Source organism: Macrotis lagotis, chromosome 2 (genome assembly GCF_037893015.1).
Source record: "Macrotis lagotis isolate mMagLag1 chromosome 2, bilby.v1.9.chrom.fasta, whole genome shotgun sequence".
Lineage (NCBI taxonomy): Eukaryota > Metazoa > Chordata > Mammalia > Peramelemorphia > Peramelidae > Macrotis > Macrotis lagotis.
This window is the reverse complement of record NC_133659.1, coordinates 332,052,801-332,261,498: the sequence shown is the minus strand read 5'-3', so window position 1 is coordinate 332,261,498 and position 208,698 is coordinate 332,052,801. Positions and strand designations below refer to the sequence as shown.

Genomic DNA, 208,698 nt, shown 5'->3' with positions numbered 1-208,698 from the left:
TGAAACAAAGAGTCCTTGACTCTGAAAAGCCCACTCCCTCCTGGCTTTGTAAAAGAACTTGTGATAAGAGTCTGGATAGTAAAGAAGGTTAAATTGAGGATTGAATCAGGTTTTTATAACATTTAAATTTCATGTATCTTATTTTTGTCACATTTAGTTCTAATAGTCAAGAGATGCCTATACATTTTTAAAAACTTTCTAGCAACTTAACACATTTGACTTAATGAACTATTCTAGGAAGATACAATAAAATGAAATCCCTGGCCTCTATTATTCCTCTGGTTTATTAGCTTTATTTACATTGATGGTGATTTCTATCTATTTCAAATCTCAAGTTCATCAGACTTGAAAGAAATTTTTGGATTTTTTGGTAAATCTCTCATTGCAGAATGAATCAGTATAATAATTATTATCAAGAAGGACCTGTGATGTCATCCCATATTGACAATTCTTTCATAATTTATAATCTTGATAACTTGGGATGATGTAAGGTCAACTCATTTGCCCAGTCACACATGAATGTGTCAGCAAAGGACTCAAACCCAGATATTCCTAATTCTGATGCCAGCCCTCGCTCTGCTATGCCCATGTTCCATCTCCAGTGTAGAATATACGCTGATAGAGTGGTAGTTGCCTTTGGCGGTTCCTTCTATTCACTTTTTTTTTTAGTCCCTCAGGTATAGTGTTAATCACATTGGACTAAATTCATATCTGTGAGTCTGATTTTAAAATAACCAATGTAACACAATAAATTCTAGGCTAATTAAACCAAGACCACTGAAAACTGTTCAACTCTCCTCCCCTTGCCTCTCCTACAAAAGACATTTTCATATGAATTAAGAAGCAGTACTTTACATAAGGGTGGATTCTGCAGAATTTTTTAATATGCCCTTGCAAAGAGACCTCTGTAGACACTGATCATTTAGAGGATAGGGGACTGTACTAGCTTGGTACCATTAAGAGCCCCCCCTTTAAAAAGTCTATAGATCTTTATTGACAAGAATGGGGCCCTTTTTAAATCATTCACCTTCCCTCTTGTAACTCCTCCACCCATTATAAACACCTACGTCCTGTCCCTGGAAGTAAAGTTGCAGGTAGCCAGAAGATTCTGACCAAGTAGGCAAAAATTAGGCCCTTTGGGACACTGCCCCCAACATATTACTTCAAGTTATAAATAGCTTTTGCATAGCCCATATACTTTGGTTAATTAACATAATTAACAAATGCCCTCCTTTGAGTTTCTATTTAGCCACCTCTATAAAAAAAAGATAAAGAAAACCTGTCTTGATGAGCTGAAGAGGGACTGGATCTTGATTCAATCTGAGGTCTTTTGGTAAAAAGAAAAAAAAATCAAAAATACTTCATTAGATGGTTTTTCTCCTTGGTAATTAGACCTATGCCTACTCCAAGATAGACCTGGTTTTTTTTAATGATTTTTTTCTCACCTGGCTTTCTTGCTGTTATGAAAGCATGTTACCACCAAAGATTCCAGGAAACTGATAGATCAGAAATGTGTAGTTTCATTTTCAGCCTTTAGGCAATGGTAAAAGAGGTCTAGATTCTGAGGTGCCAATGGCTGGGCAAAGAAAGAGGCCTAGCTGCGAAAAAAAGGATTGTTTTGAAAATGAAGTGTGGTAGAAATATTAGGATTTGAGGTTTCCCACAATTCGTTCAGCTAAGAAATTGGTCAAATAGATTTAAAAAAACAGACCACTGGAGGCTTTGGCGACATAGCTTCCCACCAACTGCTTTCAATTTGACTGGGCTGCCCTTCGCTAGGCATTTTTTTTTCTTCTTTTAGCTATAGTACTTTTGTGTGTCTTCATCTTATCAAAAGAATATTGAGAACAGACTCTTGAGCTGATAAAATAGAAAAAAATAGGCTGGTTTGACTCTAACTTTTCCACCAAGTTGTACCCTCATTTTAATAGCAGCATTCTGAAATGTGATGAAAGAGTTTCGATATGTGGAACAGAGGCTTTTCTTCCTTCCAAAAACTAAGTGATTTAGGAGGCCAAGCATATTATTGCTATACCAGAAAATATTCCCTATCAGCAGGCAGACTTAGGAAAAGAGCAAATTGGCTCCGAAGAAACTGCATTTTCAAGATGATTTTGTTTAGTTATTTTCAATTCTGTTTTCTCACTGACAGTGCCAAAAGTTTTCAACGATATGGTAATTATTGTAAAATGATGGCTGCAGGCAGTCAGCTTTTCGAATGTGGGGGGGGGGGAGCCACATAAAACATCGCAATAAGGATTCTGTAACAGTTGGGTATACCCCAGGTCAGCTCTGGTTCCCTGAATCCCTGATTGCATCACTACTAGAGAATTCAGAACCTGAGGACAGGCAAGGTTCTTCTTGTCTGCCCAAGGCAGGGAAGAACCTTATTCCATTGCTACAAAGTATAGCCTCTGAGATTATTTAAATTTCTGCTTATTAAAAGATCTTAGCACATCCAAGAGTGTGAAAACGTCTCCAGCAGAAGAGGACTGTAACAGTTTTTCAGCTTGGTGGGCTAAACAAATAACGTTTTGATATTCTAATAGTCTCTAAAGACTTCAGTGATCGGTCAAATTAATAGGCATATTACTCCAAACAGGTTCTGAGTTAGGATATAATGAGTTTCCTGATTCATAGATTACTCAAGGACATTGATTATTAGCAATTTTATATAGCTAGATAGATATACATTTATATTCATACATATATAAATATAGATATGTTTATATGTCTATACTGATAACCAATATCTCTGTAAAGGGAGAATATGTTTGTATACACAAATACAAATGTTTCTTTACAAGACTTAAACTTCCAATGATCACGTACCTATTGAGTGACCTTGGTGGAGACAGAATGGAGCATTAGAGGAGGAGGAAAGGTCTTAGTAAAAACTAGCCTTTGTTCCCCATGTATTAAACACCATTTATTAAACACCTACCATGTATCTGAGGAGTGCTAAGTTCCAGGTCTCCAGAGACCTCCCAGTGATTTTTTCTCAATCCTCATCCTTTCTCACCTTCCTGCAGCGTATGATAGAATCTGCTCAGTATGGATGTTCTGAGAGTCTTATCTTCAAGCCTTCTCTCTTCTATGCTCTTTCCCTAAAAGGGTGATATGTATGCCTTCAAATTCTATATGAATATGTATTATTGTAGTAAGTGATATGAATAGAGGGATTTGAGATGTGTAAAGCATTTCACATCCATTAGCATATGTCAACACAGTTACTTCCTCCTATCATTGTATAGCATAGCTGCAATTCTTCCATCCTGGCCACTACCATCGTGGAGTACATTCCAGTTTAGTAACACCTCCCCTAAAATATGGCACCCAGAACTGAATTAGTATTTCCTCTAGATGTGATCTGGACAGCCTAGATTTCAATGGAACTCTCCCCCCCACCCCACCTCTCCATCTCACAGCTCTGATTCAGAACACTACTTTTGTCAATAAACCTTGAGATCACATTCACTTTCTTAACTAATGGCCTCCCTTGGACTAATTCATCTTAAGTTGAGGTTTAATTCAGTCTTTTTTATATCATCTATCACATGTTGGGGCAGATGGTGGCCTGAAGCCAGGAACACTCATCTTCAGGAGTGAGCCCAGATCTGGTCTCAGACACTTGCTGTGTGACCCTGGGCAGGTTACTTCACCTTGTTTGCCTCACTTTCCTCACCAGCAAAATGAAAAAAAAAAAAAAAGGAAATGACAAATGACTCCAGGATCTTTGCCAAAAAAGTCTTGAATGGGGGTCACAAAGAGTCAAATTGAACTGAAATGGCTGAAAAACAACAAAACTATCCTCTATTGTTTGATGGGAAATCTGTTGACTAGAGCAAAAGCTCCTTGAGGTCAGGGGGAGACACACACACACACACACACACACACACACACACACACACACACACACGGTCTGGTAAATGTTTGCTGAATGAATAGGATAGACAGACATGGTGATTCCCATTTGAGAGATGATGAACCAGAGGGCTACCTGCTTGAGATAGACCTGGGACTAGAACACAGGGTTTATCATGTCCAGTCTTCTCACACTCTTTACCTATCAAGATTCTTTTCTTTCCCAAGAACTCAGAACTTCCTCAACAAAGTCTTTCTGATCCCCAAACAGAAAGTGATCTTTATTTCTTCAAATTTCTTTAGCATCTTGTCTGCACCTCCCCTTTCCTTTCTTCACTTTTATGCTTATCTTCCTCCTAAATCATATATGAGCTTCTTGAGGAAGGAACTAGGTCATTTTTTAAATCATCACATCCCTGAGGCAATGTTATATAATGATTAGAGAGCCAGCTTAGGGGTCAGGAAGATGTTGTTAGAAGTCCCGTCTGTGAAACGCATTGCCCATGTGATCCTGAGATAACCCCTTCCTTTAAGGAGGGTGCTCAGCTCAGAACATCTCATTTTTCACCTGGTTGCACTCTTTGGGGATATCCCTGGCCGGTGGACAATTCAACTTGACAAGCCATTATTAAGCAACTACTGTATGCTGGAGATACAATGACAAAAACCAAATTGTCCCCTCCCCTCAATGAGGTTAAATTCTACCAGGGGAAAACAGCCCTGCCCATGTAATCAAATACACAACAAAAGCAGAGTAGTTTCTGGTGAGAGAGAACTGAGATCTCACATGAGGGGTCCTTTGTTGACAGTAGAAGTCTGCACATAGCATGAGATAGGAAAGTCAGTGATGAGACTGAGGCAGACAGGTATGAAGAAGCAGGGAGTGTTGGTCAAGAGGGGGGGTATGTAGCCTGTGGGGGGGCCTCAGAGAGGTCAGGGGGCAGTTGATTGTTACATCCTACAGAGTAGTAAAGGTAGTGTGAATTTGCCTACAATCCCTGCCCGAGAGGTTGCAACAGGTCAGATGTCCAGGCTTGACCAGCCCCGTGGCCAAGTTGGCTTTAGACGTCATAGCATCGTGTCATAACTCAGCTGCTGGCTTAACTCTGCCCCATGACTCTCTTCATTGAGGGGCATCCTCAAGATGAACAGAGGATGATCAGGGGGACCTTTACTCCTTAACTGGTGAGAGGGTCATCAGGGCAGATGTGCTCCCAGAGGACAGCTCCCCAGAATGCATCCACCAGAGCAGACAGCCAATTTGTCTAGAACTTTTCATCACGTCTCTATTAGTTGTCAGAAGCAGGACTGGATCCTGATCCCAGAAGCCCAACATAGCCTAAATGCAGAAATAGCTTTGATGTAGAGGCCAACTGAACCCCAGGGATGTCTACTCCAGAAGCAAGGGACATAGTTTAGAAATGAAGAATGAGCATGATATTCAAACCAAACAGAATGGCTGATGAAAAGACAGAATTAGACATGGGAGGGAAGCCATATAGACCCTGTGACCATAACTGAATCTTGGAATTTTCCCACAGAAATGTTTGTCACCCAGACCCACGTAATTTCCATTATTGTTGGAGTCCAGTCCTTGCCCAACTAGACTGCCATTGCAGTTTCCACCACCAAAGGCCTGTCCTCACATCTTGTTCCAGTCTTGTCAAGTGGAGATTTCTAGGCAAAAGTGTCATGACAACTTTTCAATGAGAATATCAAACTGGAAGTCAGGAGACTTGGGTCCTAACATGCCTTTGTCTACCATTAACTCTTGTAGTTTGGGTGACTTTGGGTGAGTCACTTCCCATGTCTCAGATTCCTAAATTGTAAAATAAGGGCTTGTATTAAGTAGTCCCCAAGCTTCTTTTCACCTCTAGGAATCTGTGAAACAGATGGCTGGGACTTGTGTCCAGACAAGTCGCAGTTGTGAGAGGCTCCCCTTCCCCTTTTGCGCCCTTTCCCAGGTCAGAGTTGCAGACTAATCTGAAGAGCTAGTTCTGGTACTTGAGTGGGGAGTCAGGGGGAGCTGCACTTTATTCTTATTGGTTTCCTCCTCCTTTGAGTCCAAAACCCTACAATCTGGAAGGTGAAGGAACCTCAGGGAGTTCCCCTTGCCTTGGTTTGTTCACAGAGGAAGGGACTTGCCCAAAGACATTGAGTCCAATTAGAAATCAAGGGGCCTGGCCTTCTTCCCAGACACCATAGCTACAACACTTGCTTACATTTCTCCTCTTTTTTTTCCTCTCAAAACTGAGGGTGAGGAGAAAGACCATCAGTCAGTGCTGGTGTATTAATGAGCACTTACAGGTTAGACCAAGAATAAAAAGTGCCAAAAGAGAGCCTGCCTTCAAAGAGCACGCATTCTAATAGAATGATGCCTCTGTCTAAGGTTGATCCTGTAATGAAAAGGCCATTCCAGTTCCCATTAGGGTATTTCCGTCTCAGGTTCTGCCCTATTGCTCTCAGACTAGTGTACTTGGCATGGACCAGCTACTGAGCAGGTCATTTTTATTTAGGCAGCATCCAGCTACTTCTGAAATCCTCTTGCCTCTAGAATGTACCCTCTCTCTTTTTCCAACAAAAATAGGAATTGTGGATATCCATCTAAGAGAGAGAGACAGAGAGAGACAGAGACAGAGAGAGCATATAGCAAACAGAGGGAAACTAAAGACGGAATTCAGCTTTGAATGCAATTATAGCAAATTGCATTCTGTTCCAAATTACAAGGCTAATATCCTGACTTCTGCCAAAAAAGGAAAAAAAGGAAAAGAAAATCACATGAAATCCTCAGTATGGGAAAGTTCACTGTTCTCTCAGTCTCAAACTGCTAACTGCCACAAAACCCATCAGCATCTTTTTTCTACCAAAATTCTCCAGATGGCACTATGTTCAAATTAACAGATTCATCAAGCATTTATTAGTACCTGATTTGTATGGAACTCTGGGCCCATCTTCAAGGGAACTACCAGAGGGACATGGCCAATAAGCAGATGGGTGCGACCCTGGGTGGAGATGAGGAGGGAGGGCACTCCAGTTTTCTTGGGGAAGGGAGATAGGCAGAGATAGAAGAGGGGGGAAAGAAAGACACAGACACAGAGAGAGGATGAGAGATAGACAGAGAAAGACACTGAGAGTGATGGTCTAGATTCCTGGAGAAGACAGGAGGACATAACTAGAGGGGCAGACCTTGGCAGGAAGGGGTAGTTCTTTCTTTTGAAACCCAGTGGGTAGAGTGCTGAACCTGGAGTCAGAAAGATCTGAGTTCAAATCCCACCTCAGACACTTAATACTAACAACACTCACAATACTCACAACAAGCACTAAGGTGCTTTAAGTTTGGCGAGAACTCTACAAATATTATCTCATTTGACCCTCATGACACCCAGGGGTGGGAGATTAGGTGTTATTATTGGTGATGAGGCTGAGGCAGATAGAGGTTAAGTGACTTGGATAGGGTCATATTGCTAGTAACTGAATCAGGATTTGAATTCAGGTCTTCCTCATTCTATCTTCTAGCTGCCTCAAACAGACAGATAGTTATCCATAGCTATCTGATCCTGGGCAAGTCACTTCACCTATGCTTGCCTCAGTTTTCCCATCTATTAAAAAAACCCAACTCTCCCCCAGGATCAATGTGAGGACCAAATGAGATAGCTGTGAAGTGTTTTGCACACACTAGAGTGTCAAATAAACCCTTGTCAGATTGTTATTGTTTTTGCTCAGAGATAATAAGTTGGCCTTTGATCCTGAAGACCATGACATGGAAGAATCATGCCATAACATGCATGTGACTGGTGTTAAAGAGAGGGAGTTGTGCAAATACACCATTCTCACTCAGCTGAAGGGGCAGAGGGTTTTCAAGGCATGGAAGGGGGAGAAGTGGCAGCTCCTAGTTTCTCATTAAGTCAGAGGCAAGGCTATCTGCTGAAGGAGGTAGAGAAGACAGCGGGGCACTTGAGGAAAGAAGACAATTTGGTTTGGGACAGTCACTAAGTGAAGGAGGTAATAACAATTACTCAAGGAAACTGTGATCTCAGAAGAACCCACATGGCCAGCTTGGGGGGAGTCTCAGTTGGTTGACCCTCCCTTGCCCCCCCCCACTGCTCTTATTCTTATTCTTCCATGGAGAATGCCACCAAATTACCGAAATCGCAATCACAGCCTATCTCTGAGGCCCACATGGTAGCAGCTCTTGGATCATTCATGTGCTGGCTTCAACTCTAACCAGTCCACCTGCAGCTCTGGGGGGAAGGGAGACATAGGCAAAAATAGAGAGAAGGGGAAGGAAGGAAAGACAGAGAATGAGGGTGGAGATAGAGAGACAGAGAGAGAAACAGGGTCACACACAGAAAAAGAGACAGAGAGTCACACACAGAGACAGAGATAGACAGAGAACATGAGATAGAGAACATGCAAAGGATGGAGACAGAGAAAGAGAGCTAGTAATAGACTGTAGCCTACTTAAGACCATAAGCATCAACTCTCACAACTCATTCTATGGAACTGACCCCAGAGCCTCAGTTCTGCTTTGCCTCATCATCTCCAGACCATCCATGCTCACCCTCCACCTCTCATCCTGGGATGAGTAATCATATTATCCCTGAGAAGAGAGTATCATCCAGCTACCCTAGGGATTCACTCTCTATTTCTGTGATTTTCCAGACCAAAATACCCTTTCCTGACTGCCAGTTGCCTGTATTCCTATCAGAAGGTAAAGCTTAGAGGGCAGAGATTAGCTTTGTTGGTATTTGTGAGCACCCAGGTGAATCCCCCCATTCCATTGCCCACCTCCCAACTGGAAGGAAATTGTAGATTCTTTCATTTTAGCTATAACTCAGCAGGCACCCTCTCCGCTACATTCCAGCAAGTGGTCCTCCATTGGGGATTGCTGGGATCACTTCATTACTCACACAACTCTGCTCCCCGCAATAGAATAGGCTGCCATGTTGGGATGGGGACTCCCACTGACCAACAAGGATGCCATTCCATCTTAGGACAGTGCTAGCATATAGAAAGTTTTTCCTTGTCCATAGTTTTTTCTTAGCATTTCTTGAAGAGCCTCAAGGTTTTTACCTGTTCTTTCACTGGATCCTCACCAAAACCAAGGAAGTAGATGCTTTCTTCTCCCCATTTTACAATGGGGAAACTAAGTCTGAGAGAGGCGAAGGACTTGCCTTGGGTCTCACGGGTAGTATTGTGTCTAAGTCCAGATTTAAACCCAAGTCTTCCTGTCTCGCGGTCCATTGATCCAGCCACTGTGCCATGGAAGTTGAGCCCTTCCTCCTCAGAACTTCCACCCACTGTTCCTAGTTCCACCATCTGGGGGCAGATGATTCTTCCTCCATGTGACAGTGCTGAAGATATCTGCGGGCAAATACTTCAAGGTAGATCATGAGGACAGAGGAAGCCAAAAGAGAGAGGCCGGACTTCGCTGTTCCTGTCAAAGAATAGAAAACTCTTTGAGATCACAAAAAAGTTGAATGAGTGATACAGAAAATGAAGACGTAAAGTGGGCCATCAGTTTAACAAGCCTGGGATTGGAAGCTATGATAGAAATGCCAATAATAGACCCACTATGGGCAATTTCCATCACCCGCTTGAAAGCCCTGCTAGAAGGGGTCTAATGGAGCCTAATTGAGAAGCGAGGTTGATCAAGAAGACAAGTGAGACTGTGATGGAAGATTGGCCAGACGTGAATGTCACACCTCAGTGGAAGCCGCCTCAAGTGGACCTAATCAGAGCCCTTCTTGAGATGATGAATGTATTCATAGTCAGGTACCAGCAGCACAACCCCTGTACTTCCTGCCCTTCCCCATTCAGGGATGAGACAAGAACACATCAACCTGGTGCTGTCACAAAACAGGAATCAAAAACCTGTCCTCTACTTGCAAGGGAACAGACCCTTACAGCCAATACATATGTTATGGTTTCAGCCCAGTGCATCAGGATGTGTAGATGTGCCCTAAAAGTATAAACCACTAGCAGTGAGTATCTCTCCAATTTGATAGGAGACCAAGTGCCATCTGGTCCTTCTCTCCTCAAAATGTAAAAATGAAAAGAGCCCTGAGGAAGTCCATCTGGTCATCTTGGATCAACCTATTGTCCAGTTTCACTCAAGGCTAATCTCCATTTGCCAGTCAGATGAATTACAGCCTGCCCTCTCCTTGTCTGCCTGCACTGACTCTAGGTTATGGTCATGCTTCTGCCCATCTATAAACATTGCTGGGTTTTTCCAGTAGTTGGTATAGGGAGGACACAAGGACAACACAAGAAATTGATATGAATGGGACCCTGGGATAGTTTGGGGGGGGCATAAAACAGTGAGGAGAGGAAAATGTTCCCTTCCCCCTCCTTCCATCATATCAATAGTTGCCTGAGTGATCATAGCAACAGGCAGCAATGGTTTCCCTTCATAGAAACATGGAACCTCAGAGTTGGGAGGGCATCACCCTTCAACAAAACTCTCCTGGATAACAAACTGGGCAAGTAGGCATCTAACCTTGGCTTAGCGGGGGAAACCCATTCCTTCACTTACCCATTCATCCAGCAAACATTCCTAAAGTGCCACAGAACCCCAAGCTAGTAGCCCCTGGAGCCCAAGTTTAGATAAAACCCAATCCTGTCCTCAAGGAGCTTACAGCCTAGTAGGGGGATTAGTCAGACACACAGTCAAGTGAATTAAAAAAGAGTGATGCTTGAGGCATGAGGGGATTGGTTATTATTAATATGAAAACCAAGGCAAACAAGAGGATTGCAGTAGATTTTGTTCATGAAGAAAGAAGAAAGGTTGCATTGGAGTTGGACTTTTAAAAGAGAGGTAGAAATTCGACAGCCAAGAAGAGCTATGTTTTCAATTTCTGCAAAACTACCATCTTTCCGAGTCAGTTTCTTCATCTTCAAAATGGGAGAATTCAGACATGTGGTGCCTCCCTCTTCTGTGATTATTGGAAATTTCACCAAGATGTCAATGAGTAGAAATTCAAGTAACCAAATTCAGGAAGCATTAATTAAACATCTTTGGGAGAGATCTGTTGTGTGTCCTGGGGGAAATTATGAGTGAAACCATGGCTGTTCCTCATAATTATCTCCACTGAGGCAAGGCACTAAGTGTTGGAGAGAAAGTCAATGTTCTCTCCAAGCCACTTTGTGGGGATCATGGGTTACAGATGCAGATCAAAGGATCATAGGATTTTGGATAGAAAACTGACTTCTAAGCTGAGAAGACCTGGGTTCCAACCTCTGAATCACACTGGATGTGTGACTTCTCCAGGTGACTGAAGCTTAATATTAAAAAAAAACTAAAGAGAGGATGCTGAGGGATCTCCCTGGATCAATAAAGTATGGGTCTGGTTCCTGTCTCTCTAGAGCAGAGGGTTGGTTCTGGAGTCAGAGCATCGAGGTTGGAATTTTCTGTGTCACCATAGGCAAGCCAGGCTTCAGTTTCTCATCTAAAGGAAGGGGTTGAACTAGCTCACTTTTAAAAGCACCTTCCAGTTCAAAATGTGTGATTCTAAGGGATCCCAGAGGTATCTAACCTGACTCCTCATTGCCTTACTGTACAAGTCACCTCATTTAAATGAGCATTTTCTGCAGCTTCGCTATGGAATCATTACTCTTAAAACAATCTCTTACAGTTGAACTTCTAATTTTGCCTTATTTAAGGCATTAGCATAATTCATTGCTTTCAATGCTGGGAAATTAGCGTTTCCTCAGTGGCTCATTAATTTCTCCTTTTTCACCTAAAGAGGCCAGAGTTCACAGAAACACGATTCTGTAAAAGCTAGAAATGCTCCTGATTCTTCAGATGAGAGGAAAGAGAGGGAGGGGAAGAGAGCTTAGCAGGTTGATTTTGTCTAGACGCTTAAATAACAATTTTTAGGAGGATGAATTTCAATGACTAATCTATTGAAATTGGCTCTAAGATTATTCCACTGCAGGGGCCCTAGATCAGAAAAGAAGGTGCATTATGCAGTCTCTTCCTGAGAAGTCATTGCCCTCTGTAAGAAAGAAAAGTAAATGTCACCGCTTGTGGGATGAATCAATCAATCTGCTCAACCTGTGAATACTCAGAGCTGGGGCCTTAGAAGTCACCCAGTCCCAGCCCCCCCCCCCATGTGACCAATAAGAAGCAAAAAACAGCATAATGCAGTAGGTGCTAGAGGTCAGAGCCTGGAGCAGGGAAGACCCAGGATACTCCCTAGCTGTGTGTGACCTTGGACAAGTCACTAATCCTCTCTGGGCTCCATTTTAGCTCCTTGAGGATGGGAACTGTTTTTTGCCTCTTTTTGTATCTTTTGCCCCAACAGGACACAGTAGATGCTTAATAAATAAATCCTTAGTGCAAGGATGCACAGCAAAGTAGAGGAAAATCTAGAATCTAGAAAGTCTCCCGAGGCCCAAGCATGATACCGTCTCCTGGAATCGGAGCTTTATAGGGATCTTAAATGTCACCCAGGCCAACCACTACAGGAAACTGAGGCTAAACAGTTAAGTGACTTGACCAGGATCGGGGGGAAATTTGAAGGCAGGTCCTCTGGCTCAAGAGCCAGGGCTCTTCCCATTGGTTCCCTACCCAGTCTTCCGTCTCCTCAGTTCACTTCCCTCTGTACCCCATCTTCACTTATCAGCCTCTCACAGTCCAGGGGAAATGTTGCTCTTCTCTCATGAGCCACGGCCAGTCTGAGGCTGACACGGACCTGCAATATACTCCATGAGTGATTCCATTAATGGCCAAGAAACAATGAATGCCACCCCCAGCCTGAGCATTCCCAGGGTCCTTCCAAAGTAATTGGACAGCAGCCTCCTCTGACAATAGCCTGGGCTTGCTACTCCTGCCTGATATCGATCCATGTGTCCCCATCCATTAACTGCCCCCATTGTGTGGGTGCCATTCACTTGAGGAGAAGGGAGAGGGGAATGCACATTCCTGGGGGCTCATGGGCAAGACAGTTCAGAAAGGGCAGTCACCTCCCACCTGCATCTTCCTCTCCAATTACCAGCTCTCCAGCAGACCCTTATTGCTAGATAGATAGATAGAGCCCCTCAGGAAATGAAATTCCACACCAGGTACAGAACCAGCAAAGGAAAACCATAAATTCCTTTGAATGTATAAGAAAAAAATGTGAGAGGCAGGGTAGAGCAGGAGTTAGAAAGACGATCTCCCCCCCCACCCCAAGCCAGCAAGATATTAACTCTTTCCATGGTCCAGGCTCCTTCCTGAAGCTGTAAGTTGCTCAGTAGATGCTGTCTTGAATTGGTAGAGAATTTCTTCACTCAAGATGAAATCACAGAACAAAAAAATAATAAAAGATAAGTACTGCAAATATACCTGGCCAAAAAATAAATAAAAAAGAGTATTTAAGAACACTTGTGCTTGTTATCCAGAAAGGAACATTCAGCACCCAGGACAGGGCCTGCAGGCATTACAGTAGCTCCTTGACTATCCTAGCTAAGATTAAGGCACCAGCTGGTTGAAGCAAATGAGACTAAGGTGCTAATACTCTGGAGAATGACTGTCTATTTTTAGGGATATTTGGTGAGAACTTACTAGATGTCTTATGTGTCCCAGTCCCTGGGCTGGGACACCTTGCCTGCTTCCCAGGAGGTGCTGCAGGAGCACAGGAAATTTCTCATCTATCAACTCTCCTCTTTCTAGTCACAGCTGTCAGAATTTATAACTCACCTACTATGTGCAGAGTGCTAGGGACATAAAGAAAAGCAGAAACAGTTTCTAGCTTTAAGGAGCTTCCATTATAATGGGAAAGGCAATATATGAACAACCATGTACAAACAAGAGACAGACACAGTCAACTGGAGGTGACTTCAGAGAGAAGACCCTGCCTTGGAGGGGGAGCAGTCATCAGTCATCAGTGGTCATTGGTAGCCATTAGTCGGATACCAGCTCATGGCAAATCCCAAAGCTTGGGGTGCCTGGATTGCATTTCATGGTGGCTTATCCACCACCATATGAGGTCAAGGGATAAACTAAGTGCAAGGTTTGGGGAGAAGCAGGAGTTGGGATGGGGTCCTGTGAAGTTGAAGAGGCTTTTGGAACCTTCTATGGCTCCCCATTGCCTCTGGATCCTAGCATTCAAGGCTCCCCTCATTCTGGCTTCATTTACCATCTCTTTTCTCTCACAATTCCCCTTTATCCTAGAAAAATTGGGTTCCTCTCTGCTCCCTGAACCACTCCTGTCCTAATCCCTCCTCCTATTCTAGATAGGACAGCCAAGGGGAAAGGAGAATGTGTTGTGTATGTGTTATGCTGTAGGGTCTATGTTTTTGTGAGCACTGTGCCATGTCTTTGGATACACAAATGTAATTCACGAAGTTGTGTTCATTTATCCATTCATAGTTCACATATTCAAAGCATAAAGCCAGGTAACAGGAAACTGGAGATTTGGGGGGGAGATGTGATACAAAGATAATTAATGCCTAATCCCTGCCCTATCAACTGGGCGTGTGTGTAAATATCTATAATAGTATGATAATCAATACTTATGTTGTGTGTATGTGTGTGTGTGTGTGTGTGTGTGTTGTGTAGGAAAAGTGAGTTGGGGGAAGATGGAAAAGAGAAGCTTGGAGAGGGGGGAAGGGACTCAGAGCACTGGAATAAAAGAAAACCAGGCCACAGCCCTGATCATCTCAAGGGATGATCACTTCAGGCTCCAAACTTGTCAGAGCACTCCTGCATTTTGTCCTAAGCTGTGGAATCCAGCTGTGGTCTGATTGAGGTTTAGAGACAGGGAAATACCATCCACAAAAGATCCCTGTCCTCCCCAAGTGTGTTGCAGGACCCCTCCTCAAAGGCCTTCCTGGAGGGGAGTCGAGAGTGTCATCCCATGGAAACCATGGAAAAAAAATTCTGCCTTTTCCAAATCAACTGAAGCATCTCAAGCCTGGGATCTTGGGTTCTCGAGTTCAGAACTGACAACAACAGTCATGGTCTTGTGGGTTGTGGCTCATTAATGATGAACCTGGGCCAAGAAAGGGAAAATCAAAGATCAGAGGCAGGAGGAGACAGAATGAGAAGAACAGATGAAATAGTTGGTTTGATTAGAATCTAGCCTTGAAAAAGGCGGTAGTATGGCATAAGGTGGAGCAATAGGTAAGTGCTGGATTCTGGTGGACTTTGAATGGCTTTGATTAGAGGTCAGACTTAACTCCCCCGGCAAGGGGGAGTCACTAAAAAGGATGGAGAATGGACTGGGCAGGGGACAGACTGAAGACAGGAGCTATTGCAAGAACCTGGATGAAGCTGTGAGTAGGGATTCGATTTGAAAGACATTGAGCTAGAATCGACAGAACATGGTGACCCATTGGATATGGGGACTGGATATGAGGGAGAGGAGAGAGAGTTCAGGAAGACCTGAAGTGTTGGGAAGACAGTGGGGCCATCAATATAAATTCCTATGGAAAGGAGAAGGACAGGTAGGCGATGAGATAGGAGGGAATGGCAGTCCACTTGGCTGTGCTGGTGGGTCATCCAAGGAGGCTAAGATAGCCAACAGGCAGTTGGAAATGTGCTCCCAGGACTTGAAAAAAGATTAGAAATTTGGGGGTTATCTACATGGAGATGATAATGAAAATAATACACTCTCAAAGCATTGGCAACTGTGGCTTTTCATGGAGAAGTTTCATGTTAGAAATTTTCAGTGTTTACTTAGCTCTATCACCAGAAGCCAAGCAGAGCAGATCAGAAAATGTCAGAAAGGCTGTCTAGTCCAATGTGACAAACATTGCCATCCATTCTTTGCTTGAAGGCTTTCAGGGAGGGAGAACTTACCACTTCTGAAAGCATCCTGTCCATTTGGGGATGGCTCTCTTTGTTGGGAAGACCTTCCTTAAGTGGATTTAAAAATCTGTTGCCTTGTTCCTTGTCCCCATTGATGATACAACCAGCCCCTGGGATTCAGCAGAACAAGACTAATCCCTAATCTCCACTGGACATCCTTCAAATACTTGAAAACAGAGAATCTACCAAACCTAAGCCAGATCCAGGATTTCATTGACTCTTCATAAGGAAACTCCTCAGTCAGCACTTCCTGGAGGGCAATAAGGATTGAAATCACTTGCCCAGAGTCATCCATCTGGGATGTGTCAGAGGTAGAAGTCAAACTCAGGACTCTGAGGATGACTCGCCATACACTATGGTCTCTCTTTCATCAACCAAACATTGCAACTTCCTCCAGTCATCCCTCATATGGCATGGCTAAGTCACTCATTCAGTCCACATGTATTTATTCAAAGCTTGGGGTTTGGGGCAGCTAGGTGGCACAGTGGACAGAGCACTGGCCCTGGAGTCAGGAGGACCTGAGTTCAAATGTGGCCTCAGACACTTAATAATGACCTAGCTGTGTGGCCTTGGGCAAGCCACTTAACCCCACTGCCTTGCAAAAACCTAAAAAAAAATATTAGGGTTTGCAGGCATTGCACAAGGGCAAGCAAAGGGAAACATGCTTCCTGCCCTCAAGAAGCTTGCATTCTAATGGGGGAAGGCAATACACAATAGGGAGCTGGAAAAGGAAGGGGGTGGTGATGAGTGACTTGTTCAGGGTCCTTTAGCTCTCCACGGTAGAGGTGAGCTAGGGACTCCCAGGACAGGGTCCTATCCATGACCATACAAGACCCTGAAGACATCATCATCTCTTTCTGGTGACCTTTATGACCTTTATTCAGGAAGTAGCAGTCATCTTTCTGATTATTAAGAATATTTTTTCATTTCAAACTCCACCCTAATCAAGAGATGATGGTATGAGGCAAGAGCTTGGCTTTCTCTGGAAAACAGAAAATAAACCAGCCCCTTGAAAAGCCCCTGTGGCAGCCATATGTGGCTCTGGAGGTGTCCCATGGGGGCCACATCACAGGCTTTTGTCATTAATTTTTAAATGTGTCGTTATCATACGTTAAGACATCTGGCTGAAATTCCAATGGATCTGAGTGTGACCTTTCAAAATGGTCCAGAATCAGCAAAATAAGCCACGCTCCCAGGTGACAAAGCTAATTCAAAGCCTCCACAAAGCCCGCACACAGTCTTCCTGCCACGCTAGAGATGAAAAAGAATTCTCTCTCTGTTGGGTCTGTGAGTTAAACAATTAACCCTCCACCCTCTTCTCCTGCCAGGTTTTTTAGGAAAGGCCAGGTCTGAATTGAGATTTGATGGTTTCCTCAAGGGTACAGACTGGCTTTGGCCTTTCTTTGCATCCCCCCCTCATCCCCACATCCTCTGTCTTCCTTGTCCTCCTGTCTGTCCTGTCACAGTCTCTCCCTTTCTGTCTCAGTCTCTCTGTCCCTTTCTCTATCCCTCTCAGTCTGTCTCTTTCTTCCTCTCTCTGTTTATCTCTCTGCCTCTGTCTCTCTTCTCTCTGTAGCTATCTTATCAGGAGATCTATCTCCTTCCTCTACCCAACCCCCTGTTAGTGTGATATAATAAAAAGTGAACTAAATGTGGATTTGAATCCAGAGGCCATCATTACTTACTGAATGGTTGACTTCAGGGATATCCTCATCTATAAAATGGAGAAGAATCTCCTAGGATTGTAGATTGACGTCCTTATTTATCCTTTAATCTTAGAGAAGAGGAAACTGAGTCTGTCAGAGATGAAGGGGTTTTCCTAAGTCCATGCTTCTAGTAGGAAGAGTCACATCGCTACCCTGAAGGTCGCCCAGAATGCCCAGGGCTTGAATAGATGCAGTCGGGCCATCTTTGCATAGACGAGGAAACTGGAGGGATGACATAACTAGGCCTCTGTTAGGTGGGGAGCTGGTCCAAACCCATCCTTGGTATGGACACTCACTTCCTCACACCTCCTCCTATGCCACATCACTTTTATTTTCTTACTACATCTGAGACAAAGGATTTTTCTATAGGATTTTATTAGCCCAGAAGGAGGAAAGAGTTAAGATTTTAAAAATTAACTTAGAAAACAGGTTCTCTGGGTTAGGGGGGTTGGAAACTCTCCAGCTCCGACAGTATAGGCAAATACATGGAGACTTCTGATTAGCAGCTGTCCTTCTGCCCTGCCTGGAGTCCCTGAGTATCCAGTTGGGGTCCATGACTTCAGTGGAGGAAACTGAGTGAAGTCTTGTAAAATGAAGGACTGAAACTAAATGATTTCTCAGGTCCCCTCTAGATTTAAATCCTATAGCCTAGAAGATTCTCTTAGGTTCCTCATCTTGCAAACTAGAATTTTTGCTAAGAGAGACCTGCAGGGTTATGTCTGTCTACTCTCCCTGGCTTTGTTTACACCAGACACAGGCGAGTCATGTGGACATCCTGCTGTGTCCTCCCTTGGGACAGTCCAGTTGAGCCCCCAGACCAGCTGCTTTGCTTATCAATGACCTCTGGCTCACCTCCCCAGGAGATGACCTTCAAGGTCCCTTCTGCCACTGGAAGCCAATGATTCCATGATCCCCAACATTGACTCAGTCATGTCAAGGGAAGGAAGACATGTTAGGATGCACGAGGTAGGTAAGGGTGGTGAGTGTGTGGCAGGAGAACAGAGAAGATATTTGGAAAAAGGAACTCTGGGCAGAAAAGAGAAAGAGGAGGTCCAGGCCTTGCCCCTGGATGGGTAAGAGATGAGCTCAGAGAGGAGGAACTAATGAGATGCCCACCTGCCTTCCTCTCCATCACCTAGTCCCACCCAGTGGAAGAGGAGATGTCTATGGAGCAGAGTAAGGGGGTCCCCCAGGATCCCAGCCCTGCTCAGACCAAACCATCCATCAGTGTCCTAAGGATGTTCTCACTGAACATGTTTCAGGGCCACTGAAGATCGACTCTCAACATCCGGGAAAGGTGACAAGGAAAATTCTCCACTGGGACTTGAGTAATTTAGGAATAGACTAGGGAGGAAAGAGGCAAAGCTGGAAAGGGGCTCCCTGCCCCCTCCCTCCCCCATCCATCCTACCCCAGGCTAGAGATGATGCCCGAATTAGAATACTCGCATTTTTTGAGATTGACAGGAGGGACTTTGGGATGATCCTTTACTTTGCTCAGCTGTTACCACATGAAGGACTCCAAAGTCTCATGCTGTTGTATCTCCCCAGCCTGTACCCCTGTGAATGGACTGGGAATCTGCCAAAACACGCACTTCCCAGGTCTCCTGACCTGTAGTAAGTAACTTCATAAAATTTCAGAATCATCTATTTAGAGCTAAAAGAGACCTCCCTTAGGGGCTGGCAAGTCAAGGACCTCAATTTATAGAGGAGGAAATGGAACTCCCTTGGGTCACCAAGATGGGATGTGAACTCAGGTCTTCCCAAGCCCATTTCTACCACTCAATCTACTAATCCATGCCATCTCTACCTTCCCTTGGGCCTCCAAAATCAAGTAGAACATTTAAACTCAGAACATTTAAACTTTCTCAGTTCTCGGAGTTGGGTCATGTAAGGATTAGTATCCTTGAGGAAACTGAGTCTCTGTAATGAAAGTCATACAACTTGGTGGAACTTGAACTCAAGCCTTTGGAGTCTCTCTGCTGCTGTTTCTCCTGCATTTCCCCTGGCAGGATATGTTTGTGAGGAGTGTTTATGTTTTGATGGTCATGCATGTCTGTTGGGCTGAGGTCTAGGATGGTCGGAATCATTTTAAGAGTTAATCATGGAGGGCGTCCAAGACAGGTTGGGCCGCAGTGAAGATGCAGAGGAGATGTCTCAGATGGGACCCAAGCCTAGCAGATGGAGAAGTGTCCCAGAGAGGTGGATCTGAGGCCTGGCCCTCCTTTGGCAAATCCTTTGCACCCTCGTAGCCTCAGTAGCCCCATCTGTTGAAAGACAGTAGAACCAAGAAGAACTGGATTCTACTTCAGACTCCCATCAGTCCAGGGACCCTGGAAGACTTGGGGCTCTGAGAAACTCTCCAAGATTAAAACCTGCAGAAAAGGGGCTAATCAAAAAAGGGGGGGCTAATTGGGGCAGCTAGGTGGCACTGTGGATAGAGCACTGGCCCTGGAGTCAGGAGGACCTGAGTTCAACTTAATAATTGTCTAGCTATGGGACCTTGGGCAAGTCACTTAACCCCACTGTCATAAATAAAAAATTAGAAAAAAAAGAAAAGGGGATAATCAATACTAGTAAAGGGAATTTCTTCACTGGAGAAGGTTGTACAGGCTGACTTGGGACATCCCAGGCCCCTTCCAGTGAAGCGTTAAAAATCACAGACATGGAGATAAAGTCACCTCAGATTGTCAAAGCAGGCAGTTAACTTTAGGGGTGGATGGAGCACAGCCCACAAGAGCTATTTCATTAGTATAGAGACAATAAAAAACTGGTCCTCACAGAAATCTTGGGAAGTATTGTTATTCCTGATTTACAGATTAGTAAACTGAGGCAGGGGAAGCCAGATGAAGCAGTGTAGAGAGCTCCAGTCTTAGAGTTTGGAGGACTCAAGTTCAAATCCAGCTCAGACTCTACTAGTTGTATGACTCTGGACAAGTCACTTCACCCCACTTGCCTCAGTTTCCTCATTTGCCAAATGAGCCGGAGAAGGAAATGGCAAACCACTTCAGGATCTTTGTCAAGAAAATGCCAAGTGAGTCAGAGTCAGACAATAACAATAGAGATGAGAAAACCAAGAAAAAAGTCCTCAGACAAGATCACACAGGTAGTAAATGCCAGAATCAGGATTTGAACCCGGACCCTCTGATGTTCCTTCTGGCCCATAGGGTGCCAGTCAGAAAACACCTTGGAGATTATCGAGTTCAAACCTTTACAGAAAGAGAAACCTGGGGAGGGTGCAATGGGACACAAGACTGGAAGAAGCTTTGAAGCCTCTCCCTTGGGTAGACAAGTAAGGGCTACTCCCATGGATGGGTCCAGGGTCCCCTGATTCTGAGGGGGAAGCCAAGAATACTTAGGCCTAAAGCTGAAGGGTTAGATAACCCAACCCTCTCATGTTCTACATGAGGAAACTGAGGTCCCATGAAAGTATAAGTCAAATCTGAAACTAGGTCCTCTGTCTCCAGAGCAAGGGATTTTTCCATTTGGAGTCTGAATTCATCTCTAGATTCTGGAGAATTCTGGGAGTTAACCAAACTCAAGTAGAGATCCTTTATCTTCTGAGTCCTCTTCAACGTTGCCTCCGAGACATTGTGATTCAGCCCCAGAGCCCTGGCTCCCAGCCTCCTCCTGTGCCCATCCATCCTGTGCCCATCCACTGGGGGTGGGAGGAGGAGAAAGGGAAGGACTTGGTGATCCTGGAAGTCCTAGAGAAGAACGAGCTATTACCGTTACCATCATGAGATCACACACATAAACCACTCTTGGCTTTGCAGATTCATAAATGTCACCGATTATTATTGTCATCGTTAATAAGACCCTAGAGAGCAGAACGAGGAGCAGGGAATGGGAGGGCGGCTCAAAGAGGAAGGTTTGGGCTCTGGCTAAAAATGGTCGGGCTGTGGCAGGGGTTGGGGGTGGCGGGGAAGGAGGGGATCAGGGGCTGTCCTGCCCCAGGAGCCTCTAGACAAAATCTGGAGCCTCCTTGGGAGGCAGGGAAGGGGAGGAAAGACTGACAGTCTGGTGATAGATGAAGTTCTCCCCAACCCCTCCCATCCTGTCCTGGCCAGCTCCCACCACCAGCAGAGGTCCCCAGGGCCTCCAGAGGCTCTTTCTACTTGGGTTCCAACTTGTGGCCCCTCTTGCCCCGAGGATCTATTTCCCTATAGTTCCAGCCCCTTAAGGGTGAGCAGATCTTCCCAAGATCCTAATGAGGTAAAGCTGAAGGAGTCTTCTCATTTTGACAGATGAAGAAACTGAGGTTCAGAGAGGTGCCCAGGGTCACCCAGTTCTTCCTGATTTCAAGTCTAGCACATTTGTCATGAAACCATGTTGCTCCTCTTATCGATTATGGAATCATCATTTGGATCGCCAAGTCCAAGCCCTCCCCTCATGTTGTAGGTGAACGTTCTAACCAACTTACGCAGATTGGAGTAAAGGTGGACCATATATGATTCATCCCACTCCTGGGGCTGAGTGACTTAGCCAGGGTCACACCTTAGCCATTGACAACCCCAGGATCTGAACCCCAGGTATCTCTGGTTCCTTCCATTACCCACGTCCACTCTAGTTTTGAGGACAACTCCTTGGAGACTGTAGCTTCATTAGTTTGATGGAAGAACCTGGAGGGCAGCTACCAGGTAAGCTTGGAGACCCTCATCATTGCTTATTCAGCTAAATCACCTTGGCTCTGCTTGCTTATGTCATGAGGCTGGAAGGACCAACTGAAGTGACCCATTAAGGTCTATCATTGGGGCCACTCAGAGGCTCAACAGACAGAGCACCGGCCCTGGAGTCAGGATGACCCAAGTTCAAATCCGGCCTCAGACACTTTATAATGACCCAACTGTGTGACCTTGGGCAAGCCACTTAACTTCATTGCCTTGCAAAAACCAAAACCAAAATGGTCTATCATTACTTCAAGGAAGCTCCAAATATCAGCTGATAAATGATGGGAAAGGAGTGGTCAGACATACTTGGCTTCCTGGGAGAGGAAGAAGGGAAGTCCTATTCAGCAGAGGAGCCCCAGCCCTTCTCATTGTAGCTTGTCCACAAGATGAATAGACCATTTTCAGAAGCCCATTTTCTTATCCAACCCTCACCCGCCAGGAAGCCAGGGCTGGTTTTTCACTTGATCTACGGCTCAGAAACACCTTCGGAGATTTTAGAGAGAGTTAAATGCTCGCACTGCCACCTTGAAGCATCAATAATCATTTTCACTTAAAAAATTCTTTTCATGATGAAAGATGGCTCTCTGGGAGAAGGGAAGGAGGAAGATGGGGGGGGGGGGGAGGAATCTAAACGATGTAAAAAATAGACAATAAAATGCACTGAATAGCGTGCACCAGAGCCAGAGACCGCCTCATGGATGGAGGATGGGCCTTGTGGTCAGGGAACCCTCATTTCAAATCCTATCTTTGACGCGTAGCTCTGTGAACATGAGCAAATCGGAGAAGCCCACCGCCCTCCCACCTGAAGTATCTCAGTAATTGGTCTAACTTGATACTCAGCATGGTGGTTGACCCAATGGTTGATGCTTGTCCTTCATTCTTGGAGAAGACCATGACAAAGGGGGGGCATGCCATGACAAGAACTGGATTCCAGGGGGGCCTGTACTCTGTCTGATGCTTTCTAAGGAGTCGACTCCTTGGCTTTCTTCTGTGTAGCATTTCCCTTCTCAATTCAACCTCCACTCAGTAGTCAAAGGGATTTTCCTATAGCATGGGCCTGACGGTACTCAATAAACTCCATTGGCTCCCTATTACCTTGAGGGTTAAAGGCAAACGTCCCTTTGGCCTTTCACAACTGGATAGAATTCAGTCTGGGGCGAGGGGCAGGGAACATCTCCTTCTGTTCTTGTACTCCAGCAAGAGGCCTGAGCCTGAGATACTAGTGGATGCAAAAACCCAACAGGATCCCAGAGGGCCAATGAATGAGGATGCCCGCCAGAGCCACATGATGAGGCATGTCTTTTAGATGTGACCAGTCTTCTATTTTTGCTCTACTTGGCTTATGAAGAAGGGGGTTTGTTGTTCTCTGTTTACCCCCAATGAAGCAAGGTGGAAAGAAAATAAAGACATGACAATTGCAAAAAAACAAGTTGGATATTTTTAAATGTTTGATTGATTGATTAGATGACAGTACCCCCCCCCCAAATATGCTGGATGTCATTCTAATTATGAGGGAGATCAAAAACCTAAAAATCTAAACCAAAAAAAGGTGGCCCCGGTCCATGGAGTTTACATTCTATTGGGGTGTAGTTACAGTCACATGGGGTTACATATGGTGTGTGATATCTTCAGCTTCTCTATTTTATCAGCACAGTGGATAGAGCACTGGTTTTGGAGTCAGGAGGTTGAGAGTTCAAATTCAGCCTCACACACTTGATACTTTCTAGCCATGAGACATTGGGCAAGTCACTTAACCCTGATTTCCTCACATCCAGGGCAATCTCCAGTCTTCCTGATCCATCTCTGGCCACTGGACCCAGATGGCTCTGGAGGAGAAGGTAAGGCTGGTGACTGAGCCCAATCTCACTCAAATCCAATTCTGTCTTCTGTCATGGTGTCACCTCCCTTCTTTGAGATCTAAGGGCAAACATTACATCATATTGTGTGGAATGTGTCCCACCCAATGTGGAAGTCAGGGCCCAAGAATGGAGCCCTGCATTGGCCACTTCCTGTCTCATCTCAGAAACCCTTCCCAGCAGAGGTCCATCTGTCATAGGGAGCTGTTGTGAAGTTTCCTGACCAAGAGAAGGGCCTGGAGGCTGGACTGGAGACCAGAGTCAGAGAGGTTCATTTGGAGACTGTCCTCAGGCTGAGGACTTGAACATTATCAGGCTAAGTGCCTCAGGTTCCTCCTCTGTAAAATGAGGCTGGACTAGATGATATCTGAGGCCCCTCCAGTCCTGAATTGATGACCTGGTCATCCCCAGTATGGAGGGGTTGAACTGGATGGGTTCTTCCTGTCCATGAATCCTCCACCTCTAAGTCTTCCCTGGAGAATTGCCCTCTTGCTGTCAGTCAGGCCTCAGAATCTTCACTCTCTGCCCTTCTGGGGGGCTGACAAACCCTATGAAGCAGCAGGGGCCCAGTTCTCTCAAAGCCCCTGGCCCTCTAGGGAGACAGTCCAAGGGAGGGTCCCTGGGCCCCAGGAAGAACCCCTTTGGCCTCCCAGGGCGACCCTGCTCTAGGCGGTGGCCCATCTCTTGCTGTGTCCAGCCTCAACTCAGTCTGCTGAGGTCTCCTGCTTCCCACTGACATCTGGCCATTTCAGCACCAGTAGACTTTCTGGCACATTATTTCTCATGGCCCTGGCACTGCCCCCTGGCCCTCAGAACAATCTGTTTTTCTCTGCCTATGACATATTTGGGCAGGGAGACAGCCATGTTGTCACTTAATCTTGGTTCATGAATCATCCCCCAGACTCCTTCAACCTTCTCTGGATCCCCGCCCCCCCACACCTTGAACCTTAGAGCCGGATCTGGAAGCCCAGCTGTCTTGCTGACAGGCAGGGCCACTGAGACCTGGGGAACAGGAAGGACTTCCTAAGCCTCCCCAGCTTACAGGGAAGCAGAGCTTTCTTCTAGCTCCAGAGGTTTTACCTCCTCAAGCAAGCTGCCTCTCCAGGCAGAGCGTGATGCAGTGTGGGAGGAAAACCACTCAAGTCCCGGGAGCTGAGGTCAAATTCTGATTCAGTCACTTTCTACCTGTGAGTCTCAGAGGAGACACCTGATGCTAGTAAGTGGTTAATACATATTTGCAGATTAAATAATTTAGCAGGTGGTTATTAGGGACCAGCTTAGAGCCAGGAAGACTGAGGTTCCAGACAGCCTGACTGTGTGACCTTGGACAAATGACTTGACCTTTCTGGACCTTCCATTTCCTCCTCCATAAAGCAAGAGATCTGGACTAGATGATCTCTCAACCTCCTTCCCCACTTGCTGGAGATCTGGGCTCCTGTGACTTGCTGAACAGAGCTGCAACTAGGGTTGCGGGGCTGGAGCTTTGTCCCAGGAAAGAGGGAAACATCAGATACCACCTTGAGTCCTTCAACAGCATAGAAGTACCTGAGCTTAGCATCTAGTTAGAAAGACAAATCAGTACATCAAAAATCTCTTTTTCTCCCTGGCTGTCCCTTCGCAGCTGAGCCCCTTCAGTTCATAGAGTGACTTTGGGGTCTCAGTGGTTGATCCAAGGAAACCTGAGAACATCCAGTCCTTTAGCATCAGAGCAAAGATGAGTGTCCAGGGCTCCTGGCTCTAGACTGATGCTCCACCCAATGAACTGCCTCCAATTCCTTCCCATCCCTGAGAAGTTTCTTTTATGGTCAAAGCCTCTCCTTATACACATTCTGTAATGACACCATCCATCTCTTCTCCTTATTCTCCCTTCTGCTCTTTCCCAGTCCTCATGGTCTTGTCACCGAGACAAGGTGGGTAAAACAAATAACTTTTTTACTTCTGAGAATTCAGTTTCTTCATTTGGAAAATGAGGATTGTATTATCTGTTATTTTCCCCCTAGCTCTGCCATCTCCTGTTCTAAGGCTCCTCCCAGCCCTGACATTCCCTGTTCTAGGATTCTTCCCATTCACATTGACTATTCTCCCTCCCAGTTCCAAAACTGAATGATCCAGTCAAGGGTAACCCTCTTATTGTCCTGCAGATTAGATGAACAGATGCCCTCCAGCCCCCAGGAGGCTTCTCTAAATAATCTTCTCTCTCTCTCCCTCTCCCTAACCCCTTGGCCTGGAAGCCTTTCTCACTGGCAGTCAGGGTCACTCCCTCCCTTTTCTTGGGGTGAGATGGTAACACTTTTCCACCTGAAGTCATTAAGCTTCTAATTGTTCTGGGAATTTCTCTCTCTACACTAATTACCCTTTGATCAGAGAGGACACGCAGTCCTTTGGCAGGTGGTGACATTCCCAGAATGAAAGCTGCCAGCCCAGATCATTTCTGACACAAGCAAAGTCATTTTTCTGTCTGTCTCCACATCTGTGGTCACACCATCATTCTAGTCCTCATTTTTCATCATTGCAATCATCTCTGAATGGATCTTTTCATCTATGGGAACACATGGAAGGGAGTATTGAAGGATGATTATTGAAACGATGGGTTGAAGGAGGAACAGATCCATTTGTACAGAAAACATTCATAGCAGCAAAGGAATGGGAAACCAAAACAGAGCCCCTCAACTGCAGAATGGCAGAATCAGCTGAGGCAGATGAATGGGTATTATGGAGCTAGAATAGGGGTTAGGAAACCAATTTTCTGTCAAGGGCCATTTGGATATTTATAACATCATTCATCTGCTATAGCTGGTCAAACATTTAATTCACCCCTAAAAAACTCCTAGATTTATTGAACTTCGAGTCCCACCTGCAGTTGCTGTAGCAGCACCAGACCATGGGCCATGCTATACAATCCATGGGCTGACATTTCCTGCCCCTGAACTAGAAAAAAGATTGAACATGAAGAATTCAGAGAAATCTAGTGAGACCCGCATGAACTCATTCAGGGACAAAGACTCTTTCGGAAAAGAGAAAAAGAATGCTGAACAATGGACCTTGCAGGATAGAGTTCGAGGATAGAGTTCACCTCTCACCTTGTAGCATAAAAGTGATGGACCAGACTTCAGAAGGATGCATGCATCCATCCCAGAATCTGACTGAGAGGTCATTGAATTTTGCTGCCTGCACTGTTTGCTACCAAAGAAAGTAACTTACCACATCACTCTCCTACTCAATGATTTCTATAGGCTCCCATGGCCCCTAAGATCAAACAAAACCTGCTTTTTTGGATTTTGCAAGTTCTTCATACTTTGGTTCTAACTTGCCTCCCCAGGATTTACTACAGATCCCCTTCATATACTCTACAATCCAGTAAACCTGACCTTCTTGCATAATTTTCCCTTCCACTTCCATACATTGCCTACTCTGAACTCCTGTAGTCATGAAAACTTCCTCCTGACCTCTGCTTCTTAAAATTCCATTTACCTTCAAGGTTCAACTCAAGACCCCCACCCCATAAAAGGCCTTTTTAAGTCTTCAGGCTGCCAGTGAACCTGTGGCATCTCCCTTTAGAGTATGGGTTCCTTGAAAATCTTTTGAGTTGGAAGTGACCTCAAAGGTCATTGAGCCCATTTGGAAGCCAAACATAACTACCCTGTACAACTTATCTGACAACTGGTCATTTGGAATTGGTTCAAGATGCTTGGGGCTTTGTTTCTCTGGCATCTAGTGCATAGTAGCATTGACCAAATCCCTATTGACTGATGGAACATGGAAGTCTGGGGTGGGGGTTAAGCCCAGGTTCAACCTGCCTCTCTAGACATATAGTAGATGCTTCAAAGTGTTTGATAAATTAAACAAACTTTGTGTGATCCTGTGGTTCAGAACATGACATTTTCTTCCTCTAATGTCCCAGATGTTTCCTCACCCATAGGGATACAGACCAGGTAGGTTGTGGAGGGTGCCTGACCAGACACTTGCAGTCCCAGTAAGAGGACAGCTATATCTGCCAAATTTGTGGAGTTTGGGGGTAACTATTACTGAAAGTCATCTTCTTTCTTGAATTTGGTTCATTCAATATTTCACCTGAATCGCAGGAGGGAGCACTAAGTTCTTTAGAACCTAGAAGATGGCAGAGAGAAACCAGGAATTTCCCTGAGCTCTTCCCAGCTTCCCTCAGAAACAATGTCAGTCAAGCCTCTAAGCAGATTCTGGAGTGACTGAATCCACAAAAAGACAAGAATGAACCAGTTTTCCATATTAAGATATCTTGAAAGGTACTACACTTGGGTGTAGGGGGAGTGTGGTCCAGTGTAGGCAGGTGGGGTGGGGGAGGCAGTGGAAAATGCACAGCTACAGTATAAAACAGCAATCAAGGCCTCTGGTCTGGCATTGGCAGGCCAGTTGGAATAGCAAGCCAAATGTGAAGCCTCAATTCAGAAGGTAAACTATGAGTCCTATAACCCTTATGTAACCAATGAGTCTAGACTGAGCAACCCCAGCACAGTAGGGAAGCTGCTAACACCTAAGGTCCCAGCAAGGAAAACCAGTGAGCAAGCTCCTAGCCCCTAGCACAAGAAGTTTGAGACAGTATCCCCTTGGACCCAAGAGCAGAATGTAATTTTTAAAATGATGAACAAAGCTAAAAATGAATAAGAAATAGGAAAAAAACCTTGAACATAGAAAACTACTATAGGGACAAGAAATATCACAACACCATCTTAGAAGTGGACAGTGGAAAAAAAGACTCATATGTGAAACTCCAGAGGGGAATTTGGATTGGTCTCAAGTCCAAAAAATCCTTTTGGAGGAGCTCAAAAAGGATTATTAAGATCAAATAGAAAAATTGGAGGAAAAAATTAGAGATATGCAAGAAAGGGTCAACAGTTTGAAAAAGAAATACAACAATTGACTGAAGAAAACAACTCCTTCAAAAACCTAATTGTTCAAATGGAAAAAGGAAACAACTCTCTAAAAAATAGAACTGGGCAAAAGGTGAAAAAGAAAATAATTCCTTTAAAAATACAATTGATCAAATGGAAAAGGAGATGCAAAAGTTAACTGAAGAAAATAATTTCTTAAAAATCAGAATTGGGAAGTGGAAGCTAATGACTTTTGAGACATCAAGAAACGGATAAGCAAAAGAAAAAAAGTGAAAAAATGTAAAGTATCTCTTTGAAAAACACCTAGAAAATAGAACCAAGAGATATAATTTAAGAATTATTAGACTACATGAAAGCCATGATCAAAAGAAAAACCTAAACAACATCTTTCAAGAAATTATCAAGGAAAACTGTTCAGAAATCCTAGAGCCAGAGGATAAAATCATCACTGAAAGACTCTACCCACACCTTCCTGAAAGGGATCCCAAAATGAAAACCCCAAGAAATATTATAGTCAAATCCCAGGATTAACAGATTAAGGAGAAAATACTGCAGGCAGCCAGAAAAAAAACAATTCAAATACTAAATTGCCACCATCAGAATTACAGAGGATTTGGCAGCTTCATCATGAAAGGATTGGAAGGCCTGGAATATGATATTCCAGAAGGCAAAGGAGCTTATATTACAACCAAGAATCAACTGCCCTGAAAAATTGAGAATGTTCTTTCAGGGGAACAGATGGACATTCAGTGAAATATGGGACTTTCAAACTTTTTTGATGAAAAGACCAGAACAAAAATTCAGGCTTCAAATACAAGACTCAAGACTCAAGAGATGCATAAAAAGGCAAATAGAAAAGTAAAAACTTATGAAATAAGATTAAACTGTTTATAACCTTACATGAGAAGATGATACTTGTAATTCTTGAAAACTCTATGTGTGTACATAAATTGATTTTAATGTGATGATACAAAAAAAGAAATAAGGCATGAAAATTAGGATTATATTGGAAAAGGAGACAGAATAGGGCACATTTCATCACATCTATTTCAGTAGAAGGAAAGAAGGGAGAGGATGAGAATTGTTTGAATCTTACTCTCATCAAATTTGACTAAAAGAGGGAATAGCACATATACTCAGTTGTGTTTAGAAATTTATCTTGCCCTGAGGGGAAAGGGGAAAGAAAAGGAAAGGAGGGACTGATAGAAGAAAAGGCAGATTAAGGAGAAGCAAAATCAAAGGAGAGAGAAAAATACAAATGGGGGAAAAATAGGATGGAGGGTGATACAGGTAGTAATAATTGTGAATGTGAATGGGGTAAATTCTCCAATGAAAATGAAGTGGATCGGAGAATGGATTAAAAACTACAATCCTACAAGAAACACATCTGCAGTGGACAGATATACACAGAGTAAAGATAAAAGACTGGAGTGGAATAGAATTATTTATAATAACTTCATTCAAGACAATGACAATAATGAGACAATATACCACTACTTGAGGGATGTAGCCAAATATAAGGAAAATTTTATATTTTTAAATGCTTATATGAATAAAATAGAGAAAAAGGAGACCAATGAATTGGGCATGCAACTATAAAAGCTAAAAAAAAAGAACAAATTAAAACCCCCCAAATAAATACCAAGTTGAAAATTCTGAAACCCTTAGGAAAGATTAACAAAATTTAAAGAAAGAAAACATCAAACTAATAAATCAAACTGAGCTCTTTAATAACCAATAAAATAGATACATCTTTAGTCAATTTGATTTAAAAAAAAGAAAGCCAAATTACCAATGCCAAAAATGAAAAAGGTCAAATTCACCACCAATGAGGAAGAATGAGTAATAATTTGGAGCTATTTTGTCAAATCGTATGCCAATAAATCTGACAATCTAAGTGAAATGATTGAATATTCACAAAACTATAAATTTCCCAGATTAACAGAAGAGGAAGTTAAATATTTAAATAATTCCATTTCAGAAAAAGAAATTGAACAAACCATCAATGAATTCCCCAAAAAGAAATCTTCAGGGCCTGATGAATTTACAAGTGAAGCCTACCAAACTTTTAAAGGACAATTAATTCCAATTCTATATAAACTACTTGAAAATAGGTGAGAAAAGAGTTTTACCATTTTTTTATGACATCAATATAGTGTCATACGTAAATCAGGAAGAGACAAAGAAGAGAAAGAAAATTATAGACTGGGCAACTAGGTGGCACAGTAGATAGAGAATTGGTCCTAGAGTCAGGAGGACCTGAGTTCAAATCTGACCTCAGATGCTTGCTAATTGCCTAGCTGTGTGACCTTGGGCAAGTCACTAAATTCCATTGCCTTAAATAAATAAGAAAAAATTTTAAAGAAAATTATAGGGGTGGCTAGGTGGCATAGTGGATAAAGCCCCGGCCTTGGAGTCAGGAGTACCTGGGTTCAAATCTGGTCTCAGACACTTAATAATTACCTAGCTGTGTGGCCTTGGGCAAGCCACTTAACCCCATTTGCCTTGCAAAAACCTAAAAAAAATTATAGATCAATTTCCCTAATAAATATTGATGCAGAAATTTTAAATAAAATTTTAATGACAAGATTACAGAAATTTAATACTAGGATAATTCAATTTTTACCATTAGCATTTCTGATAAAGGACTCATTTCTAAAATACAGAGAATTGAGTCAAATTTATAAAAATACAACTCATTTCCCAGCTGATAAATGGTCAGTTTTTAGATGAAGGAAAAAATGCTCTAAATCATTATTGATTAGAGAAATGCAAATTAAAACCACTCTGAGGTACTATCTCTCATCTATCAGACTGGCTAATATGACAAAAAAAAAAGGAAAATGATTGATACTGGAGGGAATGTAGGAAAACGGGGATGCAAAAGCATTGTTGGTATAACTGTGAATTGATTCAATCATTCTACAGAGCAATTTGGAAGCATGCCCAATGGGCCATAAAACTGTGCATACCCTTTGACCCAGCTACATTGGTAGATTTGTATCCCAAAGAGACTATAAAAAGGGGGAAAGATCCACAGGAATAAAAATATTTATAGCAGCTCTTTTTTGTAGTAGGAAAGAATTGGGAATTGAGAAGCTGTCCGTCAATTGGGAAATGGCTAAACAAATTGTGCATTATGAATGTGACTATGATTGTTATGTAAGAAATCAAGAGTAGGGTAAATTTCAGAAAAACCTGGAAAGACTTATATGAACCGATGTGGAGTGAAGTAAGCAGAACCAGAAGGTTGTACCCATTAACAGCAAAAATTTGTGATGATCATCTATGACAGACTTAGTTCTTCTCAGCAGTATGATGATCAAAGGCAATTCTAAGAGACTTGTGATCGAAAATGCATCCATCCATATTCAGAGAAAGAATCATGAAATCTGAACGCAGACTATTTCACTTTTAAAAAATTTTATGTTTTTTTCTCACAGTTTTCCCCTTTTATTCTGATTCTATTTTTTTACAACACAAGTAATGGAAATATGTTTAACATAATTGTACATATATAACATATCATTGCTGGCTGTCTAGGGGAAGGGGGAAGGAAGGGAGGAGAGTAGAAAAATGTGAAACTCAAAATCTTACAAAAAAATGAATGCTGAAAACTATCCTTACTTGTAATTGGAAAAATAAAATTAAAATTAAAAAGCAAAGATGCTATATAGACTGTAATCTGGGAGCTGGGCTGAAGCCTGGTAGCATCCATCTCCACAAGTTTCAAAATCTGTCTAGCTGGGAAATCATTCCCAAGTGTTTGTGATTCTGTTTCTGGCAGAGGAGAGCCCTCCTGCCCCAACTCCAGATGCCTCTTTCAAGCAAGGTCTCAAGGGAATCAAATTTCAGGAACACTTATTGAGTGCCTCCTGCATGAATGGCCACTTTCCTTCCCCAAACCGAGCTTCTACCAGATGAAGGATAGAGAGTAGTTAAAAATCAGTGATCAGAAGTTAATCAGCTAATTTGTATTTTACAGGCAGTGATAACGGGCAAAGGAAGCATCTGGGACTAATAATAATAACTTACGGTTATAGAGAGCTTTTCCTTTCCATAACACCACATATAGAGGAGAGAAGACTATCTCTAAATAAAGAGACCCTTTGCTCAAATACAACCCCTGCAAAAGGACTGGATGCCAAAGGCCCTTCCAGCTTTCAATCTCTCATCTCTAGCCACCCCCTCTACATACCAGTGCTGCCATTCCCTGTTCCACAGACCCTCCTCAAATAGTAACAACTCTGAAATTTTACCTCACACTGAGCCGAGTGAAAAAGATGACCAAAGATGGGAATAACTAGTGGTAGAACAGTTTTGGAAAAAAGAGGTAGACTGATGTATTATTGGTGAGGCTATAAAACCATATTCGAAAGCAATTTGTAATTATCCAAATTAAGTGACTCAAATATCCAAACCCTTTGACAGAGAGATATTGCTAAACTCCAAGGAGATTGATAACAAAAAGAAGCCTCCCCCTTCCGAAATTTTGTTTTTGGATTTATTTTTAACATATTTATAGTAGCATGTTTATGGTATCAAGGAACTGGAGGTAAAGTAGATGCCCATGGATTGAGAAATGATATATGAATGTAATGTATTCTTACTGTGCTGTAAGAAATGATGTGTGTGTGTGTGTGTGTGTGTGTGTGTGTGTGTGTGTGTGTGAATACTGAAAAGCCTGGGAAGATTTACGTGAACTGATGCACAGTGAAGTCAGAATACATATGCACAATGATGCCAACAATGGCCATGGAAAAGACAAAAATAATCAAAACTTCAGCTTTGAGAAATCATGAGAAATAAAAGTTGACCCCAATGATAATCTTTTTTTTTTTTTGCAAGGCAATGGGATTAAGTGACTTGTCCAAGGCCACACAGCCAGGTAATCGTTAAGTGTCTGAGGTCAGATTTGAACTCAGGTCTTCCTGACTCCAGGGCCGGTGCTCTATCCACTGTACCACCTAGTCGCCCCCCGCCCAATGATAATCTGATAGGATAGCTCCACTGTTTTGCAAAGATGTGTGTGGCATGGAAAATTAATCTATATATTTATACATATATATATATATATATATTTGTGCATGTGAATATGCACACATTTATAGTTATATAAATATAATAATACAGGATACATTCTAGAGGGTATACTTAATATGTTTGATGTCAGTATTTGTTTAGAAATATAATACATGTATGTATGGTGATCATTTATTTTTCTCTTCCTCTTTTTTCTTTTAAAAATTCTTTGTTCTAGGGGTGGCTAGGTGGCACAATGGATAGAGCACCAGCCTTGGAGTCAGGAGTACCTGAGTTCAAATCTGACCTCAGACACTTAACGATTACCTGGCTGTGTGGCCTTGGACAAGCCACTTAACCCCAGTGCCTAACAAAAACCTAAAAAAAATAATTCTTTGTTCTAAGGAATAGCTTTTGTAGGGGAGGATGGGATGTGGAGGAAAATTCAGGTGATATAAACCAAATATATTAATAAAAGTTTAATATAAAAAATAAAGAGCCTCCATGATCTGTCCCATACTATGTTTTCAGGTCATTCCCAGCTTTGATGTTTCCCTTTTTAATGGCTCTCCCAGCTCAGATGGTCTGGACAATTCTTTGGTCAGGAATACATCCCAATGTCCTTCTGAGCTTATGGATCCAAACTAACTTTTTTGCATTGTTATTCAACTTTCCTAATTGTTTTTATTCATAATGATTTATTTCTTCAGTGTTTTAGTCTTAGTTTGTCGATCTCTCATTGATTCTGCTTCTGGATTTTCACGATCTTTCATTGATGCCTTTTAAATTCTCTTCACCCAATTACAGTCTTTAAGATGATTGCTTTTTAACATATAGATGTATTTATGTAAACATACACAGCTGTAATACGATGGCTGCCGAATCTCCAAAAATGAAGCAAGTGCGCCAACAAATGAGTCATGTTTTTCACAAGTCAGTTTCCTCATTTTGGCCACATAATTAGAATGTGCTAATTTTACCAAACATTTCAGATGTGTCTGCCATGCGTATGGAGTATGGTGGGCAATGGGAGGTTTAGCCAGGACAGCCGGAGTCCCCCTCACCCCTGGGGCAGCTCTGGCTCTACCAGGCTGGGGCCAGGCTGATGGGCTCAGGAACTAAAGAACAGCGCCAGCTGCTGCCCTGGGCAAGGAGGCCCACGGCCCGGGCATCTCAAGTCTTTCCCAGGAGACCAGAGGTGGATGCTATTTCTAGGCCACAGTGAGCCAAGTATGGTGATTCATCCTGCTTGTATTGGCACTGGAACAGCCAGGAGAAGCCGTTTTATGAAAATAAAGGCACTTTGCTAGAGAGAGTTTGCAAAATCTAAACAAGTTTCTGTCCTCTGGATTCTGAGAACAGGGATGTCAGAGTGGGGAGGTGTCTAAGGGCAGGGCAGGGGATGTCCAAACTGGAGTGAGGAGCCTTAGAAATCATCTAGAATATCAGATCACTTCTCTTACTTTACCAGGGAGGCCATTGAAGGTCAGAGAAATTGTCTCCCAAGACCATGTGGGTGACCAATAGAAAAGGCCGGATTGAACTCAGGTCTCTTTGCCCCAATGCTGCGCCGCCCCCCCCCCCAGCATGTTGGCCCATGGTGAGCACTCCCAGGGAATAGACATGTCCTGAAGTTTTCCCATGTAACCTGTGGGTCTATTTGGATGCCAGGGAAGGGCCCGTCCTGGGGCTCAGGGCTGGCATCTCAAAGCATCTTTCAGGTTCCACAAAGAAAGGCTGCAGCCCTCAGCCTCTGGCCATGGCCCCCACAGAACAGGAGTCTTCCAGATAGAGACAAGGAACATTTACAAAGGGTTGAGGTCTCCTCTGCCCTGCCAGCCTGGCCAGTCTCTGAACTGTCACCAGCATACTGGAAGGACCGGCTAGCTCTGCGACCTTGGCCAATTCCCCTTCCATCTGGCAGCCTTAGTTCCCCAACTGTAAAATGAGGATAATCATCCCTAGATTTCCTCCTTCACAGAGTTGTTTATAGGAGGATCTCAATTTTAGAGTTGGACCAGACTCAGAGGCCACTTAGTCCAAATGAGGACACTGAGACCAAGAAAATGAAATGATTTGCCCCAAATCACTTCAATCATCTCAGAGGTGAAATTTGAACCCAGGGCCTCAACATTCTTTCCCTGGCACCACACTGTCTCCAATCCCACAAAATATTTTCATAGAAAAGTGTCCTTGAATTAGACACTAGACAGAGATTCAAAAGAAATGCATTGGGGTGGCTAGGTGGTGCAGTGGATAAAGCACTGGCCTTGGAGTCAGGAGTACCTGGGTTCAAATCTGGTCTCAGACACTTAATAATGACCTAGCTGTGTGGCCTTGGGCAAGACACTTAACCCCGTTTGCCTTGCAAAAAAAACCTAAAAAAAAAAGGAAATGCATTCTCCAAGCTTCTGCTCTGTCAAAGCATCTTAGATTTTAAAGTAAGGAGAAAGCTTAAGGATCACCTGGTGGAACACCATCGTTTTACAAAAAAAGGAAATTGACCCAGAGTATGTGATTCATCTGAATTTCTCCAAGTAGAGGGGGGCAGACCTGAGTTTTGACCCACTCTGGGGTCCCACTCTTCCCCTTTCTGAGACTCAGAATTCTCATCTATAAAATGGGTTTCTGCCCTACTTTGTAGGGTTATTGGGGGTTTTAAAGGAGATCAATGTGCAGGAGACTGTCAAAGGATGGGAGGGATTAGTCAGTCTGCAGGGCTATGGAGAATGGATCCAATTACTTTGCTCTCCCAGTGTGGGAAGGAGAGGTTCTGATCCATGTAGCTAAGGGAGGAATTGGGTCAGTACAATGGATGGTCCATTTGAGGGCTGAGGATCTAGCTGAGGAGAGAGAAGTAAATGGAGAATTGAATGGGGGGCAGGAAGAGACAACCTGGAACCTCAGCTCTGGAACCCGGGTACCATGACCTTGTTTAAGTTCTGCTGGACCTTTTTCCTTCTGTACCCAATGAGGATGTTCTGTCCCATCCACTGATCCATGGCCTGATGCCCCATCTCCTCATTTCTGGGTTGCCACAGTTATCCTTGTGTGCAGTCAGGGGGCTGCTGCCTTCTCTTTGGGACCTGAAAGATGTTTTGATGCAGCTGGCAGCTCCCTCCTTCCCCCTAGACCCAAGGAAGGACCCTACCCTTGTGGTCAGAAAAGACACAAGGGGATGGACTTGATGAACTCTCAGAGTTCTTTCTACTCTGGGGTGATGAGGATGAGGGGCAGCTCACCAGGCTGAAGTCTAAAGGCTCATTGGGACATTGGGGAAATGGGAGGGAGAAATTGAGAAGATGGGGAGTCTATAAGGAAAGTCAAAAGCATCATCAAGTCACCAGGGAGACAGAAACAAGAAAAGGAGAGATGCTGCTGGGTCCAGGAGAGTGGCTGGACACCGAGCGGACAGAGGAGAGGGTGGTGGAGAGAGGGAGAAGCGGACAGAGGAGAGGGTGGTGGAGAGAGGGAGAAGCCAATGAAACAGGGATGGGGGAGAGTAGTAGGTGTCAGTGGAGATGAGAGACAGAAGAAAAGACCAGGAGAAAAGGAAGGAGCAGGAGAGAAGTAGAAACCAGATTAAGGGTCAGGATACAGAAGAGGGAGGGGGAGAGAGAGAGAGAGGGGAGAGGGGAGAGGGGAGAGGGGAGAGGGGAGAGGGAGAGGGAGAGGGAGAGGGAGAGGGAGAGGGAGAGGGAGAGAGAGAGAGAGAGAGAGAGAGAGAGAGAGAGAGAGAGAGAGAGAGAGAGAGAGAGATGAGAGATGAGAGATGAGAGAAGAGGAGGGTGAGAGATGGGAAGAGAAGGAAAGGGAAATGCATAGAAAGGGAGAAGCGTTGGGAAGAGACACTGAGCAAGGCAAGGAAAAAACGTGATGGGGCAGGGGAAGGAATAAGGAGATTGAAGAGGAGGAAGGAGGAGAGAGGAAGAGGAAGGGGAGGAATGAATACGTGAACTCTTTCAGCAAACCTATGAGGGGAGAACAGAGATCTGAGCATGGGTGCAGCTGAGATGGGTGCAGCTCAGGTGCTGTCCAGGAAGGTTTCAGGACAGTGGCATTTGATGGATGGTCAGGGCAGTGGGACTGGGGCACTGAAAGCACTACCTAACCACCCTGAGGCTCATGTGCACCCCGGAGGCCCCCCCCCCCAACCACTCCAGCACCCAGGGAAGCCCCCTTCTGGGAATTCTCTAGCGCTTGCTAGCTGTTGGCACCCCACAAACTCTTATTCCCTACCAGTCAGCACTGTCACCACCATCAATAGCTACAAACATGGCCTGAGTGCCCACCAGATGCCAGATCCAGATCTGAAAGACCTTCAAGCAGAAGGTAGACCACTGGACTTGGCGCCAGGAAGACCTGGGTTCAAATCTCGCTTCATGGACTTACGACCTGAGTGGACCTGGGCAAACCATGTGACTCCTCTGGGGCTTAGTTTCCCCCTCTGCAAAATCAGACTGTTGAACAAGTTGGTCTCTGGAGTTAGGACAGCTCCATAAGTCCAGGCGGCTGGACTCCAAATCCATTGTTTCTTCACCTCAGGATCTCCGAGTTCGCTGATGGATGTGTCCGCAAGGGGAAGGGGTGGTGAAGGTATGATAAGGACTATATTTTCCAGACTCAGAGGTGCTCTCTGAATGGGACTGTGGTTCTTGCTGACCCCAAGGGTGAAAGGCTTGCTCCTCTCAGTCTTCCCAAATCTAGAGAAGAGGTACCCATCCCGGGTTGATGTACCAGAAAGTCATACCAGGTAGCCTCTCTCCTGGCTGGAAGGAAGCAGGTCTATTCCTTCCTGAGGGGGTTGGGCAGCAGAGCAAGTACCGGAGCCCCCAGGAGGCTGGAATGTCCTGATAGGAGGCCCTTCTGCTGCCTTCCTCCACTAGGCCTCCTCTCCATCCTCTCACCTTTCCCTCTACCCCCCCATCCCGTAGCCCTCCTGTTGCCATGGCAACAGCAATCTTGGGTCAGACTGCTGGCTCCAGGGATGCTTCCTCACCAATGATGCCGCCCAGCAGACTCTCATTTTCATCAGGACCATAATGGTGGCTGTACCTAATCACACACAGATTAATACCAAATTCATGACTGTTAGCAGGCTTAAAATTCATGAATTCGGTTTTACACAAAAGTGCTGATGGGGGAAGTTTCTCTATTCTTTAAAAAACAAACAAACAAACCAGTCCATGACAGAACATTTCAGGCAGATTCTTTCCACCCCAGTGCACCCCTGCCATCACTCTAGGAAGCTTCTCATTATTACACTACTTAATAGGTGAAGAAGAGAAAAATGAAGGGCCACTGTGACCCAGCTCACCTCCCAGGGTAAGGAGCCAGGGGTGGCAGAGGAATCCGGCTGGGTGGCGAAAAGGGCACTGGAAACATGGCCATTCTGCCTCGTCACAGCATCTGAGATTCTGAGCTGGGAAGGATCTCGGAAGCCATGAATCCAAACCACCTCCTCATTTTACAAAGGGGGGAACTGAGTCCTAAGAAGGGAGAGGGACTTGACCAAAGTCATACAGGGAGTAAAGAAGAGAGGCAGGATTCAAACCAGATCCTCAACTCTTTGCACTTTATTATGGTGAATCTCATGTAGCTACCTGAAAGCTGGCTGGGTACGGAGGAATGGACCGGAACCAACACACTCCCCACGTCACTGTTAGAGGCTTGCTTCCTCAGAACGTCTCTCTATGGGTTCCTAATGCAGCCTAGCAGTCGTGGCTATCTCAGAGATGACTACAACTGTAGAAAATCTCTTTCTAATGAGTTTGTCATCCTCTACCCCAGTCTGAGTCAGGAAAAATCTCTGCTTTCCCTTTACTTTCCTTCTCTCAATATATGAAACCACTTACTTAAGGCAAAGCAAAATAAAAACAGACACTATAACAACAATTTCAGAATGACAGAAATAAGGACGGCAGGATGCAATGTGACTTGGAGCCAGGCAAGCCGAATCTTCCTTCTCCTTAAACTGGTTGGAGGAGAAGTCATCTAATAAGCATTTATCAACCACCTGCAGTGTCCTGGGCATTGTAGTGATTAAAGATACAAAAAGGCAAAGGACAGTTCCTGTCTTCAAGGAGCTTACAATCTGCACTTGGATTCCCCCAACTGTAAAATGAGATGAGTTCTAATTCAACAAACACTCATTATAAAGCTCCTACTACGTACCAACCACGGAACTGGTGCTAGGGAGATTAAGACAAAAGAAAATCCCATCTGCCTCCAGGATGGACAGGGTGAACTGGGAGTGGACTAGGCATGGTGGCAGGTGAGTCAATCCAAGATTATCCGAAGATAGAGAAAACACTGACAAGAAATGGGGAGGGGGGGAGAGGATAAGGAAAAATTTCTTTCTGTAGGAGGTGGCCCAGAATGGAGTTTTGGTTTGTTTGGGTTTTTTTGGCAAGGCATTGATTGGGGTTAAGTGACTTGTCCAAGGTCACACAGCTAGTAAGAATCAAGTGTCTCAGGGCAGCTTTGAACTCGGATCCTTTCAAGGCTGTGTTCTATCTACTGTGTCACCTAGCTGCACCCCCCCCACACACACACACAGTGGAGTTTTGAAGGAAGGTGAGAAGATAAGGATACCCAGAAGCCAAAATAAGAAGGGGCAGCATTCCAGACATGGAAAATAGCCTTGAGGGCTTCTCCCAGATCCCACATATTCTATTTTAAGGACACCTTCAACTATGACATATGTTCTCAGGTTCATCTCAGCCAGGAATGCACTGATAAATGTTTAACAGCCAGGTCTCTTAAGAGGAAAGATGTTTGTCTGAAACACTTTTAACTATCTTTATTAACATTTTCTTCATAACTTTCTGAGATATAGAGAATCAACAAAACAATAAAGCAACCCCGATTTGTAGCATTTGCTGATTTCTGAGGTGTAAATGTTGACATTAAAGTTTAACAACTGGTTGTTGTGAGCCCCTATGAGTAGGTTCCAACACATCACTGTTCTCCACTCAGACTCATGTTCCAAGTTCCCTCCCAGTTCTACCAGTCCCTGTTCTGAGCCCCCTCCCAACTCTAAGCTCCTCTGTTCTAAGCCCCTTCCCAGCTCTGACATCCCCTATTCTAAACTTCCCTCTATTCTCACATTCTGTGTTGTTAGATCCCTGACTCTATGGGTCAAGTCATTTAAACTTTTCCTGGCCTCATTTGTAAAGCTGAAGGAGTTGGATTGGACTTCTCTCTGGATCTGAGTTTCCTTGACTGTAAAATGAGGGGATGGGACTGAGTGACCCCCTAAGATCCCCTCCAGAGAAGATCTCCTGCCTCCATCCAGTGTTCCCAAATCACCCTTTGGGACTTCCAGGACAACTCTTCCCAAGTGACCACAACAGAGGGTGGTTGCTTGTAAGTCAATGTCCCCTTCCCAGAAGATGCTGGAACCTGGACAGGAAGGTGGAGAATGTTTTTCTCATGACCTCAGTCCTTAAGCACAAGAGCATCATAAATTCTCATCCCCTTTTCCAGGCATCAGCCCAGAGGGTTGATTAGACCAAAAGGTCTGAGCCTGGACCTGAAGGTCATCATGGTTGATCTATCATAGAGAAAGGATTAACCTGGCAGGGACCCTGGCAGTTATCTCATTGCACGCAAGTCAAGCCCAAGGAGAATGAGTGTCTTCCTCAAGGTCATGGAGCTAAGAGGAGACTGCTGATTTCTGCTGCCCATCCAGGACTTTCTCTACCACCCCTTCACCTCACCCCTTTACCCTTTTTTTGTCCTAAAGATTAGAGTCCTACTCCAAGTCCCTCCGATTCCCTTAGAATCTTGTCCTAGCCATCAGGTGAAATCATTCACTCACCGTTGAATAGAACAAGATATTCTTCCAATCCATGGCTCCATTGCGCTAAAGATTAGTTAAGAGCTTATCATATCCTAGGCATGGTGTTAACTGCTGTGGATACAAAGGGGCAGAAGCCAGCCCCTGCCCTCAGGGAGCTTATAATCTAATGTGGAGGACAACGGGCCTACAAATATACACAAAGCAAGTTAGAGACAAGATAAATAGGAAGCAATTATCCCAGGGAAGGGACTAGAATTAAGAGGAGATGGAGCAGGCTTCCAGTAAAAGATGGGATTTTAGTAGGAGCCTAAAGGAAGCCAGAAAACAGAGGATGGAGAGGGTTCCAGACATGGGCATCGGTCAGAAAGAATTCCCAATCCTGTTCAGACCTGCTCACACAAAGGAACCAGAGCAGGGAGTTCTCAGGGGAGAATCCCCTGCCCATTGAACCTTGACAAGTACAGTGAGGAGAGGAAGGTAGTTATGGGAACTGGATCTCAAGGCCAAGGGGAAGACAAGGAAGTGATCAGCTGCAACTGTGGGGTACAGTCCCACCATGGGGAGGGATCCTCCAAACCTGTAGGCATGTGAAGCAATGACCTTTACTGATTGGTTTTTGAGAAGGAATCTTGTAGGTACAATTCAGGGTCACCTTATGTGGAAGAATGATGATTGCAGCCGATTGATTAGTCCTCCAATCATCAAACCAAGCTTTCAGTTTGCAAATCAAGGGTGTCTCAACCTAGCTGCTCAAGACCCCAAAATATTCTTGATTTGACCAATGGTTGCTGGCTCAGGTTCCCTATCTAAATGACTCCCATTTGGTCTGAAAGAACAAACACAGGGGTCCATAGGTGTCCATCTTTCAACTGTTGGTCCCCTTCCAAGCTGGTGACCTCCTGGCCCTTCCTCTCCCCATATTTAATTGATCCCCCATCCTGAACTTAACCGACACTAAATAAAATGAGCATTTCCACATCCAAAGTAGAGTAGATCATGAGAACTGTACACAAAACTGTGAATCTCTATTATGTACAACTTGCTTTTCCTTTGAAGTTTATAATAAATTCACTGTTACTTTCGAAACTATCTGGATGCAGTGCAGATATTCTGAACAGACATCGCAGATGGGCAACGCGTTGGGCCCAGAATGGAGAAGTAGGCGAGAGTTGAGCAAGATGAATTGCACAGAAAAAAAAATTGGCTAGAAGTTTCCACAGTGCTAGGCTGGCATTAAAAACCACCTTTTTTCACCCAACTCTCTTTTGGGAACTACTCTATGGCTACAAATGAAAAACTCCAATGGCTGAAAAGTCTAGGTAAATGGAGGGACATATGATGGGCTCAGATGACTTATGGGAGATGAATGGTGTAAGGGGCATCACCAGAATGTAGGACCAGGAGGTGGGAGAGGGAAGAGGCGTTAATAATAGGAGGGGGCAGGGAAGGTCTCTTGGGGGAGGTGGTCTTGAAGGGAGTCAAGGTTTAAGCCAATCACACAACACACATCTGTGGAGACCAAGCTATCAGCTTCATGGTCAATGCTGTGAGGACCAGCAGATGGGATCCCCCTTTTGCTGGTGATCATCAATCTGTCTACTGAAGCTTTCCAGCATGGTGCCAGGCAAACCATTGGACCTCTGAGTGTGGGAGACAACTCAGTCAAGCGGACAGTTCCCAGATGAGATTCCAGACCCAAAGCAACTACTGGGGCTTCCATCTGCCCCTCAGGTCCAGGCCCAAGAGTAGCCATAGTTCAACATTCCCATAGCATTCTATTGACTTGTGTCATCTCCTTTGATCCTTACAGTGACCTGTGAGGTGAGTGCCATTTTGATCACTATTGTACACAGGAGGAACCCGAGACCTACAGGGGTTGAGTGGTCTGGGTCACCCCGCTAGTCGGTATGATGAGCAGGATGTAAGCTCAGGTTTTCCTAACACCAAGTCCAAGTCACCACCCACTGTACCACATTGCCCTGGACTTGGAGATAGAAAGGCTGATACTCATTAGCCCAGTGACCTTGGGTAAATCACTTTAACCTCACTGTGCCTCAGTTTTCTCATCTGTAAAATGAGGATAATAATAACAGCCCCTCCCCCCTCACTGGATTGTGATGAGGAAAAAATGAGACCATGTCTAGAAGTCATTTTGCAAACCTACAGGGAAAAAAAACTATTACTCTTAGACAGACAAGGTCAAACCCCAGGGTGGAATCACTCATCCAGCAATGGAACTCACAGAAACCGAGACCTAGGTCCAGGACAGGCCTGAGCCTAAAGCCAAGACCTGGGTGTCCCCGTATCTCACTTACCTAGCTGGGTGACCTTGGACGCATCACTTGCTCTGTCCATTCTTCTCTTAAGGCCAGAGAAGGGGAGCCTGGCCTTGCCAAGCTCTCGGGGCCCCTCCTAATCCTAACAGATCATGGGCCTCCACAGGAACTAGCCCTTGGGTGGGACCTCTGATCTCAACCCCCTCCCCTCCTCAAGAAGCTCAAAAACAATTTGGCTCCAATTACTCACAGGCTGGGACTGGTCTGAGTGAAGACCCTCAAGGACAAACACCTGAGCAAAGGGAGGGGCTGCCCTGGCCTGCTCTTTCCTAGGTGAGGATGAAGGACTAGCCCCAAGACAGCTTCCTGGGGCACAGAGATGGGCTGGAATCCCTGGGGGTCTACGGGAGCCACCATCCCTCCTCCCAGCACCACTTTCCCAGCTGGGATGGAATCCATGACCTCCCTGTGGAGGCGGGTGTGGCTGGAGGGCAGAAACTAGGGTGAGAGCAAGGTGTGTGTATGGGGGGCTCTTCTTCACCCCAGCCTAACCCTGGGAGGGATTATAGTTAGTAGGAGAGACACTCGGCTGGGGCTCCCCTAAGGATGTCACCTTGGGCAACTCTCTTCCTGCTGAGCCTTGGTTCCCTTATCTATAGAATGATGGGGTTGGCAGCATGGCTTCGAACTCTTGACAAGCTGTGCCTGCTCTAAGCCCCCTCCCAGCCCTGTCATCCCCTGTTCTTTTTTTGTACTTTTTTAAAAAAAATTTATTTTTATTAAAGATATTATTTGAGTTTTACAATTTTCCCCCAATCTTGCTTCCCTCCCCCACCCTCACCCCACAGATAGCACTCTGTCAGTCTTTACTTTGTTTCCATGTTGTACCTTGATCCAAATTGGGTGTGATGAGAGAGAAATCATATCCTTAAAGAGAACAGAATTCTCAGAGGTAACAAGATCAGACAATAAGATATCTGGTTTTTTTTTTCTAAATTAAAGGGAATAGTCCTTGCACTTTGTTCAAACTCCACAGCTCCTTATCTGGATACAGATGGCACTCTCCTTTGCAGACAGCCCCAAATTGTTCCCGATTGTTGCTGATGGAATGAGCGAGTCCTTCAAGGCTGAACATCACTCCCATGTTGCTGTTAGGGTGCACAGTGCCCTTCTGGTTCTGCTCATCTCACTCAGCATCAGTTCATGCAAATCCCTCCAGGTTTCCCTGAAATCCCTTCCCTCCTGGTTTCTAATAGAACAATAGTGTTCCATGACATACATATACCACAGTTTGCTAAGCCATTCCCCAATGGAAGGGCATTTACTGGATTTCCAATTCTTTGCCACCACAAACAGGGCTGCTATAAATATTTTTGTACAAGTAATGTTTTTACCCTTTTTCCTCATCTCTTCAGGGTATGGACCCAGTAGTGGTATTGCTAGGTCAAAGGGTATGCACATTTTTGTTGCCCTTTGGGCATAGTTCCAAATAGCTCTCTAGAAGGGTTGGATGAGTTCACAGCTCCACCAACAGTGTAATAGTGTCCCAGATTTCCCACATCCCTTCCAACAATGATCATTATCCTTCCTGGTCATACTGGCCAATCTGAGAGGTGTGAGGTGGTACCTCAGAGAAGCTTTAATTTGCATTTCTCTAATAATTAATGATTTAGAGCATTTTTTCATATGGCTATGGATTGCTTTGATCTCCTCATCTGTAAATTGCCTTTGCATATCCTTTGACCATTTGTCAATTGGGGAATGGCTTTTTGTTTTAAAAATATGACTCAGTTCTCTGTATATTTTAGAAATGAGTCCTTTGTCAGAATCATTAGTTGTAAAGATTGTTTCCCAATTTACTACTTTTCTTTTGATTTTAATTACAGTGGTTTTATCTGTGCAAAAGTTTTTTAATTTAATGTAATTGAAATCATCTAATTGGTTTTTGGTGATGTTCTCCATCTCTTCCTTAGTCATAAACTGCTCCCCTTTCCATAGATCTGACAGGTAGACTAGTCCTTGATCTTCTCATTTGCTTTATAGTATTGTTTTTTCGTCTCAGTCCTGTAACCATTTGGATCTTATCTTGGTAAAGGGTGGGAGGTGTTGGTCTAATCTAAGTTTCTTCCATACTAACTTCCAATTATCCCAGCAGTTTTTGTCAAAGAGGGAGTTTTTATCCCAATGGCTGGACTCTTTGTGTTTATCAAACAGCAGATTACTTTAATCATCTCCTGCCTTTACACCTAGTCTATTCCACTGGTCCACCACTCTTTTCTTAGCCAATACCAAACAGTTTTGATGGCTGATACTTTATAATATAATTTTAGATCGGGTAGTGCTAAGCCACCTTCGTTTGCACTTTTTTTCATTAAGCTCCTGGCAATTCTTGACTTTTTATTTCTCCATATGAATTTACTTACAATTTTTTCTAACTCATTAAAGTAATTTTTTGGAATTTTGATTGGTAGGGCACTAAACAGATAGTTTAGTTTTGGTAGAATTGTCATTTTTATTATATTAGCTCTACCTGTCCATGAGCAGTTGATATTTGCCCAGTTATTTAAATCTGATTTAATTTGTGTGAGAAGTGTTTTATAATTGTTTTCAAAAAGATTCTGAGTCTGTCTTGGCAAATAGACTCCCAAATATTTTACACTGTCTGAGGTTATTTTGAGTGGGATTTCTCTTTCTAGCTCTTCCTGCTGTATCTTTCTAGACATATATGGAAAAGTTGAGGATTTATGAGGGTTTATTTTATAACCTGCAACTTTGCTAAAATTGCTAATTTGTTTCCAGTAGTTTTTTAGATGATTTCTTGGGATTCTCTAGGTAGACCATCATGTCATCTGCAAAGAGTGAGAGTTTTGTCTCTTCCTTCCCAGTTCTAATTCCTTTGATTTCTTTTTCTTCTCTGATCGCTGAAGCTAACATTTCTAATACAATATTGAATAGCAGCGGTGATAATGGGCACCCTTGTTTCACCCCTGATCTTTTGGGGAATGCCTCTAGCCTCTCCCCATTGAGTATAATGCTTGTTGATGGTTTCAGATAGATACTGCTAGTTATTTTAAGGAACAGTCCATTTATTCCTACACTCTCTAGTGTTTTTAATAGGAATGGGTGCTGGATTTTGTCAAAAGCTTTTTCAGCATCTATTGATATGATCATATGGTTTCTACTAGGTTTGTTGTTGATATAATTGAGTATACTGCATTCCTGGAATAAATCCTCCTTGATTATAATGTATTATCCTAGTACAACCCCTGTTCTAATGCCCCTCCTAGACCTGACATCCCCTGTTCTAAGCTCCCTCTCAGTTCTGCCATTTTCTGTTCTAAGACCCTGTCCAGCTCTGACATTTTACATCAGAGTAAGAAGACTTCTCCCTTCTTCCTCTGCCTTCCTGGAGCCTTAGCACCTGCACCACCTGCCAGGTTTTTCATGAGGCCAGCAGCTTTGGGGAGAGGTTGGACCTTCTCCTCCTCTGCCCTCCCTCCTCCCAGAACCAAATATAGACTCCCACCCACAGGAGCTCCCCTTCAGCCTGGTCCAGTGGTAGGAGAACCCTGAATGTTGAGTCCAAACAAGTGTTCCAATCCTAGCTTCAGTTTTTACTCCTGGTGTGACTTGGACAAATCACCCAAAGTTTCTGAGACTCAGTTTCCTTTTCTGTAAAACAGGGGGTAGCCGTGGACTTTCCAGCTCCAAGTCTGTCCTGCTCTAACATCCTGGAAAGGCAAAGGCCAGACAAGGAGAGTTCTGACCTTCCTCCCGTCCCAGACACCCCATTTTCCCTCTGTTCTAGGGACTCCCTCAGTGCTGGGAGTTTTAAAGGAGGACTGGAAAGTGGGAGAAGCACCTAAGTAAAGAACATAGGCAGGCAGTTATCCCATCGTCTCCCTGCCCCGACTGGAGAACGCACCACAGACACACTCAGAGTTTCGAAATAGCTGTTTTTCTTTTTTTAATTCAATACAATACTGTTGACTGTTGGTTTTCCTACACCTTGATGGTAAGAGAACAGCAGATACTAGCCATCGGCAACTAGGATTAAAATGGTCACATCATAGAAACTGTACATCCAACTGGAAGCTCATTAATAAAAGAGGAAAGGGACGGACGGAGAATTGTCCCTCCTCATCCTCCCTGGTGGCTTACCCCTCCCCCACCCCTTGGGTATTTGAACCTTGAAATTCCTATTATTGCGTGGTAACAAGGAGTGACCTGGGTGAGGCAAAAAACTGCTGCTCTGACATCCCCCAAATCCCCCTCCCCAGCCCGAGGGTGAGGGTGCAGTAGAGGGGAGGATGGGTGGGCTGGAGGGAGGGGGAGGGGCAACTTTATTTATTGGAATTTTGTCCCGCCACTAGACTCCTCTGCTGAAGTCCGGTCATTGTCTCCTCAAGGGCCAAAGCAAGATGGAAAGGCACTGAGGACGGGGCCCAGAGCCAGACCACGGATCTGTCTCACAGCTGGCCCTGGGACATTGATAAGCTGCAGTAGGCGTCTGGGGGAAGCCCCACTAGGAGGGGACTGGCCTTTCACTCAGAGAGTCTATCCTGTACCCCTGGGAGGTGGTCTTCTGTCTGGGACTCCCTCTCTATATACCCTTACAGGGACTACTTGGGGAGCATGCATGCCTCCCACAGATGTGAGCTAGCAGCAAAGCTCTGTTTGCCCTCCCCTTGTTACAGCTCTGACCCTCACCTATCTGCAGATCAACAAGCTGTGTACTGGTCACAAGCATTTACTAAGTGCCTACTGTATCCTAGACATATGCATTTATTAAGTGCCTACTGTGTACTAGACACTTTGTTGGGTACTGGGGATATGAAGACCAAAAAAAAAAAGACTTTGTAATGGACTTTGGCTTCTAGCGGCTCACGTTTTGGGTTATAGCAAGTTGAGGAAGAGAGAGGGGGTGAGGGCTGGGATCTGCTGGAAGTATGTCCATTTTTGCTTCCATCTTTATCAGAGAAAGGCCGCCCAGGAGAGCTGCTAGAGGAGGCGATTTGGGGCAGCAGATGAGAAGGACAACATGATTCAGTGGGCAGAGCATTGGACACTGGAGTCCAAGGACATAGGTTTGTGCCCCTGCTCTGCTGCTCAGACTTTGGGTGTCCTTGGTCAAGTTACTTCCCCTCCCCAGGCCCCCAAAGCCTTGCTTGCCAGAAGAGGAGGGTCCTTCTAGGCCCTGAAGCAGAGAATGGGGACGGTGTGAATGGATTGTGCTTTTCTGAAGTGACTGAGGCAAAGGGGAAAGGAATATTGGGGAGACATCCTAGATGGAGGAGTGGGGTGCCCCTTCCCAAGAGGCATAGATGGAGTTACTATGCTGTTCTCCAGCCACCCTGGGGTCCAGTCTGGGGAACCGGGACCTTTGAGTACCTGTGGACGTCATGCCCCGTACTGCCCATATTGGCTTGGGTCAGTCCTTCTTCCAGGCATGTCTCTGTTGGGCACTGGCCTGGATGACTTCAAACAAGCTAGGCATCCTAGTAGGGGCAAGCTTCTGTCTTAGGAAGGGTCCCCTCCCATCCCCCTGGCCAATGCACACACAAGTTAAGGTTGGCTACTGCCTGGGTCTGTTTCCTCAACCACCAATTCGGTGAACTGGCTGCGGCCAGTCTCTCCCAGCTCTCCATTTAGAATTCTCCCCAGGTCTCATTTTTGTAGAAATGAGACTGGATTGACCTCAATGGCTTCTGAGATCAGACACATATTGTGATCTTTTCTGTCTAGGGAACAGAAACATGGCAGCCCCAGGGGATGGGAGAATGATACCCAGGTCCTTGCATAAGGAACCCCCCCACCAGCCACAGGCCTCTTCTTCCCCTTCAGGCTCCCTAAGAAGCTAAGCCATTTCCCTCCCCTCTCCTTCATCCCCAATCAGGACCAAAAGATTTCTCTGAAGGAAATACTTTTTTTTGGCCTTTTTCTCCGGGCCATTGAGTGGCGGCCCCTTGACCAAGCCGGCTATACCAGAAAGCCTTCCCTGATTTCTCCTGATCTTTCACCTGGTGTGTTTTCCACCTCATTGCCTCATGAGCCACCTGCGGGGTCATTTCTCTGCTCATCTCAACTCCAAGCTCCATGAGGGCAAGGGCTGTTTCTTGGCTGAATTTCTTACTCTCCTCCTACTATCCAGCCCATACAGTAAGATTCCAAAGCACATGAGAAAGAACCCTTCCATCATTTTTTCCTCAATCTGACCTTGGAGGGACAGGTGTGTTTGGGACACCCATTGGACAGAGACAAAACCAGAAGGAAAGAATAATGAGGGAGATACTGAGATCTCCCCTTCTGGACTTCAGGATGTTTTTCCTGATGTGGAAACTACATCTTCCTCTTGGCAGCTCCCCCACCACCAAGCCGGGGCTGCTGGGCCTATTCCAACAGAACAAAGCCCTCCAGATTCTGAAAGGTGGATGAACACCAGGTTGGTCTTGAGTCTCAGCATCAAACATTTTACCCCTCTCCCCTCCTGTGACACTGACTCAAAGTGCTCCCTTCCATCCTGGCTGCCTCCACTGGACTCAGTCCAAGATGTTCCCAGAAGGGAACACGCCATTCCAGGCTTGGTGTCCCCCCTTCTTCTCAGACCAATGTTCTCTAGAATCCCATTCATTTTTTTTCTTGTTTCCTATCAGCCTAGATGACTCTGAGTAATCCCCCTCAAGGCCACCCTAGGCTGCAGAGATGCCAACTAGACTGGCTGGAGGGAGTTCCTCCTTCTTTCTCACTAGCTGTGAATCATGCTGAACGTGTGGTCCCCTAAAACCCTCAGCTCTTTTTCAGACAAACTGCTCGATAGCCACACCTCCCTTCTCTTTATCTTTTGGAAGCTGATTTTTTAAAGCCTGAGAATGGTATTTGACATTTGTCTGTACTTAATTTTAAATGTAGTTCACGAATTCCTGTTAGGGTAGGGGTTGGGATCGATGCCCTTTTTTGATGATCCTTTGCCATTATTTCTTTGCTAATTGTGGTTCTTGTGACTTTGGACCTCCAAAAAAGAGGTAGAAACACAAGCAGTCAGTGGTAAAAAAGGGGAGAGAGATGGCACAGACACACTGGCATATTGAGTCCTAGAGAAAACCCCACCTGAGGGAGCCACCTGTACCATCCCTTCCAATCCCTAGCCTGGTCCTGAACCCAGATAAGACAAACATCCCCTTCCACCCTGACTCGCCCTGAGCTGAGAAAAAAAACAACGGCAACATTGATAACACAAAACACACCATTCCTCATTTCATTTCCACCAACTCGATGAGTGTGGCAGATTCTGTATCCAATAGGGTATGCAGAATTCCACACTTGTAGCCCTCCACCCCGACCTCTACTCCTTCATTGAAAACTTTCCTTCCTCACCCTGGTGGCCATCCACAATCTGACTTGCCAGCTTGGACCAAGCTATAGCCACACCTGTCCCTTGCCAGTCTTCCTGGATTCCCCTTCCCTGCCAGGTTGACCCTGAAAATCAGAAGACCAAAGTTTTAAACCAGCCTCTGAAATGTGTGATTGCGGGCAAATCTTTGGGCCTTAGTTTCCCTAGTTGTAAAATGGAAATTATTACCTTTACCCCACTGACCTCACAAGGTTGCAGTGGACATAAAGTACTTTTCAGCCCTTAAGATACTACAGTTGGGGCAGCTAGGTGGTGCAGTGGATAGAGAGCCGGCCCTGGAGTCAGGAGGACCTGAGTTCAAATCCGACCTCAGACACTTAATCATTACCTAGCTGTGTGGCCTTGGGCAAGCCACTTAACCCCATTGTCTTGTAAAAAACTTAAAAAAAAGATACTATAGTGATGAGAACTAGAATTATCTGTCTACACACATCTTCCAACCCATTCAGGGGCAGGGACAAGCTCTCTGAGCTTCCTACTGTCTGGCATTCTGTCAGCTGGCTACAGGAGGAAAGATCACTGTGGCCTAGGAATTGGACCAGGAGGTGTAAAAATAAAAGGCATTAATTAGACTACAAAAATAAAAACATTGTAAAGAAAGGGCTCTATAGATGCATAGGAGATTTTGTGCTTATAATTTCATTAGGAGTCAAATATCCCAATGGCTCCATTGGAAAGTGGAGTCATTGTCTAGCTCTGGTATCCCATTACCTTAAATCCTATTCTGAGGACTGGATCTTCTGCCTGGGAGTAAATACAGGGTCTTAGGACTTGAGCCAACCAACCCCACATTTAGCTCTCCAGCCAGAAAGATCACCTCTTCAATTCCTGATAGGCCTTGGTGGGAGGCTCTAAGTGGGGTTCTGCTCTGAACCTCTCATTTTCCTCCCATATGTTGAAAACCCTTCCCTCCTACCCCAACCTAGTTGGGCCTCCAGCAGGGGAAGGGGATATGAAGACCACCCCAAGTCTGATTATTGCTTACATGGGACATGACCCAATGCTTTGGAGAAGGGTGGGGAAGTTTCAGCCAGGTGTGACCACAGCTGTTGGGCCTGTGAGTGGAAGCATGCATTTGAAAGTGAATGTCCACCTCCATAGGCATGTCCCCCTCCATGAAATTAAAGGGGTGGACAGGATGACCTCAAAAGTCCCTCCCACTTCTAAATATGGGATCCTGGTCCTATACAGGGACATGCAGTTCTCTGGCTAGGACTTACAAGATCCCATGAACCCAAACCATCAGGACGGGGTGGCAGGGATGGATTTCTTGGTAGAAGGAGCCCCCCCCCCCCACACACACACACTGTCCTCTGAAGCCTAGCTGCCTTCTCAAGATGATGAGCTTTGGCTGATCCTCCTAGAAAGCCTTGGCCAGTGATGGACTGAGGGCTTGTTACCTAGCTAAGCAGTATCTGCATGTCTATGGGGGAAGGTAAGAGCTTGTTGGGGGGGGGGGTAGGGTGACAGGCAGGCAGGGAGCAGGAGGAGGGGCTCCTAAAACAGCCCCCTCTCAACCCTGCCCAAGCCCCAGTCTGTCAGCAATGGACTTAGGACAAGAGAATGGGGGTGCCCTGCCCTCAATCCTGGGATTTGCTTAGATCCATTTGGTTCCTTGAGGCCAAGACTGATGAGAGAGGCAGCTGGACTCAGGAGGAATACACAGAGAAGCCCACCCACAAATGGTGTCCATTTGTCCTGGGCTAGCCTCCCCTCAAGGCCAAGGAAGGTCTCTCTCCTTCTAGCCACTCCCCTCATAAAGGATAAGGAATTGGACTGAGGAATCAGGAGGACCTGGATTCAAATTCTGTTTCTTATACTTACTGACCCCAGGCAAGTCCTATTTACTGTCTGGGTCTCAGTTTCCTCAGCTATAAAATATTGGACTCTAACCTTCTAGCTGTCACTGGCAGAGACTGCCTGGGATATGACTATATTCCCCCTTTACTCATTACTCTTTGTCCTTTTTTTCTATCTCTCTGAGGTCAAACTCTATTGCTTAAAACACTTAGAATCATTGGGGAGACAGACAGACAGACAGACAGATGGACGGACGGATAGAAGGAGGGATCACACTCTCCCATAAGTTCTCTATTTTAGATAAAGGTCTTGCCTCCTCACTAAGGTCTAGAGAGTGCAGGAGGTTCCAGGGTTCACAGTGTGAGACCCAGGGGCAGGCGTATTAAGAGACAGGATGGGGTGGGCACTGGCGTTGCCCAGACCCTTAGCTCCAGGAACAAGGGAGAGGTAGGGGAGGGAAGACTACAAATTCAATCTGGAGTCATCGGTCATCCTGTGTTGAGGCCTGGTGGCCCAAGAGCAGGCCTGACTGAGGGCATGGTCAGCAGAGGAAGATGCCACCCATCCCTCCTTATATCCTTCCTGTACCCGAGTGCCAGACTCATTGTCAAAAAGATTTCAGAGACCCAGGTTTGAATCTAAGAAGCATCATTCAATGACTGAGTGACCTTGGATAGGTCACCCATCCTTTCTGAGTCTTTGGTCTCTCCTCTGCCAAATGAGGAGCTTGGATCAGGGAGGTAGGCTCTGAGATGCCACAGTCCTGACCCCACTTGGTTTGGGGGTTCCCCCTTTCTCTGAGGCCATGGGAGGCAAGTCAGGCTCACCCCCTGAGACATGCCCACCTCCTCTCTCCAATAACCGGAAAAACATACCTCTTCCCTGTTTTATGTTTTTTGCTACCAAAAAAATATAGGCACCTATCTGCTAATTAAAGGTTCTTGTGCCTTTGGGGCTCCTAAAATACAATCAAGAATGAAAGGACATAAACCTGACCCTTCCAAGGGGTGCTAGCAGTCTCTGAGAGCTGCCCCAGCTCACCCCTGTACTGAACGAACATCCTGAGAGCTTCAGGCCAGGCCCGGCCCTGCTTCTCCCCTGCTCTCGACTGCTTCTTAGCAAACACTTCCCCACCTCCCCGACCTCCCCCTGCTCTATTCTTAGCACTTTCTGGAAGTCATAAGCTTTCAGTAAAAAAAATAAATAAATATATATGTCTTTGTGTGTGTATCTATATGTATATATGTATATATAATATATAAATATATGGAAAGGGCCTCATCTGGCCTCGCATCTGGCCAGAGGCCCCCACCTGAGCTGAGCCTCCCCTGGCTCTGCCCACAATACTGCCAGGTCAAGCTTGCGCCTTCAGTCTCCCATGTGCCTGAGGTAAGTGTGTTGGACACCCAGCCGGGACCCTGACAGACGCCCGCTCACTTGCTCACACTGGCTCACTTCGGTGGGAGTTTGGAAGTGAGAGCCACAGTGAATGGCCTTCCCCCGCTGGGCACCCCCACCACAACTGCTCCTCGGCCTGTACCCTCCGGGGCCAGAGAACCTCATCTGTTCCTCTTCATAACCCCTTCCCCAAGCTCCAGTTGGGGAGGCTGCTTGCATTGACGACCATCTGGCCCCTGGGCCTCCTCTCGGGCTGAGTGGCGGTCCTTGCAGAAGTCTGTCCCCCATGAGGGTGTGGACAGGAAGCCCCTGGGGTCAACTGAGTAGGACTGCAGGCCCTCCATCCCCATGGGAGGCAATGGGCCCTTTGTGGAGGACAAGGGGGCCACGGTAGACAGGCTACTTGTGCTGTTACACCTCTTAGCCATTCGAAGGCCTGGGGGTGGGAGAGCAGGGGAGAAGAGGGATGTGAGCGAGAGGCTGCTAAGGGTCTCTGACTGCTCGCTACTGTTGGTGCCTCCGCCTCGGAGGCTGCTGCCCACCCCCTCCTCGTCGGAGGGGTCCATGGAGTCATGGTGGGTGCAGCCGGGGCTGGTGCTGCCCCCGCTGCTGTGACTGCGCTGGTGGCCCCGGAGGGTTCGCAGGCTGAAGAGGCCCCGGCCTCGCAGGTTCCTGCGGCGAGAGGCCGGAGAGAGGGCAGCTGCCATGACAGTTCTGTGGGCAGCCCTGGCATTGGTGCCTGGCAGTCCGGGGCAAAGGGCTGCAGGGAGGTCCAGGGTGCACTGGGGGGAGTCGCTGAGGTTCAGGCTGTCATCTAACGTGGTCTGGAGGCTGCCCACTGAGCCACTGCTCCGGCTATCCTCCAGGGAGGTTTCGCTCTCTGTGGTCTGAGAAAGAAAGAGAGAGTGAGAGAAATGAGATAGGGGAGGTAGAGTCAGGGGGACAGAAGAGGAAACAAGAAGCCAAAGCTAGAATTTGAACCCAAGGCTTCTACCCAGAGCTCATAATCCTCTTTCCACCTTCCATGGGCACCTGTTGAGCCACTTTGGAAGAGGGCCAAGTCTTTGCCCCTAAGCTGTCCTAGGGGTTCTGTCCCTAAATTACTGTGTGACCCCCAGACAAAGAGACTCCCCTCTCTGGTTCTCAGCTTCTTCATCTGTCCAAAAGAGATGGCTAGAATTCTGAGGTGCAAAACAAAACAAAATAAAATCCAGGTTTTCTTCTAGCTCTTAATTCCAAAGTATTTATTTAAGGGCACTTGGTGCCAGCCCTGGGCTGACCCTCACCTCCCTCTCCCTTGGGTACTTTAATAGATCTGGTGATTTCCCCTGATAGATTGGAAGTTCTTAGAGGGCAGGGACTGTTTCATTTTAATCTTTGTATCCTCAGCATTAACACAGAACCTGATATACAGTAGGTGTTCACTGAATTCTCGTTGGCCTAGCCATTGAGATCATGGCATTCCATCCTTGACAATAGGTGAGCATCCCTGGGAGAACAATGGTGGGAACAGCTCTGTTCATATTGTTTCCCAGAGGCAATCCCTATTCTCCTCCTCCTGGTCAGTTCTGGGCTCTGCTTAAAGACCATCTCAGAGTTGGGCCCCAGGATGTCCAAAGTACAGATGCCATGGTCTGAGCTCTTGGCACCCTTTCCACTTTGTCCAAGTTGGTTTTTCCTCTCTGAATTCCTCTAAGTATTCTGTGACTTGATGGCTTCCACTGGTTTTGGCTACTCTGAGATGGACAGAACTCTGGCCTGGCCATAATAAGGAAGCTTGCTGCCAGGGTCATTCAGGTGTCAGAGGTTCAAATCTCACCTTTGAAACCTATAAGCTAGAGAACATTAGACAAAGGATTGAAGACCTGAGCCTCAGTTTCATCATCACAAAGTAGTTGTGTCACTTCTCAGAATCCCAGGAAGCTCTAAGATTGCTGTGTTGCAAAGAAGATGCCCTTCCACGTTGGCTAAAGTCAATCCTGAGGTGAGGGTTCTCTGGAATAATTAAATCACAGGTTTGATAGTCTCCCTTTCCATCCAAAAGAGGTGGTTTTTTTTCAGGGATAGGGTAGACTAGATTGCTAGTAGGGGTCCTTCCACCATGGGGGTTTTATGATTCTATTTTAGATCTTTCTTATCTTCTGTCCCAATCTCTATGAAAGAGTCTTCCTTCTAATTGTGAATGCTGGTGATTGGCCCTTCACAGATTTCTTCTGGTCCAGTTATTTTTCTTGATTCCATTTTCTTGGGGGCCCTGGGGCCACCTTCACATAGCACACTGGACACCGAGGTGGTAGAATCCAGATATGGGTGTCCTGTGATCGTTGGGAATGAGAATAAACCAGTATGGAAGTCCCAAATTCTCTTCCGCTCCACATCTAGCTCTTGTGCACTTCTGGCTTCATCTGGTCATTCTTAGGATAATCGATGTGGCTTGGCCAGATTTCACACCAAGCCCTCCAAAGGCTCATTTTCCCCGCTCCTGCTTTTCACTGTTTTATGAAAAGCCCACAGCCGCCCTCATTTTCTTCCATAATCTTCTGCAAATGAGCTAGTACTCCAATCCAAAGACTGTCATATGTCTCTACCTGGCAGGGTGTTTGATGGCCCGAGTATTTTTCTGAGATCTTTTTATCATACCACTCTAGAGTGGGGGGAGATGTTTCCAAAAAATGGAGACTTTTTTTTATCAGTTTCCCATTTTTCAGTCAATAGCTCATTTAAATGGGTCCTGCTGAATCACTGTGATCACATTCAGCACCATTTCATCTTTACTTTTCTCCTAATGTGGGGTTCATTTTGACCTTTGTTCGAACTAGTGGATCATCCAATGACACATTCAGAAATGAATCAGCACCCCTTGCCCACCTCCCGAACCAGGCCTCTCCTGTCTGGGGAGACAGACTCAGTCTCTTCATTAAGTTGTTCATTGTCTACCATGTTCAGCCTCTTCTTCTTGAATGGAATATTTATGACATATTCGTATCAAACCTTTGAGTTGTCTACACAATCTCTCTTATTTCTTGATCTGGAATCTGATTTTCCAAAGTAGATTTTACTGTCATCCTCCAGGCTCATGCCAGCCATGGAGTGACCAAACCGCAAGGTAAATCCTGGGTTACCTCATGTTCTTCGGAGGAACTTTTGCTTCCCCCATAGATGTTGGGGTCATCTGTCACTGAACAAATGTTTAAGGGTCTAGTATAGACCAGGCTGAAGCTGCACAGACGAGACAAAACAGCCCCTGCCCTCTGTTAAGGGAAACAATGCAAGCACGTATATAGACATATGTAAAAATACATGAGCTTCTGTATAGATAAGTGTATGCATGTGGGTATGTGTGAACATGTCTAACTATGTGCATAAATGCATGCATGGATGAATAGATAAATACACATGTGTGAGTATTTAAATACATTTTTAAATATTGTGCATCTATAATTATGTGTGTGCATATGTATAAAGCTGTATAAATGTATTTCTAAATATGTGTGTATGGATAAATGTATGTCTTTCTTTGAATATGGATGCATGGATGCATATATGTAGACAAATACCTATGTAGAAATGTGTATAGATACACATATATGTGTGTGTATATATATATATGTGTGTATATATATATATATATATATATATATATATATATATATATGTCTTTATAGCAATAAATACTGGCTGGTACTGGTATTGGAGGAATGAGTGGCTGGCTTCTAGGAGTCCAGGCAAGGTTTTGATGGAAACCAGGAATTCTTAAAGGTAAAGGGAAGGATACAGGGTGGGTGTGGGGAAGGGGCAGTCGGTACAAAGGCTGGAGAGGAGAGGATGCTGTGTGGGAATAGCAAGAAGACCAGGATGGGTGGGCTCTAGAGACCAAGAATGAGGGATCGTCAGCGTGGAAAAGGGGACTTCTTGATCTCAAGCTGGAAGGGCAGCAGAGATCACTTACAGAGGGAGAAACCGAGGCCCAGAGAGAGAAAGTATCTTGTTCAAGGTCACACCAGGAATAAGTGGCAAAGCTGAGTCCAGGCACCCTCTTTCTGCTCTCCCCCACAGCCGCCTCCTCCCCCTATTGCCTAGAAGAGCATAGACCTAGGGCCAGAAGACAACTTGGAGGCCGTTCAATCTCTTCCTGCTTCGTTTCACAAATGAGGAAACTGAGACTCCTGAGAAGTGACTTGATCAGGGCTAGATTTGCAGGTGGGACCATCCCGCTTCTCTAGGCCTGTCCTGGTCTTCTGAGTCCCAGAGCTGCTCTCTCCTCCAGCCCATTCCACCTTGGAGCCACACTCCTTGAGAGAGACCTCCCAGCCCAAGGCCTCTCAGGCAGCCTTTCTTTGGACCCTGGCAGAATCTGCAAGCTGGTCTAGAACTTGGCAGAGAGACCCCTTTCCTTGAGATCCTGACTCTGGGGGATCACGTCTAAGCTACTGTTGGCCCCCATCTCCCACCCTTTAAGAAAGCTTAGCCTTGGGAATCTGGGTTGGCCCCGGGCCTTACCTGTCGGAGGAGGGCACAGTTGGTACTGGGAGACCGTAAGGAAGCCCAGGAGCCCTGCAGAGAAATCTTGGGGAGGGTCCCCTTGCAAGCGGCCTTTTCCTCGGCCTTCTGGCCAGTAGCCACAGCCGGATGAAAGAACTCTGCCGGTACAGGCAAGAGAGGCCTGGCACCATCGGAGGCAACTGTCCGAGAGGCGAAAGAAAACAGACACCAAGGTTGAGACCCTCCCAGGGGCCAGGGCTGCTCTCACTGCTGGGGGTGGGGGGTTGGGGGTAGCCTCACCCTGAACAGAGGCAGTATTCTTGGGGAGGGGGAGGTTCTCTGGGCTATGCCAAGGGTCCCTCCAGATGGTTTAGACTCCTCTCTGCTTTCAGAACTGTGAGAGTGTAGCCATCGGGAAGGGAGGATTTGGACAGGTCACATAGATGGAAAAGGTCACCAGTCACTCCACCAATGATCCTCAATATTCTCATAATCCTGGTGCTCAGAACTGTACAGGAGCACCATGGCTGAGGTCTGAGAATTGGTCTCCTTTACAGCATCCTCCCGGATGAGCTAACATCTCACCTGTGAGATACAAGGGGTGGGAAAGCAGGTTTGACCTGGATCCAAAGAAAGGGCTGGAAGGGGTGTGCTTCTGTCACTGAGAATATGTAAAAGGGAGGTGGCTCTTCTTTGGGGATGTTGTCCGTGAACTGAGTGGGGCTGGTCTCCAAGAGCTAAGAGTCCAGACCTCCAGAATACTGGCAGTGCCCTCTTTACCTTGACTGCTCTCCTGTTTCAGCCAAGACTGGACAGGATTGAAGGGGTCCTTCTCCATCTCACACAGGTAGCTCTCTGGGGCTGTTGAGACGGCCGTATTGGACAAAGGGAAGAAACATTCTCCCAAGTCCCCGATCTTGATGGGGTCAGGAGTCTCTGATTCTGCCTGCTAGAGAAAGGGAGGACAGATTAGAAGGATGAAGAGATTTTGCCTTCCGGGAGAGAGCACTGGATGAAGAATTAGAAGACGCAATACTGGTGTTAGCTTTGTTCTTAGTTGTGTGGCCCTTGATAATTCTCTTAACGCTTCTGATTCCCAGTTTCTCCATCTATCAAATGGGTCAATAATCCCTGATCTGGCCTGTTCCTGGCTTACTGTCAGATTCAAATGAGATCGTGCTATGTCCCAGGCTTTGTGATGGGTACTCGAGATACAAGGGCAAAAATAAAATGGACCCTGACCTCAAGGAGTCAACTTTCTACTTGGGAAACCACATACAAGAAAGCATGATTTTTTCATATGGATTGGAAACCCAGGGGGCAAAGTCATGGAAGAAGGGAGGGAGCTCTGCCCCAGGTATGGAGAGCTTTTGCCTTGATGTGAGAGGGTCTGAAGGACCATTTCTTAATCTGTGATCTAGGATAGGGTGCATGTTATTTCCTTTGTAGTTGGAAGCTGCTAGAGGGCAGGCTCGACTCTATCTTTGCAGACAGAGCCTGGTGTCCTGAAACCTGGGAGATCTGTCATGAATGTTTATTAAATTCAATTGCATCGAGGGTCTATTAGGAACTCTCTGTGATGGCTGCGCTATAAAATATTTATCAAAGAAGCTCAGTTTCCTCATCTGCAAGAAGGAGATGATCACATTTGTATTGAGTGTATCAGGACTATTTACCAGATCCCAGGTTTGAGAGTGAAAAGGGACTTCAGAGGTCATCTAACCTCTTGTTTTACAGATGAGGCCTAAGGAGGTGAAGGGGATTGAATCCCAAATTCAGAGACTTTCCATTCACGCCACCAGACATTAAATTATGTTGTTTCATGTCAGTGACAAATACATTTTGATATATTCTAATTATTTAACAGCTGGGAATATGGTTCTCAGAAAATGGGATTGGCAGCTGCAAGACCTTACTATCTGTATACCTTAGTCAAGTCATTTTATTCCCTGAGCCTCATGGCCCCCTTAGGTCCACGAAGAAGACACTATACCCTGGATTCATATTCCAAGGCCATCACATATTACTTGTGTAGTAAATATAATAACATGAACTCTACAATAATAGGAAAAACATAATTCCATATTAACTAGCATTTAAGACTGACAAAGCACTCAGCTCATGCAATATGAAGGATCTCATTTAGTCCTTACAACAGTCCTGCAAGGTAGGGGATCTGATCATCTCCATTTTCAAAATAAGTCAATTGAGCCTAAGAAAAGCTAAGTGATTTACCCAAGGACATGTAGCTAGAAAGTATCTGGGATGAAATTTGAATTCAGGTCCTCCTCACCTCAAGTGCAAGGCTCTTACCCTATGTCTCCCCCCCTTTGTATCACCCCTCTGCCATCTGGATGTCTAGAACTTTAGTATTCTTTGTTAGTTCAAGTGTCTCACTCTCCAGGTTCCCCCACTCTCTTACTCCCAAGGCGGAGCATTCTTCCATTAAGTGAGGGGAATCTTCTGTATTTTGTTTGGGGCACAAGGGAAGCACCCAGGATCCTGGGGAGGGTGAGGAGATGGGAGTTTTTAGTTTAACAAGAGAGAGGCTGAGGTGGGGAGTCAGCAGGGGCGGACAAGAGGAAGTGGATAAGGAGAGAGGGAGACAGAGAGACAGAGAGACAGACACAGAGAGACAGAATGATGGGGGAGAACAGCTGGCTTCTCTCCAGGAGTCACACAAAGATCTCAGTGGGGAGAAGATACCAAGAGCTCTTGGCTCTTCGGATGGGTCTGCCAGGCTATCACACTGGGCGGCTCCCTGAATATAGAGAGTTCATCTCTCCCCATGAGACTGGAGACTCCCTGAGGGCAGGGACTTGAGTCTTCTTCACCAGACTCTTAGAGAATCTGTCTCTTTCTTAGAACCATGGGTCACATAAGAGCTGGAAGAGACCCTCTGGTGCGATCCCCTACATTAACTAAAACCTTGAAGAGGGAAGTCACTTGGGTAGAACTAGGCCCAGGAGACCTTCAGAGGCCAAGAAGACCAAAACTGTACAGTCCTGGGATGTTAGGGGTCTCCCTTTATATGGCTATTTCCTGTGGGCTAATCTGGGCTCTAGACCTGGAAGCTTTCTGAGAGTTGAGAAGGAGGATCCATTTCAGGGTGCCTCTGTCCTCCTCCTCCTCCTCCTCAGCCTCTTGTGCTGTGGACAGGCCTGGTAAGGGGCTTATTTACCAGATGGCTGAATCTGTGACGACAGAGTAATTGAGCTACAGCCCAGGCTGAATCTCTAAAAAGCCCATCATTCTGAGACTGCCTCTGCCTCACATGGAGAAGCGGGTGGGGCTCCCCATATTAGCATCAGAAGGTCATTAACATAGTCCAGGGGAGAGAGAATGAGAGAATGAACCGGGCAAGGAGGAGGGGGGAATTAGATGGAGAAGAGGATGGACATTTTGAAAACTGGACCAGGCAGATGTAGGGGCCAGGAAGAGGGAGGAACTACAGATGGCTCTGACTCACTAGACCTAGTGACTGGAAGGACAGAGTTGGGGAGATCAGAAACGAGGAAAGTGGAGCTGACTTTCAAGGAGTTATGCCTTGAGGTACCAGCTGGGCTTCCAGCTGAACAGGGTTTGACATCATTATCCAGGAATCATAGGATCAGAGAAACATGGCTGTAAGTGTCGATTGGGACCTTTGATTTCATCTAGTCTAACTCCTCATTTTACAGATGAGGAAACTGAGGGCTAGAGAAAGGAAGTGACCTGCCCAGGCTCACACAGGTAAGAAGTGCCTGACCCAGAACTTGAACCCAGCTCCTCTGGACTCCAAACCCAAAGGCTTTCCCATTCTCCTCTGATGCCTTCCCTCCCTCCCTCCCTTGGACCATGGAGAACAACCGGGGTGCATGGGGGTGGAGCTTGAAACAGGCTTCAATTTCATCCAGCTTTTTCCAATGAAACACAAGTGTGATATATGCATGGAGCTCTGGGCTTGGATTCTTGAACACCTGGGTTCAAATCTTGCCTTTGATCTTTACTACTAGAAACAAACCATTTTACTTCTCCGGTCTCAGTTTCTTCATTTAGAACAGTGCCTCCCTCCCTCACCAGGTTGGATTGAGGCCCTAATGAAATACCTTTGCCAAGGTATTTTGCCAACCTGAAAAGGCTGCTCTGAGGACGGCTCCCCAGTAGTCACTTTCTGGGGTAATCTGGGGGAAATTATTCTCCTTCTGATTCCCCCCCCAAACTTCAGTGTAAACCTCAAGTGACCAGCGCTCTGCTACGCTCGGGAGTACCTATTTCCCCTTTCCATCTGGTCCCTTATTGATATCTATCAGGAACAGAACTCTTCCATACCTATGACCTAACTTTGTCCCAGGGACTCCCGGCAGCCTCTCACGGTCTGGGGGAAGGGGAGGGGGTAAGAGTGCTCCTGATCAGCCCTCCCTCCCACCTATCCTTCTCTCACCTTGACCTCCTTGGAGGCCATGGGGCAAGCTGTGGGATCCTCCAGGCTCACGTCATCCCCCAGCAGGACTGAAGAAGACTTGTCTGAGTTCAGAGAGAAAGCCTCCACTTCAGCCAGCTGAACCTGGAAAAAGACACAGACCACCTGCTGAACCCTCAATGGGCTGGGGGGTAGGGTACAAGGACAGGGGCTGCAAAAGGAGACAAGGAAAGGAACAGAAATATGTATAGCCATTCTAGTAGCAAAGAGCTAGGAAAAAACTGGTGCCCAATAATGGCTGAATTGGCATGCAAATGTAAGGGAATATTTCCATATCATGAGTAAAATGGAAAAAAAGGTTAGATTCAGAGAAACCTGGGGAAGACTTTTATGAACTGATATAAACAGAAGTAAGCAGAACCACGAGAAATATTTATACAATAGTCAGCCACAAAAATAAAAAAGGAAACCACTTAGAAAGTCTAATGGATCAATTAGACTAATCAGAAGGCTAAGGGTGTGGTCTAATTAATAAACTAGAGGTAGGAATGGGATATACATTTTCAGAATGACATCCTTGGACATATGGGAGAAAGGATGGGAAGTAGTCATGGAGCCAGCGCTGAGTTTGAGGGATGACTGAATGGTGATCAAAAGAAAGTCAGGGAGGCAGTGTATTATAGCGGAAAGAGCATTGGCTCTATAGTCAGAGGACCTGGGTTCAAATCTAGCTTCTCATACTTACTACCTGGGTGACCTTAGGTAAGATATTTAAACTCAATGAACCTCAGTTTCCTCATTTGTAAAATTGGGGAGTTAAAATATATGGCCTCTAAGGTCCCTTCCAAATCTGGATCCATGATGCTGTAACCACCCTCTGAGTCACAGCTGCGGTTGGAGGTGGAGAGGGCCATCTCTGAGCTTGGAGGGAGGATCAGGACAGATAGGAAGAGGTCATAGCACACACCCCCCCCCCATCCTACCCTGCCACAGGCTATCACTGGGTATTTAAAGGGGAAAAAGACCACATCTGAGGAGTCATAAAATTCTGGGATTTAAAACTACAAAAGAACTCTCCAGGTTGAATTCCCAAATTTTACATGTAAAGAAAAAGCCTGGAGAGGGAAATTATTTTTTCCAAACTCAGAGATGGCTTTAGAAATGTGTTTTCACCCAGTTCTCTCTCTGAAGTTGATCTACTTCCTCTAAATCTAAAGAGCATTTGAGAGTGGGAAGGCTAACCTCAAGTTGGAAATCATATCAATAGGAGGTGAAAACAGGGACCCAGTGATCTGATTAAATAGATTAAGAGAAAGGTTTTTGCCTGAGTGGGGATAGTGGATGGAACACTACTGTTGGAAAATCAAACGGCTCTCCTTCATGGAGCAGGAAGGAATTTCTTCCCAAGTTAAATGATTCAGAGGATGTCTTCCTTTCTTTTGGAAAGGGAACTTCAAAATCAGCAGACAGAGCTACAGGCTGGGACTAGAAGAGGTCGCCTCAAGGATGCATCGGTGGAAGGAACTTGAGACCATAGAATATTAGAAATCAGAAGGACCTTAGAATCATGGAACGTCAGAGCTGGGAGAGGGTCTCAGAACAGTGAGAATAACAAGGCTGGAAAGGGTCTCAGAAGGGTGTATGTCTGGGCTGGGAGAGGCTTTAGAATGGAGCCTGACAACTGGGAGTGGCCTTAAGACAAGAAATGTCAGAGCTAGGAGGGGCCTTCGGACAGGGCAGAAAGTTAAGAGCTGCAAGGGACTTGTTTACACCCCCCCCCCATTTTACAGATGGGAAATCTGAGGCCCAGAAATGGATTATGGTTTGGCCATTGTCACACTAGATGTTAATGGTAGAACCAAGATTCAGATTTGGTTCTCCTTAGCTCCTAATCTAGTGTTCCCTTCTTTATTCCCTTCTGGGGACAAGAAAAGCCCCCCCCTCATTAGGAAGGCCCCAAAATAAGATCACTTCAAGCAGAGATCAAAAATAACAACAGCCTTGGCATGAACACAGCATCCTTGGCAGACCTGTAACTAGGGCAGGGCAACTAGAGCAGTGAACCAGGAAGCCAATATTTAGGGGTGCTTTAAAGTCTTTGCAGTCTTTCCAGGGCCAGAAACAATCAAGTTTAGTACCTAATTAGGAAGAATTAGTTTTAAAAGGAAACTACCATTTAATGAAGTTCCCCCTTTTGATTCTAGCTGACTACATCCTAGGTGCCCAGCCCCAGCTTCTCTAGCAGCTCCCACATCTCTAGCTCGCCCTGCCTCCCTTCTCATTCCCCATCTCAAGTCTTTTAAAGAGTTGACTTGAAGTCACATTCCATGCGACTTACAAGAGCAGCTCATTTGCTTCTGACCACCTTCTGCCATCCCCAATCCCAGTCTATTGCCTCATTCTCTTCTTACAAGATTCCCATGAGGTAGCCAGGGCAGGGTCAGATGGGGACTGTGCTCCCTGTTTAACACATAAAACAGGACCCAGACGGTCACATAATTTGTCCAAGATCACACAGCATGTCACAAATGAAGGTGGCACTGAACTCAAGTCTCCAGAAGTCCTAACCAAGTACCAATGGTAGAAGGAGCTGCTCTGCCAACTAAGGAACACATAGAGGGGTTGCAGCTCACTAGGCTGACCCCCACATCATACACAAGGCTGCCCTTTCTACCCTCTTATCCCATGGTCCCTCCCCAACCAAAACTGTCAAGGAAGACTCTGGCCACCCTGAAGGGTGCCATGTCATCACACAGATTCCAAGCTGCTGCCTAAGCTTGTGCCAGCCTAGGGGTGGGGGCGGGGTGGGGGAGTGACCCCCTCCTCCCAGGACCCCCTACCCAGATGTTACCTCTTGCTGGTCATGATCACACCTCTCGCACACGGCCGGGGAGGAATAATGGTGGAAGACGGAGCCTGACAGGTTATCGATGATCATTAATTCTCCTTCGAAGGAGTCCTTAATAATTAAAGAGACACTGTCCAGCCACAAGTTTTCCTAGGGGGGCACAAGAAGGAAGGGGGTGGGGAGGGAAGGGGAGAAATTACTGGAAGGAGTTGAAGTTGAACAGTGATGCTTGATGGGAATTTATGGGAAGAAGTGAAAGGAAGTGGAAGTGAGGGACATGTCTTCTAGGGCAACATTGGGAGTGTGTAAGATTGGAAGAGGCTTGGAGATTCCCTGATCTAATCACATCATTTTACAGAGGAGGAAACTGAGGCCCAGGCAGAGGAGGGGAATTATTCTAGGTCACATAGATAGTAAGTAGGGGAGTCAGGATTTGAACCCACATCCTCCATGGGTGCTCTATCCACTGCATTAGGCTCTGTGTCCAAGTTTTACCCATTCTTCCAAAAGAAGAGGCCAGTGCATCTGGTCTTAGAAGAGAGGGTCTCCAGGCCCACATCAATCTACACCAAGCCAGATGTTTCCTTGAAAGGTCAGGGATGCCCCAAAGACCCTATCCACCTCATTCCAGTCAGTCAGTCAGCCCTTCAACTGCCACCGTGACCCTGTCCTAGCCCCCAAGGGCTAACTCATTCTGTGAACCCCAATTCAGCTTGGAGAGCCCATTCCACAGCCAGCTTGGCACTTCTCCTTTGCCATTCCGGTCTGGGTCTCCAAGATGGCCTGTGACCCAGTCAAGTCCCTACTGGGCCAGTGAATCCACACTCCCATACCACCTGTTCCCCGAGCAGCTGGCCCCTGCATCCCGGGGGTCCCCTACCTGTGCTGGGGAGTAACAGCGCATACATCTACGAGAATCAGGCTCGATGGGTGGCCCACCTCCGCTGCCTCCACTGGCCACACAGCCTGCACCTTTGGGGGCACCTGGGGAGCCTGAGCCCCGAGGACAGAGGCCATGGGCCATCTCCAGCTCGATCTCGGCATCCATCTCAGCATCTTCCTGGGCCTCCTTGTTGCTGTCGTCCAGATGCTTCATCAGCACAGCTACCACCACATTGATGAGGACGAACTGGGCTGTGAGTACAAAGCTGACGAAGTACAGGGGTGAGATGAACTGGAGGTTGCTGAGGCAGCTCCGCTCGTCGTGGGTGCAGTCCCGTAGCGTGTCCTGGGTGGGGGCAGAAGAGCAAAATCCTTGGAGCCCAGCAACTGCCCAGGTGAGTCTACTGCAGATCCCATACCCCTGCTTGCAGTGGGGAGACCCAACCAATAGGGTGAGAGGTTCCATTTCGCCTTCTCTCCAAATTAATTTCAAGGCAACAAGACTCTGGAAAAGGGGATAGAGGGGTTTCTAGCCTCCTTTCTACTACTTTTCAGTCTTCCTTTTCCTTTCTTCTTTAGGAAATTTTCTGATTAGCCCTACCTAGTTTGAGTCTATCCACCTCCTCATGTATTGGAAACACACCAAGTTATGGAATTTGAGACTGAAAAAGGACCTTGGAAGATCAATGCTATTATTTTACAAATGAAGAAACTGAGGCCCTCAGAGGAATGGAGGTATGTTAAGGTCACACAGTCACAAGTCAGTGGCACAGCATTTACCCCTTCATAAACAGGCCAGTTTGCATTCTATCTCCTTGGGACTTCTTTTCAAAGTAGATCTATTCCCATGACTCTTATTTATGGCCATCCTGTTCCCCTGTTGACCTCACATGATACTTTGGTTTGGGGCCTCCAACAGGTTTATTATTGAAAATATATTATAGTCATTTCCCATGGTGTCTCAACTACTTTCCAGGGTAAACTATTTGAGGGCACAGGCTGTGTCTTATTTGTCTTTCTGTGACCTTCAGCCCCCAGACCAGGGTTTTGTAGCAGGTACTCAATAAATATTTGTGGTATGAATAAATGAGTAAATGAATGAGTGAATGACTGAGTGAGTAAAATGAATGAATGAATGAAATCTGGGACCAAAGCTCAGGCCTTTTGCCTTTGACTCAGGACTCTCTCCACTAGAATACACCATCTTCTCCAAGACATCCCTCAGTGTGGTGTAGATGAGCAGATAACTGGAGAGGACAGTGGAGGAAAGGCCTGCTGATGTGTTCAAGCCAGCTGGGAACCCTCTCCTTCCTCATCTCAATCTCTTTAAAGCTTGGCTCCTCTCAAGGCTCAGCTCAGGGACCATCTACATGAGACCCTTTGAGATATGCCTGTGTGAGTGACACTCCCTGAAATTACTTTGTATTTATTTTGTCTGGATTTATAAGAGATTGGTCATTTCCCCATTAGACTGGAAGTTTCTTAAGGGCAAGGAAGGTTTCATTTTTGTCTCTGGGTCTAGCACAGCACTTAGCGTATAGGAGATGTTTAATAAGTTCTTGTTGAGTTGAATTGCTGAAAACATGACCCAACCTGACTGGAAATTCCTTCCATCACTTTGTTCTTCAGTCTTTCCTCACCCTCAACACTGGTGAATTCTTTTTTTTTTTTTTTTAGTTTTTGCAAGGCACTGGGGTTAAATGACTTGCCCAAGGCCACCCAGCTAGGTCATTATCAAGTGTCTGAGGTCAGATTTGAACTCAGGTCCTCCTGACTCCAGGACCAGTGCTCTATCCACTGCACCACCTAGCTGGGGAATTCTAAGAGGAATATTGTTCCCTCCTATATTCCTTCATCCATCCTTATTTTTCCTCCATCTGTCCTTTATTCCCTATTGTCTTATTCTCTTCATCCTCCTTCCTCTTCATCCTCTTCATCATCTTTTACTTCTCTTCATCTTTCTTCTCCTCTTTTCTCTCCTTTCCCTGTCTATCTCTACATTTGGGATGTCTAATCTTGCTATTCAAGGAGATTTTTGTGCTGCTTTCCCTATATTCACTTCTCCATTAATTAAACAAAAAATTTGTTTATTTTCCTTCCTTCCTTCCTTCGTACCTCCTTTCATTCATCTTTCCCTCCCTCTTTCCTTCTTCCCTTCTACCCATTGCTTCCTTTCTCCGTCTGTCCTTTCCTCTTCCTCCTTATTTGTCCATACTTTGTCTCCTCCGACTGTCCTATTCTCCTTTTCTCTGCTTATTCTTTCCTTCTTTCATCTATCCTTTCCTCTTCCTTCTGTCCTCCCACCTTGTTCTCCATCCTGGTCCCCAATTACCTTCATGATTCCATTCCAATTGTCCCCAGTAGAGACCTGGAAGAGCGTGAGGAAGGCCATGCCAAAGTTCTCAAAAGTGGCATGGCGACTCATACCCTCACAGGGATGCTCATCACTGCATACTAGGAAAGGAAGAAAAAATGATATCAGAAATGGGCTTAGTATTCTGGACCCCCACCTCCATTGAGTCTATGGGTGGCTTCCTTGCATTGGCTGGTTAGCATTCTAGGTAGCAAGGGAGCATTGTCATTGATAGTCCTGGGTGGGCACTGAAGCTTCCTTTCCTCCCACCTCAACCTAGTAAACCTGCTCTGGAGTGTGGAGATGCCAAGGGGAGGGGAGGGGCAGGGAGAGCCTCCTTCCTAGGTCAGGCTAAGCTGTAATTTTTGCCTACTGGGACTGTGGGTGAGAGTGTGAGAGTGGGCAGCACAGTTCCATCTGCTGAGCCAGCCTTCTGCTCTGTGAACTGTGTCCAGTACATTTCATGGCAGAATAAGCTCAAGGAAGAAGCCTGGTGTGGTAGAAAGTTTGGGACAAGAGGTAGAAGACTTTGGCTTGAAACTACTTCTGCCTTTACTGGTTGTATGCCCTTGGTTAAGTCCTTGAGCCACTTCCTCAGCCTTTTGGGCTGAAGGACTGGGCTGGATAATCTCCAAGGGCCCTTCTCATGCAAAATGGATGAAGCTACAATATTTTCATGGTGAATTGGAAATATACCTCCTTGATAATGTGAAAAATGGCATCTTTGTAGAAATTCAAATCATAAGTGAAATCACAGGACTTTGAGCTAGAAAGGAGCTTAGAGATTATATAGTTCAGCTTTTTCACTTTACAGGCAAAGAAACTGGAGCCCAGATAAAGGAAGGGATTAGTTCAGTGTCGCACAGATAAGAGGGAGTGAAGCTCAGAGTCATCATCGTGACTTCTGAAGCCACTTTAAGCGATCTCATGATCTCTCTCTTTCTATCTCTCCTTCCTCCTCTCTCTATCTTTATCTCTGTCTGTCTCTCTCTCTCCCCCTTTTTTCTCTCTCTTCCTCATCTTCTGTCTGTCTCTATTTCTCTCTTCTCTCCTTTTCTCCCCACCCCCATCTCTCTCCCTCTCCCAAACATTTAAGGACACATCTAGAGCTGGATCATTAGTCCTATTTTCTCATTTCACAGATGAGGAAATGGGGGCCTAAAGAAGAGAATGGCCTTGTTCAAAGTCATGCAGGTAGCTAGTGGCAAAATCACTTGCAGCTTTCAGTTGATTTAGGGCTTTCTGTCCTTGAGTTAAGGTCACCTTTGAGGAAAAGACCATCGACTGGGTTCCATGATACTACAGAGATTATCTGAAGATGCCATCAACCTCAGATTTCTTAGTCAAAGGGAACAGTGATTTTTCTCAACAATCCCAAACCATGAAAAAACCTAAGATTGTAAGACCTGGAACCAGAAAGGCCCTTAGAGATCCCCCTTATTTTACAGATAACAGACAGAGGTCCCAGGAAGCAAAATAATGGCTCCCCTGGGGCTCACCAGGATCAGAGCCAGAGTTCATGTTGCAATGTATCACTCTCCGCTTTGAGAAGGCAACTTGGTAGGACTTCAAAGTTTACTCAGAAAGAAGGATCCCATTCTTTCCTAGTCTGAGACTTGACACATACAAGTGGCTAACCTTGAAATGTAAGGGGAAAATTGCCCCCTGTCTATTTCTGTCCATCATCTCCTTACTTACCCAGCTTCCCAAATAGTTCCACACCCAGAGCAGCATAAATGAAGAAGAGAAGCATGAAGAGAAGGCCCAGGTTTCCCACCTGAAAGAAAAATGAATTTTTCAGGAAAGGCAATGGGCTCACTTGGCAAATGGTGGGGCCAGAGAAGCTTTTAGATAGATAGAACTAATGCTCATGGGGATCAAAGATCATTTGACTTTTGTCTCTGTCTCCCCACTTCCAAAAACAGATAAAGGAAGTGTCTTACTGGAAAGACCTCTTCCTCTTACCACCATAATCACTTTCTTGATTGATTGACTTTAGGCTGGTCTTGGAATTTCATTGGACCACTGAGGAAGTTTCCTCTATAGTGTGGATGAGCACCCTCTCCCCAGTTGATAAAAGAATGACCCAAGGCCCTGAGAGATTATTCTACCCAGGATCACCTGCATCCAAGTAGGCCATGAACCATGCCCTTCCCATCTCCAAGGTCAGTTGTCTATCCACTGTGCCATGCATGCTCAGCCCTTTCTGATCCCTCTCCTATAGTTCCTCTATTTATCCTAAAATCTAAGACTTTATATTGTCCCTTTGCAAATATCCTCTCTTTTTTTCCTTTCCTCCTTTCTCATGGCTTCCAACCATTACTTCTGTATGAATGATTCCCCAGCTGATGTCATGAGAACCACAGGGTCTTAGATCTAGTACTGGAAGGGACCTTTGAGATTATCTTGTTCAAGTCCCTCATTTTACAGATGAGGAAAGTAAAGCCTAGACCGATTAACAATGACTTGTCCAAGGTCACACAGGGAGCAAATGTCAGAAGTAGGATCCAGTCATCCCTGGACTGACAGAGCACTTTTCCACATCACTCCCCTTCTTGGGTTCTGCACGCCAGTCGTTTGCTGGGCAACACTCCATCTCTCACCTCCATGCCCCATTTTTATGGCATCCACCAGATACTTCTACTCATACTGAAGTATGGGGTGACCTCTGGCTCCATGAGCTTGGAGAGCCATATGTAAACTCTGACTGATTCCACCGAGCGGGGAGCCGTACAATATGGCCTAGCATTGGACGTTGTATCTACCGCAAAGACCAGGTCCAGTTCATACGGGTACTTAATAAATACTTGTGGATTGATGTGGGAGAGGAGTTGGGAGACAGATGTACTATCTGTGAAGAGAGTGCCCCCAGGCGGGAAATCTCCCCTCCCCCTTCTTATCTTTCTTTCTCCTAGCTCTAGGCCTTTGAATTGACTACACACGCAGACATACCATAACTGGAATGCACAGCATACAATGGGAGCTTAATGAATGAATACTGAATTAAACTGTTTAACACTGAGTTCAATGGGACAGTCATCTTTCTTGTGCTGGATGCTAGGCTAATAGTGGGCAGCCCCAGATCACATCCGCTTTCTGAAAGGTTTTACCATACTATTGGTTCCTACAGAGCTTGTGGCTAACCTGAATTCCCAGGACTTTTCCTGATGAACTTCTCTCAGACTAACTCTCCCCCTTCCTATCCTTATGTTTTTATTTTTTAAGGTTAGGCTTGAGACTTTACATTTATTCCTATTAAGTTTCCCATTGGTGGCTTCAGTCCAGGCTGTCAAGGACAAAAGGAGGTCGAATATAGCAACATGAGAGGGGAAGGGAAAGCACAAGGAGAACAAAAGAAAAGTTAGAAGAATACTGGACCAAGGGATCTGGAGTCCTGGGTTCTAGTCTACCTCTGATGCCTGGGGTCCTAGACAAATTACAGAAATCTGGGCTTTGGATTCCCTCTAGTCCTATCCACACTTTAGGATGGCATCTAGATGAGACGACACCAGTGTGGAGAGGGAACTGGAGACCATGCCAAATAGAGAGGATTTGTAGAAATACAAGTGAATATTTCTTCCAGAGAAAAGATGACTCCAGGGAAAAGGACCTTCAAATATCAAGTGCTGTTATGGGGACAAAGGGATTACCCTTTCTCTGCTTGACCCCAGAGGGTAGAAGCAAGAACAATGGATAGAAGTTATGATAGAGAGACAGATTCCAGTTTGATGAATGGCAAAACCTTCTAAACAATTAGAGCTTCTCCACTATGAAAGGATAGTGAGTCCCCCATCACTGCAGGTGTTTTAAGAATTGCTTAGATGATCACTTGTATATTTTAGAGGGGGATTTAAGTTTCAGATAAGGGCTCCCCAAAAGGTTATCCTGACAGAAATGGGGATTATCGCCCACATTCTCATCAATTCTGCCTTAAATTGTTGGTGATTTACAAGCAGGGAAGTCATCGCCTCCCCCATCAGAAAAAATCATCATCATAGCTGCTCTCTCCCACTTCAAGTAACTAACATTTATTAAGGGCCTACTATTTGCCAGAAGATGGGGGGATTAAAGAAGAGGCAAAGGACAGATCCTGCCATGATGGAACTCTGATGAAGTCTGATGGGTCTAATGGGGGAGATATGCAGACAAATCTAGGCAAAGGAAGCTATCTGAAGGAATGACAGGAAATCATTTATTGAAGGACTTGGGAAAGGCTTCCTATAGAAGATGAGATTTTATTTGGAATGTGAAGAAAGACAGTGAAGCTGTTTGGCAAAGATGAGGAGGGAGAACATTCTAGGCAAAAAGAACAGATAAAGAAAATGCCTAGAGTCAAGAGCTGGAAGGTCTTGCTCACAGAACAGTTAGGAGGCTGGGGATTTTGGACTCTGAGGTACCTTCCAGTTCTAATTTTGTGATCCAAGGGACAGGTAAAGGAGAACTGTGATCTGCCCTTTTGGAAGAACAACCCACATCAGTGAGAGCATGGACCCATCAAATTATCTTTTCCACAACTGGCTAAGCTGTCAGATATACCCCTGTGCCTGGTATCTCAAGACTAGCTGATGTGGTGGCAAAGAATTGGAAATCAAGTCAATGTCCTTCAATTGGGGAATGGCTTAGCAAACTGGTCTATGTATGTCATGGAACACTATTGTTCTATTAGAAACCAGGAGGGACGGGATTTCAGGGAAGCCTGGAGGGATTTGCATGAACTGATACTGAGCGAGATGAGCAGAACCAGAAAAACACTGTACACCCTAACAGCAACATGGGGGTGATGATCAACCTTGATGGACTTGTTCATTCCAACGGCACAACAATCAGGGACAATTTGGGGGTATCTGTGATGGAGAATACCATCTGTATCCAGAGAAAGTACCATGGAGTTTGAATAAAGACCAAGGACTAGTACCTGTAATTAATTAATTTATTTTTTAGGTTTTCTTGCAAGGCAATGGGGTTAAGTGACTTGCCCAAGGCCACATAGCTAGGTAATTATTAAGTGTCTGAGGCTGGATTTGAACTCAGGTACTTCTGACTCCAGGGCTGGTGTTCTATCCACTGCACCACCTAGCCACCCCCTAATACCTTTAATTTAGGGAAAAAAAATCAGATATCTTATTGTCTGATCTTGTTATCTCTTATACTTTATGTTTCTTCCTTAAGGATGTGATTTCTCTCTCACCACACTCAATTTGGATCAGTGTAGACCATGGAAACAAAGTAAAGACTGGCAAATTGCCTTCTGTGGGGGGAGGGAAGTAAGACTGGGGGAAAAATTGTAAAACTCAAAATAAATAAAATCTTTAAAAAAAAGAAGTGTAAAACAAGACTAGCTGAGCTCAATGTTGGGAGGATTCTCATCAGATTGGTCAGAAGGTGATGAGTTTTTTAGAGACAGCAACTCATTAAAACTCTCCAACAAAGTAGAGAAGGATTGAAATCTCCAATAGTGGAGTAAATATCTATATCATTGAAATCATGAAATCCTCAAAAATTGAATTATTATTCTTAGCGTCTGCCTTTCCCCTGTTCTGATAAAACTGTCACTCGTCATCACTCAGACATAATAGTGACCCATAGAAAATCTAAGAATTACATTTTAAATAAATGTCACCACACCAAATATGTGTGATCTTGAATCCATATTTGGAATGAAAAAATCCGATAATTCATAGACTTTGTAGAGGAAATCAAAACCATGTGGGATAGAGATGAGTTTTAGATCATTCTCATCATCCTATCTGCTACACAAGAGCCATCTGTACCCGAATACTTTTACTCAATTACAAAAAGCAGTCCTTTTTATCCACCTCAGCAGTAACCCAAAGAACTTAAGCTTAAACAAAATAGAATAGTAACTTGTCTGAGGAATATTTCTATCTGAGCCCTTTGAAGATAAGATACTACTACCGCTATCACTACTATTACCACTACTACAACTATCACTACCACTACTACTACTACTATTACTACCCTACTATCACTACTACTGCTATCACTACCACTCTTCCTCCTCTTCCTCCTCCTCCTCCTCCTCCTCCTCCTCCTACTACTACTACTACTACTATTACCACCACTACTATAACTGCTACTACCAATATTATTACTACTAAGTAGCTGCTGCTTACTATTACTACTAAGTTAATAATATAAATAAAAAAGACATTTTTTAAAGCTTTTAAGGTTTCCAAAGTGTTTCATCAGCATTTAACTCATATCATTTGCACAACCACCATGGAAAGTAGATAGATATTATCCTTATTTTAAAGATGAGGAAACTGAGTCTCACAGAGGAAAGGAATTGGTCAGTGATTCACCCCAGGTCCTGCCAGAAATGTAGATCCCAAATGAGACTCCAGAGAAGAGGATGATGTATAAAGGTACTACATAATTCTCTCCTCCTAGGTTGTTAGCACCATCAGGGAGGCAGAGCAGCTGAGCTGTGAGAACAGGAAGCCAGATCTAAGATACCAACTTCTCTTGAGTCTGAAGTAGTAAATAAAAGGCAGCCAAAGATCAGGCTTCTGGACTGGTGTTCTTTATGTTGATTCTTATTCTGTGGCTGTCAAAATGAGTTCAAACAGCTAAGTGTAGGTGGTAGGATTCAAACTCAGGTCTTTCCTGACTTCATTAAACCCATATACCCTTTACTAAGAGATTTTTTTAAATTATCATTTCTCTGAAGCAGAAACTAAGTCACAGCCTGGAAGTTGCTTACCCTGGGGGCACCTGGCCAGGCAGAGCTCAGACTCCAACTCTCTTTCCTGGCCCTGAGTCAATGCTGGTGGGTAGGAAGTGGGGAGAGGCCGAGGACTGCCTTACCTGGGGGAGGGCCTGAACCACGGTGTCCAGCAGGGCTCGCATGCCAGTGGCCATCTTCAGCAGCTTCAGCACTGAGGGGAGAGCCGGACAGCTGGTCAGGGTTTGAGAAGGCCAGGAGGGACATATAACTGTCTACATGTATGAGTTTGTGTGTGTGGAGCCAAAGGGAAAGAGGAAACTGATTTGAAAGCCTGAGTACATTTATAACCATAGGAATCCAGAGAAAGGGAGTGAGCTTGGATGTCAATTGGCAGATGTATGTGAGCATGTGGGGGTGCTTATTCTTCCTGCAGGAGGTTCTCTCCTCTACTGTTCTCTCAGCCCCCTCCCTCTCCATTTTTTCCTCTCCATACCTTCCTCTAGTTTTATTCACCCTCAGGGCTCCATAGCCTTCCTTCTTCCCTATTCATCACAGAACCAAAGATTTAGAGCTAGTTGTTAGAGGTCAACCAGTCCAAACCCTTCATTTTCCAAATGAGGAACCTGATGCCAGAGAGGATCATAGACTTGGAGCTAGATGGGACTTTCAGGATCCACCCTCCCCCATTTTAGAGATAAGAAAACTAAGACCCATGAAATGAGTTGCTCTTCATTAATACCTAGTCCTAATCCTGCTTTTTTAAAATAGTCTCCTTTCCCTCCCACCTTCCAATTCCCTTAGCCACAGTAAGATGGAGCCTTGGCCAAGCTCAAAAACAATAATCACCTTCCTCTCTTAATTGCCTACAAAAGCCACAAAAGGGAGGTTCTAACCCACCTACTCCCCAAGAGAAGGGATGATATTTGGACTTCCCACACTTCCCACTGTCACCAGGTGGGCCCTCAGTCCCTTACATGCTCCCTATCTCCCTTTTTGTGCTCAGGGCTATGGTCATAGTTCAGGGTCTCCATAAGGGTTTCTGAGGACATTGGAAGGGGTAGGAAGGGGTCTCCATGTGAAACATCCTCTAGCCCCCCCCCCCTTCTCATATCAGGACTTCACAACCAGCCTACCCTAGCACCTCCTCACCTCGGGCAATACGCAGCACTCTCATGATGCGGATAATGGTGGGATTGATGGGCAGGGCAGCGTTGATCTCAATCTCCTCCAGGGTGATGCCCATGACTGAGAGGAGGACAATGGCCAGGTCCAGTTGGTTCCACCTGAATACCCAGGACAGAAGGTGGGAACACAGAAACAAAGTGTTGCTGAGGCAGGGGTAGTCATCACTGACCTCTAGGGATTTTTTTGCCTCAGGACAGGATGAATTGGGAAGGGAAGAAGAAAAGGGACACCCAATCTCTTGGTGTCTCCAGGATCAAAAGAGTCCGCAGAGAGTATTCAACTCCAATTATCTCTAAGCAATCATTCAGAATGCCTGAACCACAGAACACAGAGTTAGGGGTAGATACAACCTGAAAGGTCAAGTCATTTCATAGGATTATGGATTTAAAACTATCTACTTCATTGGACTATAGATCTAGGGACCATTCAGGGCTCCCTAAGAGGAAACTGAGGTCAAAGGAAATTAAGTAGCTAACTTGCCCAGGATCATACAGACAGTGGTTGTGTCAGAGCCAGAATCTGAACCCAGGTCCTGGGACACTTTGCTCGTCACAAAACAACACCTTAGAAATCATTGAGTCCAAATGCCTTCATTTTCATCCAATGAGGCAAAGAGGCTTGGCCATGATCACAGTTAATATGCCCTGAGTTATAACTCGGACCCCAGTCTCCTGATTCCTACACTCAGAAGTCTGTGTATCCCCTCCACGCGGCTGCTTTGCTTATGATGGTCTCATCAAAGGGGAGTCTCTATGTCCTAGGATAGCCCACTCCACTTTGGGATGGCTGTCACTATCAGTTGGCCATTATCCTTTACATCAAGTTGAAACTTGTCCCCCTGAGCCTCCCACTCTCCTCACTCAGCTATTCCTTGTTCTGTCCTCTGGGCTAAGAGACCAGATCTCATCCTTCTTTCTCGTAAAAAAACAATGATCTGACACTACGCTATAGCCCTTCTACCCTATCTTTCTCTTCATTTCTGGAGAGGGCTGAGGAGGAGGTGTTGGTGGAGAATCCAGCTGGCAAACTGAAATTTCAAGAAATGGGTGGGGTAAGGTTGTACAATCTCTAACAAAGGTTATCCAGTTTCCACCAAAAAAACCCAGTGAAGAGTAACTCCTCAAACTTATTTTTGGACAGCTCCGATTTTTAGGAAGTTTTTCTTTATGCTGATCTCAAACTGCCTTTCTACACAATTTTTACTTCACTCGTTCTCTCTTGTTCTGCCCTCTGGAGAGGGTCCATACCAACAAGGCTGGAGCTTTATCCACCTAGCAGCATAACAAACACTGGAGACAAATCCTGAGGCTAGGAAACAGCCAAGATACTGAGAATGGTGCCTGGACAGTACCCAGGGCTGATTGTCAAAAGACCCAGCTTGGCTAGCAACTCATTGGGTGATGCTGGAGAGAAGACCAGATATAGTGAAATGAGAATGCTGAGGGGAGAAAAAGAGCACTCAATAAGAAAAAGCTTCTTGGGAGAGGTGTCAAAATCCATAACAAGTCCATATGGTATTTTGAAATACAAAGCACTTTACATTCATTATCTCACTTGAGTCTCACAGCACCCCATGAAGTAGGTATTATAAGCCCCATTGTGCAGATGAGAAAACTCATGCTTAAGGGGAAATGACTTGCCCAGGGTCACACAAGGGTTGGAGGGGTGGTTTGAAACTGGATCTTGCTGGCTTTGGGACTAGCACTCCTTACAACACAGCCTCTCATGTCTTTTCTGGGCTTTGAAGGAAAGGAGTATATTCTATAGAGACAGGATTTGATATTTGTATGTGAGGAATATTGCTATTAGTCGCCCACTGCTTCTTATTAAGCCTCATAAGGAACTCTAAGGAGGAGGAAGAGAGAATTGCCCCTCACACCTAGTCACAGCTCCCACACCATTATAACCGCCGTTGGTGCGGCCTCTTCCCAAGTCTTCACCTGGGACTCTCACTGCTCTGCTCCTCCCCATGGTGGGGAGGTGGGGGCTGGGGTGGTCTACTCACCTGTCTTTGAAAAAGCGTCTCAGCCCAAACGCTACCAGCTTCAACATGGCTTCCAGCACAAAGACCGTGGTGAACATGTAGTTGCAGTACTTGAGGGCGATCTCCAAAGACTGTGGGGTGAGAAAAGGAGGCTGGAGTCACATCCCAGAATCAGCTTCCCCTGAGCTGCCTAGGCAGGACACTGCAAGTGGGAACTGATTGGCCAGTGGTTCACCCCAGGTCCCTCTGGATCTTGAATGAGACCCCCAGAAGAGAGAGTTGCCTGGAGTCAGAACAACATGGGTTCTCTGACCCTGGGACTGGCTAGCACCATCAGGAAGGCAGGACAGCCCAAACAAAGCCACCAACTTCTCTCCCTATCTGAAGCAGTTGAGAAAAGCAGAGAAAGATCAGGCTTCTGGACTGGTGAGGATTAAACTGGTCCTTATACTATGTTGTTGTTTTTTTATGACCCATGAAAATCAGGTCGGGCAGTGTCAGTCCAGGGAGTTTGATGCTTCCCTAGGCACCCATGAGATATGTGTCTTTAAAAAGTCTTGTGTGTTGAGCAGAGCTGTAAGCTACTGGAGATCTTAGACACGGGGGTTGGGTCACAAAGCCAACATTTTCATCTGGCAACCCTTGCTGGTTCCTTCCTTTTTCCTTTGGTTCATAAGAGGTTAAAGGAACCCTACAGCCAGGAGTTTTTAAGACCATCACCAGGGGAAGCTTCAGAATTAAACCAAAGGAGAGATCACTGGGGGCTGAAGAGAAAGAAGAAGCCACAGATAGTTGGAATACTTGGCTTCCTTTAAATCCCAAATAAAATCTCTCCCCCAACCTGTCCCCTCCAGAACATCTTCCCCAACACCTCTGAGTTCTAGTGCCTTCCCTTTTTAATGATATCCTATGGATTTTGTTTAGAATTTGCTTTGTATAGAATTGTTTGCATGTTATCTTCCCCATTAGGTTGTAAGTTCCTGGAAGGCAGACTCTGTCTTTGGCTTCTTTTTATATTTCCAGTACTTAAAATAGGGCCTGGTACACAGCAGGAGCTTAATAAATGTTGGTTGATTGATGTTCAGGGGTTAGCACATTCCTGTTAATTTCTCTGCACCTCTTCTGTTTCTGGTTTTCTATCTATTTAAGCCTCTGTCTTTCCTTCTCTCCCCTTCTCCCCTCCCCTCCTTCCCCCCCCTTCCTCCCTCCCTCTCTTCTCTCTTTGTCTCTCTCTGACTCTCTTTTTCCCTCTCTATTTCTGTCTCTCTCTGTCTCTCTGTCTCTTTCTATTTTCTCTGTCTCTCCTCCATTTTCTGTCTGTTTCTCTCTTCCTCCTTCCCCTTTCTGTCTCTGTCTCTCTGTCTCTCTATCTCTGTCTCTGTCTGTCTCTGTCTGTCTGTCTGTCTCTCTCTCTCTCTCTCTCTCTATACATATATATATATGTATATATAGATATCCCTCTTTGTCTCTTTCTCTCTGTCTCTGTCTCTCTCCTCCTCCCTCCCTCCCATCCTTCTCATTTAAGGTCATTTGGCCTTCCCATCACACAATCTCTAGAATGTCTGGGAAGGCCAGAACACAAGGGCTGCAGCCTAAGCAGAGGGTCAAAGGGCAATGTTTTATCTAAGTTTATTTGGTGGGAAGGGAAATAATCTGAAGGGTCTTCTTTTTCTTGAAAGTTTCCCTACTGATTGCTCCCTGCAGGCCTTTAGGTCCTTTCTGTTTCTGCCCTCCATCCTGGTTGCAGTGCCTCAGACTCTCCATCCAGTCACCTGTCTGCCCTTTGAAGGAAGATGACAGGCCTGCTTTCCCATGCCAGTACAGCCTGAGGCTTGGTGCTCTACCCAGAGTCAGTCTTGCCCAACACCCTGGCCCCCCTCACTCCCTGCCCAATCAGACCTCTATCCCCCTAGTCACATTGGAGAGCTCATTAGCAGGGTGAGTTCAACACAGTTGGAGACATGGCTAACCCCTGAGGTTAATGTTCTGAAAAAACACTTCCCATCCCTTAGTGCCCCCCTGCCAAAGGCAGACTCCTGGGTTGGCTGGGCATGAGATGAACCACTGGGCCATTTCTGATCTTATTATCTAGATAAAAAATAAACAATAAATAAACCCTTGGAAAGCTCTCATGGACAACTCTAGTCTGTTTATAGCCGATGGTGACTAACTGCACATCCCTTCTCCTCTATGACACAAGAAGCTCCTGGGCCATCACACAGGAGATAGTTTGAGTTCAGAAGAATGGGGATGGGGAACGAGGTAAGGCTCCAATCAGTGCATTCTCCATTTTCATCTTCATGTCCTATATTTCAGTCAAATTGAACTCCTAACATTTCCAGAATTGCCATCTCCCACCTATGGGCAATCTGCCTCCCATGCCTCCACCTTCATCTCTGCCTTCTCTTTACCTCTTCCTAGCTTCCCTCAAAGCCCAGGTCAAGCCTCACCATTGTGACATCTTCCTAGATTCTGACCCCAATTTCAGGTGTAAATATGCTCTGCCCCTTCCTCAGATCAATTCTCATTCCCTTGTCTTTTTATGTTCTGAGCCCTCCTAGAAAAGTGTGAGCCACATTCCATAGTCTTTGGTGCCATCTGTGACGTGGGATGGCTCTCCATCCCCTATGCTTTTTTCTCAGTCTAACTCCTCACATCTTCTAACTCTAACTAAAGTCAGTGTCTTTTCAATGTTTTCCACTGTGACCAAGACCTAGAATGAGTTTGGAGTGAAAAGAGTGCCTAGTCTCAAGGCAATTGGCCTGGGTTCAAATCCTGCTTCTTCCAGTTACATACTTAAGGGAACATGGGTAAGTTACTTCATCCTGTGGATCAATTTTCTATAAAATGAGATTAGACTAGGAGTTTCTCTCTGTAAAATAAAAGGGTTCTCTGGGGTCTCTTCCTCCTCTACATCTGTGTTCCCATAACCTTGCTTCTGCTCCTCATCTTCAGCTTTCAAAATTTCTCTATTCCTTCAAGTCTGAATTCAGATGCCAATGGATTCTAAATCCAGTATTTCCCAAGCTCTCCTCAAATCTGGGATCTTGGCCTCAGCTCCTAAAGGCAGCAGATCTTTTGCTTTGCTAACTATAAATCCTATTGCCCAGTACAGGACTAATGTTTGTCCTTCATTCTTGAAGAAGACATCAGGGAGGTGATGGCATGACAAACACATGAGTTGGAATTGAGTGAAGGGGGAGGGCTGTGCTAAGTCACCAGCCTCACTTTCTCCTCTGGAGTCATCTTAGTCCAGTGGTCAGATATGGATCAGGATAACGGGAGATGGCCCTGGATTCAAGGAAATCAGGGTTAAGGGACTTGCCCAAGGTCACACAACTAGTAAATGTCTGAGGCTGGATTTGAACTACTGTCCTCCTGACTTCAAGGCCAGTGCTCTATCCCCTGCTGTCCTCCAGTACAGGAGAGTAGGACCTAACCTCTGACCTTAGCTCACTTTCTCTTAACCCAAAGTTGTATTTTTCCATCCCTTCCCTTCTCTCTAGTAAGTTCCTAGAGGGAAGGACCTATAGAGGATCAAGTTTTGCATTCCTGACACTGAGTCTAAGGTTTTGTATATAATAAGTGCTTAATAAATGCCTATGCATTTTAAATTTTAAAAAAGATTTTTGGCTTTTTGCAAAGCAATAGGGTTAAGTGACTTACCCAAGGTCATATAGCTAGGTAATTATTAAATGTCTGGGCCAGATTTGAATTCAAGCCCTTCTGATTCCAGGACAGTGCTCTATTCACTACACCACCTAGCATCCTCGTGCCTATGGATTTTTATCCTTTTTTTAGGTTTTTGCAAGGCAAATGGGGTTAAGTGGCTTGCCCAAGGCCACACAGCTAGGTAATTATTGTCTGAGGCCGGATTTGAACTCAGGTACTCCTGACTCCAGGGCCAGTGCTCTAGCCATTGCACCACCTAACTTCCCCTTGCCTATGAATTTTAATGAACCCTGGAACTTAATGATCAAAGCATGATGTAAAAAGACACAATAGGATCACTGAGCAAAATAGCTAGGCTCAGCATTAGGAGCATGCCACTGACTCTGAGATTATGGAATAGAACTGGAAGGAATCTCAGAGACTGACTATTTTATAGATAAGGAAATTGAGGCACAGAGTCACATACCTGGAAGGGACTTCAAAGGCCAAGTCCAAATCTATCATTTTAGAGATGAGGAAGCTGAGACCCAAGAAAGCTAAATGGCTTGTCCAAGGGGTAATAAGTATTATATAAACCTCAGAAGTAGCATTTGAATTCAGGTTCTCAATCCCCAAAGTCAACCAGTCTCTTGCCATTGCATTGTATTCCCTTTCTTACAATCCAGAGATGGAGAGTTCTAGCCAGAGAAACTAAGCTGGAGAGGGTATGGGTAAGGGGTAAATCTGGTTATTGGGGGTTCACTCACCATGGGTTGATTGTAGTGTTCCAAGGACATGGTCACGACATTGAGGCAGATGATGAAGGTGATGAAGATATCCAGGTAATGACTGGTACAGACAGAATGAATGAGGAGCCGGGTAGGGCAGTAGGTAGCATAATATGGGAGCCGCTGAGCTTCTGCAGAGGCAAAGGGAACATGGGGCAGGAGAGAGAGGAGAGAGAAGGTGCAAAGAGGAGCCAAAGGTCAGGGGGACCAGAAGTGGGGAACCAGGAGGGATAAGAAAAAAGGGATCAAGGAAATTAAAAAAACAGAAAGGAAAAAGAGAAAGAAGGGAAGGATCAGAAGAAAGAGTAAAAGACAATTAGAGAATCCAGGACAATCTGTGGAAACAGATCAGCTCATGCCTCAATGAACTAAGACCATGAATGAGAAGACAAGCTCAGAGGAAGGACCAGCAGCAAGCAGGAAATGGAGATCCCCTGTCTTGGGCTAGGAGAGGAGAGGAAGAGCATGGAAGGTCTAGATCCACCCCCTCTCCTTGACTTAGTGAAGAAAGCTAGGCTGGACTTCCAGTGGAGGTGGGCTCCAGTGCAAGAGTGTGAAGCTTAAGGGAGCATTTGGAAAACCTGGAGTGGAGAGACTCAAGGAAAACTGAGGGCCAGAGATCAGTATATCAAGTCTTTCTCCCTCATCACTTATGCACAAGCAAAACTAGCAAGGAGTCTATCCACAAGCCAAGAGGATGTTGGAAAGAACTGATACCTTGGAGTTCCTGAGCACTTTGGGCATCCCAGGTAGGACGAGATTTAGAATGGAGAGAGAGACCAAGATGGTGCCTAACCATAGTTGGAGATCAATAAATGCATGTTGAATTGAATAGATCTGGATCACACCAATCCATCCTGTCTTCCCCACCTCCATAGTCCAAGGTAGGGGTAGGGGCAACATGGGATGAAACTTTGGGGAATGGGAGAGGCAGGAGGAATAGAGAAGAGGAGAAGGTTTTGCTGGGAAAACCTCAGCCTACGAACCCAACGCACACTTAGGCTGGGCCTTACTCCTTCGCTTCTTCTCCAGCCGCCGGAGTCTCTTCTCCTCCCGTCGACGTGCCTCCTCTGCCTCCTGGTGCTGCCGACACTTGTGGAAATTCTCCACCACCACCCCCACAAACATATTAAGGACAAAGAAGCTGACAATGAGCAGGAAAGAGATGAAGTACAACAACATCCAGGGATTGTGGTTGGTTACAGGCTAGAAAAAAAGAAGTTGGAAAACAGTTAGACCAACATTTTTCAGCATATTCCACAATAATCACCAAATGGACATGTGGTTTAAATAGACACACTGTTTAAAAAAAGATTCAAGGAAAATGGGAGAAGGTATCTTTCAGACCTATTTCAGTGGGAAATTGTTAACCAAGGTAACAGACAATTTGGATTACATAAAATGAAAGAGCTTTTGTACAAACAAAATCAATGCAACTGGGATTAAAAGGAAAGCAGTCAAGTGAGAAAAAAATCAAATATCTCTGATAAGATATGTAGATAATCCAAAAAAAATAAGACCAAGAATTTTTCTCCAATAATAACACAGCTAAAAGTTATGAACTAACAGTTTTCAGAAGATGAAATGCAAATGATCAAAAACAATTTGGAAAAAATGCTCTAAATGGAAAAGACCATCCAGAGTGTTATAGTGACTAAGAGGTTCACTTACTGGATATGTGCAAAACTATAAAATCTGAGAATAAAGCTCAGAACATAAAAGAAACTTTTTTTCTTTCATTTTTTTCCAAATGTTGCTTAATAGGGAATGTGGGAACAGTCTAAGGACAGATGGCTGCTTTGGGGAGAGTTAAAGTGGACTAGAGAAGAAAGATAAGGAAAAGAGGCAGGAAATGAAGAATGTGCTTGCCAGGCTGTTCTGGTCCCTACTCTCTCTTCTCCATCCCTAAGATACCCTTTGCCTCTTTTCCACCTATCCAAATCTTCAAGCTGTTGAATTCCTCCATGAAGTTTGGCCTGGCAATCCCAGACTATAATGTGCACTCTCTAACAAGGGCCTCTAGGAAAGTCTGGCCAAAGGTCAGGAGAATACTGAACCTCAACTCCAAAATCTAACAGTCTCAGTTTCCATTAATGACCTACTTTGTCTTTGTCTTTTGGAAACCTATCCACCCCTTTTTTGAACCCACTTAGCTTTTTACTTATCTCCTAGCTTTTAGAGAAATAATTCAATCAACAAAAATTTATTAAGCAGCTTTTAAGTTCTGAAACTGGTCTAGGAGCTGAGTCTTTGCCTTCAAGAAACTTCCATTCAGAGGACAACATGTATGCATAGAAATATGAGATAATTAGGAACAAGATCCTAGTTGTGGAGAGGGGATTGAGTGGGTGGGGTCTCATCTGGATGGTTATATTTCAGTTGAATTTTGAGAGAAAAATAGGAATTCTAAGGGGCAAAAGATTGTAGATGTGGGGAAGGGCAACCTATACAAAGGTCCAGAAAGTTAAAAAAAATAGAAGGATCCATTGCTTCGGTTTACCTGTGGGGTACCAAAGGTGGGAAGGATTCATGGTAATGGGAGGAAAAAGAGACCCTGGCATCAGGTGCCTGTCATGGTACATATATAATGCTACATAATTATAACAGGAAGTAGAGTCCCCATGCTACTCTATCAACCCCAAACCTAAGAGATGGTCAGAAACCCAACCAAAGCTTTCTTCCACCTTCCCAAACAGAGGCAGTGAAGTGTTGTATATGTAGAGAGTGTTAATTTGGAGTAAAAGGATCTTGGTCAAAATAGTGACTCTGTGGATAGAGCACTGGCCTTGGAGTTGGGAGTACCTGAGTTCAAATCTGACCTCAGAAAATTAATAATGCCTAGTTGTGTGACCTTTGGCAAGTCACTTAACCCCACTGCCTTGCAAAAACAAAACAAAACAAAAAAAGATTCAGTTCAAAGTAGTGGTTCTGCTATTCACTGTCTTAATGACCTCGGGCAAATAATTTGCTTACTCTAAGCTTCTGAGCCTGCCTCGGTTTCCCCATATGAAAATGAAGCAGCTTGGGCTAGTGTCTGAGGTGCCTTCAAGCCCTAGATCAATGATGCTAGATATAAATAGTAGAAGTATGAGGAGCAGAGGCTGGGGAGGAATACTAAGAGCAAGGGGAAGGGAGAATAAGAGATTCAATGATACAACACAAAGATACCGTTTATACATCACTTGAAGATTTGCAAAGCACTTTACAACTTTCATTTGGTCTTTATATCTTTACTCCTATTTGAAATATGGGGAAACTGAGGCAAGCTCAGATACTCAGTGACTTGACCAGAATTTCACAGCTGCCAATACCTCAGGCCACATTTGAATTCAGGACTTCCTGACTCCAGACCCTATGCTCTACCCCCTACACCACCCAGCTACCTCTACCCTAGGTGCTAACAAAAAGTCAACAAAATGAAGGCAGGATTTCACAACTCTTGTGATTCTTGTTTGTATGTTTGTTAACGAAGGAGAACAACGTTTGGACTAAGAGGTCATGAAACAGTTAATAGAGAATTGAAGACCAGATGACAAAGCAGACTATATTCCAGGATGCTACTGGATGACAAATCACAGAAAACAGGAGAGAAAGCATAGGACTAGAAAAAGAAAAGGCATCCTTAATGTTCAAAAGGGAAGAAGGCAGATTTTCCAAACCAAAGGTTCATGGGCTTGACTTCAATTTTTGGCAGAATCTAATGCATTTTCTAAAAAGATGATCGGCAAATATAGAGACAGTTCTCACTTTACATAAATTCACATTATGCAAATTTGACTTTAAATAAAGAATTTTGGAAGAAATATGCATTAAAAACACCTATTTACCTATAAACTTCACTATACTGTACCTATGTGCTCTCACGCTCTCTCTCTCTCTCTCTCTCTCTCTCTCTCTCCCCCTGCCCCTAGGCTATATGATCTTAGGCCTCCCATTTTCTCCCCCCCCCCATTTTAAAAAACTCTCCAAATGAAAACAGAACAGATACATAGAAAGACCTCCTCCACTGCCACCACTGAATTGGAAGCTTGGCTTGAAACTCCAGAGCCAAGAAAGAAAACCTTTGCTCCACCCCTCCACTGCAGATCTAGCCCCAATATCTCATCCATCTGCACTTGGGCACAATGTGGCTGTCCCCAACCCCTGTCTGGTCTATGTCCAGCCCCTTCCTCCCCTCCTCCAAAAAAGAGTCTGATGGGGGGAGTCATTGGATGACAGAAAATGAGCCAAGTCTAATCAGATGGAATGTAATTGAGTTAAGTTTGAACTTATGGACTATTCTGGGTTCAAAAATCATCTGCATAAATACCAGATGACTGAACAGACATGACTGGATCATAGGTCACACTTTTTTATGTCCTAAGCATGTGTGCTTTGTAATCCCTGAATTCACAACTGTATGACATAACAGTCAAAATATTTCCATGGGACCTTAGGTGGGGTGGAAAGAAGGCAATAAACATTGACTTTGTACTAGGCAGTTTGCTAAGCATTTTGAACATAGCATCTCATCATAGCAGCCTCACAAGAACCCTGGGAGGTAGGTGTGGTTATCACCCTCAGTTTACAGTTGTGGAAACTGAAGCAGGCAGTGGTGAAGTGACTTGCTACCCACCTCTAGTAAGCATCCAAGGCTGGATTTGAACTTAGATTTCCCTAACTTTAAGCCCAAGGTCTCCATGTAGCTGCCTTAGGAGCAGAGAATTCAGAACAAGGGAGATGATAGTTCCCTTCTCCTGGGTTTGACCCTATCAGGGCTCCAATAACAAACATGAGAACCCAGAAGACCATGCTCCATCAGGATGACTTGAAGGAATAGAGGAAGTTTATCATGGAAGAGAAAAGGCTGGACCTAAGAGAGTGTAATGTGCTTGGCTCTGGAAGGCAGAACCAAGAGCAGTGAAAGAAGACAATTGTAGTGAATTTGGATTTGATAGAAGATGGAAAGTGCCTGGCCTCTGGTGGCAAAAGACCTGGGGTCAGATCCCATGTCTTATGTTCACCAATACTGAGACACTGAAATAGTCACATAACTTCCTTCAGTTTATACACCTGTAAAAAAGAAATATTGCATTTGATAGCCTTAAAGAGCCCTTCTAAGTCTAGTTGAACGATCTTTTGATCCTTTGGGTCAGGGAACCATTTTTCTGCCGAGAGCTACTGAATATTTATAACATCATTTTCGGACTACATTTGGCCAAATATTTATTTAATTCACCCCTAAAAAGCTACTAGGTTTATTGAATTTTGAATCCTACCTGTGACTGCCTTGGCAATGCCATGCTAATACCACCCACAGGTTGGAGGTTCCATAAGGGAACACTTCTTAACAAGAACTGTCCGAAGTATTGGGAGGATATTCCCCATCAATGGTGGTCTTCAGATGGAGGTGGGACGGTCATTTGTTGGACATATTGTAAAGGGTTCCACAATCCTTTTCAGAGGTGAGTTGGGCTAGATGACCTCCGAGTACCACAAATCAAAGATACTATAAACTGTGGTATTGGGATTAATAGCAATAGGGAAGGGAGGGGGGAAATCCTTGAGTTGGGGGATGATATGTATGATGGGAGGAGGACCCCATGATCTCTAATATGATGCTCCTGGAAATATTGGAGACTGGGAGTTCCTGGACATAGAGAGGTGTGCTGACACTGAAGATGAATAGAAATGGGGAGAGAAGATGGCAAACTATCTCAGGAATAACATTGACTCAACAGTTCATGTATACAACAGCCCAGATCTAGGAGAGGTTGGGGGAGCTATGGAGCCATGGATTCTGGGGAGATGGTTGGTCCTACAAAGAGCAGATGTGGGCTGGCGTCCAGGCCATCTCCTATTTCCCAAACCAACAATCAACTATCTTCCAAGGGACCTGACTCACGGGTAGAAAGGAATCCGCAATATGTCGCACCAACCAGCAATATGGAGTGGATACTGGAACGCCCACCACCAGGATGGGGGTGGAGAAAACCAGGAAAAGGCAGGACACGACCAAGGCCAGCTCACTTGCCCCTTTCTGCTATCAGTCAAGAATTAGGAGTTCTAGACAGCAGGGGAGTGGGTGAGATGATGAAGGACACAGGGTGAGGCTAAGGGCTGAGGCAAAGACTTGGAAAGAGCTGATGGAGCAATATAATCCTTCAGAGGATGATTTTCCTCTGCATTTATATCCCTTTATGGAGAGTGATGTGTCTGAGCCCTGAGGCCAAGGGAAGTGGGTGTGTTTTTATAAACTGAAATGTAATAACTTGTCATTCTACCTTGGTATTTATCTCACATCCTTTCTCCCTGGAGAACTCTCTCCCAGTAGCAGCTAGTCCCTCGCTTTTTGTGGCTGGAGGAGGAGAGGAGTGAGAGCTGTGACCTCCATTTGTCTGAGGAGAAGGGGAGGAGGATGGTGCTGAGGGTAAGGAAGGATGCCTGGGGCCAGATAAAGGGCTGAAAGTCTAAGGCATTCTCAGGAGAAAGGCTGAGGGAGAAAGGACCTTTTCATGCCTCATCCCCACCTGTGACTGTAGCCAGGGAGTCAGGTAGCTAAGCTGAGGGAACAAGAAGGAACCCTAAGGGAGTACCAGCCTCTCTCACCATGAGGCCACTGGGAAAAGACATGAGAATCCAGCCTTCTGGGCTGGCTCTTCCTAAATTGGTCCTTCAACAGCTTAAGGAGTTGAGTATATTGGAAAAATGTGGGATAAAAGAGTCAGGTGATACTTCTCTGGGGCAGAACAGTCTATCTGTAGTTTGACTAATTAGATGGCTCTCCTTGGATGTCCCCCAGTTTGGGTTCCTGAAGAAATCTTTGTATTGACTTGACCATGAGCTGAGGAAATCTTAAGCACAGAAAATGCCAAAGAGCTGGGTAGCAATCAGAGTCTGTCCAGGGATAGGCTCCAGCTCTGACTCTGGCCATACCTTTTGGACTCTAACCTGTCCTCTTGGGGTAGCTGTGTCAGAGGTTGAAGCACCTGGCAGGCAGAGGTCATGAAATTTTGGTACCCCCTTCCCTTTCAAAGGGAGTGGGTGATGGAGGGACTGGAATAGAGGGGTGGGGTACAAGCAAATCTGTGCCTCATATCTTTAGACCCATCTTATGAGACCTTCAGACCTGCAGGGTACATCCTCCTATCAAAGCCACTAAAAATGATCATCTCTTATCCCCTTACTCTGCCAAGATATCCAATTTGTGCCAATGCTCTGTACCAATGAGAAAAGGCAAAGGAAGAAGGCAGTTTTTCTTCTTCCACCGAGAGGTCCCTCCTTCTTCCTCTTAAATAATACCTGTGGAACCTGTAAGTGGTTTCTAGTAAGCAGTGACCTGTGTAACTCCCCCCAAAGAGGAGAGAAGCTAGTAGGAAAGATAACTGGAGAATATTGTGAATCTTCTGTCATGCTAAGTAGGTAATCCTTTATGACATCAATGGAGAGGGCTATTCCCCAGTTGAAACCATTTTTCATAACTTTCCTTTACATTTACTAAGTATCAATTAAGTCAGCTTTCTATCTTTCTACATTCTTCATTCTGTCTCTGTTCCTTTAAAGGCTCATGCTATCTGGGTACCCCATCTGGAAAAGGACTCCCTCACTCCCATCTATTAAACTCCAGGCCCTGATCCTGATCTCACTTCCTCCATGAAGCCTTCCTTGATCAAGTAAAAACAATTGCTTCACATTTCAGTTTCTCCCAATCCTTTGCTGGGGTTTCCTTGTATTGTAATTATTTGAAGGGCAATGTGGTACGGTAGGAAAGTATTGGAATTGAGTTCAAAAAAACCTGGGTTGTTGAGGTATGGTTCCTCCATACCTCCAGCTTGCACAAAGCTTCCCTAGATGTGTCATGTGTCTGCCCCAACTTTCCTGCCTGGGACTTGAGTCAGTTCTGCCCTTGTCCTTCTCCTAGGGCCCCCAAGTCCACCTTGCCTCACATCACTGCTAACACGTTCTGGCTTTCTTCTGGACCAGGAGACAGCTACTACAGTCTCTTCTCCTACTCCTTTTCCATCCCTTATCCCATCCGGGAGGCTGGGATATCCAAAGATCATCCATTGCCTGATAGGCCATAGTCCAGACTGTATGGGAGATGGACCTTTCTTTCCTTCTCCAGCATGACTGTACTGTTTGGCATGGGCCAGATGAGGTAGGGGTTCCCAAGAAGGGGAATTCATGACATAGTGAAGGTGAAGGCGACAGCCCAAGAAGGTGTCCTATATCCTTGGTGTAGCCTTGGGGGAGTCTAGGAGAGCTCCTGTCCAAATGGACCTGCCCCAATTCCTTCCTTAGCAGCACAACCTCCTCTGCAGCTCCCTGGCTCCCGTTCAACCCCCAAACCCCTTCTTTCCCCAGTTGCTGTGACTGCCCATTGCAGAAGCCCATTGAGGGCAAAGACTATCTCCTATCCAGATCATTAGTACCCATGCTGAAGATGAGGGTTTGGATTGGGATGGGTTGAGGTTTTTTTATTTGTTTGTTTTTGCACCTAAAAACATCTAATAACATTTGTTGAACTGAATGTCAAAGACATATCTAACTTCCTAGTCCTGCTCAACCCAGTCCCCTTCCTTCCTACCCTTTACCTCTAATGCTTACAAAAGGAGAGACACCCTACCTGCTGGTCGACAGCCACTGCATCTAGTCCGTTGTACATGATGTTGACCCAGCCATCTTTGGAGGCCAAGACGAAGAGGGACATCAAAGCCTGGAACAAAGATTGATAGGATTGTAGGTCTAGATTAAGGAGGCCCCACACGAGCCATCAAATCCAACCTCCCCCCTCCCATTTATACTTGAAGAATCTGAGGCCTCAAAAGGTTAACCAGGTAAGATCAGGGGTCTAGAACCAGAAGGGGCCCTGGAGTCCAAATAGTCCAATCCCTTGGCTCAAGAAGTCAAGTGACTTGTTCAATATCACAGTTTGTCTTGGAGTTAGACTCTAGATCTGATCTCTGTCCCACACTGATTCCCAATGAGGCTGGTCTGGCTACTTGGGGCTAGAATATTGGGCTAACTGCAACCATGCTCACCATTCTCCAGCAGCCTTGGTATCTTGGAAGATCCAAAGGTCCCTCCTCTAAGACCTGCCTTCCTTCCAAGAACCTGGACTTGAGGCAATGCCTGAGCCAGTCATGCTCTCTCCTTCCCTCCTCCCCTGGCTCTCCCCTTTATCCTCAGCATTTCTCTAACGGGCCCCTCATAAGGTTCTTCAGCTCCTCTTAGCTATTATCATGCCCATGAAAATGTAAGCTCATTTATGACATCAATGGAGAGGGCTATTCCCCCGTTGAAACCGTTTTTCATAACTTTCCATGGAAGGAGTATATGGCTTTCCTTTTGCTTGTCTTGTGTTCCAGCACTTAGGACATTTCCAGCCACAAATTAAGTGTCTAATGAATGTGATCTATCTGTCTTTGCCTATTTATCTACCTAGATGTCTAATTATCTGCTTATCTATTTGTCTATGTGTCATCTATCAATCCATATGTCTACTCATCCACCTCTCTACTTAATTATATGTCTGTGGATCTTTCTGTGTCTAAACTGTCTAGCCTTCTCTACCTAAATACTGATCTGTCTCCTTATCTAGCGATCTAGCGATCTATCTACTTATGTACCTAGGTGTTTATTTATTTGTCTGCTTACCTACTGATCTGCTGATCCTTCTCTTTGTGTCTGTCTAGCTATCTACCTCCTTATCTACCGACCTACCCAGCTATCTACCTCCTTATCTATCTAGGTGTCTAATTAACGATCTGCTTATTTATTTGTCTAACTATCTATCTATTTATTTATATGTTGATCTGTCTGTCTCGCCGTCTGTCTAACTATCTACTTATCTACCTGGGTATCTATCCATCTACTTAACTACCTACCTACCTATTTGTCTGTCTGTCTCTTATCTATCTATCTGACTGTCTGTCTGTCTCTATATCTATTTACTTCTCTATGTAGGTACTGATTTCTCTATCTGTCTTTCTACTTTCCTATCTATATATGTAAGGATGTAGTGTTGTTTCTAGGATGATATGGTTCTAGTCATCACAGCTTTGTTTGAAGATGCAGTCTCCAGAGTGCCTGCCTGCCCTTGGGCTCACTCCCCTGAGTAATTGTGCTACCCAAGGTCATCCTGCCCTGGCTGAGTCACTCAGCCTGAGCAAACTTAGAGTCCGCGCAGCAGAGTAGGCAGGGCAGCTGAAAGGTGGGCATGCTCCGAGGCAGTAGCTGGAAAGGCCACCAGTCCCTTCCCTGCTGGGGCTGCCTCCAGACACAACATACAAGCTTAGAGGAAGGTGGTCGCTGCTATGTTTGAGGATAGTGCCCTCCCAGTGCTTATGACGGACCTTCTAGAGCTAGAAGGAGAGAAGAGACAGGTTGTTGTGGGCCTGAGGTATTCCTGGGTGTCTCTCCATGGGTGTCTGTGCTGTGTTTTCCGGGAATGTCTTATAGGTTGGCCAGGTTAATGGACCAGGCTGCTGGGCCAGGCTGCTGATCTACCCCACAGCAAAGGCACAAACACCAAAGAAACCAGAAAAGCTGAGTCTGTACTGAGGGTAACAGCAGTTGTCCATCAGCACTCCCTCTCTCCTAAGGGCATGTTAGCATAAGGGGTCATAAGAGCCTGACAGCCAGAGGCCATGGGGACCCTGACATTCAGAGACAGCAGGTCCTTGAGAGCTGTAGGTTAGAGACAGAGGGTATAGGACCCTCCCAGTTAGAAGGCGTGGGTTCCTGACAGCCAGAGGCAGCGAGATCTAGATGCACTGGGCTCTGTCACTCAGAGACCGCTTTTTAAAGTGGGAGGAAACTTGGGGTCAAATACCCTTTCTTAGTTCATCAAATAATAAGAGAAACAAGGCCAAGGCCACCTCCCGAGCTTCTGTGGAGAACAGACAGGAGTGCTCGGATGAGTGGTTTTGACCCCAGAGGGCCCCCTCACTCATTCTGTCATAAGCAACCCTGGGGCTACACATCCTCCATTCACCGTGCTATCTTCTAGGACCAGGGCATAGTGACTCAGTCACAGCCACTGACATGTGCTTCATCCCTGACCCCGGTTTCCCAGCAATCTTCACGTGTGAGGACCCCAAGGGTAAGATAAGAAGGTTGATAATGGGGAAATGAGGAGGTACCTGAGCACAATTGTGAAAGAAGACAGAGATTCTAAGATTCAGAGGTGAGGAGAAAGGGCCTTCCAGACAGGCAACAGCTTGAGTAAAAGCATGGTGTCTGGAGATGCTATGGGTAGGGACAGTTTGGTTGGGCTACCAAGTGTGCAGGACTCTACAGGAGAGTGAGGGGGAGTGCCAAGAAATCAGACTGGAAACGGGGTGAGGGCCAAATTGTGGAGGACTTTAAATGCTAGGTGAGGATTTGCCATTTTCTCTGAGGGACGCTGCTAGTCTGGCCAAGATTCTAGAGCAGGATAGCCGCTTCTCTTCCAACCCCAGGCTGACCTCAACACCGCCAATGCTTCAAGTTCTGCCTTCTGGGAATGAAGCCTTATCCCCCTCCCACATGCCAAGCTTTCAGAGCCTTGAACTCAATGACTTTTGCCCCCTGAGCCTTCCAAGCCCCCTCTGACTAATCACAGATGTCTTGATTTCCAATTCTCTCTCTCTCTCCCTATGTGTGCCCCACTGGGGGCCAGGGGTTGAGGGGGAGGGCAGAGCTGCCTGGGTGGGACTAGGGGGCTGCTCACCTGGCCCAGGTTGTCAAAGTTATACTTGTGGTGTACCCAGCGGTAGTTGGCGGCCATGCAGTCTGAGCGGTTGGTGATATTCCGGATGTCGACCCCCAGGCAGTGATAAAACTTCCCTTTGAAGAGCTGAGGGGGGATGAACAGAGAGCAGAGACTTAGAGCTGCAGCCTATCTTGAAGTCTACTGGACCAACCCCCTCCCATTACAGAAGAGGAAACTGAGGCCAAGAGGAAGGGGAAGGCTGTACATGACAGAGGGACCAGGTCCTTTGGCTTCAAATAAGAATCCTCCAACAGGAACATGTTGGGAAGCGGGTAGGGAGAGAAAGTCACATGTAGGATGGTGGAAAGAGCCTCAGACTGAGGCAAGAAACCCGAGTTCAGATTCTGGTCATCATTTACTATCTGTGTGACTTAGGCAAGCCTCCTAACCTCTCTGGGTCTTGCCTTACTCATCTATAAAATGAGGGGGTTGGACAAGAAAATGTCATCCCTTGGAGTATAGTAACAAACAAAAGATCAAAGCTTTAGAGTTAGTCTCTGTCCCGTAGAGTCTGAGTCCCATCCTCTCATTTTACAAGTGAGGAAACTGAGACTGAGTGCATTTATACATTATTTATTTTAAACTTCAAAGTTTGCAAAAGACTTTTTTCAAATATTATCTCATTTGATCCTCACCACCTGTCTGAGGAGATGGGTACCATTATTATTCCTATTTTATGGGTGAGGAAACTGAGGCAAGCAGAAGTAAGACAACTTGTCCAGGGTCACACGGCCAGCATCTGAAGTCAAATTCAAGTCCAACTCTTCCTGCCTCCAGCTCCAGTATGGTATCCATGGAGGAGTTTCTGTACAGATTGTCCGGGGCTGGGCAAAGTTCGAGTTAAGATTTGACAAACTGAAGGAAAGAGTGAAAAGAGCCAGAGAAATCCGAGCCTGGGTTTCTAAGTTACTGATCTCTATCTGGGGTGAGGACTTCAATTCTATTATCTTCAAGGAGGAAAATCAAATAAGAGGAAGGGGAAAGTTTGAATTCTGGTCCCTGGGGCCTGGGTTGCTGGGTATGTGAGTGGAGAGAAAACAATTTCTCTTCCAGAAAAACAAACAAACAAATAGGAATAAACCAGTTCCCCTCCTGCCCCTTCCTCTCTGAGGTGAAGTCTGTGGTGGCAGAGGCGGTCACTGGCCTGCCCAGCTGCGCCCTCTCCACGAGGAGGGGATGGGCGGGCACGTGGGCCCCAGGATCCGTGCTATGGACTATGTATAGCTCACTCTGTGAGAGGCAAGAAACACCCACTCCCTGTGTTTCTCTGCAGCAGAATCCCAAAATAAAGAACCAGGAGAAGGAAAAAAATATCATTGTGGGTGGCCTTGGGCTCGTGAAGCAGAGATGTGTGTGCCAAAAAAGGGCCAGCCTCAGTCTGGGGAGTAGCAGCATGGGAGACCCTTCCCCACCAGGCTGCCCACACCCTGCCCACTGGGCCTGGGGGCTCCCACTCTGGTGGTGCTTCACTTGAGCAGGGTCAGAAGGGCCTGAGGTTGACCACAGCCTCCCCCACCTCCTCTCCTCCATTTGGAACAGTGGAACCTGACTCTTCTTACCTATTCTTAGACTCTCAAAATATTGGGTTGGGAAGGACCATCAGGGCCCGTCTCATCCCAGCCCTATCCAGGCAGGAATTAATTCTGGAGAAGTGATGTGGAAAAGGTGAAAGGGTCACAAGGACTGGGATTTGAAGCCACTTCCTGACTGTGTGGTCTTGGGCAAGACAATCTTTCTGGGTCTCAGTTTCTATAAAATTGGGGAATTAGTCTTAGATGACCTCCCACATCCCTTCTGGCTCTTAATACATGATTCAGTATCGATATGCATTTATTAAGAACCTACTGTGTGTGTGAGGGTCTGTGTTGGACACTGGGGGATACAAAGAAAAATAACCATCAGTTCCTGCCTTCAAAGAGCTTCCATTCATCTCCAGCTAAAATAGCCCAGAAAGTAAGAGCTGGGGTGAACCTCAAAGGACCTTCCAGCCCCGCTCCTGCTGAACCTACACAATCTGTGACTCCCTTCCCATATTTCCTAATTATTATTATAACTAAAAAATCCAGGCAATTCTCAAAAATAACGTCCCAGAGAAGATGCCAACCTACCCGGGGGAACATCATGAAATCCCTAGCCCTGATTCTGTACACCCTCTAGGGGCAAGATTGAAGCTCAGGTTTTCTAGGTCCAAGTCCAGGGCTCAATGTCATCTGACTGTGGATCCTGCTCCTCCATTAAATTGGAAGATTCCCAGAGGAGGGACTCAGGAAGCATTACTGTGTTTCAAGCATCATGGCAAACACAAAGGCAAAAATGAAGGAGTCTATGAATTTGAAGAGCTTCTAACAGATAGAGATGTCTGACATTCAAGGCTCTTTAGAGCTTGGCCCCACATTCCCTGCCCACTTGCTTTCACATTAAAGTTCTGTGTCCAGCCAGGCTGAGCTTCTAATCCTTCTTGGCCAGCTCTCCCAACAGGTTGTATTTGCACATCATTTCCTGCCCATAGAACCTCTGGCCTTCATTCCAGCCAGAGAAAAGCCCACCTCCTCTCTATCCAGTCATTCCATTAGCTCTACCCCACTAGGAGGAATGGGCAGACTCTACTGGAGATATCATTGCCACCTCTTTTCCCCTGATCAGTTTTGACCTGATCTTACCTCGCTCCAGGTCTCCATGGTGTTCTCTGTCTTCTCCACTCTGGTACCACCAGCATTTTCTACCTCTCGTTCTTGTGATCCCCATAAAAATATAAGCTTCTTGAGGGCAGGAACTTGCTTATTCACATGTGTTTCCCCAGCACTTAACACAGTGTTTGCTCATAATAAACACTTTAAAAATCCTCCCTCATCTATTTCTCTCCCTTCTCATATTATCTCTTTTCTTTTCTCTCTCTTTCTCTCTTCCTCCTTCATACTCCCTTTCTCTCCCTCCTCCTTTCTCCTCCTACTTCTTCTCTTTCTCTTTCTCCTTCTCTTCCTCCTCCTCCTGCTCCCTTCTCCTGTCTCTGTCTCTCTGTCTCTTTCTCTCTGTCTCTCTCTGTCTCTCTCGCTCTCTCTCCACTCTATTCTCTCTCTCTCCTCTATCTGAAGCCTTCCCTCTTCCCCACTCACAGGCAATGCTTCCTCTCTCATGAGATTTCATAGCTCCTTTCACTCCTCTCGTGTACTTAAAAATAGAGTGCAAGCTTTTTGAGGGCAGGAATAGTTTCATGTTTGTCTTGCAGCTCCAGTGTCTGGAATAGTGTCTGACACACAGTAGACCTTTGTAAAATGCTTATTAATTAATTGATTAGTCGGTCTCATTCCAAGATGACCTCCAAGTTTTTGCTTCCTCTTGCTTCTTCCTTCTCACAGTTACTGAACCCTAGGGCACCAGAACACTGGTATTTTTAAAGATGATGAGGTTTATAGCTAGAGAAACTGCCTGTGTCACAAACCAATCTACATCCCTGAGCCTCAGTGTCACTATAAAGTGACTAGCTCCAGTTCAATGGCCTCTCAGGTCTCCCCCATCTGCTATCACCCAAAAGTGCAATGCCTACCCTGTCTCCCAGACCATACCCTAAGTCTTCCAGACACCCACCTGTACTCCCAAGATGCCAAAGATGATGAAGAAGGCACAGCAGATGAGGACAATGTTTCCGATGGGTTTGAGGGATGAGATGAGTGTCTCCACCACGAGCTTCAGCCCTGGGGCACGGCTGATGACCCTGCAGTGATGTATCAAGATGGGGACAGCTAGGGATGGGGGGAGGCTCTCCCTAGAGTTTGAAGTCCCCAGATTAGAACCCCAGCTCACCCTCATGGGATCAAAAGAGGGAAGTCAGAGTCACAAATCTAAACCTGATTTTATGAATGAAGAAACTGAGTCTAAAAGAAATCAGATGAGTTGCCTGAGGTCACAAAGATACCTGTTGATATCTGGAAATAACTAGATTTGGCATCAGAGGCTCCCAAGGACTGGTTGGTGGGACAGGAATTAGAGGGCATGGGGAGGTGACCAAGGGCATCCTCACCGTAGTGGGCGAAGGGTCCGGAGGAGGCGGAGAACCCGGAGGACCCCAAGGATCGTGGCACCTCCCGCAGAGGCTACAGAGACCACGATGTCAATGAGGGACACGAAAACCAGGAAGCCATCCAAGATGTTCCAGCTACTTCGAAGGTAGGCCTGCTCCCCAAAATACAGGCCTAGAGAGACCACCTGGCAAGGGCAGGAATGGGACTCAGAGACAAAGGAAGGAATGTTACAGAATCTCCCAACCAGAAGGGTCCTCAGAGGGCATATATCTAACCCATGACTGAACATGCATATTTATCCAGGGGATATTAACCCTGATCTGGGGAGCTGTCCAGCAGTTGCTTGAGAATAGGGAACAATTTAGAAGTTAAAGACTCAGTTGTTAATTACCTTGATTCCCAGAACCCTCCTTGCCTAGTCCTCTGGCCTGCTTTGTGCCCAAGATTTTGATATCTCAGAGTAAGCCCCATTGGACTAGACTTTTTCCCCAGGGAAACACAAGTAACCCCTCTGAGTTATTAGACTCCCTGGAGATGCCCCATTCTGCCCCAGAATCATTTCACCCAATCCCCTCTTTTTTCTCCTTCCCAGTCATCTGGTTCAGCCCCCACAATATAAAGGCCAATTTAAGGAACAACAGACCAGTGCCAGACTATCCTTGACTATATATCGGGCTGACAAAGCCTTCAGAATGAGAGGCCGGTCAGTGCTCTCATCAGCACCACGGACAGCATCCACTGTCTCCCCACTCCACAAACCAAGCATCCTTCCACCTTGGTGGTGCTAACACCAGGCTACCCACGCCTCCCTTTTCACTATAGAATAATGTGTCTCTGGTTTTATCTCTGTCTGAGTGGAATACTCCCTAACTCCAAGGGCAACTTTTTCATTTTTGGTTTTTGCAAGGCAACAGGGTTAAGTGATTTGCTCAAGGTCACACAGCTTGGTAATTATTAAGTGTCTGAGGTCAGATTTGAACTTAGGTCCTCCTGACTCCAGGGTCGGTGCTCTATCCGCTGTGCCACATGGCTGTCCCTCCAAAGGCAACTCCTGTGCCATGGAGGAGCTGAAGAACCAGGGCAGGGGGCAGAGGCACAGTGACATAATTTGGCTAAGGTTTAAAATTCAACTGTACCCAGCATTGGGAATCCAGAGGCTGAAATTCATACTTGGCTGAGAACAAGGCAGGATGTACAGATTAGAGTGGGAGAACCAGGGTACCAGTTCATTCATGGACACAGAAAGAGGGTCAAGAAATGAGCTAGCCTAGGGAAGAGCTGTCCCCAAGAGAAGGAATATTTGGCCCATCTAACCTACCTTAAGCGTCATCTCTCCCACAAAGATGGCAGTAAAGATGTAGTTGGACACAGTGAGGAATATTCGTTCCTGGAAAGAGCAGAGGGAATAAAACTAAGCCCAGGGAGAGCCTCGGAGCTCTCTTCCTCTGTTCTCATCTTTTGGATGACCCCATCATTCTTTCCAAACTGTACCATTCAACCCTACCAACCCAACATCATTATCCCATTGTCTATCACAGATCTCAGGACCTGTACCCCACACTGAAGCCTAGAGTCCCTCCATGGGCCCCATCTCCTTTTCCCTCTTAGTGTGTGAGAGAGGGCGTGAGTCAGTAAAAGTTGAGCCAAAGTTCAATAGTTCTTCATGGGAAATCATAAGAGCTGGAAAGAACCTCAGACAACAAGTATACGCCCATCATTTGACAGAGGAGGGAACTGAGGCCCAAAATAGTGATCCGTCTTGCTCAAGATCCCATAGTGAATAAGTAACAGAGGTAGGATTTGAACCCAGGCACTCTGACTCCATTTTACCCCAAAGCGCATGGTCACCTCACATGGTTAGAAAGCAAAAGTACCAGGGACTGAGTCCAGATTTCCTCAGATGCAGTGTGTTCTTGTGACAAGACCTCCCCCCATCAAGACCCCATCCTGCCAGCTGCTTGGCCCCACCCCACTCACAGTGCTGCCAGCCTCTATCTGGGGCCTCTCCAAGGCGATGGTGATACAGTTGAGGAAGATAAAAGCAAGGACGACATAGTCAAAGAGCTTGTGGGTGATGATGGTTTGGCAGAGGACCCGGAACCTGGGAGGAGATAAATGCCCTCAACCTCAAGCCTGGGCCTGAGCCTGAAGCAGTGAGGAAGAGGGGACCAGGGCACAATGAGGGAAGCTATTCTGGGACAGAAATCCTAAGCTCCTAGAGAGTGACCACAGACTTCATGATATTCTGGCAGAGAGCAATAGGTTCTTCACATTCTTGGAGTGAAACTACCTCTACTTATGAAGGAAGAAGTCTCACTAAGAATAAATGAACCCTGAAAACCAATGTTGACCTGGTCCCCTATTCTACCTCCCATAGGGTGAGCTCAGTGAGATGCCCCTCTTCCAAAAAACCTCTGATCTCACAATTTCAAGGGACCTCAAAGGGCATCATGGCTGAACAAAAATTCCTTGGATAATATCCCTACTATTGGGGGCCACTCAAACCTTGTTTGAAAACCACCAATGAAGAGAAACAAAAGTGTTCTCTCCCTCCTTCAATTTTCTTAATGCTCTTTGTTCTCCTTTACCCCCACCACTCCCCTACTTTGTATTGTATCATCCTTATGCTTATCCACACACATCCATATACACATACATGCACACACACATATATTTATACATATACAGATAGAAACACACAGGTAATTCAGGCGCACACATCCCCCCTCAATCCACAAGCACAATCTGTTTCTGTGTAACCTTGCCCAATCCCATAACCTCTCTGGACTTGGCTTTCCTCATCTTTAGGATGGTTCTTCCAAATCTAGAATGAGGATTCATTTATTTAGGCCCTACTTGGTTACGAATGCTTCAATTATTTATATGATAGCTTGAGAAATCAATTCAAGGAAGGTACTAAGTGGATTTGCATCTTCATCTCTCCAGTGTTCAGTGCAGGGTATAGGTAACCTTGGGTCATTTAATTGAGCTGTCTGCCTCTGGTTGGAGGTACTAGGTTCAGAGTTTGGGGGCCAGGACAAAGCTTAGAGACTGTCTAGTGCAACCTGCTCATTTAACAAATTAGGGAACTGAGGCTGAAAAAAGTTGAGTGACACATAAAGAGGGAAAGAGGGAAGGTGGGATTTGAACTATGGCTCTCTAACTCCAAACTCCAGGTTTAACTGAAATAGAATTGTCTTACATCCCTCACTTGAGCTAAGCTTCCTAACAAACCAGTGAGGTGGGTGCCACAGGAATTGGACCTGGCTTGAGATTTCATTGGTATACCCCCCTCTTCCAATGCAGAAGACATCTCTACAGAAGTTATTTGAGAGGCTGAGGGACTTGGCCTAATGGGTGAGAGGCGGGACATGACCTAAGTCTTCTGGTTTTGAGATCAGCTCTTCACTAGAGCATGTTGTCCTCTCCAGGTAATATTTGGGCCCAAGAAAGGGCCCAGCCTCCACCTCCATGGTCCCTCATTCCCTGCACTGTTCCCCTTCCCCATGACCTGGATGCTTCTCCCTCTCCCTCCCAGACTAGCCCTCACCCACCTGTTCTCGGGAGAGAAGAGGTAGACGGACCAGTCTTCTCTGATCTCACACCAGTCAGGCTTGTAAACATCGATCATCTTCCGGATTCGAAAACACAGGCTCTGCAGGGGTTAGGAAGAGGTCAGAGGGCCCAAGGAGGGAGAAGTAGTGTGAGAAATCCTTTCCCCTGGCTCCTTCTCTCATATCTCAGCTCTGGGTTGTCCTGGTTGTGAAGAATTGAAATAGACCAGCCCTCTCCCCAGCTGCTAATGGTGTCCTTGGGCTTTGAGACCACCCACCAGCAGTCTCATCTCCTCCTCCATGGCAGACGTCCAAGGATGGCCACCTCCAAATGGGCCCAGGACTCTGCCCCTTCTCCCTTACCACCATCCCTTCAACATCACATGCCAAGGCCCCCAATTCAAGATCCTTCTGCCTAGTTGCAATCAAGACTTACATGAAGACTGTGGGCAAGGGTTATGTCTCTTCCTTTTTTCCACCCCCAACCTCCTTCAAGTATCCCCAAATAGTGCACAATGATGGCTTACTCCATAGTAATGAACTGATTGACATTCCTTAATATTAGCCCTGGGCAGCGGAAGTGGGGGGTTCCTTTCTGGAATTCTGGTAGATGCTAAGCTTTCTGAGAGCAGGGAAATTTGACATTTGTTCCATTTTGTATACTTAGCTCCTGGATGAGGGAATTTGGACCTGTGATTTTCATAAGTATGGAAATGCCCTCCTCTGATGCAAATTTGTGGCTCATTTGGAAGCAATCGTTATCCAATACAGTAAAGCAGTATCTCTTTCCTTTTCCATAGACGGTTCTTAAAAAATGTAGGGTGCATCCTAAATTTGAGGAAAGTGGATTTCAAAAAGTTCAGAAGAAAGAGGAGAATATCATGGAGTTAAATATTATAGGAGAAATCAGCCCAGGAGGGATGAGACATATCCAACATGAAATCCCAAAGAAACAAAGGGAATCAATTCCATTGAGGAGGAAAAGTGGGACTGGTTTTAAGAGTTGGATGTGGGTGCATCCCCTGAAGTCTTGTCTTTAGTTCTGGTAGTCAAGTGTTAAGAAGGATACTTCTCAGCTGAAGCTGAGGATCATCTCATGTTCTGCAGAGGATGGCCACCAGGAGGTGAAGGGCCTTTAGTCAGTCTCCTATGAAGATTAGTTTAAGGAACTGGGCCTTTTCATTTCAGAGAAAGTGGACTTGGTGTGGTGAGGGGTCCTTTCAAGCTCCTGAAGGGCCATCTTGGAGAGGGATTGATTCCTTCTGTTTAAGTCCCAGAGGGTGGGACCAGGAGCAGCAAAGAGGAAAATGGAGACTCCAGAGCTACCTGGAGGAGGAGGAGGGACGACCAGGAGTGGAGGAGGAGGGATTCTTCCCTCCCTAGAGGTCTAAGTAAACACCAGGGAACCATTTGTAGGGTGGGATTCTTATGGGGGGGGGGGAATGTCCCATCCAACTCCCAGATTCTATGATTCTGCAAAATGTGAACCTAAGTTCAAGTCAAGGAGGTGAAATAAGAAGCAGAGAATATAGAGAGGTAGAAATTTGCTGAGAACAGGGGAGCTTGAAGCCTGGAAGGATGCTTAGAATAAGGGATGTCAGAGCTGGGAACGACTTTAGAATGGAATGTCAGAACTTGTAGAAATTATCTAGTCCAATCCCCTCATTTAACTGATGAGACCACTGAAGCCCAGAGGGATCCAGGGCCACCTGGCTAATTAGACATGAGCCCAGATCTTCAGGCCTCTAGTTTGGTCCTTCCTCTTTTGCAGCGAGGGGGAAGGCAGGATCTTGTGCAACTGCCTGCCTCCTTGCTGCATCCACTGTCCCTGCCCTGCCTCTCTCTCTATCAAGCCCTCTTGGGGCCACTCACATAGTCAATCTCTTCTTCATCCTCTGCGTGGTCTTTACGGTTGTCCATTTTGGTGAAGACATCTTTGGCGATGTTGGGCATCTTGCCATTGCAGTCCTGGTGCTCACTGGGTCCCAGGCCTGTGCCCACCTTACGAGTGGACCTCAGGTGAGCATGAGAGGATGGTGGTGGCAGCTCCGCCAGGTCCAAGGAGTCCTTGGTATCGAGGGAGAGTGTCCGACGGTGGCGGTAGCGGTGTGAGTGGTGGAGGTGGTGGTGATGATGATGGGGATGAGGCGGTAAATGATGGGGTGGGCCACGAGGGATGCCATCATCTCGCTCCCCCTCTGTTGACCGGCCCCTCTCCCCAGAAAGGAGGGACTCGTGTTCTGCAGAGGGTGCCCGGTGCTTCAGGCTATGGCCCCGGGCCAGGCTGTTCCAACTGGACCTGCGACTGGCCCAGGCCCCACTGTGGCCCCAGGCCCCATAGTAGGAGCTGCGGGAGCTAGACTGAGAGACAGACACAAAGAGCAAGAGAGAGATACTAGAAGCAGGAAATATGGCTCTCCTGCTCAAGAGTCTTCTCTGGCTCCCTTCTACCCACCAAGGAAAGTACAGACCTCTGTACTTAGCATTCAAGACCCTTCAAAACATGGTACCCTCCTTCATGGTTGGCCTTGTCTCATACTGCCCCTCTATGTGCCAGACTCATTCCCAAGAAGAAAATATGCCCTAAGACCCCCACACTGTCTTGCTGCAATTGCCATTCTTCCCCTAAAGGTCGACTCAGATGCCACCTTCTCCATGAAGCCTGCTCTGCTCCCCTGGCTAGAATGACCTTTGACTTCACATACTACGTTGCTTTATAATGTTCCAGTTTACTCACCCTGTGATCGGTCACATCATAGCATCTAATCCCCTCACTAGACTGTAAGCTCCCTAAGGCCATGGTCTCTGGCCATAGCCTCCTCCCTGGGGTACTTGATGCCAACCTGTCCCCTTTCCAGTTTATCCTCCACATTGATATTCCCAAGGCCTAGTTCTCACCATGTCACTCCCTTCCTCAAGAAGCCTCAATGGCTCCCTATTGTCTCTAGGATAAAATATAACTTCCATTTAAAATTTATAATTCTTCAGAATTTATACACAACTCCCTTTCACATACTTGATTTTTGACCAATAACTCTTCCCTAAATTTAAAATTTTATCATCACTTGTTTCTTCTACCTGAAATGCTTTCCCCCTTACCTATGGCCCTTAGAACCCCCGGTGCCCTTCTCAGCTCAGCGGCTTTCCAGGTGCCATCTCCTACAGGAAGTCTTCCCTATTCCATCCTTTGTACCAGACAGTGACTCTTCATAGGGATGGGACCCATCCCCTGGGGATGGGGAATTAACTGATACAGAAGACTTTCCAATGGGGAGACCCATGTGCCAATATAGGTTGGCACCTTTCCTGGCTCCAAGAATTGAAGCTGCTTGCCCAGGGCCCAGAGCCAGCAGAGGTCAGAGGGAACCTCGGCTCTCTCTGGCTGTGAGGGCAGCGCTCTCCATGAGTCACAGTTTGGGGATCTGCCCCTCTATGGACACCCTGTCCCTACTCATAGAACATAAGCTCCTGGAGGGCAGGGCATGTGTCCCTTTTGCCGCAGAATTTCAAGACTGGAATTCCTATGCTTCCTGGATTGAGTTGGATTCAGGCAAGGCTTGTCTTCCCCAGATAGCTCATGGCTGGGCATAGCATACAGTTGGAATTCAAGCAATGCTGATTAAATTGAATTGACCCGAGTTGGGCTCCAGAGCAGCAGGAGATTAACATTCCTGCCCCAGAACCTTCTTGGGCTGCTCTCTCACATCAGCTCCAGCCCATACCCCACAGTGGGCTCCAAAGGCTAAGGGAGGGCTGGGGGTGAGGAGCCAGACTGTGAGTGAGAAGCCAGGCTGGAACAGCCCCATTTGAACTTGCTGTTCTTGGGGACCCTAGATCTTTAGAAGGCTCCAATCCCAGAGGGCCTGGCTGTCTCAGTGGGGAAGACAGGGGAGACTGAGGCAGGAACAGCCTTGGCCTTCACCCTTTGACATCCTTGGCTCATTTACTCAGCAAGTATTTATTAAACCCATACTGTATACAAAGCAATGGACTTGCCACTGGAGGAAACAGAGACAAATGAGAACTGGTCCTGGGTCAAATCTTGAGGTCTGACTTCTCCCTCTGGGCACCCCCTGACTTACCAGAGAGCGCTGGTCATAGCTCATCCTTCCCAGAGACATCACACTGCTCTTTCTGGAGTCCAAGGCGATGAGCATCTGGTCAGGCTGAAGGGAGTGGCAAGGGCCAGGGGGTATGCCCCCTGTAGTGGCCAGGGGGCCAGGCAGTGGAAGGCTGGGGTCCAGGTGCCCATTGGGGGTCATGGGGATGGGGCAGAGCTTCACATCTGAGAGGAGAGATTCAAAGATGGAGAGTGGGACACTGAGGCAGAGAGGGAGAAGGGAAGGGTCAAGACTTCCCCTTGCTGACTTTCTCCTACAGACACCCTCTTCTGCCCACACTCATCTCCCTACAGCTCTTGTCTCCCTAGTATCCATCTCCTCTAGCACTTTAAGTTGCTCAGAAAGTACAGCCTCTCACTCTAATTTTGGAAGGCAGTGAATGCGAATCTGCTCATCCTCATTCCACAGAGGCCCTGAAATGGGAACTGGCCAAGTCCCACACTGAGAAAGCCCTGAGACCCAGAAGCAAGCACCAGGCCTCTACTGGACAGCATGCTCTCTGGGGGACACTATGGCACCTCTCTATCTCCCCACCCTATGATACCAAGCAGGGAGATGCTCTCAGAGGCAGCTGGTTTTCTCCATCTTTCCCAGCACAAATTGGAGCAGAGCAAGGTGACAGAGACCCAGCTGCTGGTTGGTTACCTGGGCCTTCCCCACAGCCAGCATTTCATTTATGAATATCACTCAGCTTTTCTGAGCCTGGGCCTGGCCTAATCTGGCAGGATCCCTGGCATGTGCCAGGAGGATATCTCTTACCAAAATGGCCTTCGTGGCCCTCCCGGAACTTGTCAAACTCCTCCATGTTGGACGAGCTCTGGTCCTCATCTGAATAGGAGCGGTTGGCATCTCCCTGGAGATGGAGGGGAGAGAGATAATAACAACTCACATTTCTATCATTGTCCAAAAATCACTCAAGACCCAGAGAACAGGGGTGGCTAGGTGACGTAGTGGATAAAGCACTGGCCCTGGAGTCAGGAGTACCTGGGTTCAAATCCGGTCTCAGACACTTAATAATTACCTAGCTGTGTGGCCTTGGGCAAGCCACTTAACCCCATTTGCCTTGCAAAAAAACCTAAAAAAAAAAAGACCCAGAGAACACATGGTGTGGGCTTGATACCCCCACTCTACAGATGACAAAACAATGTTCTTGGAGAGAATGACGTTCTTGTAGCCACACAATCAATATCCAACCCCAGCTTCCTGATGATCAAACCAGTGCTTCCCTGACTTCATTCATGCTCCAGGGTGGGCAATGAAGGCCATGGGGAGGGAAAAGAAGGGAGGCAAGAGCCCCCAATTCCCCCCAGACCTTGGCTCCAAGCTGGATTGCCAGAGGAACACTAGGAATATTTGAGAAGGAAGAGGCTGGTCGTCTTCCACCTCTCAGGAGGTTCAGAACATGAGGCCTATTGACTGAGTGATGGAGCGATGTCTCCACAGCAATATCCATGCTTCTTTGAAAACCTCTCCAAACATGACCCTACTCTAAGCCACCTTCCTCAGAGCCTGTCCTCTGGTCCCTGGTCCAGGGGTTCTGACAGGGGAGCTTGCAGGTCATTTCCCCAATCCTGCTGCTCCCTTTCCAAGACTTCTCTTCCCCTATTAAGCACACATCTCAAGGGCAGGGCTGGCTTGTATAAAGCAGAGCTCATTCCTCCATTCATTCCCTTCCTGCTCCAGAGGTCCAGGTCCTGGCCCTCCCCTCCCCAACATCCCTACGCTCAGGGGTGGGGATGACGGGATCCTCTTCTCCCTTTGATCCTGGAGGCTCATTCCCTTCTTCCCCAAGTCTTCTCAGGTGATGATAATGAGGAGGAAGAGGATAGAAAAAAGGGGAGGAGGAAGAGGAAGGAGAGGAAGAAGAGAAGCAAGAAGAGGAGGAGGAGAGAAGGAGGAAGAGAAAACTGATGGTAACTGTCCCCCATTCTAAGAGCATTTCTAAGTCCCTGCGACACAGGCTAGCTGAGGGTCCCTCTTCCTGGTTCCTACATGAGGACACTCCGAGAGGCTGCAGAGCAGGGGTCCCCATCGCCAACCCCCAGGAGCCCACTCAGCCCGTGTGTGGGCTCACCTCTGCCTGGAAGCCCTCCACCAAGATAGCCACCAGTAGGTTGAAGAGCACGTAGTTGCCGAAGGTCATGAGAGCCACGAAGTAGAGGGAGGCCCAGGGTGAGGTGGAGGCCATGCCATTGTAGAGCACCATGTTCCAGTCCTCCTGTGTCAGGATCTGGGGAAGGAGAGGTGGGGTGAGGGAGCCCAGTGAGGCAAGGAGTTAGTGTGGGGAATAGGTAGGGTGGAGGGGCATGGCTTGGCCTGGGGGCCAGAAGGTTGGAGTGGGCAGCAGCTCCTGGCTCTTCCTCCATTGCCCAGGCTCACACTGTGGATTCATACACACCCCGGTCCAACTCCATGTGCACTTGGTCACCTGTGCTTTCTTGCTTGTGCAGCCACACATGTCCACAGCTTCAGGGGTGCACACTCACACTTGGGCCCTGCCCCCATTGACACACACACACACACACACACACACACACACACACACACATACACACACACACACACACACACACACACACATACACTTCTGTCTTGCACATTCTCACTTGTGAACTCTCACACTTGTGCAGGCAGCTCAAGTTTGCACATTCACCTTTGCACATTGCCATTGTGCGCTCTCACTTGTGCAGATTCCTGTTATCTCCTCGTATTGGTTCACCCTTCCATTTGTGCATTTCTCTCATCCATGCTCACATTTGTGCTCTTCTTCACTCTTACAACTCACTCCTCCCCAGTCTCCTCTATTCTGTATACTTTTATTTCTTTGTGCACTCCTCAGAAATCAGCTGATAAGCCCTTTTGGTTGGGAACAACCTTTGTAAACCCCAACTTTCATCATTCCTTTTAACTGTATATCGCTCCCCTCTTCTGGACGCCCCACCCTGGACTGATGCTTCTCTTTCAGGTTCTGCAGGGACATCACTGTGGGGAGGGGGGCTAAGGGAGGTGGAAGGAGTGGACTCTGCTTCCTTTCTCTTTCACCCCCTCACCTGGAACACTGTGACAATGGCCCAGAGAAGCGAATCAAAGTTCTTCCGGTCAGGCACCGTGTCTCCACTGTCAGTCTTGAGGCTGAATTTGCAGCCAAAAATATGCATCCCTAGGATGCTGAAGAGAAGAGAAGGGTCCGGTGAAATGTCTCAGATGTCAGAAGAGGGGTGTTGGGTAGGAGGCAGCCACAGGTCACCACCCAGTCTCTCCCTCATTCCCCACTAAGGCTGCCAAAGCCTTGGAGGGGCCTTTTCCTATCACCTCTATCACTTCCTTCATCCCCTAGAATCCTCCTGCCTCCTGGACTTCCCTTTTCTTTCCTTCATTCAAATCCCTCTAAAGTTCTCAGCTCTGAAACCCAATTTCCAGACCCCATTCCTCCCGCTGCCCATCCAGTATTCTCTACTCCAACCACACAGGTTGATTGCTGCCCACCTATGGCCTCACCACTTCCTTGCCCTGACAGGTGACTCCCCAGGCCTTGAAGGCCACTGCTCCTCACTACCAGCTCTTGGAGCATTTCCTGCCTTTAACACAATGCAAAAGTCAGTCACCCACAGTGAGGCAGGCCCTGCTCCTTCCAATTGTCAAGACTTTTTACACATCTTGTATGTGCTTATTTCTGGACCGGTAGATGGATTTCTGGAGTGGCCAGAGGATGTTGGCTTCCTGTCTTCTGCCAAGCTCCCTGGGCCCCTCTATCTTGTCCAGGAGCTTGGGTCTGACTTGCCCCTAGGATGTTCTCTCCGTGCTCTGAGAGTCTTAGGGACAGCTGGGGGATTCCCTGGGCAGCCACAGATGGAGCCTGGCTCCTGGGCAGCCTCTGGGAGGATGTTCATGTGTGGCTGGCACTCTGCAATGGTTTGCCCACCTGAAGATGAAGATGAAGAGCATGAGCAGCATGCAGAAGGTGGCCACGTTGTCCATGGTCTTCATCAAAACCACCAGCTGGCGGCGCAGGGCTGGCATGAAACGGACCAACTTCAGCACCCGCAGCAGGCGGAAAGTCCGCAACACTGAGAGGCCCCCGTCTGACTGGCCAATGATCTCCCAGATACTGTAGGGGCCAAGCAAGGGAGGGCATCAAGGAGGGGAGAAATGGGGGAAGGGAAGAGAGAAATAAGGAGGGGGGAGGAATGGGGGAAAGAAACAAAGAGGGGAAGAAGCAAGGAGAGAACAAAGGGGGGACAGGGAGAAAGAGGGGAGAGAAATAAGGAAGGGGAGAAAGGAGGAGGAGAGTAGCAAGGAGCAGCCAGAATAGAAAGGGGGAGTTTGCACCAGAGACAAGGAGTATAGGAAAAACAGAGAGGAAGGAAAAATGGAAGCAGGAGACAGGGTTGAGACACAAGGAACAAGCAAGACCAAAAGAAAAAAGTCCCAGAAAGTTGAAGGCAGAAGAGTTGAGATGTCACCAAAGAAGAGGGAGAATGGAAGAAAGATTCAGTGGAAATAATAAATGAGAATAGAATTAGGAAAAAAGGGAGAGACAGAGAGAATGGCACAGTTGAAAAGGAAAGCAAAAAGGAAATACAAGACCCCATGGAAATGAAGAGATGGGAGATAGGATGGGAGATAAGAAAGGAAGTACAAAAGAGAGGAGAGACACAAGGAAGAGAGACAGAAAAGGAGAGGGAGAGACCCCAAAGGCAGATTGTGAAATGAAGGAAAGGGGTAGAGAGGGGGATGGGAGGCAGAGGAGGGAAGGGATGGCAGAATTAAAGAAGAGGGAATAGAAAGGAGAGTCAAGAGTCAGGGAGGAGGGAAGAGAAAGAGGAGACCAGAGAGAATGGGGGTGGAGAGTGAGACGGAGAATGAGCAGTGGAGAGATGGATAATTCTGGCTATTCTGGCTGATGTCGAATCATACTGGTCAGAAGGGCAGACCTAGTAGAGTTAATTAAAATTCCCCTAAGTCTCTAAGCTTCATTTTAGCCCAGAGCTTCAACCTCCATGCCACCTGATTCTTCCCACCCCTTCACCCTCTGACCAAAGCTGAGCAAAATGGAATGATGAGGCCAGGATCTCTTTCCATTCCCCTTTCTCAGCCTCTGGAGGACATGCTGCAAGGCAGTGGCAGCAGCAGGAGGGCTTGTTTCCCATGCTGCCTGCAGACTTGGCTCTTGGATGATGGGGAGTAGGGGTCAGGGGAATGAAAGACCCCAGGAGAGGTGCTGAGGCATCCTTAAGCGGATAAATGCAGCCTCTGTGATTTGGGGGGGGGGGGCTTCCAATGTATGGGGGAGGAGGGGCCCTGACCACAGGCACCAGCCAGCCCTCGGCACCTGATGATGACGATGATACTGTCAAAGATGTTGTAAGGATTCCTCAGGTAGTCGAAGAGGCCAAAGGCTGCGAGCTTCAGGATCATTTCCAGGGCAAACATGCTGGTGAACACCACATTACTGATCTCGAGGATGTTGGTCAGCTCCTCGGGCTGCAGGAGAGGAAGAGAGACACAGGCAATGACCTTAGATGGAGTCCCTGAATGTTAGGTGTGGATGGACCTTTGAATATGGAAATATCAGAGCTGGAAGGAACCTTAGAAAGTAGAATGTCAGAGCTGTGAAGGGTTTTGGAACAGGAAACATTAGAGGTGGAAAGGGACTTGGAAAAAAAGAATGTCAGAGGCGGCAGGGACTTTGGAACAAGGAATGTCAGAGATTGGAGGAGTTTAGAATTGTGACACAAGAAGTGGGAGAGATCTTAGATTATGGAATGTCAGATTTGAGAAGGATCTTGGGACATAGAATGTCAGAGATGAGACGGAATTTAGAACACGGATTACCAGAACTGGGACTGGCCTTAGAATATTATAGCCGAGAACAGATAATATAAGAATGGGAACAATAACGCATCTCTTTACTTCTGGTTCTAGAGTTCTTTTCAATGTCGTGTGTGTGTGTGTGTGTGTGTGTGTGTGTGTGTGTGTGTGTGTGTGTGTGTGTGTGTGTGCGTGTGTGTGTGTGTGTGTGTGTGTGTGTGTGGACAGTAAAGGTCGGCTAGGCGACCATCTCTCTAATCGGTCTACTTGAATAATGATAGGCCCCTATTATATTTAGGTTAACCCTAATTCTGCTGCTGTCATCACTGACAACAACCTGAATGGGCGAAACTTCCCCAAGGCTCACCGCCATCCTTGCAGATGACCAGGCGCCCACATTTCCCAATGAGTAAGCCCAGGTGACAGCTGGCAGTTAGACTGAGCATGTCTATGGCATTTCCTGAGCTAATGTGAAGGATGGAGAGGTGGGATCAGGCAGGAGAGGCCGAAGCCCACCCCAGATCTGTGGCTCTTTACCCTTTCTGGGGGATGATGCCAATGTTTCATGTTACCCATGAGTTGATGCCTTCACCACTGAAGCATACAAATTTAACAGCCCTTCTGCTCAGGAAAGGGGCACAAGGAGATGAAGACAATGTGGCCATTTAATATCATCTGTGAACACTGTCCCCAGAGCCAAAGGATTCCAGACAATACCAGGGCTTGACCTTATTGGCTTCCCCTAAGACTGACCAAAGAACCCAACTCCTTTTGTTGACTTTATCATAAAGCACTATGACCTCTAACTTCAGCTGCTCATCCAGAAGACACTGGCTGCCTGGCTGGAGTTGGGTGGAGCCTCTGGAGGTTCTGCCTCACAGGCTCGAAACTTTCTAGCATCAGACCCATAAAGGAACCTGCTTTGGACCTTTCCTGAATAAACAAATGTCTGCAATGAACTAGTAAGTCATGGAGGTTCAGTGGCCTAGTCTTGGATTGAGGTATGACCCTGAGCAAGATGGGCAACCCCTCTGGACCCAGGCAGCTTTCCAAGACTAAATTGGCAGAAAAATTGCCCATTAACTCTGGAGGAAGACAGATCACCAATCTAGAACTGGAAGGGGCTGCCTGGAGTCTCTAGTCCAACCCACTTATTCTTACTGATAGTTTTCTCCACCAAGTCTGGACCACAGAAGAGGACATCAAAGCAATCTGGTTTCAATGGTTTGACCCATAATTTATTTATAGGTAAGCAGTTCTCACCACAATCTGAACTCCTTACCACTTCCTAGCCTGTAGGGCCAGAAGGACCTGCAGAGGTCATGTAGTCTAACTGTCTAATTTTACAGATTCAGAGACAATGGAAGTTCAGGACAGTTGAGAGACCTGGCTAAGGTCACACAGCTAGTTCCTAGAAGAATTGGGAGTAGGTCCCAGAGCTCCTGAGCTCTTTCAACTACTCTTGACCCTGATTTCTTTTGAGTGCATACATCATGTTTTCGCAATAAGATTATAAGGTCACCAAGACTGGCCCTGAAAGAAAGAGAAAAACGCATCCCCTTCTCTTTTCTGAAGAATAATATGGGTACAGAACCCTACATTTATGGGAAGCAACATGTTGCTGTGGAAAGAATATTCACCCTAGTGTCATCCATCCTTGGCTGCTCATGCTCACTCAACCCAGATGGCCAATGAGGCCAAATCTTGTCCTTTCTCTCTTATAAATACTCTTCTCTCTACTCATATAGGTTCTGTTCTCATAGGGACCCTCATCATCTCATGCCTGGACTACTGCAATAGCCTGTGGTGGGGCTTTCTCCTCAAGTGTTTCCTCATTCCAGTCCATCCCCCACTCAGCTGCCAAAGGGATCTTCCTAAAGTCTAGGGTTGACCAGGGCACCCCCTTCCTCAATAAACTCCAACAGCTCCTTCCCTCCTGCCTCCAAGATCAAATGCAAATTCCTTTGTCATCAAAAACCCCTCCCATCCTGGACTCTTACACTTAACCTATGCCCCAGGCCCTCTGGCTTTTGCATTTGTCAATAAGATGCCATATCTCAATAATATGCCTTTGGAATGCCATGCACCCTTTCCCCATCCCCTGAATGCTCTCCCGCCTGGCTTCTCTGGTTTCCTTCAATACTCAGCTCCAATCCTACCTTTTGCAGGAGACTTTCCCAGGCACCCCAGGGACTAGAACCTTTTTCTGAGATTACCACCCCTTTGCATCTAGATATCTTGTATATTCCTGGTTATCTTCCTCAGTAGAATGGCACCTTAAGGGCAGGAATCCTATTGTTTCCTAGGCCTTAGCACAGTGCCTTGTTGATAGACTCACTGACCAACCCAAGACATCAGAAACAACACCAGAGAACTGGAGTATAAAAAAGACCTTTGGAAACACCCTCATTTTATACATTTAGATTTAGAACTGGAAGGGACCTTGGAGACCCCTGAGTCCAGTTCCATTGGTCTGTGCAAGAGGAAACTCCTCAGAGTGAAACTGAGTTCCCAGAGTGGCAAAGCTAGCAGGTCTCTCCATATTCCTGGCTTTCTCCCCCCTCACAGTACTCTGAGAAATGCAATCATACAATCCCAGCCCTGCATGGGACTTCCTCTCCACACTCAGCTCTGCCCACTCTCCTGCCCTCCCTTATACCCTGCCTTGGCCAACACCTTTTGCCTTTCCCTCTCCCCTGTGGTCTCCTAATTACTCAAGGAGCCAGCTAATTATATGAATTAGGCATCAGTAAGTAAGGAGTAACCCACTAATGCCCAACTCTGAAGGCGGAAGAGGCGGGCTGGGGGACAGACTCTAACAAAACAAACACTCGGGGGGGACGTCAAATAGAGAAGGAGAGAGAGACTGAGCCAGGGGGAGTCATCATGGGGGGGGGGCATCCCCTCTTCATGCTCTAAAGAGCACCCTCCCTTGAGAGTCTTCCCGGGTCTGGACAGATGGAAGCTGGTGGGAATGGTGACAGCTAGGCGGAGAGAAGAGGGGGTCATCTGAGACCCCGCCAATCTCCCCAACAGGTTGAGGCTGCACCAAATGAATACACTGGGCTTAGCAGGACGCAGCTCCTCCTCCTGACCTGATTTTCATCCATAGCGGAGATCTGGGGATGAGGAAATTCCCTCCCTCAAAGCTTATCCTGCTTTGTAACTTAAGAGTCTTAGGGAATGGCCTGGAACCCTGAGGGGTTGATTAACTTGCTCAGGGTCACACAGTCAGGTATGACATGAACTCACATCCACCTGACTCTGAAGCCAGTTATCTAATCACTATTTCACACTGTCTCCAAAAATGAAGTGGTCACTACTATCAAAGAATTATTTTATTGGTGATTCTTTATCCAATCCACTAGATGGCACCACCGTGGATGGAACACTCATCTTCATCAGTTCAAATCCCACCTCAGACACTTATTAGTTGTGTGAGCCTAAACAAGTCACTTAACTCTGTTTGCCTCAGCTTCCTCACCTGTAAAATGAGATGGAGAAAGAAATGGCAAACCACTCCAACCCCAAAATGAGATCAGAGAGTCAGACACAACTGAAACAACTCAACAACTCCATCCAAGAGGTCACATTGCCTCTCACACGTGAACAAGTCAACAAGCAATTATTAAGCCCTTACTACGTTATAAGCCACTTTATAGACATTAAGGCATTATGAAAATCCCAAAGGGTAGTCTTTTGGAGCCTCAGCTTCCTCACCTAGAAAATGGGGACGCCACCACCCTGGCCATATCCCAACACAGGGCTGTTCTGAGGCTAACAATGGATGCATATAAAATGCTTTGGAAAGATAATGTGCTACTTAAATACAAATATTGTTATTACATAGCAATAGAGTTTTTAGGTTTGTTATTTTAATTGGTTCTTATACCTGTCTTATTACAGATGAGGAAACTGAGGCTAAGAGACTTGTCCATGGTCGTGTGGCTAAATTAGTAATTGTGCAAATCAGAATTTGAACTCGGGTCTCCTTGACTCTAGGTCCAGCATTGTAGCTGCTGTACCATGTATAAATTGTTGTTATAAGGCCTCATCCTCATGAGAAGCCCCCATCCATACCAACTCACAGAGGACTATGATCTTGGCATGGTTCATCCTCCGGAAGCATTTCCATCCTCCCCATCCTGAACCAGGCAAGGCCTCCTTCTGCTCAGACTTTAAGGAAGGGGCAGAACTTCAAAGAAAGCTGTCAAGCTAAGGCTTGGCAGGCAGAAGGACTTCTTGTTTCAGGAGGCCAGGCACAGAGCCAGTAGCTGGCCTCATTGGACTCTTGAGATTGACTGGCAAGGCCCAGGAGGATGGCCAAGGGCTGGATTCAGGGCCGTGTCCACTCAGGGAGACTGAATATGCCCCAAATGGGAGGAGGGAGGCAGTGATTCCACGCCCATGAACGTAGGGTGCCCCAGGTGCCCCAGGAGCTGCCATGACAAATCTCATATGTATATGTATATAATAAGTCCTAGGACAAAGTACTTTTCTTAAAACTGCCCATTGAAAGATCAAGATATCCAAGGGGTGGAGCTGGAAGTAACCCACACCCCTTATTTCAATTATGGGATACTGAAGTCCAGAGAAGGGAAGTGATGTATTCAAGGTCACATAGGAGATATATGGTGAATCTAAGACTTGTAACCTTGGGCCTCAGCTTCCTCATTTGTAAAATGAAGAGATTGGAAGGGACAATCTCAAGACTATTGTAATAGATCTAGCTTTAGACCTGGGGTCAGGAAATCTGGGAGGGAACCCTTACTACCCATGTCCTTGAGCAATCACTTCCTCTGTGTGAATTAGTTTCTTCATCTGTGAAATGGGTTTGATTCAATGATCATTGTCTCTTCTGCCTCTAAATCTAGGAGCCCATGCTAAAGTCCCTTACACAACTCTGAGTGCTTTGAAGCTAAAGGTCTGCTGGATCCAGGAGGGGCTGCCTCCACCTCAGCCCCTGGTCTCCATCTCTTCTGCCTCCGGAATCTCTGGTCAAATGCCCCCACCCACTGGAAGATACATTTGTGATGCTCTGTTTGCTGCATCCCTTCTCCCCAGCATTCTTGCCCTCAAAGGAGGATGGAGACCCAGTATCATGTCCTCTGAGCAGGAAAATGAAGAGGAAAAAAGCCCTCCCCAGACTCATGTCTGGAAATTCTCATCTATATACCTGCTTTTCAAAAACTCCAAATAAAAAGAGAAGGTCCTATTTCCATCCATAATTGCATTTGAATACCAAAATGGGCCCCAGGGAAAGAGAGAACAAAGCTTGGGAGGGAGGGAGGGCTTGTTGGGAAGAGGAGGGGGTGAGGAGAGAGGGCCCACTGAGAGAGAGAGAGAAAGAGAGAGAGGGAGGGAGGGAGGGAGGGAGAGAGAGAGAGAGAGAGAGAGAGAGAGAGAGAGAGAGAGAGAGACAGAGAGAGAGAGAGAGAAACAGAGACAGAGAGACAGAGAGACAGGAGACAGACAGAAAGAAAGGAGAGAGAGGAAGAGAGAGAGAGAGGGAGAGAGAGAGAGAGAGAGAGAGAGAGAGAGAGAGAGAGAGAGAGAGAGAGAGAGAAGGCTGGAAGCCGCCAGGCAGTAATGATGTGTGATGCCGGCCGGGCACCCGGAGCCCAGATGCTAAGCGGAGATGCCAATTTCAACCTGAAGCAAATGATGATGTCAGCGGTAATGAAAAATGTAGAAGGCGACAGGCCCTAATGGTAGATTATCCTGTCCCTGGTGGAGGAGGCCCGGCTCCCCCAGCCAGGTGGGCCCTTCTCTGGGGGGCTCGCCAAATGCCGCAACCAAAGTGGCACTCTCTTGTCTTCCGGAAAGGTCAGTGGCTTCTGCTCCCCCGCTCTTGCCTGACAGCTGCTTGTCTAGTCAAGCACACACCTGTTAATCTCTTCCTAATGGGCTGTCCATCATTCCTCCAAGCATCTTCTCTGGAGGGAGGCAGGGAGAGATGGGAGAGGGAAGGAGACAGGCAGACTGATGGACAAATCAGGAGCTGGGGAGGGAGAGATGAAGCCGGAGACCCTTGGAGACAGTCCCAAAGGGAAGGGGGAAAGGGAGCAAGGAGAAAACAGGAAGGTTTGAGAATGAGGGATTGGGAAGAAGAAAGAGGAATCGTAACCCAGAGCAAGCAGGGATCTCGGAGGCCCACGGAAGTCAAAGGATCCTAGAATTTAAGCTAGAAGGAGACTCAGGGTCATCCTGAAGCAAGGACTGTGTTTCCTGCAGAGGGTGCAAAAAAAAATCATTGTTGGCCTGGGCCTCCTGAATAAGACACAGACTCTTAGGGGTGAGTTTTGGGGAGGAAGCAGGAGAGGGAAGGTTGATCAAGGAGAGAGCAGCTCCGGCATCACATTCAACTCACTTGCTACCCTTCCCCACCAAATTTTCTGGCCTGAGTCATGGAATGATGCCTGAGGAGCCCTCGGGGCCCATCCTGAAAGCCTAGAGCAGGAATCCTTCCAGCCGTGACACCCACAATTCTTCACACTGAGCCAGAGAAAGACAAAAGCCAAAAATGATGGCAGTGCTGGGAGCTTGCCTGGGACAGGAGGTGGGAGGAAATCCCTGGCTTCCTCTGAGGCTTGGCTTCTCTGACACCTCCTACAGGAAGCCTTCCCCACTGACTTCTGCCCAAAATGATTATGATCCAATTCCATCCAGTCACCCCTTTTGGAACACCCACCATATTGAAAGGCTGCACCATGGGCTGACTCTAGACTCAGAATCTCTGTGTTCAAATTTCCATCATTTGTTTGACTTTGAACAATCCCCTAAACCTCTCCCATCGCCCATTCCTCCTTAGATCTCTCCTAGACCGAAGGCTATGGCCCTATGTTTTGAGGTGGGATTACAAAAACAAAATAAAACAAATAAAATCAGACCAGACCTTGAAGGAGCTCATGCTCTAGGAGGGGCAGATAGGATATACACAAGTAAATGATAAAAAATAAAATACCATGAATTTTGAGTCAGGCAGCGTGGCGGAATGGTTAGAGAGCTAACCTAGGAGTCCTCTCACTGCCACCCCCCCCACCTCTAGGACTTTAAGTTGCCAAGAAAGCATCATCCTGCATTGGAGAAGAGAGTTCCTACATCTAGGAGTTCACTCTGCCAGCTCCAGTCCTTACCAAACAAACCCATGCTCCCCAACAGCAGGACAATCTTTGTTGGGGGTAATCCTCAATCTTGTAAGCTCACCATCCTGCTCCCCCCCCCCCCCAGCATCTATCTCCAGTTCCCAGCACAGAGGAGGAGCTTAATAAATGTTTGCTGAAATGAGCTAGACAGGATCACATAGCCCTTTCTACAGTTAGACAAACTAAGGTTCAGGGAGTAAAGGGACTTGCCTGGGGGTGAAAGCCCAGGGTCTCTGCACCCTTGCTCCTTGTCTGCCCAGTCCACAGAGGTTCTCTGCTAGCTGGAGCCAAAGGTATTCCCTCTTCCTGATGATCACCCTCCAAATGCTTCAAGACAGCTTCTGTGCCTCCCCTTGTCCCCCACCTTCCCTGGGTGAGTACCACTACTTCCCAACCCGAGGCCGCCCACTCTATTTGGCTAGCTCTCTTTCATTGGACATTTTTCCTGACTTCAACTTAAATCAACCTCTTTACAAACTCTCCCCAGTGACTCCTGGTTGAGGTCAAAGAGAATCAGCTCAGTTTTTTCCGTGTTTTTTTTGTTTGGTCATTGAGTTGGATATGCTCCGTGATCCCATGGGCTATATGTAGCAGGCCCTTCTATTCACCACTGTCTCCTTAAGTTTGTCCAGTCTTCCAGGTAACAGACCTTCATAACCTGGACAACTCCTATATTTTCTCGCCCCAGTCTTCTCTTCTCCAATCTAAATCTGTCCACTTTTTTGCAACTAGGTTTCATGTGGTACGATTCTCAAAAATGGTCCAGGAGAGATGGGATTTCAGAGAAGCCTGGAGGGATTTGCATGAACTGATGCATGAGTGAGATGAGCAGAACCAGAAGACCACTGTACACCCCAACAGCATGGGGTGATGAGCAACCCTGATGGACCTGCTCATTCCATTAATGCAATAATCAGAGACAATTTTAGGGGATCTGTGATGGAGAATGTCATCTGTATCCAGAGAAGGAACTATTGAGTTTTAATGAAGAACAAAGATTATTACCTTCAATTGTTTTAAAGAATCATCTTGTGTCTTACATGATTTTGCTATCTCTAATATTTTCTTTCTTTTTTAAGGATATTTTTTCTTTCAATCCATTCAGTTTTGATCTATGCATATCATGGAAACAAATGTAAAGACTATCAGATTGCCTTCTGGGGGGGGGGAAGGGGAGGAAAGGGAGGAAGGAGGGAAAATTGTAAAATTCAAAATCCTGCAAAAAATGATTGGTAGAAACTACTATTGTACATAATTGGAAAACAAATAAAATATTTATATTTAAAAATGGTCTAGGGGACCCCCTGTTAGGCCCAAAACTCTCCCAGGAGTCCATGAGGTCTAAACCATTTCCATAATAACACTGACATTTTCATTGCTGGTATAGTAAACATTGATAGATATAAGCAACATACACAAAAACTCTTGGGGGATCATTAATAATTTTAAGAGGGCCAGTACATCCTGAGGCAAAGAGCCACTGATCAAATAGTGGGAAAAGTGAAAGATTTTGGAGGCTTTGAATCCAAGTTCAGTTACTTATTCCTTGTTGGACTATAAGCTCCTCAGTTGCCTCATCTCTGAAATAAAAGGATGAGAGTAGACAGCTTTTAGCGTCCTTTCCTGCTCCAAGTCTATGCTCTATGGACATGAAGTATCTATTTGCTTCAATGCTGGTCACACATGAAAGCAAGTGGAACAATCTCTGTCCTTCCGTTCCCCGAATGGATGTTTTCCTTTACAACTCTAAGATGCTGGTATTTGGGGCCTTCTTTTGCTTGGACTTTCAGGCCAAATTTAGGAATGAAGAATGGAAGTTTAAAAGAGTCACAGATCAGAGACAAGAACACCTTCCCTAAAAAAGAGGGTCATCCAAATGTAAAAAGGTTTCAATTTCCCTCTCTTTGGGGCTTTTCGGCAGCCTCTGATCGGGATGCTCTCGCTGGATTCTGGACTTCTGGTCACTCACACACGAGACAGTGGGGTTGGTCTGGTATCACTCCCATACTCTGGGCATGATTAGTGGAACTGCAGAAGAAAGAACCATGTTCGTTCTCCTGAGTCAGAAGCTTTCCATCTTGAGAGATAGCAGGCGCCAGGACGGTTGTCTTTACCTGTCAATCAGTGGATCAACAGTGTGGCAGAGTGACAACATGGAGGGTGGACCGCTCCCTTCTGCTGTTGTCACCCACCCCCCTCACATCTCACCGGTACAGCTTCTCGGCGAGCACGCGCCTTAGACAGAGCATCCTGAAATAAACACGGGGGTGGAACGTTTGCTGCTCTCTGTCTGGGAACTGAGATTAAAAATATCAATCGGCCCAGAACGATGCTTCGTTGACTTGAAACAATTGCTGTGGCTTTATAAAAATACTTTAAAAAAAAAACCAGATTCGCCCGATGTCACCCTTATTTCTTTCTTGACAATCAATCTGGATGTCTGGGCTGCTGAGCACTGGGGATATATAGGAGAAGATAATCCATATACCAAAAGTGAAATGGGCCAGAGACGCAAATTTAGAGTCAAGAGTCCAGAATTCAAATCTTACTTCTCTATAAGAACAATGTTTTTCTTTGTGTTTTCCAATCATCTGCTTTGGGGAAAGTTTTTTTAATTGTTTTTCTTTATAATCTTTTTTTTTAAAAAATAAGGCAGTGCAGTTAGGTGATTTGCCCATGGTCACACAGCTGAGTAAGCATTAAGCGTCTGAGGTCTAATTTGAACTCAGGTCCTCCTGACTCCAGGGCCAGTGATGTATCCAATGCATCATCTAGCTGACCCCAAATCTTACTTCTCTAACTAATTACTTAATCTTTCAGAGTCTGATCTGTAAAATGAGGATAATAATACCTGAGGCACTCACACCACAAGTTTATAGTAAATGTATTATAAGAAAAGCAATTTATTAACCTCAAAAAGCATCAAATAAATGTTTTATATTATTATGATTATGATTATTATTATTATTATTACTCTGTAGCTAAAGCTACACATTCTTGGCTCTAAAAATGATAGCCCTGTCAGAGAAAATCATGGAATTGATCTTACTGTTTCTAGCCCAGTGATTGGCATATAGTGGGAGTAAATGATAATTAATTGACTCATTGGATCAAAATGTCAGAATCGAAAGGGAAGTTATTTTGCAAAGGATGAAATCAAGGCCAGATGGGAGGGAATAACTGCCAGAGGTCCAAAAGTGTCTCCTTGAGGGGCCATGTGTTGTCATGGAAAGAGACCCTGACTTAAGTCAGTAGTCTCAGGCTTGCATCTTAAATCTAATCAGCCCTAGCTTTGTGCTTAGGATGTACTGAACTGAAGATCTGTACTCCCTGAAGGTCAGTTAGGTCTTCTCTCACGATCTCCTTCCTTTTCTTGGTTTTCAACTTCCAGGCCACCATTTTTGTTCTATTTTTCCCAGCTCAAACATCTTCCTCCTCAGTGGAAAAGAGAGCAGTCAGATAAGGACTGAGTAATTCTTTTTTTCCACCAGTTATTTGGAACAGAGATCCTGCCTGTCCCTTTATTGATAGTCTGGACTTACTCACAGGTTTAAAGTCCTTTCTGTTATCCTTATGAAGGAATGAGAGAAGAAAAGTCTCAAAAGGGAGGCTTGGAGACTAGGGAAGTTTCAGGGTAGGTAACTGCTAATTGGTCCCAATAAGAGAGGTCTATAGGTCATGAGCTAAAATCTAGGATGATGGAAATTCCCACACAAGGGAAGAAATCCCAATGGGTCAATCAACAAACAATTACCAAACCTTACTATGTTCTAGGCTTAAAAAGACAAAAAGTCCTCTCCCCTATTTGGATTCTGAGTAAATTTCCCCAGATCACTTTGTTCTGGTACAAAAATTACTTTTCACATCTCTGGGTCAGGTCCCTACTCAGTGATCATGACCAACCTTCATGAGAACTGAGCTTCTTAGAAGTTTCAGATACACTGTATTCATCCTCGGTCTTCTATCTTTACAGCCATCTTCTCTAAGTGCTAGCTGGTTGATGAGTTCTCCACATGGTCTCATCAATACCTTCAGACAGTAGCATCTTTCCTTCATGGTCCAAAGCCTTTGTATCTGCTGCGTGTTCAGAATTCAATTCATGTGAGCCTCCCATCACCCTTGGACTCTCAAGCTATGGGGTTTTCTTCTTTTACTCTGAAGTCTGCTCCCTTCTCCCAGATTTAGGGGGCACATTAGACTACTCTGGACTCTCTTTCCTTGGTTTGAACTTCAAAGATGGCATGGTCACTTCTTCCCAAATTTCCCATCATTTGTTCTCTAGTCTCCAGGTCTTTCTTATTGGTGAGAATTCAGCTTTTTTTTTTTTTTTACTGGCAAGAAGAGAAGTTTCTCTAGTGGTCACTTCTCCCTGCTGAAGGATGAGAATTCAGCAAGGCAAGACTTTCTCAGGAACAGCTTGATGGTGCAATGGATAGAGAGCCCACCCTGGATTCAAGAGGGCCTGAGTTCAGATCCAGCCTCAGATAGTTGATACTTACTAGCTGTGTGATATAGGGAAAATCACTTAATCCCATTGCCTTGCCAAAAGAAGACTTCCTCAATGGCCTTACTTTGGTCAGTGAAAGGGCTCCAGGAGATCTGCAGAGATCCAGGACCCCCCTCGACCCTCTGTGCAAGCTGTGGATCCATCCTCATCCTGAATCAGGATGCATTTGAAAATGCTTGTCTTTGAGGACCATCAAGCTCCAAAATGACCTCTGTTTTGCCAAGGAAGAGTTGTTCAGGGTCATGCAACTAGTGAATTTTGGAGATAGATAGTATTTGCTCCTGTACCTTCCAAGCCCTAACGCCAACACTCCATCTGCTCCACCAGGCCACTGCTCCAAGGCACGAGGTTTACCTCTGGGCCTCCAACCTCATCAATGGTCAGCTTGGTCAGCGTTAACTGGGCTAAGTGTTTTTGTTCAGCTAATCTCTTTCTCAGAAGCCAATCTTTTCCAGCCTCCAAATCCCTTCTTAGGTTTTGGATGACAGCATCCCTGGGGGTATGGAGTCAGTAGGCTAGACCTGAGCCTGGAGTTATACAGAAGACTCCTGTTCGGGGTGGCTAGGTGGAGTAGTGGATAAAGCATTGGCCCTGGAGTCAGGAGTACCTGATTTCAAATTTGACCTCAGACACTTAATAATGACCTAGGGGAAGTCACTTAACCCCATTTGCCTTGCAAAAAGCTAAAAAAAAAAAAAAGAAGACTCCTCTTCTACCTGGTGAGGCAGTCAGTCACCAAGTCAGTGATGGATACGAAGCACTCAGTGAAAAGATAATCCATGATAAACTCTGAGGGTGGGAGAGGTGACATGACAGGAATGGGGACATGGGAAGGTCCTGGGGGCTACTACCATCAGGTTTCTCCCTGTCAAAAGCCCAGTGGTGTCTTTTTTTAAAAAAAATTCAGTCAAAATGCTGACAAACCAGTGACTGAAAAAAGAAGTAGGTACAGTGCCTGAGCCATTCCCATGGGGGGTATTCAAGTAAATTGAATAGTCTGAGGACTAGGTTATCTAATGAAGAGGGAAATGAGAGTGGGGAGCAGGATGGGGAGCAGGAATGAGAGGGAGGCTGGGAGAGGAGACAGAACCCCAGAGAGGACTGCAGGGGGTGGGTGAGTAGAGGAAAGTAAGACTTCTGAAACATCAGAAAGGCTTATAGGAAAATAGAGAAGGATAAAAGGGAGAAAGTGGAAGGGAAGAAGGAGGTGGCTATGAAGAAAATAACCCTGGGGGGGGGCGGGGAACTAGGTGATGAAGTAGATAGAGTGCCAGCCCTGGAGTCAGGAGTACCTGAGTTCAAATCCAGCCTCAGAAACTTAATAATTACCTAGCTGTGTGCCCTTGGGCAAGCCACTTAGCCCCATTTGCCCTACCAAAAAAAGTCCTAAAAAAAGAAAGAAAATAGCCCTGGGGAAAAAATCTCATGGGATGTAAAACAAGAAGGGACTTCATGTACTATCTAGTTCAACCCTCCCATTTTACAGATGAAGAAACAGAGACTGGGGGGAGAAGGGAAGGAAGAATGAAAAGAGTAGTATGGTATAGTGGAAAAAAGATTGGATTTTGAATTCCATCTTAGTCATATGTGACCTTCCCTGGGCCTTAGTTTCCCCAGATGGCCTATGAGGCCCCCAGATGAGAGATTATAAAAATGTCAGCTAAGACTTTTATAATACTTTAAGATAATCAAAGTTCTCTCTCTATAATATATTATTTCATTTGAAAAGGCAAGTATAGAATGATAGGGTAGGAAGGAGTCCACTCTTACTGGTAACAAGAATTCCCCTGATAACAGCACTGAGAGCAGCTCATTGAGTTTCGCAAATATGTCCAGGGATGGGGAGCTCGCCACTTAACAGAACATTTTGCCTCTTCTCATTATTATGAAATCTTTACTCATCCTTATCCCCAATCTAACTACCTGATGTCAGGCAGAAGGAGCCCGGGCTTTTAGCACTGGCCCCCAGGGGTCTCTTCAGTTTATGAGCCCACCCCTGAGGAGTGGGTGCCTGCCACCACCAAATAGCTCCTACACATCTGCAGCCTCCAACAGGGGACCCTTCAGCCCTCCCTGCTTTGGAATGCCTCCTCTATCAAAGCCACGACTTTCTCAAAGTTGGAAGAGACCTCAGAATCTGATATATCAGAGCTAGGGCAGGGAATATGAGTGAGAGGAGGAACCTTAGAACAGTGAATGTTAGGGCTGGGAGGGGCTTAGAACAGGGAAGGTCAGTGATGGGGGCAACCTTAAACTAGAGGTCAGATCTGGGAGGACCTTACAAAAGGAAATGCCAGAGTTGAGAGAGGCCTAAGAACACAGACTTGTTGGAGCTGGGAGAGATCTTAAGGTTCATTTCGTTCAACACTCATTTTATGGATGAAGAAATTGAATTCCAAAGAGAAGAGGTTAAATGACTGGTTCAAGGTCCCACAGTTAATTAAGTAGTGGGAGTGAAACCTAGGTCCTATTACTTCTAATCCTGTGCTCCAGGGAATCTGAACACTATCTTCAAGAATATGAAATACCAAGTATCATATGGATACTGCTTGGCCCCAGGAGCAGTGAGTAAAAGCTGAGAAGAGACAGATTTAGGTTCTATATCAGGAGAAACTTTGGCTGGAGCTGCCTGGGGAGCTGGTGGGTTCATGGTGAACCCATGGAGGCCTTCAAGCGGAGACTGGATGACCACTGGTCAGGGATATTTCCATTGGGATTCTTTAATGGATAAGAACTAGACTCTGATGTTCCTGAAAACGATGTATCTGCCCCTGAATCCAGTCCTGCTCTGGACACAGAAGGTTCTGAAGATGTCAGTTCCTGCCACTCAGCAAATAGTTTTCAGGCTTGCCATTTCTGAGGTGTGAGAACTTAGGCATGTCACAGGATTTCTGTAAGCCTCAGAAAATGCTTTAGAAACTCTTAAATGCCATGAAAATGTGATTTGGAATACTTACAAAACAATAGCCATCCACCCAGAGCTTCAGCATCACTCTATGCCTTCCTCACTCCCACCCCCAACTCCTCCACATCCCCGCCTAAAGTGATGGTTACCTGTTCGTGGTGTTCAATGCCCATGCTGACCGTGTTCACCAGGATGGCAATCATGATGCCTCGGTTAAAATACTTGCTGTCCACGATGCCCCTCAGCTTGGCCCTCACTTCCCGGCAAATATCCCCACACAGCGTAGCTGCCCCACTGCCTTTCTCTCCCTCCTCTTCCTCCTTCTCCAGGTCCAGGGTTCCTTCACTGCTCCCTCCACCTTCTCCTTCATCTTCATTGGCAGAGCCTTCCTCCTGCCCAAAGTCATCATCACTCTCTCCCAGAGAAAGACATTGTTCTCTATCTTGTCGGCAGAGGGGGCAGTGACCAGGGTCAGAGGTCTGTGTCACAGAGATAGGTTGCACAAGAGTATGGGGTGGGTAATCCAAGGAGATGTGCTTCTGGCACAGCCCTGGAAGGCAAGGAGAAGAGGTCAGTCGGGTTTTCAGGCTCCGTGTTGTAGACCCGTTCCCAAAAGGCCCCAAAGGAAAGGTCTGGAAATTGAATGTGTATCCATTCACAACAGAGAATGATAATTCAACACCAATTCTAAGCACATTTTCTGTGAAAAAAATCCTGGGTTCAGCATCAGGGATAAAAAGATAGAGGCAAACTCTGCTCTCAAGGAGCTTACAATCTAAAGAGGAAAAGAATGTTCTACAAGTACCTAAGAGACAAAGGAGAATGAGCTAGTGAAAAGGAGAGATCTGAACTAGGAGAAGGAAAGGGCATGATTTATTTAGCACCAGGGTAAAGGTTTGCTCCCAGTAGGATCTCATCTGATCCTCACAACCTTCCTGCAAGGACTGAGCAGGTAAAAACTAGTTAGATCAGGTTTGAATCTGTTCTACATGACCCAAGACATTTGGGATTCTGAAGGATACGGTCCTGGGACTTTCATGTGGAGGGATCAGGGAATGCTTCATGGAGGAAATGGCTCTGAAGTAAGGCCTCTAAGTATCATAGCATCTTAAATTAAGAGCTGGGAGAGACTTTAGGGGTCACCTAATTCAGCTCCCTCATTTTACAGGATGGGGTTAGAAGCAGAGGACTAGGAAAATGAAGTAACTTGCCCAAAGTCTCATGGGTGGCAAGCAGCAGATCTAGGATTTGAACCCAGATCTTCTGATTCCAAATCCAGTCATTTCCCCCACATTCCTCATTCTGGGGAGGGACTTCAAGAAAAGGAATTCTGACAGGAGGAGAGAAACATTACAGAATAAGGAACAATGTGAGCAAGGGCACAGAATGATCTGCTCCATTCAGAGGCCTACAAAGAGTCATTTGCTCAAGCTCAGATTTCTATGAGGCTGCAGGAGCTTTTCTCAAAGAGTGCTCTCTCTTGGTTACCCATTTAACATCTTATTGCCATGATCAGGAAGGTAAGGATGAATGGACAAATGAATGAAGAATGGAGCAAAGGAAGGGAGGAAGGAAAAAAGGAACAGAGAAAGGAAAGAGGGGAAGGAAGAGGGAAGGAAGGAAGCAGCTTCTAGTCACAGCTTAATTATAATCCACAATTTTAAAGAGGACCCCATCCTGGGCTGCCTGTAGGCAATGTCTCTAAGAAGGGAAAGCCTGGGATTCTAAAATGGTTCTAAGCTGGCCCTTACACTATGACTAAGAGCTAAGTGTATTGACAGGGATGCTGAAGGTCTGAGATTGATGGCTGCATATGGGCAGCATTTTCAGTAGCAACTTTGTCCCTGTCAGAAATCAAGACTTTGGTTGTCATGCTTACAACCTGGCCAGATACTTGTAGTTTGGGGGATTCACTTAGAATATCATTCATTGGTCTCATCAAAAATAGCAGCAGCCTCTCCATTGATTCTGGTGATCCAGTTTTTTTGTTGTTGCTGTTTTCCCCAAGTAAATATATGGTTCAGGATTAAGAAATAAAGAGACTAAAGGCATGTGGATGACTCAGAAGGCCTCCTGGGCCATCTCGTCCAACCTCTTCACTTTACAGATATGGAAATTAAAGTACATAAAGTTAAAAAGACTTGCCCAAGATCACACGAGTTGTAAGCATCAGAGATCAGTTCTCAAGCCTCCCACTATTACAGATGACTTCCCAGGCTCCTCTTCTACAGAAATGTCAGTTATTACCATTTCAGGCTCCAAGCTACCACTCCAGTCTTCTCTCCACAAATGCCATGCTTGAGGACCAAGGACAGCTCCCAGTTCTCCAGCTCAAGACTCCCCTCTCCTTCCTTCCCTGCCTGGGAACACACCTCTCCTCTTTCCCCATTGCCCTCCTTCCTTACCTTCACCCCTACCATCTTCTCTTGTAGCATTCTGCTTTCTTAGAAAATTTTAATAGGACTGAAATGATTTGAGCAAGGTCACCAAGGCATTTTCCTGCTCTGTGTCCCCAGCTCCTAGGATAGTGACCAGAATACAGCAGGAATTGAACGAATATTTTCAGCAGTCAGCTGCCAGTTCCTGTAGTCCGCTAAGCCTTACAATATGGGACTAAATGACTCTATCTTTCCATTCCCAGGGGCCAGCAGAGGACTTTACACAGAATTAGACCTTGATTTCATGGTACAAAGGTGAATGTTGACACCTTCTCTGGAACAGAGTCTTAGAGAATTACCACATACACTGAGAAGGGAGGTGACTTGTCCAGGATCACACAGGCAATAGGTGTCAGAGATGGGATTTGAACACAGTTCTTTTTGACTCCAAAGTCCAGTTCTCTAACCATGGTGCTTAATGATTATTTGAGGTACTTTCCCTCATACTGATTAGATGGGATAACAGGACAAAAAGGGAAAATGACAAATGTTAGAGAGAATGTGGGAAAGATGAGAAATGGATACATGGTGAGTGGAGTTGTGAGCTGAATCAACCATTCTATAGAGCAATTTGGAACTATGCCATAAGGGCTATTAAACTATGCGTGTCCTTTGACCTAGCAATACCACTAGATCTATACCCCAAAAGAGATTTTTTAAAGAAGGAAAAGGACCCATATATTCAAAAATATTGATAGCAGCTCTTTTCCGGTGGCAAAGAATTGGAAATTGAGGAGATGCCCATCATAGGGGAATGACAACAAATTTTGGTATGTGAGTATGACAGAATACTATTCTATTATAGGAAATATTGAGCAGAAAAGCCTAGAAAGAATTACATGACCTGTTGCAAAGTGAAATGTACTGTGTACAAAGATGATCAGCTGTAAATGATTTTGCTTTTCTCAGCAATACAGTGATCCAAGACAGCTTTGAAGGATTTATGAGGAAAAATGCTATCCATCCCCAGAGAAAGAGTCGATGGTGTCTGAATACAGATTAAAAGCAGACTGTTTTCTACATTATTTTTCTTGAGGATTTTTTTTTGATTATGACTACTATGGAAATGTGTTGCAGGACTACACATGGATAACCTATATTGTATTGCTTGCCTTCCCAACATGGGAAAGGAGGAAAGGAGAAAATTTGGAATTCAAAGTGTTAAAAATTGTGTTTACATTTATCTGGGGGGGGAAATAAAGTGCTAAATACTAAAAAAAATTATTATTTCACTGAATGGCCTTGAGCTTCTGTTGAGTCCCCAGCCAGCAGTACAATGCACACAGGGGGTGAGATATAAGTGAGTAGTGATTAAGTAAATGAATGACTGAATTTTAGGGATAGTTCTTCTTTCTGGAGTGAGTGGCCTGGACTTCTGAGATTTGCTCCCCCACCTGGGGCACTTACTGTCCCGCCTCTGCTCCTTGGCACACCCCGCCTCAGGCTTGGCACCCATGCCAGGCTCCACCTGGCCCTGGTGGCGGCTGCGGAGGGCATGGTAGAGGCCCAGGCTTCGGCGCTTGGCCTTTCGCAAAATGTGGCAGACATACTGAAAGATCTCCTCATAGCAATCCCCAGGCTCTGCGTAGCTGGCCACGGTGCTGGAGGACAGGTACCGTCTGCGCTGCTCCTGCATCAGCTGGTGCTCTCTCTGCTTGGTCTCGGAGAACTGGGTCGCTATGACAACGAGGCACAGGTTGATCATGAAGAAGGAGCCCACCTGTGACCAACGGGGAGAAGAGGAAGGAGAACGACAGAGACGGAGGGGAGAGGGGAGGGGCACATGGAGAGAGGCCGAAGCAGAAGAGACCAGGGGAACACACCGAGCAAGACACAATGAGACCATCGGACCCACAGAGGGGAGGAAGGGAGAAAGAGAGAGAGAGACCAAGAGATCCAGTGAGAGAGTGAGGGAGGACATGCACAAAAAGACAGGAGATAAACAGAGAGAGAGTTGGGGAGGAGAGAGGGAGGGAAAACCAGAAAGACACAGGGAGAGGGATAGAGAGAGACAGAAACAAAGAGAGACAGAGAGAGAAAAAGGAGAGAGAGAGAGAGAGATTTGAGAGAGACACAGACAAGGACAGACACACAGGGGCACCAAAAGAGACAGTGTAAGACATAGATAGATAGATAGATAGATAGATAGATAGATAGATAGATAGATAGATAGATAGACAGACAGACAACGGAGGTAGGAGAGGAAAAGAAAGACATGGAGAGACAGAAAGAGAAAGACCAAGAGAGCCAACCATCATATATACACAAAGTTGAGAAAAACACAGGGAAATATGAAGACAGAGAGTTAGAGATAAACAGACACACAAAAAAATCAAATAGTCAGATAGAAGCAGAGACCAAGGGGGATATACAGAAGCAAGAGAGATGAAGAGATGCAGTCAGATATCCACACAAAGATGAGGAAGAGACAGAGACAGAGATAGACAATGGCACAAAGTTTTGGAAAAAGAGATCATGAACAAGAAAGAGAAATAAAATCAAATAGATACAGAGGCATAGAGACACAGACAGAGATAGAAGATAGAAGATTGCTCAGGTTGGGTCCTGAGAAAAGCACTGTTGCAGGGAAGGGCTGCAGTGAAGAACCCCTAGGGGTGGCACCTCGGGGAGGATAGGGCTCACTCATGCTGGCAGCCAGGCCTCTGCTATGAGCTCAGTCCAGCAAATGAAACGCTGGCATCACCAATTCAACCTATTATCTTTGTTCTCTCTCATCACCTCAGGAAGGAAGAGATGTGCAGATCTAATAAGATCTGACCTTCCCAAAGAGGATGAAGAAGGACGTTCTACTCTATCTCTTCCCTTCTTCCTCTCTCTCTCTCTCTCTCTCTCTCTCTCTCTCTCTCTCTCTCTCTCTCTCTCTCTCTCTCTCCCTCTCCCTCTCCCTCTCCCTCTCCCTCTCTGTCTCTGTTTATCTCTCTGGGTCTTTCTGTCTCTGCCTCTCCATCTTCATCTCTGACTCCCTCTCCCTTTCCCCAGCAATCTCCTTCCTCCTCCTGTGTTTTAGTCAGAAGGACCTAGAGAAAAATTTCTGGTGGAAACTTTGTAATGGTTTTCAATGGGGAAATAGAGGGGAAAAACCTAAGAGAAGCCAGATAAACTTCCCCTTAGACCTGGATAACTTCCTGAGACTGAGCCCCCTCTGACCTACCCAGCCTGAGAGAAACCAATAGTGGGTAGAGGGAAATCTTGGCTAAGGCAGAGAGAAACCTTCTCTAGGCCTAATTAACCTTCCTATGCCAAGAAAGAACTATCCTTCAGGCCTCAAATTCCTCCATTATTATTAATCAGCTCTCTAGTTTATCATATCCAGAACAATAGCAATTCTAAGAGAGTTCTAAAAGTTGAAAACTAAGCACCCACAAGCTCCGTCATGCATGGTGCTGGAGACCCAAGAAAAACAGAGTCCCTCCAATGAATGCCTGTCCTCAAGAAGCTGACGTGAATTGGTTGAAATCTGCCTGTGCCACCTTCCTCTCTGCTTTCTCTACCCTCAGACAATGACTTTTGGGGCCTCCTTGGTTCTGATATCCTTCTCTGTTTTCTCCCTAGACTCACCCTTCCTCTGGGGCTCAGGGGAGTCAATTCAAGCAACTATTTTTCAAAGAAGGAAGATCCAGCTTGCTGTCATTTGCATAAATCTTTGAAAAACCACCCAGACCTGTTTAGGAACTGGACAGAAAGATGTTTTTCATCCCCTTCAAAACAGACTAAATCCATTGCTTGCTGCCCTCCACCCTTTTGATGCTACCCTCCACCCAGTCTAACCTCTTCCATCCCTTTCCCCACCCTCTAAAATCATTCCGTTTTCCCTTTCTCCCTTTCCAGAGTGGTAGAAATTGGTTTTCTGGGTGGATCCCACTGCCCTGTAGGATTCTGGGAAATCCCCCACACCCCACCATGGCTCAGTTCTCTGGACAAGCATGGCATATCCTACAACTGCTCAGCTGAGTTTCCTTCTTTTTCTTTGTACAGAATGATAGTCAGGAGATGCTCAGAGCTGATGGAAACCTTCAGAGAAGGTGGTCCCAGCTTTCATCTTATAGATGATAAAACACTAGTAGTAGTAGTAGTAGTAGTAGTAGTAGTAGTAGTAGTAGTAGTAGTAGTAGTAGTAGTAGTAGTAGTAGTAATCTTTTGTTTTAACAGCTCCTTAAGTAGATTATCTCATCTACTGAACTAAAAAGTCCTGGTGAATTCATTTCAATCTCCAGGGACCCACAGATCTAGGCTGAAATCCTGCTCCTTTCTGCCACATACTAACTACATCATTCACATCCCTAGATCTTGAGTTCATCTGTAAATGAGGCAGTTGGACTAGACGGCCTTTACAATCCTTTCCAATTCTAAATCTATGACTTCGTGAACCACTGACCTGCCATGATCTTTTTCTCTCCTCTGATGCTTCAGATGCCCAAATCTCTCCATGCCTTCCCCTAGTCTCTCTCCGTTGTCCCCATCTGTACAAAAGATATGGCCCTTCTCCCTGTCAAGGTCAATCTATCTGAGGCATCTTTCATTCCTCTCTTCTGCCTATATTTGATCTCTGTCTATATCTGTCCCCTTGGCTTATGAAGATGCTCAGGGCTACACCATCCTTAGAGGGCAAGCCTCATTTGGCCTTTCTCTCCCCTGAAGCTACCAGCTGATCACCCTCCTCCCTTTCTCTGCTAAAATCCTAGAAGGAGCTGCCCACTCTCGTGGCCTCCACTTCCTCATTCAGCACTCCCAGTTTTCTGTTCTTCCTGTCCACTACCCGAGATCTTTTCATTCTCCCATCTTCTCCTCAGGATGTCTCTGCAGCTCTAACCATTGCTGCCCCAACTCCTTCTCCCTGGTCACGCTCTCCTGACTTGAGTTCTGTGTGTTTTCTCTCCTGATTCTCCTCCTGCCTGTCTGGCCACTCTCTCTGTCTCCATCACTCATCTGCTGCCTCCAGAGCCAGGCCTGGGAGCTGAAGAATGAGAAGGATTGTGAGTCTTCTCATCCCTCTCTCTACAGCTTGCTAAATCTCATGGGTTCAAATATTGATTCTCTCACTCCAGCCTGAATTTCTCCCCTAAACTCCAGTCAGGCCTGGTGCCAAGCTGCTTGCTGGTATCTCCTCCTGCATGGTTGGCCTCTAGGCATCTCAAACTCAACCTTCCAAAACAGATTCCATCCCCAAATCTCTCTGTTCCTACTGAGGCCAGGAGCATCCTTCAGGATCTTCACACTTCAAGCATCCTAGACTGTCTTCCTCCCTCAGCCCTCCCCATTTTCCATCAGCTGCCAAATCTTGTCACTTCTATCTTCAAAACTCTCTTGAATCCGGCCCCTATAGTTCAGGTACTCTCCACTGGACATTGAGACCATGATAAGAGCCTCCTTTCCTCTCCAGCTGCCTAAATAACCTTCCTCAGATACAGGTGTAATAACATCACTCCCTCCTTCTCTGGTCTCTCAGGATCCTTGCATTATTTCAAAATTCAGCTCAAGGGGCAGCTAGGTGGCGCAGTGGATAGAGCAACAGCCCTGGAATCAGGAGGACCTGAGTTCAAATCCGACCTCAGACACTTAATAATGACCTAGCTCTGTGGCCTTGGGCACAATAAACCCCACTGGCTTGCAAAAAATAAAAAAAAAACAGCTCAAGGGGCATCTGTGCCAGGAAGCCTTCTTTGTCTCCCCCCTCCTTTTTCCATTGTCTTTGTGCTATATATGGCTATAGAATCTTAGATCTAAAGATGAATCTAAGAAGTCATGAGTCCAACCATCTCATTGTATAGTGGGAGAAACTGAGACAGAGGTTAAGTGACTTGTCCAGGGTCATGCAGCTTATAAGTATATGAGACAGAATTTGAATCCAGGTCTTCCTGACTCCATGTTCAGTATTTTCTCTACTGCGGTAAGTTGCCTTTCCAACTTGTGAACATGGGAGTTTTCCCCAATGGAAGGGAAGCAAGCTCCTGGGGTAGGGATGTTCCCCTTCTGTCCTTTTGCCCCTCGGGTAAATCATGGCATTGGCCCACTTAGGCACTGGGGGTACTCTAGCTTCTCTGGGCTAGTTTCTCTCCATTGACTAGGCTGCCTACTCATTGCCTGTTTGTCCCTGTTCCTTCTCTAGAGTTCTCCATGTTTGAAATTTCCTATTTTAGACCAGAGACAGCAAGTCTCCTAGTGAATTCCTCTTTCTTCCAGAGGTGGGAAATCAGTCAGACCCGCTTAAGTAGGACTCCACTTCCCCCTAAGAAACAGCTGAGGTGTCCTGAATCCTGGACCCAGGAAGCCTAGATGGGTGTGGATCCCCCCTTCTTCTACACCTCAGATCTGAGATCTAAAAGGTTCTATCCCTTCTCTGTCCTTCCCAGGACAACTTTGGACATGGTGATGTTGACTCCACTGCTCTGCTTGAATTTGGGGATGTCAGTCCCCAACGTGAGGCATTTGGGGGGCTGCTCTTGGCTCCAGTGGCTGCCCACATTCCTTTCTTTTATTGCCCCTGTCTCTCATCCCTCCAAGTCCCTCCAGCTCAGCCCCCTGGACTAGCCTTAAACATACTAAATAATTTTAGGCATGGGCTGTCTCCTCCAATTCTCTGAATTCCTAAAAAGTCTAAAAGTCCCAGCTGTAGGCATTGTAAACATTTGTGGTTGACTTCACTCAAGGGTCAGGCCCCTCTGGCCTTTTGGGTGGGGAATGAAAACCACCAGAGAAGGACAGTTCTGGGGCCCAGTCTGCATGCTCCGCTGGCCATTGGGAAGGAAGGCTCAAAGTTGGTTCTGTGGGCTCCACTGAGAGGCCCCAGCTGTCCGAGGCTCAGAATCACCTAGGACTTTTTCCAGCTCCTCCAGCTTCCAGAACCCAGGAAGTTTGTCATGAGGCATCAGGCCAACTCCTAAGATCATGGAGGGGAGGAGCTGACCCTTTAAAGAGTGTCAAAGGGACCCTCAGGAATCAGCATATGACTCTCAACTCCAATGACCCAGCTCCCAGAAGACAGAACATCTCCTAGTAGAAAGCCCTAGATCAGATTCCCAGAAAACCAGGGGCCCTACTCTGTGACCATGGGCAAGTCATCCTGCAGGGGCCTCAGTTTCCCTATCTGTAAATGAGAGGATGGGACAGTGGAAAGAATAATGCATCAAACTGCAAGGTTATTTGGACAATTCTCTGATCTCTCCCTAGGACTTGGGCAGCTTATTTCACCCCAAGTCAGAGGATCACAACATCATTAAAGGGGACAAAGGGGACAAAGATTTCAGAAGTCATCTAGCCCAGTCCCTGCATTTTAGAAGTGGGGAAACTAAGTCACATAGAAAGGGGGAGTTATAGGATTTGCTGTTCTGGTCCTCTGACTCTGGGATTGGAATCAGTGGCTTCAGAGTTTCCTGCCAGCTCTAACTGGCAAGAACCTAAGGCCAGGTGAGCCTGGAGGGTACAGGATCCTGCCTAGAGCCAGAAGAGTTTCAGTGGCCACCTAGTACAACACCCCCATTTTACAGATGAGGAGACTGGAGCCAGGGAGGCAAGTTGACCTTTCTGAAAGTCACATAGGGAATAGGAAAGGTCCTTTGCTTCTAAATCTATGCCTCTTTCCAGGGCCAGTGTTCAACTTCCAGGCTCTTGTGATTCTCTGACCTTTCTGGCTGGGAGATGGGAAGCTCTCCAAGGGTTAGGAAAGGTTCTCAACACATCTGGAGGAGCTGCCAGGCCCACTCCAAGATCTGGCTCCTTGGTAAGAAAAGACAGGGCTTCAGATTTTAGAGTCAGAATCAAAGGATCTGAATATAAATTTTGACTTTGTCACTTGCTATTTGTATGACCTTAAACAAATAATTTCACTTCTCTGGAACTCAGTTTTCCCATCTGTACAATGAGGGAGTTAGGCCAGCTGGCTACTAGGTCTCTTTTGACTCCATCTCATTTCATCCAGGATCACAAATTTAGGACTAGAAAGTTCCTGAGGGGTCATCCCAGGTGTAACGTCTCATAGGACAGATGGAAAGAATGGGTTGGATAGCCTGACATCTGTGCAATGAGGATCAGGTCTGGAACTTCATTGGTTTGGGGAATTCCCAGGGGGAAAAGTCCCTATACCAAAGCTAGCCAGCACTTCCACTTCTACTCTCTATGATGCCATTTGGGGTTTTTTTTTGGCAGAGATACTAGAGTAGTTTGCCATTTTTTTTCTCCAACTCATTTTGCAGATGAGGAAACTGAGGCAGATTGGGTGAAGGAAAAGCCTGAGGTCACATGAATAACTGAAGAAGATGAGTCTTCCTGACACCAGGCTTGATGCTCTAACCATTGTACAACTCAGTTGCCTTTCATTTTAAGAGTCTTAGAAACTGGCCAAGACCCTTGGGACATGAATTAACTTACACATGATCACACAGCCAGGATGGGTCAGAGGGAAAATTTGATCAAAGGTCTTCCTGATCTGGAGGCCAGTGCTCTGTCTACCACACCGTGATCCTAAGTGAGCCACATGCACCCTTGCCTTTGTTCCTCACAACACCCTTGCAAGGCAGGGGTGATCATTATCCTGGCATAGATCACATTCCTTTACTTCCCAACCCCATTCCCCAAGAGATTGGAAGCTCCTGAAAGTTCTCAAGGATTTTGCTATGAAAGTAAAAGGACTAAATTTCTACAAATACTTTCCTCATCTCAAATCTTCCTTTTGCATTTACCTGTACCCCCCCCCCTTGGATCTGCCTGAAGAAGAGAGACTCCCAGATGGGACCCTCTAAGCAGAAGAAGGGGGAATGGGGTGGGAGTGGAGAGTATCAGGAATTAGGCCAGGGCTCTGCACCACCAACCTCCAAAAACCAGACCAGTGGAAAATAGGAGCAGGAGAAATGATGCACAGCAAACTTGACTCAGGATGAAAAATAGCAGCAATCAAAACTGATGGCTCCCTTTTTCAGCCACTACCTCCAATCACCCTCTGGCTGGTTGAGCTTCAAACAAATGCATTGACCCTTCCTCTTGCCAGCTTTCCTCTTCCTCTCTATCTCAGAAAAATGTCCACTGGAGGATTCAGTGTCTCCAGGATCCAGGTTACTCCCTCACTCTCTAAAGGGGTCTGTCTAGGAGCCCCTCCATGTCTGGCTTTAGGGCCCCCAACACTTACTATAATGAGAAGGATGAAGTAGATGAAGTTGTAGAAGGAATGGGCATCCATGACATAGTACATAATTTCGACCCAGCCTTCTAGGGTGATCACCTGTGGAAGACAGGGAGGAAGACAAGGGGGGGGGGGAGATAAAGGGAAGCTAATTGACTTTGCCTTGGGCCCAGAGGTCCCTAATAGGGGAGGTTGACCTAGGCTGGGTGCTCCAGTTCCTCCCTCTGGGAAGTCCATGATAAGTGACAAATATTCAAGATACTGGGCTGTTTCCCCCTCCAGATTGTTACTTTGCTATTCCAGCAGCTCCCTCTTACTTCTGAGATGGCTCAAGGCCAAGGCCAAGGCCATGCCTACTCTTAAAAAGACACTTCAAGGACCTGGAATCAGAGAATGAGACTAGAGTTGAGGTCACTAAGGATAAGGAAGGACAGAATAGGGAAGGACCTTAGAACAGGGAATGTCAGAGCTGGAAAGGGTCTTAGAATAGGGGATGTTAGCTATTGGTTCACATTTCTCTAGTGCCTTATAATTTTATAACTTTATCAAGCTCTTCTTTTCCATCAATCCTGTGAGGTTGCCTCATAGTCTAACGTGTTATTAGTCTCAGTAGTACCACCACTTCACAGATGAGGAAGCTGAGGTGCTACTGATTTTCCCATAGTGGCAGAGCTAGGTCTGGGGTCCTTTGTACCTCACTTCCAGTGGAGGGGATACTGGGAGGAGAGAAAGACCCCAGCTTGAGGTGGGCATGAAGATAGTGAGCCTCTGCAGTCAGCGATCACCAAGACTTATAGGAGGCACCAGAAAGTATCAGAGGATCACAAGTCTATATCCGGTAGAGACCTTAGAATATTTGGTCTGACTCTCATTTTATAGATGGGAAACTAAGGCCTAGCCTGAGGTCACCCAAGGAGTATGGGGCAGGGGCAGGCTCTTCTTTGTGTACTGCTTCCTGTAGGGGTGCCCTCAAGGAAGTAAGGGGCATGTCCCATCAATCTACTTTATGGACGATTGACCCCACTGGGTACAAGACATCCATCTGTACCCCTGTGTATCCAACAAAATCCTGGGCCCCATCACCATCACCTCCCACCCCATCTGCTAGGGCTGTCACCTGGAATATGACAATCCAAGCGTAGCCAATGTTGTCAAAGTTGATGGCGCCCTTGTGGGGGTTGACACTGCCAGTTCGGCACACGTTGTAATAGCGGTTCCAGTTGACACACATGCCACTGATGTTGAAGTCCTGGTGCGCTGCACTATAGTAGGCGAAGTCATCTTTGCTCAGGCAGCACTCACGGCCCTGCTCCTTGAGTGGGGGGATCTCATGGCAACCCATAATGCCATTGTCCCCCGACAGTGAGCAAATGAACGGCATCTCATCATCTTCCTCCGGCTGGTAGTAAGGGGGGAGGGTGAGATCTCCTTGTCTGATAAAGGAAGAGGCAAAAGAAGTGGGTTTGTCCCCCTACCTGATGCCCAACCAGTGACCTCAGCCTACCAACAGGCTCCTATATACATCCCATCAGAGAACTGAGAACATTCTCACAAGAGTAGGACACTAGAGGGAAGCCATTCATTTGCTCTTTCCCTTGTCTATTCATTCTGTGAAGAGAATTATGATTTTCTTATTGATTGATAAGATGTATAATGAATTTTATCATACTAATTTAGTTTCTAGAAATCCTTTTCACAGGCAGAGGCTCTGAGACACATGAAAACAAAGCCAAAATAATTCATTTTAATCCTGAGAAGCTCTGTATTCTTTTGCCTGTGTTAAGTGAAGTGAATCAGTATAGCCTGTACTAATCTCAAACAGCAATAATGGATCCCGGAGACAATATAATCAACTTAGCCATTCCCACAAGATGGTCATGACTGTTGTGACTGTTCTATTGTCCTGTCCTGTGGGATCACTCAAACTCCAAATCTGATTGTTCCATGATCCACCTTCTCCCTCCCTTCCCACTTATGATCATGTCTATATTCTCTGCCTGAACAACAGTCAAGTGGAGCTCCAAGGAGGGAGGAATTTCATGATTTGCAGACCAGTTCCTTTCAAAGAAAATGATTAATTAAACTGCTAAACCACTGCCTGTTTACAATAGGGGAAAGGCTGAGCAAATTGTGGCAAATGAATGTGACGGAATGCTATCGCTCTGTTGGAAGTCATGAGTAGACGGACTTCAGCAAAGCCTGAAAAGACTTCCATGAACTGATGCTGAGTGAAGTGAGCAGAAGCAGGAGAACATTGTACACAGTAACAGCAGCATTGTGTGATGATCAGTTAGGATGGATTTAGCTCTTCTTAGCACTTCAGTGACCAGAGACATTTCTAAAAGACTTGTGATGGAAAATGCCATCCACATTGGAAGAAAAATCTATGGAGTCTGAACGCAGGCCAAAGCAGACTACTTGCACTTTTTAAAATTTGGTTTGGGTTTTTTTTTTGCTTTTTCTCATAGTTCTCCCCCTCCTTTAGTCCTGATTCTTCTTTCACAATATGAGAAACAGAAATCTGTTAAACATGATTGTACATGCATAAAGGGAAGGGAGGGAGGGAGAAAAATGTAGAACTCAAAACTTTACAAAAAGATGAATGTTGAAAACTATCTTTGCATGTAATTGAAAAAATAACATTCAAAAAATCTCAGTTCTTTCACTTATTCATTCATTCACTTATTCATTCATTTGTTCTTTCCTTTGTCCATTCACTCCTTCACTTATTCATCCATTCACTATTTTCTTGCTCTTTCTTACATCCGATCATTCCTTCACTCATTCATTAATTCATGAAACAAACTCTTAAAGGCCTACAGTGTGAAGAAACCTATGCTAGGTTCTGAGGTGGTTCTAAATTTGAAGTCTCTCCTCTCTTGGAGCTCTTAGCCTGGGATGGTGTCGAGGGGTAGGAGTTAGATACAAACAATAATATTTGTTGAATGTTTCAGAGAGAGATGTAAAGCCAGAGCAGGTAAGGAGCGGCTGCCTCCCTTCATCCAAAGTTCCTTTTTTTTTAAAAATTGTGTGCATAGATGAGGCTAAGCCAAGGTAAATGGAGTTTACTGTAATCAAATAAAACTTAGAATAAAGTTAATTTCATCTGTTGTGTTTGTTTTTATTTTTTGGTGGATCAAATCCATGACCAGATCAATTCAGGGAGTTCCTAATACGGATACTCTCCAGCAAAACCAATCATCCTCTACCTGTCAGGTGAGTCCCCAGGAACAGCAGCGATTCTTAACCTGGGATCAGTGAACATGTTAGCATTTAACAGTTAACTATATTTCAATATAATCATTTTTCCTTATAATCCTATGCATTTTATGCATTCAAAAACATGATTCATGAAAGGGTTCATGGACTTCCCCAAACTGTCCATGGAGTCCAAGACATAAAAAAGACTGGGTCTCAATCTTTTTTTTTTTACTTTTAGGCAATGGGGTTAGGTGACTTGCCCAAGGTCACACAGTTAGGCAATTATTAAGTGTCTGAGGGCAGATTTGAACTCAGGTCCTCCTGACTCCAGGGCTGGTGCTCTCCTCACTGCACCACCTTGCTTCTCTCAATCTTAGAATAAGTGACTTAACCAGGATGTTCTATGCAGTAAGTGTCAGAAGCACAACCTGAAGCCAGATCATGGTTCCGAAGTCAAATTTCTCCCTAGCATGTCACATGGTCTCTTGCATCCATTTTACAGAGGCATACATTCAAAGCCTCTTGTGTATGCATTAATTATATTCATAGTCACAATTAGGATCTAGCAATTTGTGCAAATGAAGGAAGAGAAATGTCCCCTTCTGCCCCATGTCAGAATTAGGACATCAGTCTCAAGTCAACTGTCTACTGCATTGTGCTCCCTTTCATATAATAACATACATACACATATATGTATAAAAATATACAGATAGGCATATAGCTGCATATGAATCAGGCAGTGAGATAGTGAGGAGAGCACTGAATGTGGAGAATCTGGTGTTGAAGAGTTATTAACTTGTATCACTCTAGAAAAGTCACTACAATGCTGTTAGCCTCAGTTTCCTCATCTGTAAAATGGAGATAATAATAGCCCTCTCCTTCCCAGGGATGTGGTTAAGGATCCAATCCAACCAATCAATCACTCCATTAACCTTTATTAAGCACCTACAACGTACCAAGCACTATGCCAAGCTTTTCACAAATATCTCATTTGATCCACATAACAACCCTGGAAGTTTTAAAGAAGAGGAAACTGAAGAAGAAAGTTCCTGAAGTGACTTGTCTAGAGTCATGAGGAAAGTAAGTGCCTGAGATGGGATTTGGACTTAGGACTTCCTAACTTCAGGTCTAGCGCTCTATCTGTAGTAATTGTCTATTATTATAAGCTGCTCTTCTGAATTTGAGGGGGAAGGTTTCTGTTCCTTAGGCCAGTGAACTCATAGATCAGGGCTTCACCCTTGCCCACATCTCCCTAAATATCAATGTCCTGCAGAAGCTCTCTCTTTCAAGGAGTTCTATTTATAGCAGGTGAATTCTCTTCAATGAAGCTGATAGCCGCTCCTTAGTTGTCCTGCTTTTGATCCTTAAAGTGGGGTGCACCCGCACCTAGCCCAGGAGAGGCCCAAGGAGAGGAAGACACAGTTTCCCCGGGGCAAGCTGCAATTTCCTGGAGGGGGTGGTGAGTACAGGAGCTCACCATGGAAATAGAGACTTTGCAGGTGGGCAGAGGCAGATGAATGGGGTCAGAAGCCCCTTCCTCCCTGGGCCTCTACCCTACCTGTGCAGGCCTGGCCTCCTCTCTACTTGGCCCACCCCTCAGGCAGACCACTCCGGGTTCTTCCCCCCCTCCAATTAAAAAGAGAACATAGAGGCAATCCCCCCACACACACACACACACAGCCTCTCAGTCTCCCAACCCTGACAGTCTCCTTCAGAGATCCACGCTAGCCAGTTCCCTCCCCTTCCACTGTATTCGCTCCATCTTAGGTTTCCAGAATCCCGGCTGCTCAGGGCCTGGGGAAAAATGCTCAAGTCACTTGTCAAGATCACTCTGCTTTGGCCTTTCCCAGGAGGATAAAGAGCTGACTTAGCAGGGGATGCTGGGAGCAGCTGAGCACAAACAGGGGGGTTGGAGTCACTTGAGGGGTTTTGTCAGAAGAGCCAGGTGGTCCTGGGGCTAAATTATCAGATAACTGGGTTTCAGAAGAAACACAGTTGCCTCAGTGTGATCTGGGGAAAGTCTCTTAATTATTCTATGCCTCAATTTCCTTATCTGTAAAATAAGGGGAACTGGATTCCATGGCTTCTCAGCTCCCTGCATCTCTAAACTATTATGATTCCATGAAATGAGGATCTCACTGCCCTTTACCCTGGTCAAGTTATGCCTATGCTGTGTCAATTTAATTCTAGGAGGAAAGCTAAAATTATTATTACCCTTTGACCCAATGATCTCACAACTAAGCATGTGTGATAAGAACAAAGTCAGAAAATTCCCATTCATACCAAAATATTAATGATCTTTGTGATTAATTTGTGCCATCTTTGTGATGGCAGGATTCTGGAAAGAAAGTGGCTGAACAAATTGTGGTCTATGAATATATAAGAATATGATCGTGCCCTAAGAAGATTTCTGAGAAGACCTGTATGAACTGATGCAGGACCAAGAAAAGGATTTACCTAATGAACGTAAAAATGACACCATAAAGTAACCCTAAAAAACAGGAGAATTTGGAGTAAAAGGCAAATAACAATCTTGATTCCAGAGAATGATGATGAAACACACTTCCTCTTGGTGGGACGTTGGTGAACCACAGGTATGACATACTGTATACATTTCAGATGGTGAACATTGGTCAAGTGGCCCTTACGATATGGTTCTGCATTGCCATGACTCTAAGTTACCAACTGGATTCCACCATCATGGTGGTCAGAGCTGTCATTGCTTCTAATTATGGGTTAGATCAAGGAGGGCCACATCCCTGGACCCCTTGTTTTACGGTGGCTGAGCTAATCGAATTGCTGCCCCTCCTGGATGTTTCTCAGTTGCCCCGAGCTTTCTGACACACACTGTGGAAAACATCTGGAAGCCAAGTTCAGCTCCAGTTCATTTCAGGAAGGACGTTGACTAGACGGAGCACGTGCCAAGGAGGATAGAGGCAGGGATGGAGGCAGAGATGGCAAGCTTATCAAATTGTTAGGTGACATGAAGCTGTCAGGGACAGACAAACATTCAGTGACAGAATCCTGATCTAAAAAGATCTTGACAGCCTAGAACAATGGCCAAATCTATTAATAAAAAAACACAATGCGGATGATTGTAAAGACTTCTACTTGGGTTATGAAAAAACCAACCATGCTGCCAGAACAAGAGAGAAGAGCTGTGACAAGACTCAGAGCTCACGCAGACTACAAACTCAATAGGCATCGGTACGATGGAGGAGATCGTCTTGACAAAGCTATCGTGGGCTGAACAAATCTACCATCCCCTACCCTGGGCAGATCACAACCGGAGCACAGGCCAGAAAACAATCAGGGAAAGGTAACACGGCCATTAGGTGGCATCACAGTGGAAAGAGTCCTGGGCCTGGAGTCTGGATGACCTGAGTTCAAATCCCACCTCAGACACTTACTGACTGTGACCGTGGGCAAGTCACCTCACCTCGGTCTGTCTCAATTTCCTCAACTGTAAAATGAGAATAAAAGCACCTATCTCCCAGGGTTCTTTAGGGGAGCAAATGAGATAATATTTGTAAAGTTCTTTGCACAATGCATAGGAGGGGCTATATAAATGCCTATTCCCTCTCTCCCTCTCCTTCCCTCTAGAGGTTCAGGGTGATGGTGGCCAGGAGAGACTCTGAAAAGAGCAGCGAGGATTGAGGAGTTGGCCAACTCCTCCCCCTATCCCCAGCTGTCAGGAAATATAGAAAGAGGAGCAGTCACCCTTGGAGAGCCAGCCAAGAGCTGTCATGTCATCAAGAGGAAGCTAGCCTCAGTGGGGACCACTGGATGCAAGGACCTTGAGAAAAAGAGATCCAGAGTCACAGACTAAGAGCTGGAAGTAACTTCAGATGCAGAAGGAATTGCAGAGGAACTTGCCCAAGGTCACATGAATAATAAGGAGAAGCAGCATTTGAATTCAAGACCCCCCCCACTCTCTACCCATCTATCTACCATATTTCAACAGAGGAGAGACCTCAGAGCATGAAAGGGAGGGAAGAGGAGAGAGTGACTGGGGAGCGACAGATGGGAGTTTAATATAGGGAAGGGGACGGTGGGTCCAGTGTGAGCATCAGTGTCCATTCCTGATCTCCCCCAACCAACCTCACACTGATATTTGAGGATTTTTTCCTCCTTCCCTTCCTTCCCTCCTTCCTTCTTTCTTTCCTTCCCTCCTTCCTTCCAGCTCTTGTGGAGAGAGGTCTCAAGCAAAGCAGCTCATTTAGGGGCCATCTGCACTTGGTTGTGCTTGTGTTTGTTTCTAGAGGCTCTGTGTGTGTGTGTGTGTGTGAATATGTGTGTACACACACATTTTACTTCTATTTTCCAGGGGTCTAGCATAGTACTCTGCATACAGTATGTGCTTAATCAATGTTGGCTTGAATTGCTGCTGTTAGTGTTTGGTTCTCATTTCTCTTACTAGATTCTTAGCTCCCTGGGGCCAGGAACCATCTTTTCCAAATTTTGTATCTTCCTCAGCCAAGCATAGTGTTCTAGAGAACAGATGCTTAACAAGCCTTTGTCGGGTTATTGTTTCTGACTGATAACCATGCTTACGGGTACCTCAAAAGGGGAAGCTGAGGCCTGGGTGGCAGAGTCGATCTTCCAGCCACTCAGATGCTCCCATGTCTGGTACACTGTAGGAGCTCTATAAATGCTTCTCTTTCCCTCCCTCCCTCTCACTCACATGGTGAAGTTCTCCTCCAGGAAGCAGCGGTTCCGAAGCAGGCCGGCCCACAGCTGCACACCAATGATCCCAAAGATGAAGAAGACAAAGAAACACAACAGCAGCACGTTGCCCAACATGGGTAGGGTGTCTAACAGCAGGTTCACAAGGATGCGCATACCTGTGGAGGAGAGGGCAGAGGTGGGTGCAGGGTGGAGGAAGGGCAGAAAGAGGGAGAAAGAAAGGGAGAGAAGAGGTAAAGAAAGACATCAGTGAGGGAGGTGGGAAATAAAATTAGTTGGAAACAAGCCCAAGGCAGAGAACAAGACATGATGGTTGCTGTCATCGCCAGGGAGGTGGCACCTCTCACAGCTTCCCAGGTCCCACCAGGAGGTGGGAGATTCAGTTCAGAAAGGTTCCTCTCTCCCCTCCCCTCATTCTCCTCCTGAAAACCCCAGGGAGGATGACAGGGAAGGCTCTGAGATTCTGAAGCATTTTAGCCTGAGTTCTGTTTCAGCTATCAGACCAAAGATGGACAATGTGGGAGCAAGACTGGTTTCTCCCTTGTCCCTGAAATCACAAGGCTGGAAGCCTAATCTAAACTTTTACCTATTGAGAAACTGGGGCTCAAAGAGGGGAAAATGACTTACCCATTTAAAGTGCCAAGCCATGGGTCATAAAGCTGGATGGAACCTCAGAGACCAATTCATCCAACATTTTCTTTTTTACAGATGAGGAAATCAAGGCTCAGATTGGAGAACCCATTCCCCCAAGGTCACACAAGTAGTGAGTAGCAGAAGTGGGATGAGAATCAAAATCCTCAGCCCCCAGAGCCATTCAGCCCAGGATTAAGAGGTCATCACTGGCAAGATAAAGCTAGAAGCAAGTTTATTTTACAAAGGAGAAAACTGAGCCCCAGAGGAGGGAATGTAAGTCCCTGGAGGTCAGGACTGATTTTGTTTTTTTGTCTTTCCCCACTTGGTGCAGTTCTTAGCACATCAACATGGAGAGTTTAATCAATGCTTTTCCATTCATTCATTTGCTCATGGGGGTCATAGATTTAGGTATGAATTTTAGAGATCATTGAGTACAATGCCTTTCTTCCCTTGTTTTATAAATAAAATCACCAAGGCCCAGAGGGGTTTGTGATGAGCCTAATATCACTCAGGGATGCAAGCCAAGAGCTCCCAGAGGACTGGGTCTACTCTGGGGGATACAATTGTACAGACCCTCGCTCCACACCATGACAGACTCTTCGGTGGTGCTCAAGATGGTACTGGGCTGCCAAATAGTGGGAAGGGGAGATGAGGGATGGGAGGGAGGGAGAAATAAGGGAGGAGGCTGATGTCCTTGACCAGAATTCTGCTTGTTTGCGGGCCAATGATGGCATCATTATTAACAAGTTAATTATTTGGGATTTGGATCCCTGGCTTCAAGTACCAAGGAATTGTGGATCAATAATTAATGCCTATCACCAACTTCTGCCCCTGAAACTAGGTCAGCCTCCTCCTGGGAAGGGGGTGTAGCTTTTCTCCAGGCCCCAGAATGAGCTAGGAATCTGGCCCACATCTGAGCTTAGAGTTTCTGCTCCTCCTTTCTCCACCCCTACCCAACAGGGAAACCTTCAGTGGGTTGAGTTTGGGTGGGGGGGGGACATTCAACTAGAAAACTCTTTTCATGAGAACCAAAGTTGCTGGCCCATATAGATTCCCCATCAATCTCCAATCTTGGTTGCCCTTCCTAAGGACACCCTTCAAAGGAAAGATTCTACTCTTCCCTCAATTAATTATCGGATCTCTTCTTCTCCAGGGATATGGAAATTTGGGAAGAGCATAATGACATTCTAGAAGCTGTCCTCTGAAGGAGCTGCTCTGATTGGCCCTTATCCTCAGAGGATTCCCTCCCACTCCCCTTTTTTAAAGTTCTTTTCCTTTACAGTGTCCCTGGAATTCCAGGTCTTTGAGATTTTCCATGGAGTCCAAATTGTAATTAGTTAATTAGGGATTTGTGACTAGTTCATTACAACTGCTGCCAGGGATAAGGGGATCATTGAAATCAGGAGTCAGGGAAGACCCTGGAGACCCCAGTTAATCCTCTTTTTTTATAAGGGTGGTCAAGTAAATTAGTCGAGACAGACCGGGCCTCTTACACTGTCACCAATTCTCAGGGACATTCAGGTTGGATCCCACAGAAGGAAGGAGAATTGTAGGGGAGGGGAAGAGGAAAAAAAAAAAGGAAAAGGAGGAAGGGGAAAGAAATGAAAAATCAAAGTGGAAAAGATAAAAACAGAGCCACAGAGGTGGGAGGGGGCCCTCGTGCAGTGTAGTAGTGGACACAGGGGACTTGGAGGCATGGGTTCGAATCACACATCAGACCCTTGCTAACTGTCGCTGGGTAAATCATTTCTCTGAACCTCTATTTCTTCTTCTGCAAATGTGAGGTATTAATTCCACCCACCTCTTGTGAGATAGGGCATGGGAGGTGCACTGTAAACTTCAAAGACTGGCTAAATGGGAGCTCTTCCCCTAATTGGCCCCATCTGTAATTTTATCAGTGTGGGGATATTCTAGTCAAGGAAATTCCTTCTTCTAGGGGAGATCAATCAATCAGTGTCTTATCTAAAGAGCTGCCCAGGGACCCTGAGGGGCTCCTTCTGATTTGGGCAGCTCCCTTAGACTAAAGCAGGATGTGGTAGAGGTGAGACTGGCAGACAGATCTTCCGGCAACTTATTTCTACCTACTCCCCTAACTGCTGCCTCCTAAGTCATTATAATGATATTTTTTAAAAATCTGGATATTTCCTCATTCCTAAAGCAAACATAGGTCCTTGGAAGGGACCTTCTCATCCAGGGTTCCTTCATCTCTTCTGTGTCCTGCTCCTTGGGTGGTCAGTCTGGGGATGCCCATGTGCCCTTCTCAGAATCGTAGGTCTAAATGCATGAAATAGATGTGGAGTGTGACAAAAGAAATTAAATAAATTGAATTATGCCAATATTGTTTTTTTTTAAGTTCACAGCCCTAAGGTTCAAAGTCTTTTAGCTGTCAGAGGATCAAAGGAGAAAACTGGGACTTTGAGTGGGGAAGACACCGGGGTGAAGTAACAAAGCCCGGCTTTTCCCATTGTTTTGCAGTCAAAACCAAGTCTCTGAGTTCCCTCTGAATGAATGGCTATCCAGTAACCCTGGGGATGGGGAACTCACTACCTATTTGGGAAGAAGAGGAGTTATTATTGCCCTTTTGCCCATCCAGAGACCTCTCTGATGGCTATTTTTTTAATTTTACAAAAGTTTGTCCAGGTAAGTAGATGCCCTTCAGGTTTGTATGCAAAGAAGATGAGGTGGTGGTGAGGGCTTGGAGCGTGGCTCCCCTGGGGACCCTGAGCCAAAGGCAGCTCCCCAGCTGTGGATCTTGCAAGTGGGTTGGCTGGGCCTCCTCCTGGCCAGGAGCTGGGTGGGAAGAGGCAAAGAGAAAGGCAGGGCTGGCAGCTAGGATGGAGGAGGGCCGGCCCCGGGCTGTTATAAATATTTATAAAACACTGAGCTAGAAGTAGTCCCATCAGGGCCAAGCAGAGGATCAGGACTGCCCTGTCCACCCTCCCAGCTTCCCCTGCCCTCTACCTGCTGGGAGGGAGCAGTGAGGTGATGGCCAGCCAGTGGGGCCGCGGAAAACATCCCCCCAGGCATAGATTATTCCAGAACATCCTTTTCTGCTCCCCTCCCCATTTTTGGGGGTCTTCTTTCAATCTCCTGGCCCTCCCGAGGCTCTCTGCCAGGGACCCTCCTTCCCCTATCTGTCAATTCCCAAGTCTCTTTTTCATCCCCCAACACCCCTTTGTAGCCCCAGTTACTCAGAGCCAGAAGGAGGCTTCAGGACAGGCTGGAGCCACAGCCTTGTTTTAACAGATGGTAAGACTGAGGCCCACAGAGCACGTGTCTGTCCAAGGTTACACAGGAAGAGACAGACGTCAGATTCCAACCGAGCACTGGCTCTTCCTCACGATGTGGAACTGCTCTTCAGTTCCACAGCCCTTACTTCAGAGTAGGGAGCAGAGGCCTCTCTCTCTCTTTGTGATCAGTTCTCCCACTCCTCATTCCTGGACCTGGGGGTGGGGGAGAGAAGTTTCACAGCTCATCAGTCCTCTCTCCCTGCTCCCTCTCCCTCTCCTCTCTGTCTCTCTCTCCCCCTCTCTTTCCCCTTCCTCTCTCTCTCCCTCCCCAGACCCCCCCCCACACACACAGAGTAGCTGTGTGTGCCACATTGCCCTCCCATGTGCTGACTCTGTGGTCAGATTATTTTGATGGATGACAGAAAACGCTCCGTCAAGCATTTTGAAAACTACTCAAAGGCCAGCGTGAGGGAGGAAGGTGGGGTAAGCTTTCACAGGGAGAGAAACTATGGGCCATGGGGAGAGGGTTTGTCTGCACACTCTACCCCCTACTCCCTGAGTCTCCTTCAGGCTCAGAATCTCAGATAGGGGGCCAGGGAGAATGGGGCAAGCCAGCAAGCAGGGAAGGAGGGAGCGAGAAGCATTCATTCAGACAGCCCCATCCCCAGCATCTCCACACTAGAGTGGAAACTTCCTTCTGGCCCCTGCGCAGGGGAAGCAGGGCCCCATTGGGGCTCCTCTAACCACCGATCTAGCAAGGACCCCTGCTCAAAATGACTTCTAAATTGTTCTAAATTGTTCCCAATGCCAACAGCAACGACTCACATCTCCATAGTACATTTAGTTTGCAAAGGACTTTCCATGTAATCTTATTTGATCATGAGAACACTAAGAAGGTCATGCTAGGGGCAGCTAGGTGGCGCAGTGGATAAAGCACCGCCCTGGAGTCAGGAGTACCTGGGTTCAAATCCGGTCTCAGACACTTAATAATTACACAGCTGTGTGGCCTTGGGCAAGCCATTTAACCCCATTTGCCTTGCAAAAACCTTAAAAAAAGGTCATGCTATTTTTGTCACTACTTAACAGATGAGGAAACTGAGGCAAAGAGAGATTGAGTGACTTGCCCAAGGTCTACCACTAGCAGACATCTGAAAACAGATTTTGAACTTTACCCTTTACTTAAGGTCCAGCACTCTGGATAGGGACACTGAGCTATGGCCTTTCTCTCACCACTTCCTTCTCAAGGCACTAAGGGGTCTGTGAGGTTTAATGCTTTAAAAACAGCAATTCGATCAATTTTATTTTATGTAATTAAAAATATTCCCAGAATGACTGCCAAAGCAGATTGCAGGGGTCCCTAGCACCCAAAGGGGTCCCTAGCACCCAAAGAACCCTTGCTCTAGTCTAGCCAAGTAGACCCCGATAGTTTCCCACCTATGGGTCTTTGCTCTAGCAGTTCCCTAGACAGCTAAGCCCTCCCCTGCCCCAAGCTAAAGGCCAGTTCCAAGGTCATCTCCTCCAGCAGCCCTTCTTGGAGCCCAGGAGGCACAAGTAATTTTTCCTTCCAAAGCTTTATTCTGCAGCACTCTGGTATTCCCATTCATCACAACTGGCTGCTTCTTATGGCAAAGTTTGTGCTGACATCAGTTTTAGTAGCTTAGACTCTACACTACCTGAGGGCAATCACCATGGATCCACTGAATCTAAATCCCAAAGTCTCAAGGCTTGAAGGGAGTTCAGAGATCATGGCATAAACATATCCTCTTAGAACATCTTTGATTGCTTGGGTCTCTTCAACAATGGGGAGTCCAGTGCCCCCAAATTCTGCTTTTCCATGGTCCAAGCTCTGCCTAAGGGGCAGGCAAAGGTAAAACAAACAGAACAGCTCTTTCGGCTTCTCAGAGAGAGAGTGGGTCTAGTTTCTAGAAGACTAGAAATCCCCAGGGTCTCATGAGGCTCAGCCTCCCATTTTCGTGCTCCCCTGCTCCTGCTTCTCAGCACTCACTGCAAGGGGCCAGCAGCCATCCAGAACCAGGCCAGCTCCCCCATGGTCCTGAGCTGGGTGCTTGCTCAGGGAACGTTTCTGGAACGGAGTCAGCTGAGTCCGAGGAAGTCTCAAGGGCTGCTGTGAGCAGTTGTCTAAACTATAGATGCTTCTGCCACCTGCCAGCCAAAGAATTTTCACCCTCCAAATACAATTTCCAGTTATCATCACCCTGATAGAGTGGTGGGAGGGTGGTGATAGGATGGACTTGGCCTTTCTAAAGAACTGAGCTGCTCAGTTAAGATGGGGGCTTCTTGCTCTGCTCCTGCCTCAGTGGCCCTTTTGGGGGATGGACTAAAAAGGGGAGGAGAGGGAGGGGGAGATCGGCTATTCTTGAGTGACTTTGTCACCTTTGGTGTCTGTGCTGTTCTCTCTCCAGACAGTCCCTGTCAATCTCAATCATAGTGGTACTCAACCTGCCCACCAGCCTCCACCTGGGGGGAGGGCCTAGAGGGGTAGGAGGAGGGGAGAGGTTAAGGGATAAGGATGGAAAAGCTGGGCCAGGAGATGGCAGAAGCAGGAGAATTAGGATGAGCAAGAGGCCAAGATGGGTAAGGGAGAGAAGAATGTGCAGCAGACAGATCTGCCCTGACCAGTTTGGTAAAATTTAGAATGCTCCAGAAATAAGAGTTAGTTTTGGGCATAGACTTATGGGATTTAGAACTAAAAAGGGACTTTAGAGACTATCTTTCCAGACTTTTTTGTTTTCTAGATGGGGAAACTGAGGCCTGGAGAGGTCAAGACTTTTGCCCAGGATCACACAAAGCTTGCTGAAAAACAGCAGGGCCAGGATCCAAACCTAGTGCTCATTTACCGACTAATGTCATCCTCTGATTCCTTAGGCTAGTATGAATCTAATCCAGGCTTCTTGAAGGCGGTGCCAGGACAGAATGTGAGGTCTACTGGGTCCCTTGGATCACTGATTTAGAACTGAAAGAAATCTTACAGGCCACTGACCCCATTCTTCCATATTTTGCAAATGAAAGAACTGAGGCACATATGGGATTCGCATCCAGGCCCCTAGACTCCAAACTATCATTCTTCCCACTGGACCATGCCACCTCTAGGAAATGAGGATATTAGATTCATGCTCCTGAGGGTCCTTCCAGATCTAAAGCCCAGAATCCTGCTGTATTTTTCCATCCCAGTTCTTCCCTCCTATCCTCCTTCTTGGCCCTCCTCAGTGGGGAGAAGGCTGCAGATTCCAGAGACAGCTTTGGGCTTCCCGAAGGTCCTTCCTGAAGTTGATGAGGCCATTTTGAAGGGGAAGCAAGAAAACTTGAGGGGAGTACGGGGAGAAGAGGAGGAAAACAGCCAAGTTCCTTCCTCTTCTGCCCTTTTCGGGTGCCAGTTAATCAGGGGCACAGCGGGGCACACAAGGGGGAGGGCAGAAAGAGAGAACATATGGTCCATGGCTGCCCAGGTCAAAGCAGCTGGCACCATGCCCAGGCTAGCACTCCCTTGATGAGGGCAGAGATAATACAGAAAGAAGTTCAGCAACTCCTGCCAATGGGGTGGCACAGTACTTATCCCAGCCTCAAAAAGGAAAGGAAATACAAAAGCACAAGAGCTGGTTCTGGGTAGACCCCAACTCTGACAGAGCTTGCTGCTTGTCACAGACTCCTATTCAAAGCTCAAATTTGATACCTTTTATCTGCATGACCTTGGACAAGTCACCTCTCCACTCCCTGGTTTTCCCATCTATTATGAGGGTGTCAGACTAGACCTGAAGTTTGAGGCACAGCAGATAGGGTGCTAGCCTTGGAGTCTGCAAGTACTCTGCTCTGGATTCTCCTAGGGTCAAGTCGCTGAACCTTATCCTGGAAGAGTTCTTTCAATCCCCTGCTCCTCCAATAGGCATCTCATGGTAGGCTGTGGGTGACTCTGGGAAGTTTGAGCTGGCCAGTCAAGACAGATTGTGAGTGTGTGTGCAGTCCGCGGGCCAGGCTCCTGACGGGTACTGGGACCGGTCACCAGAAGGCTGGCCATAGGCAGAAGGACTGAGCATGGACAGCTCAGACCAGCTCTGCATCAGCAGAGAATGCCCTCAGACTGCCCAAAAAAGAAAGGAAGGTTACAGAAAGAGCCTCCCTCAAAGGGCCTGTCCAGCCTTTCAAATCCCTAAAGAATTGGCAGCTCCAGGCCACACCCTACATCCCTTTGGACTGTGAACTCCTTGAGAGCAGGAGCCTGAATGTAAGCTGGCCACCCCTCTATTCCCAGAATCCAGTCCAAGGCTTTACACATTGCAGCTGCTTAATGGGCTCTCCTGATCATAGATCTGGGGTGGAAGGAACTAGGAGGAGATCAACCCCCTCTCAAAAGGAAAGGGACTTGCACCCAAAGTCACACAGCCAAGAAGAATAGTACTCAGGACAGCTGCTTCCAAATCCAGGGCTCTTTGAGCAGTGCCTTGCTGAACTTTGACTTTGTCCATCCCCAGTCTCTGATCACCCCAACTTTCAGGAAGCTTTTTCCTCAGGTCTCTCACAAAGTTGTCAGACTGTCACAGCTGGTGGGCAGAGAGGTGGAGAGAAGAGAAAGAGAAATGAGAGAGGGTGAAGGGAGAAAGGGAAGAGGGAGGGAAAAAGAGAATGATGAAGAGAGAAGCAGAATATGTGAATGGGGTGGGGGGAGAGAGAGAGAGGGAGAGAAGGAGAGGGAGAGGGAGAGAAGAGAGAGACAGGGGGAGAAGGAGCAAAAACGGGAAAGAAAGAGGAAGGGAAGGTGGGAGAGAGAGAAATAGGGAGGGAAGAGAAAGAGAGAAAGGGAAGAGTAGAGGGAGGGAGAGAAAAAAGGGAAGGAGAGAGGGAGGGGGAAAGGAAAGGGAGAGAAAGATGGGAGAAAGAATAGGAGGGAGGGAAATAATGATGAAGAGACAGAAAGAGGAGAGAAAGAAAATATGTGAATAGAAGAGACAAAGGGGGAATGGAGAAGGACAGTGAGGAAGAAGGAAAGATTGTGAAAAAAGGATGAAAGGGGAGGAGAAGGGGGCAGAGAGAACAGGAGGGGAGAGAAAGAGGTGAAGGGAGAGAGAAGGATGGGGAGGAAAAATGGGAGAAATGGGGGTGGTAAAGGAAGGAGAGAGGAGGTATGCGCACAGAAGTCCCAAAATACAGGTTCCATTGACTTTCCTCCAAGCTGAATGATCATGGACAAGTTATTCTCACTGAAGTGGGTAATAACCCCAGTGCTAGTTCCTGATAGAATACCAAAACAAATGGAGAGTTGGGAAGGGGCTCTGGAGCCTTCCAAGGGTACCTCCCTACCTCAACCCTGCAGGGCACCCTCTACAGAGTTCCTGCTGGTTGGTCAGTCACCTTGGGTTCCAATACCTCCAAGTGACAGGGAGTTCACTAGGTCCTCCAGAGGCAGCCTGTTCTATTGTTAGCTCAGCTCCATTGGAGAGCTCCAATCTGCCTTCCTGTAACTCCCACCCACTGGTCCTGTTTCTGGAGATACACAGAAATCTATTCCTCTTTCTCATGACAGTCCTTCAAGATTTCTGAAGACAGGGATGATGTCCCTAAAGTTGCCTCTTTTTAAAGCTAAATAAACATTCTGTTCCACCCATCATCTCCCAAAGCAGAAGCAAATAATCTTTAGGTTCATGTCCTAGGGTCTATGATCCTGGAGCAGCTTTGAGACCTGAAAGTGACTGTAGAAGTCATCTAATCCTAATCCCTCATTGTATGTAAGAGGAACTGAGGTCTAGGAGGGCAAAATGATTCTCCTAATGACGATTAGTCATACAACTAACAGAATTTGAACTCAGGCCCTCCTTATCTAGATGCAGAGCCCCTTTCATTGAACCATTCTGGCCTCACTACCCACTTGGTCCTCAATCGGATGAACTTATTTGTTGATGGATATGAAATGAACTTGAAACATATACAAAAGATTAGGATCGCCAAAGGCAGTGTGGAACCATAGAATAAATGATGAACTTGGAACCACAGGACCAGAATTCAAACACTGTCTGTGTCACCTTGGGCCAGTCATTTCACCTTTCTGGCCCTTAAGTTCCTCTTAGAAGGGTGAAAATAAGACTGCATAATGTGTAAGTTCCTTCCCAACTGTCAATCGATAATTTTATGATTGTTATCAGTAGCTCATCAGTCTGGGCCTCCACCCCAACCATAGACCTGGGGTGTTCATGACAGAGTGGCCTGTTATAGCCTCGTCCCCGATTCTAGTTACTGAGCTGGGGGAGGCCACTTTGAGTCCCCTTAGGGTCATTTTGGACAGGCTTTCTCAGTTCCAGACAGGTCCCTTCCTCCTTGCTAATAGTTCCCTGTCTCCCTTCTGTGCACCATGCCAGAAATGTCCATGACTTGCCCAGGGTCCGAAAAAGGGCAGCAGGCAATTGGATTGCTCTAAGTGGGTGTTAAAGGTAGGTCCTCTGGTTCCAAACCCAATACTCCAGGCAGACACAACACCCCCACCCGGCTCTCCCTATTTTGCTGCAGCTGTTCCTTCTCTGTCTCTGTCCTTGGTGCTGAACCAGATGCTGGGGCCAGATGTTCTCCCTCAACATTCCCTTCCCTCCTCCCTAACGATGAATCTCTTCCAGAAAGATGAAGCTCCAGCACCATTGTTCCACTCCATCTCAGCTCCATTTCTTCCATTTCTTCCACCTTCCCTCCCCTTCCCTTTCTTCCTCTTGGCTGCTGTCCCATTTAGGAAAGCCCTTCTGGGGGTGATTGAGCCATTCGCACTCATTAGAAAGGGCAGCTGCACCAATAGGGAGGTTTGGGGGAGAAGTGGGGGAGAAAAGATCCAACAGCACTGTGGAAAGCTGAACCAACAATCCCTCAATCATCCCTCCCCTGCTGTCTGCTGCTCAGCCTCTGGCTTCATCTTTTCTCCCACCCCTTTCCCAACCAGAGAGTCTCAAAATTACAAATACACATGGAAAGACCAGTACAGACCTGCAAAGAAATTCCTTCCTTAACATCCCCAAGATGCAGCTAACTAGCTTCTGCTTGAACACTTCCAGTGATAGAGACCTTATTACCTCTAGAATCAGTCCATTGTACTGTGGGTAAGTTGAATAGTTATTAACTGTGTCCTTGGGTCAATCTGAAATCTGCCTCTCAAGCTTCTGTCCAATGTTCCTAGTTTGCTCTTTGGGAACAGAGGTTAATCCCGCCTCCATATAATATCTCTCCAAACACATGGAAACAACCATCCTATTTGCCCTGAATCATCTCCTTGGAGACCCCTGATCTCAAGGCTCTCCCCCAATCCTGCTGCTCCAGGTCTTTCTTCCCTATCTTGAACTAAGACCTTTTTAGCCCTAAATCTAAAATTCCCATGATCCCATTTCAAGACACCTTTGAACTTGTAAATATCTTTCCTAAAAAGTGTCCACCAGAACAAAAACACCATCTTCCAGATGGAGAGTGACTGAAGGACAAGATCATTCTTTTTTTCTGTTCTGGTTGAATGGCCTCTTGAAAGCAACCCTAGCCTCAGCTACAGAGGAAGAAGGAATAATTGGTTTTTGAGGGTACAGTAGAGTCTACTGGTCTCAGGAACTCAAGTCACTCTCTTCCCCCCTACATCACAAAAGAAATCATGATCCCTGAAAGACCACCATGTCAAACATCATCCTGAGGCCCACCCTTGCCAATGACCTCAAACTCCTCCCTTAGAATTCTGACATTGTAATGATTTACAGATAAGGAAACTGAGATCTGCAAAAGTTAGTGGTTTGCTGAAGGCTACAGTCATTTGGTATCAGAATAGGGGACAGAAATACCTGGAAGTTTAATGCTATCTTAGTTCTACATTTAAAAGTATGTTTAAGAGCAGCTAGATGATACAATGGACTGAGTTTAGGACCTGAATGCAAATCTGGCCTCAAACACTTAAGGATTACCTAGCTATATGACCTTGGGCAAGTCACTTGATCCCATTGCCTTGTAAAAAAAAAAAAGGAAAAAAAGTATGTTTATAGAAGACCATAAAGAAGCAGGTAAGAAAAAGGAGGAAAGGGAATTTTGAGAAGCTCTTTAAGGGGATGCTGTCTCCAAAGGTAGGCGGGGGAACGGAGGGAGGGAAGCAGAGTCAATTCTTCTCAGAGCCTCTGAAGAACCACTGTTAGTTGGAGCAGAGATAATGATATAGTAGACATACAGTGACCTGGATGGCTCAAACCCTGACTCTCCCTCTTATTAGCTGAGTCCCTTTTCTTTCCTGGGCACCAGCTCTTCTGTCTAGAGAGGAAAAGGAATGGACCAGAGGATGTCTCAGCCCTGCCATCCTGGGAGTCGATGAATCTTAACAAACTGGTATAAATAAGCAAAATCCACAGAAAGTGTGAAGAACTAGCCATGCCAAACTGTGGAAGAGATTTCAAAGGCGTTGACGGGAAGAGATCCCAGAGCTCCAACTGGCAACGTGGTGTTTTCTCACACTGGGAGATAGGCTGCAGAGTGGGGGAGGAGGAGGTAAGCCAGGTGAGCTCAGGAGAGATCACAGGGATACAATCACGGCCTCATTGGTCTAAATAACTGGAACAAGGATGGGTTGAGCCCTCCCTGCTTCCCCACCCCCGCTTCCTCTCTCACTCCTTCTAAACTTAAAACCTACCATCCTTTGAGGATTAGGGGGAGGCTCGGGCTCTAGAACCTCCAAACAGCTGTTTGGTTGTGACTCTGCCAGTCTTGGTGCTTTAGGGAGGTGGGCAGGGATCTGAGGACATGCAGAAGGCTGTTGGGGAACCTCAGATGGGGCCATAACCACACTGAAATACTTAGGAAAATTTCCCCGCTTTTGGATACCTAGTCCCCCGATAGTATTCTCCTCCCAGCCCCTTACCCAACCAGTTACTAATGAGGTGGTGAGAAGATACAGGAAGACCTTACACATGCTGTTCCTGTGAATGCCCTTCCTCCCTTCCCTTTCTTGATGAATTCTGCTCAGCACTTTCCCCTCCTTCTTTGATTCTCCCCCCCCCACTTTGCTTCGTGACTTTTTGTATCTCTCTGAGGCATCTACCACATAATATTTAGATATTACAGTTATCTGTTGTATGCGTCTTATTCCTCCCACTAGATGGTAAGCTCCAGGAGGGCAGAAACTGTATCCCAAATAAACTTTTCATCTTTTTCCAGCATGTGATCTGGTCATGGTCTAGCTACAATAAATATTCCTTTTTGTTCATAGTAGCAGAAATCTAGAATTAGAAAGGATCATCTATTCCAGTTTTCTCCAGTGAAGGTCAAAGGCCAAAGAGATCATTTGCTTGCCCGGGGTCACCTGGATAGTGAGTATCAGAGGTGAATTCCCAGGGCTGTCTCCTCTCCACCATGATGCTTGGGAACCTTGGGTTTTGCCCCATCTACTGCTGCCGGGAATTTCCAGGGTATCTGTGGCACTCAGGATCATCAGTCTGATGCCAATCTGGAACCCTCTTATATTGACTCAAGAAAGGGAAGGTAAGACCTGCTTTCATCTACCTGCCACCACTTTGGAGAGATGAGCATCAAACTTTAAGTCTTTCCTGGATAGCCTGAGGCAAGGGGACAGCTCATTACTGGAGAGAAGGTAGGGTCAGAGAGCTCCAGGAGGGAATTGAGGGGCAGAATGGTATTCTTTAAGGCACTTGGGATTAGAATTAGGAAAACAAAGGTTCAAATTCCATGTCAAACCCTTAACTCTGTGACTTTGGACAAACAAATCGAGACTCTGGGTTTCGATTTCCGAATCTATAGTTTGAAGGGGTTGGACAATTGGAGTAGGTGGTGTCTTGCTCCATCTCTCACCCTAAGGTCCTATGAGCCTAAATTCTGATTTGGAAGTCTATCCTCATTCTAGGCAATCTCACTGGTTGAAGTTCCAGGGATGACCTCCTTTACTGGTATATCGTCGGAATCATCAGAAATATTGGGTATGGATCCTGAGTCTATATTGAAAGTGCTTTCTAAATTATCAGCTCCTGTTGTTACTATTCATTTATGTTCTCGCCGAAGAGGAGGGAAAAGGAAAGGAAAGGAGAAGAGAAGGCAAGAAGAGAGAAAAGGGGAGGAGGGGAGGTGCAAAAACTTGCTCGAGGGTAACCTGGCCTACTCTCCCTAAGCCTGCTGGGACTCTGGTGGTGCTGGCCCAAATAAACAGCAGGAGGGGCAGAGTCTGCACTGCAGACTTTCTTAAATGATTTGATCTCTCTTCTAGGATCTGTGCTAAGGCCTCAAATCATTGCCATCTGCAACTGCTGAGAGCTTTGGGACCCTCAAGTCCAAAGCCTTGTTTTAAAGGAAAGGATACTAAGGCCTGGGGAGGGGAAAGTAATTGTCCAAGGTCACAGAAAGTTAGTAGCCATGCCAGCATTAAGACCAAGGAGTCAAGTAGTCAGAAGTCCTGGATTCAGATTCTACCTTGGATACTCATAATCTATGTGTCTTGTGATTTTCACTTCTTATGAGGAATTCTGGGCCACAGTGTTTTTCTCTATAAAATGAGAAGTTCAGACCAGATGACCCTAGGTCCCTTCCAGCATTGGGCATCTGGACTCTGAACCCAAGACTCCTACAGCCCAGTTCCTGGGACAATATTTTAGGAGAGAGCTGGTTAGATTCTCCTTCATCTCCCACCTACTTGCCCTGGAAATCCAGGGAGTTAAATATCTGGTCCTATATTTTTAGAGAAATGTGGGTGGTCTCTACTGACTATTTGACTCCACAGACCTAGAAGGAAAAAGATACTCCAAGAAGTTCTAGCTTGATGAATCTCACTGAATTGCCGTCTAATTCTCTAGGCCCTAGGGCTTGTTGAAGACAAACTTCTTGTGGAAGTGGAGAGAGCTCTGGACAGAGGTCAGAGGACCTGGGTTTAAATCCATTGCCATTACCACTTATTAGCAGCATGACCTTAAGCAGGTGACGTCACCTTTTGATCTCAATTTCGCCACCTGAAAAATGAGGGGGGAGGCTGGCCTAGAAGACCCCCAGGTCCAACTATAAATCTTCCTCTCTCCAACCCCAATACTTAGCACAGAACCTGGCAGACAATGGGTGCTAGTTGGCTGGTTGGGTTTTGAAGAGGAAGCGACAAGGAAGGAGGACGGAGGGTCACCCTATTCTGAAGGTTATCCTTTCTAAGAGGACACTTGAGAGTCTGGACATTAGATCACTGCCTGGTAAATACTGCTTTGAAGAACCATTCCTAATAGTCTGCTTTTCAATGTATATTTAGCTTTTTAATAGTGTCCTTCTTTCTCCAAGGGTCAAGCAATAATACTGAGATGTTTGCTTCCTGTTCCCCACTGATTTCTGGGAATAACTCTAATGTAGAATAGTAAATCGTGGGCAGAAATCAACAGTGAAAAGGGCTGGCTGTCTATAGTAGTGGTTAAAACTGGGGGGAAGTATAGCAGTGGATGACTCTGGAGGGCTGTCAGCAGAGCTGACACCTCAGAAGAGACCCTCCTTCTGGCATGAGGCAGGGCCTCGGAGGGCCCTTCTGGATTTGGGAGGAAGGGATTTTTCTCCCTGGACCACCATAGTATTCCAAGTCATTTTCATTTATCTGGTAATTACCAAGCACATCCATCCCAATACCAGAATTCTGGGTCAGTCTCGTAGAGGATGTTCACACAGCACCTTTGTAAAGCAGAAGCCCAAAAGGGCCAGAGTGGCATCAAAGCAAACAGACAGGCTGGGGGTCCCAAGGCCTGGTTCCTGGTTCTAGTTTTGATATTCATGAGCGTGAGGACTGCGGGTCATTTGATCTGCAGAAGTGATGACTCAGAGCACTCGCGTTCAAATCCAGCTTCCCTTGCTTATTGTTTCCAAGACCTTTGGCAAATTATTTTATCTTATCGACTTCTCTTTCAAGGGAGGAGGTCAGACTGGATGACCTGTGAGCTACTTTCTACTTGTGTATTCTGAGAATTGATCCAAGGACTAACTGCACTCCCAGGGGCCTATGAAATGATTTGGACCTGCTGAAATGGAAACTCAATGACAGAAGGATTCAGGTTTGAGTTTTGGTTCAGACATATCCTAGCCCTGGAGAAATCATTCTTCCTCCCTGAGTCTCGATTTTCTTATTTGTGAAATGGAGATAATCATACAAACTTTACCTTCCTCACAAGACCAGAATAGGGAAAGCACAAAATCCTGGAGAAAGGTGAGTTGTTTTAACATCATTCTCCAAATTTCCATCTAGAAAACCAATAGGGTGAGCAGAACCTAGGGAGTGGGGGCAGAGTACACCAAAGGCAGGAGGGATGTGGGATCCAGAAAACATAAGCAAAGTGCTGAATTTATCATATATTTGCTATAAAGATTGGGTAAGTCACATGCCCTCCTTGGGGCTCAGTTTCTCCATTTCTAAAATGAGAGGGTTGGACTTCATGATTTTGAGATCCCTCTTGTCTTTAACATCATCTTTTCTCAGGCCCCTTCCACTTCTGACATTCCCTGTTCTAAGACTTCTGCCAGCTCTGGCATCCCCTGTTCTAAGACCTCTCCCTGCTCTGACATTCTCTGTGCTAAGTCCCCTCCCAGTTCTGACATTCTTTAAGCTAATATTTTATATTCTGATATCCCTCCGGGTGTGGACAACCTTTAATGCAATGAAGTGGAAGGATGAGAGAGGCCCTTTTGCTGGTGGCCCCCACTACTTTAGGCTGCCCCCTGGCCTCCCTCAGGGCTTTTGGAATGGGAACCCATTCCAGAGAGAAGATGCTTAGGAAGAACAGGCTGGGAAAGAGAGATGGATTATTCTGCCTCTGGCCTTTTGCAACAAATGTCCTAGTTTCTTATTAAAGAACCCTAAAGTGCCTTCATACTTAAATGGCTGGATTAGCAGCCAAAGGGATGACTGGCAGCCACCAAGGCCCAGAATCCTAGAGTTCGGAGGAACCAGAACAATCATCAAGTCCAATGCCCTCAATGACAGAAGAGGAAACTGAGATCAGAGGAAGGGATGTGACTTGCCCAATGTCACACAGCAAAAGCCAGAACCCAGTACTCCACAGCAGAGATGTAATGAAAAATCTTCATTTGGGGACCAGATCAAGCTGCGAGAATATAGTCATAAGGTTTGAGTTTGAATCCTGCCTCAGACACTAACCTGTATGATCTTGGATGAGTCACTTCCCCTCACAGGCTGCCTCAGTTTTCTCTTCTCTGTGATAGTCCTATGAATCTCATCCTCACTTCTGTAGGGGTTGAGGGAGAATGCAGCAGCAATAAAGCTACCCTGGGAACAGCAGGCAAAAACAGGAACAGGCCCAAGCTTGTTCCAAAGCTGCAGTCCTATCTGAGAGGAAGGGCCCTCTCACGGATACCCCATTCACCCCACACTTTACAGCTCAGCTGGGGTCCCTCTGACTAACCACCTGCTTCCAGGCAGATGAGCTCTCATTGCACTCCCAGGTCTAAGGTTGGGTGGGGGCCCCCACAAGGATGGGAGGATGAAGCCTCTCTCATCGCGGGGGGGGGGGGGTTCAGCAATTATGAGGATGGGGGTAACAGGCATTCGAGGGTGTCCACAGTGTCTATGTCCTACAGCCTCTGCCAGCCTCAGTCTTCCCAGTTAAGCCTGTCTTTGCATGTCATGCCATCCCATTTCTATAATAATTTGTTTTCTAGACTTGTCATAAACATATCAACAATGAGGAGTCTACACATAGCTCTGCCCGTGTTACTCCCCTTCATACACTCTGCTTCACAGCTAGGCTGATAGCACATGCAAAACCCCATCCTGCATTTCTACACCTCTGGGGAGTTGTCTCCCCACTCCCATTTAGGGAAAACACTCCCTTCTCATCCCTTCCAGGACTTGAACTGGAGCCTCCTGAGCTTGGATGTTTCCTACTGTAGAAGTGGCCAATCATAGCTGTGTGACCTTGGGCAACTCACATGCCTTTTCTGGGCCTTAATTTTGCATCTGTATAATAAGGGAAAGGCAGGAGGAAAGTAGACAGATCTGGAAGTGACCTTTGTCCTTGAGAATCTGTAGTTCTCAGCTGAGCCCTGATCTTCCCTCCCCATTAATCACCTCCATGAAAGTCACCTCTGATTTTCAGGTAGCAAGGAGAAGAGCCAGTGGGGTGTCTCGCACTCCTGTAGTAAGACTGGGACGCCCCCTCCCCATAGTCCAGGTACCCCCTCATAGCCAGAATTCAACCACTTTTGTCCCTCAGCCAGAGCCTTGGTTTTCTCTTCTGTAAAACTGAAGGATTGACCTCAGACATCCATCCCTTCCAACTCTAAATCCGTGGCACTCTTAGCATTATCCTCCACACACTGGTGATCCTTTTTAAAGGTTTGTTTCTTCAGAAGTCTTTTAGGGTTGGTCCCTTCCAACTCTGGTGTTCAATGGCCAGCAATCTCCAGAGAACATTCATCCAAATAGCTTCAGTTATTCAACCCAGCAGCCATACTAATTGATCGATTGATTGACTGATTGATGCTATGTAGGCTACTGAGCTCCCACTCTTTACATAGCACATAATGGGAGTTTACCCCAGGTTGGGAAAGCTAATTCTTCCTTTGCAGAACTGAGTCAGGGAAAATGTGAGTTAGACTGGTGATGACTTACTGGGAACCCGATTGATGGCTTTGAGGGGCCTCAGGACTCGGACTGTGCGGATGGCCGACAGGTTGATGTTCTGAAGGTCCAGAGAATATTCTACCATCCTGCAGGGAAAGATGGAGAGAAATAAAGTGAAGATAGAAAGAAAAAGGGTAGAAAGTGGGGTTGGTCCATTGGAAGAAGACCTTAGATATCACCTAAACCAGCCCAATAAACACCATGATAAAGGTAAAGAAATTAAAGTCTAGAGTGGGAAATGACTGCTCCAAAGTCACACAGATGTTAGTAGCCCATCTAGGACTAAAGCCTAGGTCTTCTGACTTTTAGTCATATTCCATCATCACAGCTAGCGTTTATATTATGCTTTAAGATTTGCAATTCACTTTACAAAAATCCTGAAAGATTGGTATTATTATTTCCAGTTTGCAGATGAAGAAACTTAGGCAGGTGGCACTTAAGTGGCCTGACCCAGGATCACAGTAATTGTTTTTAGGTTTTTGCAAGGCAATGGGGTTAAGTGACTTGCCCAAGGCCACACAGCTAGGTGATTATTAAGTGTCTGAGGTCACATTTGAACTCAGGCCCTCCTGACTCCAGGTCTGGTGCTCTACCCACTGCACCACCTAGCCACCCCCCACAGTAATTTCTTAAGGCTAATTTTTCAACTCTTGTTTTCCTGATTCCAAATCCAGTGCTTGACCCATTATGCCTAGCTGCCTAACTTTAGCATGCAACAGAGAAGGGGGGGGGGGCACTGTAATAACAATTGATATAGTTCATTTTGTATATTATAGAGACAGAATTGGCTAGGGGTTAGAGGGCTGGCCTCGGTCTTCAAATCTCTCAGGGCCCCAGGAAACTAATTAGAAATGTTAGAAAAGAACCTGCATTGGGAGAAGGCATTTCTACAAAGGGATTTCCTTCGTTTTTTTTTTTTTTTTTTTTTTTGCAAAGCAATGGGGTTGTGGCTTGACCAAGGCCACACAGCTAGGTAATTATTAAGTGTCTCAGGTCTTCCTGACTCCAGGGCCAATGCTCTATCCACTGTGCCACCTAGATGCTCCCGGGATTTCCTTCTAATGAAATCTCAGATCCACAACCCACCAAAAAAGTATAAAGAACTGATCAGAAATCAGGCATTGGAAGGAATACAAAAGAGACAGCATAAAGCCTGTCTTATAGAACCTTATAATCAAATTGGAGGAGGGAGGAAGAGAGAGAAAGAGGGAGGCAAGGAGATAGATATCAACATGATGGAATGGCTAGTGCTCAGTGTGAGCTCTGGACAGATTGGGTGGCCATGTCTTGAGGTTCTCTAAGTTGCAGAGAAAAGAAGTCAATATTCCTTGGAAGAAAGTTTTGTGACCTGAGAGTACTCTATGCTAACAAATCATGGGTCCAGTTCTTAACATGATTCCCTAAAAATATTGGGAGGAATAAAGACTGAAGAGATGGAAGGGACCTTCCTCAGAGTAGCCTAATGGCCTCATTTTGTCAATGAAAAGAAGAAAAGAGACTTGTCCAAGGTCATATAGATGGGAAAAGGCAAAGTCTGGATTGGATCCCAGATCTCATGGCCACCATGATCATGTGGTTTGACATCCGCCATCACCTCAGTAAAGCTAGTCTATCCTTCTCTCCCCAAATGGTTGGACCTCTGACAAACACATAAAGGAACTTCAGAGATGTGGAGAGGGGTCTGTTGGAGAGATAGAGCTTTTGCTTCTGAGAAGAATCTAGGAACTAGTTGATAGCTTAGAGGACACTCCTGGTCCCTGCTGCAACATTTAGCAAGAAAAGAACTAGGTAGGCAGGTTCTTTTCCTACGCTCTCTTCTCGGTGTGGTGCCAGACGCCAATGCAGCAGCTCAGTCTCATTTAAGACATTCCCAGGTTTGGATCAGTCTATTGTCTGATGAGCATCGGCCCTAGGGGATTTGATAGAGGACTTAAATCAAAGCTGCCCCAGCTGTTGACCCCAGGTAAGCAAAACCAACTCAGTATCCACTGCTCATACACAATTATCTGCACTGGTAGGGAGGAAAAGAGAGGTCTGGACTGAATTGAATGAAGAATGGTCTGGAGCTTGCCTGTATCAGGGTAGAAATGCCCCCTTTGGTATCCCCCTGGCCTGCTTTTAGGCCCTTCCAGTGGCATAGACTGGAGTTAGCTGCATTGAGATAGTGAGGTGGAACCCCCCAACTCATATTTCAAAAGGCAGGATGAAAAATTGACCATATTCACGGAATTCTTACTTTAGGGCTGGAAAGCCCTCAGAGGCCACCCATTCCAAGCACTTCATTTTACAAATGGAGAACTGAGACCCCGAGAGTTGAGGTGACTTACCAAGATCCCAGAGATGGTGCAAGATTTGGATCCAGGTCCTCTCACTCATAGAATTCTAGATTTAAAGACCTGGAAGGGACCACAGAAACTGCCTACTACAATCATTTTATTTAACTCATAAGGAGTCAAGGCTCAGGAAGGATTAATGATTTGCCCAAGGTCTCATGGGTAAGAAACCTCATGTGTAGGATTTGAACCCCCACCCCAATTTCAGGGCCAGGGTTCTTTCTACTCTACCATGATGCTTCAAAAGCCATCTTGTCTAAGCTCTCATTTTGTCAAAGAGGAGATGTAGCCCAGAGAGGGAAAGGGAGTTGTTTAAAGTCACTCAGCCAGTTGTTGTCAGAGCCTGAATTAGAATTCCTTGGATTTCTACAAACCTAATTTCATTCAAACCCCAATCTCCAATCCATCATAAGTCTCAGGTCTGGAAGAAGCTGAGACCAGACCAAGAAGACACAAGGAGTGTGAATATCTCCAACACAAGTCAGAAGTTTGTCAGCTGTGCCTTGTGTGGCCTTCTCCTGCCATAGGGCAGTTGAGGAAGGCAGAGATCATTGTTCCCATTCTATGGAAAAGGAAACTGAGGCTGAAGAGGATGGGTTTTGCCAGTGTCAGCAGAGAGACTGGAAGCTAGATCTCCTGACTGCCAGTTCTGGGGAGTGTTTCTACAAGGACTGCTCCATCCCCTGGCAGATAACAGTTGCTAGTGACTTAATAACTGGTTTTGCAAGGCCCTCAGATTAAAGATCATAGAAATATTGATCTTAAATCTGGAGCTGGACAGGACCCTGGAGGCCAACTAGTGAGAAGATCAAAGAAGGCTGACTGACTTGCTGATCAAAAAGCAATGATTTTGTGCTGGATATCAGATGATCCAACCTCCCCATTTCACAGATACAGAACCTGAGGTCTGGCAGGGGAAGCAGACTGCCCAAGGTAGCACAGGGATGACAAAGGGTGGAAATCTGGCCTAAGTGGAAAGGAGATAAGTAGAGGAATCTGTTGGCAGCCCTCCTGTAACCATCTGTGAGTGAGAGACCTATCTCAAAAATGGGGCCAGAAAATGAGAAAATGGAAAATGAAAATGGGGCTGAGCAGGGAACAGGCCTTCCCTCTCATTTCTGTGAATAACCTTGAGAGCAGAAACAGGGTTAACCACAGTTTCAATAGATTTAAACTAACAATAATAATAATAATAATAAAGAAAAAATAATGACTGAGCAATTGGTAAAGCTGATTTTCGGCGAGCAGTTATGAGTGGGCCCACATGTCATAGAATCCTAGAATTAGAGCTAGAAGGGTCATGGAGTATAATGACCTCATTTTGCAGATTAATAAACTGAGGTTGAGGGTCTCTAAATGCTCTTCCCTTGGTCACAGAGGCAATAAGCATCCAAAACAGGATTTGAACCCAAATCCTTCTACCTCCAAGTTCAGTATTCCATCCACTAAGCCAGCTTCTCTAAGCCAGACAAGACAAGACCCCACCAATGAGGCAGAATTCGAATGTTTTCTCATATTCTTATATCAAAAGGAGTTTATATCCCAATAAACAGTATAATTAGATCAACTGACTCTGAGGTTTTGTCTCTGTTCCTCAAAATCTTAGATGTTATCAGAACAATAACCTAGTGGGAAAGTGATCTAATTTAAATCTTGCCATTGATGAAGGGGAAAGCAGGGGATGGTGTGAAAACACCCTAGTTTGGAAGAGCAAGATTTCAGAGAAAAGCTGGGTCCCATGGCTCAAGAGAGTGAAATCTTCCAAGAAGGATGGAAGGTCTTAAGAACAAAATACTGTAGTTACAAAAGATGCCATTTTGATAGGGGAGAAAACAGGGAGGGGGAAGGAACGCCCACCAAAGTGAATACACGAAGGACTCTGATCAACTTGGATTTTTCAAAAGGAGAAAATCTCATCTCCAGCCACCAGCCTCCTCTAAGTGCCACCTCCCACTCTAGGACGTAAATTCTTTAAGGTCAGGGGGAATGGCTTTTGTTCTTCTATCCACGATGCTTAGCAGAGCTCCCGTAAGGACATTTTTGTTCATTCAAAGTCTTTAAATCCTGAGCGTCATGGCTATATTTAAAATGTGAGTCTAGTGACCCAAAGGGGAGATGGAAGCCAAAAGACCTGAGATGAACTAATTGTGTGAGCTGGTATAAGATACCACACTCCTTGGCCTCAGTTTCCTCATTTATTTTGGGTTTTTTTGGGTTTTTTTGAAGGCAATGGGGTTAAGTGACTTGCCCAAGGCCACATGGCTAGGTAATTATTAAGTGCCTGAGGTCGGATTTGAACTCAGGTCCTCCTGATTCCAGGGCTGGTGCTCTACCCACTGTGCCACCTAGCTGCCCAGGTTCCTCATTTATAAATTCCTTTCAATTCAACATTTCTTAGGCAAGTTCAATGTATCAGACACTATGCTTCAAGTAGGGGGATACAAAACATTTTACAAAGAGTAGTCTTTGCTCCCAAGAAGCTTGGAGGCAAGGGGTAGGCAGGAAAAAATAATAGGTAGCTAAGATATCAAATAGGACATACAGACCAAGTCATCAGAGAAAGTCATGTCAAGGGCTGACAACAGGGGAGATAAGAAAGTCCTCCTAGGAGAGGCCATAAGAGAGCCATGCTTGAAAGGAGGTCAGAGAATCTCTGCGGCAGGAAGGAACATTCCAAGTCTTGAGGGCAAGGATATGTATGCCACATAGGTGGCATCTGGACAATGTGATGGTCTCCAACCCAATCTGTGGGATTCCAACCCTCCACAGTCCTCTACAGAGGATCCCTCCAACCTCAGAATCTTCCTCTGGTTCTTTCTGATACCATGGTGGTGCAAATATATATTGAGCTAGGGAAGGAGGAGGGAACAGAAGTTACCACCCATCTGCTACTTCACACCCATGTCCAATTCATGTTATTTCTCAGACATGCTTAGCCCCAGTGATGTTTGCCAGTTGGTGGCTGTCAATACACTACAACCATCTAACACTCCCTCATACTCAGTTATATACCCCCATGTCTCTTCCATCCTCCCTTGGGTTATGGTTCACTTTGATTCTCCAGAAATTATGAGCTGCCATGATCCCTAGCCATGTGGCATCACTAGGAGAGGGTCAATGTTTACAGTGTTGTGGAGAGGAGGCAAATGAGGGCACAAGAGAGAGACAATAGCCCAAAGTCACCAATGGACCATGATTCGAACCCAGGTCTACCAACTGAGTTCAAACCATCTGGTCTAATTCCCTAATTTTGCAGAGTAGGAAAATGAGGCCCAGGGAAGCAAAGTGATTTGTCCAACTCAATTCTGAAAATATTCCTCTGAGTTCTAAGGAAATTATAATTCTCATCTCCCCAAAGTTCCTCTAAGTCACAGAGAGGCCTCCTCTGTCCTGATCCTGCAAACTCACCAGGCTTCTCTGCCCTCTTAGCTCATAGAGAAGCCTCCTCTACTCTGATCCTGCCAACCCACCAGGTTTCCCTGCCCTCTCCCAGATCACAGAGAGGCCTCCTCCATTTTGATCCCGCCAGCCCCACAGCCTTCTTCACCTTCCCCCAGCTCAGCAGGTGCCTATCTCTACCTGCCACGCAGAAGTTAGTATAAAATGATAGATTTCCCAACACACGGAGGGAAACCTGTCCAACTGTTGGGAGTGCTCTCCCCCCTCCTCCCACGACTCCAGCATCGTGTGTAAGAGTAATTGAGTGAAATAATTCTTTTCCTGAAATGCAGTCGCCTTGATCTATCCCCCAGAGCTGTCACTGCCACGCAGGCACACACCAAACCGAAGGGGTATTCAGGGGTAGCTAGAAAAGAGGGATGAGGGGAAGGAGGGAGGCACACGGAGTCTGACACACAGGGATCAGAATATTCATTTTCATATATATGAAAAAAGCTAAACACTGGAGGCATCTGGGGAACCAGAGTGTGACGGCAACAATGCTGTGGAGGAGGGGCAGTCAGCTGCAGCAGAGGAAGAGAGGAAGGTGCAGACTGGCTGACACACAGACGGACAGGTGAACAAGCAGATAGGCTGACAGACATGTGGATGGATGGGCAGCTAGACAGAAGGACAGATGAACAGACAGACTGGCAGACAGACAGGTGTACAGACCGGTAGATGGATGGAAGGACAGACAGGTGGACAAGTGGACAGATTGACAGGTGAATGGATAGTTGGGCAGATAGGCTGTTGGACAGACAGAAGGCCAGGTGAACAGGCAGACAGGCAGGCAGATAGGTTGATGGAAAGACAGAAGGACAGGTGGAAAGACAGATAGGTGGACAGGCAGACAGAGGCTGATAGAAGATACATAAGCTGACTAATAAGACAGATAGGGCAGACAAGACAGATAATTCTCATTCTCCAGGATAGACTCCCAAGGCTTTAGAGGCAAACAATCTCAAGGCTGGTAAGAACAACAGAACCCAGAATATTACAAGTCTAATAGATCTTAGAATAAAGGGCCTTAGGACACGACATTAGCACTGGACCAAACGATGGAACACAATGTTACTACTGGGAAGGGCCTTAAAATCGAGATCATTTGTACTGAAAACAGAATTAAGAGGAACCTCAAACCTGGAGACTAAACTTGCCTGAATATTTTGATTACTGCATCTCAATGGACTTGATGTAATTTAAAAGCATTGTCTGTTGGCTTCAGTGGCCTCCAAAGGAGTCCATGACACATCAAAGGTTGAGACCCACTGGACAAGGTCAACTGCTTCATTTTACAGAAAGAGAAACTGAGGCCTGGGAGACAGGAACCTCTCCTACGTCCCCTATAGATGGAAAGCCAGGGGCCCCCTTCTCAGGGTGCACAGAAGCAGTTCTGGGGCTGATAAGGACATCAGCCATGGGGGTGCTGGGTGCCCCCGCTTTGCTCCCCATCCCTCATTCTCAAAGCCAGCACCCATCCTGGGCACATCTGCATAGCTGTCCTTCTCTGCCTATTCTCCGGCTTTCTCACCCACACGCGCAGCTCCCGGACACACATGCACTCACCCACCCACACACCCAACGCAGACACATGGCCTGTCTCTCTTCTCTCCTCCTCCTGGCTCATTCTGACTCTCATCACTTTCCCACAAACACAGGGGCAAAAGCTTCCCGGGGAGGCCTCCTTGGGGGGGGTGAGGAGAGGGGTCACAGGATAGGGGGGCAAGTGTCCCCCAAGGAAGGGGCAGGAGGAAGCTTGGAAGGAGGAAGGATGATCATGCTGTGAAGTCAGAGGATCATGTCTTCGGACCCTCCCCCTCCCAGCTCTCCCCTCGGAGCCTCCACCTTCCTCCTTCCAGCCCTCCCCCCCATGGTGGGGGCCCTGGACTCTGATTAGCCCAGGCTCCTCAGCCAGGAGATGCCCCCCACATGTCTGGTCACACAAAGAGCACCAGACAGCTTTTTCCAGGATTAACTGGGTGGCTGTGCATATATGGAAAATGTATTAAGAGTGTGAGAGTAGATTAAGTGGTGGTGAGGGGGGAGGTTAGGGAAACAGAGACAGACAGAAGCAGAGATAGAGAGACAACCTTTATTAAGTATACACCAAGCAGGTGGCAGAATGGAGAAAGCATAGGGCCTGAGGAGGCAGAAATTGAGTTCAAATCTAGCTTCAGACACTTTCTGGCTTTGTGACCCTGGCTAAGTCACTTCACCCTGCTTACCTCAGTTTCCTCACCTATAAGATGAGCTGCAGAAAGAAATGGCAAAGCATTTGCCATGAAAGTCCCAAGTGGGGTCACAGAGTCGGGCACAACTGAAAAATGACTGAATAATAACAACATATAACAAGTATTGTGCTAACCACCAGGAAAACAAAAACATGGGGAAAAGATGGTCTTTGCCTCGGAGCCTGCAACTGAGTGAGGGAAGAAAGAACACAAAGGGGAGCTGGAGAGGAAGGGGTGAGACTAGAGCCGGTGACTAGAAGTACAGAAGAGGACTGGCTCTAGGCCTGAGAAGGGGGAAAGGCTCTGCTATCAGAGTCCAGGCTGGGTGAAGAGGCAGGACCCTGCAAGGAGGAGAGGGAAAATGCATTGTGTATATTTGTGGGTTCTATGTCCATTGGTATTTTAGGCTCAGAGATTTAGGGCTAGAAGAGATCTTAGAGATGATCCATTTTACAGATCAGGCAGCTGAGACCCAGGGAGGTCATATGACTTGGCCCAAGTCACCCAGTTAGTAAAGACTGAGCCAGTCCTATTGTCCTGTTCAAACTCGCCTAGTCTCACATTCCCCAGGAAGTTGCCCAGGTCTCCCCAGCCCACAGGAATCAAGCTCTCCTTCCTTTGACCTGTCATGCTCTAGATTGTCAGGACTCATTTAAGCCCTACTTGGTCTAAGGAGCAAGTCAGCTCTTTGGACCCTTTTAATACCTGCTGGAGAATTTCTTCATCCTCCTTGGTAAAATGAAGGCAGTTGGCTCAGATGGCCTCCCAGGAGATCCCTTGCAGCTTTGCCATTGAGGATTTGAGACTCCCTGGGACTCCATCAACTTAATCTGCAAATGTGGCAGATCTGGATTCCATGGAATTGAGTTCCAGTATCACCTTCTTCCACAAGTGCTCCCTGGGCCCTTCCCTCTACCTGTCCCTTCCCATTCAAATGTCTCTTGTATTCATTTTGGTTACAGGATGTATACCAGTGCATGTTGCCTTCCTCAGTAGAATGTAAACTTCTTGTGGGCAGGGACTCTCACTTTGTCTCTGTGAGGCTGATAGACTGTGGAAGCATAAGAAATGCTTATTGATTGACTGAACTGTGAGAAATGGATGAGCCTGGTTCTGCCTGGTCCAAGGGCTCAGAACCAAGAGCCAAGGTTGGGGGCGGGGGGAGTTACATGGAAGTTGATTTAGGTTTTATGTGGAAAAACTTCCTACCCATGAGAGCTGAGCAAAATCACCACCACAAGAAGGAGGCAGACTCTCCTCACTGGAGGTATTCAAACAGAGCCTGGGGAGCAACTTTTCCAGAATTAAAAGATGCTAGATCTTGGCTTCTCACCCACACACTGTTCTTAGGTGCTGTGTCTCTATATCAGAGGAGGCTCAGTTCCACTGTTTATTATTTACTCATTTTACAGGAAACTGAGACCCAAAGAGGTTAAATGACTCTGGCAAGGTGACACAGATAAGAAGTGGCATGCCTAAGATTTGAACCTGAACCCCCAGACTCCAGGCTCAGCTCTCTTCCCACTGTGCTGTGTCATTTCACCTCAATGAGATCTGAGTTCCCTCCCAGCTTTGACATCCTCCCATCTATAAAAGGAAAACTTGGGTTGTATAACCTCTAAGGGAACTGTTGCTCCAGGATCCTGTAATCTGGAAATTGAGGCACAAGACAGGGTGGCCTTTGTGGTCACTTCCAGATCTAAGTCTGTGAGACCCTGGAGGGGAAGTTGCCCTAGCTCCACAATGAGTGGACGACCAGGGCTGGGATAGAGAAGGCTGGAAGACGAGAGATGAAGAATAAGCTGTGACGTGGCCAGGGGCTGTCATCACAGAAAATCAGTTCCTATCTTCTTCTGTATGACTGCTCAGAACTAGGCCAGCTCAGCAAGACAGGAATCCTGGAGGGGTGCGATGTGAGGGGGGCTCTGGGGACCCTGGGGAGGGTACCTTCCTAGAGGGGAGGGGTAGAAACTGAGAACCATGACTATGGCACCTCAGCCGGCCTCCCAGGATCAACATGGCTTCTCATTCTCCTTCCTTCCTACCTTGGTCATTCCACTCTGGGATCCTGGGACCTAGAATTCCTAGAAACCTAATTTGGGGGCAATTATCAAGTTGTTAATGCCAAAGACAGCAATGAGATAGAAAGGAAGAGAAGGACCCTTGCTGAATAAGTCCAGACTTGTATGTTTAGGGCTAGAAGGGGTCTTAGAGAAGACCCATTTTACAGATCAGACAACTGAAGCCCAGGGAGACTATATGATTTAGTCAGTCACCCAAATGGTAAAGACTGAGTCAGTCCTATTGTCCTGTTCAAATCCCCTCTGTCCTTCAGATGTCCTTCATTGTCCAGTGAACACTGAGTTCCTTCAAAAAACCCTAAATATCTAAAAAAAGAAAGAGTCAGAAAAGTCCCAATTCATGGATGGAAAGAGCATTGACTCTAAAATCTAAGTTAAAACCCAACTTCTAACTCTAAGCTTATTCATATGACTAAGTAGGACCTCACTGGGACTCAGTTTCCTCATGTGTAAAATGAAGGGTTAGACTAGAAGGCCTCTAAGGTTTCTTCTGACTCTAGATTCCTCATGTTATGGTCCCATGAGAAAATATATTCAAATATTTGTATATAAATATAAATATATATATATATACATACCAAAATTTGTGGATGTGAAAAAGTTGAACAAGTCTATGATGTAACAACTCTTAGAATGACTGAACAAACTCATCTAAGGATGTAAAGGAGTACTATTGAATCGCAAGAAAAAAGTAAATAGAAAGAATTCAAAGAAATGTCAGTCTTATATAAACTAATAAAGGAGAAGACTACAAGAAATTAAAACTTGATCAATAAAAACCTTCCTCCTCTCAGGACACAATAGAATTTGGGGTCAGAATGAGTCATATGTTTTCAGGTATCCATCAATAAAGCACTTTTTTGAGACAATCAGGGTTAAGTGACTTGCCCTGGGTTGCCCAACTAGTAAGTATCTGAGTCCAGGGCCCCCTAACTCTAGACCTGGAGATTTATCCACTGTCTCTTATCAAAAAGCATTTGTTTAGCTTTTACTTTGGACCAGGTACTATAAGTGGTTGGGAATATAAAGAAAAAGCCAAAATGGTCCCTTCACTTTAATGGGTAGATAGTATTTATAAAAGACAGAGTAGATAGAAAGTAGCTATCTATTATCAAAAAAAATGCTCTAAATCACTATTGATTAAAGAAATGCAAATTAATATAACTCTAAAGTACCATCTTCTATCAGATTCATTAATATGACAAAAGAGGAAAATGAGAAATGTTGGAGGGGATGTGGGCATAGGATACTATAGTGCATTGCTGGTGGAGTAGTAGACTGATCCAACTATTCTGGAGAACAATTAGAAACTATGCCTAAAGGGCTAGAAAACTGGGAATTTGAGCCAGAAATACCAATTCTAGGTCTATATCCCAAAGACATAAAAAAGGGAAATTGTGCCCAATTGTACCTAATTGTACCCAATTATACCTAAATTGTACCCCAAAATATGTATAGCAGTTTTTTGTGGTGGCAAAGAACTGGAAATTGAAGAGATGCCCATCAATTGGGAAATGGCTGAGCAAATTATAGTATATTGTTGTGATGGAATATCATTGTGCTATAAGAAACGCCAAGCAGGAGGATTTCAGAAAAACTTGTAAAGACTTATACAAACTGATGCATTGTGATGTGAACAGAACTAGAACAGTCTAAACACTGTAAAGAGCAACTACAAATGACTTAACTACTCACAGCAATGCAATGATCCAAGACAATCCCAAAGGATTAACGATGAAGCATACAATCTGCTTGCAGAGAAAGAAGTGATATTGTCTGAATACAGACTAAAACATGCTATTTTTCATCTTCTTTCATTCTTTTTTTAAAAAATTTGGGTCTTCTTGTATAGATTGACTAATATAGAAATGTTTTACATGATTGCACATATATTTCCTATTATCTAATTGCTTACCATCTCAGGGAGGAGAGAAGAGATGGAAGAATAGAATTTAACAAATGTTAAAAATTGCTTTAACGTGTAACTAAGGGTAAAATATTATCTATTAATTTTTTAAAGTAGTAGTGGAACCAAAAGCAATAAGAATAGCCGGATGGGCTGGGAAATGCCTCCTGCAGAGCCTAGGATTTGAGTTGAGTGTTACAGGAAGCTAGAGATTCTATGAGGCAGAGGTGAAGAGGGAGAGTATTTCAGTAGGTAATGAGTGATGCAGGTCAGACTTCGGGGAGAGATTAGGACTGGATATACCATTCTGGGAACCATCAACATAAAGATAATAATTGAACCCTTGGGAGTTAATGAGATCCCAAGTGAGAGAGGAAAAAGAAAAAGGAAAGAGAGTCTGAGACAAAGCCTTGTAGGATGCCTATATTCAATGGACATAACAAGGATGAAGATCCAGCAAAGAAGACAAAGAAAGATTAGGCAATTAAGAGGATAATAGTAACTTTGGAGAGCACAGTTTCAATTGAATGATGAGTTCAAAAGTCAGGACATAATTTTATTTAGGGAAAGGAGGTAGAAGCAACCAATATAGATGGCTTAACCAGAGTTTAGCTGAGAAGACTGGGGAGAGGGCGGAGGATGTTAGCTAGCAGTGAATAGAGGGATTTTAAGATAAGGAAAACATTGGCATGTTTGTTAGCCCCAGAGAAGGAAAAATAGATAGTGAAAAATTAATAATGAGTAGTGGGAATCTGCCAGAGAAGCTAGGAAGGGATGGGGTCAAAGGCACAAGTAGAATGAGTGGCCCTGATAAAGAGAAAGCATATGTCTTCAACAGACACTGGAGTGAAAGATGCTGGGGATGCTGTCAGAGGAAAGAGAAACGGGGGAAAAAAAGAGAGAGTGCTGTCCAAGAATGGTTTCTGCTTTTTCAGTGAAGCAAAGCAAGGTCCTTAGCTAAGAGTGAGCCCTTAGAAAGTAAAATGTCAGAAATGGGGGTGGGGTGAGGGGAACCTTACAATAGAGAATGTCACCAATAGAAAGGAGCTCTGAAACCATCAGGCCAGACCTCACATTTTACAGATGAGCAAACTAAGGCCCCAAAAGAAGTCATGTCCTGTTCAAGGTCATGCCACTAGTCTGTGGCAGAGCTAGGACAAGGACTCAGGGCTCTGGCCTCCATTCCTTCAGCTATTACCAAATGGGCGCCTGCCCTAGCTAAATAGGTCGTGTTTTTCATCTAATATGCAGGGAAGCAGGGCCTAACAATAACCACTGAACCATTTATTCTCTACACATGTTATGCTACAGAAACTCTGGACCCGTAGGAGCAGAATCAACCCACACCCCAATTCTAGGAGCCAGAATTTGAATCCAGTTCCCAGGAATCTCCAGAGCACTATCTGAGAATGATAGCCTTTGTTTCCATGGCGCTTTATGATCTACAAAACATTTCACCTTCATCAAATCATTTCATCCTCACATCATCTTAAGGCTACATATTATCCCCATTTTACAGATGAGTAAACTGAGGCTGAGAGATGTTTAGGGTCCTGTCCAGGATCATACCACTAAGGTCACAGATAGTCTGTATAACTCATTCTGCCTCCAACTCTTCCATTCCACCTGTTAACCTCTGCTGCATCCTAACCTTTGAGCTTGTGCACAGTCAGTCCTGATGAGGGGAGGATGGAAGGGGGAAGGAATGACTCAATGAATCAATCAATCTATCTGCTAAACATCTACTGAAGTTATAAAGTTCCTACTTTATTCAGGCACTATGCAAAACTTCGGGTAATGGGAAGCTAAAACTGCCCTCAGGAAGCTTACGTTCTGTTGGGCACATAATCTAAATAAATCAAGCAAGTTGTCATTTATTAAGCTCCTCCTGGAAGATTCAGAAGCTGTGCTAAGTCTGGGGAGAACAACCATAAGGAATGAAACAAGTCCTGTTCTCAAGGAGCTGATCCAAAATAAATGCAAGATTGAAGAGGGGAGGGGGAAACTCTGGAAAGGTCTCATACAGACAGGAGCAGTTTTCTCATCTTCATTCTCCTCCTTTGATATGGGATTTGAGGGCAGGCTCACAGCTCTACACATACACACACACACACACACACACACACACACACACACACACACACACAAAGTAGTAAAGACATCACTCTTAGAAGTGAGAATTTAATTACTAATTACACAGTTACTTCATTGTGAAACTTCAACTGCTAAAAGGCCTTGGAGTTAAAGGGGAGGGGGGAACCCCCACCACAGCCTGCCAGCTCCAGAGTGCCTAATTGGGTAAGTAATTTGGTATTAAAGTCTTCATCTCCTGCCGGAATTTTCCCTGAGGAGATCCCAGCTGAATGGTAGCCCAGAACTCCAGCTTCCATTCCTTGGAGGGACTCAGGAAGAACCTCCCTAAACAAAGGGAGCAAAAGGGGCAAAGAGGAGGGCTATCAAGCAGGAGGTTGGCGGGGCAGAACCCTGGACAGCACCCTGTGCCTCCATCCACCAACTTCGACCCCCATATTTTAAAGAAGAAATAGAGAAGAGACCTAGAGTAGGATTTGAACCCAGGTTCTCCAAGTCCGCAGCTGGGGCTGTTTTCACTATCCTACTTTGACAATGACCTCAGAGCAGCTCAAAGCTAAATTTTGAAGCACTGACTGTATGCCAAGACAAAGATGAAACAGCCCCTGACTATTTCAGGAGAATCTTTCATTCCACTGAGAAGACAGTAAGACCTGTGGGTCTGACTAGTGGGTTGGACTTTACAAAACACTTTCAAGTGCATTCTTGTGGTCCTGGACAAGTCCTCTTTCATTTCCTGTTTTCTCATCCCTTAAATGAGGAGGTTGAACTAGTTGCCTTTGAGTCCTCCATGATCCTATATGCTCTTCCATCCTCACAACAATGCTGTTAGAGATCCAAGTTCCCATTTTACAGGTAAATAAATTGAGTTCACATAGTTCTCCCACTTACCATCTCTGAGACCCCAAACCTGTCTGGCTCTCAGTTACTTCCTCTGTAAAATGGGGCAAGTGGGTTGGACTAGATTATCTCTTAGGATCCTGCTGGCTCTGATTTGGCCAATCTGGGTTTACTTTAAAGAACATGAAGACTCACAAGGGTCTTCTGGAAATCGCGCCTCACCATAGGGAGTAAAGCAGTAGGGGGAATGCCAACACCTTGGCAGACCAGTGGGGAAGAGGCCCAGGATCAGGAGAGCCCTGTAGTACCACTGTCTTAGACTATTAGGGTGATTCTTCTGATTCCCTCGATTTACAGAAAAGGAAACTGCGGTTTAGGGAGGGGACAAGATAAGCTAACACAGAGTTAATGGAAGAGCTGAGTCTAGAGCCCTACCATTGCTGTCTCCTAAGTCTGCTTTTCCAGTCCCCCAGGCTGCCTGTCTGAAGATAATGAAACTTTGCTCTCATTATTGTTCAAAGTGGCAGCTGCCAAAGTCCTAGAAATCATTAGTACTTGAGTTTAGGTTTACCTGTGTACAGTCAAATCATCCAAACAGACGCTCAATTAATGTCATTGAATTGGACTTAATTAATGTCTCAGGGTCCTCAAGCTGGTTCACTGGGATATAATAGAATCATAAAATTTCAGAGCCGGAAGTGTCCTTAGAAAATGCTAGAAGAGTAGAGCAAGTCAGGGGCTGGGGAAGGAGGAGTTAATTTGTGGACACTGAATATCAGAGTTTGGAGAACCATAGAATACAGAATGCTAGAATGTCAAACCTTCAACCTGGAAGATTAGACCAAAATGTCAGGACTTCAAAATGGTAACATCATGACTGAGAGGGCCCTTTGAGATCACCCAAGCCAACTGGAATGTGGGGTCAAAATCCTCTCTAAAAATATCCCTAGTAAGTAGTCAACTGCCCTCTCCCTTCTTCTATAGGAAGTTCATTGCTCCTAAAGTCAGCTGCCAAAGTTGCAGTTCTAGTGTCCATTCATCTCTAAGATCTTGAATTGTTTAACTTATCCGGAGATTCTCCTTCCACAAAGCTGAAATGTTTTCTGCAGTTCCTCCCCTCCCCCATTTCTGATTCTGCCTCCTTCCCTACCCTACCTCCTCAAGCAAAACAAGGCGCATCCCACTTTCAGATAGCAACCCTGCTGTATATTTGAGACATCCTCTGTCACCTTAATTCTTGAGCTTCTGATTATTCCATTCTGGATATACTCCAGCTTTTCAATGTCATTCCTAAAATGCAGTGCCTAAAACTGGTGGTCTTCAGGCAGAAGACAGAAAGACCATTCCCTAGTCCCACCCTAGACCTAACTTAGTCCTGGACTCTTGGGCTCTCAGAAACTTTCCCACCTAGAGATGTGTCCACCTCTGCAGTCCCTTCCTCTGATTGGTCAGTTCCTCTTAGAACTTCCATTTTAAAAAAGGCCCCAGGCCAGTCATATTCAATGCTTCCTTCCTTCTCTTGCTTCCGTTCTGGTTCTGAACTTCTTTCTCCATCATATTTCCAGGCATGGTGTCTTTTTTCTTCCCCACCTCAGATTTTTTTAAATTGTGCCTCACATATGCTAAGCCCTTAATAACTCTTTATTGATTTGACACAATACACTCTGAGGTCATATTGGCCTCCATGTCATCTTGCTGAAATAAACTGTATTTCAGATTCACCAAAATACATAAACTACTCGAGTCTTCATTTGCTGCCATGTTGTATCTGTGTGGCTGATTTTTCCAACAGGGGTGAGACTTTATATATTTCATATTATTAAGCTATATTTTATTCTATTCTGCCCATTGTTCCAGCCATGTTCTAGACTGTGCATCCTGATTCTGTTGTCCTTCCCAGCTTCGCTACAACAATCTGTAGATATTTGCCGCTAGTAATTCCTTTTGTGTATGGGTTGATGGCTACTGAAATCCTTTCCAACTCTACAAAAATGTGATACCATTTGTGTTCTTATCTGGGTGACTGATAGAAATGATGAACAAAATAAGATTAAGGAGAAGTCTTTGAAAGACTTCATTAGAGCCTGGGATGCTTCTTATGTCCCATTACTCAGCCAGCTCCAAATCTACTTAGTTCTCTTATCTAACCTACATATCTCCATCTTGAGCAATGTGATAAAGAGAGGTTTTGTAAATTTCTGGATGAAAATCCAAGCATGGTATTCAGGGTCTAAATTATAAGGGTAAATGAGATAATGTATGTAAAATACTTGACAAATAGTACATCACTATAAACACTGAACTATTATCCTGACATCAGGAGCATTATTATAGCATTTCCATGATTTGTCAGTGTTTTTACAATGTCAAAAAAAGGAAATGAGGTTAGTCTGCCATGACATACTATTCGAGAGAAAAAGTATGCTTTTAAGTGATTGCTGCTTCCCTTTCTAAGTATTCACAAAGCATCTCTTTGATAATATATTCTAGAATTTCGCAGAAACTATTAATCAATCTTATTCATGTAAAATATGAAAAGTTTGAAGAGATTCCCCTACACCTGTCTCTCTCCATTTTGGTTTCTGACTATCTCTCTATGCCTCTGACTTATTAGTTAGGACATTTACCCAATTTCTGTCTTTTGTTACCTCTCCTATGCACCACCACGGCAAAATGGGAAGAGCTGTTATTTGACATCACTGATCTTGCCCTGTCAATTATAGTCTTCAGATATTTTCTCTTTCAGCTATCTGAATAAGTAAATGTCTCATTACCCTCATGGAACCTCCTGCAGTTGTACAAATGAGATAATAATGGTCCAAGGACTTCCCCTCCACAACCCACCTCTATTGTCCTCATATATAAATGGAATCTTCGGCTAGTTAGTCTTGTTTAGCATTTTTTTTTGTCTTCTGAATTTATCACTGATGGTTATCAGATCTATTTATTCCATTTATTCAGTTCTAACCTATATCTGGACCTCCAGTCGCCCATCTTCAACTGCCTTGGAATCCATCTTAAACTCAACATGTCTAAAACTGAACTTAATAGTGCTCTCCCTCCAAGTCCTCATCTTTTCCTCATTTCCCTATTTCTATTCAGGGCACCACCATTCTCCCAATCACCTGAGTTAATAACTCAGGCATCATCCTCTACCCCTCACTCTCTCTCACCCCCATCATGTCTAATTAGTTACCAAGTCTTCTCATATACAACCCACCCCCTCTCTCTGACTCTCTGACTCCCTGTCTCTGTCTGTCTGTCTGTCTGTCTGTCTCTCTCTCTCTCCCTTTCTCTCCCTCCCTCCCTCCCCCATCTCTGTCCGCCTCTGTCTCTCTCTCTCTGTCTCTGTCTCTCTTTCTCTCTCTCTCATACATACACACACGTATGTATGTATATATATATGCAACAAAATATAATATATAATTATTTTATATCTATAAACACCATTGGTTGCATATTGTCTCTCTTGAACTTAACATTTTTATCCAAAGTTTTGAGTTTCATCTCAAACTTCTTAACAGTATGGGCTGGGTTTGGATTTTTTCCCTTTCCTTGTATCTTCAATACTTTGAACATCTGGTAATAGATGCTTGATAAATACTTATTTTCTGACGGATGCATCTGTTCTATGAATGGTATTCTTTTGTGATGTCTTGAGATTCTGAGTAAATCAGCCTTGTTCTGATACACTGTGATCTGTATTTGATGCTTTGCTGTATTATTTCAGATGCCAAGAATACTGAGGCTGATTTTGCAAGGGATTGCAAACTTCTAAACCCCAAGAGGAATGGAAAACCTTCTGTATAGATTGCACAAGTCTCTAGGGACTAGTTGTATAACTCCCTGTGAAATATAGTTTGGAATTTATGGAAAAGCTTGTGAAGTTCTGAACCTGTGAAACTTTGGGGACTGGATGAGAGAAGAGAAGCTAGAGGGAAACAGCAGTCCTCCCCTTCCCCAGCAGCAGCAACAGCTGGGGGTGAAGGAAGATGAGGCAGCTAAAGCAGCACAAAGGATGCTTACATAGTAATAGTAACAGCATTTAGCATTTTCCCCCCTCACTGTCTCCTGAGGAACAAACAGGAAGGATAATGACTATCCTTGGTCACAGAATGTTCCCCATTTAGGGTTGTGACCCTACTGAAATATCTCTGTAGAAAAAATGAACTGTGTATCTCTAAAGAACTCTCCTATTTCTTCTTCTTTACTGTTGCAATAATTCCCCACTTTCTTTGGATGAGAAGTTCTTTACCATTTTTGCATCCCTGGGCCCTTGTGGTGGGCTGCTGAAGCCCATGGACCCCTTCTCACAATTGTTTTTAAATGCATCAAATAAAGTACATAGAATTACAATGGGAAATAGTTATCAAAAAAAAAATAAGTTCCCAGACCTCAGGTTAAGAACCTCTGCTTTAGATAAAAGCTTTTGTTCTCCATAATCTTGCAAGTATATCTTTACTTAGGGTCAGGGGCTGCATGGATCATTGCTGAAAGAGCATAGCTCACATTGGATCTAATTCCATAGCTCAGTTTGGTAGTTTCAGGCCACTGGGGGGTAGAATGTGTTGATATTGATTTATTTCTTCTGTTTCTATTAATAACTCCCTCACTCTCCCAAAAGGAAGAACCTTTGGCACCTGGGACTTTTCAGTCTATCTCTTTGACTAAACTAGCCTGTTTCTCTCCTCTTGTGCCAGAATTATCATGGTGTGTGCCTATTATCTCTGCCACAGAAGAGAGTGAGGCTGACGGATTGCTTGAGTTCAGGAGCACTGAGCTAGTCAATGGGTTGACTATCCCAAGTCTGGCACTGACAGAGTGAGCCCTGCTGAAGTGGGGAGGAATTAATAGGCTGCTTTTAGAGGAACCAATCAGCCCAAACCAGAAACCGAGAAGATGATGGTCCCTAAAGAAACATTTCTAGCCCTGTCTAGATGGGGAGATCCAGATCAGAAAAAAAGCAGATATAACTCACTGGAAGAGCTTGCTGTAGGGCTAAGCCTATTTCTATCCTGACCCAGAAGAATGGTATGACAAGTTCAAAGGAGAGATCAGGGTCTGTGGGGCAAATCTCTGCCTAGAGTCAGCCCAAATGACTGAGACAGGTAGTCTGGGCAAAGCCTCTCCCTGCCCCTTTACTTTGGGACATGGGTAGGAGGGGGTCTTACCACAGTGGTATCTGACTAGAGAAAGAATAGAGTGATAGGCACCAGACTTGGTGTAGTCATCTGGTTGACTAACTCTACTGCAGCTCAGAACTCCAGAGCTGAAACAATTCACCAGTCACATCCCTCTTTGATTGGCACGAGACTGAAATTTCCCACCCAATCTACATCATAGCAATGTTTACTGGATGACCTTTGAGTGATTCTCTAGCCTTTCTCAAGTAATATGGCAGTAATATGGCACCTGGCTCCCTATTTTCTCCTTCCCAACTCCTGCATTAATACTGGGAACTCCCCTAAATTCCCTACCTTGCCAAAGTCTGGTAGTCATAAATCCTAGATCTTGTTTTTTCACTCCACTCCTACACCCCCAGCACACACACACACATACACACACACACACACACACACACACAATCTCATCATTACCACAAATGGTGGATTTCCTTAATTAGACATTAGGCCATAACTTCCCATCACTCTATCTCTCCCTATCCTTCACCCCTCCTAATCTTCCAGTACCCCCATCCCTCAGTACTTTCTCCAGCCATTACTCTTACTCTACCTTCTCTTTCCTCCCTTCATCTTCAATGTTCTCCTCTACTCTCCCTTGCCCCCTCGTCCTCTCTCTATTCATCTGCTGTTATACTTCAGCTTTGGATTCCTCCCAACATCTCCTTCCTCTCCTCCTACTCCCAACCTGCTCTAAGGGAAAGAAATCTCACAACTACATTGACTGAGCATATTACAAATTCTTGTTCTCTAACTTCAGGTGGGTCCTCACTGCAGCAAGGCAGTTCTTTTATTCCTCTCTAATTTCCTAGCTCATTCCCTACAGAAGTTATTCCAGATCTTCTCTTACCTCTTCAAATTACCCACACTTCCATACCCTCCTTCCCTCAGCTGAGAACCTCACCTCTTGCTTAACAGATAAAATTGGGGCCATTCAATAGTAATTCCATCTTCTCCCATTTTCTTCACTTCAGAACCCCCGAAACATGACTGGACCCTTTTTTTTTCACCTTTTCCCAATCTCCAACAGAGAGGAGATCTTTGTCCTTGCAAGGATAAATCCAAATGTAACACTGATTCCATCCCCAGTCACCATCATCAATCATTCCCCTCATGAAATCATCAATCTCTATCTATCATTTCTTTCCCTATTGCCTTCAAACATAACTGTCTCCTCCATCCTTAAAAACCTTTACAGGGCAGCTAGGTGGCACAGTGGATAGAGCACTGGCCCTGGAGTCAGGAGGACCTGAGTTCAAATCTGACCACAGACACTTAATAATTACTAGCTGTGTGGCCTTGGGCAAGTCATTTAATCCCATTGCCCTGCGAAAACCAAAAAAGAAAAAAAACCCAACCTTTCCTAAACTCCACCAATCCCTCAAACAATCATTTTGTATCTTTCCCCTTTCTCAGCCAAACTCCTTGTAAAAAAGTTGTCTCTCTACACACTGCCTTCATTTATTCTTCTCACCCATCAACCGTTTACACTCTGGCTTCCAACCTCATCATTCAACTGAAACTAACTTTACCAAGGTTACCATTGATGTGGCATAATATGCCATCCTTCATGAGTCCTCCTGTCTCCTGCACTAAATATCATTGGCCCTCTCTTTCTGGCTGTTCTCTTTACTCTGGCTATTTGTGATCTGAATCTGGGCTCTCTCCTTCCTGATCTGATTGCTCCTTTTCAGTCTCCTTTCCTGGCTCATCATCCAGATCATGGCCCCTAATGGTGGGTGTGACTTAAGATGCCATCTAAGGCCCTCTCCTCTCTCTTCCTGGGTTCTGTGAACTAGGTTCTTTTTTTTTAACACTTTGATAACAATATTTTAATATAGTTGTTTCTTTTTTATCTTATGTATTTCATTATATGAATTTAAAAACAATGTTCTGAGAAGCCTTCCCTCATTCCCTCCCACCAACTGCTAGTGCCCCCCCCAAAAAAACTACCTTGTAATTAACTGCTTGGTGTGTAATTGTATTGATGTAGCTGTGCTTGGAAGTTGCTGAAGAGTAGAGCCGGCTCCATTTCTGTGCCTACCGTCAAGCCTGCAATGAGAGGGGGTGCTCACTAAGTGCTTCCTCACTGATCCTTCAGTCCCTGGACTCCCCCATTCCAATGGAGCTGTCCCTGAAGAGGCATTCAGATATGCAGACTAATCTCATGAGGAAGAACAGGAGGGAGGGTGGAAGGAATTAGAATCCACTGAAAACCACCTGCTTTGACACTGCTCCAGAGACCTGTTATTACACCATACAAGGTCTGGTCACCACCACCAAGCTTGGGGACACAGGGGGATTTACTAGTACACTGGTACCTTGGACAAGCCTCCTCAAATGACAGCAATAGCCATTTATCTAGGGATAGCACTTCACAGTTTGCAATGAGATCTCCTTCCCTCATCCTATCTAATCATTCCATTAGCCCTTCATGGCAGGGTTTTTCAGAGAAGTGAAGTCATTGTCCAATGTCACACACCTAAGAAGTGTAAGAGCCAGAATTTGGGCCTACATTATTTCCATTCAGTCATTTAATTGTTCTTTCTCAGAAGTATTAAGTTCATTCCTGGGGGAGGGGATTCCATTAATGTTAGACCCATGTTGATTTATGAAAGCTTTTAAAAGAAGCTTTATTTTAGGACTTGGGGCAAGGGGGAAATGGCCTGTAGCTAGTCACTTTAGAAAAGTATATTTCCAATTTAGAATAAATCTCAGGATTAATAATAGTTGACGTTTATTGCCCATGCTTGGACCTACCTCAGCATAGCATGGAGGTGACCCAGACTCAGAGGGACTGTGTGCCAGCTGATCTCAAGCTTGGGCAGACTTCAGAAGAGGCCTAGTGACTGATTGGGTATCTGCTGTCAGGAACAGAAATCTTAGAGTTGTCTCCCTGAGGTTGACCATCAGGTCAAGACTTTCTGCAGCCCAATCAGTTGTGAAGAAGATGATTCACAAAGTCTGAGAGAGGTTGAAATCTTTATCAGTGAAGGGATAGGCCCACTTGAATAGGACCAGAGATATTTCAAATTATTAAAATGTATTTAAAGGACAAGACCTGGAAACTCATCTTTGTGAGTTCTCATTAGCTTTGTGACCTTGGTTAAGTCATTGAACCCTGTTTGTCTCAGTTTCCTCATTTGTAAAATGAGCTGAAGATGGAAGATAATCCAGTATATTTGCCAAAAAAAAAATCTATACAGGGTCGTGAAGAGTCAAACACAACTGAAAAAGACTGAACAACAACTTCCTGGTTACCAAGCACTTCTGTACTGGATGTCACTAGATCCTCCCAACTTTCCTGTAGAGAAGATGGTGCAAGGGATATGACCCCAAGTCGCCAATGAGGGATCCAGAGTTCAAAGAAAGAATGAGACAATCATATGTATAGGAATCTTGGTGGCATAGAAGATAGAGAGCTGGGTCTCAAGTCAGAAAGACCTGAGTTCAAATCCAGTCACTATGTGTTGGCGTCTGGAAAAATCACTTAGTCTCTGTCTCAGTTGCTTCCACTGTGTAAATTAGGGATAAATAATCTTGGTGCTTGGATTAAATGGAATAATATTACATAAAGAACTTAGAGCTCTACAAACATGTGTTGTTGTTGTTGCTGTTTTTAATTATTTAGAGCTGGAGCTGATCTCAGAGGCCATGAAGTGCAACCCCAAATAATGCAATTTTACAGATGATAGAATGTTGGGCCTGAGGATCCAAACTCCATTAGCCAGCACAGTCTTCCCCATATCACTGTCCCCTCCTGAGGTTGTGATTCGTGCAAGATCATTCAGCTGCCAAGCACCAAAATGATTTTCCTTCTGTACCCATTTGACTATTGCGCTCCCCTGCTCAAAAACCTCCAGTGGCTCCCTATTACTCAAATAAAATATAAACTCCTGAATCTGAATTTTAAAGCCCTTGACAGCCCTTTTCCAACCTCATTACACATTACTCTCCTGCCTATAATCTGTGGTCCAGTCAAGATGGATTCCTTCTATTCCTCTCTTCCACCTCCTGATCTTTGCCCCATATCTGGAAGGCTTCCCTTCCTCCCCTCCACCTTGGGGTATCCCTCACAACTCAGGTCACCTGCTGCCTTCTGCCTTCTGCCTTAAAACCTCACCTGCCCATCCACCTCCACTGTTAGCACCCTTTTCCCCCAAAGTGCACTGCATTTACATTTCTTTATTCAGTTCATACTTCAATGTATATACATATGCCTGGATATATCTCCCCTGAGAGATAGAAGAGAACGGGGCCCTTTGGGATTTGCCTTTACTTCTCCAGCTCCAAGCACGGAGACTGGTGCATCTGGCCCTCAAAAAGCCTGCTGGCTCATTGAGTCTGTAGACATCAGTCCAAACATCTAGTGCTCTTGGTCAAGGAACCACCTGATGAAAGGGTGCTGAGGGCACTGTCCTCCCTCCATGGTGCTGGACCAACCAAGGAAGTCAAGAAAGGACAGGAACGACAAAGAACCATCCCTGGGATCCTCGGTCCCCAAGCAAGGCTTCTGATCAGTCTGTTATAACAGGAAACTGCTGGATAAGAAACTCTGAATGGGCAGAGGGCTGCCGTGGATGAAGCTGGCCCAAGATTGGAGGCAGTGGGCCTGAGTTCAAATTCCAGCTTTGCCTTTACTAGCTAAAGGGCATTCTTCTCTCTCTGTTCAGTTTCCCTTTCTGTAAAATGAGAGGATTGTAGTGTTTGGCTCTTAAGGCCCCTACTAGCTCTTATTCTATGGTCCTTCTCCCCTGCCCCCATCAAAATGGCTGATGAGAGGAGGCTGGGAAGGAAGTCGGTTAGGTTCCCAGTTTCTATTGGTACTTTCTTCACAATTCTGTGAGAAAGAGAGTGCAAAAACTGTTATCTCCATGTAATAAATGAAGAAAGTGATGTGTAGAGATCTGAAGTATGCAAGTGGGCCAAAGGCAGGAATAGGAAAGATGGGGTCCTCCTCAATTTACAGAGATGGATGGATGAATGGATGACTAGATGGATGGAAAGATGGATGAATGGATGAATGAAAGGATGAATGGATGCATAGATAGATGCACTGATAGGTGGGTAGATGAATAGATGGATGCACAAATGGATAGATGGATAGATAGACAGATGGGTGGATAGATGGATGAATCAAATGGATAGATGGAGAGAAATATGTTTATACATAAAAAGTAAATGCAAGGTAATTTATGTGGAGGCACTAACATCTGGGGAGGAGGGACAATGAGAAAAAGCATCCTGCAGGAGATGGAGCCTGAGCTGAGCTTTAAAGGAAACCAAGAATTCCAAGCAGGCAGATATGGGGCGGGGGTGGAGTGAGGAGGAAGGGATAAGCAAGTGCAAAGTAGCAATGGGAGAAATTTGGAGCAAGATGGATTTAAATTCCCTAAAAGAAGCAAATTTCTAAAAAGCAAGTTTGTCCTATAGAGAAAGACTACTTTGTGAGTAGATGAGTTTTCCCTCACCCAGAGAATTTAAGTGGAGGCAGTCAGAGATGTTACAGCTAATGTTCTTGAATGGGGCAGGAGGTTATATTGGATGGACTCAATAGGGCCCTCCAACTCTAAGATCCAGGGCATCTATGGATTGGGGGAGGAGGGTGCTTGGGGGTTGGGCAAAGCTGACAGGAAAGAGAAAAAAGCATTCTGGAAATCATCAGTTCCTGTTGCCCAGGAAACAGCACATTGACCACGAAATGAGGAGAATCCTGGAAGCCCTTGTGGCATGCCAGGTGTGAGTGGGGAAGGGAGGGGGAGCAAGGGGGAGGAGAGATTAGAGTGAAAACAGGAAGGGGAAGTAGATAAGGGGAGCTGGGAGATTAATGCTCTTGGATGGAAAGAGCAAGGACCAGAGAGTCTGCTGAACACAAGGGAACTGGGATGAAGAGGAGAAAGCAGTAGCTAGAGAGGACAAAGGGACCCCAAGTTTAGAGGCACAGGGAACCGGGTTGGGGTCTTGGCCAACAGACACTTGTGTAGTGTCTGTCAGCTTTCCTCAGACACTGGGCAACATTATGGCAAAGAGGCAGTTGGAAATTCCCTTTCTCACTGAAACTTCCAGTTCATTTCTAGGTCCCAGTTGCCAGGCTCTTCCCTTGCCTGTGCCTACTCTGTGCTCTGTGCTCCATCAAGAAAAGAACAAAATGATGAGAACAATCACTTTTATACCTAAAACATTTCACAAGGGCCTCTAAACTGGCTTCTCTGAACAGCTGAGATGGGTACAAAGAGCATTGGATTTGGACCTCTCCTCCTTACCAGCTGTGTGACCTTGGACAAGTCACTGCTTATCTTGGAGCTTTAGGTCTCTCCTTTCTACCCTCCTGCCAGTCTTCCTGTCAGTCCTCCTGGTCCCCCACAATCAGACTCCCAAAACCTCTCAGCTTCTCAGTACAAATTTTCTTCATGGATGCTATGCCTGTCATATTCAACTAACTCATTAGCCCCAGAATAGTTTCTGTGCCAGGTGGTTCAGTCAATTTAGAACTGCTGATGCAGCAGGCCTGCTCTCCAATGGGTAAAGGCTCTAGGCACCCAGGGACTTGGTAAGAAAGCCTTGGTGTCAAAGGGAAAGACAAGCAGAAGAAGAAGAATGAGAAATATAGGAATTGGAGGTCAGATCACCTGGAATACATTCCCTCCTCTGACATTAGCCATTGAGCAAGTCATTTAGGCTCCATGGACCTCAGATATGGCCTCTGAGGTCTCTTTCAACTCGAAATTCATGATTCTATGATCCTATGAATCAAATGACCTCCCCCTGGGTGTCCTTTGACCAGACATTTCACCTCCCTAAGCCTCAATTTCCCCATCTATAAAATGGAACTGTCTTGCTTCCCTCCCATATTATGAGAAATGAAATGCTAGATGGAAAGCACCAGATGCTACATGAGCAGCAGTGATCACCATTACTTTTGTAAACAAATTGATATCTTGTCATTTTCTCCAGCTTCAGTCCTTTCAGGAATCCTGAGGTCAATCTCAGGCAAAGGTAGGAAGACTCCCATGAAGGGCATCCAATAAATGCTCAGTCAAGGTGAAGTCCTTCCCACAATGTGGTGTCTCCACACTTGGGCAATGTCAGCTCTGCCTAGGAACAATTACTAAACAAGCTGAGGTGTATGAATGGATGGTTGGTCAATGAAAAGCTTCTAATGAAGGGGGGGAAACAATAGGCTAGATTAGAGGTATCAAACATGCCCCTTCAGCTGAATCAGATTAAAATGTAATTGAGAAATGTTTAGCAAAACAAATGAAATCTAATAAACTATAGAGCATATTAATGTGAGGTTTTCTGAGTTAATATGGGACCATCAGGAATCCTGATGTGTGGTTTAGTGGCCCCCAGTTTAATCTGAATGTGACTCCATGAGCTAGATAACTATGGGTGATAATGGGTGACATATCTGCTACCTGGGGTTTGTGGAGAATCAAAAATAACAAAATTTTCCCATTTTACAGATGAGGAAACAGTCACAGAGGAATTAAGTGCCTTACCTAGGCTTACCACACAGATAAGTGATAAAGCAGAGGTTCTCAGTTCAAAATTCAACTGAATTCTGCACACTGGGAACAGGCAGGAGACAGAGACAAGCACTAGAGATAGAGGAGATTTAGATATGACATCTCTCCATAGAGAAAATGGGGGGGGGGGGGGATTCAAGTGTGGGAGTCAGATGTTGTTACCAGCTGAAGGGATCAAGGAAGGCTTCCTGGAAGAAGTAACCAGAGGGGGCTTTCTGGACTAGGTGACACGAGTTGGGATTTATCACTGGAGCAGCTCCTGAAGGGATAGGATCTCAAAGAACCCAGTAATCACAAGGCTTGCTTCTTTGAAAATTTATCTGTAACTTGTCATGGGCTCTTGGGTGAGGGGATTTGGTATGAGAAGAAACCTTAGGAGCCTATAGAATTCAACCACCATCATCTCATACACACAAAAAAGATGAAACCCAGAGAAAAGTGACCTAACCAATGAAGGTCAAATGGGAGTGTCAGGTCCTCAGGTTCCAAACCCAGTCTACTACACTACACTCCCTCCCTTTCATTTTAAATAAGCAACAGAAGAAGAAAAATCTGATTATAGTTGCTATGATCATATGAAGATCAAAATACACACAGAAGATAACAAAGTCAAGCTTCTACATCCAAAGCCTCCAAGAAAAATATGAATTGGGCTCAGGCTATGGAAGAGCTCAAAAAAGATTTTGAAAATCAAGTAAGAGAAGTAGAGGAAAAATTTGGAAGAGAAATGAGAGATATGAGGAAATCATGAAAATTGAGTTAGCAGTTTGGTGAAGGAGATACAAAAAATATTGAATAAAATAACATCTTAAAAACCAAATGGAAAAACAAAATGGAAAAGAGGTACAAAAATCAAAAAAAGGAGAAAACTATGTTAAAAAGCAGAATTGGCCAAATAAAAAGAGAGTTACAAAAGCTCATTGAAGAAAATAACTCATTAAGATATAGAATGGAGCAAAGGGAAGCTGCTGACTTTGTGAGAAATCAAGAAACTATAAAACAAAAGCAAAATAAAAAATGAAAAACTAGAAGAAAATGTGAAATGTCTCCTCCAAAAAACAACTGACTGGAAAATAGATTCAGGAGAAATAATTTTAAAATCACTGCATTACCTGAAAACCATGATCAAAAAAAAGAACTTAGGCATTATTTTTGAAGAAATTATCAAGGGAAACTTCTATTATAGAAGCAGAGGGTAAAACAGAAATTGAAAGAATCTACTGATCACCTCCTGAGGAGATCCCAAAATGAAATTTGCCAGAAATATTATAGCCAAATTTCAGAGCTCTCAAGTTCAGAAGAAAATATTGCAAGTGACCAGAAAGAAACAATTCAAATATTATGGAGCCATGGGATAGCATAATAGTTAACAGCTTCTATACTGAAGGATTGTAGGGCTTAGAATACAATTTCCAGAAGGCAAAAGAGCTTGAATTACAACCAAGAATCAACTACTCAGCAAAACTGAACATACTCTTTCAGGGGGAAAGATGGACATTCAATGAAATAGGGGACTTTCGAACTTTCCTGATGGAATGACCAGAGCTGAACAGAAAATATGACCTTCAAATAAGTGAAGCATAAACCAGGTAACCAGGAAAGGCAAATCATAAGAGACCTGATGTTGGGGCGGCTAGGCGGCACCCTGGATAAAGTGTCGGCCCTGGAGTAAGGAGTACCTGGGTTCAAATCTGGCCTCAGACACTTATTACCTAGCTGTGTGGCCTTGGGCAAGCCATTGCCCCATTTGCCTTGCAAAACCCTTTAAAAAAAAGAGAGACTTGATGTTGAATGCTTATATTCCTGCATAGGAAGATGATACTGATAACTCACATGAGCTTTCTCATCTATTAGGGCAGTTAGAAGGAACACATATAGACAAGGCACAGGTAAGAATTGAATTTGAAGGGATAATATATTAAAGATATGGAGTTTAATGGATGAAAGAGTAATGTACCAAGAGAAAGGAAAGGGAAGGTAGAATGGGGGTAAGTTATTTCACAAAAAGGAGGCAAGAAAAAGTTTTTGCGCTGGAGTGGAAAGGGGGGGGAGGTGAGAGTGTGTAAGTGAGCCTTACTCTCATCATAAATGGCTCAGAGAGGGAATAACATACTTACTCAATTGGGTATAGAAATCTATCTTTCCCTTAAGGAAATTAGAAGAGGAAAGGGATGGGGAGAAAGGGGATTGGGGGGAGTTGATAGAAGGGAGAGATCATGAGTGAAAATATTCAGAAGCAAAACACTTTTGAGGAGGGACTGGATGAAAGGAGAGAGATAATAGAATAAATGGGGATGGGGGAATAGGATAGAGAAAAATACAGTTAGCAATAGCAATAATGAGAAAAAATATTGAAAGAAATTTCTATGATAAAGACCTAATTTCTCAAATATGGAGAACTGAGTCAAATTTATAAAAAAAAATAAGAGCCATTCCCCAATTGATAAAGGATCAAACAATATGAACGGTTTTCAAATGAGGTTGTCAATGTTACCTATTTAAATCGTTTTTAATGTCCTAACTCACTATTGACAGGAGAAATTCCAGTTGAAACAATTCTAAGGTGCAACCTTATACTTATTGGATTGGCTAATAGGATAAAAAGAGAAAATGACAAATGTTGGAGGGGATGCAGGAAAAATGAGACATTAATGCACTGTTGGAGGAGTTGTGAAAGGATTCAATCATTCTGTAGAACAATTTGATACCATGCCCAAAGAGCTATAAAATCATCCTGTCATTTGACCTAGCAGTGCCTCTACCAGGTCTATAGTACAGAAGAGATGAAAAACCAGAAGGAAAAGGACCTCCATGTATAAGGATATTTCTAGCAGCTCTTTTCTGGTAGGAAGGAACTAGAGATTGAGGGCATGACCTTCAGGTGGGGAATGGCTGACCAAATTGTGGTATGGGATTAAGATGAAATGCTATTCTGTTAAAAGAAATGATCAGGATATTCTAAGTAAAAAACTTAGATAAGCAGATGCAATGGGAAATTTACTGTATACAAAAGAATAGCGATTGCAGGATGATCATCTATGAATAACCTCCCTCTTCTAGCAATACTGTGACCCAGAAGAACTCTGAAGGACTTATGATAAAGAATACTATCCATCCCAAAGACAGAGCTGATGATTTCTGAATACAGAGTGAAGCATGCTTTTTTTGGTTTCTTTTTCTTGAGGTTTCTCTCTTTTTGGGGGGAGGGGAGGTTATGTTTATTTTTACAAAATGATTATTATGATAATGTTTTTCATGACTACACATTTTTACCTATATCAAGTGACTTGCTTTCTCAATGAGGAAGAGTGAGGTGGGAGGAAGGAAGAGAATTTGGAAGTCAAAGTTTTGGAAGTGACTGTTGAAACTTGTTTTTGCATGTAATTGGAGGAAAACATGAAAATGGGGAAATAAAATAATTTTTTAAAAAATAAAAAACAAAATAATAATAACAACAAAATCTAGACTAAGTTTGTAAAGATAGTAATATATCCACATATTCATCTAGAAGTCAATCTTCTCCCAATTTTATTTTTTGGGAACCAAGCCATAATATCATGAGATACCCTTCTAGCCCTCAGTTTCCCCACCAAAAACAAGAAGGTCAACTCATAGTTTTCTGATTCAGTGTTGGGGCAGATGGACTGTACTTTCCTTTCCTCTCTGCAAAAGGAAAGAGTAGAACTAGGTGATGGCTGAAGTCCTTCCCACTTTGACATTCTATGTTTATGACTAATGATGAAATAAGATGCTTTTCTTTTCTTCGAAGGCCTGGCGAGACAGTGCCAGGTACCCAGCAGGCATTCAAGGCAGACTTTCAGAGGAAGGTAAAATCATCAATGAGTGTTTCTTATAAATAAATCATCTGCCCAGGAGACCGGCTTCTGCCAACCATCACTGTATAGGGCATACTCAGGACCTTTCAAGGGCACATGTTAGAACAAGAGGGAACTTTCTCAATCTCAGCTTAGCCATTCATGGGGCCAACCAACAAAACAAGTAGTGCCCTTCAAGGAGGTGAGACAGAGAGACAGACAGAGATAGAGAGAAACAGATGGGGAGAGAGAGAGACAGAGACAGAGAGTCAGACACAAAGATAGAGAGAACAGAGATAGACTGAGACCATCAGAGAGACAGAGTTAGATAAAAACACACAGAGACAGAGAAAAGGAGAGATAAAGATAAAAACAGAGTCAGATAAAGTCAAAGAGACAGACAGACAAAGAGAGTGACAGAGAGAGACAGAGAGAAACAGAAACAGATACAGAATGATAAAGAAACAGTCAAATACAAAAAGAGACAGAGAGAAACAGAGAAAGAGACATACTGAGGCAGAGAGAAACAGAAAGAGGCTGAGAGAGAGAGAGAGAGAGAGAGAGAGAGAGAGAGAGAATAAGAATGAACACTGTGGACCAAATAAATGAACAGGATTGTAATATAAAGTTGTCAATGAGGCATAGTAATTTGGGGGATTCTGGGCAGGCAGGGCAGGCACTCTGTAGGTAGTGATACATAAATTGCTTTTCAAAGGAAGAGAGAGACACTATGAAGTGGAAGGGAAGAGGGCTGGTGTTCCAGACAGTGGAAAGGCATGCAGTTGGGAAGCAGTCCATTTTAGTGGGATCAGAGTACAGAAGGGGGATTAATGGAAATAAGGGAAAGAAAAAGGGAATAAAAATACAAATCCTTCTATGTACCAGACACTGTGCTAAGCAATATTAAACAAATATTATTTTGGTTGATGCTTACAACAACTACACGAGGTAGATGCTACTATCCCCATTTTATAGTTGAGAAAACTGAATAAAACAGAAATTAAGAGACTTGACCAGACAGCTAGCATGTTTCTGAGGCTGAATTTGAACTTGGGGTTTCCTGACCCCAGCCATGATGACCCCAGAGGCCAGTGATTTTCCTACATTGAAGTGACTCCCCTCCCTCCAGTAAATTCCAGTGGCTCCCTCTTACCTCAAACAGACAGCCCTAGCCTTTCAGGTCCATCCCATCATTCCAGTCTCTGAACACTTTGCTCCTTACACCACCTCTGTCTCTGCACTCTCTCCCAAGCCTTGAAAGAATTTCTTCCTCATTTCTACCTCTTAGTCCACCCCTCCCCCTTCCTTTAAGGCCCAGATCAAATCCTACCTTCTACAGGAGGCCTTCCATTGCCAACCTTCAACCTGTTATCCTCCTCTTCAAAGGTTCCCTTCCATCTACACTTCATTTCTTCTGCATTGCCCTATTAATTCCTCCCATTAATCTGGGAGCTCCCTGAGGGATTTTGCCTTTCTTTGAACCCCTAATATTTAAAAATGCCTTAGACCAAGTGAGCACTCTAAAAAAAGCTTGCTGGTTGACTTTGCCTCAGTTTACCATAAGTAAAATGACTGGACTATACAACCTTATTTTTAAGGTCCCATTCAAGTGTGTTTTATTTTAGTTAAAAAACAACAAAGATATCTGAATGATCAGGAAAATGGATGTACAAAGCCCATGTACATTTCTCCATCAGAGAGGGGCAGAATCTTTTCTGGATAAAATGTAACACGCTTAATTCTTTGGTTTCCTTTAGCAACCTTCAGTCCCTAACTTACAATGGAGGCAGCCTGCTTAAAACAGTCCTATCCAGGGCAGCAAGCACTGACAGCTGATGGCTGAGGAGGAGACAGAAGAAACCTCAACAATAACAAACACCCAGCAGGCAGGAGCCATTCAGTGCGGCCACAAACGGGTGTACAAAGACCTGTACAGCTGTGCTGGTCAATAACTCGGATACAGCTGTGCTGTCAATAGCGCAAATAGCCTGTGAAGAGTCACTCTATTAAGTTCCGCAGCATAACCATGGACAGTCAGAGGGATAACTCTGAATCCTCAAGAAAAGGTTTAAAGTTGATGTTCTGGATTATCTGGCTATTAAGACAGGGAAGTGAATAAATATTTTTAAACTATTTCTAGAAGACATGGTTAAAATTTTAACTGTTTTTTTTTTCCACTGGAAACTTTGGGTATTGTGGAGTTTCACTTACATAGAATACCTCGTGCCTCTCAGAAACTGGATCAATGACCTAATAATGCTACAACTGAGCTTTTGACTGGCCTACCTGTGGGCGACTGCATGAACCCACCGTCAAAAAGTCACTTGTCTCAGAATCGGCTGCTTCGCTCAGTTTGACTTTGAACACGTGCCCTCTGCTCAAACTTAGCTCAACCATCGTCCTAGTGTCGAACTGGATTATCTCCCAGCTGTGACAGACATTCTGTGAGTCCACAGGAAGCACAGAAGGATAGGGCTCTGGCTGTCACTAGAAAATAAAAAATCACATTTCTATAACTCTTGAGTATATTTGCTTTCCTTACAACTGTCCTTCGGAAAAGAGAGTGCTAATTATATTTTTGCTATCTCTCATATGAATGAATAGAGACTGAGAGAGAAGGTAAGTGACAAGCCCAAGGTCACACAGACAATAAAGGGACAACATTTTAACTCTGTTTTCTTGATTCCAAACCCTTTTATTTGTAACTTTTCATCTAGAATAAATCAAAAGAAGTCACGGGTATTTTGACAATACCAAATTGTAAACCTTCTGCATTTCACTGCCAGAATCTTGGAGCGGGGAGGGATGTTGGGTGTCACATTCCTTCACTCCGTCACCTACTACTTGAATGATCATAGGCAGGTCACTTTCCCTCCTCGAGCCTCAGTTTCCTCATCTGTAAAAGCACTCGAAGACCATAGACATCTTTTCCAGCTCAGGATCTAGGATCCCATACTACAGGACCAGAATTTGAATTGGGATCTTCTCTATGAAGTCTCTGACAACTACTTGAAGACCCCTCACCAAGTGATGGAGAGTTCACCACTTAATGAGATAGTTGGTTGACTTGGGGATAGCTGAGTGTAAGGAAACTTCACCCAAATGTCTGGCTCTGCCTTCCAGGCCCAAGAAGAACAAGGCTAACATCTCCCCCATGTAACCATCCTTCAAGGGCTTGAAGACAGCTCAGATCTATGCTGGGTTTTCACTTCTCTATAGACTGACATATTCAAACAGAATGTCAGGGGTGTCATTTCTAGTCTGCTGCCTTTATATACTCTAAAGTCTGTCCATGTCCTTCCTCAAATAGATTATTAGGAATGGACTCAAGTCCTCAAGATGTGGGATGACAATGAGAAGAATAGGGCTCTCAGCTCCATCATTCTGAACTTTTGCTTCTCTTAATAGAGCCTAAGATCAAATTCATTCATCAGATTTTCTATGTGATCAACACTCATACTTAATATGTGGTCCACTAAGACTCTCCTAAGACTCTCCTCTCCTCTCCTCTCCTCTCCTCTCCTCTCCTCTCCTCTCCTCTCCTCTCCTCTCCTCTCCTCTCCTCTCCTCTTCTCTCCTCTTCTCTTCTCTTCTCTTCTCTTCTCTTCTCTTCTCTTCTCTTCTCTTCTCTCTGTCTCTCTCTCTCACTCACTCTCACTCTCTCTCCTCTTTGTCTCCTCTCTCTCTCTCTCTCCCTCTGTCCCTCTCTCCCTCCTCTCTCCCTCTCCCTCTCTCATCAGGACTAAGTTACTTGGCCAGGATCACCCAACTAGTAAGTGTGTCTGAGGTCAAATTTGAACTCAGGTCCTCCTGACTCCAAGATTGCTGCCCTAATTAGCTTCCCCAACTTACATCTATTTTCATAAGAATGTTATCTACTCTTTCCTTCCTCTTACATACCATACTTGGAATAGACTGGACTTTCAAAGCATTCTTTGAATGGGGTGAATAGATGCCCTTGGGACAGGATCTGTAGGATCTCACAATAACACAACTGAGACCTGGTAACCAAATCCCTCTGTAACATTGCTTGGTTCATTTCTCACTTAGAGCATTTTTATAGCAACAACTGCCCTTATAATACTTAAAGGACCATTTTTTGGGAACTAATTAATGCTTGGTGAGCTCTACTGCCCCCTCCACACTGCCACACAGAGAGAACCAGATGTTCATAGATTTACTTTCCTCACTGGTCTCTGACCATTCCATAGTTGACAAGAAAGGTTAAAGACCAATTAATCAACAAGCCCATCCTAGCTTGGCCTTTCTTCCCCTTCCAAGACCCAGACACCATCTCTGTCCAGGCAGGGGGACCAGCAGCTTTATGACCTACCCAGCCATCACAATGAAGAAATCCAGTCGATTCCAGGTGTCCCCCAGGTAACACTTCCTGCCGAAGATCCCCAGGGCCACCATCTTCAGCACCATCTCCATGGCAAAGAAGATAAAGATGAAGTCATCAAACACCTGCAGAGGTGAAGGGTGAGAGGGAGGAGACAAGCAGGACACAATCAGGATTGAATATCAGAGCAACCTCAGCTCAGGAGATGGAGAATGGAGGCCAGTGGGAGCCAAAGCTGACCACAACAGCCCTCTGTCAGCTTAAGGTCCTGTCCTGAACTTTCCTCACTAATGGGAAGACAGCAATCACTGATTACAGGTCTCTGAGGGGCTGTGGTCAGTCTGGCTGGGGTCCATGCTTTAGCCCGGTGCTGAAAAATCTCCTGCCTCCCTTCCCTGCTCATTCTGCACAGTGCTCATTGGGCCTGGCTCAGAGGGTCCTGCATTCTCAACTACATTGGCATTCTGCCTAGTTACTTCTCATCTTAGCATATGCCCAGAAACCACCCATAGGATCCTGAAGTGCTTGGGGAAGGGGAAGTTAGATTAGATGGCCTCTGAAGCCCCTTAAAGACTAAAGAACCTATAATTCTATCTATGTGACCCTGAGTAAGTCACTTAACTGTCCAGGACCTCAATTTCTCAACTATAAAGTGAGAAGGTAGTCTCTGAAGTCCCTTACAGACCAAAATTGCTGATCCTGTGATTCTACCTGAATGACCTCGAGCAAATTACTTAACCGCTCTGGGTCTCAGTTTCCTCAACCGTAAAATGAGATGACCTCTAAGTCCCTTCCATCTCTGGATCTAAGATTCTATTATCTATTATACTATTCCAGCACCCAGCACAGGTCTGTGTACTTAAGAGCTGTTGAACTGAATTGAATAATTTGTATACTGCTAGGGAGGAGATAGGTTTCTTAAGCCTTAATCTTCCTCTTCCTTCTGACCTCCCACCTAGTACAGGTTTCTTGTTGTTGCTCAGTCATTTTCAGTCATATCCAATGCTTCAGGACCCTATTTGGAGTTTTCTTGGCTAAGATACTACAGTGGTTTGCCATTTTCTTTTCCAGTTTATTTTACAGAGGAGGAAACTGAGTCAATCAGGGTGAAGTGACTTGCCCAGAGTCACACAGCTAGGAAATTTCTGAGGTCAGATTTGAATTCAGGGATTCCAGACTCCAGGTCACTTCACCACTAGCTTCCCTTAAGCACAGATTTAGAGTTCTTTAAATGTAAGTGGGTGATAAGGAAGTGGACTTGTCCCCCACCCCAGCCTCCCCTACTGTCCCTGATCTCCTCTGGTTCTCTGGACCAGCATCCAGTGGTCAAGGGGGCCCAGGAGGCCAACTTTACCTGCAGGATCTTGCAGCGCTCAGACAGACAGTCCATGTCCTCACACGGCTGGTACATCCCCAGGGTAACACAGTTGAGGAGAATCACCAGCATGCTGACACACTCAAACCAAGTGCAGGAAGAGGGATCAATGTCAAGGAAGACACAGATGGAATGGACCCTTGGACATGACAGTTTTTTCCCTCAGGCCCAGGGCTTAGGAGTCCCCCCCCATCCCATCCCTAGTCTAAGCAGTCTACTCCCTAGGATCAGGACCACTGAAACTGGAATACAATTGGGCAGAAATTAGAATTAGACAAGCATCTTCCATCATATACTAAAATGAACTCCACATGGTGATATGACTGAAAGATAAAAAGTTATATCATAAAAATTAGAGGAGAACAAACACAGACACTTTTCATAATGCTGGAAAATAAGTGATAAAGTTGATCCTAAAAGACAAGGGAGACACTTTTAATTAGATGTAATTAAAGACCTTTCCAAGAACAGAATCAAAGCAGATAGAATCAGAAAAATGTTGGGGGAAAAAAAAAGCTTTGCATCAAATTTCACTATTCAAGAAATGCAGGGAGTTGATATAAATACATGTGACATGGAGCCATTCTCTAATATAGAAATTGTCATAGGATATGAATGCTTTTCAAAAGAACTACAAATTATAAATGATTATATGAAAACATTTCAAATAACTAATGAGAAGAAAATAGCAATGGAAAAGGCTTTTTAACTCATGAGATCATCAGCTCTAAAGGATAGCAAGGCTTTAGGGATCATCTAATCCAACCCCCTCACTTTACAAATGGGGAAAGGGAATTTCAGAAAGGACCCCAACTCATGCCCCATGTCATACAGCAGAAGTATTGCTGTCTGATCATTTCAGTTATGTTCCATTCTTCATGGCCCCATTTATGGTTTTCTTGGCAGAGATACTGCAGTGGTTTTCCATTTCCTTCTCCAGCTCATTTTTACAGAGGCAAACAGGGTGAAATGACTTACCCAAGGTCATACAGCTAGTTAGTTTGTGAGGCCAGGTTTGAAATCAAACCCTCTTAACCACAGGTCCAGCATTCTATCCACTGAGCCAACTAGCTACCACAGTAGTAAATATAGATTTCAAGTCGGGAAGGGCCATCAAGGCTAACTAAGCCCAAACCCCCTTGTTTTACAGATAAAGAAGCTAAAATCCAAAATATGGTCATAGAGACAGGATTTGAATCTAAGACTCCCTGACTTCAGAAGTCTTCCCATTATAAAAGTGAGACTTGAAATAGGACCTCTGGCTCTTCGCACTACACTGATCTGAGCTAATGCCTCAGTACTCATCCCTCAGCATACCCAGTTTAAAAATCCACAGTACTAGTGATTTCCATCCATCTTCCTCCATCCACATGTATTTGTTCAAGGGCAATGTGGTAGAGGCCACTTGGGAGGGAATACCAATGACTTAGTTTTCAGGGTCTCTGAGCTTTCAGTTTCTCCTCTAACTTGCTACATGCATTAGAGTTGGCTGCTTCCTCAATGGTAAAATGTAGATAAACTCAACATGTAAGAGTCTTTTGTTGTGGTCCTTGCCAGCTCTAACATTCCAGGATCATTGACTGTACTCTTGAGGGAGCCCTGACCAGAGGACCTCAGGAATCCTCCAAGCCTCCATTTGCTTCCACATTTTGCTTTGGAAGGACAACTATCCTGGTCAGACCTCACCAGGAGCATCGGATTCAGTAAGAGAGATGGCAACAAGAGAAATGAAAGGGAGACCCAAATTCAAGAGCATTGGCTGAATTCTTAGCCTTACTTCCTGCCTCTGGGGTCCCTTCCACTCTATTATTGCATGAACCTAAGATATAGAAACAATTTCATACCAAGGTAGCTTGAGGAAACTGAGGGTCCCCAGCCTTGGAGAAGAGACAGCAAAGGAAGGCATTGGGGTAGAATGAAGACATCTCTGCTTCGGGAGAGAAAAAGTCTAATTCTAAATATTGTTTCTACCATTTCGCAAGTTGTGTGACTTGGCTGGATCACTTTCTTTTTCTAAGCCCTGGTTTTCTCATCTATAAAATGGTGGTGATGATGTAGATAAGTGGTAGAGATGATGTCAACAAATGGTGTGGATGATGCCTACCTCATGGGAGTGATTGAGGGTCAAAGGAGGTAATGGAATTGAAAAGCAGTTGTCAGTAAGTTCCTGTTATTACTGGAATGTGATCATTGTCTTCAGATATTGAGCAAACTACACAGGTTCTTTTCTGGATTCCATTTTCCCCATTTACAAAATGAACCATTAGACTAGATAGTGCCTTTCTAACTCTTAGATCTATTTGATGTCGGAGCTATGTCGGATGCTCAGTTCTATCCCAACTGTCACTTTAGGCAAGTCATTTCTCCCTCTCTGGACCTCAGTTTACAGAGGAGAATCTATAATCTATGGGAGTTGGACCAGAGTTTGCGCCTCTCTTTGGGTCTCTTTTTTTGCTCCCTATCTCTGTGTCTCTTGGTATCTCTGAATCTTTCCCCAGGATTCTCATTCATTCTCATTCTCATTCTCTCTCTCTCTCTCTCTCTCTCTCTCTCTCTCTGTATCTCAGTCCCTATATTCCTCTGTGCTGATCTCTGTCTTGCGTCCTCCCTGCCTCAGTCTCTCTCCATCCTTTGGTTTCCTCCCATCTAACCTGGAACCTCTCTATTCCAGCCTCCCCACCCCTCCTTCATTTCTCTGTCTCTGCCTGGTTTGAGAGCATCACCAAAGGCACCACAGGCCAGTGCCTGTTAATCACAAGCCTAGGGCCACAGGAACAGAACAGAGATGAGTGAGGGTCAATCTGAACAAACCTGGTCTGACTAGCTGGGTCATGAGCACCGAGTGTGTGGAGGGGGGGCGGGGAGGCAGCCGTGGCTGGCCTGATCTCTATCCAGGTCTGCCTCCCACAGTCCAGATAGCTGCCAGCCTCAGGCAATCACTATCTTTCCCTGTTTTCCCTAAACACTATCTCCCCCCCCCCCCAACCAATGCTGGACACTATTCGCTTCAATATTGTTCCACAGCCAGGAGCTAATGAAACACGATATAAACATTTCCCTTTATTACGCAGGGAAGACTACTGCATTAACTTTGCCAAAAGCCTTCTTTGGACTAGACTGGGCTTGATTCCATCCTGCTGGGTGAGAAGACCTTGGCTTAGCTGAAATAGGATAGCTATTGCTACCAGTGATTGACCAAAGAAGCTCTCCCTTTACCCCCAAGGTCTTCTCACATGGAGGACTAAATCAATTAAATCAATCTGCAATCATTTATTAAGCACCTGCTGCATAGATGTACCAGGGAAGAAATACAGTTTAGCTTAGATTGAGGCTCTACCTTCGTGGTGGGAAAAGAGATCAAGGAGATAAATACAATCAACAGTAATAACAAGCACAATGGAGAAACAGGGAAGTTGGTGTTAACCAAAGGCATCAGGGAAGACTTCCTGGAGTAGTAGCATAAAGATGCCTCAGAGTCCAAAGGAAGAGGGGAGAGGGCAGCATGTAAGGTCAGGGGGACAGTGGCCGAGCCAGGATGGACCCATTCCCCTGGATGCCAGGTCATTTGTTAGTTCTAAAATAAGGAAATCCAAATGGAAAAGTACATCTATGGTCAGAGAGTCCAAACTTTTCCTTTTGTAGATGAGGAAACGAAGGGATAAATTGGACTGGAGAGGATAAATCACTTGCCTAAGACAACACAGCTAGTGAACATATGGAATGGGATTTGAACACAGGTACTCTAGCTTGGGGGCACCGTACTGTACAGAGCACCAGCCCTGGAGTCAGGAAGACTCATTTTCTTGAGTTCAAATCCAGTCTCAGATACTTCCTAGCTATGTGACCCTGGGCAAGTCACTTTATCTTGATTGCCTCAGTTTTCTCATCTGTAAAATGAGCTAGAGAAGAAAATGGCAAACCAGTCCAGTACCTCTGGCAAGAAACCTCCAAATGGGACCACAGAGAGACAACCACTGAACAATAAAAGCTCTAACTCCAGAGATAGTGTTCCTGGCTCCTGGATCCCCCAAACTTGCCCACTCAACTCTCATGGAGGCACAACATGGTCTAAGGCCTTCTCACCAGCTCTGACATTCTATTGTCCAAAGCTTAAGGTTCCTCCCTGCTCTGGCGTTCTAGGATTCAGAGCTCTGGGGATGACGCAGAAGTAATTTCTCAGCAATGCAAGCTGTCCATAAGAATGGGTCTGACTGCCAGGCAGGGAGGCCACCTTAGTCACCTAGGATTTAGAGCTGGGAACGGGCTTAAGACACTGAGGGTCAGGGAGGAGAGGGACATCAGAGGCCACCAAAGGCCGATGCCCTCATCCTGCAGAGGAAAAAACAGGCAAGCCTGCAGCTGGATGCCCCCCTGGTCAGAGGTGCCTCATGGGAAGGGCCTCTTCCCTGGGCTGGGAGGAAGTCCTTACATGACTTTGACTCCAAATTGCTGATTTCTCTGTTCTCTGGGGGATATCACATCTGACTTCAAGGTTTCCAGAAAGATCTTATAGTCTCTTAACTCATGACGATCTCATGCCCATTTGTTCTCATTGGTTCTCAGTTTAGAAATAGAATAGATCTTAGAAAGCATTTTCTACCCCATTTTACAGATTAGGAAATTAAGGCTCAGAGATGGGAAATCTCTTACCCAAGATCACAGGGTAAGCCAGTGACAGAACTGGGACAATAACTCAGGCCTTTTGATACCTATTCCAATCTGATTTCCACAATACCACTCAATGATTTCTGCTTGTACCCCAATTACCATCATCGGAAGACATTAAGAGGAGAGATTTTTCATTTCTGTCACTCACATGTCTCAAGTCCTTCACATACAACATGGCGCCATGGAAGGCAAAAGACACAAATACAGGTCTAAGCCTCTGCCCTGTGCTGTCTGGGCAAGACACAACAGTTCTCAGTACCCCAGATAACTCATTGTAAATTTTTAAAAGGTGCCAATCTGCATTGGTAAATGGAGTTTACTCCTCTGAGAGGCCCAGGCCCAGCCCTTGTTCCTCTCCCCATCTTGATATACATCCTAATAACAGCTGCTCATTATGAGGTCTGAAAAATACTTCCTTGAGTTTGGTGGTTGGGGAAGTATTATTAATTGCCCTTTACAGAGGCAAAAACTGAGGCCCCAAGAGAAAAAAAAAAAAAGGGATTTGCCCAAGATCACATTGCTAGTTAGTGGCAGAGCTTGGACCAATGTGAGCCCAGGTTTCTGAAGTTTAGAGCTAGAGGGAAGAAAAGGAAGAAGGGAGGAAGGAGAAAAGGAAAGGGAGATGAATTCAAGAAATTCCACTATATACCCATTTCCATTCTACTGGTGGTTCAATGGATCACCATTAGAGCTGATGGACTAATTTGAGAAGGGAGAATACATTAGAAACTAGAGAGAGTCTGGGAGGGGGTGGCATTAGAACTCAGGGTTAAGGGCTGGAGGTGGTCTAAGGGCACAGTCCAGGCACTGGAGGAGCACTGGTGGGAGATGGCAAGTTGAATTCACAAACATCCCACAGACTCCTTTGACTGAAACACAGGTGGGGCAAGTGAAGTCAATTGAACTGGGAAAGATCATCTTCAAAGCCCCTCTCAAACCTTAGGGTTTATTAGTTTGGGATTTGATGTTGGCCACCTGAGACAAAGTCCTCCCCTTGTGTTTTAAAGGTCCATCAATCTGGAATTTCTTGCTGGGGTCCCTGAACCTCCTGCTCTCATCCACACAACCCTACCCCCAGGCATAGTGGGCCCTAGTCATCATGGTGATGCCCTCCCAAGGAATCATAGCTCTCTGCCTTCAGATTTCTTCCCTGCTTCTTGGATTAACTCCTACACCCCCATAATCTACTCCTCCTTCATTCTGTCCCTTCCCCTTCAGCCTTTTTCCTCCCTCCCAACTAGTCACAAGCCAGTGATTAATTTTGAAAGCTGCCAAAGCCCTTTGCAGAATCTGCATCAGGCAGACTCTAGTTTCATTATTAATTAACTTCTCTGAAGTTCAAACATTCTAATTACAAATGAACTTTCTCCTTCCTACCTCCTTTCCCCCTCCCTCTCCCTCTCCCC

General features: G+C 45.5%; 1 protein-coding gene and 2 long non-coding RNA genes across 4 annotated transcripts; 2 read left to right on the top strand and 1 right to left on the bottom strand.

The window, feature by feature from the left end:
* Positions 1-48,193: 48,193 nt before the first annotated feature.
* LOC141511799 (uncharacterized) lies at positions 48,194-50,808 on the top strand. Of its 2 annotated transcripts, none has more exons than XR_012475415.1 (3): positions 48,194-48,359; positions 48,836-48,944; positions 50,175-50,808. It is a non-coding gene; the product is annotated as an uncharacterized LOC141511799 (long non-coding RNA). The 2 variants fall into 2 exon arrangements; XR_012475414.1 differs by having other exon boundaries at positions 49,754-50,808.
* Positions 50,809-54,289: 3,481 nt separating this feature from the next.
* CACNA1I (calcium voltage-gated channel subunit alpha1 I) lies at positions 54,290-202,696 on the bottom strand. Its single transcript, XM_074221080.1, has 35 exons — positions 202,604-202,696; positions 201,241-201,374; positions 165,449-165,546; positions 146,982-147,141; positions 140,214-140,529; positions 139,103-139,195; positions 131,371-131,683; positions 127,675-128,075; positions 112,490-112,641; positions 111,080-111,265; positions 110,208-110,325; positions 109,232-109,387; positions 107,917-108,010; positions 107,119-107,321; positions 104,909-105,397; positions 103,037-103,137; positions 101,460-101,583; positions 100,801-100,869; positions 99,482-99,666; positions 99,049-99,175; positions 95,422-95,547; positions 92,335-92,424; positions 84,743-84,935; positions 83,709-83,860; positions 79,312-79,421; positions 77,271-77,404; positions 76,262-76,332; positions 71,132-71,210; positions 69,413-69,534; positions 67,079-67,426; positions 66,202-66,348; positions 63,372-63,494; positions 59,729-59,897; positions 58,967-59,148; positions 54,290-55,353 (listed from the first exon to the last, which is right to left on the bottom strand). The coding sequence occupies exons 1-35, from the start codon at positions 202,694-202,696 to the stop codon at positions 54,628-54,630; spliced, it is 6,384 nt and encodes a 2,127-aa protein (XP_074077181.1). The 3' UTR covers positions 54,290-54,627.
* LOC141511798 (uncharacterized) lies at positions 88,219-91,372 on the top strand. Its single transcript, XR_012475413.1, has 4 exons — positions 88,219-88,269; positions 89,029-89,173; positions 90,027-90,138; positions 91,272-91,372. It is a non-coding gene; the product is annotated as an uncharacterized LOC141511798 (long non-coding RNA).
* Positions 202,697-208,698: the final 6,002 nt, after the last annotated feature.

What these genes read in the sequence shown, in the direction of transcription:
- CACNA1I (XM_074221080.1), bottom strand. Translation starts at nt 202,696, where the DNA reads ATGCTGGTGATTCTCCTCAACTGTGTTACCCTGGGGATGTACCAGCCG. An exon ending in TGGAGGGCTTCCAGGCAGAG is followed by an intron (nt 108,011 to 109,231) that starts GTGAGCCCACAC and finishes CTCCATCTCCAG; the next exon opens with GGAGATGCCAACCGCTCCTA. An exon ending in TGGCCTCCAAGGAGGTCAAG is followed by an intron (nt 59,898 to 63,371) that starts GTGAGAGAAGGA and finishes CCCTTTCTCTAG; the next exon opens with CAGGCAGAATCAGAGACTCC.